General features: G+C 38.5%; 2 protein-coding genes, 1 long non-coding RNA gene and 3 pseudogenes across 6 annotated transcripts; 2 read left to right on the forward strand and 4 right to left on the reverse strand.

Moving 5' to 3' along the window:
• Positions 1–52,298: 52,298 nt before the first annotated feature.
• Positions 52,299–70,981, reverse strand: LOC149749765 (2'-5'-oligoadenylate synthase-like protein 2). The gene is made up of 2 exons (XM_089908519.1): positions 68,246–70,981; positions 52,299–53,612 (listed from the first exon to the last, which is right to left on the reverse strand). The coding sequence occupies exons 1-2, from the start codon at positions 68,338–68,340 to the stop codon at positions 53,417–53,419; spliced, it is 291 nt and encodes a 96-aa protein (XP_089764645.1). The 5' UTR covers positions 68,341–70,981; the 3' UTR covers positions 52,299–53,416.
• Positions 62,415–64,382, forward strand: LOC149749766 (putative POM121-like protein 1; annotated as a pseudogene).
• Positions 63,985–64,090, forward strand: LOC149749767 (U2 spliceosomal RNA; annotated as a pseudogene).
• On the reverse strand, positions 70,436–113,996 carry LOC149749768 (UDP-N-acetylglucosamine--peptide N-acetylglucosaminyltransferase 110 kDa subunit-like). Its single transcript, XM_089908596.1, has 7 exons — positions 109,417–113,996; positions 107,369–107,459; positions 100,226–100,268; positions 79,903–82,220; positions 72,145–72,381; positions 71,269–71,393; positions 70,436–70,518 (listed from the first exon to the last, which is right to left on the reverse strand). The coding sequence occupies exons 4-7, from the start codon at positions 81,285–81,287 to the stop codon at positions 70,436–70,438; spliced, it is 1,830 nt and encodes a 609-aa protein (XP_089764722.1). The 5' UTR covers positions 81,288–82,220; positions 100,226–100,268; positions 107,369–107,459; positions 109,417–113,996.
• A 9,372-nt stretch (positions 113,997–123,368) lies between these two features.
• Positions 123,369–199,834, reverse strand: LOC149749769 (uncharacterized). 4 transcript variants are annotated; one of them, XR_016392511.1, is made up of 5 exons: positions 199,182–199,834; positions 197,538–197,725; positions 193,293–193,368; positions 192,779–192,900; positions 123,369–130,362 (listed from the first exon to the last, which is right to left on the reverse strand). It is a non-coding gene; the product is annotated as an uncharacterized LOC149749769 (long non-coding RNA). The 4 variants fall into 4 exon arrangements; XR_016392510.1 differs by having other exon boundaries at positions 193,293–193,703; XR_016392509.1 differs by having other exon boundaries at positions 193,293–195,119.
• On the reverse strand, positions 159,390–160,240 carry LOC149749770 (calmodulin pseudogene; annotated as a pseudogene).
• Positions 199,835–288,358: the final 88,524 nt, after the last annotated feature.

Consider the following 288,358-nt stretch of genomic DNA (forward strand, 5'->3'; position numbering starts at 1 on the left):
ATATAAAATAACAAACTATAATTTACCATATAACAAGGTCAAAGGAGAGCAAAACTATACAATCACTTGAAATATACCCCAAAAGATATTTTATAAAATTTAATATTCATTTGTAATTTAAAAGAAAGAGTAAAATAGGGATTGATGAATGCTTCCAAAATAAGAAGAAATTATATGTCTAAAAGAGAAAGAGGTAAGTGGTAGACTTTAGTGACACTGGCAATAAATGCAGGACAAGAGGAGGATGCCTGATATAATGTTAAAGAAAAAGTATTATGTAACATTGTTTCTGCAGCACTGATGAGTTCAGTGAAAAGAGAATCTCATAGAAAAGAGTATCTCGTTCTTCTTAATGTATGTACACTTGTCCATTGCATGAACATAACAGCTTATTTAACCAATATGTTACTGATCTGCATCTGGAGTTCTAGGTTTTCATGGAATTTTATTATGCACAGTTGTTTCAAACACTAGGACTTCCTCTTATGTTTATATCTTTTGAAAGAAACAATATCTCCACAGATGATTTATCCGTGCTGGCTGCTAGCTGACTTTGGGTACTTCTCAGTTCTTCCCTTTACCTTCCTAGTCAATATGAAAAGGGAAGGCAGGAAGGTCTCCTGTTTAGAGACTGTAAAGATAGGTCTTGGTGATAAAGTCTTGGTGGTAAAGGCTAAAAGTATTAACCCAGAACAAATGTTTTTCCAGCTGTAACTGTGTGTGATTCCCTTGGCTTGGTTCCGTAGAGGATGTAAGACAAGACTGTAGAATCTGCCCTCAAAGTGCTTCCAGTGGGATGAGCTAAGTCAAGTATGGTGGCATATCTAATTCAAGACAAAATATAACGTCTCCTTTTCTCTCCTGGCAAAACTTGGTGGAGTGAATGTAGAAGTCACTGTATGCTTTAAATTAAAGCAACACAATAAATCTTGTATTGGAAGGTGCTTATTCTGGTCTCTTTGTGGAGACGAATTGGAAATTGTCTAGAAGAAGGAAAATTAGGTTAACCAAAGTTAAACTCATAACTAATTGAGCATTAATTAAATATCTGTGGTCTATGTTTCTCTTTGATCATAATTTCTGCCAATTTATAGACCTCTTTGATACCTGATTAATCCTTGTCAAAGATGCAGTTAACAATGATTATTACTGTGTATTAGGTTTTGCCTGGGCCCTGAAGAAACTATCCTAAATCACCAGCTATGATTGTCACTTGATTTCCTCACAGAGAACAATCAGAACTCCTTGTCTTAAGTGGCTTGGGATGAGAAACTAGTTAGTCTCTTAGATACTGTTAGAGGACCCTACAGAGCCCATTGGTGAAAGTTTGGAAAACACTGGGCTTCTTAAAATTGATTCTTGTAGTGCTTCAGGAAAGATCACTGAACCAAAAGGATAACGGTGTTTCTGGTTCTGTTGTTAGTGCTCTCCATGGAAACATTGCTGAAGCTTCTGGACTCAATTTCCTTCCCCATGTGTGAATGTCACTGAAAATATCCAACTCCATTCTATCCCCATATAACTTCAGAAACTAAGCAAAATGAAGACTAAAAATTCATTTCAAACAATGAAATGAATATATAATGTAGAATGGAACTGGGAAAATACCTGGTTTAAATTCTGGAAAGTACCAACTCTACAATTCTGGATAAGTTGCTTAATCTTGCTTAGTCTAATTTAATGCCCATCTCACAGGATGTTATGATGATTAATTTAATATCTTTGTATAACATACAGTGTTATATAATTTCTTCTTATCTTTCTTGAGTAAATTCATATCCTTAAGCAACTCACTGTAAACAACAGTTACTTGCTTAAATTACTCTTATCTTCTATTATCAGCTGAATTGTGTCCTGCTCAAGTTAATATGTGGAAGTCTTAACCCCCAATACCTCGTAATATGACTGTATTTGGAGATAAGGCCCTTACATAGGTAATTGAGGTCAAATGAGGTCAAATGGGTGGGTTCTAATCCAATATGACTGGTGTCCTTATAAAAAGAAAATATTAGGACACAGACATGCACAGAGAGAAGACCATGTGAAGACAAAAGGAAAACATGGCATGTACAAACCAAGAAGAGATACTTGAGAAGAAATCAATCCTGCTGACACCTTATCTCAGATTTCTAGCCTCTAGACCTGTGAGTGAGTAAATTTCTGTTGTTTAACCTCCTCAGTCCCTGGTACTTTGTCATGGCAGCTCTAGGAAACTAATACAACTTTTTGTGGCCTCCTTGTCTCAAGTTGAAAGTTCAATATTTGGCATCATAGCTAGGAAACAAAAATACCACCTACATGCCTTGTTGTAGTCTTTCTTCCCCATTCTCATTGCTGGTAATTTCCATATTTGGGTCTGTTTTCTGTGCCTTGTAAACAGAGCGTTACGCTCATTTCTGGTCTTACTGCTAATATACAGTAAATGTGCAGATACTGAATAGATTTTGGAGAAGTGCAACATATAGTTGGCACATGTGTGTATGTGTGTGTATTCATATAATTTATACTTTTTCTCTATTTTTTTCCTTTGGTGTGAGCTAAGATTCTCTGCTTTTGTGACGAGTACTCCTGAATACTAATCCCTGAATTTAATTCACCAAAAATTGCCAAAAAAAATAATAATATGGGGAAAGAGAGAGTGATAGAGGGAGAAGAAGAAACAATCAGGCAAGGGCAGTACTGTGAATTGTTAGGGTCTTATTAATAAGATTATGTTAGTCTAGAGGAAATGACCGTAAATATCATCAGTGAGCCCAGTTGGTCTTTACTGACTGCTAGACACACCCCTGAGTTCTGTTCTTAGTCTCCAACTGTATGATTACTACTGTCTGGAAGTATTATTTGAACAACTAAAGTCACTTAATGGAAAAGGAATATGTCTTTAGAAAATCAACAGTAATTTTTCTATCTGATTAAAAAGGACTGTTGACTGTCTGGAAACCTCAGTCATATTTGTAAGCAGGAAAGCATTGGCTATTAAAAGTGGATGATGTAAAGAGATGAGCAGAAACTTTGGCGATAGGTATACGTGGATTTAATTCTCACTTCTACCACTTGGCAGCTGGATAGCCTTAGGCAAGTTTCATACCTCCCTGAAATTCACTTAATTCAGTCTGTAAAATGGCATAATAACTTATTATAGCATCCTTTTAGGAATTTTAAATCAGTTCTTGAAATAAAAGTACACAATATATAGACAAGTATGGATTCCTCAATAGGTGTTTGACCTTTCATTTCTCCAGTATCCCACCCGCATCAAATAAAGAAAAATACTTTTTAAAATTTACGAATATTTCATTGTTCTAAAGGTAAAGCCATAAAAATAGAAATAATCAAATGGCCTACTATCATACCATTAGAAGAAAAAAAAAAACGGTGTTCATGAGAGTTCCATATTAGAATACAAGTTTTCCTTAGGTACCTGTTTATGTATGCTATTCTGCTCTTTACAATAAATAATTATATTTAAAAGACTTAATTCCTCACTTTTAAGACCTTATTAGTTTACAAATTACATATTGACCTATGCTAAATTTTATACCAGCCCATGCTAATGAATTCAGTACAGAAAACAAAAAACACTGCACTCAAGCAAACTATATATATATGTATATATATAACTTAAATGCATTTATATCCTACCGTGTCTCATAAAGCATTGTGGTATCTCAAATATAATGGCAAAAGCACTTAATATAAACAGGGCCAAGGAAACATAGACAGAAGATGAAGAAAAGATGAGGGAAATGTGAACAGGAGGACGTGTAGTTAATCGAGTTGTATGTTTTGACCTTAAGATTCTCTGTGTGGGGACTTCCCTGGTGGCACAGTGGTTGGGAATCCACCTGCCAGTGCAGGGGACATGGGTTCGAGCCCTGGTCTGGGAAGATCCCACATGCCGCGGAGCAACTAAGCCCGTGCGCCACAATTACTGAGCCTGTGCTCTAGGGCCAATGAGCCACAACTACTGAAGCCCGCGTGCCACAACTACTGAAACCCCAGCGCCTAGAGCCCGTGCTCTACAACGAGAGAAGCCACAGCAATGAGGAGCCCGCATACCACAATGTAGAGTAGCCCCCACTCACCCCAACTGGAGAAAGCCCATGTGCAGCAACAAAGACCTAACACAGCCAAAAATAAATAATAAATAAATTTATTTTTAAAAAAAATGTTGTGGATAAAACAACATGTAAATAATTGGTTACAAAGCCATGTTATTTGAAGGTGCCAGACTGCACATTAACAGTCTGACACAAAGGGACAGCACAGGAAAACTATTCAAACATAAAGATTTTTAAATCTTTGCAGTTTGAAACCTTTTAGAGCAAGTATAATGAGCTCGACACACATTTCAACACTCAACATGTTAATCACATGTTCAAAGTATGTCTCAAAGTCATTGGAAATAGTTGCTGTCTCTGTCTCTGATATGTAAAACAGATCTGTGATGTGTAAAACTCAGGAGGTATTGATACCCACTTTTTGGCATCTGAACAGGAAACAAAGTTGTTTCGCAGTGATAATAAAGAATGAAGTAAGTGCAACAGTCAAATAAAAGACAAAGTACTGAAGGAATGTATTAACAAAACGAATCCAACTAAATTCTGGTGACCTGGGGCCTACGATTGTACACACTGCATGGAAATACCCCAGCCTAAATACTGGCATAGGAGGAAGGGTACTGCTAAGCCCATCACAGTATAATCCTTTTAAATGTCCCTTTCAAGGTTGTCTGCACTCAACACTGAGTATAGGAAATCTTCCCATCAGGCAGAAACACTGGTTGCCCAATGATTGACCAAGAAATTAACACACTAATGAATAATTGATGCTAATTTATTTCTATCCCTGACGACGGGAAACAGCACACACTCTGTGTCAATGATATGTCCTCTTTCCCACTTTTCTAAATGGTCAATTATGTTTTTCCCTTCATTGCTTTATATCATGTGTGGCAGGCATGATGGGAAATGGCTACCAATGGTTCTGTTATTGATTTCTACCTTCCTTTCACTGTGGTTAAAGAAGATACTTTGTATGATTTCAGTTTCTTAAAAATGTATTGGTACTTGTATTGTGGCGTAACATATGGTCTTTCCTGGAGAATGTTCCATGTGTACTTGAGAAAAATGTGTATTCTGCTGTTGTTGAGTGGAGTGATCTATATATGGCTGTTAGGTTTAGTTGGTTAAATGTGTTATTCAGTCCCCCTACCTCTCTACTGATCTTCTGTCTAGATGTGTTATCCATTATTGAAAGCAAGGTATTGATCTCCAACTATTATTTTAGAACTATCTATTTCTTCCTTCAATTCTGTCAATGTCTGCTTCACATATTTGGGGGATGTTTGGTACATATATGTTTATAGTTGTTATATCTTCTTGATAGATTGAACTTGTTATCAACATATAGTGGCCTCCTTTTCCTCTTGTGATAGTTTTTGATTTAAAGTTTATTTTGTGTGATATTAACGTAGCCATCCCAGATCTATCTTCCTTCCTTCCTTCCTTCCTTCCTTCCTTCCTTCCTTTCTTTTTCTCTCTCTCTCTTTCTTTCTTTTTGTTACTATTTGCATGGGATATTTTATTCTATGCTTTAACTTTCAACCAACTTGTGTCTCTTGTAATCAAGTGAGTTTTTTGCGGACAGCATATACTTGGATTATGGTTGTTTTTAAAGTCCATTGGCCAATATGTACATGTTTATTGGAGAGCTTAATCCACTTACTTTTTCAAAAATTACTGATGAGGAAGAACTTAATTCTGTCTGTTTCCTGGTTGTTTTCTGTATGTCTTATGCATTTTTTGCCGCTTATTTACTCCATTACTGACTTCTTCTGTGGTTTGCCGATTTTCTTGTAGTGAACTCTTGATCCCTTTTTCATTTCTTTTTGCATATAGTCTATTGATATTTTCTTTGTGGTTATCAAGAAGATTACATTTACCCTTCTAAAGTTCAACCAATATCATTTGAATGGAAACCAACTTCAATAGCACACAGAAACTCTGTTCCTCTACAGTTCCATTCCTCCTCTTTACATTATTGTTGTCACAAATTACACCTTTATACTTTGTGAGCCCAATAACATGGACTTATAATTATTTTATGCATTTGTTTTTTCAATCATGTAAGAAATAAAAAGTAGGGTTACAAGCCAGTAGCGCAATACTGGCTTTAGTATCTGCCCATGTATTTATCTTTACTGGAGACTTCTATTTCTTTATACAGCTTCGAGTTGCTGTCTAGTGTCCTTTCATTTCAACCTGAAGGTTCAATTTAGCATTTGTCATAGGGCAGTGTTAGGAAGTTGTAAAACAAACGCCCTCAGCCTTTGTTCATCTGGGAATGTGTTAATTTCTCCCTAAGTTTTGAAACCATTTTGGCCAAATATAGAATTCTTGGTGGACAGTTTCTTTCTTTCAGCACTTTAAATATGTCTGGCCTCTTGCTTCCGTGGTTTCAGATAGAAAATTAGCTATGAATCTTTTTGAGGATCCCTGCTTTGTAACAAATTTGTTTTTTCTTTCTCCTTTGGGAGAAAAGATTCTTTCTCTGTCTTTTGGCATCTGAGAGTTTGATTATACTGTTTCTTGTTGTGGGGTTCCTTGAGTTTCTCTTAGTCCTGAAATCAGCCAAAGATTTACAGCAACCACACACATACTGAACCAGGGAAGAGGCAATTGGAAAATGGCAGGAAAGCTTTGTGGCATTTTTACTTGCCCTTGCCCCATCCACTGTTAGTGTAGAGATGGTCTTAAAGTGGTGGAGTCTTAATGCAGTGATAGTCTTAAAGTAGCGGCAGACCATTCGTAGTATGGGACCCTCAATCCTGCTTCAGGAGGGAGCAGAAGAGACCGTACTCTCAGATTATTATGTGTATCTGTTGTAACCTGTCTGGGAGCTACCTGAAGGACTGACACAAGATGCTTATCTCTGTCTTAGCTAACCTGGAACACAGTCTGGAAAAGCAGCGGTCATTGCTGAAAAAAAGTGCAAGGTGAACTAACAAAGCACAGATGGCTGGGGCAGAAGACTGCATTGAAATACAATAGACCACATAAGATGCAGGAGCAAAAGTTGGGGGAGATTCTTTGGGAACTTAGAACATACAAAAAGTACACATGTGTCCAGAGAAATTAGGAAAGCCGCATGCATACTCAAGATAAGATGCGTGTTCTGAAAACACCAGAGGAGTCTCTAAGCTTTCACCATGGGCTGAGCCCTGAACTCAGTGCAGGTCAGCTAAATGTTGAAGGAGTGATCCAGCAATCTGCACAATGGGGAGAGGTGTGTGGTTTTGAGTGTGCATGTGGATGTGCTTGTGTATATTTGTTTTTGTTTGTCTTAGGTGCAGGAATTCAAGGACATCTCTGTCAAAACATTAGCTAAACATGAACTAAAGGGACAGAGACTTCAGTGCCTACATACGATAAGGAGTCATTGCAAAGCTATTTTGGAAAGTCAAAGTCATTACAGTCATTGCAAAGCTAGTTTGGAAAGGTCCCTAAACAAACAGACTACTACAGCCTTCAACAATCAAAAGCCCAGAAAACCCTGGGAAAGTGGGAGAATCTGATTTCCATAGACACCACATTATAATATTTGAAAGCCAAATGTTCAACCAAAAAACTCACAAGGTATACAAAGACATGGAAAAGTATGGTCCATTTAAGAAAACAAATTAATTGATGAAACCATCCCTAAGGAAGCCCAGACTTTTCTCCATTGCATATTCTTGCCTCCTTTGTCATAGATTCATTGACCATAAGTGCATGGGTTTCTTTCTGGGCTCTCTATTCTGTTCCAGTGATGGATGTTTTTGTGCCGGTGCCATACTGTTTTGATTACTGTAGGTTTGTAGCACAGTCTGAAGCCAGGGAGCATGATTCCTCCAGTTGTGTTCTTCTTTCTCAAGACTGTTTTAGCTATTCAGCATCTTTTGTGTTTCCATACAAACTTGAAAATTATTTGTTCTAGGTCTGTGGAAAATGCCCTTGATGTGTTGATACAGACTGAATTGAATCCGTAGATTTCCTTGGGTATGATGGTCATTTTAACAATATTAATTCTTCCAATCCGTGACCATGGTATATCTGTCCAGCTGTTTGTGTCATCTTTCATTTCTTTTATGAGTGTCATATAGTTTCCTGGGTACAGGTCTTTTACCTCCTTAGGCAGGTTTATTCTTATGTATTTTATTCATTTTTGTGCGATTGTAAATGGGATTGTTTCCTTAATTTCTCTTTCTGATAGTTCACTGTGAGTGTATAGAAATACAAAATTTATATATAGAAATCTATTGTATCCTGCAAATTTACCAAGTTCATGTTTGAGCTCGAATAGGTTTTTGATGGTGTCTTTCAGATTTTCTATGTATCATGCCATCTGCAAACAGTGACAGTTTTACTTTTTCCTTTCCATTTTGGAGTCCTTTTATTTATTTGTTCTTGTCTGATTGCTGTGGCTAGGACTTCCAAAACTCTGTTCAATAAAAGTGGTGAGAGTGGGCATCCTTGTCTTGTTCCTGATCTTAGGGGAAATGCTTTCAGCTTTTCACCATTGAGTATGTTAGCTATGGGCTTGTCATATATGGCCTTTATTATGTTGAGGTATGTTCCCTCTATGCCCACTTTCTGGAGAGTTTTTACCATGAATGGATATTGAATTTTTTCAAAAGCTTTTTCTGCATCTATTGAGGTGATCGTATGGTTTTTAGTCTTCAATTTGTTACTGTGATGATAAGAGACCTAAGACAGCTACAGAGGCTAAGTGACCTTTCCTTCCCTGAATGGGTAGGTATCCTTGTTCTGCCTTCTAATTGAGTTAGTATCTGAGGAAAGAACTGCCAGGTGTCATTTAGTTCACAATACACTGCTGTGGCAATATAGAAATGAATTTGCCTAAGTCATTTGGCTTTTCTCAATTATAGTAAATGAATATACTGAATGAATACTTCAACTTAAGGAAATGCTCTTAAAAATATATTAATGTAGGCAACTTCAGTGGAGAACTGAAAACAAAACAAAACATTCAGGTAAAGGGTTGAAATAAAAGTACACTCAGTTGTATCCAGTTTCCTCTTGTAAATCTCTCTTTTTCATTTGAGTGGACAGTCACTTGAGAATATCTGACTTGGGGCTAAGGCAATCTAAGCCTTCTTGGCCACACTGTATTCTCTTATGTCATTTACTAAAGACACCAGTTGGGTTGCTGAAAAAAGCGTGGGAAAAATCAATCCCTCACATCCAAAGGGCGGCTCTTGAAACTATGTGGGTTGTTGTAGTTATTTTGCTCTTCTGGCCTCAGAAGTTCTAATCTTAACCTTAGCCCCTCATGGAGAGAGACTTTGTAAACCAATTGCCACATTACTCATTATGTGACTGTTGAAAAAGAGAAACCCAGCTCTTTTCCTGTGCTTTCAACCAGTTATCTTCTTCAAAAATCTGTTTGGATTGTTATACCTTAATCTCGCCTGGCAAGGGACTTACGGGAAGGTTCTTATTGTTTGAAAGTTTGGTGCCAGTATCTGCAAAGAAAGAAGAAAGATGTGTTTATCAAACATCCCAATAGTGAAGGTGTGTGAAAGCAACTTTTGAAAAAGTTAATCTGTCAGAGTTTAGCCGTATTATTACATTTTATTTTATTCATTGAAAATAAATAATTATCAATGAATCCTTTCTAGATGTTCTAGTTTCCCAAAGTTCCCTGTATTCACATTCTAAGAAGAAAAAATGGTATTTTAAGTCACTGCTCTCCACCTTATATTATTTATAATCACTCCTCGTGACCTCTTCCTTCCAAGAAACGTGATCCTGAGAAGTGTCCTTTGTTTGTCTTTGTGGAATAAGTGATGAGGATGCATCCTGGAGACCTGTGAGATGTTCAACTTGTGGCATAATGAAACTAGGATGGAGAGTTGTGGAAAGATCTGGAAAGGTGGCTGGTAGAGTGTGGCCAGATGTGGGAGAAGAGAGACGTACAGAGAGAGGGAGAGGAAATTTTCAGAGGGAGAAAATGAAACAAATAATTAAATAAGTTTTGTTGTGTGGTGTGGGATGCAAGCCTTTCTCTCCCCCTTTCCTTCACAATGTCTTTGTTAAAGACTGTGTTTTTCATTAGTTTTACTAAGATAGGATTTGCCGTTTTGTTTGGATACTGAGAATGGACCCATGGAAACAGTTACATTTGGGTTATCTCTGACTGTCTTTAATGAAGAACGTAAATATTGGCCACACTATCTATGCACATGCTATCACCATGCCTTTTTTGTTCTCTGTTCATATATCTAAGTCCTCTTCTTTCTTTAAGGTCAATCTCAAATCTCATCTGAAATGTACATTTATTGATAGATTCAACCCATAATGAACTGTCCCTTCTTTGTCCTCCTTAGGCTCTGATTATTTATAAAAACTCCTTTTTGAACTTAGAAACTGTTCAATATGATATATTAGTTATTTCACCAGCATGTGTTATATCCTCAACACAATTATACGCTTTTGTGGGGCTGGGATCGTACATTCTGTAATTTTTCTCAGTACTTACACTTACTTTGATAAAAAGCGCATTCATTCATCTAAACATCATTTATTGGGTGTTAATTAAATATCTCAACTCAGTAAATATTGTTTGAATGAATGCATGCATGAATGAGGGAGTGTGCAATAGGTAGCCTAATGTACCGCCCAATGTGAGAAAACCAAAAACATAAACACAAAAGCAAGCCAAAAAGTGGACCAGGACTTCCTGTAAAATATCCTGCTTTTTGTTGGATGATGCCATGAAAATCAAGATGCTCCTGAAAGGTCTTAATAGCTGACCAAGAATAGTAAACAATTGAAATTCTCTCAGGCTTCTTCAACCCTATCACTGGACACATTTATACCTCTCAGGAATGATATTAAAAGAAGAGATTAATAAAGCTTTTATAGATGAGTTGATAAATCTCTAAAGATTTAAGTCTTCATTGCCTCCTAGGTTTTCTCTATTTTGGGTTTCCAAAAGATTTCAATAAACCACAGGATAATTAAAAATTAGACATTCTCTTTCTTACCTTGATGTTTTTCGATGGTAAACACCTTTTTATTGTCTCCATAGTGCTGCCCAATTTCCACCAGTACAGTACTTAAGTGAATTTTGCTCTGGATGGTGGGATATATAAGATGTAAACGAATTGTTCGTATATGTTTTAGAATTCTTCAAAAGGGCCTGGCCATGGAAATGCATTGAATATTACTTAAATAACTAAAGTAACTTCCTCAGAATTATTATTCTGTTCTGGTTAGGATACTCTCTGCTCTGGTTTGTTAAAATTTCCCTTTAGAGTGGTTTTAATTTTGTTTCTGATAGGGTCCTAGGATTTATTGCCACACCCATCCTGCATCTGTTTTTCTTTGAATTACTCTCCTTGCAGTTTCTGATTCATACAGGGCCTTACAGGTTAGTGACAACCTGGCCATCACAACGCTGGGAAGGACAGGCCTACTTTTCAGAGGTGTTGATGTTTTCTGTAGCTGAAGGTTTTCAAGAGATATCAATCTTCCTCACCACCGCCCTTGGCCCTCTTAATGGACTAAGCAGTTCCTCATGAAATTTCTGTAGGATATCTGTACCAACTTCTCAATATTGTTCCATCCTGAGTCTAAATTCCTGGCCTCAAGGTAATGTTAGATTTCTAGCTCCAGCCCCTATTTACATAAGGCCTATACCAAGGAACGGAACCCACAGACATCAGTCCGCTCTTCTTTCTCTGGATTTAATTTCTCTGTTCCTTTCTGAAACATGCAGGTGTTCCTTTCTTTCTTTTAATCTCAGCTAGGTGCTTTTAACTTGTTCAAAATTGACCCAGAATTTACATGTGTCTCCAGTAAGAGTACATTAAATTGAGCTTAGTCTGCTATTCTACTGGCATGTTTGAGATCCAGATAATTTGCTACTTAACTGGATTCAATGACCTGTATATTTCAGGCATCTAAAACTCACCATGTTCCAAATTTCCCTCCTTATAGTTAGTAATTTTCTTGGGAATCTGGATGACATTAAATGGAATAAAGTTAGTGAGTGGCCCAGGAATGCCTGAAAGTTTGTTTGTCAGAGTGGCCAGGGAAAGTGAAGCAAGGAAGGAAAGCAAATGAAAAACAGAATCACATTATTATGGCTGAGTTTACTCCCAGGATTCCATGCAGAGCTCTCTGTAGACCTGGGTTGGGTTATAACTTATGCCAGAGCTCTACGTGGGGCTGACACCATCTCATGCCAAGCTCTCAGTTCTGGGCTAACGTCATCTCTGGTCCACTCTGTGGAGTGGAAACTTTGGAGGAATGGCCAATGTGTTCCGCGGCATAGGAAGAGGGAAATTGTGAATGTGACTTTCTAAATTGTGGAGGAACTAACCACTGTAAATGTGTCTTGAACTATGTTGTTTAATTTGACCAGTCAGATCAATGACTTTCCCCTTGAATGAAATGCTGCTACGTATATGAGCAGAAAAACAAAACTGGTATAAGGAAGAGATAGCTAGTGGGAAGCAGCCGCATAGCACAGGGAGATGCGCTCGGTGCTTTGTGACCACCTAGAGGGGTGGGATAGGGAGGGTGGGAGGGAGGGAGATGCAAGAGGGAGGAGATATGGGGACATATGTATAACTGATTTACTTTGTTATAAAGCAGAAACTAACACACCATTGTAAAGCAATTATACTCCAATGAAGATGTTTAAAAAAAAAACTGGTATAAGGAGATGGAGAGACTGGGAGTCTTATTTTCCCACCAATTAACTTTGCCTCTGACCATGACCTTCCCTTTGAGTCTCCTAGACCTTGGGGATGATCGCAGCCCCTTGGGTTGGGTGACGGCAACCCCATCTTCACTAGAACCTCTATAGTTAACTTTGATTTTTCCCACTCCGTCTATCCATCCCATGTATGCAGTCAGACATTTGATCTTGGACTTTTCCTGACAAAATATGCTTGAATATAACCATTTCTTTTCACTCCCACTGCTACTGCTATTGTCACTGCCTTAACTAGGGCTTTATCTTTAAGTTCTTTATATAAATATATAAATATCTATATGTAAATATAACATACAAATAAATAAAATATAATATTAATTCTGATGATTTTGAAGTCTTTTCTTGATAAAGACTTTTCCTGATAAAGATACACAATATCTTATATAAATATTTTTGTATTATCTGTTCTTTTCTTAGAATTTTAGCCATATGATTCTATCTCTTGGTTTGTCTAGAACTTTTTGATTGAGTGCTGGCTATTTCATTTGGCTTTTTTTGTTTTTCTCAGTGGAAACGTTGTTTTGCTTCAAAATATTTTATTCTACCTGGAAGTAGCAAATCTTCAAATTACAATTTTTTAAATGCTTTCAAATATCAATACTATAGGTGTCACAAAATCTAGAAAAATGACATTTAAAAATTAACTACTGCCAGATGTGTCTCTATAAAACTTTTCCCCCACTCTTTTAGCTATATATTCTTTAACTGCCTCCTCATACGACAGTTTATGTATTTTCGAAATAAAATTTTAAGAAATAAACTTTGCAGTTTTTAGACATAGATTTCTTGTAACATGGTTGATTAGAATTTGCTTCTAGTTATGAATAGTTTAGAAAAGTTTATTTCAGCTTCACAATTTATTATTGATAATGTCACATTAATTTTCATTGTTAACTTTGAGAAAACCTCTATGGATTACTTCCTCATAAGTATTTACTATTATAAATGCATTACTGATTTCAGTACTGCTATAGGTCTGTGCATTACAGGGATTCTGATAAAATACACCATTCCATTACACACATTGTTGATGGAGTATATTCATTTATTTATTTATTTTTGGCTGTGTTGGGTCTTCGTTGCTGTGCGCAGGCTTTCTCTACCTGCAGGGACTGGGGGCCACTCTTCATTGCGGTGCACAGGCTTCTCACTGCGGTGGCTTCTCTTGTTGCAGAGCACGGGCGCTAGGCACGGAGGCTTCAGTAGTTGTGGCTCGCAGGCTCAATAGTCGTGGCTCACGGGCTCTAGAGCGCAGGTTCCGTAGTTGTGGCACACCGGCTTAGTTGCTCCGTGGCATGTGGGATCTTCCCGGACCAGGGCTCGAACCCTTGTCCCCTGCATTGGCAGGTGGCTTCTTAACCACTGCGCCATCGGGGAAGCCCCTGGAGTATATTCCTGACAGAAGAAAATTTCCGTTTTGACTAAGCATTGATGAGAACTGAATCTTTGACTTATCTTTCACATGCCTGATGATTGAAATAATTTTCCACAGAATAGCTTCTGGTTTTGTACTTTTCAGTTGTTTTTTTCTTCTTCAAACGCACATGCTTTGAGAGCTGTGAAGTGCAAGACATGGCTATATTGTAAGGTGGTTTTTGTCCTTATGCTTCTGTGTCTTGTGCTAGGTTAAGTCAGTAGAGTAGTCAGTATGAGTACTGGAAGTTATTCCTGTAATGGGATAGTATATAGTCAATTACATACGGCGGTGTCTGAAAATCACATAATAGCCTCACTTAAAACATCTCCTTAGGGCTTCCCTGGTGGCGCAGCGGTTGAGAGTCCACCTGCCGACGCAGGGGACACGGGTTCGTGTCCCGGTCCGGGAAGATCCCACATGCCGCGGAGCGGCTAGGCCCGTGAGCCATGGCCGCTGAGCCTGTGCGTCCAGAGCCTGTGCTCCACAACGGGAGAGGCCACAACAGTGAGAGGCCCGCGTACCACAGAAAAAAGAAAATCTCCTTAGCCAGATTTCAAAAAAGCCTGTGGCCATTCCAATATGATCCAACATAGCGGAATATGATAGAAGGAAAATTGGCAAAGAAAGAGACGCTGGTCTTACCTGATGGAAGTTAAAATATCTCACTTTTGACAAGTTTGCAAAAACTTATAATTCCATGAACTAATTCCTAGGGTTCTTCATAGGACCTAAAAAGGAACCCATAGAGTTGTGGAACAACAATAGAAGCTGCTGTGATGAGAAGCCCGGGCACCGCAACAAAGAGTAGCCCCCGCTCGCCGCAACTAGAGAAAGTCTGCACGCAGCATTGAAGACCCAACGCAGCCAAAATAAAAATAAATAAAGATAAATAGATTTATTTTTAAAAAAGTAATACTCGGGTTTGAGGCATGAGAAATATGATGAGGAGAAATTAGCTAATCCTTTCAGAACTTTTAAAATATCAAACTCAGTCTCTAAGATTTGAGCATTATATACAACGTTGGTTACTTATTAGTGGTTTGGGAAGGCCAATTTAAAATTTTCTGATCTTACTGTATTGAAATACACGGCCCTAATGTTTTCCACATTGACTACATGAATGATGAAGTAAAGTCAATCATGTATTTCCTTTCCAACTGGACAGAAAACAAAAATTTAAAAAGTGTTTGGACTACTGACTTTTGATTTCTTCTAAGGCAAGTGTATAGGTAATTTTTATTCCCTGATTAGGAGAAAAATGGTGGAAGAGGGCAGGGTTAAGAATTAAGATTTCAAGAGCGTGAGAGGTAGATGGCCAACCAGAGTTCCTAAGGTTCGGTGCCTGTAACTGTTGCCGCCGCTTAAGCCTGCCAAAGCAGTGGTACGGCTGCTGCCCTCGTATTTGCTACCTCTGGAAACATTCTTGCCAGTAGTGGCGGCAGCGGGACTCAATTACCCCCTTTTCTCACTCTCTCCAGAAGCTCCAGATGGCGTCTTCTGTGGGCAACGTGGCCGACAGCACAGAACCAACGAAACGTATGCTTTCCTTCCAAGGGTTAGCTGAGTTGGCACATCGAGAATATCAGGCAGGAGATTTTGAGGCAGCTGAGAGACGCTGCATGCAGCTGTGGAGACAAGAGCCTGACAATACTGGAGTACTTTTATTACTTTCATCTCTACACTTCCAGTGTCGAAGGCTGGACAAATCTGCCCACTTTAGTACTCTGGCAATTAAACAGAACCCTCTTCTGGCAGAAGCCTATTCGAATTTGGGGAATGTGTACAAGGAAAGAGGGCAGTTGCAGGAAGCAATGGAGCATTACCGGCATGCATTGCATCTCAAGCCAGATTTCATCGACGGTTATGTTAACCTGGCAGCCGCTTTGGTAGCAGCAGGCGACATGCAAGGGGCAGTACAAGCTTACGTCTCTGCTCTTCAGTGCAATCCTGATTTGTACTGTGTTCGCAGTGACCTGGGGAACCTGCTCAAAGCCCTGGGTCGCTTGGAAGGAGCCAAGGCATGTTATTTGAAAGCAGTGGAGACGCAACCGAACTTTGCAGTAGCTTGGAGTAATCTTGGCTGTGTTTTCAATGCACAAGGGGAGATTTGGCTTGCAATTCATCACTTTGAAAAGGCTGTCACCCTTGACCCCAATTTTCTGGATGCTTATATCAATTTAGGAAATGTCTTGAAAGAGGCACGGATTTTTGACAGAGCTGTGGCAGCTTACCTTTGTGCCCTAAGCTTGAGCCCAAATCATGCAGTGGTACGTGCCAACCTGGCTTGTGTATACTATGAGCAAGGCCTGATGGATCTGGCAATAGACACCTACAGGCGAGCTATTGAATTGCAACCACATTTCCCTGATGCTTACTGCAACCTAGCCAACGCTCTGGAAGAGAAGGGCCGTGTTGCCGAAGCAGAAGATTGTTATAATACAGCTCTACGGCTGTGCCCCACCCATGCAGACTCTCTGAATAACCTGGCCAATATCAAAGGAGACCAGGGAAACATTGAAGAGGCAGTTCGCTTGTATCGTAAAGCATTAGAAGTCTTCCCAGAGTTTGCTGTTGCCCATTCAAATTTAGCAAGTGTATTGGAGCAGCAGGGAAAACTGCAGGAAGCTCTGATGCATTATAAGGAGGCTGTTCGAATCAGTCCTACCTTTGCTGACGCCTACTGTAACATGGGAAACACTCTAAAGGAGATGCAGGATGTTCAGGGAGCCTTGCAGTGTTATACTCGTGCCATTCAGATTAACCCTGCACTTGCGGATGCCCACAGCAATCTGGCTTCCATTCACAAGTATTCAGGGAATATTCCAGAAGCAATTGCTTCTTATCGCACTGCTCTGAAGCTTGAACCTGACTTTCCTGACGCTTATTGTGATTTGGCTCATTGCCTGCAGATTGTCTGTGATTGGACAGACTATGATGAGCGAATGAAGAAGTTGGTCAGCATTGTGGCTGACCAGCTGGAGAAGAATAGGTTGCCTTCTGTGCAGCCTCATCATAGTATGCTCTATCCTCTTTCTCATGGCTTCAGGAAGGCTATTGCTGAGAGCCATGGGAACCTCTGCTTGGATGAGATCAGTGTCCTTCATAAACCACCGTACGAACATCCAAAAGACTTGAAGCTCAGTGATGGTCGACTGCGTGTAGGATACGTGAGTTCTGACTTTGGGAATCATCCTACTTCTCATCTTATGCAGTCTATTCCAGGCACGCACAATCCTGATAAATTTGAGGTCTTCTGTTATGCCCTGAGCCCAGATGATGGCACAAACTTCCGAGCGAAGGTGATGGCAGAAGCCCATCATTTCATTGATCTTTCTCAGATTCCATGCAATGGGAAAGCAGCTGATCGCATCCATCAAGATGGTATACACATCCTTGTAAATATGAATGGTTATACCAGGGGTGCTCGAAATGAACTCTTTGCTCTCAGGCCAGCTCCTATTCAGGCAATGTGGCTGGGCTACCCTGGGACCAGTGGCGTGCTTTTCATGGATTATATCATCACTGATCAGGAAACTTCACCTGCTGAAGTTGCTGAGCAGTATTCTGAGAAACTGGCTTATATGCCCCATACTTTCTTTATTGGTGATCATGCCAATATGTTCCCCCACCTGAAGAAGAAAGCAGTCATCGATTTTAAGTCCAATGGGCACATTTATGACAATCGGATTGTGCTGAATGGCATCGACCTCAAAGCATTTCTTGATAGTCTCCCAGATGTGCAAATTGTCAAGATGAAATGTCCTGATGGAGGAGACACCGCAGACAGCAGTAATACAGCTCTTAATATGCCTGTCATTCCTATGAATACTACTGCAGAGGCAGTTATTGAAATGATTAACAGAGGACAAATTCAGATAACAATTAATGGATTCAGTCTTAGCAATGGACTGGCAACTACCCAGATCAACATTAAGGCCGCCACTGGAGAGGAGGTTCCCCGTACCATTATTGTAACCACACGTTCTCAGTACGGGTTACCGGAAGATGCCATTGTGTACTGTAACTTCAATCAGTTATATAAAATTGACCCATCTACTTTGCAGATGTGGGCAAATATTCTGAAGCGTGTTCCCAATAGTGTACTGTGGCTGTTGCGTTTTCCAGCAGTAGGAGAACCTAATATTCAACAGTACGCACAAAATATGGGCCTTCCCCAGAACCGTATCATTTTTTCACCTGTTGCTCCTAAAGAGGAACATGTTCGGCGAGGCCAGCTGGCTGATGTCTGCTTGGACACTCCACTCTGTAATGGACACACCACAGGGATGGATGTCCTTTGGTCAGGGACACCCATGGTGACTATGCCAGGAGAGACTCTTGCTTCCCGAGTTGCAGCTTCCCAGCTCACTTGTTTAGGCTGTCTTGAGCTTATTGCTAAAAATAGTCAAGAATATGAAGACATAGCTGTGAAACTGGGAACTGATCTAGAATACCTGAAGAAAATTCGTGGCAAAGTCTGGAAGCAGAGAACATCTAGCCCTCTGTTCAACACCAAACGATACACAATGGACCTAGAGCGGCTCTATCTACAGATGTGGGAGCATTACGCAGCTGGCAACAAACCTGATCACATGATTAAGCCTGTTGAAGTCACTGAATCGGCCTAAATAATGACCGTGTGCACAGGAGAATTACCCTGTACCTGAGCCTCAACCTTCTGGGGGAAAGGGAACTACTTTTTCCTTATCCGTACAATACCATGTTGCAGATGGGTGACAGACAATGATAAGAAATAGCACAGCCAGACTTGCTTCCTGCATGATCATGATCGTGATAGGGAGAGACACAAGAGATGGGAAACTGCTGTTCCACAAGGAGTCTCCATAGAATTTTGCAGCAGCCAGGTGTCTGGAAGGTCTGGAAGGTAAGTCTGGAAGGTCTGATCTCCCTTGGTCTTCCATGGGATGGATGGTTAGTGTGGAAGGGAGATAGAGATTGCCCAGCCGTTTTGTGATTATCATGGATCGATTGAGTCTTCTGGATTAATATTTTTCTTTATATTTTGGGTATTGGAGCTTTTAAAAATGTTTGGTTTCAGGTATTTTTATTCATGTGAAGTGTATATGATTCTCTTGAGATAAGGTTTTAAGCTAAAATATCCCTTGTTTTAGTTTCTGAACTCTACAGATAAATGGGGACTTTGCTGCTGTAGTCTTTTTATAGGTTTTATAAACCACTTGAGCCTACATCAGTCATTTTAGTTTGTGACATAATGTTTGGAACTATCAGTGCTTTGTTGGTTTATAGATGATGGCTTAAATTCTTTTCCTGGTCCGTTTCCTTCTTCCCTTCCCCCCACTTTAAAAATTCTCCTGTAACTTGGCGAACAAAAAACCAAGTCTGATTCAAAACCTCCCAGAGTGTTTCTCTTAAACACATCTTCTGATGCCAAATGAAGTTTCTTAGGAGCGATTATTAATTCTGAAGGGCACAGTTGTGGTACTGTCACTGATGATAATAATAATGGATTTTTGGCCTAGAGTTTTGACCTATTTCACCAGTGTTTTACCGTTGACTGCCCCTCTATGCTGCTTCCAAAAGTGATAGTGTGTGTTAAGATTTTTACTTTCATTGCTAAAGTTTGTTTTTTTTTTAGTGGGTCCTGTCCTTCCTTTTTCTTTCAGCAGAAATGAAATCCCAGGTAAGTATAAGTATTCAAATATTTGATCAGTAAGTCACAGTTATCTCTAGTACATTAAATAACTTTCATCAAAAAACATGTTATAGGTAAAAAGCTCTGAAGGACCAGCTATGTATATGATAATTATGTTTCAGACCTTCTAGGGTATTATATATAATAACTTGTCTTCTGGACGTGGTCTTGAAGTCTTTATGGATTCAGCCTCAGTAGTAGCGAACTGCACTGCTACTTGGTTTGGAGTACAAACTAGACTTTAGCCCTCCTGGAGGCTGAGTTTTTGGTACTGAAAACCATAGGAATGAAATTATTGTATTTCAACAAAGGATCGAGGGCTTGAGGCTTAAACAAGGCAACATATGTTTGGGAAGCAGTCAGCCTTGAGAGCAGGTAAGGACATGCCAGGCATGCGGCCGCTGCTCGAAGGGACTGTCCCTACTTGTTCCCCTCCTTGTTCCATTCCATGGGAGATAAATCACCAGGGCCCAGAGATCAGAAAGAATGTAAAATGAGACAAACAAAGCTGTCTCCCCCCTGCACATGCAGGTTATTTTTGATGCTTCTGGTTTTATGGGTTTTCTCCCAGGGAATTTAACCTTGAGCCGAGACAGTCTGTAGATAATGTAAACCACCATCTGGCCACCTTCCGATTTCTAGTCTATATAATCTGCAACTGTAGCATAATAAAATTTGCCTTGCAACCATCAGTTGTCTTGGTCCTTCTGACCCCATCCGTCGGTGCTACTTCAGTTCCTTACCCCTTCCCTTCTGACCCTGGGCGGTGAGATCCTCTTTCTCCGGCTGGTCCGCGGCAAGTGGCACTCGAACAGGGACCTGAAGCGTGAAGGCAATTAAAAGAAAAAGAAAGTGCAGGTAAGAGAACCCTTATGCAAAATATGTGTGGCCACCAGTAAAAGTGAAACTAATAGAGGCATAAGGCAATAGTCAGAAGTAAAATAAGATGGGGCAGAAGGGCTCAAAGGAGTGTGAATTATTTGCTCAGGTTTTACTTTCGATGCTTAAAGCTCGGGGTAATAAAGTTTCTACCTCACAGTTGACTGAATTTTTACAGCATATCCATGGTGTATCTCCCTGGTTTCCTGATGGCAGCTCTGTTGACATAGAAATCTGGCAGAAAGTTGGAGAAGATTTAAAAAATTATTATGAGTCTCGAGGGCCTACTCATACTCCTGTTGTTACATATAGTTTGTGGACTCTGATAAAAATATGTTTAGATTCTTCTCATGATAGTGTTGATTTGAATGTAAAGTCAGAAAGACATAAGCCTCTGACAGAAGGAGAGACTGTATTATCAGCTACTGTGTCGCCACTTCCTAAACCGAAAGAGCTAATTAATTTAAATATTTTAGATGAAAAGGAACATTTGGACTTAACAGATGAGGCTTTTAAACATAAAAGAGAGAAATATCCTGAGGATGATTTTCTAATGGCTATGATAGATAAGTCAGTGAAAAAGCTGCAGGTTAATAAGGACTGTCTTCCTCAAAAATCTACATCTGTAAAAATGCTCAGTCCCTTGCAGCGCGCTGTACGAGGAGCAATAAAACGAGGAGAAGATCCTATTTTCCGTTGTCCCGTCATAGAAAGACCTGATTCTAATAATCCTCAACAAGCTACTAAGGAGCATCAGTCTCTCCCTTTTAAAGTTTTGAAAGATTGAAAATCTGCCTGTTCTCAATATGGGCCCACTGCTCCTTTTCCTACTGCTATGGTTGACAGGAGAAGCTCTTCCCCCCCGCCGATTGGAAGTCTATTGCACGAGCTTGTTTAAATGGTGGAGATTATTTAATATGGAAGTTTGATTTTTATGAACGGGCTGCTGAACAAGCAGAAAAGAATGCTGCCCATAATATTCCAGTTGATTATCATATGCTGATTGGGGAAGGACAATATCTTTCTTTACAAGATCAATTAACTTATCCCTTTGTTGCTTATCCTCAAATAAATCATTTGGCATTACAAGCCTGGAGGAAATGACCTTCTACACACAAAACTGAGGATCTTTCAACAATTAGACAGGGACCTGATGAACCATATGCTGATTTTGTAGATAGATTGTCACAGGCGGTGGGGAGACTCATTGTGGACGGACTCACTGGTACAATTGTAGTTAAGCAGCTTGCTTTTGAGAATGCTAATAATGCATGTCAGGCTGCGATTCGACCTTGGAGAAAACGGGGAACATTGGAGGATTATATTCGCCTTTGTGCAGACATTGGGCCTACTTACATACAGGGTGCTGCTGTGGCTGCAGCATTAACTAAAGTGGGGTTTAAAAACAGTCAAAAGAAAACAAAGACTTGTTTTAAATGCGGAAAGGCAGGTCATTTTGCTAGAGAATGTAGATCTTTTAATTCTAACCCTAGTCCTTCCTTCCCTACTCAAAAACCTCCAGATGGTCAGAAAATCCCTGGTTTATGCCCTAAATGCAACAGGGGAAAACATTGGGCACAAGATGGTTGCTCAGTGGCCCACAAGGATGGGCCACCACTGTCGGGGAACTCCTCCCGGGGCCTTCCCCGGCCCCAACAAATAATAAGGGCAATGTCTGTGTATCCTCCTCAAATTATCAATCAGACATTAACCAAAAACAAAAACATACAATATCCTCGCTCTCCAGAGCAACACCAGGAAGCGCAGGACTGGAGCTCAGTACCTCCGCCCGATATGTATTAACTCCTGAAATGGGTCCTCAGGCCCTCTCTACGGGCATCTGTGGACCTTTACCCAAGGGTTTGATGGGACTATTATTGGGAAGAAGTAGTGTCACCATGAAAGGTTTAACTATTATGCCAGGAGTCACAGATTCTGACTACGAAGGAGAAATAAAAGTCATGGCACAAACTATTAAAAATATAATAACTATTTCTCCTGGTGATAAAATTGCACAATTGCTACTTTTGCCCTTTGTACCTCATGGACAAATTTGACAACATCAAAAGAGAGAAACAAAGGCTTTTGGATCGTCTAATGCTGCCTACTGGATTCAGAAGATAGGGAAAGAACGTCCAGAAATGAAATGAACCATTAATGGAAAGGTTTTTTCAGGTTTGTTAGACACTGGAGCTGATGTCTCTGTTATGACGCAGATACACTGGCCTAAACATTGGCCCATTAGTCCTACTATTACAGAACTTCACGTAATAGGACAAAGCTCTTCTCCTATGCAAAGTAGTCAGTTTTTATTATGGCAAGATAGTGAGGGCCATTCAGGATACTTCCAGCCTTATGTTTTGCCTGGGCTGCCTTTAAACCTCTGGGGCCGAGATATATTAAAAGAAATGGGAGTATTACTTTATAGTCCAAACTTTCAAGTCTCTAATATGATGTTGGATCAAGGATTTCTTCCCACAAAAGGGCTGGGAACAAATCAACAAGGAACTGTCTATCCTATTGATGTGATAATAAAAAATGATAGACTAGGTCTGGGTTTTTCTTAGGAGCCTTGGATTCTCCTCCACTCACTGCTGATCCAATTACTTGGCTGACTGATGACCCTGTATGGGTGGACCAGTGGCCCCTCACAAAGGAGAAATTAGAAGCTGCAGAACAATTAGTACTGGAACAATTAGGGCATTTAGAAATTTCCAGTAGTCCTTGGAATACTCCTATTTTTATTATCAAGAAAAAATCTGGAAAATATAGGTTATTACAGGATCTAAGAGCTGTTAATAAAACTATGCTAATAATGGGAGCTCTTCAACCAGGCCTACCCTCTCCAACAGCCATACCACACAATTATCATCTTTTAGTTATAGATTTAAAAGATTGTTTTTTCACTATTCCTTTGTTTCCTGAAGATAGAAAACATTTTGCTTTTAGCTTGCCTTCCTTAAATTTTAAGGAAGCCATGAGGAGATTTCAATGGGAAGTATTGCCTCAGGGCATGGCAAATAGTCCTACATTATGCCAAAAATATGTGGCTCAGGCCTTGACTCCTGTGAGAAAAAGGTTTCCATCGTTATATCTCATACATTATATGGATGATATACTTTTAGCCACTGATAATATTTCTTTATTAGAGACTGCTTTTCAGTTTTTACAACAGTCCTTGCAATCATTTGGCTTGGTCATTGCCTCAAAAAAAATTCAAAGACAATCTCCATTTTTATATTTGGGAAAATACATTGATAAGACTACTATTAGGCCTCAAAAACTGCAAATTCGAGTTGATAATTTAAAAACATTAAATGATTTTCAAAAATTACTTGGAGATATTAATTGGCTAAGGCCTTCCTTAAAACTTACTACTGCTCAATTACAGCCTTTCTTTGATGTTCTTAAAGGTGACTCAGATCCTTCTTCTTCACGCTCTATGACTCCAGAAGGATTTCAAGCTTTACAGATAGTCAATAGATCTATCAGTTCTACACAATTAACTAGGATTCATACTCACCTTCCAATTTTCTTCATAATTTGTCCAACTCCTCATGTGCCTACTGCCGTCTTATGGCAAACTGTTGGAATTATTGAATAGATTCATATGAAAACTACACCCTCTAAAGTTATTAACCCTTATTATGAACTTATTAGTAATTTAATAATGCAAGGTAGAACTAGATGCTTACAACCTATAAGTATAGAACCTTCTCAAATTATTATCCCTTATTCAGTTAGTCAACAAAATTGCCTTTTTCAACATAGTAATGAATGGGGTCTTGCTCTTGCAGGATTTTCAGGTACCTTGGAATGCCATGACCCTGCTGATAAATTGATCCAATTCAGCAAACTTAACTCATATCTTTCCTTCTATAATTAGGCAACAGCCTGTTCCTCATGTACCTTTGGTTTTTACGGACGGTTCTTCTTCAGGAGTGGCTACTGTAATCATTGACGACGGAGCAAACCTCATTAAAGAAACTTCCTTGACTTCAGCTCAACGTGTTGAACTGTATGCTGTCATTATGGCTTTTAAACATTTGCCTTCTATATCTTTTAATTTGTTTTCTGATAGTAAATATCTTATTAGCTTATGATTTCTTCTGGAGACTGCGACCATAGGACATACTAATAACCCTGAATTATCATCCTCTTTTCGTTTGCTTCAACAGCTTATTCGTTCCCACGATGGTCCTGTTGCAGGTCTGTATATCCGTGCTCATTCTAACTTGCCTGGTCCATTGACTAAACTTAATGCGACTGCAGATGTTTTAACTCGATGTAAACGTGATCTTTATCCTGTACATTTTCCTCCCAAGAATAGAGTTGAAGTTACTCCTCCTCCTCAATCTCTTTTCCCTAAAGCAGGACATGTCCCAATTTACTGTACTCCTCCTTTCCGTTCGTCATGCTGTCAAGAATGGCTAATGTACTGCATTCATTATCTTCATACTGTTGATACTCATGGTCCATGTCCTGGACACCCTCATATTACGGTAAGTTATGATCAGACTGCTTCCCAAGCAGCACAGCCGTTGCACGCTCTACACCGTCAGTCGACGGCTACATTACACACACAATCTTCCCTTACTCGTGAAGCCGCCCGACAAATTGTTAAGCAATGCCCACAATGCTTACCTCACCTTCCTGTTCCACATTATGTTGTTAATCCTCGTGGATTATTACCTAGACATTTATGGCAAATGGATGTTACTCATATCCCGTCTTTTGGGAAATGACAGTTTGTTCATGTCACTATCGATACTTACTCTGATTTCCTCTGTGCTACAGCACAGACCGGAGGAGCTACTAAACATGTTATCACTCATTTATTACACTGTTTTGCTTTCATGAACCTTCCCAAAATTATTCAAACAGATAATGGGCCCGCTGCTTTCGCAACATTTTGTAATTCATTACAAAATTACCCATATTACAGGCATTCCATATAACCCTCAAGGACAAGGTATTATAGAACGTGCAAATAGATCTTTAAAGCTAACTATTGAAAAAATAAAAAGGGGGGAATTGTCTAGAACAACACCACGTAACCTTATAAATCATGCTCTGTTTATTTTAAATGTTCTCACTGTTGACAAATTTGGCTGCTCTGCAGGGGGAAGGTTTGTGGCTGAGCCAAGATTGGCCTCTTAATCTCCGGAGGTCCTCTGGAAAGATCCGTTAACCAGCACTTGGCGTGGTCCTGATCCTGTGTTGATTTGGGGACGTGGTCACGTGTGTATCTTATCCCAGATCAGCGCCTGGACCTTGCTGGCTTCCTGAGCGCTTAGTCAAGCAAATAGATGGCTCGCCACAGCTCACCTAGTTCAGAAGATGAAGAAGCTCTGCACCTCTCCGGAAAATTTGACAGTGTTGATTCAGAAAAAGAAGAAGAAGAGGAGACCACTTGCCAGGACGACTCAAAGGAGTGATGTTCCAACTTGGGGACAAATTAAACAACTGGTTTCACGAGCTCAAGAGTCAGTGAAACAACAGAATAATCCTGTTACACCTGTAACTTTATTTTTGGTTCTGTTGGCAACCATTTCATGTGTTCCCTCTGTTAATGCAGCAACTTACTGGGCCTATGTACCTGATCCTCCACTATTACAACCCATATCTTGGTCTGAAGCACAGTTTCCTGTATTTTACAATGATAACTGTTTATGGGCCTCTTATTGGGAATATAAAACAAATCAATATGTAAATTATACTAACTGGTTTAGTACCTATCCTGTCTGTCTTAGCCCATTGCATCTGGAAACTGGATGTGTAAAGGCTATTAGTTATGAGCATACAGATGTTTATGAGGGAACGGATCAATCAATTAGTTTGTCAGGCTGTCCAGGCATCCTTCGTTTTACAGGAACCAACATTACTCTTACATGCCCGGCTACCAGCTGACGAGAGGATCTTAAGGATACCATCATTTGGTATAAAATGGGCAAGCTATTAATATTAGAGGTCAAATCTCATACGCCTCACCACTTAGGGATTCCGCTATTACTATAGCCAAGGTTACAGGTGAAGATTCAGGAAATTATTTCTGTATGAAGCGTTTACTTGGAGGACAAGGGATACTTATAGCTGGACATAAGGTTACTATGCTTAACAGAAAATCAAAAAACCAATTGCCTCCTTTTATGACTGTTAACTTTCCTGGATCCAGTTTTGAACGTTGCAATGCATCTTGGAATAATAACCAAATATGGTGTACTATAGATTATACCAAGGTGTCAATTCTTATCTCTTCTTTTCCCATCATACATAGGTTTATCACATTTCAAAAGAACAGGGATATATGGAAACTAGCTCTAACTTATTCCAGTACACCTGTTAAAACTTGTGTTGCTCCTCCATATACACGTTTGTGTGGTTCTATTAACATTGGTAATTCTTCCAAAGGAGGATATAATATTAGCTGTGTTAATTGTACTTTTAGCAGTTGTATGTTCCCTTCTGCAGGAAGGCAATCTGTGCTTATACTAAAGCAACCCATGTATGTTATGGTGCCTGTACATCTGAGAGAACCTTGGTATGAAGATACTGGAGTACAGGCATGGGTGGAACTCTCTAAAGCCTTGCAGAGAAGGAGACGCTTTCTTGGGTGGCTAATAGTAAGTTTACTTGCCTCGGCTGCTCTGTCTGCTACCGTGGCTACTGCCGGTCTTGCTCTTTCACAGAGTATTCATCATGCTCACTTTGCTAATCCGTTATCTCAACATACCAGTCTTGCTTTATCTTTACAAAGTCACATAGATTTACAGATTAATAACAAGTTAGGTGAATTTAAAAAGGCAATTTTGGGGATTGGAGATCAGATGGCAGCATTAAAATTGAGGATGCGTGTAGCTTGTCATGCAAAGTATACATGGATGTGTGTTACTCCTTAAAAGTACAGTGACTGTATTTGGGAATGGGAAAAAGTAAAAATGCATCTGCTGAGTGTTTGGTCAGATAATAATATTAGTCTTGATCTTAAGAAATTAAATGCTGAAATTCAGGATATACAAAATACACATCTTGTTGATGTTTCGCCAGAAGATGTAATTCAAACTTTACTGGATCATTTAAAGTGGTTAAACCCTCAGTCTTGGATTACCGGAAGGTTGTCAGGATTTATTACCCTGGCCATAATTTGCCTATTATTGATAATAATCTTCTCATGTCTGTTTCGTATCCTCATGCAACAGTATACTACTCTCGGCACTAAACTTCATGGAATTATTTTGCAGCAAAAGTTAAAACATAAAAAAGGGGGACCTGTGGGAAGCAGTCAGCCTTGAGAGCAGGTAAGGACATGCCAGGCATGCGGCCGCTCCTCGAAGGGACTGTCCCTACTTGTTCCCCTCCTTGTTCCATTCCATGGGAGATAAATCACCAGGGCCCAGAGATCAGAAAGAATGTAAAATGAGACAAACAAAGCTGTCTCCCCCCTGCACATGCAGGTTATTTTTGATGCTTCTGGTTTTATGGGTTTTCTCCCAGGGAAGTTAACCTTGAGCCGAGACAGTCTGTAGATAATGTAAACCACCATCTGGCAACCTTCCTTTTTCTAGTCTATATTATCTGCAACTGTAGCATAATAAAATTTGCCTTGCAACCGTCAGTTGTCTTGGTCCTTCTGACCCCATTCGTCGGTGCTACTTCAGTTCCTTACCCCTTCCCTTCTGACCCTGGGCGGTGAAATCCTCTTTCTCCAGCTGGTCCGCGGCACACATGAATATATGGTTTTGTCTTGCTGTACTGCACCTGTGCTGTCTAGTAACAGATGTTTTGTCTGCTAGTAGCGTTCTGGATTATGTCTCTCCACAGCGCTGAGGCAGTGCACCTATTCTGTAGTTGCAGCTCATGCCTGAATGTATCCTAGCTGACAAATTATTGATTAATAAGAACTTGAATTTCTGAAAGATTTGTACTGTTAACCAAAATCTGAGCAAGGAGTCTCAAATGTAATTCTTAGCCAGAATTACATGTTAATGAACCATTTAACAGTGTGAATCAAGGAACATCAGTGTAAGGATTTCTTTTAATTTATTTTTTACCTGCTTGAAATATCAGTTAAAGTTTGCCAGCTTGGTTGCAGATGAACGGACGTTTGAAGTTCACCAAACTACTTGATGTGGGATAGGATAATAGACTTCCAGTGCCCTCAAGGCTGTGACCTTGCAGCCATTTTACATAGCACATCCTCCTCCTATAGGGATGAACCTTTCCCTGGCCCAAAAAGTAGCAGCTCTGTTGAAGCTTTGCTTATTGTAACAGGCTTTTGTTTCCAGGTTACATGTCTGTGGAAGACTTAATTCTGCATAGAGATATAGATATTACTGGAAACTAATTGTTTTCTCTATTATACTCTGATTTATCAAAAAAGTAAAACATTTAAATTGTGCTACATAAATTCAGAAGTTGTCTTGCAATCTTTAAACAATAAATGAATGAGTTGCCCTTAAAAAAAAAAAAAGAATTAAGCAGTTAGGCTTTGTGGGCCTTATACAGTTTCTGTAACTTCTACGCTTTTTTCTTCAACAACCTTTCTAAACGTGAGAACCATTATTAGCTCACAGTCCCACAGATCCAGGCTGAGAGCCTGATTTGATTTGTGGCCATTTTTTGCCGATTTCTGCTCTGCGTCCTTACTGATGCAGAGGAGGGGGACCATGTTTGAGTAATCACTTCTTTGAATCAACTATTGGTCTTCTGGGGCTTGTCCTTACTCTCCTACAGTCTCTAATCAACATGGCGTCCAGAGAAATGTTGTTAAAACATAAGTGAGATCATGTCACTTAAGTCTCTTCAATGGCTCCTTCACAGGAAAAGCAAAGTCCTCAAAGTGCGTCCACAGCCCTAGAAATGTGGGCCTCTGTTTCCTGTCTGACTGTTTCCTTCTCCTCTCCACTTTGCTCCCTCTGTTTTCCACACACTGACATCCTTTCTGCTCCTTGGATACTCCAAACCCACTCTTGCCTCATTGCCTTTCCATCTGACTGTTCCCTCTGCTTGTACTATTCACTTCCCAGATATGCACCTTGCTCCCTCTCACAACCTTAAGTTCCCTCTTATATTTTATCTTCCCCAGAAAGCCCTCATCGACCACTTAGTTTCAGATTGCAGCCTCCTCCTACCAGCTAACAAACAATCTCCATCTCCCTTCCCTGCTTGCTGTTTTTCTCCAACACTTACCTGATATAGTGTTCTATCCATTTATTTAATTTTTATTTACATATTTATACTTATGATTTTTTTTTTTTTTTTTTTTTTTTTGCGGTACGCAGGCCTCTCACTGTTGTGGCCTCTCCCATTGTGGAGCACAGGCTCCGGACACACAGGCTCAGCGGCCATGGCTCACGGGGCTAGCCGCTCCGCGGCATGTGGGATCTACCAGGACCGGGGCACGAACCCGTGTCCCCTGCATCGGCAGGGGGAATTTCAACCACTGTGCCACCAGGGAAGCCCTATACTTACGATTTTATATTTGCTTATTTACTTTTCTCTCCCCTCTCAGCTCAAGAGAGACTATATTCATCTGTGTTAATCACTGCTGTGTTTCCTGAACATGCCTATAAATCATACTGAAGAATGGTGCCTGAAATTTGGTAAGGGATCAATCAATTTTCTTGGCTGGATGAAGAAATGTGTTCATAAATTAATGAACAGATCTTCGGGGCTTCTGACTTGAGGACTAATGGGAAGAGGATGGCAAATGGTTGGGACAGGGTACTGCAAGAAGTAATATTTGGAGTACTCTGATAGCTATCCTAACAGATAAGATTGTGTTCATTTAAGTAGTTTTAATGAGAGAGCTGGGAACTAGGGACACACAGCATTAAGGTTTTTATAATGCATTCTGTAGAGTTCTTTTTAAGTCTGTACAAATATCATTGAAAATATATGCATACATATACACCGCTGTTACTTTACTTAGTGCTTTACGAGAGCCCCTCAAGGAAGGGGTAGTAGCAACTCTCAGCATCCTTCCTTTATGATGAGCTTAATTTATTCAAAGTTACATCATAATTTATTTGTAACTGTGAAACTAGACTTAGTTATTTAATAGACCCTCCCTTGAAACGTATGACATTAATAAAACCAACAAAACTTTGTTCTGTTTCCAATGATAGACACACTACAGACTCAATTATGGGCCATCCAGTTTAATGAAGGGAAGAAGTGATTTAACAAATATAGAGCAAACAGAATATGAAGTTTTATCCTCCATTAATATTAGTAATGGATAGTGTGGGCTCCAATGCCTTCAAGATAGCGTGAGACCATCATCTCTGTGTCATGGGCAGGGGGATGTTCAGCCAGGATGTCTTTCACTGTCACTGAGAAAAATTTCCATAGTATATAATGATACCTACTGAAACTGATATGGGGCATTTGGGTAATAAGGAATCCATTAGCATATTTTTCCGGAAGCGTTGACTACAAAATGAAGACAGTAGATTTGGACACTTTCAGCCATGAAGAAGTTGTTTGGATATTCATCTTTATGCCTAGTGAAATAAGCTTATTTCATCTCTGCAGCTTCCCGTATACCATTTTCCCACCTCTGTTTTATGTTTGGCAAGACTTTTAGAAATTGAAAGTCAAGTTAAAAAGTGAGTGACAACTTAAATGATATATGGAATATTTTGCTGACTTACAAGAGCATGCAGAATTACATATGACCCAGTTCAAATGTTTATTTTAACGTGTATGTTGAGGTGGAGTTTTCAAGGTGCCAGAAAACGAGAATTCACCTTCCAGTGTGTGTTACCAGTTCTGTTCATTGCACAGAATCATCTTCATAAAACATACTGTTTTCTATGTACCTGGTATATATCTCAATTAGTTTGAAGAATTTCTCAGATACCTCTTAATATGTAGCGCTCCAATTCCAATCTTGCCATGCCCTGTACCAGTGACACAGCACACAGGAGTTTTGTTTCTCTTTATTTCTCTGGGTTGTTCAGAACCCAATGAAAGAACAATGGAATGGGATCCAAGAGATCAGGGTTCGTGTCCCAGATTTACCATAAAATAATTGTGTCCTCTTGGGAAAATTATAGTCATTCTAGGTCCCTTTTCTTTACTTTGACAGAGCTGCACTAGATGACCCCAAATAATATAGCACTCTTTCAGTAGTAGCTTAGATGTCATTGGTATTCTGAAACAAAGGAAGACAATGACACATGGAGCTGTGCAACATCTCTGTAACTCTGTTGTCTTAGAGTTGCCTCCATTTTACAGATGATAAGATGACTGTGCATAGAAGTAGATGTTTGGAACCAGCGGTTCCAAAGTAAGTGGAGGTAAACCACAAATTTCCTTCCTTCCTGAAGCTCACTTAGCCAAAACATAGGCTTCTGAATATTAAGCTGTAAAGCATATTATCAGTACATTTTAAAGGAAGCTATTCTTCTAGAATTTCCAATTAATAGCAGGAGGTTTTGAAATTATTAAAAGATCATTTAATTTTGTGAGATTTACGGTTCTATTTTCCTGTCAGGCAAGTTGTATTAGTGCCAGACAATCACCTGAGCTTCTGGATGCTTCTCTGAACCTCTTGAAGTTTTCTTCTTGCTATCTGAAATTCATGCCAGATAAGCCTTTTTCTAGAGCGTATGTACAGACTTGTGTATTTTTATATAGGAAAGCGATGCAGTGAGTCAAGTCGGGGGTTCAGCCCTCATTCTCAGAGTGGTATTGAGCTCCTGGTGAAATATCATCATCATTTCGTCAGAATCGAAAAGCAGTTATCTCAGGTGTATAATCCCATTAACTAGCTATACATTTACGTATGACACATGTATTCATTGTACCTACGAGGTGTGTTCTCTCTGGGAAGTACAAAGCTCTTAGAGACATAGGTTGTTCATTTTTTGGTTTCCCACAAATATTGTGACCCTTTGAGCAGGAAGGTCTATATTTTACTAACATCTAGAACCAGCAGTTAACACGGTGTCTAAGATGTAGTCAATAAATATGAAATAGATAAATGAACACATTTTTATGTAAGGGCCAGGACATGGACAAATAGAAATTTTTCATTTTCAGTCACAAAGCAACAACAGACATAAAAATGATACAGACAACAAGTGCTACGGTCGTTCAAAGAAGGCATAGAACAGATAGAAGGATCTCCTCTATGGCACAGGGAACTATACTCAATATTTTGTAATAACATCTGTATGGGGCACCTGCTCCCCACCAGGCCCTATGACAGGTGCTTACATACTTTCCCTCTCCCCCATCCTATGGGGAAAGTACCTCTGCTATAGATTTAACATTTGCCTCCCCCCAAATCCATATGTTGAAATCCTAACCCCCAAAGTGATGGTATCAGGAGGTGTGGCATTTGGGAGGTGATAAGGTCATGAGGGTAGAGCACTCATGCACAAAATTAGTGCCGTCATAAAAGAGACCCCGCAGAGGTCCCTCGACTTTTCTGCCATGGGAGGTTACAGAGAAAACACGCCAACTGTGACCCAGGAAGAGGATACTCACCGGACTGTGAATCTGCTCGCACCCTGATCTTAGACTTCCAACCTCCAGAACTATGAGAAATAAACTTCTGTTGTTCATAAGCTACCCAGACTCTGGTATTTTGTTATAGCAGCCCAAATGGATTACGATAACCTCTGTCCTTCGGTTTCAGACCCAGAAACTCAACACTGTAGAGGTTAGGAGGACTCTAAAGCCACTCAACCAGGCAGAGGCAGATTTGAAATTTAAGTCTCCAATTCCACATGTAAGTCTATCAGACCCTGTCTCCAGACATGATGTCATGAACAAGAGCTAATGCAACAAAGAGTTTACATGCAGCAAAACAATTAGCAAACCAAGTAAGAATATAGTAGACCGACTGTTTTGGTCACCCAATAGCCATTCACCACTCTTCCAGTTGAACAGAAGCCATGCCCCGTGGGCACATTCAGCCCTGCTGTTTTCACTTCCCAGATTTGAGGGGTAGGAAATTATTATCCCTCCTGGCCATCAGCACCCTGACCTCTACCACCCACCGGGCCAGCTTCAAGAACAGCTGGATCCACCTGTTCAAATGAAACAGGTCTGCTCTCTGTGGTGTTGGCTTCTAGTTCAAGCAGCTCTCCCCACATGATAGCAAAGCTGGCTCCCAGCGGTTGCAAGCATGAATCCTACCAGCCTAGCAGTCCCAAAGCTCCAGTTAAAAGTCCTAGGCTGATTCCAATTTGATCTGCTCTGGACATTTTCTTTAGAACCTAGAAGGCTGCCAGACAAAACACAGGATGCCCGCCTCGTTAAAGCTGAACTTCAGATAAACAGTAATTTTTTTTATAGAAGTATGTTGCATGCAATGTTGAAGACACCCTAAAAAGTCGTGGTTTTCACCTAAGGTTCAGCTTTAACTGAGCGCCCCGTGTGGGCTTTGCCGGCTGTGGTGGGCGCCGAGCGGGGTCGGCGGGGACGGGGGTGTGGGGGTGGGGTGGGGGTGGGGGGACTGTGGCCCGAGCCGTGTTGCACACCCAGCCCACAGCGTGCAGGGAGAGAGGGGCAGCCTCGTCTCCGCTGCAGGAGCTGAGACGGGGAGAAGGGGAGCGCCCCAAAAGGAAACCAGCTGCCCCTCCCAGGAGAGAGGAGATGGCTGTTCAGCAGCCAGAAACAGCAGAGGAGCCCGAGCACCGAAGCGGCGGCCTCTGAGGGCGCGGCGCACATATTTCAGGTGGGCGAGCGGCACGCGGGCCGGTCCGTGGGAAAGAGGGGAGCCCGCGCCGGCCCCTCCGCCTCCCGAGCCTGTGCGTTTCCCTAAAAGAGCAGCAGCTGTGCAAGCTGACGGTTCACAGTTGTGATAAATCTCCTTAGGAAAGCACTTCGATTAAAGTCACATCTAACTAGAACGCATGAAGTCACCCCTGAACAAATCAATTGCGAGAGGGGCAGCTCTGGGCGCGCACCCACCCCGCTGCTTTTTGCTTTCCCCGCAGGACGAGGGCCGCTCACTGGGTCGCGGGGACAGCGCGCTGTCTCAGCTGGGGAAGAGGCGCTTTCTCAGGACACATGCAAAACCCAAAGTGTGAAAGGAGGCCTTTATTCCATTCCTTTGGGGGATTTCTTAATGATGTAAAGCCCAACTTGGTTTCAGATCTGCCTGTCGTTTCCGTGACAGGACCTTCCTGGGGGGTCCACCAGCAGCGGGGTGGCCAGGCGCCACAGGGCTGTGCTCTCCTTCCCAAGCCAGTTCATCTCCATCTGTAGCATTTTCAGAGAAACTCTCGGATAGGTTTTCTCCAACAGGTTCTTTTTCCTTCACTTTATGAAGTCATTCTCCTGCACAAAATGAACGGCCTGAAGACATCACTGAGCCTCTTTTTCTCCCAGGGTCAGGGCCAGCACGGCCCCCAGACCACAGGGGCGCAGGACCTCACAATGGGCTTCAGGCCTTCCCCTCCCCTCCCGCCCCTCCCACCCTGCCCTACCCCTCCCCTCCTCCCCTGCAGAAATCACATCCCTTTCTCCAGACTCCCCACTTCAGCTTGAATTCCAGCAGATCTTTACCCTGCCAGTTAGTAATTCAGGACTAATTAGGTGATTGCTTTCATTTATGGTTGCAGTTGGGGCGGGGGGGGGGGGATGAAATGGCTTTGCCCCTATTCTTGTTGGAAAAATAAATCACACCCACTGTCACTTGAGATCTTATTTTTGCCCCCAATCAAGCAAATTAGCAGCGTGGTTCATTTTCCCAGCATTCACTCCTGAACAGACGGCAGTGCCCTGGAACGTGGCTTAGAGCTGTGTGGTCAGTGCAATTGTTTGGGGCTGTTTGTGCCGACAATGACAGGAGACGCCTGCCTCCCAAAAGTAGAGTGGCCCTTGTCTTGATTAGGCCAACGAGCTGCCCGGAGCGCTGCCCGCCCGGCTTCTGAGGAAGATGTACTCCGCCATCTAGTGGACATGGGGGCTCACTGCAGTGTGCTCTCTCTCCCGCCTTTCCTTCTGGCCGGTAAGGACAAGCAATAATGCTTCTTGTAAATTCCTAAAAATAGGGAGGTCTCATTATATCACCAGGAGTGAAATGTTTGCCTCAACGTCTGTAATGAAAGTGCAACCCCATGCTTGCACAACGTCTGTCTTGTCAGTAGCCCTCTTTCATCCCGATGTTTAGGTCCAAGACAGGATCGTCATTGTCTGAGCAATGGCTATCTCTGTGAAGCTGGGTAATTCTTCCCTGTCCCAAGTAGTGTGGGAGGAGACAGTGAGCACCTTCAGAGGCGCCTTCATCTCTGCAGCCTCGCCATCACTCCTCATCTCGCCCACAGCAAGCCCGATTCCAAAGTGCACAGGGTAGAGGCGTTCGAAAGTTGGCTTGTTCAACCAGGGGCATTGCCACTTCCCAGCCGGAGCCACAAACACACCCACATCCTAAGACTCTTTTCACTCTTGGCGTTGAGGAGGTTCCCACTCTGTCCCCTGACTACACGCAAGTCAGTGTCTTTTTCCTTTCCGCTCATTCTACCTACATGAAGAGCACGTTGATCTCCCCAGTTTTAACACAGGAACCATGATTTTCTTGGGTTTTGTGTACTGGGGAGGGGGGGAAGAGATTGGGAGAGAGAGCAAGTACATCCCAATATGGAAGGGCTTGGGGCCGTGGTTCTCAACCAGGGGCAATTTTGCACCCAGGAGACATTTGAAAGTGTCTTGGGACACTTTGGATGGTCACAGCTTACGCGAGGCTAAATGTTCTTCCATCACAGGACAGGCCCACAGCAAAGAAGCATCCAACCCCACCCAGCAGTCGTGCTGAGGCTGAGAAAGCCTGGTTTAGGCTCTCAGATATCACCCTCCAGCAAGCCGGTGAGAGCACTGATTGTCCTCAAATGGGCCACACTGCAGAGGCTGTGGATAGATAATTCATCCTCTCCCAAGTCAGTACTGACCACCGTTTTTCTTCTTTTAGACTCTTCCATTTTAAACATAATTTAGCTGTCTCTTTTTTGTCCCTCTGCTCTGCTGGGAAGAGAAAGGATTGGAAAGGGAGAGGGGAAGGTGACAGAAAAGGGGGATTAGAGGCCTCACCTGTTTCTCCTGGAGAAGCTGGGCACATTCCTCCCTCACAAGCTTTGTGACACAGCAGGGTACAATTAAAAGCACAACAATTTGCTTGTTATTCAAGTCAGGCATTAGTCTGGGTAATGGCATGCTTGGTAGAGAGATGGATTTCCTTGTTTGGAGCTAAGCACAGGACTAGCTGAATTCTCCATGGAGAAATCTTGATTTGTTCAGGTCTTTCATGTTTTCTACAGAGAAGGGATTATGTCTTCCTAAAGAGGGGCCTTGCTTAAAAAGCTACAAAAGTATAAGAAAAGGATTTAGGGCAGAGGGGGCTGTGGTTACGTAGCTGAGGGGTACAGGGAATTTCAGAGCCAAGGATTATTTAAAGCCATAAAGTTAAAAAAATAATTGGTTTAGGGACTCCCCTGGTGGTGCAGTTGTTAAGAATCCACCTGCCAGTGCAGGGGACATCGGCTCGAGCCCTGGTCCGGGAAGATCCCACATGCCACGGAGCAACTAAGCCCGTGCGCCACAACTACGGAGCTTGCACTCTAGAGCCCGCGAGCTACAACTACTGAGCCCAAGTGTCACAACTACTGAAGCCCACACGCCTAAAGCCCGTGCTCTGCAACAAGAGAAGCCACCCAATGAGAAGCCCGCGAACCGCAACGAAGAGTAGCCCCCGCTCACCGCAACTAGAGAAAGCCCGCGCGCAGCAGCAAAGACCTAAGGCAGGCAAAAATAAAAATAAATAATTTTTTTTAATTTATTAAAAAAATTAGTTTAGCACTACTGCATCCGTGCTGGCGAGTACGCTGTAAAGGCAATTAAGCATGAGCTAAAATTCATTTTACTTTGGCTAATTACTGCATGGATCCAGGAGAGGGAGCGGAAAGAAAACATGCCCCCTCCCTGGCAATCAGGGAGGACGTTGGTTTTGGTTTCTTTGCCTTATAGGCACGCTTATTAGTTGGGGTGCCCAGAATCCAGCCATCACAAGGGCCTTATTAGTTAAAACACAGGAAAATTGTCCTCTCAAGGCAGAACAGTGAATGCTCTGCTGTCCCAGTGACCAAGCAGAAGCCACTACTAGTTTTAACTCCATCAATTATTGTTAGCCAGAGAGGACATGACATACACAGTCCAGACTTCAGAACCATGTGCCTGCTGAGCCTGGGTCAGGGGCTCTCAACCCAGAGCAACTCTGCCCCCCTCCCCCCAGCTCCCCGCCCCCCGGACAATTGACAAGTTCAGGAGGCATTTCTGCTGTCACAGCTGGGGAAGGACTGCTGGCGTCCGCTGGGCAGAGGCCAGGGATACTGTAGGAGCATCCCACAATGCCCAGGACAGCCCACAGCAAAGAATTATCGGACACAAAATGTCACCAGTGGCAAAAGTAAGAGGTCCTGGTGTAGACAGAGGCAATTTCCTCTCCTTGAGTAGGTGAAGGTCTTCAGAATCTCCACTTCCTCAAATACATAATGGACAAGTCATCAGATGACCATATTTCATGCTAACACGCTTTTCTTCCCCCTTTTCTACACTGGGTATTCATTCTCCCACTTCAGGAAATCGAGTGACACTAAGAAAAACTTGCCCTGGAAGGATGGTCCGCGGGGGCGAACCGAGACCCAAGTCGCTGCCTGCCCTCTCCTTCTCCGATTCACACACACACAGCCAAGAGAAAAGACAGCGAGCTTCTCTGCAATCCCCTGGTTCAGAGTTTTGAGAAGTTTTATTCCCTTCTCTGAGATTACCCATTCTTCCCTGCATGAAGCATGTTCAGCGAAGTCATTTGTCCTGCAGCTTTACAGGAGTTCAGATCCCGCAGCAGTGAGATATCAATTTCCTCCCTGGAGAATGAGGACTCCCCCTGAGGGAGGTTAATGCTCAGGACAGGAGCATCCCTGGAGCTGGTGACAGCCAAGGGGCTGTGACTCAGGACTGTCCCAGGCAGGCCATCAACTCTCTGGGAGAGCCTCAAGGATGTACTTAGCCTCCCTTTACAGGAGGTGAGGAGGGCAGAGTGCTGCAGACGGGAGCGGGGCGGCCACACCCAGACTAAACCCTAGCTGGCACCCTGCAAGAGACAGAAAACCTCTCTCCTCAGGTCCCACCAGCCCTGCTCTCCCCTTCTGTGCACCCCTTTCAAATGCGTTTTCCTGCGTTGCCCCCTCCCATTCAATCCGTTCTAGGTACAGCAGTCAGGGTGATCCTGGTGAGTCCCAAGTCAGATCGTGTTGCTCAGAGCTCAAAACCCTTCAGAGGCTCCCATCTGGATTCGAACAAAAGCAGTCTTCTCCCCCTCTCCCCCTCCCCATTCCTCTCTCTCTCTGTCTCTCTGTCTCTGTCTCTCTGTCTCTCTGACACACACACACACACACACACACACACACACACACACACACCGTCCCTCCCCTTCCCTCAAGCCCTTCCAGACACACTGGCACGCTGTCCTTGGCTGTTCCTAGCAGCTCCCTCCCCATAGCCTCCTGCACTTACTATTCTCTCTGCCTAGAATGTTCTTTCTCTCCATAACTACAGGGGCTGCTCTCTCCGGTCTGTCCACATGTCCCCTTCAAATTAGGGCAGCCCTCTTTCCCTTTGATGCTTTATTGTTCCCGTAACCTACATCATCTGGTAACATGCTAAAAACTTCCATGCTTTTATTTGCGGGTCCTTCCCTACCCCACCTCTCACTCCCAGATTGCAAGGATCTCTGTATAATTTTTTCACAGCCGTCTATCTCGAGGACCAAGTACAGTGCCCGGCTCCAGCAAGCACTCAGATATTCGCTAAAGAAATTAGGAAATGGACCAGGCTACTTAGCTTCAGAAGCTCTTTCATGGAAGTTCCCATCCCCTCCGTACCAGTTCTCAGCTAGTTGACTGAAGACTAGCACCCTGACAATGAGGCAGCTCTAAACTGTGAACGACAAAAATATTTACTGTGTCTCCGAGGGGCATTTTTGTTTGGTATTTTATTCTTTAAATAATTTTGTAAATTAATTGTTAAATTTATTTATTTATTTATTTATTTTTGGCTGTGTTGGGTCTTCGTTGCTGTGCGCGGGCTTTCTCTAGTTGCGGCGAGCGGGGGCTACTCCTCGTCGCGGTGTGCGGGCTTCTCACAGTGGTGGCTTCTCTTGTTGCGGAGCACGGGCTCTAGGTGCATGCAGTTCAGTAGTTGTGGCACACGGGCTTCAGTAGCTGTGGCTCGCAGGCTCTAGAGTGCAGGCTCAGTAGTTGTGGTGCACGGGCTTAGTTGTTCCGCGGCATGTGGGATCTTCTCGGACCAGGGCTCGAACCCGTGTCTCCTGCATTGGCAGGCGGATTCTTAACCACTGCGCCACCAGGGAAGTCCATGTTTGGTTTTTATTTGTAGTGAAATGCACATAAAATTGTATCATCGTATCACTTATGAGGGTAGAGTTTAGACACGTTCAGGACATTCACGTTGTGCGGCAGCCAAACTCCAGAACTCTTTTCTTCTGGAAAAACTGGAACTCTCTGCCCTCCAGCAACCGCTACCCCCAGCCCCTGGCACCCACCATTCGACTTTCTGTCCGTATGAACTTGACCACTCTAGGTGCTTCATACAAGTGGAATTGACAGCATTTGTCTTTCTGTGACTGGTAGATTAGCATCATGTCCTCAAGATTCATCCATGTTGTAGCCTGTGTCAGAACTTCCTCTTCAAGGCTGAATAATATTCTGTTGTGTATATACCCCGTTTTGCTCATCTATTCATCTGTCAGTGGGCAGTTGGGTTCCTTCCACATTTTAGTTATTGTGAACAATGCTGCTATGAACAGAGGTATACAAAGTATCTTGCAAAACCTGCTTTCAGTTATGTTGGGTATATACCCAGAAGTGGAATTGGACCATATGGTAATCCTACTTTTAATTTTGAGGAACCACCATGATATTTTGCACAATGGCTGTACCATTTTACATTCTCACCAGTAGTGCACAGGGTTCCAATTTCCTACATCCTCATTAACCCTTGTTATTTTTTGTTTTCACAGTAGCCACCCTAATGTGTGTAAGGTGGTATCTCACTGTAGTCTTGACTTGTACTCTCCTAATGATCGCTGATGCTGAGCATCTTTTGAGGTGTTTATGGGCCATTTATGTATCTTCTTAGCAGAAATGTCTAATCAAGTCCTTTGCCCGTTTTTTAGCCAGGTTGTTTGCTTTGTGGTTGAGTTTTAGGAGTTCTCTGTACACTCTAGATATTAATCCCTTATCAGATATGTGATTTCCAAACATCTCCTCTCATTCTGCGATTGCCCTTTTCCTCTGTTGATAGGGTCTGGATGCACAGATTTTTTAAAATTTTCATGAAGTCCAATTTCTCTATTTTCCTTTTGTTGCCTGTGCCTTCGGTGTCATATTCAAGAAATCATTGCCAAAATCTAATGCCATTAAACTTTGGGACACTTGTGCTTTTTAAAAGACCTTTTAATGACAAGTTCCCCAGTTTGGGGAGTTCAGAGCCCTGAAACCTAACTATAAGTGTTCCCAATGCAGAAAGTACATAAGAACCAGAGTGCTTAATCAACATTTCTGTTGGCAAGCGAGGTCCCAAGGAGCCTGTGGAAGCACAGCAGAAGTAACATGGAGGAATTTTAGGCATGTTCTCTGCCACCTTAGTTTCCTCCCTCTTTCTCCATATATCCCTCCCATTTTTCATTCCTTCCTTCCTTTCAGATAACATGTCTGGGGAAGGATATGGTGAGGAAGATGCTTTTACCTCACTCCCCTATAACAACACTGACCACCCCATGAGCCTTGGAGAAACAATTTGCCTAATTTGGAGAGAAAAACTCCATTCAAGCCCTGCTGGGATGCACGTTCAAATCTGCGTGACCACAAAACCCACGTTCATGGACCCACTTGCCTCTATTGCTTTTTTAAGCTATAGGAATGCTGGATGAGGAATGTTGTCTGTTATTAACTAGCAAAACACGATCCCCCTTTGAGCCTTCATGTCATTATCTATAAGATGAAAATGGACAAGAACATCTCCAGTGTTACTTTTGAAATTTTCAGTGCTATCTTACATGAAAATAACATGAAGACACAGAAGCAAACCTGCCTTATTCCCCCTTATGCCTTGACTTCTTGGCCTGCAGAGAGGCCTCCAAGACCCTCCTTGGACGATCCAGGGTTCAGCCCAGCACTGAGCTAGACGACCATGGGCTCCCCTTCCGTGAGTGAGTCTTTGCATGACTGTTTTGGGTTTCTTTCCCTAGACTCCCATTTCTTAAACGTTTAACAGGAGAGCCAGTCACAGATCTCCCTTTCACCCGAGGGCTGGCAGGTCACGAGGTCGCCAATATTTGTTTTATGTACTGCTAAGAGATTAAGGGGCAGTATAATTTCAGAGAAAAGTTAGGTTCTCTGGAAGTCAGGAACCCCAGCATCCTGCCCTTAAACACTCGAATGACCTTGAGCAATGAAAGGTCCCCAGACCTTCATTTCTCATCTTCAAATGAGAAGACAAATTGGACAACATCACTGTTTCCTAAAGTGTGGTGTGGACACCGCTGTGGAAAGTAAGCAATAGGTAGAAAAAAGTTAGGTGCTTTTATCTTATGCATATATCAATAAATACTTAAATAGCCTCTCAGCTCTACAGTATCTTAGCTATTATTGCTACAGCAAGGCTGAAGTCGGTGACACACACACAAGCAAGACCCAATGCTAGTACATGCGGTGAAGGTATCGCACCTTCAGGAATTGTCCTTTCCACCCAAACTGTCCAGAAAGATTGACACCGATGAAATGGATCGCTATTGTGGATCCTCATGTACCAAATTCCCATGAGCTTTGCTGAGAAGACCTCAGCAGTGCATCAAAGCATCCCTTTGATGCAATATGAATAAGGTTTAAAAAAGTTATTAATGTGGTTAGTAACTGACTGCAGTTTGGGAAATCCTACACTTGATTTCTTGGCTTCTTCCACGTCTAGCTGTCTTTGACGTGTGACGTGCTTAGACAAAAGTCAGTGTGCTCTCTTCAGGTCAGTCTTAATCTATAACCTGTGTTATACATGTGCCTCATTAAGGACAAATTTCTAGTTCCAGATGGGGAATTTGGAGCGGGCTCTTTTTTCTCTAAATGAATGGGGCTCTACTCCAAGAACACAGACTTCACATATATGGGTATAAACACATACATACACCAGTCAAGTCACTTTCTATCCCTCTATTCACTGTTTAGGCCCTGAAGGTATTGTTTACAGCCGGACACTTGGCTTGCAGGGAAGAATCTCATCCACCTGAGATCTTAGGCCCAGTGCCTCCAATCCCCTCCTCTCTTTCTGTTAAATTTCTGCAAAGGCAGGAAGTACCAGAGTGATGCAGAGGTTGGCTGGAAGGTTGAGAAGAGGCCCCAAAGATGTAAGGCTTAGGATGACCCTGAAGAACAGATGGGGTTTGGGCAGTCGGCATGGAAGCTAGAGAAAATTCCAACTGGGCAAGGAAGGAGTGGGCACTATAAATGGGGGACAGGGAAAAGACTGGAACACAGGGTTTGGACTGGGAAGTAAAGAGGATGCTATAAGGCAGGTTCGAGGGGTGGGTTAGAGAGAGCATGATGGCCCGCTAAATCTTTTAAGCTCCACTCTGTGCCACTCACGTGCTACAAAAGGATTTATTTCAGTGTGAGGTAAGATGTAAGTGCTACTTTAAGAATTTAACTGAACCAAAATGACCTGGGGACCAGGATGCTAGTCTACTGTTCTAGGTACCGTTCTCCTGGGGAAAAAAGCCAACGTACAATGGTGCATTAGTCTGTTTGGGCTGCCATAATAGAATACTAGAGACTGGAGGCTTAAACAACAGAAATTTCCTTTCTCGCAGTTCTGGAATTCTGCAGTCTAAAATCAAGATGCCAGCAGAGTTGCTTCCTTCTGAGGCCTCTCTTCCTGGCTTGCAGACAGCTGCCTTCTCACTGAGTCCTCACATGGTCTTACCTGTGTGTGTGCATGGACAGAGAGAGGCCGCTGATGTCTCTATCTTCTTATAAGGACACGAGTCCAATCTGATTAGGGCTTCACCATTATGACTTTATTTAACCTTAATTACCTCCTTAAAGACCCTATTTCCTAATACAGTCACATTAGAGGTGAGGGCTTTAACTCAGGAATTGGCGGGGGCGGGGCGTTTCTGCCCTATGTGAGAGGGCTGGGAATGGCACAGAGCACATCCCGCTGAAGGCTGTGCCTGTGCTGCCCTTCCCACCTTTTCCAGTGGTAAGATATAGGCAGAAAGGGAAGAGCGTTCTAGAACAGGCTTCATGACTTGCTTCAGTTCAAACCTATTCAAACCCAAGGACAAGCATTCACTCTTGTGGACCAGCACAGCTTACCAGATTTTCAGGGGTTGGGGGAGAGTTTAAAGCCCAAATAAAGTGTTAATTTCTCGTTGGCCGGGGCCACAAGCCGCCCACACAGTGTGGGCAGGTAGCTCCCTCAGCATCCAAACTCCCTCTGTGGGGAAATGAAACCCCCGGGGTCATTTGGAGGAAAGGTGCAGTTTCAATACACCCATACAAAGGGAGTAGAGTCATAAGATTTATTACTTTCAAAAATAGATAACTAATGAGAACCTACTGTATAGCACAGGGAACTCTACTCAATGCCCTGTGGTGACCTAAATGAGAAAGAAATCTAAAAAGGAGGGGATATACGTACACGTGTAACTGATTCACTCTGCTGTACAGCAGAGACTAATGCAACACTGTAAAGCGGCTGTGCTCCAACAAAAATTAATTAAAAAAAAATGATTTATTACTTATATATCCCAGAAGCAAAGGGACACAGTGAGCCGGGGGAAGGGCAGTCTTCCACCCCAGGTCACAAGCCAGCAGGAGGTAGAGCAGGGTAGCAAGCACCTAGTCCTTACAAGGTGATTGGGGCAGAGGCTGCTAACTTTTCACAGGCTTAACTCTAAGTGGTTATTTTTTTTTTAACATCTTTATTGGAGTATAATTGCTTTACAATGGTGTGTTAGTTTCTGCTTTATAACAAAGTGAATCAGTTATACATATACATATGTTCCCATATCTCTTCTCTCTTGCGTCTCCCTCCCGCCCTCCGTATCCCACCCCTCTAGAGGGTCACAAAGCCCCGAGCTGATCTCCCTGTGCTATGCGGCTGCTTCCCACTAGCTAGTTTACGTTTGGTAGTGTATATACGTCCATGCCACTCTCTCACTTTGTCACAGCTTACCCTTCCCCCTCCCCATATCCTCAAGTCCATTCTCTAGTAGGTTTGTGTCTTTATTCCTGTCTTACCCCTACGTTCTTCATGACCTTCTTTTTTTTTCCCTTAGATTCCATATATATGTGTTAGCATACGGTATTTGTTTTTCTCTTTCTGACTTACTTCACACTGTATGACAGACTCTAGGTCCATCCACCTCACTACAAATAACTCCATTTCGTTTCTTTTTATGGCTGAGTAATATTCCATTGTATATATGTGCCACATCTTCTTTATCCATTCATCTGTTGATGGACACTTAGGTTGCTTCCATGTCTTGGCTATTGTAAATAGAGCTGCAATGAACATTTTGGTACATGACTCTTTTTGAATTATGGTTTTCTCAGGGTATATGCCCAGTAGTGGGATTGCTGGGTCGTATGGTAGTTCTATCTGTAGTTTTTTAAGGAACCTCCATACTGTTCTCCATAGTGGCTGTATCAATTTACATTAAAAAATTTTATTTTATACCCGCTTAGCTCTAAATGTTTTTAAACTTTTATTTATTTATGTTTTCTGGCCACACAGTGTGGCATGCAGAACTTCCCTGACCAGGGGTCAAACCCATGCCCGCTGCAGTGGAAGCTCAGAGTCTTAACCACTGGACCATCAGGGAAGCCCACTCAGTGGTTATATTAAAAGGTTCCACCAGGGAAGGCAAAGCAGGAACCTGTGGGGATACCCTAAACCTATCTAAAAGTCCAGACTCTGAACTTTTGGTGTTAGTAGGGTCACCATACTGTAAAATGCCTAGGCAGCCACTCAGAAAAACAAAATCGTTTTCCTCAAAGTTGTTTTCCTCATCACCCCTTTCTAGTTTTGACCCTCTTGCATTATGATCCCAGCTAGGACAGCAGGTGACATGACGCAGCTGCAGGAAGGGCTTGGGGAAAAAAGCTCAGTGAGGGCAGCCTGGAGTGGAGTAAGATAGATCCTGGGTGAAATCCCAGCTTCACCACTAGCTGTGTGACCTTGGGCAAGTGACCTCACCTCTCTGAGCTTCCATTAAAAAAAATTTCCATTATCAAAAATTTTAAACAGAAAAATAGAAAGAGAATACAATGAACACTTATACATCCGCCCAGATTCAACAAGTCTAAACTCTGCCATATTTGCTTCAACTAAGCCACTTTAAAGTAAATTACAAATGCTAAGGACCATCGTCCCTAAATACTTTAACATTTGTGTCCAACGAAAGAGAACATTTCCCCCCATAACCACAAAACTATTACGCCTCAATAAAACAGTTCCCTGGGGCTTCCCTGGTGGTCCGGTGGTAAAGAATCCACCTTCCAATGCAGGGGACTCGGGTTCGATCCCTGGTCAGGGAACGAAGATCCCACATGCTGCAGGGCAACTAAGTCCACGTGCCACAACTACTGAGCTCCCACGCCTCAACTAGAGAGCCCGTGTGCCGCAAACTACAAAGCCCACACACCCTGGAACCCACGCGCCACAACTAGGGAGAGAAAATCCGCACGCCACAACTAGAGAGAAGCCCGAGCCCGCACGCTGCAACAAAAGATCCCGCATTGCCACAACTAAGACCTGACGCAGCCAAGAAAATAAATAAATATTAAAAAAACAATTCCCTTATATATATATATTATTTAATATTCTGGCCACATTGAAATTTCCGCAACTGTTCCCAAATTATATTTTACAGATGGTCCATTCACACCAAGATCCAATCAGAGACCTTGCATTGCATTTGGTCATTATGGATCTTAAATCACTGAGTTTCCATTCTGCTCATCTGTAAAATGGGAAAAGAATAATACATACCTCACAGGGTACACAAATTAGACATAATACATGTTAAGGGGTTAGGCTAGTGCATCCAAAAATGTACACTATTATTATTAGCTTCCTTACTGGACTTGCTCTGCTCAAGGCAGCAGTGCATTGGGATGGAGTGTCTTGAGATGTCAGTAGCATGGGCTAGAGATAATGAGGCAACAGGTCCCAGCATCCTCAGGGATGTAGACCCACAAGCTGCATTTTGCCCAGCCCTGGCCTGGGGATGGAGGGAACCAGTCTCACCTTGACCACCTTCAGCACCCCCGATTCCTGGTCCAGCCCATGCTCCCCCTGGAAGCTCTGCTCCCTCAGGAACTGCTCCACAGCCTGCACAGTCTCCAACACCTCTTTTTTCCACTTCTGGCTGGGATGCAGGCAGTGAGCCACGAAGGAGTTCAGCCTGGAAGCTGGGGTGACAAAGAGCTTCGGGGGCACTGCCATCTCTGTCTTGAGAGTACCACTGGTGGCTAGATATATACCCACACACCTACCCAGCTCCTGGCACACACACTCTTCTTTAAGGGGACTCCTCCTCAGCTGACCTCCAGCACCCTGTGGAATAAAGGACCAGAGTGCAGAGGAAACAAGGGGTGTCTGGCTGACCAGGGGATCCTCTTCCTGGAGGCCATTCACTGCAGCTGGGGTATCGAGGGACCCTGGGTGAAACCACATTAACAGGCGGGGCTTTTAGTCACCCTTTCTGCTGTAGGTTTCATTTCTCACCTCTTAATTTTCCTTTTACAACTTGGAAACTGAAACTGGCTTGAGGATGGCTCTGGGAAAGGCAACTCCCCCAGGAGATGGGAGCTGGATGGTATCCACCAATCCCATCCCCACAACCTTGTCACCCAAAACAGGCTCAGTAAGAGCAGGCACTCGCTGGAGGTTGGGCTGAACAGTGGGAATTCTAGGGTTCCGCAGAACAAACTCTGGAATTCCAGTCTGCCCTTTGCCAGACTCTTAACCTCTCTGACTCTCACAGAAATAATCCTTAAAATGGGTTTAAGAATAATACCTACCCCATAGGTTGTGTGGATTAAGCAAGAGAACATTTAGCAGAGAAAACATTAAGTAAATGCAAGTATTGTTATTCGTTCACTGGACATCTATTGAGTGCTGGCTGGGTGCCAGACATTGTGCTAAGAAGACAATGTAAGACGTGGTTCCTGCCCCAGGGGCTCCCAGAGCAGTGGGGGAGACGCAGGAGACACAGAGAGTCCAGTGTCCTGTGTACTAGGAGAAAAGAGGGCACAGAAACTTGGTGGAAATTCAGGCAGAAGAGTTTCTTTGGGGTCACCTGTGGTGTCAGTGAACACCTGCTTGAGATGAGTCTTAAAAGACTGGGAACGCGGCCAGGAGACAGAGGGCACAAGACAGGATAAGGCTGAGAAGTGTGAATCATCCTGGTATGTGCCAGGACTTGGCTGTCAGATCCACGTTGGCATGGAGGGCAGGGAGGGGAGAGATGAGAGCTGTGCCTGGACAGGTGGGCAGGGATTGAAACTCGGAATGCCATTCATTCATTCATTCAACAAACATTTGTTGCGTGCCTGCTATGTGCCAGGCAGGTGTCCTGGGGATACAGCAGTGAATAGGCAAAATTCTCGGACTGCAGAGAGCTAACCCTCTAATGGTGGAGACAGATAATAAACAGGATAAATAAGTAACATTATAATAATTAAGACGGTGATAAGTGCTAATCAGGAAAATAAAGCAGGGAAAGAGGTTAAAAGATACTGACTACGTGTGTGTGGGGGGGTGAGAAGTGGCAATGTTCAGGGGTTCAGTCTCAAGAAAGGTGGCTAGGGAAGGTCTGAAAAGGAGACATTTGAGCAAAGACATGAAGGAGGCGAAGAGTGAGCGGTATGTATGTCAGAGGGAAGAATGAGAGAAAGTGGGACTTCCCTGGTGGTCCAGTGGGTAAGACTCCACTCTCCCAATGCAGGGGGCCCAGGTTCGATCCCCGATCGGGGAACTAAATTCCACACGCATGCCGCAGCTAAGAGTCTGTATGCGGCAACTAAGAAGTCCACACGTCCCAACGAAAGATCCCGTGTGCCGTGACTGAGAGCCGGCTCAGCCACAAATTAAAAAAAAATAAAATAAATTAAAAAAATTAAAGAAGAATGGGAGAAGGAACAGCAAGTGCAAAGGCCCTGTGGCGGCAGTATGCCTGGTGGGATTGAGGAATAGCAGTGTGGCTGGAATGGAATGATCAAAGGGGGAGAGTGGGAGGGGATGAGGTTTGAGTACAAGTGTAGGGGGCAAATTGTGTAGGATCTTGAAGACTACTAAGACTTTGGCTTTTACTCTGATTGAAATGGGGAACCACTGGGGAGTTCCAAGCAGAAGAGGGACATGGATGGACTTTCATTTTAACGGTATCACACTGGCTGTTCGTGGGAAGATTGGATTAAAAGCAGAGGGTGGGGAGTGGAGGTGAGAGCAGAAGCAGGAATTCAGTTAAGAAGCTACTACAACAGTCCAGGCAAGAGATGTGGCGCCTTGGATCAGAATGGTAGCAGTGAAAGGTAGGGAGAAGTGGTATGATTCAATTTTCTTATTATGGAAAATTTCAAACAGGAACAAAAGTAGCATAATACAATGAACCTCCATGTACCATCCCCCATCTTCAACAATTATCAACCTGTAGACAGTTTTTTAAATGTTTATTCAGGTCTTCTGCCCATTTTTATTTTTATTGGCCACCCGGCACGCGGGATCTTAGTTCCCCAACCAGGGATTGAACCCATGCCCCCTGCAGTAGAAGCACAGAGTCCTAACCACTGGACCACCAGGGAAGTCCCAACCTACAGACAATCTTGTTTCAATGATATCTCCATCCACATCTCCCCTCCTGTATTATTTGGAAGTGAATCCCAGACCTCATATCATTTCACTGGCTATATTTTGAGTATAAACAGGTCTTGCTAAAGGATAGAGTGTGATGTGAGAGAAAAATTAGAGTCAAGGACCACTCTAAGGCTTTTGGCCTTAGCACTGGAAGGATGGAATTGTCCTTAACTGAGAAGGGAAAGACTGGGCCAGGGCACAGTGTAGGCATGAAGGTCGGGAGCTCGGCTTTGGAAGCAAACTTGAGTGTCTAGTGAGAGAGATCCAAGTTGGCTAGGGAGTTGCATATTTGAGTCTGGATTTCAGGGACGAAGTCTGGGGTTGAGATACAAATTACCAGCATAGATATATTTAAAGCCATGAGGCTGGATGGGTTCACCAAGGGAGTGAGTATAGAGCAAGACAAGAAAAGGACCAGTGACTGGGCCCTGAAACACTTAATAGTATTAAGTGATTGGGGAGAGGCAAGCATCCGGCAAACAAGAATGCGAAGGAGTAGCCAGGGAGGTGGAAGAAAAATCAGCAGTGTGTTTTGATAGCCAAGTGGAAACATTGTTCTAGGAAAGAGAAAGTGATCCACTGGGTCACATATCAGGTGAATCTGCGCTGACTTTGTCCTGAGGGCAGTGGCAAATCAGAGGAGCGACCAGAGGTGAAATGACCATTCTGGAAAGATTGGTCTGGCTGCTTCTGTGGGGAGGATGGATTGCAGGGGCCAGGGGTAGATATGTAGGGAAACGTGTCAGGACACTGTACAGTGATCCAGGTGAGAGGGATGGTGACCCGGACTTGGCCGGAGAAGGGATGGGATTCTAGGTCTACCTTGGGGGAAGGGTGAACAGGACTTGGTGACTACAGGTAGGAGGTGAGGGAAAAGACAGGATGGCTATCAGCTCTCTGGCTTGGGTACCTGGGTAATGGATGGAGGGTACTGTTAACAAAGGGAGGAGGATAAAAGGAGGAGTGGGAAGTGGGGAGGTCTACAAGGGTAGCTGTTTAAGCCAGAGAGCTTAAAAAAGTTGTCCACATTGCCTAATGCTTCCGATAAGTTCAGGAATATAGGTCTGAGAAGCACCCAAGAGGCTACTGGTGATCATTGTGGGTGAAATGTAAGGGAGAGCTGGGAGCAGAAGCCAGATTTTAGGTGCGGGGTTGAAGAGTAAGTTGGGTGAGGAGGATGGAGACCAGGAGTGTAGATAACACTTTCAAGAACTTTGTCGTGAAAGGGAGGAGAAAGACCAGGTGTTAGCTGGAGGAAGTGGTGGGGTGGAGGGTGTTTGTTGTCTTAAATACCATTTGGGGGAAAAAAAAAACCCTCAATCATGACACGTTTCAATTTAAACTTTCCAACTGGCTAACCCCAAACGGAAAGAATCACATTTTTAATTACATAAATTCTAAAAGTCTCCATATTTTCAAAGTTTGGTAGTGCCTGGTCCTTAAACAGTCCTATAGTATAACTGTTTAAAGAGCAGTGGCAATTTCGCAAACCAAAGTCAACAATAAAGTGAGATTCCAAACATTTGTCCTATGTTTATAATGACAGATAATGAGCTTCAAGGCAATATAAAAGTTATTCAAACAAACGTTATTCAAACATTCAGACCTTACGTCTTAGTTTAAAACTTTTTTTGAAGTATAATTGATTTACAACACTATATCGGTTTCAGGTGTACAACATAGTTATTCAATATTTTTACAGGTTGTACTCCATTTGAAGTTATTATAGGCACTTCCCTGGTGATCCAGTGGTAAAGAATCTGCCTTCCAATTCAGGGGACACAGGTCTGATCCCTGGTCGGGGAACTAAGATCCTACAGGCGGCAGGACAACTAAGCCCGCGTGCCACAACTACTGAGCCCATGTGCCCTGAAGCATGCAGGCCACAACTAGAGAGAAACCTCCACACCCCAACGAAGAGCCCACGTCCTGCAATGAAAGATCCCGCACGCCTCAGTGAAGATCCTGCGTCTCGCAACTAAGACCCAATGCAGCCAAAAATAAATTAAATAAATAATAAACCTTTGAAAAACTAAAGTTATTATAATATATTGGCTCTATTCCCTGTGCTGTACAATATGTCCTTGTAGCTTATCTATTTTATACACAGTAGTTTGTACCTCTTAATCCCGTCCTCCTATTTTGCCTCTCCCCACTGGTAGCCACCACTTTGCTCAATAGACTTTACATATTAGTTTTGATTCATTTCATTATTCATTTTCATGAGATATCTGGGAGTTCAGCAGCTTTCAAGATTTCGAAAGGGGGAATTCCCTGGCAGTCCAGCGGTTGGGACTCTGGGCTTTCACTGCCAGGGACCAGGGTTCAATCCCTGGTCTGGTATTTAGGAACCTGCAGGCCTTGCAGAGTGGCCAAAATAAGGAAAAAAAAAAACGATTTAAAAAGGGAACATGGGGCTTCCCTGGTGGCGCAGTGTTTAGGAGTCCGCCTGCCGATGCAGGGGACATGGGTTCGTGCCCCGGTCTGGGAAGATCCTACACGCCGCTGAGCGGCTAGGCCCGTGAGCCATGGCCGCTGAGACTGCGCGTCCGGAGCCTGTGCTCTGCAACAGGAGAGGCCACAACAGTGAGAGGTCCGCGTACCGCAAAAAAAAAAAAAAAAAAAAAAAGGGAACATGCAGTCGATTGTGTATTGGTTTTATGGTTTGTAGAAATGCCACGTAGTTGGGCACATTTCTATGGCGGTGGGGGAAGAGCTAGTAGTTAGGAAGGGTGTGGGCTGGGTTTTAGGAAGAGGAAGATACATAAAGATGGGTTTTCTCTTAGCTTGTGTTCCTCCAAATGCAGAGCCTGAGACAAGGAGTTGCATGAGACTTGTTTTGGGAAATGATCCCAAGGGACAGGTGTGGGGGATTGAGAAGGAGGAAAAAACAGTCCAAGAAATATCATGAAATTGATCACTACTGTGGGCAGCTGAGCTTTGATCCCACTGGGGACCCTCTAAGGAGCAATGCAGAACGTGCCTCAAAATTATCCACCTGAGAGGTGGAGGAGGGGAGTATGCACTCGCTGCACTCACTGGTTCCTGTCTTTCAATGCGCCAAGGCTTACCCCCTGGGGTGTTAACTCCCTGGAACTTCCATATTTGCTCAGAATTACTTGGAAGGCTTGTTAAGACACAGATTGCTGAGTCCCACTACCAGAGAACCTAACTCAGGTAATTCTGGGCTAGTTGCTGAGAAGTTTTATTTCAAAGAGGTTCCAGATGATGTTGATTCTGCTGGTCTGGGGTCCTTACTTTTGAGAATCAATAACTTAGAGGTTTGAGCTTTGAAAGGTGACAACATGGGGGAGAAGGAAAGTTGACTCAAAGTCATGGAGTTGTGAGCCAGCATTCAGTGTTCTGGAATTGCAAGTGTTTGGCCACGTCTGGTATGTTCTGAGAGTGACGAGGAGAGACTGAGAGGTCAGCAAGAGCTAAATGGTCAAGAACCCTGAATGCCAAGCAAAGGAACTTCAACTTGATTCTGTAGGTAATAGGAGCCATTGGAGAATTTTAAGCAGGGGAGGATTCTGTTTCTATTTATGCTTCAGAAAGAGCACAGTGGTCTGGGTAGAAAGGGGTGAGCTAGGGGGACATGACCATAGAAGTCTACAAAATGAACAGCCTGATCTTGGCACTCGTGGGGATGTGGGGCCTCTCTTAACGAGCATGATGGTGTCACAATCCTTGATGTGCAGTCTGAGAAGCTATTGATTCCACAGTTTCTGGCCCCGGAACCTGACTATCTGATCCTCCATGTAAGGTCCTCCAGCCTCTTCAATCTTCTCTTTCAAGTCGTGGATGGAGTCATCAGGGTCAATGGTGTAAGGCTTGCCCTGGCCACTGGAGTCCTTCATGAAGACCTGGATCTCAGGGGGGAAGGTCTCCAGCACCTGGAGGCTCCTGAAAGGAGAGACAGTGGTGTCCACTGGGGCCACATGTCCTCTTGTTTTCATAGTTTTGCCTTTCCCAGAATGTCATATGGTTGGAATCATCCAGTGTGTAGTCTTTTCAGACTGGTTTCTTTCAACTAGCAATATGAATTTAAGCTTCTTCCATGGCTTTTCATACATCACCACTCACAGTAACAAATTATTTTTTTCTTGTGATGAGAGCTTTTAAGATCTACTCTCTTAGCAACTTTCAAATACACAGCAATATTGTTAGCTATAGTCACTACATTATACATGACATCCCCAGGACTTATTTATCTTATAACTTGAAGTTTGTACCTTTGGTCCACCTTCAGCTATTTCACCCACCTCCCACCTCTGGCAACCAGTCTATTCTATGTATCTGTGAGTTGTTTCTTCTTTGCTTTTAAAGATTCCACATATAAGTGATCTCATACAGTATTTATGTTTCGCCCTCTGACTTAATGCACTTAGCATAATGCCCTCAAGGTCTATCTGTGTTGTCACAAATGGCAGATTTCCTTCTTTTCATGTGGCTGAATAAAATTCCATTATCTATCTATCTATCTATATCTATCTATCTATCTATCTATATCTATATGTCACATTTTCTTTATCCATTCACCTGTTGGACACTTAGTTGTTTCCTAGTCTTGATTTGCCTATTTTATTTTATTTTTTTACACACACTGCATGACATGCGGGCCTTAATTCCCTGACCAGGGATCAAACCCATGCCCCCTGCAGTGGAAGTGTGGAGTCTTAACCACTGGACCACCAGGGAAGTCCCCTGCTTTGCCAATTTTAGAATCAGGTTATTTGTTTTGGTTTGTTTGTTTGTTTGTTTTTTGCTATGGAGTTGTTTGAATTCCTTATAGATTTTGGATATTAACCTCTTATCATACATGTGGTTTGCAAATATTTTTTCCCATTCCTAGGTTGCCTTTTCATTTTGTTGATTGTTTCTTTTGCTCTGCAGGAGCTTTTTAGTTTGATGTAGTCCCATTGGTTGCTTTTTGTTTTTGTTGCTTGTGGTTTTGTTGTCATACCCAAAAAATCATCACCAAGACCAATGTTAAAGAGCTTTCTCTTTATGTTCTCTTCTAGGAGTTTTACAGTTTCAGGTCTTACATTTAAGTCTTTAATCCATTTCAAGTTAATTTTTACAAATGGTGTAAGATAGGGGTCCACTTTCTTTGTTTTGCATGTGGATATCCAGTTTTCCCAACACCATTTACTGAAGAGACTATCTTTTCCCTGTTGAGTATTCTTGGATCCCTGTCAGTTAGTTGCCTGTATGTGTGTGGATTTATTTCTCGGCTCTTGATTCTGTTGCATTGGTGTATGTGTCTGTTTTCATGCCAGTACCATACTATTTTGATTACTCTAGCTTTGTAGTATAATTTGAAATCAGGAAAAGTGTTGCCTCCAGCTTTGTTCTTCTTTCTCAGGATTGCTGTGGCTTTTGAAGTCTATTGCAGTTCCATACCAATTTTAGGATTGTTCTTCCTATTTATATAAAAAATGTCATTGGAATTTTGATAGGGATTGCACTGGATCTGTAGATTGCTTTAGGTTGTATGGACATATACTCTCTGCGTGAGATGTGCATGTAAATGATTTGCCTAAGACTTATTAAAGCAAAACAAAAAAAGTCAAAGAAACTGCTACATTAGAAAATACTAAACATGTAGAGTATGGGCGGCTGGTGTGTGCTCGGGATGACCCAGCCCCCTCCAGGCCAGAGAGGTGGGTGGGAAGCAGCAATTACAACAGACAAGGATGACCCTCCCTGTTTACCCCTCCCTCTGGGCCCATTTTCTTCCGGGCTGCATCGTTTAAACTCAAAACACACTTTTAATATAGGGCCCTTGTAGCCATCTTGTTGTGCTACTCTTCACAACCCATGAGCAGGGTCACAGGAAACTGTAAACAGGTCTGGCTTTCCATGTTACCACTCATACAAGCCAGTGCTTTTCCCACTTGATCTACAGATCACAGACACGTGAGGATTATGCAAAAGAACAAGAACAAAGCTTTATTATAAGTTTCACATCGAAACAGGGTCCACACGAGGCCCAGCCTGGGAGGAGGTGGACACTGATGGCCTCGCCACAAAATTATTGGCTCAGGCCAACTTCCTCCTCTTAAACCCCAAGGTAATGAATCGTGACCCGGAGGAGAATGACTTGGTCGATGGCCCAGCGGTTTGTTGTCCAGCCAAGCGCTTGGCAGGTGATGAGGGGGCCCTAAGAGCAAGGCTGCACCTTGCTGTGCCCACTGCGGAGCTGGGGCTGATAGTAGTAGAGGCCGGAACCGACACACCCCTAAAGTCAGTCTTGGCTGGGCATGGGTTGCGCCCTCCGCTGGAAGTAGGGGGGCCCTGCCTGGGTGCGCCCACGGGGATGTGACCTAAGATGGGCCCTCCCGTAACACTGAGAGCTGCAAACATGCAGCTCAGATCTCGGGCAGCCGCTCTGCTCCCAAAACCCAGCTGTGTGCTGGCATGGGTGCCCACGGTGGAACTTGTGGATGATGAACCCACAGAAGATGTTTGTGCGGGGCCGCCCGAAGCTGGGGGGCCTGGAGCAGAGGCAAAGGCTGAAGCTTTCCTTTTCCTATGCTGGGGAGAGCTGCCACAGGCGGTGGTTCCTCGCTGCTGCCAATCAGGGCCCCCAGGGATGTGACTTAAGATGGAGGCAGTAGTGCCTCCAAACCCAGGCTTCTTCTTAGGGCTGGGTCCCGTGGTCACCATGGGGTGGCTCTGGTGAGGAGGGCCCCAGGAGTTCAGGCCCACGCTGCCCCCTTTGCTGTGTGTGGTGCTCGGGGGTCCCCTCGTTGCTGTTGTAAGGCTGAGAGCTGCAAACATGCAGCTCAGATCTCGGGCAGCCGCTCTGCTCCCAAAACCCAGCTGTGTGCTGGCATGGGTGCCCACGGTGGAATTTGTAAATGATGAACACCCAGAAGATGCTTGTGTGGGGCCGTCCGAAGCTGCGGGGCCTGGAGCAGAGGCAAAGCCTGGAGCTTTCCGCTTCCTATGCTGGGGAGAGCTGCCACAGGCGGTGGTTCCTCGCTGCTGCCAATCAGGGGCCCCAGAGATGGGCTGGGTAGTGGCTCCAGGCTGCAGAGGAAATCTCAGAGTTTGGGTGCGGGACCTGAGTGCAAGCAAGCTGCTGGTGACTGTGACTGAGGATGTGCTCTCACTGGGGGGCGTCTGCCGGGCCTGGGTCGAGGAGAAGAGGCTCCCACTGGAGCCAGGGGCGGACCCCAAGAGGAGAGGATGGGAGGGTGGAGTGGTGTCCATGGGGGTGACCTCAGGGTCAGAAGCGGCCTGGGGTGCCAGGCCCGCAGATGTGCCGGGTGAGGGTCTGGAACTGACAGTACACGTAACGGGCAGGCTTGGGGAGGGGGCAGTAGGGCTGGTGACGGGAGGGAGGTTCTGTGGGGTGAAGACAGGAGAGTCCACACACATGGGTTTCCTATGCTGGGGAGAAATGCCCAGGTCCCCGATGGCATAGGTCTCACCCCGCAGCGCACTGTTGATGCGCCTGAAGGCTGCTTGCTTCTCTGAGTCTAGGTCTTCAGCGGTGACCCGGAAACCCGGCTCAGGGGCTGGGGGCAGCCTCAGAGGCTCCCCTCGCCGGTGCGGCAGCAGAGGAATCCTGCGTTTTCGGGGCCTGGGACTGTCAGATGTGCGGGAGCCCTTCCTCCAGGGTCCTTTCTGCCCTCTTGCTGTCTCTGCATTTTTGTCAGGCTGGCTTTTCCTCCGGGAAACCACCGGAGCTGCAGAGGGCGATGGAGGGCCCTCCTCGCCCCCTGTCTTTGTAGACTTCTGGGGCAGCCCTTGCGGTATAGCGGGACCCCTCCTTCTTTCCACTGGCAGGAAACCTCGGGTGGAGCTATATGAGCTCGTGATGGCGTTTCTTTGGGGGCAGGAGCTCATACAAGAGGTCTGCTGTTTCCTGGCGGATCTGTCCTCTGCCCACTTGGCGTGGAGGTCTCTCTGCAGAGGTCCAGACCTGGGCACGAAGAAAGAGCCCCCCAGGGGCCTAAATGCAGATCGTGCGTCCCCGGTGTCATTGGGGCCGCTTCTCTGGTCATCGTTCCTCACTGTGACTGTGGGGACTTCCTCCTGCTTGGCCATCCCTTGCCCCCTCTCTCCCAGGGCCCTCAACACCGTCTTCTCGGTGCTGTAGTTCGGGACACAGCTGGGTGTCGTGGCCGGCACTGGCTGCCCCTGCGCCACACTGGCAGTGACTGTGTCCACTGCGGACACTGAGCTGCGGGACGTCGTGGAGGTGCGAGCACCCATCACTGCCTTCTTCCGATGGCCTCGCCTGAAGATGGAGATAAGGATCCCCATAAGGAGTGCAGCGTCTGCGGGATGGTAGAATGGGGTCTCAGAGACTCTGTGGCAAAGCGCAGATGCAGAGTCACTGGACACTTGTGGGCTGGCCTGCGAGTGGATAGCCGGCCATAGACAGCTGGGTGGCCCGGGCCGGCCACGGGAAGTCGGTGGGCGCGGGGAGCGGGCTGGGGGCAGCCGAGCCCTCCTGGCAGGTGCTGGTCCCCCAGTGCCCGGGGCGGGGGTGAGGGGCAGGGCCTACCTAAGTAACTGCTCCTAGAGAACTTAGGTGAGGTCGGTCCGTGGATACAGAGCTGGGCTCTGAGCACTCTCCTTCAGCTGCCAACTCGGCCAAAAGTGGAGTGCGCTCTCTTTGGCCTGTTGCCTTTTTATACTCTGAAACCTGTGAGCGAACAATGGGCGTGCGTTGGTGGGGCGCAACAATTTAGGGAGGGGTGGCGCATGCGCAGAGTACACGTCAGGCCCTGGGGCGCACAGGTGAGGATGCGCGCCCCTGGACCGTCTAGCGCTTCTGAATCTCCCCAGGGGTCTGAGGGCTGGAGGTGTTTGCCTTGAGGGTGATGAGCTTCTTGGCAGGACAGCTGGCCCTTCTCCCCTGGCCGCGCCCCAGTGCTGTCGGGGTAACTAACTGTACTGGACGGGATCCCCGCCCAGCAACGTGGAGCAAGGTTGCTGGCTGTGCAGCTCCCACAAGAGGCGGCAGCTTTGGCAGCAGCGCCTCTGCGTTCCCCTGGCGCCACTGGAGGGGAGAGCCGCTAAGAACGGAAGTGCCCACACCATCCAGATCCTGCTGGGGTGACACCTGAAGTGGTGGCCAGGGCTGGCTGAGAGGGCCATACTTACCATATGACCCAAAAACCCACTCCTAGGCAGTTAACCAAGAGAAAAACTTTTCACAAAACACAAATGTGAATGTTTTAGCTATCTTGTCCACAATTCCTAAATATAGGACTATTGAGGTTATCCAATTTTCTTGAGTTTGTCATTTTTTAATTGTTCTTGGAATAACACTATGTATACGTATTGTTTCACAGTCTAGAGTTAATATTTTACCAATTAAATAAAATTCAGAAGGCTTACATCCATATAGATTCTTTTACCTTCCACTCTTTGTTATAGCTGTCATATGTGTCACCTTTATATGACTTCAACGCCACCCTCTGAGACTGTGGTATCCTTTTTTCATACATATACAGGGAACTCCCTGGCGGTCCAGTGGTTAGGACTCAACACTTTCACTGCTGGGGCCCCGGCTTCAGTCCCTGGTAGGGGAACTAAGATCCCGCAGGCCACGCAGGCGTGGCCAAAAAAAAAAAAAAAGTCATACATATATAAAATAATGTAAGAGGATAATTTTTCCAGATACTTGCCATTTTTGTTGCCCTTCCTTTGTTCCTGAAGTTGCAAGCTTACTTCTTTCTTGTGTCATTTCACTTCAGCCTGAAGAAGTTCCTTTCATGTAATGTTTTTATAGCAAATTGTCTGGTGATGAATTCTCTTAGTTTTCTCTCATCTCCATCAGACTTCATTTTGGCTTTTGTTTGGCTTTCAGTCTTTAAGGATATCCTTGCTTTAAGGATATCATATCCTGGTTTGGTCTTTTCCTTTAATACTTTAAAGATGTTATTCCATTCTTTTCTGGTCTCTGTTTTCTGATGAGAAATCACAGTCCTTCAAGTTGACATTCTGTGATGTATAACAGGTCGGTTTCCTTGACTGCTTTCAAGATTATTCTTCACCTTGGCTTTTTTATCAGATTGTGTGTCAGGGTGAGGCTTTCTGAGCTTAGGTCTGTGTCTCGAAATCAGTGACGTTTTCAACTATTCTTTTCCTCATATATTTTCTTCTGCACCTTTCCTTCAGACCCTCCAACGGCACAAAAGGTAGAACTTGCAATATTGTTTCACATGTCTCTGAGACTTAATTTTTGTTCAGTCATGTATCCTCTTTGTTTTTCAGATTGTGCCATTTCTATTGATCCATAAGTTTTCTGAATCTTTCCTCTGTTTTCTCTGTTCTGTTATTCAGCCCATCCAGTGAATGTTTGCTTTTGGATATTGCATGTTAAGTTCTAAACTTTCCATTTGCTTCTTTTTCATAGTTTGTACTTCTCAGTGAAGAACTTCTTTCCATTAATTTCAAGAGGATTTACCTTTAACTCATGGAGCATGGTTGTAATGGATGCTTTGTCTGCTAATTCCTCCATGTGGGTTATTTCAGGGCTGGGTCTGTTGATTGCATTTTTCTCTTGAGAATTTGTCACATTTTCCTAGTTCTTTGTATGCTCCGTTGTGTGATTTTGGGTGGTATCCTGGAAAGTTTGCCTATTATGTTTCGAGACTCTGGTTCCTATTAAAATCCTCAGGAGATTGATACTTTTCCTTTTTCTGTGGTTTTTATTAAGCAATTCATGAACCTATGGTCAAACAGGTATTGTGCCTTGTCTTCTGAGTTGTTCCAGTCTTGGTGCAGTTTTCAGGACACTGCTGTGCTGTTTGTGTCCACATGGTGCACGTACCACTCAGGGGTTAATCTCGGAATTGAGTGGCAGTTTATACTGTAGTTCACTTCCGCAAGCCTCTATTCTGCCTCGTTGGCTCTGTCTGTGCATGAGGCTCAGGGGGATCCCAGGACTTATGTGGGCTCGTACACAGACCTAAATAATCTCCTCCTATAGCTCTCTCCTCTTTGGAATTCTACCCACATTCTCAGGCTTCAGGGGCCCCTCCTACATGTTCCTTAAAGTGTTTAAGCCGCCATGCTGTCATGCAGTTCCCTATGACCAGGTTGACCTTTCAGGTGAAATAGCAAGAGAAAAGAAAGGAAAATAATGGCATGCCCCCACACTCTTCAGACAATAGGAGCCTCTTAACCTGTTCCTTTGTCCAGAGACACAGGCCATTTCTCAGTGAAGGCCTCTGCCATCACTGAGGTTGCAGGGGAGATGTGGTAACTGGGGAGAAAAAGACCAATGGGGATGACCCCCCTCACTCCTCAACATCCAAGCCCCCCACTTTCTCACTTGTCTGGCTAGAAATAAAAGGTTGATCCCATGGTTTTAACTTTCAGCTGTTGCTGGACTTTGCGTGCCTTGCGTAAGCTGGGAGACAGAGGCAGGAAAAAAACCCACCATAATCACCCTGTTACGGGCTGTTATTCAACTTTGGACTTCCAGGCCCCATCTGCCTGTTAGCGTTCACTTCTTAGAGTTTCAAGTGCATGCTGTTTGTCCTCTATCTTGCTCCATGCGGCTCTCAAGCCCTCGTAATATGACCACAGTTCTCGTGCCACATGTAAACATTCGAACACTTTGCAGATACTGAATTAAAAATCTATTATTTACATTGACTCCACCATTTTTATTTTCCTGGTGTGTTCATTAGAAAATTCAAAATTACATATGTGCCTGGCATTATGTATTTTTTGGTGAGCAGTGATCCAGAGGATGGAAATGTATGCCTCCTTCGACTCCTTCAACTTAACCCCACTCTGGGGCAATGTCCCAGCCAGGCAGAAACTGCAGGTGGAGCTGGAGACCTTGAAGAGTTTGGCTATACTTCCAGCTCAGCCCAAAGCCCAAGGATGATTCTGGACTTTCATTCTGACTCGTGCATTTCAGATCTTTCTGGGTTTGGACCTGGTATATATGTCCCTCCCAGCCCGCCCTGCCTGCCCCTTCAGTTGTCACCCCAGCAGGATCCGGTTGGCTTGGGCACTTCTGCGTTTTTTTTCTTTTTTTTGCACTTCTGTTCTTAGTGGCTCTCTCCTCCAATGTTACCAGGTGGGAGGGCAGGTGGACGCACAGGCGCTGACGCCAAATCTGCCACCTCGGGCGGCGGCTGCTGAGCCAGGTACCCTGCTCTCCAGCTTTCCTGCTCTGGTGGCCGGGGACCCATCCTGTACAGTTAGAGCCGGCCGGGGGAGAAGGGGCAGCTGCCCTGCCAAGAAGCTCATCACCCTCAAGGCAAACACCTCCAGCCCTCAGACCCCCGGGGAGATTCAGAAGCGCTAGACGGTCCAGGGGCGCGCATCCTCACCTGTGCGCCCCAGGGCCTGACGTGTACTCTGCGCATGCGCCACCCCTCCCTAAACTTTTGCGCCCCGCCAACGCACGCCCATTGTTCGCTCACAGGTTCCAGAGCTGCATCCCAGCAACAGGCCAAAGAGAGCGCACTCCGATTTTGGCCGAGTTGGCAGCTGAAGGAGAGTGCTCGGAGCCCAGCTCTCTATCCAAGGACCGACCTCACCCAAGTTCTCTAGGGGCAGTTACTTAGGTAGGCCATGCCCCTCACCCCCGCCCCGGGCACTGGGGGATCAGCACCCGCCAGGAGGGTTCATCTGCCCCCGGCCCGCTCCCCACGCCCACCAACTTACCGTGGCCGGCCCGGGTCACCCAGCTGTCTATGGCCGGCTACCCACTCGCAGGCCAGCCCACAAGTGTCCAGTGACTCTGCATCTGCGCTTTGCCACAGAGTCTCTGAGGCCACATTCTACCATCCCGCAGACCCTGCGCTCCTTTCTGGGGGTCCTTATCTCCATCTGCAGGCGAGGCCATCGGAAGAAGGCAGTGATGGGTGCTCGCACCTCCACGATGTCCCGCAGCTCAGTGTCCGCAGTGGACACAGTCACTGTCAGTGTGGCGCGGGGGCAGCCAGTGCCGGCCACGACACCCAGCTGTGTCCCGAACTACAGCACCGAGAAGACGGTGTTGAGGGCCCTGGGAGAGAGCGGGCAAGGGATGGCCAAGCAGGAGGAAGTCCCCACAGTCACAGGGAGGAACGAAGACCAGAGAAGCGGCCCCGATGACACCGGGGGCGCACGATCTGCATTTAGGCCCCTGGGAGGCTCTTTCTTCTTGCCCAGGCCTGGACCTCTGCAGAGAGACCTCCACGCCAAGTGGGCAGAAGACAGATCCACCAGGAAACTGTAGACCACTTGTATGAGCTCCTGCCCCCAAAGAAACGCCATCACGAGCTCATATAGCTCCACCCGAGGTTTCCCGCCAGTGAAGAGAAGGAGGGGTCCCGCCATACCGCAAGGGCTGCCCCAGAAGTCTGCAAAGAAAGGGAGCGAGGAGGGCCCTCCGTCGCCCTCTGCAGCTCCGGTGGTTTCCCGGAGGAAAAGCCAGCCTGACAAAGATGCAGAGGCAGCAAGAGGGCAGAAAGGGCCCTGGAGGAAGGGCTCCCGCACATCTGACAGTCCCAGGCCCCGAAAACGCAGGATTCCTCTGCTGCCGCACCGGCGAGGGGAGCCTCTGAGGCTGCCCCCAGGCCCTGAGCTGGGTTTCCCTGTCGCCACTGAAGACCTAGACTCCGAGAAGGAAGCAGCGTTCCGGCACATCAACAGTGCGCTGCAGGGTGAGACCTAGGCCATTGGGGGCCTGGGCGCCATGCAGCCTTCCTGTCCCTTTCTGCTGCCTGCCGCAGGGGCTGCTTCTCCGCAGAAAATGTTTCATAGTTATTTCTATTTTAATATGATCATGGTACATTAAAATGTATTAGTGCTTGCCTGTGAACACTAAGGTCACTTGACTTGTAATTGTCTATGTTGTTCTATATTTTTGTGACTAAAGGCATTACTTGGGGGAATGAAAAGAATATCTTGAAGCGATTTTGGCTTTTGATCTGCCACTAACTCCTATTTAACCTTAATTCAGGCGTCGGATTCTTTGACCCAAGGAAACAGAATAGTATAAAAAGAAAGAATGTGAGTGTCAGATGGTGGCAGTGAGTAAGTATAGCAAGAGACGCCTTTGCAAAAGTTACTCTTGGTCCCAGAAGACTCTCACTTAGCTGTGTGACCGTGGGCAAGTCACTTCACCTAAATCTCTGAATTATAGGGCTGTGCTGATGATTTAAAAGTGACTGAGCACGGTGGACACTCGGAAATCCTGGGTTCTCAATAAAGCCACTGCCCTGCTCTTTGGTCCTTTGGGATTACTATATTAGTAAAATTTATACTTGACAGTAATTTTAGCTTAAAGTTTATTTTGTCTATTTCATCTCAGGCTTTTGGCTAAGATCAAGTGTAGTATCTGTTCTTGTCAATTTAAATAGCAAGAGAAAAGAAAGGAAAATAACGGGCATGCCCCCACACTCTTCAAACAATAGGAGTCTCTTAACCTGTTCCTTTGTCCAGAGACACAGGCCATTTCTCAGTGAAGGCCTCTGCCATCACTGAGGTTGCAGGGGAGATGTGGTAACTGGGGAGAAAAAGACCAATGGGGATGACCCCCTCACTCCTCAACATCCAAGCCCCCCACTTTCTCACCTGTCTGGCTAGAAATAAAAGGTTGATCCCATGGTTTTAACTTTCAGCTGTTGCTGGACTTTGCGTGCCTTGCGTAAGCTGGGAGACAGAGGCAGGAAAAAAACCCACCATAATCACCCTGTTACGGGCTGTTATTCAACTTTGGACTTCCAGGCCCCATCTGCCTGTTAGCGTTCACTTCTTAGAGTTTCAAGTGCATGCTGTTTGTCTTCTATCTTGCTCCATGCGGCTCTCAAGCCCTCGTAATATGACCACAGTTCTCGTGCCACATGTAAACATTCGAACACTTTGCAGATACTGAATTAAAAATCTATTATTTACATTGACTCCACCATTTTTATTTTCCTGGTGTGTTCATTAGAAAATTCAAAACTACATATGTGCCTGGCATTATGTATTTTTTGGTGAGCAGTGATCCAGAGGATGGAAATGTATGCCTCCTTCGACTCCTTCAACTTAACCGCACTCTGGGGCAATGTCCCAGCCAGGCAGAAACTGCAGTGTGTCTTGGAGAAGGTCTTTTGCATTGAGATAGTAGGATGCTCTTTTAGCTTCAAGAACTTGGATGTTGTTGAGTTTAACCTGGTATAAGTTCAAATTAGAGTGTTTTAATTTTAGGATGTTAAAGGTAATCCCCATGGTAAACACAAAGAAAAGAGCTATAGAATATTCCCAAAAGGAAGTGAGAAAGTAATTTAAATATTGTATTGTAAGAAATCAGCTAAACACACACAACGAAAGAGAGGAATGCAGGAAATGAGGGGCAAAAAAGCTTTGGGCAGATGGAAAAGAAACAGCACAATAGCAGAAATAAGTCTTTTTTTTGTCAGCAATTACTTTAAATGTAAATGCATTAAACTCTCCAATCAAAATACAGAGATTGGCGGAATAGGTAAAAACATATGATCCAACTATATGCTGTCTACAAGAGACTTACTTGAGATCAAAAGACTCAAGCAGGTTGAAAGTTAAAGGATAGAAAAGGGAATTCCAAACTCAGCGAGAAAACTCAAATAGTAACCAAGAGAGCAGGAGTGTCTATACCAATATCAGACAAAATAGACTTTGAATTTAAAATGGATCAAAGAGTTAAATATAAGAGCTAAACTATACAAATTTCTGAAGAAAAAAAGGGATAAATCTTCATAGTCTTGGATTTGGCAATGAACTCTTAAATATGATAGCAAAGGCACAGACAACAAAAGGAAAAAGAAATTGGACTTTATCAAAATTAAAATCCTTTGTGTTTCAAAGAACACCATCAAGAAAGACATAATACAACCTTCAGAATGAAGGAAAATGTTTGCAAGTCATATATCTGATAAAGCCTAGTATTCAGAATATGTAAAGAACACTGGCAACTCAACAATAAAATGTCAAATAACCAAATTTTAAAAACGAGAAAAAGAATCTGCACAGATACTGCTCCAAAGAAGACACAAATTGCCAATAAGCACATGAAAACATGTGCAAAATTATAAGTCAAAATTATGCAAACTGAAACCACAGTGAGACACCACTTCATACCCACTATTGTGCCATATAATTTTTTTAAAAACAAGCGTTGGCAATGATGTGGGGAAATTGGCACTTTCAATCATTGCTGGTGCAAATACGAAAAAGAAAATAGTTTGGCCGTTCCTCAAAAAGTTCAACACAGAGATACAATATGGCCCAGGAACTCCACTCCCAGGTATATGTCCAGGAGAAATAAAAAACATACGTTCACACAAAAACTTGTACATGAGTGTTATATTGTCGTATCATTATTCATAATGGCCAAAGAGTGGAAACAACCCAACTATTCGCCAACTGAGGAATGGAAAAATAAAATGTGTTATATTCATACAATGAATATTATTCAGCCATTAAAAGGGTGAAGGACAGATACATGCTACAACCTGGATGCACCTTGAATACATTTTGCTTACTGCAAAAGTCAGACACAGAAGTCCGCACATTGTGTGGTTCTATTCATATGAAAGGTCCAGCATAGGAAAATCAATAGAGACAGAAAGACCCAGGGCTGGGGTGAAAGGGGTGGACAGAATGAGAATGACTGATACTAGGTATGAGGTTTCTCTTGGGGATGATGAAAATGTACTGGAATTAGAGATGTTGATTGCAAAACCTGAGTACACTAAAAGCAGCTGAATCACACAGTTAAAAAAAATGTGAATTATATCTCAATCAAAAGATAATATGACAACCTTTTTATAGTCATTACTCTTGATCAGTTTCAGGATGGAATTCTCACAGTGACTTCAATGGAGTGGCTTGTATGGGATGATATTTGAGGCTCAACCCTTTGGGACTAGATGTTCATTTTGAGCTGTTGAATGACGGTGAGGGCCAGCCAGTATATTTTCTTCACGGAGGATCAATCCCCATATGGTATCCTTGGTTTGAATCCTTGTCTTTTTCTCTTCATATTCCTGAAACAAGCTCCTAGGAAATACATTCACAATAGTGAGAGGTGTTGACATCTTCCTGGCAAAAGTCTTATTCACAGGTGAAACTTCAGATCTCCTTATTACTAGCTGCCCGGGGAGTCCCCTGAATCAAAGTAGGGCTTATGAAGATGGACCTTGCATTTTAGCGTGCACTTAAAATACCCAACAGGCTGATCACATGGGGAAAATAACTTTATTTACATGAGACAAGTACAAAGTCAGCACAACACAATGAGGGAGAGTATGGGTGCTGGTGCCTGATGGCCTGAAATCAAATCCTATTCGAACGCCATGTGTACCTGGGAAGGTTAGTTACTTAGCTCTTCTGTTTCTCAGTTCCCTGGCCAGGGATATGGAAATATTAGTAGGACCTGCTTATTCGTATTATGTTCTGAGGCTAAAAATTAGTAAATACAAAGCCTGAAGAAAAATGATGGGTACTTCATAAGTGCTACCTACATAAATGTTCAAGTATTAAATGCCTGGAAGAATAAGTAGGTTGTCTCCAGAAAGGGCACCTAGGAGGCTACAAATAGGAGGATAGAGCCTACTTTTTCACATTGATGACACGAGTAAGAAGTTTTAGAGCTCATGGAAAGAATATTATTTCTTGTGATGCACTGTGGGGTGGGCAGAGTAGGGGCTGTGACCCATATTTTATGGTTCAGGGCACTGAAATTTAGGCAGATTGAGTAACTTGTCTAGCGTCACAACACTGATGAGTGATGGGTCTGAGGCAGGGGAGGGACAGAGATTCCGGAACACATGGACATGAGATCATACCCTGGATACACAAACCAAGAGCTCTCCTCACTCCCTTTCCCACATCCTCCTGCCCCAAGAATGCTGCAGGGAGACAGCTGGTACTCGGAGGAGGTGCCTGGCCCAAGAGAATGGCTCAAACCTGGACCCACCTCCTGGCTCTACGTTTCAATCCCTGACCCCAAATACAGTGTCTTTCCCCCAAATGCAGACCCCCTGATGGACCAGGGTATCCAAATATGTGTGCATCTCCCCTCCCTTCCCCCTCAGCACTTGATTCTAGCAGCTGATTTGCAGTGAGACTTCCTGGTGGTCAGGTGACCACCCTGAATGACCAGTAGTCTACTTGACTCCCTAACTGACTCAAAACCCAGGACATTCCAAACCAACTGCCCACATGACAGTTGCACAGAGAATTAGCATCATCTTCAACTGATCAAACCCGGATGATGAGCAGTTAATATTCATTAGCTGGGAACAGGGTCTACTGGGCTCGTGTTTTGGTGGCTTAACACATGAAGGTTACAGGCCCCCAGGGTCTCACTGACTAGAAACTGACCAATCGTCTGAGCAGCTTGGACTAAGGCCTGGCTAAGAGCGGGCAGTGGCTGCACGGGCTCTGAGTGGGCACCTTCCCTGCCCAATCCTCCCTCAGCCAGATCCAGGCTCTGCTGTACAAACTACAGCCATTGCTCCTGAATCTACTTGCTGGTATTAGTTCCACAGTACCTTCAATGGAGTGGTCAGTGGGGGTGCTATTTGGGTCCCTACCCTGTTGTTTGGCCAGATGCTGATTCTGATGTGCCTGAACCACCGCTGCGGATGGCCAGCAGATTATCTTGATCACAGATGATATTCTTGTGCATCCTGTGTTTGATTCCTTTATAATCTTCCTTTTCTTCTTGGTACCCGAGTCATGATCCTGGAAAACACAACAAAAACTGAGAGAACTATTGATATGTTGCTGGGAGAAGACCATGCAGAGGTGTCAATTCATTCCCAGGTCACACGTCTGTTCTCTTTGTTCACCAGCCTCCTAGGGGAGTCTAGGGGAGTCACGTGAATCGAAGCTGGGCTGAGAAGAGGGTGTTGCAATGTGGTGTGCACTTAAAATAGCCAGCAGGCTGACTGCACGGGACATGACTTTATTTAGTGAGATAATATAGAAAGGGAGCACAGCACAGTGACCGACAGAGTGGGAGCTGGTGCCTGATGGTCTGGATTCAAATCATACCAGAAGCCACATGAACCTGGGAAGGTTATGCAGACCCTCTGTCCTCAGTTCCTTGTTCTGTGATAGTGGAAATGTTAATAGGGTCCACTTATTAGTATTACATGATGAAGCTTAATACAGCAAATCAGGTAGACCCTGATGAAAAATGATGCTTACTTCATAAGTGCTACCTAGGTGTTCAAATATTAAATGTCTGGAAGAATAAGCAAGAAATGTGGTAGTGCTGCCTCCAGAGAGGGGACCTGGATGCCACAGGGCAGGGGAGTGGGGAAGGTTATGGGTGTGATGCTTTAGAGCTTGTGAAGAATATCTGTCATCATCTCCTGTGATCCCCACATCAGCCCCGTGGGGAACTCATGGCAGGTGCTGTGAACCATATTTTATGGTACATGGCACTAAAATGTTGAGATTTTAAGTGACTTTCCCGGAGTCGCAAAGCTGATGACAGATGGATGTGGGACAGGAATGTAGTTGGTTCCCTGGGACAGAAATCCCTGAACCCCTGAATCCTCTAGATGGTGCTCTGGACTCCTGAGCCCAGGGCTCCCCTCCCTCCATCCCCCCAAGCCTCCTGCCTGCCCCATGGTTGCTCCAAGGACAGGAAGGGTCTGAGCCAACAGGAGGGCCCAAGCCTGACCCACTGCCTCCCTTACATGTTGATCCCTGACCCCACAGCTCTTAAATATCCCTGAAAGAAGGTCCCTTGAAGGATCAGGGGGTCCCATCTACGTCCCTCCTCCCTCAGCGTCCTCACACACTGGGTGAGCCTCCTGGTGGTCTGACCAGTGGTCGGCTTGTCTCCACGTGGCTCAGAGCCCTGGTCTCTCCAAGCCAGTTGCCCACATGGCACGTCTCTAACAAATTAGCTTGGTCTTCAACAACCAGCCCTGGATGCACAGTTAGTGCTGATTAATCAGGACAGTGGCCTGCTGGGCTGTGCTTGGTGGTTTAGTGGGTGAAGCTGGCGTGCCCCACTGTCGCCTATTGATGTGAGCAACTGTCTGAGTAGCCTGGGCTACGGCCTGGCTGGGGAGGGGCCGTGGCCGCACTGGCTCTGAGGGCGCACCTTCCCTGCTCATCCTTCCTCATCAAAATCCAGCCCCTACAAACTCCTCATCCATCCCTAGACCCTGCAGTGGCACAGGAGAGAGGCCCATGCCCTTCTAGAGGGACCCCTCCATAGCCACAGCCTAGAGACCCCATCCCAGGACTGTCTCTGAGGATGACCCAGGCCCTCCTAATCTCTGTCACCAAATGTTCATTCCACTAACCCGATGGCATTGTCCCTTCTCTCCACGTTCCCAGGCAGCGCCCAAACACCCAGTGATCCTGTCCACATCAACCACTGGAAATACCGCCACGAAATCCCAGTTTCCTTCCTTTCTGAAAACCTCTAGGTTTAGACTGCTAATATTTGCTTTTGGATTTTGACATCGACATTCAGAAGTGTTTAGCCTGGAATTTCTCCTGTCCTGTAATATCTACTGCTGGTATGACATCAGTATTCTCCTGGTCCGATGAAAGCAGTGTGGGTGTGTTCCCTCTGTATCTGTTCTCTGGAAGAGTGTGTAGGAGACGGGCATCGTTTCTGTCTTAAATGTTTGGTAGAAATCAGAGGAAGCCACCTGGCCCTGAAGTTTGTTTTGTGGGGAAATTTTTTTGGCATCTCTTTCTAATTGAAGTTTACTTGGTGTATTGTACAGGGCACAGATCTTAAGCATAGAGCTTTATGGTTTCTTGTAAATATAAACACATCTGTTACCAACACCCAGTTCAATATACAGGACGTCCCCAGCACTCTGGCCGCCCCCTGTCGAAGAATAAGTGCTAACTTATTCGGTTATAAGAATGAAGTCAGTTACTCCATGTATATTCCAAGTGCAGTGATTTACACACAAATAACTCAAAATGAGTGTGGCAGCACAATGAGAAAGTAGTGGAGGGTGCTGGAGGGCTGGGAGAATCCAGTCCCTTTGGGATTTCCGCTGTGGAGGTGGGGCCAGAGTAAGGAAGCTGAGAGGAGCTTCTCTGAAGCATCTGGGCTTTTACAGAGGGAAGAACTACTGCTCCCCAGAGTGCAGCGCCCATTGTAATTCACTGAGCCCTCCCTTTGCGGAGGGTGCTTTCTATACTTGTGTGTTATTTTACATAGAAATGTTTAAAAAAATAAAGAGGAGATCAATTTTGTTTGATGTAACAGCCTTTCACTGTTAAAAGGAAGACATATATCTAAAATTATGCTAAATATGTACAGCTCCGACAGGAAGTAACCGGCACTCACTACCTGACTCAGGAGCGGAGGCGGAGCAGAGAGGTGGCCCTCCTTCCTTGGCCTCGTGTCTCATTTAAGCTGCCAGACGCTGCACAAGCTCCATCCCCTCTGAGTCTCAGGCTGAGGCCTCCAGGTCACAGTCTTCACAGGAGTCAGACGAGAACCTGCCACACAAAGGCAGGGACTGGAGTCAGTGGGGAGGTGGGCTCCCTGGGGTCGGTGTGTGGGACCCAGGGGGCTACTCAGACCCTGCAAGGGACTTTGGGCCCTGACATCCCCAGGGCTCACATCCCCAGGGCACTGGGGCCTGTTTGCTGCTCTTTGCCAAGTGTGTTCTGGTAGCAGAGAGACCTGTCCTACAGGGGCGATTTAACCTGGGCATTTGGCCGGGCGGCGTTCGAGCGACTGGTCCCCTGAACAGTGAAAGTGATGCAGAGGAAAGGGGAGGCACTGGGGCTCCAGGTTGAAAAGTGTGGGTCCCTCCCACCTGGGCGCTGTGAGGAGTGGGAGGTCTGATGACACAGGTGGGAGTAGTGACCCTGTCCCTCCAGCCCACACGCAACACGGCCCATCATGAGACCAGCACAGTGGAAGTGGGCAGAGAACCGCAATGTTCCCTTTTCCCCTAATAATCGTTTTTCTTTCTTTAACACCCCAGCCAAACTTGCCTGTGCTTTTTAATTTAAAAATATCCTGATGCTGTGGTCACAGAATCATAAATTCTATAGCTTTGCTGTATCCCAACATGAAAAGTTTGTAGAAGACACTGCTTTTCAGCATGTAATAAAACCAGATGTATTTGTTATCTAATTTTAAGGTCATAATTAATTTGGAATCCTGGCCCTTTAACTCATCCTAAATTAGCATTGCTTTGAATTGCCTTCATTTTGTGTGTGTGTTGTATTCAATTTTTACACATCTATGAAAAATCTATAGAACCTCAGGTTGAGAAATGGTGCCATGAGGTGACCCAGGCCCTTCAGTGGGGCTCCACAGAGGCTGAGGGGTCCCCAGGGGTTGGGCAAATCCCAGCCAGGTGTGGATCCTGCAGTGTCCCCTACCGGATGACAGGGCTACTGTGTGCCCACAGGGATGCAGCAGCGCTGGGCCAGGTGAGCTGTCTGCTTGCATGAGAAGAAGCCCCGGTTCCTCTGTCCTCCTCACCCTTTCCCCAGGACGCCTGAACTGGGGGGTACCAGGGCCACTCCAGATATCTCACCACACCTGGGGATTAACTGGGGATGTTGTCTGCTGACCTTGGCGGGTTGGGAGGGCAAGGCTGGGTCCTGCAGAGGGAGATGTTGAACCTCACCAGGGACACTCTTTACAAAGAACACAATGTGAACAACACCTCCAGGAGTGATGTACGTGATGACCCCACAGACACCTTCGGCCCCCCATCTAAACATAAGAGCCTGGCATCTTCAGGGATTCTATGGAACGGGGACTGTTCCCTGGCGAGATGCACTCAGGTCATCCTCCAGTTGCCTGCGCAGATTACCACCATTCTCTTCTCTCCACCTTTTTGTTCACATGCAGTGGTGAGCACCTCTGTGCTCTTCTCTGGCTTTTGGGTTTTCCTGAAGCGCCAAAAAAAAAAAAAAAAAAAAAAAGTCAGGGATGGCAAGAGAAGCACATACACTTATTTGCCTTCTGCTCTTCCTCCTACCCTCTCCACGCTCACATTTCCTCTTCTTGTTCTTCCTCATCCTTTTACTTCATCCCTTCTCTTGAATCCAGGATGAGAGAATTTCTTTTTTTTTTTTAATTGGATGAGTCAGTCTTCTTTTACTTATTTATTTATTTTTAACGTCTTTATTGGAGTATAATTGCTTTACAATGGTGTGTTAGTTTCTGCCTTATAACAAAGTGAATCACCTATACATATACATACATCCCCATAACCCCTCCCTCTTTTGTCTCCCTCCCACCCTCCCTATCCCACCCATCCAGGTGGTCACAAAGCACCGAACTGATCTCCCTGTGCTAAGTGGCTGCTTCCCACTAGCTATCTATTTTACGTTTGGTAGTGTATATATGTCCATGCCACTCTCTTTGTCACAGCTTAACCTTCCCCCTCCCCATATCCTCAAACCCATACCGTTTTTATGCTAAGTTATATTCTACATGTACCTGGAAAAATGTTAAAAAGATTTTTAAAGAACTGCGCATCTATTTTTGCAGCTGATTTGCCTGTTCAAGGCTCGCTAGCACTTTATCCATCTCAGTACTATTTCACTTAGTAAACAAATGCAGTTACCATAATTGCTGCATATGTGTCTGTGTTCCCTTCTAGGTTATATGTTTTTGAAGTTAGAAACTATATTTATATCACAGCCCCTATGTATGGCACAATATCCATTGCTAATTCAGATTGTGTTTTAAGATATGAGACAAAATTTAAGACTTTTATTATAGTCATAAACATCTAGCAAATCAACCAGAAAATAAAAACTAATTTTCAATTGGTTGGCCAAGAACAAAAAAGGGAGGAATACCTAGTGCAAAATCATATCTCTAATAACTACTGTTGGATTTAGAGCACACACATGCTAAACTTATTTTAAAATATCTTCTTATCAAAGATTTGAGGTTGGACCGGAAAAAATTATATCAGAAGTGAAAATAATTATGTGGTCTGACCAGCGTGGATCACAGAAAGTAAGGGTATACTATATATAAAGTAGATAAACTACGAGGTCCTGCTGTATAGCACAGGCAACTATATTCAATACCTTGTAATAACCTATAAAGGAAAAGGATCTGAAAAAGAAATATATATATATCTGAATCACTTAGCTGTACACCTGAAACACAACATTGTCAATCAACTAGTCTTCAAGGGAAACAAAACAAAACAAAGTAAGTGTAAAGGGAAGTATAGTTTTATAAATTCACCTCTGATATCCAATGGACCAACTGAAAGAAAACAGAAAGTACAACTTTCTAGGAGAAACCACATGGCCAGCAAACCAGGCCGTTACCCTCGGTAACGGTCATACCTGCCAAAAAATATACAGACTAGCCTGCATTCAGGAATACATAGGAATTCTTCATTTATCTGGCATTGTTAGGCAATGAGGTATTGCATGTTAGGAGAAGTATTTTTAAAATGACAAAATGAAGAGGAGTTGTTTTAACCTTCACTCGGTAATTTTTTTCTAAAATTAAGAAATGTATCCACTGGTGTATTTAATGTTTCCGTGATAACTCGGGGTCATCAGTTCAATCAACGTTTGCATGAATAATGCAAATGGAAACAAGACAGGCATGCTTACTTACTGAAACTGAAAATGACATGGCACTGGCTGGAATAACTGATGAGAGAGCACGAAAAAAGCAAAAATGAAAACAAACCGTGATCAAGAAACAATCAGTCAAGTTCTGACTTTCTGTACTTAGTTTCAAAATGAGATACCACAAATCCCAGCGAGAGACTCCAGCATCATCAGCTGTCTTTCTCCTTTGTTTCCACCTTCCTTTCCTTCTCCTTCTATCCTAGACTGTTCCAGGCAGTGCTTATGGCTGCTTGCAAGAGAAATTCTAATACTTGCTTTCTCTCACACAAACTTCACAATATGTCCATGTGATAACTAGTGTGGAGGTAAAAGACAATTCATCACAGAGACATCTCCTATGAAAATAAAATTAGAAACTAGCTTTTAAACATGCAGAGAGAAGGGCGTGGAGTCAGGCACTAATTTCCTTGCGAATTCCTCTCCATTTCTAATAGACGTTCTTCTTTACCAAGATCCCTTTTTATTGGTGTCCTATTCCAGACTGCTCCACCCCGCCCATCCTCATTCTGTAAAATACATTCACACTCTTTTGTGACCCTACTTATTTGCCCATTAAATAATCAATCATAGAACTGTCGGAATTATTTACAGAGTGAAATTAAAATGCTGGAGTCACTTGGAGGGTTTAAGCAACTCCACCAGAAAATACTGGGCATGGATTTAAAAGAGGCTGCGTGGGACTTGCTCTTGTCCAAGTTCTTTCTCAAGAAGTATCTGAAATAAGCCTAAATTCAGAGTTAATCAGACTGGCCTGCTTTCTCAGGTGGACTGGAACTCATTGCTCTTTCCCCTCAACTCCCTGATGTCAGCGGCACTTTCCGGAGAGGAGGTGGACTTCTCTGCCTACTGCAGAAGCTCAGTTCCCCCCGGGCCCACTCCGTGTCTGAATCCCACACTTGAGGCCACATGCCAGCCTTCCCAGAACATTCGTCGTCTCATTTCAGTTTTTGACCTGCTCAGATTGAGTCCCTCTAGACTCTTCCTCAGCTTGAAACCTGATCTTCCACCACTTTCCCTGACCTCGATGGTAACCTGCCTACTTTAGGCCTCAGGTGCTTTAGCTATAAATTGATATATTTGCCCTTAATTCTAAAGTCTTCTTTCTAAAGCTCTACAATGTGGTGGCTCCTTGAAAATGTTTCTCTTTGCTGGTTGTAATTTTGTACAGAATTAAAAGCACAGCTACTCTAAAAGACAGTAAGTTGCATTGGATAAGGAAAGTGTGCTCTTGTAGTTAGAGTAACAGGGATGGAAGACGACTTAGTATGTTTTAAGATACTCATGATCCATTCTCGTGAGAGTCGGGGGAAGAAGGGGAAGAGAGTTAATAAAATACCAAATGTTTGTGACAAATTAAGTTCAAGATGTAGCTGATAAGTTACTACTTGAATAAGCCACACAAATCCAATTCAAGTTTTGCTTTATTTTTCTAAGAAGGATCCCAGTGAACTGAGTCCCATGTTCAGTAACTCCACGTTCAATGGCTTAGTCTTTAAACACTGTCATGTTGCTGGAAGAAGAAATATTGCCCACCATTCCTAACTGATGTTTAGCTATCACGCACATTTGAAATAAATTTATTACTTTGCCTGATCTCAGGGTAATACATTCCAAAGGGGCAAAGCACACACGAAAAGTTATGGAGTCTCCATCTTCTACACTAAAGTGTGCAATAAATTACATATTATTTGGCCGTTAAGTTCACAAGCCATAGAAACCATTCCATTTGCAATGTATACAGTGGTAATCAGCAGGTAATGAGAATGATATAAAACCAAACAGACCATGTATGATGGCACTGCTGCCAATAAAGCAATCATTAAATGCATTCATATGCATCTACGATAGGTAAGCTCTTTGAGGGCAATTGCTATGAATTCTACATACCTGTCAGGATACTATATAGAGCCCACTTTCTATGGCCTTTATTCAAAGACGCTGAGAAAGGGTTACTCTGGGTAAATTCAGACCTTTTCTCAATATAGAATTTGGTCAACATGCATTCTGAACAGCAAAATTTCACAGTATTTTCCTACACTAAGTGCCACCTCAGCAAATGCAGGATTAAGTATAATGGATTATAAGAAGTGAGAAAGGAAAGATGGAAGAAAAGAAGGAAGGTAGGAAAACGGTGGGTATGGAGTACTTCAACATTTATGTAAAGAGTGGAACTAAAACTAACCTGAGGTTACCCTGAATTATTAGCATACGCTATAGAAAGTTAAATGAAAAAATAAAAAAAACCCAGCAAGGGAAACCCAAAGATTCTCTGTTTTTTCACTTTACTGCATATACACGTCCATCTTAAACAATCTATATGCTTATATCCAATAAGAGAGCATTGTTTTGCAAGGCTATTTGGCTTCTATCAGCATGTAAAGGTCGGACAACTCAACTTTAGCAGAGTCAGCCTTCAGGTGAATAATTGCTTCTTTCAGGTTGTGAACATTTGAATTTTCCAGAAATGTTTCCCAAAAAATGAAAACTAAAAGAGTCCTAGGACAGCGTCCTTTAGAAGTTTTATAGTACCAAGGTTTTTGGAAGAAGAGTATTCTTGTCAATTATCAACACAATGATTCCAAGCAGGTCAATTTTTGCTGAGAATATTATATAACAGAACCCACTTCACCTCCATTATACTGACAATGATCTTCCTTACTTCAACCTTGTGCTGCTTAGTAAAGTTGAAAATACGGAGCCAAGAACAGACACTGACAATGCCAGAGACTCAGATGTACCTATAAGTGCCTTCAGACAACATCAGCCACCCAGGCTAAAGTCCTGGTTTAAAACATCCCAACATGAATGAATCTCAAAAACTATATGCTGAGCAAGTGAAGCCAGATCAAAAGGGCACCTACTGTATTATTCAACTTACATGAAATTCGAAACTGGGCAAAAGTCATCTCTAAAGATAAAAAACAGATCCATGGTTGCCTTGGGGTGGGAGATGGGGATACTTTTGCAAAAGCCTAGGAGGAAACTTTCTAGGGTTTTAGAATTGTTATCTATCTTTATGGGGGTGGTAGTTATACAAATGTATACATTAATTAAAAGTCACTGAACTATTGACTAAAAATGTCTGCATTTTATTGTATGTAAATGATACCTTAATAAGGTTGATTACAAAATGAACCAAAACCAAAACAAAGCAGAAGAGAAACCTCTCAAGACTTCAAAGGAAATACACTGTTTTCTTCCAGGGTACCAGATTGGAAATGAGGCATTGGTCTGTTCTACCCTCAGCTTATCCCTAGGGTTATCTAGTCTATTTTAAAGCACTAGAGTCCCCTATCAGGAAAACTCACCCCATGTTTAATTACTTTGATTTCTTCTCTGCCTCTTCTCCCAACACACTGAAGTCATTCACGGAAGAAAAACCAGCTTTTTCCAACTTTGCATCATGACACATTCTTTCCAAAGCTATTAGCTATAGAATAAAATTTGGGTACACTTTGTAAAAAATCTAGCTTTTTGAGCCTTACAAATCTTAACAGTTAACCTATTGCCTCCACTGGAATTTGGAAAAAAATTATTTTGAAAAGGAATAGCTGAGACTTGACATTTTTTTGTGTGTGATTTTCTCTTCCCCTAAGAGAGAAGTGAGTAGGAATGAGAAACACATACATAAAGAAAAAAAATTATCTTGCTGCCTTTGCATGGTTATAATTTATAGGAGGCCCTTTTCAACAATAATCTATTATCAGAATCAATAAAATATAATCTCCATGAAGGCCAGGCCAGGATACTTGTCTCTTTTTCAGCAGATTGCAATACAAACCACATTCATGGATATGCTTCTTGATGATCTTTGTAATACTGTAACAGTTGACCATTTCCTCATGCCTCTTCACCTTAACTTCAACCTGGTTTTTCACTAATGACTTCACATTTCCTTCTCTAACACTTGGTTGTGGGCCTCTTTTCCAACTCCAACTCCAACTCGCATTTCACTCTGGAACCAAAGGAAGACTCACACCTTCCTGCTACAGTTGCAGATTATATAGACTAGAAAAAGGAAGGTTGCCAGATGGTGGTTTACATTATCTACAGACTGTCTCGGCTCAAGGTTAACTTCCCTGGGAGAAAACCCATAAACCCAGAAGCATCAAAAATAACCTGCATGTGCAGGGGGGAGACAGCTTTGCTTGTCTCATTTTACATTCTTTCTGATTTCTGGGCCCTGGTGATTTATCTCCCATGGAATGGAACAAGGAGGGGAACAAGTAGGGACAGTCCCTTCGAGCTAAGAGAAACACTCCGGGAGGTTTTGAATCAGACTTGGTGTTTTGTTAGCCAAGTTACAGGAGAATTTTTAAAGTGGGGGAAAGGGAAGAAGGAAGCGGACCAGGAAAAGAATTTAAGCCATCATCTATAAACCAACAAAGCACTGATAGTTCCAAACATTATGTCACAAACTAAAATGACTGATGTAGGCTCAAGTGGTTTATAAAACCTATAAAAAGACTACAGCAGCAAAGTCCCCATTTATCTGTAGAGTTCAGAAACTAAAACAAGGAATATTTTAGCTTAAAACCTTATCTCAAGAGAATCATATACACTTCACATGAATAAAAATACCTGAAACCAAACATTTTTAAAAGCTCCAATACCCAAAATATAAAGAAAAATATTAATCCAGAAGACTCAATCAATCCATGATAATCACAAAACGGCTGGGCAATCTCTATCTCCCTTCCACACTAACCATCCATCCCATGGAAGACCAAGGGAGATCAGACCTTCCAGACTTACCTTCCAGACCTTCCAGACACCTGGATGCTGCAAAATTCTATGGAGACTCCTTGTGGAGCAGCAGTTTCCCATCTCTTGTGTCTCTCCCTATCGTGATCATGATCATGCAGGAAGCAAGTCTGGCTGTGCTATCTTATCATTGTCTGTCACCCATCTGCAACATGGTATTGTACAGATAAGGAGAAAGTAGTTGCCTTTCCCCCGGAAGGTTGAGGCTCAGGTACAGGGTAATTCTCCTGTGCACACAGTCATTATTTAGGCCGACTCAGTGACTTCAACAGGCTTAATCATGTGATCAGGTTTGTTGCCAGCTGCGTAATGCTCCCACATCTGTAGATAGAGCCGCTCTAGGTCCATTGTGTATTGTCTGGTGTTGAACAGAGGGCTAGATGTTCTCTGCTTCCAGACTTTGCCACGAATTTTCTTCAGGTATTCTAGATCAGTTCCCAGTTTCACAGCTATGTCTTCATATTCTTGACTATTTTTAGCAATAAGCTCAAGACAGCCTAAACAAGTGAGCTGGGAAGCTGCAACTCGGGAAGCAAGAGTCTCTCCTGGCATAGTCACCATGGGTGTCCCTGACCAAAGGACATCCATCCCTGTGGTGTGTCCATTACAGAGTGGAGTGTCCAAGCAGACATCAGCCAGCTGGCCTCGCCGAACATGTTCCTCTTTAGGAGCAACAGGTGAAAAAATGATACGGTTCTGGGGAAGGCCCATATTTTGTGCGTACTGTTGAATATTAGGTTCTCCTACTGCTGGAAAACGCAACAGCCACAGTACACTATTGGGAACACGCTTCAGAATATTTGCCCACATCTGCAAAGTAGATGGGTCAATTTTATATAACTGATTGAAGTTACAGTACACAATGGCATCTTCCGGTAACCCGTACTGAGAACGTGTGGTTACAATAATGGTACGGGGAACCTCCTCTCCAGTGGCAGCCTTAATGTTGATCTGGGTAGTTGCCAGTCCATTGCTAAGACTGAATCCATTAATTGTTATCTGAATTTGTCCTCTGTTAATCATTTCAATAACTGCCTCTGCAATAGTATTCATAGGAATGACAGGCATATTAAGAGCTGTATTACTGCTGTCTGCGGTGTCTCCTCCCTCAGGACATTTCATCTTGACAATTTGCACATCTGGGAGACTATCAAGAAATGCTTTGAGGTCGATGCCATTCAGCACAATCCGATTGTCATAAATGTGCCCATTGGACTTAAAATCGATGACTGCTTTCTTGTTCAGGTGAGGGAACATATTGGCATGATCACCAATAAAGAAAGTATGGGGCATATAAGCCAGTTTCTCAGAATACTGCTCAGCAACTTCAGCAGGTGAAGTTTCCTGATCAGTGATGATGTAATCCATGAAAAGCACGCCACTTGTTCCAGGGTAGCCCAGCCACATTGCCTGAATAGGAGCTGGCCTGAGAGCAAAGAGTTCATTTCGAGCACCCCTGGTATAACCATTCATATTTACAAGGATGTGTATACCATCTTGATGGATGCGATCAGCTGCTTTCCCATTGCATGGAATCTGAGAAAGATCAATGAAATGATGGGCTTCTGCCATCACCTTCGCTCGGAAGCTTCTGCCGTCATCTGGGCTCAGGGCATAATAGAATACCTCAAATTTATCAGGATTGTGCGTGCCTGGAATAGACTGCATAAGATGAGAAGTAGGATGATTCCCAAAGTCAGAACTCACGTATCCTACACGCAGTCGACCATCACTGAGCTTCAAGTCTTTTGGATGTTCATACGGTGGTTTACGAAGGACACTGATCTCATCCAAGGAGAGGTTCCCAAGGATCTCAGCAATAGCCTTCCTGAAGCCATGAGAAAGAGGATAGAGCATACTATGATGAGGCTGCACAGAAGGCAACCTATTCTTCTCCAACTGGTCAGCCACAATGCTGACCAACTTCTTCATTCGCTCATCATAGTCTGTCCAATCACAGACAATCTGCAGGCAATGAGCCAAATCACAATAACCGTCAGGAAAGTCAGGTTCAAGCTTCAGAGCAGTGCGATAAGAAGCAATTGCTTCTGGAATATTCCCTGAATCCTTGTGAATGGAAGCCAGATTGCTGTGGGCATCTGCAAATGCAGGGTTAATCTGAATGGCAGGAGTATAACACTGCAAGGCTCCCTGAACATCCTGCATCTCCTTTAGAGTGTTTCCCATATTACAGTAGGCGTCAGCCGAGGTAGGACTGATTCGAACAGCCTCCTTATAATGCATCGGAGCTTCCTGCAGTTTTCCCTGCTGCTCCAATACACTTGCTAAATTTGAATGGGCAACAGCAAACTCTGGGAAGACTTCTAATGCTTTACGATACAAGCGAACTGCCTCTTCAATGTTTCCCTGGTCTCCTTTGATATTGGCTAGAGAGTCTGCATGGGTGGGGCACAGCCGCAGAGCTGTATTATAACAATCTTCTGCTTTGGCAACACGGCCCTTCTCTTCCAGAGCGTTGGCTAGGTTGCAGTAAGCATCACGGAAATGTGGTTGCAATCTAATAGCTCACCAATAGGTGTCTATTGCCAGATCTATCAGGCCTTGCTCGCAGTGTACACAAGCCAGGTTGGCACGTACCACTGCATGATTTGGACTCAAGCTTAGGGCACAAAGGTAAGCTGCCACAGCTCTGTCAAAAATCCGTGCCTCTTTCAAGATATTTCCTAAATTGATATAAGCATCCAGAAAATTGGGGTCAAGGGTGACAGCCTTTTCAAAGTGATGAATTGCAAGCCAAATCTCCCCTTGTGCATTGAAAACACAGCCAAGATTACTCCAAGCTACTGCAAAGTTCGGTTGCGTCCCCATTGCTTTCAAATAACATGCCTTGGCTCCTTCCAAGCGACCCAGGGCTTTGAGCAGGTTCCCCAGGTCACTGCGAACACAGTACAAATCAGGATTGTACTGAACAGCAGAGACGTAAGCTTATACTGCCCCTTCCATGTCACCTGCTGCTACCAAAGCAGCTTCCAGGTTAATATAACCATCGATGAAATCTGGTTTGAGACGTAATGCATGCCGGTAATGCTCAATTGCTTCCTGCAACTGCCCTCTTTCCTTGTACACATTCCCCAAATTCGACTAGGCTTCTGCCAGAAGAGGGTTCTGTTTAATTGCCAGAGTACTAAAGTGGGCAGATGTGTCCAGCCTTCGACACTGGAAGTGTAGAGATGAAAGTAGAAAATAAAAGAATAGGATGTGATTTGTAGTCGATACTACTTTTGCAAAAATTAGAAAATACAAAACAATTCGGTATTTCAAATATATACATATGTTTAAAATAACTATAAAGGTGAGTTGGGAGATTACATATTAAATGGCCCAAATGGTGCTACATAGGGGAAAATAAAGGAAATAAATCTGGCAGAGGAACGTTGGGGCCAAAACCAATCTTAAAAGTATTAGAAAATAGAGTGACCATACACACTGATGATAGAGTGACATGAACTGAGGCATATGGTCCCTTTTGAGTAAATGCCTTAAATACAAACTAAAAAAATAATGTCATAAGATTTACAAGCACTATAAAAATATTTAGCAGTATTGCAGTAGACAGTAGAAATATATAACCTTTCAACTTAAATAAAAACAAGACTGATGAAATATCATCTTTGTTTCCATGTCATCCATGCTAAGGAAGAAATAATAAATCAGCTTTCAAGATAGAATTTTTTACAATGAGAGATACAAAAACAAAGAAAAAGAAACCCTAACTGTTTATCCCATGAAGGGAGAAAAAAACAATTTGAAAAGTCAGAGTAGAACTCTATGAGGATAATATTTAACATCAATTTTTTTTTGTAAAACAGAATTTTAAGCTGGTTTTGAATTGTTTATAGAGTTTCTAATTAGCATGCTGAGGAAATACAGGGTCCATCTTAATCCAGAAGCAAGTAAAAAGTTCTGACTCTTAAAATTCTAGGCTCTAGAGTAGGTGTGTGCTGGTGTGTATGTGTGTGTGTGTGCACATTTGCTGTGTGTTTTCAATAAACTCAAGAGTACATAAGGGTGTATGTTACTACATTGTAACAATTCTTGAGCAAGTCTAACTGAAGGTCAGTAGCAAACAAGTAGATGCCGCTTGGGTGGCCCCCCAAACTCTCAGGTAATGCGCAGATCTGCCTTGGCAATCATGTTCTGCTTTTAGACATAATGCATTTTTATGTTCTTGTTAGCACTGAAAGGCTAACTTGAATATTCTGCAACTGATGAAATGGACAACAGAGCAGTAACCTAGAGTTTACAAGTATTTGGGGCAGTAAAACTTTAGTTCTAGATTTAACTTGGATTTGAGTCCTAATTTAACTTGGATTTTCTACAACGCATTTTTTTTTCTATAAACTGGAGGTATATACCACCATAATCCTAAAAAACCTGTGACTTTGGGCTTCAGGGGTCTAAGCCTTCTCTCTAAGTGACTGAAAGGTACAACTGGATATTAGACCTGTCTAAAAATTGTCCTTTTCTGTCCTCACATACAAGGGAACGCTTGATTTTTGGATAGCTGTCATTAAAAAAAAAAAAAAAAATGTGCAAAGAGCTAATGTCTTTTGCTACAAGACAAAACAATTTCTCCTGGACATGCAGTAATAGGAGGCAATGCCATGTGTTGGAAGCACGCACATATTTTATGACAGATATTAATCTGGAGGTTAACAGCTAGGTGCTCCGGTTGAAGCAGTTTATTTCAAACATACATATAATGTTAGTCCACTTTGTAACAAAGCCTTCAACATTTCATATGCAAATTCGTTTTTCTTTCTAGTTTAAGCCCAAGGAAATCCCTATAAATCTTGTCTCCAAAGAGAAAATATAAAGAATTCATAAGATTAAAGAGTTCTTATCAATTGTATAAAAAACTAAAAAGGTACTAACTAGATAAAAATGTAGATGTCTAAGAGAACGTCCAACAAATAGAAAAGTAGAGGACTGCACTGAGATTGCAATCCTGAGAAAAATACATTATTTCTAAATGAAGAAGTAAAAGGAGATAGCATAAATTAAAGCCAGAAGAAAAATTTAAAACCTACAAAAGTACGAGTCGATACAAAGTTAAAAACCCATTAATTTTACTATATACCCAAAGGCTTCACAAAAGATCTCATGAATATCACAAATTAAAATAAACAAAAGCCAGAAATATTGTTTTCCCCAAATTGTACTACTACCTGCTTATTGCTTCAGTGGTAAGAAGAAAAATTATCTTCAAATAGTTGAATTGTATACCTACTTATATTTTAACTCTTAGGTGGATCTTGTTATATAATATATATGATCTTTAAAGAAAACTTGTTGATTGTTTATTTTGGCATCTGTTAGGAAATTCCTATTTAATTAGATAAATCTCCTTAGATAACTCTTAAATAAAAATAGATGCAAATATAGTATGTTTCCTATCATTCATTTTAGACCTCTAAGAGTTGGAAAAGTTCAACCTGGAGAAGAAACTAGTTTTACTGAGGGAAGAAACTACTTTCCAGTTTAGAAGAGGAGGGATTATCCCATTTCTGTAGAGGAAGCAATCAGGAAGATACAAAAAGAATGATCCTTGGCTAGTGCTAAGGCCAGAACTACTGTGAATATTGTACCAGATCTTGTAAAAACAGCCACTGTGCTGGCACTCACAGGCCTGGGTCATGGTGTGTTCAACAATAAAACTTTGTTCCAAAGGATGGAACTCCTTCGGGCCAAAAAGCTTTCACCTGCATGATTCCATTAACCTCACTGTTTTGTTATGGGAAATGCGTTTATTTTTTGAAATGACATTGAAATATATCCTTAAAAGAACACTTTAGGTCTCAACAAGATTCTCTTCTCTTTCAGCCAACACATTACCTTTTAGAAATCAACAGTCTACTTCTTTCTTTAAATCATCACATTTCAAAGCTGTAGCAGCTAATAAATGTTAATATGATTTTTCCAAAACTGCAATCTCCCTAAATTTCTATGCTGTCTTCTTTATCCTGTCTTTTCAAGGTAAAGGTATCTTTCCAGTTTTCTTAGCATTATCAGGATTATGGATTTTGTTCATTGTTAAAGTTCGTTATTTATGGACATAAGTTAATGTAAATGCAAAAATATCTCGTATTATTCACAAGCTGGCTGACTTAAATCACTCGCTCTTAAAACAACTTTACTGCTCTCCAATCTGTTCAAATGCACGGAAATATAAATTCAGGATGATGTGGCTTTTCTGCAATGCTTTCTTTTCAGGCTGCAGTCTACATGACAGCGTTATATCTTATCCTTGCTGCTGTTGTTGTTCTATCTATAAAACCTCTCTTGAAGACCCCCAAAACAGCTTGTAATTTAAACTTTTACTTTTGGTGACTCACTGTTTTCAAATTGCCATCTCTGACCATATCCCCCTTCCAGGGGAATTTATGCAGACTCTTAACCCATAATTGCTTTACTCTTTACCTCTATTTCTGGGTTCTTAAATTAAAGTAACTGTTACATCAGTGTTCTTCATTACTCAAATTATTTTTTCTTAAGAACTTTTCCTGGAAGTAAGTTCATGCTCTTTTTGACAAGCAAACATTTGACTTCTGAAAGAATTCTTATGGAAATGGGTTTATATCCCAAATGCACCACCAAAAATCTTGGTGACCTTGCATAAACGTCCCTTACCATTTCAGGTGCTATCTTTGCTTGACTCCAAAGGGAACTGATTAAAACTATGAGCATCTAGCTGTTATGCACTTTTGTCTCAGTTTGGTCAATGAAACTCTTAAAAATCCATCAGATTTGCATTATTTTTATCATTAGCCTGTTTGTGTAAAATAAGTTACCATTTATGGAGCCAGTGTTCTCCTTTATTCCGGCATCCAATCATTGTAAATATTTCTCATGGACACATTCTTAGAAGGCCTATGAATAACCTGGCCTCTTACTGATTCTCCCTTTTGGAGTCTTACTAGCCAGACTTCCCCAATAACTTTCAGAGAGAGTTCTCCCAATTTCCGGGTCTTCTTTTTGACTTCTATACGCCATAGAACTTTCAAAAGTCATCACACCAATACTAAGATTACCACATACCCTCCAAAAAGCTCCAAGCTGTTTATGCCTATTCATTAAGTTAATACTTTATCAAAACTTGCCCAATTGAGTAGTTTTAGCACAGATATTTTATACATTTTAGCACAGACATGCTCTGTTTAAGGCTGACAGATCCATTAGGAATTAACTTTCTGGTACATTTTCCCTCTGACATTTTCCTCACAACTGCATTTCCTCATAACTGAGCCATCAGTTATCTCTTGCCTATAGAAAGGCAGATAAAAGAAAGCTAAGTGAGAAAAGATATGTAAATAGACTAGCACAATATTGGACACATAATAAGTATTCAATAAATGATAGCAAGTATTCTTACCCTTATCCTCACATTAGTTTATATGTATTAAAAACTGATTACTGGACTCAACTCTTACTTCCATTTCTCATTAGATCCTCACAGAAACCTTGGAGGAAGCGAGGTTTTATCCCCATTTTACAGGTTGGGAGACTGCAGCCTAGAGGGCTTAAGTACCTTAACTGAAGTCATATAGTCAAGAAATAAGCCTATATTTGTCACAATCACTTGCCCATGCTTTGACGTGACACCACCACCCATCATTTACCCAGCTTCACCAAGGTACTACTAAATTTTTTACTCTTATTCTCCTCTCTTTGCTTCATACTGCCATTGCCACCAACCCAGTCAAATTCACTTTTAATTTTCCAATGTTAGTGAAGGGAGTAGAAGGTGGAAATTGAGGTTAAAGGAGGAAACTTTAATGTTATTCAAGGATGACTTCATCTTAACTTCCAGCCTTTGTCTACCCATTCTCTGCTCCAGTCACACGCAGAGTATTTGCTATCTCTTCCGTAAGTCTTGACTTTTCTTGTCTTTATGCCACTTTTCTTTTCTCCATTTGCAATGAATCTCCCTTTCCCTTGGTTCTTCACCATTTCTTACTCCATACTCTCCATTAAAATTCAAATCTACCTTTAAAGCCCAACTCATATACCAGTTCTGTCCTACAGTCTCCTGGATCTGCCAAGTCAGAACTAACCACTTGCTCCTCCGTGCTCCTGCAATGGCAATGATGTTAGAAGGGCGAGTGATTTTACAGCTCGCTCACCACCTGCGGGAAATATGTCCTATTTGCCCTTCCACATCCTTTCTCCACCCAACTCTATATGGATGGCTTGCATGGCCTATCTTAGTAAGTGTCCTTGCTCTGGCTTCTGTTTGGCTCACCAATGAAGAGTACCAATAGAAGATTGTAGGGAATGAAGGAGGGGAGTGAAGTTAGGGTATTAATTCTTGCCAAATTGCTGGGAGTTGGCTGCATCCCCCAACTAACGTATAGTGCTTCTCTGTGGGGCATCACAGCATCTTTGGGGAGGACTCTCTCTCCAGCAAGGCTTCCTTTCTCTTTCATCTCCTATAAAGTAGCCACACTTTTACTGAACCCAGGGCACTACACTATCTCTTGATTCTCTACATTGGGCTCAATTTATCCCTATTGATGTACCCCTGATTTCCTGCTGAGACCCTGTCTGATGAACTTCGTAATATGCTCTTCTAAGCTGTTAATTTTACAAACCACATTATTACACTTATTAGAAGAATGTCTTCAGGATGTGTCAGTAAGCTCTGATTGATGATAATGGTAAACAGCTAGAATTTATGGAACATAACGTATGCTTTGGTTACTCTCTTGAGTACACCGTGTGCATTATTCTAATTAATTAAAATCACTATTAGCTAAGCAAGGCACACAGATGCTAAGAGGTTCCCAGAAGTAACTTGCTCATGGCCACTCCAGTGTCTCAGTAGTGTTTAGGACTCAGATCTGTCCAAAGCCTAAACCTTAAGCTCTAGGTCTAAGCAGTGGCTCTCACACTTGAGTATGCATCGGCATCACCCAGAGAGCTTCCTGAAACAGGTAGTGGGCCCCACCCCCAGAGTGTCCGAGTCTGCAGGTCTGGAGCAGGACCCAAGACTTTCACTTCTAAAAATTCCTACGTGCAGCTGATGTGCTGGTCTGGGTACCAGACTTTGAGAACCACTAGTCCAGGCATTTTAGGTCCAGAATTTCAGGTGTTAGAATAATTTTCTGGTGATAAATTGTCGAAAAAAAAAAAAAAAGCACTGCATTTTCCTGTTTGTAAGGAGGTAATACATTCAGTCTTAAAGAGTCAATAATGGGGCTAAGTATTTCAGAAAGAAGAGTTATTCTCCAGGAAGATGGGAGGAGATGGACATTCTAAGGACAGGAATGCCCTTTCAGGAATCTTGCAAAGGGAACAGAAAAATAACAGTAAGATTCTGCTATCCAGTGTTCACAGAACAAGAGTGGGATACTCTTGACTGTAAAATGGGAAGCCAACTTTTGCTCACCATATACATACCTTATTCAGTACAAATGTTTATTAAGAATCTCCAAAAGCTAGACACTAGGCATCAGGGCTACACTGATAGAGCAGATAAAGTGCCTGGCCTCAGGGAGCTTGTGCTTCAGAGGATGTACATCAGCTAGATAGACTGAATGATGGATACTATATTGGGTTCACACTTCGTCTCAAGAAAAAAATATATCCATAGACGCGATCCAGGAGTCAAATGGCAAAAGACCGAGCCTCAAAGTGAGTGTTAATTTCATTAAATGGTAGGTAAAAATTATTTTATATGCCGAGATAGGCTCTGCTTAAAAGACACACTATTCCTCCAAACGTATTATACAAGCCAGCTTATAAACCTGTGACTTTTTCTAGGAGACATGTTGCCTTCTTTCCCAAGAAGGGAGCAGTAGGGGTCGGGGTGGAAATAGTTTCATCATCAGAGGCACAGTCTCACTACTACTGCTCAGCTCCAATTCGCAACCTTCTGAATGGTTTCCAGACTAAGAAATTTAGCAAAGTGATGAAGAAAACATGGCCCATTAATCTTATGATGCGTGTTATAACTTAACTCTGGGTTTAGCATAGGAAAAATATTATTTGCATTGATTAGAAATATGCTTTATGGCTGCATATATTATTCACTCTGAACATTCTAAAATTATTAGCTGGGTTGACATGATGAACTGCACAGGAGTACTTCTAGACGACATCTCAATGTCATCTGTTACTCACATCATATAGGTCTAGGAATCAATACGTATTTTACTCAATACGAGATCTTATTCCAAACACCAAAATATGCCTGTTTTTATTCGATGGTTATCATCATGAAACTACCAGCTAAACATCATTTAGAAAATTCAAAGCAAGTAAATTACTGTATTAACTGTCCAACTATGATTATGACTTTCCTCCACTTATAGCTGAACCTAATATAATGATCTGGTCAGTCTGACTAGGAGGATTTATTCATTAATTTACTCAAAGGTTCTGAGGTATATTTTGAAGGACTTAAATTATGGTCTGGTTGGTAGGATCCAACAGTAAGGGTGCAGGTTTATCTCCTGCAAGCTCTGTGACCTTGCCCAAGTGACTTAGCATCTCTGAGACTCACTTTCCTAATCTGTAAAATGGAAACAATAGTAGAACCCAAGTTGTAAAGCTGAAGGAAAAAAAGGAATATGGTAACGTATTTTGGCACAAAAGAGCAGTTACGCTGACGGTCATTATTTGTGAATACTGTTGCTAAGATTATTGAAAACCTGTTGTGTGTTAGGTGCTGTTCAAGGACTAGAATTTTAAGACTGTTCTTCACCTTTATCCCAGTTTTACCTGCAAAGTTCTGCCATGCACTGGAAAAACATACTGGTATTTCTAGGGAAGGGGACCACTCAGGTGACATTTTTGTTTCACCAGGTATATAAAGTATACAGAGGTTATAGTGTATCTTTTAAGTCCTTTGGACGTCTAGTTACCTTTCACTAGAATGATTCTAGTAGATCCTGATAGATACCTGAGACAAGGTCACGTCAGTGATGTTGGTACCTTTTCTGGCTTAAGAGCATAGGGCAGAAACACAGGAAGGGAGGTCTTCCTTTTCCACTCCTGTTACTAAGAACCCTCTCGAATAATGACAATGTGAAACAGATCACTACATTGTTGTATGTTGTAGAATCAAAGCAGTGTACAAAGCAAAGAGCACTGGCCTCCATTATACGTCCATTTCACTTGAGATTCACTTTTCTAGACCGTGGAGAAAGCAGATGTTCCAACACTTTCCAGGCACTGGAATATTACAATCTGGCAATCTCTACCACTGCATGTTTGATCACACTATTCCCTGCAAATGGAATGCTGTTCCATCAAGGTCAGATTGACCAGTGCAAATACCTGATTTTATCGTACGGTCAGAACCAAATTAACTTACTGAAATTCTGCCCAGCTCAGGGTCTACCTTCTCTGTGAAACCTCCTGTGAGATCCCAAGTTACAAACAACTCTATCTTCTTCAGAAGACATTGTATACTATATAAATAGTAATTTACATATAAATATATGTATATGTGTGTGTATTTTTTTGTTACATTAAGTTATAACTCCTGTGGTTTGTTTCTCTTCTTAACTAAACTGGACCCCCTTATCATCACAGTGGCCATGTACATCATTGTATCCTCCAAAAAATCCAGATAATAATATCATGGATTCAGTATATAGTTGTTTAATAGAAAACAATTAACTAACCACTGCAGAATACTAACTAGTGTGTCTCAAGTGTGTTCAGTGGATCATAAATCCTATGAGACAGTCCATGAAGGAAAAGATTTCAAATAAATTTGGGATCTGTTGTCCACTACATCTCCTTATCAGAGACTCATAATTCACAAGACTGGTAAAAAGCTCTGTAGCAAAGAAACTGTTGACTTAGTTTGACCCAGTATTTCTCTTACAAGAGTATCAGTTCTGGAGGTCAAGGACATTTTCCACCTCTAATACAACAGCTCTACTGCCTAGTAGAGTGCCTGGCACTTAGTAGACACCTAATAAATATTTGAATAAGTTTCAACATACATTCCCCTTTTAAGCTATAGAAGAAAAACACAGTATATAGATTTTGATTTACTTGGGGAGAATAATAATATGAATAGATAAATTTACACAAATCATTTTAAAGTATATGTATTTGATAATACTTTTTTCCACAAATCTACACAATTGCACATTTAGTGGTGATAGTAAACGAACTACATTTGCTTCTGAAAACTTGCTAAGAAGGATGGCTACTAAAAACTACAACTTGAACCCAAAACAATTGATTTAGTTCATGGGTCCCCACTCCTTAGCAGTTTTAATATAGAAGAAAATAGACGCATATATTTCTTTTCTACCATAATATGACATCATATAAGGAATGCTATTTTATTAGCTAGAAATAAGATTTGCTTTTGTTATTTTAGTACATTTGATCACATAAGAATAATTCTAGATTTTGTCCTAGACTGCTTACTATGTGCTTTCACTATAGATTTTAATGTCAATAGAGAAAGGAGAAGGAAAAGTCAGAGGGAAATGAAACAGGTGTATGCAACACCCCTCTCTACTACCGACATTTCTCAGAATTCTGGGGGAAGTTGCATCTATAAGGGGAAAGTTTTTCACCATGGAACTCACGGTGGTTGAACTTCTCATGAAGAATTTTTTTTCACTACTGAAGAAAAATATGTTTGATTTTACCATAACTGAAAAGTTCTCCAGTTTCTACTTCTGAGGTTTGCCCTCAAGACTACTGTTTACCTAATGGAAGTGACTCCTATGCATGGAGGAAAAAGTGCACCATTTGAAGGAAAAGCTAAAGGAGTGATATTCAGGTAGCTCCTCATTCCACCAATGAAAACGTACACATAGATTTTCCACTTTACACCTCATTTTCCACCTTATTTTCATGATTTTGAAATGAATATGTAGGGTCTGATGAGTTTGTCAATAGTCTATAATTATTAGTGTTATTAAAATAGAATACAAATGATAAGCCATATGTAAAAATGCTGTGTGAATAAACTGCTATACCCCAAATAATACAAATGAGTGAATGGCAGTAAATGCTAAGAGGGATTAACAACATAAAGGATATTAAAAAAATGATGACCGTATTTCATATTTATGTGTCTTTTTCTCTCTCACTCTTTTTTTTTTTTGCGGTACGCGGGCCTCTCACTGTTGTGGCCTCTCCCGTTGTGGAGCACAGGCTCCGGACGCGCAAGCTCAGCGGCCACGGCTCACGGGCCCAGCCGCTCCGCGGCATGTGGGATCTTCCCGGACTGGGGCACGAACCCGCGTCCCCTGCATCGGCAGGCAGAACACTCAACCACTGCGCCACCAGGGAAGCCCTTCTCTCTCACTCTTACTCAACTCCTAAATAACTAAGAGAATATGCTCACAAATGGTAAGCATGTTTTGGATGTTCGATGTGTGTTTGTGGGAAAGAACAAAAAAAATACTGCCTCAATTAGGTCAAATATACAAGAGATGAATGAGATTAGAGATGGGATTGGGATTTGTGTTAGTTACTCAATAGCTAACCAATCACAGACATGAGAGTGTAGTGCAATATGCAAATATACTTTTAAACAACTTCTCTTAAGTTATCTACTGTCTGTAAAGACAATCACACTCAACGGCTCTGCACTTAAACCCCAGAGCTTCTGAGTTAGAATCTCTTAGAAATAGGTACACGTTTCATTGCTTTGGCAACATTTACATGGCTCTGCATCAGGCAATACAACTGCTAAGATCACACTCTGGGAATTCAGGAAAGGCTAGTGTCCAGTTCTGGTCGTTCTACCACCCAACTGTGATCTAGGGTAAATTCCTGATTAAAAAAAAAAAAAAGAAAGAAAAACTCTGAAGATGCTGAAACAGTATTTCCTACTTCATAGGGTCGTCATGGGGATAAAAGGTCATTAGGATAAAGTGCCTCTCACCCAGGAAACACTGATAAATGCTACTGCTGCTACCATCATCATCATCGTGACCGATCAAGAACATATGGCCACATGGAAATTCAACATTCCCTGGGCCATTCACAACTTTCCTTTAAAGGACTCATATTCTATGTGGGGTCTTAACACCTTCAAATAACAGAAAATACAAGTCTTTACACCTTTTTTTCTGTAGCTAATTTTGGCATCTTTCACCTCTGTCCACTTAAGTGTTGGTTTAGCATATTCTTGTCACACAAAGAAGCTACTTCCCAAAGAGAGGAACAATATGTCAAGTGACAAAGACACTGAGTGAAGTCTTTCACATCCTAGATTGTCCACGGTACAGCTCAGCTGGTCTCTGGGTTGGAAGGCCTGGGTCTACTTTGCTCGTCTGTTACAGGGGAAGGGACACGGTCCTTAGCATGTGGTCTGTGAAACAGAGGCAGCTGCGGGTAGAATTATAACACAAGCAGAACTGGCTTCAATTCTTCCTTCTTAGGTCTTTTTCTTCTTGTTCAGCTGTTCAAGGAACTTGCCTGCCCTCTGTCCCCGCCAGGACGATGTTACATCTGCCTGGATAAGTAGGTCACCATTGTATATCAGGAAAGGTCTTATTTGTAATCATCAGGAACCAGATACGGCTAATTTGAGCAGAAAAGGAAACTTCTGGAAGTTTATGGTTAGGTCTCAGTAACTAGAAGCAGACTAAACAACCGAAAGCCAAGCCTATGCTATTGCAATTATAGGATCAGGCCAAAGTGATGTTATAAGTCCTAGCTGGCCTTGCTACCAAGCAGGAACAGGAAACAGGAGGTTGACCCAGCACTGCTGGCCTTGCTTCTTTACATCATTTATTTGTAATTCAAAATCCAAGAGAAGGGTGCAGTTGGCCAACCCGAGGTCGCCCGACTGTTTTCCATCTGTAAGGGAGACTGAGCATGTGAGTAAACAGTGTATCTGACATGTTCAGCTTGTATAACGAGAGGAAGGCTCTGTTTCTCACCAAGACCCACAAAGTGGAAAATTCCCCAAAGAGAAAGGAATTTCACATCAGATGCTTGGAAAGTTAAAAACAACAACAACAAACAAATGCAGATGTGGAATTAAAGACATGGAGTCATTAAGAACCTATATGTGGAGTGATTCAGACCTGAGTTCACATCTGGAGCAAGCTACTCAATCTTGCTGAGCTTCAATTTTCTTTAAAGGAAACAATGTGGAAGATGATATCCACATGTAACTTGTGGTGCACATGAAGGAGGATAGTACAGTATATGATGCCTGGCACATCCTATGCATTTTCTAAAACTACTAGTAGTACTATTATTATTGTTACTTATTATACAATTTATTGTAGAAATTAACAGGGAGAGTATTAATAAATGTTAATACAGTGCTAAGTGTCACATTTATGATCTCAACTAATTATCTGTTTATTCAACAAACATTCCACATATCAGAAAATAACCTGTGTATATATATATATACATATATATATATATATATATATATATTTTTTTTTTTTACAGAAGAAAAGAAACCCTGAGGCTTAGAAAGTGTAAACAATGTACCAAAAGTCACCCATTTAAGAGGTAATGGAATATTATTCAGCCTTAAAAAAATGAAGGAGATCCTTTCATTTGTGACAATATAGATGAAACAGGAGTGCATTATGCTGATGAAATAAGCCAGACAGGATAAATACGAATGATATCATTTATATATGGAATCTAAAAAGAAAAAAAGCCACACTCATAGAAACAGAGTAGAAAACTGGTTGCCAGGGGCTGGGGTGTGGGTGGGGAAAAGAGGGGAAGACTGGTAAAAGGGTACAAACTTTCAGCTGCAGTATTGTATAACTAACATTTTCGGAGAGAATAGAACTTAAGTGTTCTCACAAAAAAAAGAAAAAAAGCAAAAAGGTGTCATGAGCTGTTAGATGTATTAATTAACGTGATGGGAAGGATCCTTTTACAACGCATATGTATAGCAAATCATCATGATATACTCTTTGACTACCTTACAATTTTGTCAATTATACCTCAATAAAACAGAAAAAAAAAGAGGTAATAAATATGAGACTCCAATCCAGGATTATCCAGCTCAAAAAACTACACTCTTAACCATTACAATATAGTATCCATCCATATGTTGTAACTGTAAAATGCTTAACACAAAGGAAACGTTAAATAAATGGTATCTATTCTAACTCTAATGCTTACTAGGTATTAGTTATGTGGTATGCTTTACTTCTAACTACAAGGGTATAAGGTGCAAATTCTTGCTACAGAACATAAAAGCCCCTGTGGTACCCTGTAGGATAAACACAGTACCTGTAAATCTCTCATCTCTCAACCCAGAGTCTCCTCAAGTTGGAGGTCTTTACCCCCTTTATAATGTGGGAATAATGCCTTTCCCACATTTGCACTGGGCATGAAAATCCATACTTCCAGGTGTATACTGAACATCTGCTTAGCTCCTCGTCACCTTGGAATCACCAGACCAAAGATCATTTATTCCATTAAGATAAATGATGTAGGGATAGAAGTACAGAATATACAGAGAGTGTTGGAGGAATCCAAACAACAAGTCCTCCACTCTCAAAACAAATTTTACAGTTCCAAAAGTAAAGAGCAATGTTTGGAAATAAAACTAAAAATGAAACTAACATCTACAATTAGCCAAGTATTTATTATGGGCCAGGCTACTTACTAGGCACTTGATAAACATTACAGCTCATCTTCCTGCAGCCCTTCAAAGCATATAATATTGTTTCTATTTCATAGAGAAGAAAATTGTATCTCTAAGCAGGTTAGTGATTAGCCCAAGACCACAGGGCTAGGCTGTAAGAAAAGAAGGCCAAGTTTCAGTGGTCAAAATGGTGATGGATGTTAGAACTAGAAGATTATGGCTAATCAAATAAAAATATTCAGAACGGTCCTAATGTATTATTAGGATTTCTTTAGAATAACTTGGGTGCCTTAGTGAATACAGTAGTGGTAGGCACTACAGTCTCTTTAATTTGCTAATCATACAAATCTACTTTAATATTCTTGGTGACAAGGAGCTAACTATTGATAAGACAGCTTCTTCAGTTTTGGGGCTACTCCAGGGTGAAATGCCGAACGTCTTACTGCCTGCAACGTCACCTAGTTCTACCAGGGGGAATAAAGCAGAACAAGTAGCCACTGTTCTTGACAAATGGATACAGTTTCAGTTTTTCAAACTATGAGTGTCAGATTCATTCATTGTATCAGATAGATCTGTCAAATGGCTTTGCCCATTTACTAATGGATGGCACACTGCAGACACACGTTGGGTCAAAGGACTCAATGTCACCTCATTGATACTGTCATCAATATAATTTGTATTGGCATTTTGTCTCACCCTGACTTTAAGGACTATGTGAGGAGATCCAAGTCTCCAGACCATGGACTGATCACCTCTGCTTGACACAGTATTCTCTGCTCATTTCCAGAGGGGACCAAGGATGAGCTCTTGTACTTCTGAGTCTATTCACCCTACCTGGCAACACATACTAGCTGGGCTGATTGGATCAAGCAGGAGCCCCACAGTTTAAATTTCCAGCTGCGTTGGAGGAAACAGAGGCTATGCCCCAATCCCATAACCCCTCACTTCTTACCGCTAGCCTATCCTAGGCTGTTCTTGCTGATAGGAGTACTTCATGCTAAAAATTAATTTTGCTTACCTGATGGCAGTCACACAACCTCAAATGCCATTTTTATAAATAAGGCAACCACCAATGGAGTGTGATTTAGGGTTTTTTCTTCTGTAGACCCTGCCTACCCTATAAAATCTCCCATTACTGCATCATGGAGACTATAATCCCTTTCCGAGGGAATAGATTCTTTCCAACCATAAGATGAAATAAGAACTTACATTTCCATACTGCCCAAAAGGAAATACATTGATTACAAAATGCAGGAGAGTGACTGATTTTCCACATTTGTTGTGTTCATTAAAGGGTTTTTGAATAGACTTGACAGTATTAAAGAAGTTCAACACACACAAAATAAAAATTAATAAATGAAGAGAAAAAAATTGCATTTACAACAAACAAAATAAACACATTGATATATAAAAGGTTGTTATACATCGATGAAAAATGGATGTCATAAAGTCACAAACTAAAAAGTATTAACAGCCAATTAAGATAGGAAAATATGTTCAACCTTGCTATTATTAATCAAAGAAATACAAATAAAATAATTCAGGTGTCATATTTTACTGACTAGAATGACAAAGTTTTAAAAAACGTGATAATACTGGTATTGATATTGATAATACTGGTACTGATGAGTGTGTGTAAGAAACCACACTGGATGTTAAATTCCTGGTAGAAATAAAAAGCACGGTAACCTTTCTGGAAGACAATACGTCAGTATGTACCAGAACTGACAACCAGCCATTCAAGTTCTAGAAGTCCATTCTAAGGAAATAAACAAATGCTCAAAGACATATGAACAAGGATGCTTGTCTCATTGTTTAGCAAAGCAAAACAGGAATAATCTAAATGCTGAACAGTAGGGACTGGTTAAATAAATAATAGAATGCTGTTCAACCATTAAAAATGATGCTGCAGATTTTTATTAGGTGATGAGTAATCATACTTATATTACTAAATAAAAATGTCATAGAACTGTTTTGTAGTTGGATATAATAATTAAAGGTATTTTATACTTGCATTGTATTTATATGCACCCCGTCACAAAAAAGTTTCAAAAGATACCCTCAAAAATGTTACAGAGATGATTTATCAGAAATGGGATTTTGAGTTATTTTTCCTTTTTTCTTTAAATCCTTTCAATTTTGGAGTTTCTGCAATGAGCCTGTATTATTTTTACAATTAAAAATATTTAAATTTACAATAAAAGGATCTAAATTCCTCCAGTTTTCCATTTATTTTCCACCCTGGCTCAGGGCATTTGTGTAAAAAAAAAAAAAATCAGCTTATTTTCTCTTTTGTATCAATCTAAATTTACTTTTCATAAGGTAACTATTTTAGTCTGGCAAAAGTTTCACACAGGAAAATTGTTAAGGTCTGAGTATTCTATTACCTTTAAAAGCACTGGAAACTTTGAAATTATTTCTTTCAGAATTTTCATATAATACTGAAAGGTGGGGGGGAGGTAGCAAAATGAAGGGAAATAGATAGTAGTAGTCAACTTCAATTAAGAAAAAGCAACAAGAGGCAGTTTGTACTCTTTTGATACGGCAGAAGCCCCCTGTGTCAACTCATGCTAAAAAATGTATATATACACACACGTATATATGTTTGTGTGTATTATATGTATATGTGACACACACACATAATTAATCCACAGTCTTAGGCTAATCACTCATTGTGGCAGAAACAACGAGCTGTTGACTACACTTTAATTAGCTCCTCCAGCCTGTAGAGGCATCACTAGGACCAAGATAGGAACAACATTCTCCATCTCCGCTTGCATCTGGGTATGGTTCTATCCCAAAGAATGTGACCAGAGGTGACCTGAAGAGTTTATGTCTGAAGGATAACGAGTTGATAATTGTAGCTTGCAGCTTCCTCTCTCCTTTCCTTTTTAGGACAAACGTAGAGCCACTTGATGAAGGTGGTGGGTCCCTGAATAACAGCAGAAAACTGACCCTCAGACCACCAAAGTCCATACTACACTCCTGAGTGAGTGAGAAATGAACTGTCCATGTGTTGCTCCACTGAGGTTTAAGGTTTATTATTTAGTGTTTAACTAACGCATTTTTTCTTTAAACCTCAGTTGCCTTCTCTGTAAAATAAAGTCTTTGAAAAGGATCCACTGTAAGTTTTTTCCATTGCTTATGTTTTTATCTTAGTTTTTAATTCTCAGAAACACTGCGCACATTTTACCTTTTAAGTTAGTAAGTCTACTTTTTTTCCCACAAAGACAGGTTCTTCAAGTTATGGAGAAGTCATAGCAGACTGTTGCTTCAGTTTAAGATACGCATTCACATATGAGATGAGAAGGGTGAGGACCCAGAGAAACGCCTTTGACAGAGGGGAGTGAGAGCATACTGAAGAACGTTTAGTAATAAAGAATTCAGATGGGAGAAACGGATGGGTTACATCTAACAGATTTGCTCAAAGGAATTCTGGAAAGGCAAATATGTGAAAATGTATAGCAAAGACGTGAAATGCCTTTTGGTCCCTAAATGGATTTCATTTCAAAGACGTGCATATTGCAAATACATGTACCATAACACTTCTCTGTCCACTTCTAGAATTTTCTAAAGCCTGACAGAACATCTGCAGAGAGAGGATGTCATTCCAAGATAATCGACAGCAAGTTACTAAATTAAGATAAAAATGTCCTTAACCTTGAACAGTTTTTAAAGAGATTTTAGAAGAAAGGAGCCCTCCAGGGGGTTGTATAACTATATAATTGTACCCTTTCTAAAAGGCTATTTACAGATACATAATGTTTCCCCTCCATTCTTTAAAGTAAAATATAGGATAAAAAAAAATAGTTTGGGGATAATATTTGTTTGGGACAGCAGGCACTGCTAATCAGTACCACTCTCTCCTTATTCCTTACTATCAGAGCCCTGGTTTAGGAGACCCCATTATCCTTAAGGCTAAGGTGGCCAGTTTAGAATCCGAGCTGATGAGATCTAAGTGCAAGTCTGCTGACCATCTGTGGTAAAAAATTTGCTCTCTGAGTTAGACACTGCCTTTTTTTTCTTACTTAATTTCTTTTTTTTTCCCTTTTCTTTCTTCCTGCCCAAATTGTTGGAACACTATTGGAGATTCTGGGGTCACTTTGAAGCTATGTGGACGTGCTAGAGATGTGGAAGCTGGAAGAGCGAAGCAACCCAGTCCCCTGGTGATGCCCTTCAGCAGCTGGACTAACGCTAGAGGGACTATCTCCAAACTTCCTGCTACCCGTGGAAAGTAAGGTAAATCACTCATTCACTTTCTGTTACCTACTAACTGATCCAGAACTCTAACCTCAGGGTTCTAGAACCCTTCTCAGTATCCCATAGTCATACTCATGTTCCGGACTCCTGATCATCAGACTTGCTTATAGCAGATGTATGGGGAGGGCGGGCTCTTCTGGAAGCCCTCATACTTCCTCCCCGACCCCCACCACACACAAATAATGATCTTTATGTCCACTCATCCTTCTATCTACACTCAGAGGCCAGGGCCCCCAGGAAGGCTTCACTGACAACCCTTTACTCCTCTCTACATGCAGAAAGGGTAGAGGTGTGGGCTCTGGAATCAGACTTCCTAGACTTGAATTCTTAATCTGTTACTTACCAGTTTAGGACGTGGGCAAAGTAGTTACCTTCTCTGGACACCCCTGTAAAAGAGGAACACTAAGTAGCACCTATGTACCTTACTGAAAGGATTAAATGAGCAAATGCAGGTAAAGTTCTTATAATTTTTTCTTGGGTCAATCAATTCTAGCTGCTATTGCTACCTTTGACTAATTTAGGGCAGTCCCTTTGCCCTCCTTTGGTTCTCTGGGCCCGTCTCATTCACAACACACACAACCGCATACTGCATTCACAACACACACAACTGCATACTGCAGAGTTTTGAAAGGTGGTTCTCAAAATGTGGTCCCTGGGCCAGCAATATCAGCCACACCTGGGAACTGGTTAGAACTCTGGCACTGGAGCCCTGCAATCTGTGTTTTAACAATATTCTCAGGCAAATCTGATGCACACTAAAGGTTGACGACAACTGAGAACATCTGTCTCAGACTCTCCTGGAGGCATTCACCAAAAATACAGATACAGGACTTACACCTGACCAGCTGGAGAAGGGGTCTAGTAATTGCTCTGGTTATCATGCTTGTCATGATTTTTCAGCACATAAATGTTTGAGAATCACTGCCATTTTGAATGTGTGTTTCACTTGTCTGTTTTTCCAGTGGACTTTACTTCCTTGCAAGGAAGGTTTGTGAAGATCTGTTGTTGTTGTTTGCATTATTAGTTTTAGTATGCTAATTCTAGAATCTCTGGCGCATAGTGCAATCTCAGGCAGGAAGTAGTGGCTCATTAAAACAGGTATCCCAAAAGTCTTAGTAGAACTTCAAGATTAATTCCTTCGGGAAGAGGTAAAATTGTCATTAGATGCAGATGATATGATACTATATATAGAAAACCCTAAAGACTCTACATGAAAACTACTACAACTGATAAACGAATTCAGCAAGGTAGCAGAATACAAGATTAACATACAGAAATTGGTTGCATTTCTTTATACCAACAATGAAATATCGGAAAGGGAATGTAAAAAAACAATGCCTTTTAAAATCACAACCCCAAAAATAAAATACTTAGGAATAAACCTCACCAAGAAGGCAAAAGACTTATACGCTGAGAACTGTAAGACATTAATAAAGGAAAGTGAAGATGATTCAAACAAATGGAAAGACATCTCATGTTCTTGGGTTGGAGGAATTAATATTGTTAAAATGCTCATACTACCCAAAGCAATCTACAGATTTAATGCGATCCCTATCAAATTACCCATGACATTTTTCACACAATTAGAACAAATAATCCTAAAATTCATACAGAACCATAAAAGACCCAGAATTGCCAAAGCAATCCTGAAGAAAAAGAACAAGGTTGGAGGCATAGCCACCCCAGACTCAGACAGTACTCCAAAGTCACAGTAATCAAAACAGCGTGGTATTGGCACAAAAACAGACATATGGATCAATGGAACAGAATACAGAGCCCAGAAATAAACCCACACACCTCAGTTAATCTTTGACAATTAATCTTTGACAAAGGAGGCAAGAATATATAATGGGAAAGAGACAGTCTCTTCCGCAAGTGGTGTTGGTAAAGTTGGACAGCCTTATATAAACCAGTGAAGTTAGAACACATCCTTTCACCATACACGAAAATAAACTCAAAATGTCTTAAAGACTTAAACATAAGACATGACACCATAAAACTTCTAGAAGAGAACACAGGCAAAATATTCTCTGACATAAATCATACCAATGTTTTCTTAGGTCAGTCTCCCAAGACAATAGAAATCAAAATGAAAATAAACAAAGGGGACTGAATCAAACTTACAAGCTTTTGCACAGCAAAGGAAACCATAAACAAAATGAAAAGACAACCTACAGAATGGGAGAAAATATTTGCAAATGATTGCGACCAGCAAGGGCTTAATTTCCAAAATATACAAACAGCTCATACAACTTGATGACAATAAAAGCAAACAACCCAATCAAAAAAATAGGCAGAAGACTTAAAGAGACATTTCTCCAAAGAAGAAATACAGATGGCCAATAGGCACATGAAAAGATGCTCAACACTGCCAATTCTTAAAGAAATGCAAATCAAAACTACCATGAGGTACCACCTCACACCAGTCAGAATGGCCATCATTAAAAAGTCTACAAATAACATATGCTGGAGAGGGTGTGGAGAAAAGGGAACCCTCCTACAACACTGTTGGTGGGAATGTAAGTTGGTGCAGCCACTGTGGAAAACAGTATGGAAGTTCCTCAGAAAACTAAAAATAGACCCACCATATGATCCAGCAATCCCACTCCTGGGCATATATCCAGACCAAACTATAATTCAAAAAGACACATTCACCCTGATCTTCACAGCAGCAATATTCACAATAGCCAAGACATGGAAACAACCTAAATGTCCATCAACATATGAATGGATAAAGACGATGTGGTACATATATACAATGAAATACTACTCAGCCATAAAAAAAAGAATGAAATAATGCCATTTGCAGCAGCAACATGGATGCAACTAGAGATTATCATACTAAGCAAAGTAAGTCAGAAAGAGAAAGACAAATACCATGATACCACTTATATGTGGAATCTAAAATATGACACAAATGAACCTATCTATGAAACAGGAACAGAATCAGAGACATAGAGAATAGACTGGTGGCTGTCAAGGGGGAAGCAGGTGGGAGAGGGATGAACTGGGAGTTTGGGATTAGCAGATGCAAACTGGTATATATAGATTGGCTAAACAACAAGGTCCTACTATATAGCACAGGGAACTATATTCAATATCCTGTGATAAACCATAATGGAAAAGAATATGAAAAAGAATGTATATACATATGTATAACAGAGTCACTTTGCTGTACAGCAGTAATTAACACAACGCTGTAAACCAAGTATACTTCAATAAAAAATAAGTTAATTAAATTTTTAAAAAGATTAATTCCTTCAGAAGAACAAGTACTACACATTCACAAAAAAAGCACCCTTTGAAAGTTTAAATTTTTGAATTTCTTTGCCACTTCCTTAGTTTTGATCATCTTGGACAATATATTTTTAATACTGACTTTTAAAAAGAATTGTGTTTCAGTGTTTGCTATCCTTAGAGAGACAGAAACAGATAAGTACAACTAAATACTTATTTTTCAAAAGTCTCAAAAGTATAAGGGAAATGAAAGTAATTTATCTTCAAATGATTTTGGGGTACGTTTCTAATTTCATACTTCTGATGGGATTCAAGATTAAAACTGTATTAAGACATTTGAGACATGCCGCATTGGTATTAAATGAATGTAATTTTGTGTAAAGTGGTAGAAATATTTTCTTCAGCAAACATACCTGCAGATATAAAATCACAACCATAAATCTACAAAAAAGCAAGCTACTGAATGAAATCTGATTGGTTATTTCCCTGCAGTATGGATCTGCTAATAATTTAATTTACTACTTGCTAACACAAGCCAAAATTTAAATATACATATATATATGTGTGTGTATATCTATATCTCTTCAATTTTAAATCATTCATATATATGAACAAGTATACATACACATATATAACAATTGTTCATATATATATATATATATATATATATATATATATAAACAATTTAAATTAAAGAAAGTACATCTGGTGGCCTATTTTTTCCCCCCGATTTCTAAAGAACACCATATTCTATTCTAGGCAGTGGAATGTCAATCCACCTTAAGGGTTGTTCAATGAGCATATCTGAGAAACCACTGGTTTAGCCAATGATGTACTTATTCAGGGAGGTCCTAGTGCCACTGTCAAGAGCTTATCCACAGGACAGATAAGAAGGTACTTGTTTGGTTTGTGAAAAGAAGGAGTAGTGAGGAATGGCAGGTAGCTGCAGGCTGATGACACGTGATGTCCATATATATGTAGAACCAACACGCCCATAATTGCACCCATTTTCCATACCCAAATTCAAAGCCTTTATATCATTAATCCCAGGCAAAAATGGTAAGATTCATGTGTGTTACTATCCCACGGCTTCAAGATGCCTATAAACTCATATGAGTATGTCTTAGTTTTATCAGTGGAGGACAAACCAGGCTTCTATCACCAAGCCCCATTCCATAACAGGCAAACCAGTCCAACACTTCTCTGAGTGCTGCAGGAGAGTCTATGGAAGGGGCGCTCACTCCACTGTGATGCCTAAAATGCCTTTGCACAGAGCAAACATTCAAACCATGCTGAGTGAATGAATGAGTGAACTGGTGTCATAAAACAGGCTTATTTCAGGGAAATTCCATTCAACAGGCTGGCATTCCTTCCTACCCATCTTAACTGTTAAGCTTGCCATCAGACAAAAAATTAATTATAAAACGTTAGAGCTGAGGAAATTTTAGAAACTATCTACTCTCCAGAGGTATACAACTTTAATTTAGTGGTAAAAATCACTAGGAGTGATTTAGGAGTCTATCAGACCTGAGTCCAAATTCCACATCTACCATATTTTTGTGAGCAAATAACCACTTCTGAGGCTCTGTTCCATGTATGCATTATGGGATACATAATAATACATACATTAATTGTATGACTATCAGGGGATGAAATGACACAATCCATTTGCCATGGTCGGCTAAGTAATTGGCACCAAGTAAGCACTCAAGACATTAGCCAATATTAATAGCGGAGAGATGATAACAAAACTCTGGGACTGATGCCCACCCTAGTGGCCCCAGTGGTCATAATGACTTTCTTCCATTCAGCCTGCTCTCTTCTCACTAAGACTAAGGAAGAGAAGATGAACAAATTAGGAATAACAATTTGAAAATGGTTTTATACTCCCTGAATGAATGGAATTATAATAAAATGATTCATGAGTTCTGCAGAAATATGATGAGACTTTAGATCTTTATGTTAGTTCTCTGCAAAACCAATTTATGGCCCTAAGATGTACCTTCCCACCCAGCCCCATCCTTACCAGGATCAAATATCATTGTAAATGGAAAAGTCAACAACACATAATCAACAAGCTAAGTTACAAGCCAGTGAAGTCTCGGAGGTTTGATAGAGAAAATTCAGATTTATCATTATATGTAAAAATAAGATGATATGAAGAACTCAATCTAAAAAATATTACCTGGAGATCTATAATTCTACAATAGTGCTATAAAAAGTAAAGAGCTAGAAATCTATTTAGATGGTTTTCCTTATAAGAAAGCACTTTCTGTATAACTTTTAATGTACTATTGATGAGAACAATTCAACAAAATTCAAATAAATACCTGCAGATGTCCTACAAGAAGAAAAGAACAGAGTTAGATGTGACGGGATAACTGGACTTCAGGATGAGTAAGACCCTATACCTGACCTCAATAAATTACCATGAAATACAGTGGATGAGTCATGTACAGAATGTCAGAATTCCAAAAGGCCAAGCTAAGTACCAAAAGGAACATGTGGGGACTCTTAAGAAGGAAATAAAATATTGGTTAGTTGATTACGAAAAGGCAGAAGGGAGTAGGTTCCCTTTGGCTGCTCTTTGAAGAGATCACTTCCTTTCCCCTCTAGTCCTGAGGCTAGGGTGGCATGGGCAATAGAGGAATGTGGGGACTGAGAATCATTTCTACTCTCACCAGAGTGGCTGGAAGCAGATTTTCTTACCAGGATGTAGTAGTATGCTAATATTTAAGGGTTCTTGAGGTCAGAGAGAAGGGTTTGAACACTCCGGCTCCATCTCTTGCTGTGGGTCAACTTTCTTACCTTTCCAACACCTCAGCGTCTTTATCTGAAAATTGGGGATGATGATAATGTCTCCCACCTGAGTGTGAGAACTACATGATATAGTGCATACGCAGGGCTAAATCTGGTGCCTGGCAAACAGAAAGTGCTCAGTACGGCAGGCGAGTGTAGTGACAATAAAGGCAAAGATGACGGGGGTAGTGCCAGTGTTGCTTCTGCCCCCAGAACAGGCTCTGACTGGGAGAGAGTTAAAGCACCTTTGGGTTCATGGGGGTTTATATATAAGCAACGGTTGATCAATGGGAGCTGGTTGTCCAAATGATTATGTGCAATCTAAGAAAAAAATGGGCCTCGGATCTGCTCAGCTACTTAATATTAGCAGCGGTAGTAGTCAAAGAAGCTAAATTTTATTACGTGTTTATATGCCAAACAACGTGCTGAACGTTTTAAAAGGATTTACTCACTTACTACAACGAGGCTATACGCTAGGTCCTGATAATGTTATTCGTCTCTTTCAGATGTTGACTGAGCCTCAGAGGGGTTACAAAAGCACCTAAGATCCCGTTGTCAGTACATGACGGAAATGAGTTCAAATCCAGCCTGTCTGACTTGTTCTTAATCACTAAGGTATGAAATTAAGCATGTTGCCCTTTGCCTGATTCTCCTTCTGAGGCCTGAATATTTCACTTAGCTCTCTGTGTGCAGAAGAGAGAAAATTCTCTCTCCTTCACCCAACTTGGCATCAATATCCAGCTCCCCTTCTCAAAATGGGTTGCTTCAACGAGCAGCAATGAATGCCGGGTCGTGGACCAGTCACCTTGATGACTAAGAGTCAGACACTAGGGAAAGAAAATGCTCTGTGACAAACCTACCCCTGTACAGAAACAAGACAGAAATGGGGGGACAGGGCAGAAGATAATGGAATAAGGCATAGGAAAAATAGCACCTGGCATCGTGATAGTAATAATAATAATAGTAGTAGTAGTGGTAATAGTAATAATAATAGACTTTACTATGCTCTAGGCATTGTATTAAGTGCTTGGTGTAAGTGACTTCATTTTAACATTGAAAACAAGTCTATGAGGATGAAATATTATTAACATCATTTTATAGGCAGGAGTATTGAGGTTCAGGTAATCAGGTAAATTGCCCAAGCTCATATGGTTAGCAAGTGGAAAGCAGAGATTTGAACCAGCACCTATACCCCTAACCATTATGCTATAACCATTATGCTGAAGACATAAGAATTCCAATGGTCTTTCCCCATAACCCACTCCTGCACTCCAGACCTCAACAGTCCAAGATCAAGAGAGAGCAAGCTTGGAGTTGCCACTCTTCAGTGAGTGTCAATCATTTCAAAACAGTGTGTTTGCTAACATGATGTAGTTCCTGTGATAATCTTCTCAACCAGGTATCAAGAAACAGGAAGCAAAGATTCAAGTAACAGTATGCTCGTACTTACGAGGAAGGTGGGACAGCATAGTTGACACTGGGCTTAACTGTTCTGGAAAACGTGGTCCCAGTAGGCATACACGCTGGTACATTTTCCCCACCTACCAAATACAAAAGAAGTATTTCATTTCCATGTTGCTCTTCCAAGTTCTACCTCATTCGTGCCTGTCATTCATCCTCTGGCCTCTTCCTGTCTCCATTTCTGTACAGAAAGGTGCTGAGTCTCTGCTCTCGGATACGAAAGGGTGTGTTAAGGAGAGGGAGCCATGGTACCTCAGTCTTTTGTTTTTCTTAATTCTATTATGCCAACTCCACTGAACTTAATTAGAGTGAATACAGAATTACACAATTATCCTCTGTTCTATTCTTTGGATGTTATATTTTGATAAAATTTACGACATGCTGCTCTCCCCTTGAACACCAGATGAACACTAGAAATGGATGTGTGTTGACATAAAATCTGTTATAATTACAACTAAAGTATAGCTTACATAATGATAGTGTTAACATAAAATTATAGATGTGTAGAGACAACGTGGTCATGCATTTTTTAGTATAAGTACATGCTTAGACCAATATCTGTTAGCGGAATGAAGATGGAAGAGAATTTTGGTTAAGCCACAAAGGCTGTTTAAGGACTTGCAGATAGCTAAGGGGAACTCAAAGACCAGTAAGATAGTATTTCCCCTGCCATGTTTTCAATTGCAAAGTGAAGGGAAGATGTGAAAGTAAGTACCCCTATGGAAATGACAAGACAAGTACCTTTTTTTCCTTGAATACCGGGGTAAATGCTTAAATTCTAATGTATATCAGTGATGCAAATTTTCAACTGAGTTTGATAAATCATAAAATAATAATTATACATATATGTATATAAAACTGCATGGAACTAGACAGTTCAGAATTACTTCTAATTAAAGAGGTACCCTATGACAACTAACTTAAACCTTACAAAATATGGTTCCAAGTACCCTATCAGAGTGAAAAGTAGGAGACTGAAAGGTTTATTGTAAATGTTTGTAGTCATGGTGTCTTACCTAAAACTACTCTGTCACAAATACTATTAAAATAATTGTGACATTTTATTCACTTTTACTGCAAACAACAAAACAAACTATAGGTATTTTTTCATTTCAGGTAATTATTTTAGCTAACAGTTACTAAATGTTTTGAGAAAGCAGAGTGCTAACTGCATGACTTCATTTTATCTTTAAAATAGCGCTTCCATGTCATTATTCTTAATATCTCCATTGTATTAAAGTGTATCTCTAGTTCAGACCTTTCTTCAGAACTGCAGACTTGTGTATCCAACTGTGTACGCAGCATCTCTGCTTGGACGTCACGAAAACATCTCAAATCTTACACCTCCAAAACTGGTCTTTAATCCACCAAACACGCTCTACCCCAAACTTTTTCCATCTTAGGTGACAGTAACCACACCTTTCCAGTTCCCCAGGCCCTAAATCTCGAATTCACCCTTGACCCCCTCTTCCTTTCCATTCTTGCATTCAATCTACCACAAAGTGCTGTCACAACCTTCCCAATGTGCCACTTCTGAGAACTACCAGCCGCTAGCAGCCTGGTGCAGGCCACCAACATAGACCTCGAGGATCCTGTCGTCGCCTCCCGAGATTCTCCCTGACTCCACTCTCTCCCCACATCCTCAAGACCACAGATAGAGTTATGCTTTTCAAACAAGAGACAGTTCATGCCACACCTCGGCTAAAATCCTGCCCCTGGCTGCCTACATTTAGAGTAAAAGACACAATGCATGTGATGGCCTCCCAGGACTTACCCAATCCATCCCATCACATATCCGACCTCCAGCCCTCCTGCTGTCTCTTCCTCCCCACTGACTAAGTCAGCCAGGGTGGCCTCCTTGATATTCCTCCAAGCTGCCCGGCATATTTCTGCCTTAGAGTTTTGGGACTGGTTATTCTTGCTCCCAGGGAGTGGTCTCCCCATCATACATTCTGACAACGCCCTCACTTCAAGTCTTTGCTCAAATGTCAACTTATAAAATCCACCCTGACTACCCTATCTAAAATCAGAACCTACCTGTACACTCCTCCAGCACTCCCAACCCAAGCCTCTTCAGTGAGCTTCACATCCTTTTCCTTATCCCGTAGTGCCCATCAACCTGTGACAAAGCATAGAATTTATTTATAACATCCGTTTCCACACGAGAGTGTAAGGAGGGAGAAAGCATGCAAGAAGGAGCACGCAGGCAAAGGCTCTTGTCTAATCTATTCATTGATACGTCCAAGCATAGAGAACAGGAAGATGCTTGATAAATAGTCCTGAAAAAGATACAGATGAGGAAACCAGTAGTAAAGCTCAGAAAGTTTAAGAAACTTCCTCAAGGTTCCAGAGCTAGAAGAGGGTCACAGTAGAATTCACACTTGGGGATGTCTAACTTCAAATCTCTTAGCCTCTCTGCTATCTTTTTTTTCTTCTTTGCGGTACGCGGGCCTCTCACTGTTGCAGCTTCTCCCGTTGCGGAGCACAGGCTCCGGACGCGCAGGCTCAGCAGCCATGGCTCACAGGCCCAGCTGCTCCGCAGCATGTGGGATCTTCCCGGATCGGGTCACGAACTCTCAACCACTGCGCCACCAGGGAAGCCCCTCTCTGCTATCTTAAGTCCATGAAATTCAGGATTTGTTTTAATCAGTGCCATGGAAATTCTCACTCCACTGAATAGGATCACTAAAGTGTTCTCTGTCTAGATTTATATATATATTTTCCATTTAAACAAAGGAAACAGAAGAGGGGAATTCATCATGGGTTATTGCGGTAATTTTACAGCAATTTTAGCAATAATGACATTTAAGTAATAGTGATATTTAATGATAGCATAATAATAATAAAACAATAGCTCTTAAATGTATTAAAGATGAATTGCATGCTAAACTCGGTGCTAAAATATTTCCATGTATATTTTGTGCAAAATCCTTATGAATATTCTATCGGATGAGCTTTATGTGTAACTCCACCAGGCATACTTCTCTTATTCCGCTTTCAAAGATAAGGAAATTGATGAGAAGTGTGGTAACCGTTTGATCAAGATGAGACTGGTAATAAGTTGTGAGTATGAATTTAAATTCAGGTCTAACTCCAGAATTTGATTCTCAATCCATACATGAAAATTCTGATAACTCTTTTGATAAGCGTATGTTCTCTCCTGGAAAACATCCCCCATTATGTCTGCCTGTGCTCATACCTTCAGAACACAGTCAAGTTTGAAACATGATAAAAATGTTTAAATAGTGTGCTTTAATAAATGGAAACATCTTCATCTAAACAATAACACAAAAAGGCAGGCTGAGCCCTTTGAAGTGGCTTCGTTGCTATCTTCCATCCAGAACAAGAGAAGGAATCAACAGCTGCAGAGTAAAGAAAGCATGAAACCCAGAGATGGAGGATTCTGTAAATGACCAATTACAAGACTATTAAGCCACACTTTCATAGCAAGAGGCAAAATATTCCGTTAAACTGAAAATTCTTCGACCCCTCACTCCAAGGCCCACACAAACATTAATGGTGCATTTATTAGGATGTATTTCCTGTGCTCTATCAACTTGACTTTCAGCAACTGTATTAATACAGTCCTTTCGCTTTGCACATATATCTGAATGACGGATTCCATTACTGGAGTTTTGTAGAAAGAGTGGAGTGAATGAAGTAAAGTTTGGGAAGAGCCATCATAATCCATAATGATGGGCACTGAATCAGGACAAGAAGAAACCTCTCTTCTCATTTATTTGAATGAAAATTCTACTATATATTTATTGCCTCTGTACAGGGCCATCTGTTGAATAATGGAAAACAAGCATCTTTCATTTGGAGGTAGGATTTGTGTGCTCAAGTTTCGATGGGCCTGCAGAATTAATCTTGTTTTAGAAATGAAATAAAATGTAATTTCTTACTGTAAGTAGATGTGCTTAAGCAACTGGCAACTTTGATGTCTTTAAATCACTGCAGTTTCAGGGTAGGCAAATCTATAATTATTTCAAGCACTTCTTTATTGGTGCAACAATTGAGCAGTGTACATAGTGGTCAACAACCTGGGCATTGTCAGAGGACTCTAAGTTTGAATCTAGACTTTGCCACTCACCAGCTATGTGACTTTCAGCTATGAGAATCACTTTCTTCAGCGTTACAGTGTGGATTATTATATGCCCTTTGCAGAACTACTGTAAGAACTAAATGTATATGGGCACAGTGGCTCATAGTAAGGGCTCAAATTAGTACTGTGGTCACTACTAGTAGTATTGAAAAGAAATTACAACTTCTATTCTCATAAAGTGGGATATGTGTCCCTTTATCATTGTAATTTCATATCATTTTACTTTTGACCTTATAATTTAATAGCTTGATCCAGGAAACATTTAGCAGTAAATATAATTGAAAGAAGGTTACTTGTCAAACATGAAATACTGTAGTATCAAGTGTGCTGGCACAATACTCTGCTCAGATAATTAACCTGTAAAAATATGTTATTGTCTTCTTTTTAATTAAGCACATTGAACATATATATTTACTGTGCCAATTGGCGAAAGGTCCATTAATTAATCAGTCTAACTATATGTTGCATAAATGTCTTCTAAACATAATCGTATATGTATTTTATTTGTTGGGAAAATGTGTTTGAGATTGTTCTTTTCTGCCTATTTAAAGTAAAAGAGGGTGAGAAGTAGAGTTAGGCTTAATGTACTTTGTACTCCATTATGCCATGAAAATGCTTCTGTGCCCCGGAGACAACAACAAAAGATCTGCTTTAATGACAAGAATCAAGTATGTTCTAAAGCTTCCAGGTAGGAGGCGTACAGGTTGCAGTTCATATCAGAAGTCTTTGCTCTCTCTCTCAACTGCGTCTAGATGGGAAAGATGTGCTCACAAATGCTTCAAGGTGATATAGTAAATGTTGGAAAAGAGGGGGGTAGGAGGCAGAGTTTTGAATATCTCAAACCTGAGCTAGAAGGATTTTATTTAAAGAAAATAGCGGATATGATTTTTCACTTAAGGAATGCCAGTCAGCAAACCTGACACTAATGTAGGAAATTAGCTCTTTTAGCTATGATGCTTTCAAATGCACATGGCTGAAAACAAATTCAAAATAGTCCAAGGAAATTTAAAAACAAAAACCAAACAACAACAACAACCTCAACAAACAAGTACTAGAAATTCAGGGATGCAGCCATATTCAGATACAGCTGGATCTGGAAATTCCAGAGTATCAGCAGGGTTCCAGCTCTCTCTCCATCGCTCAGCCCTGCTTACCTCTGCAAGACTTTATTTTACAGAAAGTCTCTTCTGGTGCTGGATGGTCACTGGGAGTCCCAGAGTCATATCTCCCCAGCTTAGAAATTCCAGAGAGAAAAGACAATTCTTCCATTTTGCTCTGAGAGAAAAGTCCTGGGGAGGAGTCTGATAGACTTAGCCGAGGTCAGATGCCTACCCATGAGCCAATCACCTGCTTTACTGGAGTTCAGTCCCTGGGCGACTCATCCCCGGGGCCCGTGAGGAGGCAGGATGGCATTATCTGGCAGTTCTCCAAGAAAAGCCTGCTGTTTTTGTAAGATGAAAGGGGAGAGGACATGGATAATGAAACCTGTATCTGCTTCTGTAAAATCCACAGAATCTTACTCCCTGCCCTGTGTCGATGACCATGCAGTAAGCTGACCCAGGAGGTCATTTTTCCCACAACAGTCTTTATATATATGACTAAGGAACACACTGGTAAAAGAATATGGGAGAAAGTCTGAGTATGACAAGTCAGCTAGACTGATATTAACTAAAAAAGCTGTGTAAAAATATCCTTAAAAAGTTGCCCCCAACTCACTCAAAGTCCATAGTTGGAGCTGGAAATACAATGTCATGGAGTTTGGATAAGAACAGGTTTTCTCCAAGTTGAACTATGACACAGAGATTAGAGACTTCTAGAAACTACACTTTTTCAAAGAAAAAACATCACATGAGAAAAATGAGGCCTAGAAAAATTAAATGACTTAAGATAACATAGCTAATTAATGGCAGGACTGAGACTAGAGTATATACTTTGTGTAACTGGCTATGGTTTAGTTAGTTAGTTTGTTTGTTTTGTTATCACTTCAAAACGAGACAAACTTAAAGAAAGGAAACACAACCAAAACTCAGTGGTTGGAAAAGAGATGGATGTGAACGCCCACTTGTTTCTTACGTATAAAGTTACCCCTCGCAGTGTTCTGGAGGAGAAAACGCTGGCTCTTCCCGACGTTGGTTACATACACAAAGATTCCAAAGACAAGACAAGTGCTTTGCAAACGAAGTAACTAGAACCAGCTCAGGCTTCCCCGCGCCGGGTCCTACGTTCCACGGTCAGAACCACCAACTGTATCCCCCCGGGTAACAAGGTGATTCAGAAAAGCTGGCGTCTTCAGAGAAGGGAGAAAACTTAGCCGGGAAGAGAGGAGAAAACTTGCTCAGCTTCTTGCTGGGGTCTGAAACGATCCCAACAGAGTCCTTAAACCCCTCAGGTTTCCCCAATCAAGCACCCTCGCCTCCAACCTGGGCCACCCCAGATCTATCAGACGACAGAAGTATGCGGACGCACGAAGAGCTAACCACCCCACGAGAGGAACCTACGCGCGGCCGCACCCACTCACCCGCCGCTCCCCGGGAGACGGGAGACGAGTCCGGGGTCCAAGTCCTGGGCGTGGCACACTCGCCCCTCTCCGGGCCCAGCTCCAGCTCACCTCGGCGCAGCCCGCCTGGGCGCCGCCATCTTGACCACAAAGGGGGCCTCGCGCCGGAGGCCCCTGAGCGGGCGCCCTGAGCGGAGCCGGAGCTCCGGGGAGCCCCAGGTCGGCGCCCTACGTCCCCCGCGCGCTCACGCAGCGTCCACGCGCGACGAGAATCCCTCACGCAGCCCCCGACCTAGGCTTCCGCGGACCCAGCGCCCCGCGCAGCCCGCACCGCGGCTCAGGCGGCGCCGAGGGCGGCCCGGGCGGAAGAGCGGGCGCGGGGCACGCGCTCGGTAACCTGGCAACGCGGAGCAACCCGGCGTCTCTGGCGAACCCCTGCCTTCCACCGCGAGGAAGCACGGACCCCCCCCCCCCCCGCACCCGCTGCCCAGCCCTCGCCGCCCCTCGGTCGCTCCGCCCGGCGCTGCCCGCTGGCTATGGTCTTTTAAATCCATGATACAACGTCTATATGTAACAAATCTGTTAAACCCTAAATGTTTATGATATTCAAGTAATCCAGTATCTGAATTATTCTTGAAGATAAACATCCAAAGACTTCTTAATTGTATGGGTATACATACATAAAATACACGTGGAGGTAACTTCAAATATAGTATGTGCCTGTCTCTATTCCTTCCCTCTCCGCTCTTTTAAAAAATGCCCCTTTAAAAATTGCCCACTCACCATCTGTTAGGTAAATTTGCTGAAACACAGTAAATGTGGAGACAGAAATTGTTATAGAGACTATTCCAAATGGCACTGACACCTGTATTTATGAAAGAGTTACTATTTTTATTATTATCCTAATTTTAGACAAGAAATTATTGTAATAGCTAACACTTATCTGGAACTTACTATGCCCCAGGTACTGCTTGAATGGTTTACACATGTTAATTTATTTAATCCTCATAATAAACTAAGGATTTATCTCATCCCCAACACATAAAGGGCAGGTATTATTATTCATCACCCCTATTTTTCAAGATGAAGAAATTGAGGTACAGTGTTCTTAAGAGACTTGCCAAGGACATAAAGCTAGGAAGCACAGAGCTCAATTTGAAGTCAGGAACTATCTTCAAGATCTATGTTTCAACCCCTCTGCCACCTAGCTCTTGGGTGCAGAAACAGAGCTCATACCCATGTCTAATCTCAGCAACAGCACTTTTAACTATTGTACTCTGTTGTCTGTCTATGTATTAGACAGTAATCCCTATCAGCAGTGTTTCCAGAACTATTCCTCTTGGATGAATCACGTTCTGGGTATGTCCAGTGAACAACTGAACATAAAATGTTTAAATTATTGGAAAGTTCTCTCTGGGGAATGTCTTACGAGACCATCTACCATACTTAATTCCACTAATCGAATTAAATGGAATTTTAGACCATCTATCATTTTTTAATATTCACATCTCATTTAATATTCAAACAATATTCCTTAGGGTAATTACTCATATTCTTTGCATATCTTGATTCTTTGTGATGTGGGCCCATTTCTCATGATCGTATCTGCTTTGAAATTATTTAACGTAAGTTGATACTAGTATCTTCCCCATGCAAGTTATTTATCTTACAATGATTAAAAAAATTTTTTATCATTGTGTTGTGAATTCACAGCATTTTAAAAATTAGTTTTTATTTTATTTATTTTTGACTGTGTTGGGTCTTCGTTGCTGTGTGCAGGCTTTCTCTAGTTACGGCAAGCAGGGGCTACTCTCCATTGCAGTGTGCTGGCTTCTCACTGCGGTGGCTTCTTCCGTTGTGGAGCACGGGCTCTACGCGTGCAGGCTTCAGTAGTTGTGGCTCACGGGCTCTAGAGCACAGGCTCAGTAGTTGTGGCGCACGGGCTTAGTTGCTCCAGGGCATGTGGGATCTTCCTGGACCAGGGATGGAACCCGTGTCCCCTGCATTGGCAGGTGGATTCTTAACCACTGCACCACCAGGGAAGTCCCTATCCTATAATGATTTTGATTCTTCAGTTCCTCAACCCTCCACCCCATTAAAATAAAATCAGAAGTGGGATCAAGTCTCATTTCTGTGGGGAGAAGGTAGCAGGTAAGCTCTTGTAGACATTCATTCAGTCAATCAATCTCAGTTGAGGACTCCTGCTTCTAGCCATTATGGAGTAATTGGCCCCAGAATTTTCCTCTCAAAGCTAATCATTAGAAAATTAGAATAACTTAAACAACCCTTTTAAGACACTGGGCAGCTAAGAGCTCAGGACTGTGTTCCCCAAAGGAGGGGGAACAAATGAGGCAAGCCCTATGAATGTTCCTGCCTGGTGCCACTTTTCAGACCCAAGCTGAGCATGGTCAATGGGCTAATTTGAGAAAACAGAGATCAGAGTTCAGAGAGACTCAGGAAGCTGCAACTTGCAGGCAAGAGTACAAGATAGACAGGAGGTACACAGAGAAAGAGGGCCAGAAATATGTATGGTAGTCCCTTGAATTTTGGCTCAACACTAAACTGGGAAAACATAGGATGAGGATATGGGACCCTAGGAAAATAACAACTATTAGGGAACTGTAACAGAGCTCACGCAGCACTGGGAGACACTGAAGTGCTAACCCTCTGGAGGGGAGAAATCTTTCTGAAGGCTCGGACAAATTAGTAGAGACCCAGAAAGACTTTAATAGCAGGGCTAAATACCCACTGGAAAAAGTCTTAAAAACCAACCTGGAAAGGTTCTAGCTGACCTGCAAGTAACCTAACATCTGCTAAAACAAGATTCAATGCTTTTTAAAGGAAGACAGTGAAATGAAGACACAACCACATTATTTTTACACTGTACAGAATCCAATAAAAATTATAAGGCATGTGAAAAGGCAGGAAGAAAAACTAGTCAATAAAAACAGATCTAGAAATGACAGATTTTAGAATCAGCACAAATACAAAAAAAAACAGTGTGACAGAATTCTAAAATAGCCCCCATAATTATATAGTGAATGGGATTTTGCAGGTGTAGGTGAGGTTATTAATCGGTTGGCTTTGAGAGAGATTCTCCAGGTGAGCCTAACCTAATCACGTAAGTCCTTAAAATAAGACTTTTCTTTGGCTGGTCACAAAAGAGTATGTCAGAGAGATCCTAAGTGTGAGAAGGATTCAACATGAAGGAGGTTCTCTATTGCTGAGAGGGAAGGAGCCATCTGGAAGGGTCTGAGAGTGGCCCTAGCAGCTGTCTGGCCCCTGGATAACGGCAAGAGAAGACAAGGACGTCGTCCCTACAGTTGTAAGTAACTGAATTCTACTGACAAGCTAAATAACCTTGGACACGGATTTTTCCCAGAGCTTCCAGATAACAGCTCAGCCTGGCTGACACTCTGACTTCAGTTCTGTAAAAGAGCCTCAGGAGAGATCCCAGCCAAGCCGCCCATACTAGAGTACCTAAAGATCTGTGAGATAAATGAGTATTGTTTTAAGTCACTAAATGTGTGGTAGTTGTGTCACAGCAATAGGAAATAAATATAAACAGCTAGTGTAAATATGTTCAAGAATTTGAGGGCAACATGAACCCAATGAGGAGAGAAGTGAAAAATATAAAAATAAATGGAATGTGTAGGGCTGAAAAATACATTGTTTGAAATTCACTGCATCTGTGTAACAGCAGTTGCACACTGCAGAAGACAAACTTGAACATTGTTCAAGATAGACCATATATTGTTCCATAAACAAGTTTCAGTACACTTAAAATTATTGAACTCATTCTGATAACAACGGTATTAACTTGAAAATCAATAACAAAATATCTAGAAAATCCCCTAATATTTGATATTTAAACACACTTAACTCACAATTTTTTTAAAAATCCAGGTAGGGGCTTCCCTGGCGGCACGGTGGTTGAGAGTCCACCTGCCAATGCAGGGGACACGGGTTCGTGCCCCGGTCCAGGAAGATCCCACATGCCACGGAGTGGCTAGACCCATGAGCCATGGCCCCTGAGCCTGCGCGTCCGGAGCCTGTGCTCCGCAACGGGAGAGGCCACAACAGTGAGAGGCCCGTGTACCGCAAAAAAAAAAAAAAAAAAAATCCAGATAAATTAGAATATATCTTTAATGACTGATAACAATAACAGCCTGTCAAAATCTGTTGACTCTATCTAAAGCAGTTCTTAGGGAGAGATTTATAGCTTAAAGCCATATAGTAGAAAAGAAAATATACATTTAATTCAATCATCTAAACTTCGCATTCGAAACTAAAAGAGTAAAATAAATTAAACTCAAAGTAAAAAGAAAGAATAAAAAGTATAAATCAATAAAATAGAAAAGAGCAAAAAGAGATAAAACCCAATAATACCAAAAGCTGTTCCTTGTAAAGACCAGTAAAACTGAAAATGTCTAAGCTGGACAGATTAAGAAAAAAAGAAAGAAGAGAGAAATGACCAAGATAAAAAGAAAAACCATCACTCTAGACCCTAGACTCATGGAAAGGAAAATAAGGAAATGTCATGAAAATTTTATATCAAAAAATTGATAACTAAGTGAAATGGACAAATTCATTGAAAGGCACAACTTACCAAAATTGACTCAAAAAGAAAGAAAAAAATCTAAAAACTTTATGTTTGTTACATTTCCTTTACAGTGAAAAACCTTCCCGTGCCTGGGGCTGGTGGTGGGAATGGCGATAAACTGGAAATGGGCATGAGAGATCTTATTAGGGTAATAAAAATGTTCTAAAACTGATTCATGTTGATGGTTGTATAATTTGGTAGTTACTAAAAATGACTAAATTGTATCCTTGAAATTAGTGGATTTTATAAGTAAAATTCATCTCAACAAAGCTGTTTGAATAAGATAAACAAAGTAACTATAAAAAATCATTCCCACAAAGAAAATTCTAGGTCCAGATGGCATTCCTTGGTGAATGTGATCAACAATCTAAGGAAAAATGTCAATCTTACAGAGACTCGTTCAGAAAATAGGGGAGAAGGAAGCAGAAATGGTGAAAATTTCACAAAACATATATTTTACAAAGAACTTGTACATAAGGAAGGTTATATACTACACACACACACAGAAAAAATATATGTTCACTAAAGAAGATACACAAAAGGCAGTAGGCACATGAAGAGATGTTCAGCACCATTAGTTTTCAGGGATAAGCAAATTAAAACCAAAATGAGATCCCACTACCTATTACAAAGGTTAAAATGAAAAAGGCTGACCATTGTGAGTGTTAGAAAGGGTACAGCAGAACTAGTACTTTTATACACTGCTGGTCAGAATGCAAAATGGTGCAACCACTTTAGAAAAGTCTTTCTCAGTCTCTCATAAAGGTAAACATACACTTACCATTCAACCCAACATTTCCACTTCTACCCAAGGAAAGAACAATCCACAGGTATTTCTGTATAAATGTTTATAGTGGTGTTATTCAAAATAACTATAAAATGGAAACAACACAAATGCCCATCAAAAGGATAAATACAAGTGGTATATCCATACAATGGAATACTACTCAGCTATAAAAGGGAACAACTACTATACACTAAACAGATATATCTCAAAAATGTTATAGGAAGTAAAGGAAGAAAGACAAAAGACAGTGTATGCAATATGACATCTTTTATATGAAATTCTAGAAAAGTCAAAGTTAATATGTAGTGAGAGCAGATCAGCCTGGGTCTGAGAATAGGGGATGGATTGAGTAAACAGGGGTATAAGGTACCTTTCCAGGGTGATGAAAATGTTATATATCTAATTTGTGGTGGTTTTTAGTATATAAAGTTTTATGCTTAGTTTATATTTTATAAGCTCATCAATCATATATTTAATATGCATATACTTTTGTTTATGTAAACTATACCACAATAAAGTTTATATATAAGGTTAAGATCCAATTATCTGGGCAAATTTTTCAACTCATCCATTTTTATTATCTATAAACTGAAGAGTTTTTTTTTTTTTGTGGCTCTCTGAGATTTAACATTTCTTTCAGCTCTAATTATATGCCATGATTTTTATATAAGTTTTGATAAAATAACTTGCATGATGCCGCCTCATGAACTTTTACACTTATATTTATGTTGCTTCTTGTAAAACATTATTTCCCTATAAATCCAACAGTGATTAATATTATAATTAATACTTTAAAAAAGGAATTGATAAAAGTGCTTTAGAAACCTCTTTCGAATACTGATAATGTCTTACTTAGGATGTTAAGACCATACCTGTCTTGCTCCTACTTCAGGTCCACTCTTAGAAATCTCTGAATATAAAATGCGGTGGTATCCCATGATATTATCCACAATAGTCTTCTCTAAGCCAGATTTGTCACAGTCATGTCAGCCTTCTTCACATCCTGTCACACTTTAGCAGTTATAAAGATTGGTTCCTTGTGATTTTTCGTTAAGTCTCCCTTTCTGAGGCTTGTTCATCCTGGTGTTCTTACCTATAGGACAAGGTTTCAAGTCCATGGGATGGTAAGTCTGCATTACCTAGTTATTCCAGTCAGGAAAGATATATGGAGAGATGGCCAGTCTATAAAAGGTAACCTGATAGAGTCAAACATAGTTAAGAATCTGGTTATTTATTTCGAGAGCAGCTCAAAATTGTGATATGTCTGCTAAGAGTTGGGGCACTTCTGACTCAATCATAACTGAAAGGATTCTTTAGGGACTCTATGAAATCAAAAGATTAAATTAAGACAAGTTAAAACAACCTTAGAAGGCTGACAGAAATGTTCTACATCTTGAAAGGGATAGTGGTTACATGGGTAAATATATCTGTCAAAAGTCATGGATTCACACACTTAAAATGTGTGCATGTTCTCTGTATAAACATAACTTGAAAAGGTTAACAACCATTTTACAAGAGTAACTTTACAATGGAGAAACACGTCAAACACTACCTCAGCCAGGTGATCAAGGTTAATATCAACAATGATAAGCCACATTGATAGTATACACCCTTGATGTTATGTGATAAAATTGGCACTTTACCTCTGTGATCTCCTCCCCCAAACCCATAACCCCATTATAATTGTGAGGAAAACATCAGAGAAATCCCAGTTGGGAGACATTCTACAAAACACCTGGCCAGTACTTCGCAAAAGGGCCAATGTCATCAAAAACAAGGAAAGCCTGAGAAACTGTCACAGTTAAGAGGAGCCTAAGGAGACATGATGACTAAACATAATGTGATATCCTGGATGGGATCCTGTAACAGAAAAAATACACTAAGTGAAAACTAAGGAAATATGAATAAAGTATGAACTTTAGTTAATAATAATGTATCAATATTGTCATTAATTGTGACAAATTAATATAAGGTGCTAATAATAAGGGAAAGTGGGTGTGGGGATATCAGAACTCTCTGTACTATCTTTGCACCTTCTTTGTAAATATGAAACTCTTCTCCTAAAACAAAAGATTATTAAAATCATTCTCAATGAAAGACAAGAATATAAAATACAAGGGAGCTCAAACATATCCATGAAGGAGGCAGTGTTCATGTTATATAATTTATTGTCAAAATCTGAACATGTTTTGAAGTAGAAGGGGATGCAATTAATAATTGTATCAGGACAAGAGGCATAAACTGAGATGTATGGTCCCCCTAAGTACAAAGTCATATTAAATATCCAAGCTCTTGTTTCACACTTCCTGTGTCTCAATCCAAACTCTACCACTTGCTAATTAAGTAAATTATTTCACCTCACTGAGCATTATTTGCAATTTGAGAAAGAGAGTAATACCTTGTAAAATTTGGGAGAATTAAATGAGATGATCAAATTAAAGAGCTTACTTAGCAAATGCCTGGCACATAATCAGTACTCAATAAATGGTAGATGACAATTTGTGTATATTTGGACATTAGCGAATCTTGCTAAAGCATGCCTGCATAATTACACTGAATCCTCTACACTAATGTATCCTCTTGTTTTTCACCCTAACCAACAGTAGTCATACAAATACTTACTCTTTAATAGTTAGCTCAGATGTGACATGACAACTTCTAGGTCCCACCCAGGATGTGTTAGGAGACTGAATGTCGTCTAGAATAATGATGATGAAGGTTATCATCATAACCATCATCATCATAAATGATACTGACTACATAGCTTCTTTTCCTTTCAGTAACTCTCACTTCACCTTATCTTGGTGGGTCTGTCAGTATCATGGTCCCAGCACCCAGCTGCAGAAGTGGTACATGGACAAGGCTGAGGCACATCCTCTTAGATACAGAGATTGCTCCAGAAATGGGCCTAAGACTAAAGCAGAGTCAATAAATGTCATGTGAGGAAAAGAGGTAACTTTACCTTTGGAGTCATGACCTCTAATGACATTAACCCAGATCTGCTAATTGTCTTCTTTGCAACAATGTGGAAAGACAACTCAGAAGCAAACAAAATTAAGAGGTAGAGAAGGAGATAGAATTCAGGTGCCATGGTTTGAACTCCTGAGTCCAGCTGTGCATGCACTCAGGAGTTCAAACCAGGAGACCAGCTGTGCATGGACTCAGGAGTTCAAACCTGAATGCAACCTCATGCAAATTTTTTTCCTACTTAAGCTAGTTTGAATTCCTTTTTCTGTCACTTACAATTGAAGAAGCCATAAGTAATAGAGTGAATTGTCTGTCTCACTCTGCACTTGCCTACAATAGCTTTTATACTATTCATGGTTTCTTGAATTTTTTTTCCCCTCCCTGGACTTACATCTTGGATAAAGACTGAAGTTCAGAGACTTGGTGTTTAACAACTTGGAAGCCTTCCCTCTTGGTTGATAATTTGTAAATGTTGGCTGAATAAATGAATTATACAGTTCTTACACAGGTGAACTCAATTACTGGTCCTCCATCATTAGAATTTGCAAACAGTATGTGAATAGAAGGACACACTCTCTGGTTTGATTCTGGACATTTTCCTCCTCCATTATCGTCTCTATTTCAATCTGTTATGAGGTCATTTTTCTCTGATGCCTTGCTTCTCCTTGAAGAACAGGTTTTTGTGAGATAGCTCACACATACTCTTTATTTGTTCATTATTCCTGCATTAAAGTTCAAGGGGCTTTTCTTGTTGTTTCGTGTTAGTCTTTCATCTGTATAGCTGTCATTTTATTTCTATGCATTTGCAATTCCTTGCTCACATTTGCTCAATGGGAATATTCTCCATACTCAGCAGACCTCTTTCAATTGTAAGTGATGGAAACCTAACACAAACTAGATGAAGCAAAAAAAAAAAAAAAAAAAGGTTACTTTGTTGACTCATGTAGCTGGATGTCCAAGGGGCAACCTGAGCTTCAGATACAGCTGGATCCAGGTGATTAAAGAGTCTTGAGGTGCTTTATCATTCAGGGTCTGTTTGCCTTTGTATCTTTTTGCTTGGTGGCTTAGTTCTCTCCTGTTGTGGCTAGGCTCTTTGCATTGACAGGTAAGATAATCACTGTCCCAGCTACTTTATAAAATCATTACAGGTCAAAATGCTAAAGTAATAGTTACCTCTATGCCAATGACCATAGAACAAGTACAGAAAATAGCATGAAAGTAATCTAGTTGGGCAAAGCTGAGTCATGCTTTACACCAGGAAGTGATCAGACACTGTGGCTGAGAGACTCAAGAGAACTATGTGGGTGATAGAGGAACAATTCCACACTGGGATTAATAGCTGTTCACTAATACAAAGTAAAAAAAAACAACAAAAAAACAAAAAATAATTCCCTTTTATTGTAACTAGGGAAAGCTAGTCCTCAAGATAGCCCTTTCTTCATGACTTTTTCCGTCTTTCATTCTAAGACACATCTGGACATCAAAGTGGCAAGCTTAAAATCCCCATCACCATCACCATACTCTACTCTAGAGTCTGACTGCCTTGTCCAGCCATCAAAGACAAATATTTAACTCTTTTGGCCTATTACATGTAGGGTCACATAATACAAAAAGTTAACAAGAACTGAGTTCAATTAAATTAGAATATTAAATATTTTTGTGGACTCTCCACACCCACCAAGCACATAGTCAACACTCATGCAGCCCACTTCACCTGCTTGCATTAAGGCTTGACTCCCACACCTGCCTCACTTCTTACAGCCACGACTGTTTTCCTTATAATTTCTAAAATATCACAATGGACTGCTTAAAATCTTGGAACAAGTGTCTACTCACAATAGCTAACATATGGTAAGATTATCTTCAGTTTGGTGTCTCAGTTTGGATCTAGACTGTACATTATTTAGATCAATCGTTCTCAACCGGGGTTAGTATTGTCTCTGGTGGATATCTGGCATTCTCTGAGACATTTCTGATTATCATGACTGAGTAAAAGACTGTCATATCTCCATGTATCTGGTGGGTTGAGGCCAAGGATGCTGCTAAACATTATACAATGCATAGGACAGCAAACAACAAAAAAATGTGTCACTCCAAAGTTTTAGTGCTGAGGTTGAGAAACCCTGATCGAGATGAATACATTTTGGGGAAATTTTTATTTTATTATTTAAATTCTTTATCACATACAGTATGAAGAATATAAACAGGTGAAGAAATAATTATTTGAAGGAAAAATGCAGTAGGCAAGAATAATTATTGATGATTTTAATTCACTTTATAACTCTTTTCTTTCATTCTTTCTATTTTTTTTTTAAGCCATCATGTCCTATTATGGAATTCCAATTGGGTTCTTAGATCTTTAATAGAACAAAAACATGAAATAAAAATCAAAAAGCACTAAAACACAAGAAACCATGTTCCTAGTTCCCATTGTATCTTTTAGTAGAGTTATGACTTGGGAAAATCATTTAATCCCTTAAAAACTAATTTTCCAACTTTTCAATATGAAATATTTATATTAAATTATTGTTTTAAAATAAAATGTTAATCTACTAAAGAAAAACACAATGTAAAAAGAAACCCAAAGAAATGCTATGAGGGGAGAAAACCAAGGAACCAAAAACCCTAATTTAGCTTACCTTCTTTCTCCACAATGGTACTGAAACAGAAATTCTTCTAGAGTCATCTCACTAATCACTGAATTCAATGAACTCTATTTTCCTTTCCAGCTCTAATGTTTAATTACTAAATCAAACTTTATGTGTCCTAGGCTCCGTTTTTAAAATATTTTGCTCTCTATCAAGGATTAAAGTTTGACCTAATAAAATAACCAAATCTATCCTCTTAGAAACCATCAGGGAGTAATATTTCTGAGATAAACAGAGAGGAATCTTAGAGCATTATTCGAATACTTATAATCTCAAGAATAATGCCAGTCTAGAGCAGGTGACATTTTACATGAGGATGCCATTTTGCTTCTGCCAAATTATGTGAGAAGACGGTTTATTCAAGACTTGTCTAAAAGGGACAGCTCCAAAATGCCAAGCCACAGAGCAAGCCGTGTTCCAGAAACAGGAACAAGTGATGGAAGATCACTCCCGACAGCATTCACTTGGTATAAGAAAACAATATGTCTCACATACAGAAAACCAGTTATGAATTGAAAAGAAAATTTTAAGTATGAAACAAAATTTTCTTTGTTAACCAGTGGATTCTTCTAAGAATGTTTATGTCCAAAATTTCAAATAAGATTTTGGAATGCCAGAAAATGAGCAGGAATGTAAGACCAGTAGAAGTACTTACTAAGAATGTGTTCATCTCTTCTAGTTTGTCCATTTGTTGGTGCATAATTGTTCATAGTAGTTTCCCATATTCCTTTCCATTTGTGTGGTATCTAGGTGTAATGTACCCTCTTTCATTTATAATTTTGTTTATTTGAATCCTCTTTTATTTTCTTGATAAGTCTAGCTAAAGGTCTGTGTGTTTTGTTTACCTTTTCAAAAAAACTCAAGTTTCAGGGATCTTTTCTATTTTCTTTTTAGTCTCTCATTCATTCATTTCTGCACTGATCTTTATTTCTTTCCTCCCACTAACTTTGGTCATAGCTTGTTCTTCTTTTTCTAGTTCTTTGAGTTGTAAAATTAGGTTGTTTATTTGAGATCTTTCTTTTTTCTTCATGTAGGTATTTATCACTAAAAACTTCCCTCTTAGAACTGCTTTAGATGCATTCCATAAGTTTTGGTATATTGTATTTTCATTTTTATTTGTCTCAAGAAATGGTTTTGATTTCTCTTTTGATTTCTTCCTTGACCCACTGGTTGTTCAGTAGCATGCTGTTTAATCTCCACATATTGGTTAATTTTTCAGTTTTCTCCTGGTAAACTAGGAGAAACTAGGAAACTAGGAAAACTTTTAGTTTTATGCAACTGTGGTACGAAAAGGCTTTTGATATGATTTCAATCTTCTTTATTTTTTTCAAAGAAGACAGTCAAACAGGTACATGAAAAAGTCCTCAACATCAGTAATCACCGGAAAAATGCAAAACCACAATGAGATACCATCTCATACCTGTCAAAATGACTATTATCAGAAAGACGAGAAACAACAAGTGTTGGCGAAGATGTAGAGAAAAGGAACTCTCCTGCACCATTGGTGAGGGTGTAACTTGGTGCAGCCACTATGGAAAACTAAGAGGGTTCCTCAAAACATTAAAAATAAAACTACTACATGATCCAGCAATCCCATTTCTGGGTATATATACAAAGGAAATGAGAACAGGATCTTGGGAGAGATATCTGCACTCTCATGTTCATTGCAGCATTATTCACAATAACCAAGATATGGAAACAACCTAAGTGTTCCTCAGCAGATGAATGAATAAAGATGAGGTGGGGGGTGTATATACATATGTACATATTATTCAGCCATGAGAAAGACACCTTGCCATTTGTGACAACATGGATAGAGCTTGAGGGCTCTATGCTAAATGAAATAAGCCTGACACTGAAAGACAAATATTGTATGATCTCATTTACATATGGAATCTAAAAAAACCAAACAAACAAAACCCAAAATTCATAAAACTTGTAGAAACAGAGAAAAAAAGGGTGGTTACCAGGAGCTGGGAGGTGGCAGAGAAGTGATATGTTGGTCAAAGGTTATAAACTTCTAGTTATAAGATAAATAAGTTCTGGGGAATCTAATGTACAGTATAGTAATTTACGTTAATAATACTGTATTATACACTTGAAAGTTGCTAAGAGAGTATATCTTAAATATTCTCACCACAAAATATAAATGGAAATTATGCTACATGATTCAGGTATTAGCTAATGTTATGGTAGTAATTACTTTGCAATATATACGTGTATCAAGTCAACATGTTGTACACCTTAAATATACCCAATGTTATATATCATTTATATTGAAATAAAGCTGGAAAAAAGTACTTACTAAGTTTCTTTGCTTCATGCTTTCTCCTCTCTTAATCAACCTTACCAATTATTTTGGTTTAAGATTTTCTGCTAGGTTTCCCCTTTGATGCATCTTTCCTGGATGTCTTTGTGAAGAAAACACAAATGAATAGAAATTCTGTTGCATGGCTCTGTCACTATCTGAGTGTACACTTGACTTCAGAAGGTCTTTATTTGCACTGAACCTTTAAACATATTGAAATTCCAATATTTGGGCTTTCAAATCTAATCAAACTTATCCTGGAGTAGAAGGGATTCACACCTCAACACAAACAAGGTTTCTTTCAACCTATCACATGGGTGGACTTTGAGGGCGCGATGCTAACTGAAGTAAGTTGGAGAAAGACAAATACTGTAGGATATCACTTATATGTGGAATTTTTAAGAAGTCAAATTCATAGAAACAGAGACTAGAATGGTGGTTACTAGAGGCAGGGGGTTGGGGGTAATCAGGAGATGTCAGCCAAAGAGTACAAACTTCCAGTTTTAAGATGAATAAGTTCTCTGGGTCTAATTACATTACGGTGATTTTAGCTAATAAAACTGTTTAATATACTTGAAAGTTGCTAAGAGTAGACCTTAAATGTTCTCACCACAAAAAAGAAATGGTAGTTACGTGACATGATGGAGGTGTCAGCTAGTACTATGGTAGTGATCATTTTGCAATATATAAATGTATCATATCAACACATTGTATACCTTAAACTTACACAATGTTATATGTCAATTATATCTTAATAAAGCTGGAGAATTTTTTTTGAATTCCTGTTGTTTCTTTCTCTTCTTTCTTTTTCTATTAGTGTTAAATATCTTGGCTTTTTCTTTTTATTCCAAAGCAAAATTTCCCAAGTGACTAATATAGAATAGTAATCCCAAAAACTGTTTTTGTTTTTTTTTAAAGAAAATAGATGACCAAATATACCCTCTTTTGGATATTCTCCATTCCCATTTGCCAAATAAATTTTCTGAAGTCCTGCAGCAAAATTAACTTTTTAAATTGTTTCCTCAAGATATCTCACAAGTGAACTCTCTACCCCAACGCTCTCCTTTATATTTTTCAAGTAATAGCTACTAAACCCTGTGAAGATAGCAGAACTCATTCTGGAAAATGCTGGTCTTTTATTTGTATTATTTCTTTCCTCCTCTTTCCTTCTTTCCAAGAATTTGCAATCTTCATTGTGGCTCATATGTTACTCCCTTTGTAGCAAAGCACTTTTGCAAGAATCCCCAGTGATGCTGAATGTCTGATTTTAATAGTGTCTTTTAAGTCTTCATCATAATTGAGTTTTCTGCAAGGTACAAGAAACCTCCCATCATTTACTACCTGGTTCTCTTTGTCCCTTGATTTTCAAGGAACTATTTATCATCTGATTCTCACTCCTTTTATATGTCTCTTTTCCCCCTTGATTCTCTTTGTATCATCTTATAAATACGTCTTCACCAGGAATCCACTAGTTCTACTCTTTCTTTCGTTTTATTTCCTCTTCTTGTGTGATCTCATTCACTGCATCCGTTCAATTACAAGTGTATACTAATGACTCTCAAATCAGTATCGCCCGCCCAGACTCCAGTCCTGAGCCTAAGAATCAAATTTCAGTGGTTCCCAAATACTAGTCCTTAGTTTACAAACTTTGGGTAGGAATTTCGTGTTTCTTTTTTTTTTTAAGCTTGGCACTCATTAGAGTGCCTTCATCATTACACATACTTAATACATGTTGGTTAAATCAAAACTTTGAACCAAATTAACTACATGGCTTAATAATACATCTGAAAGTTTGAAGTCTATTTAACTTGCCATTGGTTAAATCACTTAATTTCTTTGTCAGCTCCATCTGAAAATTGGAGAAGATAGACGAGATAATTGCTATGATTCCTATTAACATTACCTTTCAGTTTCTAAAGTCTCTATTATCTCTTTTAAAATGAAAAGAATCTTGTAAAAAAACACCTAAAACAAGAGAAGCCTTAACTAAGCAGTTACGTTATTTCAGTTTGAATGCATTCATTTAATACACTTTTCTGAGTGCCAAATATGTGTCAGGCACTGGGCTCACAATTTTATTCCGATAACTAAGAAATACTGGGTATAAACAGAAAGATAATTCTAAAGAATGTGACTTACATTTCCTTTTTAGGTCTTGTATTTTCTTATATGAGTTTAAAAAATATTCCACCAAATCTTAATTGAAACTAAAATGAGTTTGAAAAGTGGCCTAAAAAACTCATAAATTCACCGTTAAGGGTACCACTAAATAAATATTTATGCTAAAATATTTTCATAATTTTTTAAACTTGTAATAAAGTCGATCCTAGTTGCAAGGGCTTAGAGGGCAGTCAAAAAAAAACTGTACTGTGTTAAACATTAAATAATTACTTCATTTTGTGTTTGCTATAAATTTTGAAAATATAAAGGAAAATCAGAGAGAAAATAATATTAGCCTGATATTGATCAGAAGTGCTGGAAGGCAAAATAATGACATCTACTCATTATCAGAGTTAAGAGATGTTATGAATGGGGCATCTGGCACATAGCAGTTCACGAGCAGCAAAAAAAAAAAAAAAAACTCCATAAAAGCATTGAATGGCACCCTGCTCACAGTATTTCAGAGCTACATATATGAATCAGAAATCTCAGGAGACTGAGAAATATTTAAATGTAACCCTCCTCACACTGGAATGAAGTACTTTAAAATAAATAGTAGCTGATGTAGACTGACAATTAGTGATAAGGGCACATACTTTTATCCAGATATTTTTACATCTTTAAAACTTGATCTAAATTATCAAGTAAAATTTTACATAAAATACTGAAGAAAAACTGGCATAAGAATAAGTGACATAGGGGCCTATTTTTAATATGTGAAACGATGTACTTTTAGTTTTTGTGCTTGGTGGGATTTACTACATAAAGCATGGATGAGTGTTTGTTATCTCCCTTTTAGACCCTCACTGCATTCAGAGTCCAGTCCTTATTCGCCTTGGTCTTCCCAACACATAGTTGAGTAGGTGTCCAGGAGAAGGGGCTCCAGAAGGCTACTGAATTCAACCAAGCTAAAAGACAAAAGAAAAGAAATACAAAATACACGCATGATTGATATGATTATATAAAATGTGTGTAAACATGGGAGAAGCCCTTTTAACTGGTCTCAATTTAACTAACCTATTGGGTTAACTAAGAATACCAATTTTCTTTGCAAGACTTAAAACTTATGTTCATCAACCAAGGACTGCACCAGGATACTAAATTATGGTCTAATACTCTCCCATTTCTGCCACCACCACATAAGCTGCATGTTTATCAAGAATAATTTGTGCTTTTTCTCAATTTGTTTCCCCCAGGTGTCCTTTTTATTACTTCTTTGTTATTTATATAACCTAATGGAATATGAGCATGGAAAGAGCAGTTCTTTTGAAGTCTGTGCTTAATGGTTTCAAAATACTTAAGCAGGTTACAAACAAAGTCTTGAATTATGTATAGAAAAACATAAATTTAAAAAATTAGGCAGAGGAATATAAAATCTATGAGGATTATAGTCTTGGATCATTTTACAAATACATTTACGTTCTCATTTCACTTAAAAAAGACAAACAACATGGAAATAAAAGACAATGCATTATAAATACAGTTTATACAAGATAAGTAAATTCATGTTAAGATACAAAATAAAACAAAAACAAAAACCAAATAACAGTAAATGTAGCCCTGCTTCAAATTATTATAAAGTGAATGACAGTTAAAATAGTACATCTATATCAAACATTTTTAAATGACTCCCCTCTTTAAATTATTTCTGTCATTAATTGACCGGTGAGGCCAGTCATAGTGAATAAGAAAAGACTACTCTGTCCAAACTAAACATAATATATGATACCAGATGTCAAAATTTAAAACACTTTCCTAGTACCTCTTCTTACTGGTAAGCCAATTTCTTTCTTTGTGCCCATTCTACCATGAAGGCTTGGCCATGAAGTTTGTTACCTCAGGTAAAAATAGAGCAAGTTCAGCACAGAATAACACAGTCACGATTCAGCTTCAAGTCTCAATGCTGACTTATTTTTTTTCCTATTAGAAAAAACTTATCTAATACCCTATGTCAACAACAATATCAGAATCTCAAAATTCCAAGGGATCTTGTAGCTAACAAGGTAGAAGGCAGTGTTGGATTAAAAAATATATATTAATTAGATGTGTATTTTAGTTAGTGGTCTCACAGTCATTTATATATAACTTTTAAAAAAACCTCTTCTTGCAAGAGAGGTACCTAGAAAATTATTTTGCTTTGAAGGTCTGCTTTTTAAATTGCATGGTGATGCCTCTTCACTTGCTAAGTACCCTGAAAGTTCTTCCCTCTGAAAAGGATTTGCTAGCTGTTGTTTATAGCTAAGGAAAGAGAGTGGCTTGATATGTTTAAGAAGAGAGTAGACATGAGATACTGTCAGGTCTGCACAGGATTGGAGAGGGATCTAGAAGGCCTGGTACACCCCCAGTGGAATTGCTGAGGATTGAGAGCTAAACTTCCTGGGGAGGCTGAGACCACCATGGTAAGGGAATAGGTAGCCATGGGATGGATGCCTTGACATGAAGAGTCTATGCCAGGACCTGGAAAGCAGGCATTTCAGATGCTCTCAGAGCATCTGAAGCAAAGAAAATCAAGATGGAGCCAAGTTACTGCAGAAAGGGAACCACTGTACTCTGAAAAGACCATGAGTTATACCAGCTTTAAGCTACTTCAGCAGCAGGTAGAGCAAGATGTGAAACCATGACTCAGAGTCTAGTAAAGATCACTTATGGTAATCTAGAATTTATTATAAGTCAGGAAGAGAAGAACATGCAGACCATAGGCCCCTTTGTCAAATCTCTGGGCACAGGTAGGTATCCCCGTGCACCTAGAGCGGGCCTGCATTGGGAAGGAAACGATGGAACACCCTTTGAGATGGGATGAATAACCTTGATAGTAAGTGTGAACTATGACTTCACTGAGTATTCACCTCATAATGAATTACATTCCCTTAGGAAGTTTAAGTTTTTCTGAAGTACACTTATGGAGGAATAAAGCATCATATTTTATTCTTTCCACATTTGAGTGGGAGCAAATACAGTTTTTACATATATATATATGTATATATATATACACACACACATACACACTCAAAGATATATACATACAAATCTAAGAATAGGAAACTAAAGTATCTGGGAGGAAAACCATCTTGATCTCTCTGCAGAGAAAAAAATATTTGTTCGATTGATTCTATGGAAATTGGAATGAATGAAAATGTGTAGCTCTAAGAGTCTTCGTTTTACTTATTAAAATGATTTATGAACAGTTTTGAAAAACAGAAACTCTTTGGTATACACCCTCAGAATGTTTTCAGACAGTCATAAGAATTCATGTCCCAGAGTTAAATTATTCTGATAGATGTAAATATCAATATCAAAGAAGTGCAGAATAAAAAATTCTTACTTCTTAAGCGAAAATGGGATATTGAGGCAGTTAACAGCTGAGGGTAAGACGGGGGAACCCATCTTAGATGAGGTGCACAGGAAAAGTATCTCCAAGTAAGAAACATGTCAGGCAGGACAGAAACATGAGAAGGGACTAATTACAAAAGGAGCTGAGAGATAGAATAAAGAAAAAGAAAAGAGAAAGGAAGACAGAAAGGCTGATAGGAAGGCATTCAGGTTAAAGAAAGGAAAGGAAGGAAAGAAAGGGAAAGAAAGAAAGAGAAAGATCCTTCCTCTGGGGGAAAGTGTGAGGCTAGGTGTTGGAAAAGAGATCGGAGCACAGAACTAAAATAAGAACAGAGTAGCTGCAGTGAGACGAGCAAGGTGGAAAGTGACACCAGATGACACTGGAGCAAAGGTCAGCAGCCAGGACATGGCAGTCATGAGAAGGCCTTGCTGTAACTGCAAAAATGTAAGAGCTGTTCATTTTTGAAATACCAAATGTCTGACAGGGCAAAAAGAAATGAGTTCTTTGCCATGATTTAAGAATTCTGTGATCACACTTGCCTTCTAAAGTACGAAAATCCTTTCTATCACAAACACTTCTCACAAACACTTCTCCACTCTGTCGAGCTATGATGCTCTTCCTACCATCAATTCCTAATAATGCAAAGATGCCCAGTGTACGAGCACTGTAGAGTGTGTGTGTGTGTGTGTGTGTGTGTGGTTTCAGAAAATAATAGTGTTTTTTTTTTTCCAATAGGAACGAGAATGTTTTGAGGCTCAAGAGTCTAGGCACACACAGTTCAACGGATTTACTTTGGGTCATACGCCTGGTCTACCACCTAGATCTACTTTACCATTTTCCTAACTGTGGTCCAGAATAGCCACAGGCCATGAGTTCTAACAGATGTGATTTCCTCCTGTATTTATAATGACTGCTTCCATATTTCTTCCTCTTCTCTTATAAACTCTGCGTCCACAGTCTAATCCCCACCCTCCTTGGAGTCAACTAACAAACCTATTTCATACTCTATTAATGATTCTTTCTTTTTTCATTTTTCCAAATATCTTTTCCAAAGCAGAGATTATTAAATAAATTATTTCCCAGAACACTCAGAAATGATTGAATTAATCAGAAAGTTTTAAGTAGAATTGATTTCTGAGGAATACACGAATTTCTGGAAGGGGGCAAATCATGATGAGTTCCTAGACTCTTTTGCAAAATTTGGCAGTTCATAAAATAAATTAGAGGTTTCAACCTGTTTTCTGAGGAAAATAAAACAAAACAAAACACAGTAACTGCAAGCACTATAAACTCTTACAATTAATAAAGTTTCCAAGGTTTTTATTATCTTTATTTTATTTCTATTATAAATAATTGTAAAATATAATGTACTATGAAAGTCCTTTTGTATTCATTAATTGTATTTATACTTAATAACCACTGGAGTTCCCTGATATTTAATTAGATTATTTATTTTTCATTTTGTTAGGTCAGATTTCAGTATCTAAAAGATGAGTGGGGTAGCTGTAACTTCTACTAATGAAGACATTGAGTTTTTGGAGACATTTTCTCTAACCCGTTTTCCCTCAAGTGCTTTGCTTAAACTATTTTTCCAAAGTAAGATAAACTTTTTCAAAGGCTGAATTAGGGTAAGTTGAGACAAACGTATTTTATTTCAGATATCCAATGAAGAATATATTCTTAAAATTGCCAGCAGCAGTAAATGACATACAAACAGAGCAAACAGCACGCTGAGCCCCAGCAAGTCCACCTGTCCTTTGTGTGCATTCTTTTCATCTTTCCCACAGTCTTTAGGTGTCGCTAAAGAGGCTCCTAATAAATTGTTATATAGTCTTAGTATTCCAAAAATTGCAAGGAGGAATCATCGATGTCAAGAATTCTTTGAAAAAGCTACGTAAGAACCGAAGGTTGACACACTCTCTCTCTGAGTGTGGTTCCCAACAGGAAGCCAATGTGTACTGCATGCCTAGGCTTCAGTCCAAGCAATTATCTCTTGGCTAGAGTCAGGATGAGCAGAGATCCAAGTGTCATCGCTAGATGACACTGAGAAGAAAGTGGCATTTGGTGGCTGAATCAAGCAAAACTCTGATCTTTGATTCATGGTGCTGTCTTGTATCCTGGGATGAGCTAAGAAATTAGTGTGTTCCCTTTCATTTGTTGAAAGGAGCAGCCAAGTCTCTGTGGGTGATATTCTGTTAGGAACTGGAAAATTCACTACACCAGAAATGGGCAGCCATCCTAAATTTTCTATAAGATAAATTAACTTGGACAATATCATTGGAACTTCTACCTGGGGTGATCCAAAAGTAATGATAATTTCGATCAAAAAGTATAAATTCAAGTGTATTTGAGTTAAGAGGGCTCATAATCACTAAGAGAAAAACAACAAAAATCTTTTCCTTCAGACTATACTACAAAGCTACAGTAATCAAGACAGTATGGTACTGGCACAAAAACAGGAATATAGATCAATGGAACAGGACAGAAAGCCCAGAGATAAACCCACCCACATATGGTCACCTTATCTTTGATAAAGGAGGTGAGAATATACAATGGAGAAAAGACAGCCTCTTCAATAAGTGCTGCTGGGAAAACTGAACAGCTACACGTAAAAGAATGAAATTAGAGCACTCCTTAACACCATACACAAAAATAAACTCAAAATGGCTTAAAGACCTAAATGTAAGACCAGACACTATAAAACTCTTAGAGGAAAATATAGGCAGAACACTCCATGACATAAATCACAGCAAGATCCTTTTTGACCCACCTCCTAGAGAAATGGAAATAAAAACAACCAAATGGGACCTAATGAAACTTAAAAGCTTTTGCACAGCAAAGGAAACCATAAACAAGACCAAAAGACAACCCTCAGAATGGGAGAAAACATTTGCAAATGAAGCAACTGACAAAGAATTCATCTCCAAAATTTATAAGCAGCTCATGCAGCTCAATAACAAAAAAACAAACAACCCAATCCAAAAATGGGCAGAAGACCTAAATAGACATTTCTCCAAAGAAGATATACAGACTGCCAACAAACACATGAAAGAATGCTCAACATCACTAATCATTAGAGAAATGCAAATCAAAACTACAATGAGATATCATCTCACACCGGTCAGAATGGCCATCATCAAAAAATCTAGAAACAATAAATGCTGGAGAGGGTGTGGAGAAAAGGGAACCCTCTTGCACTGTTAGTGGGAATGTAAATTGATACAGCCACTGTGGAGAACAGTATGGAGGTTCCTTAAAAAACTACAAATAGAACTACCATATGACCCAGCAATCCCACTACTGGGCATATACCCTGAGAAAACCATAATTCAAAAAGAGTCACATACCAAAATGTTCATTGCAGCTCTATTTACAATAGCCCGGAGATGGAAACAACCTAAGTGTCCATCATCGGATGAATGGATAAAGAAGATGTGGCACATATATACAATGGAATATTACTCAGCCATAAAAAGAAACAAAATTGAGCTATTTGTAATGAGGTGGATAGACCTAGAGTCTGTCATACAGAGTGAAGTCAGTCAGAAAGAGAGAGACAAATACTGTATGCTAACACATATATATGGAATTTAAGAAAAAAAAAATGTCATGAAGAACCTAGGGGTAAGACAGGAATAAAGACACAGACCTACTAGAGAATGGACTTGAGGATATGGGGAGGGGGAAGGGTAAGCTGTGACAAACTGAGAGAGGGGCATGGACATATATACACTACCAAACGTAAGGTAGATAGCTAGTGGGAAGCAGCCGCATAGCACAGGGAGATCAGCTCGGTGCTTTGTGACCGCCTGGAGTGGTGGGACAGGGAGGGTGGGAGGGAGGGAGACGCAAGAGGGAAGAGATATGGGAACATATGTATATATATAACTGATTCATTTTGTTGTAAAGTGGAAACTAACACACCATTGTAAAGCAATTATGCTCCAATAAAGATGTTAAAAAAAAAAAAAAAAGAAAACAGATCCTGAATTAAACGCATGTGACTCTGTTGCCTGAGAGAAGGCAGTGCTGATGATTTCACATATATATGAATGTAAACTGAGGCTCTAAAGTCTATGCCTGGGACCAATCCTGGTGCTGCTCTGATTAAGGTTAAATGAGAAATCTCTTTCCCAAAATGGCATCTTTTAACATTTAATAAAAATTAACTGAAGTGCCTACTATATGTGATGTCCTATACTAAGTATCAGGAATTCAGAGGGAAACACAAATTACCCATAGTCTTTCCATCAAGGGTATCCCCTGTCTGAGGGAGGCGGACGTTAAGCATGTTAAGGCACAAATAAAAATCTAATTATAGGTGGCGATTAGGACTCTACTGAAAGGTGCTGGTGGGAAGTGAGGAGCTAGTGAGAACAAAGAAGTGGAAGTACTGTAGCTTGGGGCGGCAGTGTCTCACTCTGTAGCCAAAGCCCCACCTGAATTTTTTCGCCCTCTTATATGATCACCTTAACAAACTATGCAGTGACGTTTGGTGTGTTTTGAAGACATAGCTGGTGTCTTTGTATGCAATGTTTTAATCTGCCGTAGGGGTTTGCCATATCTGTAAACTCCACTACTAGGTCAAAGGTTCCTGACCAGCCTGCTTCAGATACCTTAATCCGAGTGTCTAAAGAGCCGATGAAAATATTTACTTCTTAAGTTTGATATATTTATATACAGCAAAACCAAATTAATGTTCTGCTTAGCAAGAAACATCAACTGAAGCATAATTTAAAGTTTATGAGAACTTTTAAATAATGTCCTTGACTACTCAGCTTTAGAATTCGGCACAAATTATATTTTCAAACTCTCATAGCAAATCTAAACTTAATTAAAAGAATATTCTAAGTGTTTTTGAAAGCCAGTGATAACACTATTATGTCCAAATCCTATACCATTAATATGTAAATAACTGTAAATGTAGTCACACAGTTGAAGTATGTTTTCTGTCAAACCCGTTCAGCTGCAACATGCATTTATTGTAGTACAGTGAAATAAGAAAAAAAACATAATTATTGGTCATTCCCACCACGACAGTAGGAATCAGAGATATGGGAATAATACTGCTCTCTTGTTAATTCATAACACTCAGAAGCCTTATAGCTAAATCCCTGTGTGCCTCTTTTCCTATAACAAAATTTTAGAAAAGGATGATAAAAAGCAAATAAAAAGGGAATACAGTTTTCCCTTAACTTCAATCAAAGTTGGGTAAATGTCAACATTCTGGAAGAATCCAAGAAACACTTGACAATGGCAAAATGATCAAGAGTGACATAATCAACAAAATTCTACTTTTTTTTCTGTTCTGAAGTTTGAGGAGTTGCACTTACTAACAAGATTACACACTCTTTCGTTTTCATTAAAAAAATAAAAATAATCATGGATGATACAGAGGAGAAATTTACAATCTGTACCTTTTATCCTAAGTTACGCAGCTCAAGTTGCAACTGTCAGCTCCAAATATATTTTATAATAAGGGCACAGAGTTAAAATCTTGATGGACAATAATATATCAGGTTGCTATGGACAAAGAATAAGACATTTCCACTATGGCTTCTGGAAACAACCATTATATTGGTGGTCTTCCCTATTCGCCAAGATTAATCAAAAATGACTGTCTTATGTTTGCTTTACACAGGCAGACAAAATCTTTTAAATTCATGATTCAATGTTCAACATTCTAGTTGATTATTTTAATCACATCACACACAGAAGTACTTCAGTCATCCAATATTTCCCAGGAGGCACAGCCTCAAGTGCCATCTCTAATCTTTTTAGAGCACCTTCTTCTGCTGCCGTTCATTAATTAAACAGAGTTTTGCTGATGATTCTTTTGGCTGCTCTTCCCCTAGAAGCTGCCCGATCTCTTGTCATCATATTGTTTCCTTCATCGCAACCACGCTGGTTCATCATCAATTATTTTCCTCCTTCAGAACTATTTTCCTCTCTTTGACGACTTGATAAATCTTTACAACCAAATTCTACCTCACTTATTCAAATTACTTTTCTTCAAAGGCACTACCGCTCTGTCTTTGTAATCATTTCCTTATTCCCCAAAGGAGTTTAAGACTCCAACATCAACTACAGACATACATAAGTAAGTGCCCAGATTAAAGAGCAAAATTTCAAGCCAGGAGCCAAGTTTGATACTAATATCCGTGTCATTCAGAAAGGGTCAGGAACTGGGGTAGCAATAGTAATCTATTCATTTATTTTCATTCACTCAATGTATTCAGTGCTATAATTCATTCAGAGCTATATTTATTAAGTACCCGTGTTGTGTCACCACTGTTCTGGACGCTCTGGTGGGCAAAACCGAAGTGGCATTTTTGGCAGATTGTGTTTCTCAACAGAGTCATACCCACATGTCCCTCTCATCATGTAACTTTGACATTTCCACCATAGAGGGATGAGGGCCTATGTTCTTTCCCCCTGAATGTGGATGCACTTGCAACTATGGCAGAAGTAACGTTATTTGACTCCTGAAGCTAGATTTACAAAGCCACACAGTCTCTGCCTGGTACTTCTGTGACACTCACGAGTGGCAATAAGTTACTATGTAAGTAGTCTGACTGCTCTGAGGTGGTAGCCATGCTGTAAGGAAACCCAAATAAGCAGCCAGCAAGAAATGAGTACTCCAGTTTTGATTGAGTTCACTACCAAAAGCCATCACCACCTTGCCAGCCACATGAGTGAGCCATCCAGAAAGTGGATCTCAGCCTCAAGTCAAGCATGGAGCAGAACAAGTCATCCCCACAGAGCCCTGCCCGAAATGCAAATTCCATAACTACTGTTGTTTCAGTCACTAAAAACAGTCACTAAGTTTTGGAGTGGTTTGTTACTCAGCAATAGATAACTGCTACATCCCAGACCTCAGAATACTTACAGCCTACAGTGGAAGATACAAAATGTTACCAACTTACATCTCTATGACATACTGTGATATACACCCTGTTGTCATATAGTTCACTCTGTTTGGGTCAGTGGGGTAAGAACAAACACCCTAGGAAGCCACACTTCCAACTGAAACTTCACCTTTGTGTGAAAGAGAAAGAGCTGTTTCTTCCTCATAAACTTCACTGCCATTTTCTGGAACACATGGCATATAAATCCAGGATCATCACGAGCATGAGAGTTATGTTTGCAATTCAGTTACAGCTCTAGCCAAAACCTTGACATTCAGAAGGCTCCACAAAGTCAAAGTCCAGGAAACCAGAAAATAATTTAACCCCTTTTGCCAGAACACTCTTCCTAAACCTTAATATAATCATGGACTATTAATCCCACTGCTGGGAAGCTTTCTTTTTAAACTACCACACCTGGAATCTAATGATAATGATGATGTTCCTACTCTATTGCACCTACTACTGATAATAATACATTTATTGATCGATTACTACTACTAAATATTTTACTAAGCATTGAGTATACATTTTCTCACTTAATCAGCAAGTAACCCTATAAGATAAATGCTAATGTTATCAACGTTTCATGGAAAAGGAAATTGAAGCATAGTAAAGTGAACTCAGTTGCCCAAGGCCACCCAACGTGTGAGCAGTGGTATTGTGTTTGAACTCAGATAGCTTCAACCCACAGCCTGTACTCTTAACCACTGTGTACACTGTCCTCTTTTGTACTACGGCAATGCCTTTCTCGGTTTACTCATCTTAACTGCCCAATTGATAGCAAGTTCCTGAGGGCAAGAATCAAGTCTTAGTCATATTTTATCTGTATAACCAATAATGAAGTGCCTGGTAAAAGTATGTTTGGTGCTATGTAAATAGACATTACATAAACCCATGATGGGATGAACTGTATAAGTCACTTCTCCTTCCTGGTAATATCCTTAACAGGAAGGTGAGGTGATTACAGTAGGTAGTCAGAAATATCCGTTTCAGCTCTGAAATTCAATTATTCTCTGACCTCTACTACCTTTTTTTTAAAAAAAAAAAAAAAAACCCTTCACTCTTAACATTTTTTGAAATTTATTTTATTTATTTTTGGCTGTGTTGGGTCTTCGTTGCTGCGGGCGGGCTTTCCCTAGTTGGGGCGAGTGGGAGTTACTCTGCCTTGCAGTGCATGGGCTCCTCATTGCAGTGGCTTCTCTTGTTGAGAAGCATGGGCTGTAGGTATGTGGGCTTCAGCAGTTGTGGCACGTGGGCTCAGTAGTTGTGGCTCACGGGCTCTAGAGCACAGGCTCCATAGTTGTGGTGCACGGGCTTAGTTGCTCTGCGACACGTGGGATCTTCCCGGACCAGGGATCGAATCCATGTCCCCTGCATGGGTAGGCGGATTCTTAACCACTGCACCACCAGGGAAGTTCTGACCTGTACTACCTCTAAGTGAGGCAGGAACTGAGAATTTTCATTGCCTTACCCCTAGACTAGAAAATAAGATGTTTCATAGGGTTGTACTGAGACTGGCTTCTCCTCTTAGCATTGGGATTTCCTGTGCTACTTTAATGAAAGAGTTCATTCTCTACAGATCCTTGAGAGTCACTCAGTTGAAAGAGTCAGTCACACCTTTGTTCCTAGAGATTGGGGGAGAAACAGAAAATTCCTCAAGGCCCACAGGGCTTGGCAGTTCTTAGGGGAGACAGAGATCAAGGTTGGGATGCCATTATCACTCTTTGGGTCTCTTTGGTCCTCAGGAACGACCCATTCAAGGCCTCCTCATCACAAGGTAAGAGAAATGAGAAGCTGAAGCTCCTTTTGCAAGGTGGCAAAATGAACTCCACATTTTATAGCCTAGTTCTTGGAATTTGATGTATAAATGCTGTGGAATGCTGAGTCGGCTTTAGGAGGGAGATGATCTACCTCTGTTACCTAGTTTAATTTTGCTTTTTGTGGGGGGAGGGGAAGAGGAGGGAGGTATTAAGTTCATTGCCAAGCAAAATTACTCAGCACAACCCTCCCTATTTGAGCTCTCACAAATGAGAGGCATGGATCTCTGCCTCAGATTCTCTGCTCCACTTAGGTGTCAGAGACATCACATCAAAGCCTTTTACTTTTCCTCTCAGAAATGCTTGTATTTTTCCCCTGTGACATCTACTGACTACTCTCTCATATAATTTACCTGGACTTCCTGGGTTGTAATGTTTTACTATTTCCCCAGCAATGACTTTAGAAAAGCATTTTGTTACCTACAGGACACAGTTCATGCCCTCCTTTTCTTACTTATAGTCTTGCCAAGTTGTCTGTAAAATGAGTCATTTCCCTTACTCACTAACATGGTAAAATGAAAGTTGCCATCTTTGGCAGGGAAGGAAAATAGCCTAAATGGGTAGAAACCGTGTTTGACTAAAGGGTTAATATATGGCAGTTTGACACTACAGATATTTAAACATTTTCTCTGTCTGTAACCACAAGTATTATATTACATTCCTATTGGATCTGCCTACAGTAGTACTTGGCTCTCTTTTCTTCATGTGTTAAATATACATTTCCTTTATAGCTAACAGTTTGGTCAACTCCTGGAATTTATATCTCTTCTATGAGCCTCACTGCTCTGTGATTTCCTGGGGACCACTCCTAGACTCATCTTACTACTCATCCTAGTGGACCCTTGTAAATATTGACCCTTGGTATCTGTCATTACAGTGATGATCGACACAAGCAGGCACTTCTGCGAGCCTGCCAAGACGACTCATTCTCCCAGGGTTACCCAACTGCCTTGCTCACATTGGATGTTGGCCAATTTCCTCCAAATCAATGTGGGAGAGCACCAAACTTCTATTTTTTGTCCCTCCTTTGTTCTTTGACAACAGCGTCTAATGACCACACTCTCCCTCCTCTGTTTCCATGGCTAGTAACCCTGAGGTCACTTTGACTCAGATTCTTTCTTTGAGATGAACATTAGTCAGACTGTTAGGAATTCATGTATGTATAGCTTGGCAAAGAGGTATATAGAACATTGGAATGACAGTCACACACCGTCCTGGGCTTTTGGTTTCCCTTATTGCTTTCAGTCTGCCTCACTGTGTGGAAACACTGAGCTCCCTGCTTCTTTCTAACCTTCAATGGTTTGGTATCTTTGATTGCTTAGTCTCCTTATAAGATCTGAATCCACAAATCTCCTCTTTTACACCTGTCATGAAGAATTACAGCATTTTTGAAACATGCAAATAGTCTCTTTACTGCTTGGCCTCCTTCCAAACCTCTACCTTCCTTTCTTCCATTTATTCATTAGACATTTATTGAGCACCTATTATGAACTGGTATTGTTCCACATACTGTAGCTAACTTGTTCTACAAAAGAAATGAGATTCCTGGTGCTTATATTTCTGGAAGGCAGGGAAAGGAGGGACCAGAAAAAAGAATAAACTATAAACAAGATAACCATTGAAGAGATGAATTAACTAACAGCAATTATAAGGGGTAAATGTAATAGAGAGTGACTGGGGGCGGTAGGACTATCAAAGAAGATTTCCGAGTTCAGATGAAATGATCCTGAGAAGGAAGGGAGGAGTTCCATATTTGAAAGAATCTAAGATAGTAAATCTTAGAAGTTCTTATCACAAGAAAAAAAAATTGTTTGTAACTGTGTAAGGTGACAGAGGGTAACTAGACTTATTATAGTGATCACTTAGCGGTGTATACAAATACTGAACTATTAGGTCATACACTTGCAACTAACACTATACGTCAGCTTTACCTCAATAACAAAAGGAGTTAGTCATGCGACCAATGTTTTACAATAAGAACATATTTCGGGCAAAGGGAACAGCATACTCTGTGATGGGAAAAACTTAGCCAGACAAAAGAACAGAAATAATGCAATAAAAATGGTTGAACCAAGCATAAGAGCAGGAAGGCATTGCATCTCACCCATATTACCAAAGGTTAAACAAAGAATTAGTAACGATAAAGATGACACTGATCATTTACTTCTTCTATTCATTTGTTTCAGTGACACGTGAAGGAACTCAGCTTAACCCATTAGATACTGAACCAAAAATCTGTGAGACTGCAATCAGGCAACCAATTCAGTACATCTGGTTCTGTTATGTTACCTCAGCCTGTCCTTCCTTTCCAACTTTCTTTCATAAGAATATATCTTTGAATTCTACAGAAACATGAGTGTGGGATATAGCATAACACCAAATTTTGAGAATTAGGAGATAGAAATATATGCATATGTGTTCCAAGAAACAAGCACAAGACTATTTAGAGTTATGCTATTCATATCAGTCAGACGAACAAATGCCATTTATTCTAAAATGGATTAATTTTAGAATACTTACAGTAGAATAAATTGTGATACATTCATACAATAGAATGAAAATGACCAAGGTAATGCTACAAAAAAGAACATGAATTACTATCACAAATGTTGAGTTGTGTGAAAGAAGATAGACATAAAGGCATATACACTACTACAAATCAGTTTATCTGAAGTTAAAAGTACATTTAAAAACATCATTTTTGTTTGTTTTTGCGGTACGCGGGCCTCTCACCGCCGCGGCCTCTCCCGCCACGGAGCACAGGCTCTGGACGCGCAGGCTCGGCGGCCATGGCTCACGGGCCCAGCCGCTCTACGGCACGCGGGATCCCGCCGGACCGGGGCACGAACCTGCGCCCCCCGCATCAGCAGACGGACCCCCAACCACTGCGCCACCAGGGAAGCCCTAAAAAACATCATTTTTGAATGCATGTGAATGTGTAAAACTATAAAGAAAAGCTAAATTATAATCATGACCCTCAGAAGAAGGGCAGTAGGGAGGGGGGAAGGAATGGAGTCAGAAGTAGGCTGGGCTGCTCAGCAAATCTGGGAAGCAAGCAATTATCCATTTCTTGACCTGAGTGGCATTACATACGTGTCTTTTTTCTTTTTTCTTTTTTCTTTTTTTTTTTGATAAATCAGTGACCTACATATCTTTTATTATAGACTCATCCTTAAGGATACTAAATTTCACAATAAAAATTGGTTAAAAGTAGAGAATAACATAGTTCCTAGTATACACTAAATATTCCATTCATTTAAAAAGATGGTATTATTAGTTTGGATAAGACATTTCTCCTTACCTGGAGAAGGATTAGGTGAAATGTTTTCTAAATACCCTGATAGCTCAAAGGAAAAAAAAAAAAAACACACCTATTTTAAGAAACAGTTTAGGGACTTCCCTGGTGGCATAGCAGTTAAGAATCTGCCTGCTAATGCAGGGGACATGGGTTCCATCCCTGGTCCAGGAAGATCCCACATGCCGCGGAGCAACTAAGCCCATGCACCACAACTACCGAGCCTGCGCCCTAGAGCCCGTGAGCCACAACTACTGAAGCCCGTGCACCTAGAGCCCGTGCTGCACAACAAGAGAAGCCACCGCAATGAGAAGCACGCACACCGCAATGAAGAGTAGCCCCTGCTCGCTGCAACTAGAGAAAGCCTGCGCGTAGCAAGGAAGACCCAACGCAGCCACACATACATACATAAATACATAAATATACATATATATATTTATATATATATAAAAGAAAGAAACAGTTTAACCTACTGAGTCTACTAGCCTACTCTGTACACAGTTCCCTCGGTGTAACATGAAATCCAGATTTATGTTTGTACAAACTAACATTTGGAAATAAGCATTAATAAATAAAAAAATATAATTCATCATTGCTAGAGTAATTTAGATCTTACTGTGTGTTCCATAGCCATTGAATTTCTATTTTGCCTTTCTTTACATGTGCATAACTAATAGACTCATTGCAATAGTTTATGTCTGTTTTCCCTGCTACTTTAACAACTGAATGGAGGTAGGGCCCTTTCTTGTTTTAATGACTGTAGAATCCTTGGAATCTGCAGTACTATGTGGCACACAGCGGGCAGTGAAGAGTGTTCTGTGGTTCTACTGATTCAAGTTATCCTATCACAGGGCTCACGGTACTTTTAGAAGTGAAAAGTAATACTAGCTGTTAGAACAGATGCACGCAAAAAAAAAAAAAAAAGAACAGATGCACGCAAATTCTCAGTGACGGATAGTAGCTTTACTGGCAGGGTCTGAAACAGTGGTGCTCCTGTGTCACTAGTGATGGGGGCACAATGAGAAATCCTGGCAGAGCCTCCATCACCAGCGACACACAGGAGCACCACCGTTCCAGACCCTGCCAGTAAAACTATTATTAACTATTACAGTTTGGTTGAGCCTGCAAAAACTACTCAATTGACTTTTTTCACCCAGCCTTATACACCCTTCCCCACCAGAAAGCAGGTGAAGGAAAGATATTGAATCGGCATTTGAAAGGACTTCACTTCTCTCCTTTCCAAGCCACCCTTCAGTGTGACCAATATCAGTGATTACTTTATGTTATGAAACTAGAGAGTAAACATTTAATTTATGTTTTTGTTTGGTTGTGAAGACGTAGATGTACACACACACACATACACACACACAAAGAGAAAGAGAAAGAGAGAGCGAGAGAGTACTTGCAAGAGTGTTTTAGAGAATGTCTCAAAACATTCAACATTCAAAACAGAGAACAGTTCTGCTGGAAGATTAATATTCATTCTCACATAGTGCTGGGTAAGTTTGAAATTAAAACCTCAATTCCTTGATTCATATCAATAAAGGGATATTTCCAAGAAGCTCTTTTTCACATCAAAACCTTAATTTGTCAAAGCAAACAATGTCCTTCTTTTTGCAAATGCTTATTACCTTTTCAGACTATTCCTAAACTGCACATTCTTTCTTATTAAAAGTCAGCTACAGATATGTTGGCCATTCAAGACAGATGCTGACATTTTAAATTTTCTAATAGGTTACCTTCAAGCGCTGAGTGATCACCAAGAACTGGAAATGGTGGATAATCTGCCTCTGTGATTCCAGACTAGAGCTCACAGAACCTTTGGGTAATCAACATATAGAACAGCATCACAGCACTGGGGTGGTTTAAACATGGACAAACTGGCATAGGTAATGTGGTTGAGAATCAAATCACTGAAGTACTGGAGATTAAACAGAATTAATGAATATTATGCTGCAGTCTCCATAAATGAGCCAACAAATATGCAGCAAAATCCTGAACTGCAGCCTTGAAATAAGGAGCTTAATGTAATTCCATGTTTATTGGTTTGCCTAGAAACTAACTTAGAAGGGGGTTGGGCAGGCAGGACTACAAAACGTGAAGCGTTCATAGGTTTAATAAGGAAATTATTAACTCTGAACTGCGTGGCGATGTGAGATATAAGTTCTCCAGTGTTCTCCTCTTCCACAAGCCCCTTAACATATTAGAAGGCAAGGTTAGAGGGCATGCAGAGAGGTTGCTATACAATGACAGAGCAGTGCTTAGGGCTCCAGACAATCATGGACAGCAAATGTCATCATATTCAAACCTGCCGTCATTGCAGCCAGAGATTATCTCCCCTTCTTGACAAACTGCATCTGTGGGTAAAGCTTGCTTATTGATTTTTCCTAAAATATCTTTCTCGAAACATACTGCTTAGGACTTGGTTATTACATGAGAAATTTCACCAGTTAATTAGATTACTAAGGATGCTAAACATTTAAAAAAGGACAGGTAGGGGATGGGAGAGAGGGTTAGAAGACAGTTGAATAGCTCTTATGATAAGAAAATTAACAGGCTGTGAAATGGGGCATGTGACTTCATTCAAAAGCCTTTTGGAAGAGGAGGGATTAGTTTTTAAGTTTTAATTGCAAACCACAATGTCTTAAGGAGTCACTGATATCACTCATGTCAGAATCCCTGTCGTTAGTTCAGCTTCTTGTTTTTATTCAGATATAGAAACTGAAGAGCTGATGCCCAGGTGGCAATTGAAGAGGTATCATTTTAGCATTTCCTCTAAAACCATTAAGATTTACTCTCACTTTTAGCCCTCTCACTTTTAGCACAGTGCACACGCAGTGCACATGCAGTGCACACACAGGAGACATCGTGCTTTAGCATCTTAGCTTGAAAGAGCTGCTCAGGGAGGACATATTTTCTCCTAATTATTCTTGACAGGTATTAGGTCAGATTAATTATTTTAAAATTCACCTGAACAACAGCGTCTTTGCTAATTACTTCAGGGCATATACGTAATTCATTTACAACAGGGAAAAAAGGAAAAGACTAGGGGAGAATTCAAACCCTGACCCCTTTGGTGGACAATGCATAAAAAGAGGTCCCTTTGTGACCTAAAAGGGGGCATAGGGAGCAGAGAGTATCTGGAGCCTTTACTTCAGAACGAGGATAAATGTTTCTTTATATAAATATCCCTATTTATATATTTATGTGTTTTAAAGTATCCATATTTAAATTATTTTTAAAGATACATTTGAAACTAGTTTAGAACATATATGTCAGAGTAAGACAGTGAGTGGTTAAGAACATGAATTTTAGAGAAAAGATTTTCCCAGCTCAACCTCTTGCAAGCTTTGCGACCTTGGGCAATGTACATACCTCTTGAAGGTTCAGGTTGTCCTTGTTAAACTAATAATAGCATTTAGCACCTACCTTACGGCTTGTTGTAAGAATTAAAATATGAGATATGTAAACCACAGCATGTGACAAAGAGTAAGTAATATTTGTTAGGTATTATCATTTCTACAGAAACATAGGAAATTAAATAAATGTTTGCCTAGATACTTTGAAGCTAGTCCTAAAAATTACCTTTAAAATGAATTATACCTGTTGGCTTGAACTGCATTAGAAAAGCCCCTTTAAATTTAGGTTCAAATTTCTACAGGGAAAGATGGATTAAAATATTTCAGTAGACTAAATATCCACTGATATTAAGCAAAAGTCAAAACTGTCCAGGGGCTCTCAGGCTGATAGGAGAGTGTTAGTGCGTATGACTTGTCCAGGCCCTACTCAGGTCTCTGAAAGCATTTCGAAACCATTGATTTGTCAGAGAAGCCCAAAGGAAGATTTTTTATATGAAATCTCCTAATATTTAAATGCTTGCTCAGAGGTTTTTTAATAATCATATGAGACAAACTTATTCTCACATCGGTTTTTATTAACTGAAGAATTCTAGGGTAAATTACGGATTTGGGAACTCATAATCCAGCATTTAGATACATATAAACTGAAGACTAATTTTGCTGAGAAAACAAACTAGGTTCAGCCTCTGTTACAAAGGATCGTTTTGATTTCCTTTTCAAATACTAGAATATATTTACAGCTTAAAAATTAGATGGAATAGAAGCCATTAAAATTGATGACATTGAAGGAAGGAAATAGTAGAAATATTTTCCAAATGCAGACCCAAGTTGAAAATACAACTTGTAACACCATCTGCATCAGCGCCATCTATTTTGTTGCCTAACACATATGTTAACATCGTTGTCACTACTTTAATTTACACATCTCTCTTGAAAAACAACTGGATACTGAAGAGAATGCACGCCTCACCAGGCATGTGAGGCAGAAGTCTGGATGGTGCTAATCACATGTGGCCAAGAAGACGCTTTCTTACTTTCCATGAAGGAACTGTGTGTCTTAACACTATCATTAATCTACAAGGACAAAATGTGAATAGAATCCTTTGACTATTTTAGGGTGAAACTCAGCTATTACAGTGAAAAAAAAGGAAATAAATGTGCTCAGGGTGAGGTGGGAAAAAGAATGCAACTATCTTAAATTGCCAAATGGCTGATTGGAATAATCATCAGGTACTGGCCATTCCTGGTGTTGTGTCTTCTCTTCTCCAGAGTAACAAACGCTCGTGAGATACTGAGTCTGAGGAGGTCACAGATGCCCACATTTCTCCTCATTGAGGAGGTAGCTGAGTTGGTTGGATGTGAATAAAATGCTCAGAAACAGAATAATTAGAACAATAACAAGACTTCCCTGGTGGTGCAGTGGTTAAGAATCCACCTGCCAATGCAGGGGACAGGGGTTCGAGCTCTGGTCCGGGAAGATCCCACATGTCGCAGAGCAACTAAGCCCGTACACCACAACTACTGAGCCTGCGCTCTAGAGCCCGCGAGCCACAACTACTGAAGCCCACAAGCCTGAAGCCCATGCTCCACAACAAGAGAAGCCACCGCAATGAGAAGCCCACGCACCGCAACGAAGAGTAACCCTGGCTCGCCACAACTAGAGAAAGCCTGCGTGCAGCAACTCAGACCCAACGCAGCCAAAGATAAATAGCTAAATTAATTAATTTTAAAAAATAAAATAAAATAACAACAGGCACCCTATTATCTTTGCGGAAATGAAAGAGGCAAACAGATTTTCGCTCATTCTGTTTTTGTTTCTCAGGGGTAAATAAGCGGTAGCTGGCTTTGGGTAAGAGCTAGCTTTCCAGAGTGAGGAGGCTCACCCGAGAAAAGGCTAAGCTTTTCAGTAAAAAGGAGATTTAAGCTTCTTTTACTTCACAGCCTAATGTTTTTGTTAAACTCTATTACAGTACCTAGGTCCCCAAATAATTTTGGGTTGAGTTATAGGAGCAGAAGGGGTAATAGGTCAAGAGTTATGAGGGTGTTTTCTCATGTAAATGGTGGTTTGATATTGTTGGTATGATACATATATTTACCTCGTTGTGTTATGATTAATACAGAGAGAGTGTATAGGGCGGTAATACTGTCTTAGCGCCTGTGAGGATAATAGTGATATTGGACTAGAAGAAAGATATTACTACAAATAGTTCTCTGATTAAGTTGATTGTTGGGGGCAGGGCTAGGTCTGTAAGATTTACTAGTAGTCATCATGTTGCCATTAGTGGAAGAAATGTTTGTAGACCACGGACTAAAATTATGTTTCAGCTATGAACACGCTGATAATTTGAATTTGCCAGGCAAAATAATATAGACGGTGTGAGGCTGTGGGTGATTATTAGGGCCCTAGTTCCTATGGAACTTGAAGGTGTTTGGGTAAGAAGAGCTACTATGACAAGTGACACGTGCTTAACGGAGGCGCATGTGATGAGCTAGTTTAAGTCTGTTTTGTGCAAGCAGATTGAGCTCATTATAATTACTCCTTAGAAGGACAATATAAGGAATGGGTACCCTACATACTTTGCTAGGGGTTTCAGGATTATTGTGATTCGTAGCCACCATGTTTGCGTTGTAGGGCTGCAAGAATCATAGATCAGGCGATAAGGGCTTCTACGTGCATTTTTGACATCATAGGTGTAACCCATAAAGGGGTATTTTTACTATAAAAGCCACTTTACACACTAATCGTGTGAAAATATGGGATCAAAAGTTAGATATTGTTTGGGCTCAGTACTGCATTGTTAAAAAGTTTAGCGAGCCTGTAGTATTTTGGATAGACATTAGTGCAACTAGAAGTGGAAGGGATGCCACTAGTGAGTAAAATAAAAAAGTAGAGTCCTGCATTAAGCCGTTCTGTTTGGTTTCCTCATCAAGTAATAATAACTAATGTTGGGACTTGTGTTGCTTCAAATCAGCTGTAGAATGGAATCATTTCCATGGCCTTGAATGTTAAGATTAAGAATATATGTAGTATGATTAATATAGTAATAGACAGTTTGTTTGCTTTTTTCCCAAGCCAGTGATTCTTTAGGTAGCTGGAATTGCCTAGCTCTGAGTGTTAGTGGTAAGGGTCATGCCGTTCGAGGTGGTAAAGGTGCTGACAGAGGGTCAGAGAAGATTAAAGTTAAGGCTGCTGTTAGAAAGGTAAAGACTAACAAAACTAATTAGTATGCTGTAGGTTGTGGTGTGAATTCAAATTATATTGCTTTTCGATAAACGTGTTAGTGGCATGAATATAATAGTTAGAACAGTAATTTTAACACTGGAGAAGGTTTGTATTTCGATGCAATCAGTGCCATAGGTGTTTGATAATATTCCTAGCAGGGGTAACCTAGCGCAGCTTTTCAGGTTATGAATATTAGTCAGATGACGAGTATTATGCTAGCTAGAGTGAAATGGATATTTAGAATTATTAGGGTTGCTATAATGAATAATGATAATATTATTTCTTCCTGACATAGCAGAGAAGATATTAAGTGAGATCAATAAATTAATAGCCCTATAAGGGAAACTGTGAATGCTGGAATAATATTTATGTAGACAAAAGATACTCAGTAATTATGAGTTTAATCATAGTTTAACGAGACAAAATCATTTGTTTTCATTTAAACTAATTATCATATTTGTGTCATTCTGATCCCTTTTGAGTTCACTCACAGGCTATACTTACTGCTAGTAGTGAGATCAGGATTAGTGCTATGATGAGTATTGTTTTTAGGTTGCTAGTTTGGACTGCTCAGGGCAGGGGCCGAAGGGGGGCAATTTCTCTCGATCAAGGGGAGAAATGTAACGGCTACCAGGAAAATCTTTATGGAAAATCCTATGGGGTCAAATCCGCATTTGTAAGGACTTGATTCTTCTGTATCTGTCTTTAGTAGGGGAAGTCAGAATTCGCTAAGTACAAGTAGTGAAGCTAGTACTATGTTTGTGGTTAATGCTATAAGGTTTATTATTCTTTTCAGATTGTACTAATTGACTGGAAGACAACTAATTGATACTAAAAGAACACACCCTCAACTCCATTTCACTGTACAGTAGAAACTAACACAACATTGTAAAACAACTCTACCCCAATAAAAGAAAAAACAGAATAGACCCTCATCAATAAATGGGGATGTATAGAAACAGCCATACTATGTCTACAAAGTGTATCAGGCAGTGGCTTCAAATCTGAAATGATTTGAAACTGTAGTTGGCACAGGCAGCAGACAATGAGGAAAAGTAGAGCCAATGATCACGTGTAGGCCATGGAAACCTTTGGTTATGAAGACTGTTGACCTGTGTACTCCATCTGAGATTGTAAAAGCTGTTTCATAATATTCTGAGGCTTGCAGTAGTGTAAAGTAAACTAGGGAGATTGTAATCAAAAGAGCTTGAGGAATATGCTTACAATTTCTTTCTATCAAGCTGTCGTGAGCTTGGGTAATAGGTACTCCAGAGGCCAGTAAGACAGGTGTTGAAAAGTGGTACTTCTAATGGATTTAGGGGGTGAATGCCTGTTGGTGGTTAGCAACCACCTAGTTCAAGTGTAAGGGCAAGACTTGAGTGATGAAAACCTCAGAAGAAGCCTATAAAAAAGAGAACCTCTGAAATAATAAACAGAATTATGCCATATCAACATCCTTTTTGAATGAAACTGGTGTGTGATGGCCTTGAAAAGTGCTTTCCCTGGTGATGTCTCATCATCATTGACATATTGTTAACATACTAGTTAATCAGCCCGAGGATAATAAAAAAGTTGAGTTAAAATGGAATCATATGACTAGATGGGATGCTAAGAGAAGGGCTAAGAGGGCTCCTGTAAGAGGTCAGGGACGAGGATTTACTATATGATACGCATGGGTTTGGTGAGTCATTAGGTGTCATTGTGTAGGTAGAGGCTCATTCACAGGGTGAGCATGTAAGCTTGAATAAGGGCTACTGCATATTCGAGAAAAGTGAGAAGAACAAGACTAATAAATATAATGAGGGCTGTGGGAGGATTCATGCTTAATAGGGAAAGGGATGCTCCTCTGATTAGGTGAATTAACAGGTGACCGGCTGTGATACTGTCTGTTAGTCATAGGGCTAGGGCTATTGGTTGGATAAATAAGCTAATAGTTTCAATAATTACTAGCATAGGGATAAGAGGGATTGGTGCCCCGGGTGATAGAAAGCGGCCTACAGATGCTTTTGCTTTATGGCAGAAGCCAGTGATCACAGTGCCTTCTCATAAAGGGACCACTGTGCCTAAGGTTATTGAAAGTTGTGTAGGGGCGCAAATGAGTTCAGTAAGAGGCCTAGTAAGTTTGTTGGCCAATGAATAAGGGACATAAGGATTAATGTTCTGGTTTGTCCTTTATAGTTCTGGATGTTCATTATTTGTTCTGACATAAGCTGAAGAAGTCATTGTTAAAGAGAAATTATGTGGTTATTAATCAGTCGGTTGAGTGCGGGGGAAAAATACCTGGAAACATAATAATTAAAAATAACAACAGTCAGCCCTAGTATCGTTGGGGTAATAAAAGAAGCAAATAGATTTTTGTTCATTCTGTTTTTGTTTCTCAAGGGTTAAATAAGAGGTAGCTTTTTTTCTCGGTGAGAGCTAGCTTTCTAGAATGGAAAAGCTCAAAGAGAAGAAAGCTAGCTTTATCAATATCAGTATCAATATCAATACTTTGTACATAATCTTTGTATTTCTTGTATCAACCATCTGTAACTGATATTATCATTGCCACTGGCAGGGCCAGCACATCAAGGAGTCAAGATGTGGGGTCTGGGTGAAAAAGATACAGATGAAAATCTTTAACATAGACCATCTGAGATCTTTGCCTACCTCATAAAACTGTTTCAGCATTAAATTTTACATAAGAAATATTTTAGCAATGTCTTGATATATAGTTACTCTAAAATAATAGAGGATGTTATTGTTGGTATGGTTGTGGCTTTTATCTTTATCAAATAAAACCCGGTCCTAAATTTAAAGAGGTTCCAATTGAAATAGAGAACATTAACATGGAATGCAAGCAAATGAGAACCAGAAAAAAAAATATCATGAATAAAATTTCATTGTAGGATTTGACTACATTATTGATTGTTTTTATCATTATGAAATATGAACACCTGCTCTTTCGTGAATGTCAACTCTGGGCTGAACTGTGTTAGGCGCTTTACATACACAATCTCATTTAACCTCACTTAATCACTCTAAGGTAGGTATTACTATAATCGTCGTTGTAAATATGAGGAAATTGAGCTTAAATGAAGTTCAGTATTTTTCTCAAAGTCCCCCGGATGGTGGTGATGCTGAAGCTAGGACAGCAGGTATTGATCTCAAGCAGGTAGCAGGGTGTAAGGACTTCCCTCCTTCTGCCCCACTGGACCCCGCAGTACACCATCTAAATTTGTTTGGGCATATTTACACCATCTCTCTACTGTTATGTGTTTGCAAGAAACGATGGAGGTGGAGTGGCAGCTCATGTGATGGAAAGCGTAGAAAAAACTCAGTTCCACGTTTAGCCCCATGGATGTGGACCACCACTAGGGGTCAGGCTAATATTCAGGCATATTTCAGTATTTTTGGGCATAACCATAATGCACAAAACACAAAGCAGCACCTTAATTTGCTCCCCAATATCCAAATGTAAAACAGAACAGCTCTGTGGAAAAGTATTTGGTAGTTTCTTAGAAATTTCGACATAAACTTAACACACAACCCATTCTTTTTATTGCTGAATTGTATAATATATCCATTCATAAGTTGATAAGACGAAAAGCTCCAAAAAAATTAGAGATAAGAGCAGGCCAAGGGTGAGATAAGACTTTGACTCACGCTGTTTCCTTCCTAAAACATTCACCCCTACCCATATCCTGCTGTAGCAACCTCCTCCATCCCTTCTAACTACTTGTAAAAGATTTTGTCTCTGCTTCATGTCTCTTCATCCTCATATCATATTCAACCCTCAACCCACTGCAATCTGGCTTCAGCCCATATTATTCTACTGAAACTATTCTTGCCAACTTTGTTATGACCTCCTTTTTGTTACATGTAGTAGGTGTATTCCAGCCTTTATCTTTACTGCCTGTCTCAACACTTCTGGCCCTGTCGATGATTCCTTCTCTTATACTGATTCTCTTTCCATGTAATTAGTGATATTTTATACTTTTTATTTTCCTTCCACACCTATGGTTACTTCTTCACCAGCCTTCTTTCCGGGTTCCTCCTCCTCTGTCCATCTTTTATGTGCTGATACTACTTAGGCTCCTATGCAAGATCCACTTTTCCTTTTACTTGAAAGTGGGGTCAGAGGATCATCTGCATCAAAATCATGGAACTCTATTTGTCAAGCGTGTAGATTTGTGAGCTACATCCTATAACTACTCAGTAAGACTCTGGAGTTGGTGCCCAGGATTCTGAATTTTATCACACCTCCTGGGTAATTCATCTGACCCCAAAGTTTGAGAATCTCTTCAACATCTTCCTTGGGTAACATCATCCATTCCTAAATGCTCAATTACCATCCACCTGATAAAAGTTCTAAACTTTATATCTCTAGGTCACATCTCATTCCTGAGCTTCAAAATCCACAGGCCCAAATTTCTGCTAGCCATTTCATTTAGAGTCCTACAGAAACATAAAACTTTCTATGCCCCCAAATGATCTCACTACCTTCACTTGCAAACTTCTGTGTTTTCTATCTTTGGAAGTGGAACCAGCCACCACTGCTGCAGATTCCAGAAATCTAATTAGCTTCCCTGACCTTATATTCTCACCCTCCTCTACTTCCAAACAGCTGTGAAGCTCTCTCAATTTAATCTTCTAAAAAATGATGATTCCAGCTACTTCTCTCCATCAACACTTAGTGCTATTCTAGTTGAGGCCAGCATCATGTATCATCTGGAACCACTGTAGCAGATTCCAAAAGAGTCCCTCAGCCTCTAGACTTAGGCTCTCACCTAACCGTGATCTTTTCTTTACACTGAAATGACTTTTCTAAAATGTGAACCTGACCAGGCAGCTTCCTTATTTAAAACCTTACTACAGAATCCCAATGCTCTTAGAAGGATGTTCATGCTTCCATGGTACAACCTCAGCTTACTGCCTCAGTCTTATTTATTATCCCCAGTCCCTGTTTTATCTTTTAAGAATTCTAACTTTTAGTTAAATTTAACTTCTCTTCGAAGAACACCACATCCTCTTTTGTCTCCATACTTTCACATATTATGCTCACTGTGACTGAAAGATTCTTCTCCATCTCTTTGCTTGGCTGAATTCTACTAATACTTCAGGTATCACCTTCCATATCACTTTCCCTGGGAACTCTCTCTGACCAGCCCCCCCACCAAATTCAAATAAGAGGACCCTGCAGTGTGTGATTATAATACGCTGTACCAACCCCATCATAGCACTTATTATCGTGCATTTTAAGCTTCAGTTTACTTAACCTTTCCTGCACTAGACTATAAGTCTAATGGAGGCTGGAACCACGGGACCACAGCTTGGAATGTGCCACTATATATCTACTGAATGATTCAACAGGTGAATGACTTTTTAAAAAATAACCACAATCTAAGAAAAAGTGTTACAATCTTATATTTTCAGCTTTCATATAATCGAATTAAAATCAAGACTGGGAAATTACATTCTAGATCTTTAAATGATAATATGAACATTATTTTAATATAATATTTGAAGTTTTAAGAATACATAAGTATAAATTTATTAATATTTTAGGGAAAAGTATTAGACAGTGTTCACAATTCATAATTTCAGAGCCACCTCAGAATGAGCCATAATAAATTATATAAAATTCTTTTCACATATTTGGATATAAGAAATACCACTATAAGTTTTAAGCTATTTAATATTGTATTCCTATTTAATAGTACCACAAATTGAATAAAGTTCTTATTTAAATAGACATGAAAAAGAGTCTTGTTCAAGGTCTTTTATCCCTGTTTATTCACTTTCTCTGAATGAATGGAATTTGAAAAGCTATAATATACATTCCCTTATTTGAAAACATATTTTCCTCCTCTAAAACTCATTTTTTTACTCTGTAGATTTCAGGATGACCTCTTCACTGGCAATTTCAAGGTACTTCACTTACTTTTGCATGTGGGCTTTTTAAATAGAACCTGACCGCTTTGAACTTTTGTATTTGAAATCCAGAAAGCAAATTCTCCTAGGGTTCCACATTAGGATTCTTCAGCTAGAAGCTAAGACTGGATGTGCATAAAATCAAATATTCAAGCCCTAGAAGTCTGTTCTCATGCCTCCTCACTCAGTGGCCATTCCATAGCAAACTCAGCTCTGGACAGCTCCCTCAGAAATTCACCAAGGTGGGGGAATTCATCATAGATCCAATTCAAGGTGTTGTCACATTGCCACCTCATGACAAATCAGAACTATGCAACTTCAGAGGACATTGGTATATCCACTGGGATACAGAAATTGATAACAGAGCTGGAAGGTTAATTTTTGCCTTCATATAAATGCTAAACAATTTTTAAAAATGCAAATAATGGAGTTTGGAAGACTGGTTCCTTCACTTACTAGTTGTGTGACCCTAAAGCAAGTAAGATAATGTTTTGTAATGAGCATATATCAAATTAAAAATAAAGTGTGGCTTAAGTATACCACAAATGACATCACACAGGTCCGAAATTGAGTTCTTTTCAAGGGCTGGTTTGTGAATTACATAAGAATATGGGATATAACTCAATATACTAGCATACTCCCTGGTACTGTACACCATTCTGGTTAGCACCAATGGCTCCCAATGACAGGACACCGCACTGCCTGGAAGAAAGTGTCATGATATCAAACAATAGGGCAGAACTCCACCAAGTAATACTGAATACTTTTATTAAGGAAACAGAAAAAGAAAAGAAAATATGAAATAGTGGCAGTTTCTTTGCACAAAAGCTGAGTAAAACTTGTTACCCTCAGGGTAGAAAAGTTTCTTGAATTGGGAAATCATACCCTGAGCTGAGAGTTTGGAACATTTGTTCACAAACCTATTAACTTTTCTATAGCTTCACATTAAACATCGCAACTAGTTTATTCCCATCTGGGCCAGTAGGCCAAATTCTACCCTGAATTTTTCATTGCTATATTCCCTGTGGCTGTTTTTACTGATCTGCACGCTCTTTCTCAACAAAAAGTGGCTTTACTCCTCCCTTTCTAATTTTCAGAAACATCTTTGTCATCCTTATGACCTTTCAGTGAGGGACATTCAGCATAAAGGGGAAAAAAATATGTAAAAGCATCTTTGTGATGGTTGGCAGAAGATGTAAGAGCTGATATCTATGCCCTTGGGTGATTATGTACCCACTGGGGCTCCAGGTTTCTCATCTGCTCACCTGTGAAATCAGGAGAGTGATCATAAATACTATTATAAGTTTTTGTTTCTCTAACAAAGTAACTTTCATATACATTATCTCATTTAATCCTTATAACATCCTTATATCCCTATGAGGCAGATAACACACCCAGCAACATTTCATAATGGTATTATACAAATCCACAGAGGTGAATATGAATCACTGCGCCAGTCAAAAACTCTCATTTAAGGCTGGAGGGAAGATTACTTGTTAACATGCAACAAATATTTCCTGAGCACCTACTGTGTGTTTACCACTGTGTCTACACAATAAGGATGGAGTAATGAACAAGTTAGAACACACCCCTGTCCTTAGCAAGCTTACATACGAGAGTGGAGAAAGACTATAAAGTAGGAAACCAGATAATAAACTAGATGATTTAGAGAGGGACATAGCACCGTGAAGATAATAAAGCAATATACAACTTGGAATGGATTTGAGGCAAATTGTGCCAGAAGCAGATTTTCTTTAAGTGGCTAAAACAAAGTTTAAAAAGTAAGTAACAATAAAAGAAAATGTTTCCGGTACAGGACCAGCAGTACAAAAAAATAGTGTACGAGTACCTGGATAAAACACCCGTTTTGCAATAGTGCAACTTTTAAGTACATATTGTTGACTGTCCACAGTCCATGCAGAGTTACAACTCCACACTTCAACAACAACATGCTGACAGTTCCTAAAGAAAACTACTTAAAAAAAAAGGCATAACCCAGATGTTTCCTCATTTGACCAACTCCATCTAAGTTTAGATGTGCAGAAGGGCTTATTAGATATATCCAGAGTAAGCCCCATGCAGCATGTTACTTGATCAATTTTTCTAAAATAAGGTTTCAGGACAATGACAGTAAGATAAGGGAAGAAAATATGGAGGAATGAAGTCCTAATTACTATACACGCATATTTTTTGACAATAGGGGGAAACCTTTTACAGATAAGTTACAAACAAAGAAAAGTCAAATAAACGATTTTGTACAAGAAATTTAACACGTTCTGTACAATGTGTTCACTTTGCTGTCATCTGTACAAACTCTTCTTAGTTTACTTGGCCATCACCGTCAATATCTGCTTCCCTGACACTTCATCAACCTCTTCATCTGTTAACTTCTCTCCAAGGTTTGTCATCACATGGCGGAGCTCTGCTGCACTAATATAGCCATTACCATCCTCATCAAACACAAGGAATGCTTCTCTAAGTTCTTCTTCACTGTCTGTGTCCTTCATTTTTCTTGCCATCATTGTCAGAAATTCCGGGAAGTCAATTGTGCCGTTACCATCAGCATCCACCTCATTAATCATGTCCTGTAACTGCTTCTGTGGGATTCTGCCCAACAGACCTCATTACAGTTCCCAACTCCTTTGTTGTTATAGTTCCATCACCATCCTTGTCAAATAGTGAGAAAGCTTCTTTGAATTCTGCAATCTGCTCTTCAGTCAGCTGGTCAGCCATGCTGCAAGCGCTACCGGTCTCCGGGACTCGACTACTCAAGCACTCAGCTCGCTTGCTCCACTCGGACTAATTCTGTTCTGCTACTTTAATAGACTTATTTTATGCCTAACAGAAACTCAATACATGGTTGATGAGTAAATCTCCAATCAGAATTCATCCCTCCGTTACCTCTATGCCTAAGGAACAGAGTCTGAATCTCTGGTAACAATACTCCCTGTGTGGAAGTCTGGAAAGAAAGTAGAAAGATTTTTGACAAGGACAGTGATTGAAGAAAGAAACAGATTTGAGAGATTCCAGAGAAAGAAGCAAGGACCACGATGATGAGGGGGAGGTGAAATTTTGGGAGGATTCTGGGTGGGTGCAATGAGGAAGGAGGAAAGTTCCAGAATGATGGCCAGGTTTGGCATGAATAAATGGCTAAACTATCAGTTCTCCCAAAAGAGGGTAACCTGATTTATAATGTTTGACACATCCCTTATCACACAAAAGTGCTCGATTGCTTGAATTGTTTTGAATAGTATGTTTTCATTAGTGCTAATAATGAAAACATAATTAAAAGCATGTTTGTAGTGAGAGGCAATAAGTTCATTTCTGCACATGACAAATTTAAAGTGCTTATGGGACCACTAGGCAAAGAGGTCCCATTGCTTGCTGGATATATACGAATGGAGCAGATGGGAAATAGGGTCTAGATTTGTAGATGTGATACTGATGAGGTTATTGAAAGCAACACAGTATAAAGAGAATACGTAACCTGAGAAGAGAAGGAGTCAGACATTGGAATATCAACATTTAGTGAAGCGATAGGTAACTATGATGAGAGAGGGGTGGAATAGCCAAAGGTGTAGGAGAAAGACCAGGGCAAACTGGTTTCACAGAATTCAAGGTGGAAAAAAAATCATGTAGAAGAGAGTACTCAACTGTGCATTTCACTGGATATAAATTTTATATCAATTAAAAAAAACCACTTACCCTCAGACATCCTTTACTAATTTGTTTTGGCCTAGATTGTTTTGCTTCTAGAGATTCACTGCCTCTGCTGGTATGCTGAAACAGCAGCCTCCAGTGGTTATGGTCATGGAGAACTACGATTTATGGACTAGGTATGGTTTTTTCACATAGTACATGCTCAACGAAGTGAGTTGAACTAAATTAATTGTTCTTCAGTCACAACGAAACAAATGCTTTGCATGACGCTCTCTTAGGGCAAAGAACATTGGCTTAAAGTGAAGATCCTGGGATTATGCTGGTAAAACAGTCAAGACTGTTTGCTTGAAATACTGATCCACGGTCCAATCGTTGTTTGCTGGCTGCTGTGGCAATCTGAAGCTCACAAGATCAGCATCTTTGCTCTCCCTTACCCTCAATTTTTGGTTGTTATGGGAGGGACAGCAAGCCAATAGTTATGCTTAGCTCTGAGTATATGATCAATTATTTCTTTCTTCATAGTATGCTTTCTTAAAAAGCCAAAAAGTGCATTTTTACCCTAACAAGCCTTTTAAAAGTTGCTCATAGTGTGCCACTGACAACAATAGTCCTAAATTTCAATTTCTACTCCACCTCTCAGACTTGCTTTATCTTTTTTAGATCTTTTCTTCTCATCTGACGAGAACATGTTTTTCCAGACCTCAAGAATCTTGAGAACTCCACTGAGTCCACAACACCAGGCACTGGGGTCTTGCAGAGGCGCACAGTTACTAAACAGTTGCTGACCCTTTCTTATAGCTCTCTATCACTTTCTTGTTTCCACTCGTCCGACTTCGGAGCTCTCTTGAAAGCCCATCTCCCTTAAGCTACATTAAGCCCCTCTCAATTCCACCCAACATTTTTCAATGGCTCCCTGCTTCCTTAATCTCTACTTCCCATCTATTCCCCTGGTAAAATTTAGCTTCTCTAAATTCTTCACTTATGTTTTGCATTGACATGCCTTATGTCCAGTCATTTCAGTGAAAGGAAATATCCTAAAAGGGAAGGATTCACCAAGAAGAATGAGGACCATTGATGGATTATACTTTTGTGTGTGTCTTTGAAATTCCAAATTCATCTTCATTTTCAGCACGTGGTTATATCATATGATGAAGTGAAATATCAATATGTTAAAAAATATAATTTTGCATTTGTGACGAAATCTAATTTATTAAAGCTATATTTCTACACACACACACACACACACACACACAAATGGCTATGTTCACAGTTCCCTAAATCTACCATATTTTAGAAATGTAAACATTTTTATATTGGTAGCTACATTACCCCACTGTTTTACTTATTTTACTTAAAAAAAAAAAAGAAAATATTTGCCTTCTTGTTAAAGGAAAGCTATGTAAGGAAAAAAACGTTACTTTAAAACTATAAAAAGATATATCAGAAGAAAAAGAAGTATGAGAGGCATCTAGGAATTTCAGAGTTCTCTCATGGGCATGGTGAAGTGAACACTACAATCAAGTTAGAGTTCTACCACATACTATTCCTATGTTTCTGGAAAAGTCATGGAGTCTATATTCATGATGCATAGGGACGCTGTCAGAACCAACAAGATAACCTACCTAAAATTGCTGTGTGCTCTTATGTTCTCCCAGAATTGTAGTGAATGGGAATTATTTGGATTGTGTGGACACAAGTATATAAAGCAAGCTCCAGAAGAATTCTGTTTTCTTTGTTTTTCTGATCAGGTTCGATACTATGATCAGATGCATTATATAACCTCTAAATGCTCTTGTCCACTGTAGAATATAACTAAGTACTTCTATTCAAAACCAAGTCATGTTACCCATCTGACTATAATAACTCACACACTGGGTTGGCCAAAAGTTCCTTCGGGTTTTTCCGTGGATGTTACAAAAAACCCAAAGGAACTTTCTGGCCAACCCAATATTTTGAATTGAAAAATCTTTGGATTAGAATGCCTACATGCCAATAACTCTAGCCATTGGTGTTGACATATAAAATGAAGGTAAATGCAGCATCTTTCTTACACATTTCACTACTGCTTAGCAAATGGCCCACAAAAGGAGTATAATACATATACTAAATTTGATGGCATAAATCAACGGATAAATGAATGACCGAATGAATGACATACAGAAGCTACGGCACGTTGAGGCAATGAATGCACTGAGTGACTGATGGGAGTCATGGGGTTGTGAAGTTGCTGGGAAGCTCACCTCACACTTCACATCTGGGAAACCATCACTCATTTTTGAAGCCCCAACAACGAAAATAATCTTCCAGCTACACAGATTCTGAACCTCAGGCAGGACTGCTCACTCAGAACTATGTCTATCCCTCCTTAAGATCACCTGCCATGCTGCACGACAACTGGCACTGGCATTTGGCCTGTTAGACCACAGACCCCCTGGAGGAGGAGCTGTGCATTTCTGAACACACAGAGCCTGGGACCGTGCCTGACACACACAGGAGGTCTTAACAAGAAAGTAAAGAGTTAGTTGAATAAAAGAGGACTTTACATTTCACTTGAACTCCTTACTGAATAAAGACAATAATTTACTCTTCAGGGAAAAAAAAAGAAAATGAAAAACCCATCAATTAAGTAATAAGCTCAGTAGAGTTGGGAAGGAAAAAGAATAAAACAGGCAGTCATAGCAGAGCTGAAAAGCAGACTCGACCATTTATTCTTCTTCTGCACTTAAAACATTTGAGAATGCCATTCTCAGAAAATTACTATAAACGTTCTCATTTATATAATAGGAGAAGCCAGTGCGTGTTTTCCTTCTGTAATTACGGTTATCCAAGAAATCCCATTCAGTGCACTCCCCCCACCCCTTTCCTTCCCAAAACCACAAAGATTCTCAATTACCATTTAGTAGGTTTCCTTGTATATGGGCACTAGACGATGAGAAAGTAAGTTCTACCCCTTCCTCCTTCGAGCATAAATAAAATGAGGGCAGGGGTTTCTCATTTACTTTGTTCTCTGCTCCTTCCTCAGCACTTTGAACTGTACCTGGCACAGAGCAGATACTCAATAACTAACTGTTGCTTGAATGACTGACTACATATTTGATAATAAAGTCATAAATCCTCTCAGCTGAAAAATCTTTGTTTTCCATTCTTAGTACTTGCTTTTTTTTTGGCATGATATCTAAATGTAACCAAAGAAAACTAATAGAAAAAATTTTAAAGATACCTATAAATTTTTATACATATTCTTCATTCATTCTCTTTACTCCAATTTAAATCTGAAAATTCATATTAAGCAGCCAGAAGCGTCCTAACTAAACTCAAGAAAATGGAGGCAATGTCTTCAGATTTAATGATTTTAAAATCAGTGTGTGAGTTGACTAAATTTGTTTATAGCATTTTTTGTTGAGCAGGAAGTTTTAAGCATATTTCTTAATGCTTTCATTGTGCAACTTAACTTTTTTCCACTGTAAACATATAAAAATGTAAATATGCAGTGAATCCATAGATGATCTGAGTCCTCTTAGTTCACTCTGCCTTCCCACAGGTGTGTATTCCTCTAGCACTAATCTTTGAATTATATTCAAAGCAATCCTGATCAATATAGAAGTCCTGAACTTAACTACTTCGTTACTGCAGAGTTTACAGAGGTGAATTCTGGGTGAAATTTCTAAATCATGCCTTGTTACCACTGGAGATATTAAGTATAGGGCAATTTACCCTGTGTCGCCATACATTTCACAAAGCTGCTAAGTTAAACACATTGCAAAAATAACTGCAAGGGCAATTTTAAAATTTCTAAACATTTAGAATATTTCAAATAGACTAAAACTTACCTAGGGGAAAAAGTAATGTATATTCATATATTCACCACACCACAGATTCAGTTTGCCAAATTTGTCTCAAAACTTTTTGTTTTTAATGGACTAGGTCTTCACAGATATAGAGATATAGCTAAAGCTTTCTGTGAACTGCTGCTCAATCTCCCACATCCTCCCCCACCAGCCCTTTCCCAGGCACTCCCTCGAATGACTTTGGTGATTATCATTACTGTCCATATTATTCTTTTACAAAATATTTCTCCCCAAACAATATTTGCAATATTTTCCCTGTTACTTTAAACTTTATATAAACTGTATTTACAGTATGCTCAACATAGAATAACACCCGATAAATGCTGTTAGTCTTTTTGTCTTTTTGCCATGGCATATGCTTTTTTTTTTGTCTCTTGACACTGCATTTGAGGTTTACTATGTTGAGACATGTAATTATGATTAATTCCCTTTAGCTGTGTCACTGGGCTCTAATCAAACCACTCCTGTCTGAAAGCATCTTTTTCTTTCTTTCGCCCAGCAGCTCCTGGGATCCAGCCACCAGCTCAGGAATGCCTCTCTCCCAAGACTACTTCCTTTGACCTTGGTTTTTTAAAACACTTTGTTGGTATAGAGTGATTTTTTCTTGTAATTTAAACAGGCCTAGCATTACTGTTTCCATTTAATGGACATGAGATAATTTAGAGGTTTTAAAGTGATTTTATGTATAGACCATGTAAACTGAATAAATAAATACATGAAAAAACAAGTAAAAGAAAGACCTTGTAATAAACATTATGTACTGTATTTAATGTTTTAATGCAAATGATTCCATAATTAAGTCTGTATATGTTTCCCTGCTCACATACTAGGGAGTTTTTCTAAAATCACAGCTAGTAACAGAACTGCTAGGTTAAAAATGGGTACAATTTTACTTACTAGATACTACACAATTGTTCTGCAAATTAGGCTTATCAAGCTATGCAAAAGACAACAGGGTCTAAAAATGTCCCTTTCTAAACACCCTTACCAACATTTGGTATTGTAAGAATTTAAAATATTTTACCGATTTCCTAGATCTCCTTGTTTCTCATATATTTCACCAATTTCTAGTGAAGTTGAACATCTTATCAATTCTTTATCCATCAGTCCAGTATGGTCCCTTCTAGAAATTGCCTGCTTCGATCCTCATTTGCCCATTTTCCTACTAGTTACTGTCCTGCTAATTTATAGAAATTCTTTATAAATATGAAATATTGATCCTACATTGTTTACATGTGTTGCAAACATCTACTCCCAGTTTGTGGCTTGGCTGTTTATAGTGATTTTTATTGAACAGGATATTTTTATGTGGATCAATGTGTCAACTCTTTTATTCAAGGTTTGAATTTTATATTTCATTAAACAACCTCATTCTTATTTTAAGTTTATAAGAAATCATCTTACCTTTTATTTTTAAAATTTTAATATTTTATTTACATAATTAGGTATTTAACCTAAATGCAACAGATTTTTTTAATATTTGAATGGTATAGATTTTTCTTTTCTATATGGATAACATAGTACTTCCAGGTTAGTTATTTACCAGTCCATTTTTTTCTTCAGTGATCTGTAATGTCATCTCTATTATGTATCACGTTTACATTCACATGCAGGCAACAGCATTCTTTCCCTGGTTTAAAAAATCTAGATCAAGAGGACAGTAAGTTGTTTTAGTCAACACAGCCTGCCATAACAAAATGCCACAGGCCAGGTGTCTTAAACAACAGACATTTATTTCTCACAGTTCTGAAGGCTGGGAAGTCCAAGATCAAAGTGCCAGCAGATTCAGTGTCTGGTGAGAGCTGATTCCTGGCTACAGAGGGCCTCCTTCCAGCTTGTGCGTACATAGCCTTTCCTCCATGTGTGCTTGTGGGGAGGGAGTTGACTCTCCTGTCTCTTCTTCTTATGAGGACACGAATCTCATCATGAGGGCATCACCCTAAACCTAACTACATCCCAAAGGCCCTCCAACCATCACACTGGGGGTTAGGGTTTCAATATATGCATTTCGAGGGAGCACACAAAACACTGAGTCCGTAACATAGGTGCTCAATAAGTGCTCTTTGATGCATCAAAAAGTAATTTAGGGCTTCCCTGGTGGCTCAGTGGTTGAGAGTCCGCCTGCTGATGCAGGGGACACGAGTTCGTGCCCTGGTCCGGGAAGATCCCACATGCCGCGGAGCGGCTGGGCCCGTGAGCCATGGTCGCTGAGCTTGCGCATCCGGAGCGTGTGCTCCACAACGGGAGAGGCCACAACAGTGAGAGGCCCTAGTACCGCAAAAAAAAAAAAAAAGTAATTTAAGCTGATTCTCTGCAGCAGCCTATTACTGAAACATCTTTTAAATCATCTTTCCCCTCTATGAATACAGAGCTAACCCTAGCTATAAAGGAGCCACATCATTTGGGTATTTAGCTTATAATATTCTAATTGTACACATCTAGGGAGATAAAGAGAGAAGGAGAGAAACAAGAATTTAAGTAGCCTGAGTGAGTCTGCCTGCCCTTCCATGCACTAAATATAACCAGGGGGGTAGTGAACAGGGAGACACAAATTAACTGTGCCTACAAGGTATGTCGGTCCCTGGAACCTCTCTCAGAGTAATCAGCTTGCAGTGTGTGCAGTGTGGTTCTAGTTTGAAGATATGCATTTTTCATATACGTATTTTACTTCATAGAATTGTACACAAATCTACTTACGCTGCACTTTATGTCAAACTTAACGGATTTCTAAAGGCATTTTTTTACTATACATGGTTTTTGCCCTAAGTGCTGACTAAACCCTAATTGCTGAGGCAGACACTACTCCACCGTAATCAGTGTGTCAACAGAACATCAAAATACTCTTCTTCTTTAAACAAGAGGTCAGATAAAAAGAGAAGTTTCTAGTCTTCACTCACAGGTGAACCAAGAGGTGCAGGGATAAGAGTGATTTCTGAGATAAAGCCAGCATGAAATAGAAAACTAGTGAGGATGTGCTGTATAGCAAGGGGAACTCTACTTGGTGCTCTGTGGTGACCTGGATGGGAGGGAAATCCAAAAGGGAGGGGAATATGTGTATACATATGGCGGGTTCACTTCACTGTGCCGCAGGAGCTAGCACAACATTGTAAAGCAACTATACCCCTGATTAAAAAACAAAAATAAAAACAAAAAACCCCAGCATGTCTTAGTTTCCAAGGTAAACACAGGTATACCAGGACCCTGAAAACCTGGAAACAGAGCCTCTGTCCACCAGCAACAACTGGGCAACAACAACTTGGCCCTTTCCTCCTGGATGAAGAAATGAGTTTGCTGACACTGTGTTTGTTTCAAGACCCAGAAAGTGCCAAATACTATGAAGTCACAGAAATGAACATGACACGTTATGGTGGAAGCTCTTCTCAAAAGATGGCAGACACATTGAATAGAAAAGGGTTTGGCTGTACCAAGAAGCGAGTTTCTCAAAGCTACAGAGAGAATGACTTTGCAGGGACAGTGGCATTGCTGAGAAGGTGATTCCCTTAGGAACACTGTTGACAAACAAAGCTTTGCTGATAGTGGCTACACCTGCCAATTCTCTGTGTGGCTAACTCACTTCTGATAACCTTTTATATCAGCTTGTTATGTCAGGAACTTAATCCAGCCCAGCAGTGGTTTTGTGGTGCTGTCCAGACAAGCTATTCTCACCTGAAATGCTTCAATGGCTGTATCTATCCAATGGCAAGGAAAATTAGAATAATTTTCCCAACAATTTATTATACCATAGTAATAGTTTACCTGAGGAACTGGGAGCAGAATTCATTCCCCATTCTTTAGAGCATGATTCCTTTCTGAATCAATCACAGGATATTAGCTCTTCTAGGTATCTCAGAGATTACCAAGTCCCATAATTTGGATAAGAATCTGCAAAGGAGAGGCACTGAGTAGTCCACAGTCGCAACGCTAAGAGGCAGAGCTGGTCTTAAACACCGCTTTCCTAAATCTTTGCATCCTAGATCTTCGCTCAGCATTTGCATCCACAAAGCCAAATGCCAATAAGCTAATCAGGATCCTATCAATGCAGCTATTTTCTTGCTTAAACAATTTACTACTTTAAGAGACTAGAGACCTAAAACTTTGTGCTCCTAAGAGCTTAAATGGAATGACACAAGAAAAAATCTGTATAACTGGGGTTCTCTGTAATGCTCTTTTTTTAAAGTTAAAAAAAAAAAAGGAAAGAAAATGGCTGTAATTCTTCTCCACTGACTAGGTTTACTTGGGGTTGGTTATTATTTCAGAGTAGCAGGTTTTAAAGGGACAGTCAGGTCTCAACGGCATGAAGAAAGGTGCACAATTTTTTCTGAAGCTCATCAAATTAATAATGACAATAATAATAAGACTAATAATATGATAGCTAGCTTTTATTGAGTTTGTGGGGTTTTTTTGTTTTTTTGGTTTTTTTTGGCCACACCACACAGCATGCGGGATCTTAGTTCCCAGACCAGGGATTGAACCTGTGGCCCTTGCAGTAGAAGCACAGAGTCCTAACCATTGGACTGCCAGGGAATTCCCTATTGAGCTCTTATTAGTATCTAAGTTCTATTTATCATTTAATCCTCATAATAAACTATATGGTAGATATTATTTACCTATGAGAAAACTGAGGCATAGAGGAATTTTAAACCTTATGGAGGAAGGAATTGAATCTAGGAATGCCTCCTTAAAAATCACAACCTTAATCATTCCTTACTGAGATTATCCTCTTACAAAGATAGGGAGATGGACTTCAGAACTCTCATCGTCTTTTCTGGATTTAGAATTTTAGTTCACAAAAGGTGAATCTGCTACCTGGTTTGCTGGTACCCTCAAAGAGTTAATGATCCTTCCAAGGCAGAAATTCCCTGGAAGGGAGTAATTCACAGCCTGGGGAAATGCAGACCAGTACGTATAACATGGTAAGCAAATGAGTTCTTTCTATTGCAGTGTCGAGGCTGACACATTACATAGGATCCTCTCTGCATCCTGTGGATAGCAGCATCTATATAATGTACTCAAAATAAATAAGGCTTTGAGTGTATGGGAAAGATAATCACAATTCAATTTACACAGAGACATGAATCGTCTACTGTACGTTACAGTGACTGCTTAACTTCTCAAAGAAAACATTCGTTCTTCTTTCCCAAAGAGCATCTTGCTCATCTACTAACTTCATATTTTCAAATACAGCTGTTTCCCTCTCAGATGTCAGAAATGCCACCACACATACTGGATCCCCTTGAAGGGATCAAGAGAGAGTCAAGTTCTCAAAAGTGCCTCATGAGCACAAGAAGAAGGTCCAAGTAGTGTATGAAGGGGGATGAGACAGTTTCCATTCTCTTGAAAGATGGCTACTCTCAACTGTAATGGATGGTCAGAGAGTTGCTGGTGAAGAGGGACCGACACACTGCTGCGGCAAGGCACACAGGTGCAGAGTTTTGGAGTATCTACAGGAGAGCCTTCCATCCCTCAGAGCCAACAGTATGGCAGTGATTCCAAACATACAGGCAAAGCTCCACCCTCAAGGCCGTATTACACGTACGTGGCTAAAAATGGAAACTTTCCTACTGCCCCAAAATGGGGACGCTGTTAAACACATATGGTGCATTCTCGTTAAGGAATACTATGTGGTCACCAAAGACCACACTTAAAAAGCACAAACAGTAAAAGATAACAATAAATATTAGATTCTACTACTTTTATAAGTTTTGTAGTTTTAACTAATTCTCTCCTTTTTTTCTCTCTCTTCCTTTCCTTTCCTTTTCTTCCCCATTAATTCAAACAAAAAACTACATTGGAGATAGTGTGGTAGGGAATATACCAAAACGATGAAAGGAGCTCTCTGTGAACTGGTCATCATTATTTCACTTTAAAGAGGGGAAATGTAAGGATCAAAGCGGTCCAATGTCTTTGACCCTGGTGTACAGTACTGGTAAATTGGGGTGATATAATACCATGCTGCTTCACACCTACCCACCGAATTTAACACCCCCCACCCATTCCTCAGTTGTGAAATGATGACCTTTCTGATCTCTTCAAATGCTGGTGTAAAGGGGTCCAGACACATATGACTGTGAGACTTGCATGTTCTTACCATAAAAAGTTCACCAAGTTAAACGTATTATAATTTCAGAAGTCATATTATTAGAATTAAAATTATCAGGTCTTTAGTGTGTATATTATAAAAACAAGTTCTAGTTGAAATGAATTATTTTAAATTAATGAGCAGACCTGAAAATCCATTTTCATTCATTCACTCATTTGTCATATATTTATTGAGCACCTTTGGTGTCCCAGGTCTTGTGCCTGACTCCAGGAATATAAAAATTAATAAAATAGGCCCTGCTTTCAAGAAGATCAATGGCAAGTGAAACATGATATACACACACACTAAAGTTGCACACACATGCTATGGTAATTATAATGATAGGGATAGTGCCAGGTATGAGTTAGAGAGGCATGAAGAAAAGTAACAGCCTGTGAAGGATTCCTGAAGAAAAGAAGGGAATGCCTTAGTCAAATTATATAGTATTAATAGAGATATCTAGGGGGACAGGGATAAGAAAGAACATGCCAAAGAGCTGGAAAACACTGAGTTCAAAGTAAAGAGAGACAAAGGATGAACTTTTCCACCTGGAGCAGATGACAGCAAAACTTGTTCACCAGTTATAGTTCAGATGTGAACCACTACAGGGAATTGACAAGATAATCAAATTAATGCTTATATTCATCTTTACCATGTATTTTCCATAGCTGCTAGAGCTCTCCAATGGTTATATAAAAGATGGCTTTAGTGGGACAAGCCATGTTCCCCCACCCAAGTACAACAAACCAATTTGTGTAAGACATGCTGAAGCCTTGAATTAGGGAAGTGGTGACAGGGATAGAGAAGGAAGAACAAATTTAGAAATTAAGTAGATTAATCTATATGATCAAGGTATGGACCATCCCAATATATACACAACCTCAGGATTTGCATACTATTTCAGGGAGTCAAATAATTTAAAGCTCATCCTAAGTGTCTATGAATACTCAATTAAGAATGCTTCATCTATAATAAGTAAAACTGTGATGAATACCTGTGGAAATTAATTTTCACTTCAAACTATCAAACTACCATTGCTGTTAAACACCTACAATGAAGACTGGCCTACTTCTCAAACTGATTCAGTGAAATTTTATTTTAGATATGGTTTATTAGGGGGCTTCCCTAGTGGCACAGTGGTTGAGAGTCCGCCTGCCGACACAGGGGACACGGGTTCGTGCCCCGGTTCGGGAAGATCCCACATGCCGTGGAGCGGCTGGGCCCGTGAGCCATGGCTGCTGAGCCTGCACGTCCAGAGCCTGTGCTCTGCAACAGGAGAGGCCACAACAGTGAGAGGCCTGTGTATCGCAAAAAACAAACAAACAAAAAATGCACATGCCTTTTGACTCAGAAATTCCGCCTCTAGGAATTTTATTCTAAGGAAAAATTGGAAATTGGCACAAAGATATTAAACACAGATGAATTCATTTTTGCAGAATTATGGAAAGAGGGGTAAGACGACTAGGTAAAAAGCCAGAAAACTGCAACAGGAGTTAGAAAGCTAAATCATGGTACATCTGTGGGATGGAGTACCTTGCAGCTTTTTAAATTGTGGAAGAATATTTTTAATGACATTCAACGTCTCTGATGTTGGATTACATTTCTGCATGACTGTTATACTTCAAAGAAAAGGTTACTCTAAAAAAATTAATAATATATCTGGCCATTCTCACTTAGTATGTGGTTGTATCATTTAGATGTGTTTTTCAGAATATGTGTTTTTCAGATTTTCAGAATATGGAATGCTAGTAAAAACCAACAGTCAAAGAATTAAACTGTAGAATATGATAACTTCAATATTTTATTATTTGGCCTTTGTCTACACTCCCCTCAGCTCCATATACATCTCTAAATTATGGCTAAAGAGGTGAGAATTAATATAATTAACAAAGGAGGCCAACATTATGAGCATCATGAAGGAAGAAAATAAGAGAAAAACATAATTAAAAAACTGTCTAACTATTTCTTGAATAAACCAAAATTTACTCAGTGAAGCTTTAAATTTAATCACATTAAAAAAACAGAAAGAACCTAAAAATCTACTCTTTCAAAAACATTAATTACTCAATAAATACAATTATAGCAAAGGATATTCTGTTTCTTGACTTTAGTTAGGGTCCATGTATGGGTTCACTTTGAGATGATTTACTGAGCTATAGGTGCTTTTCTTTATGTTAACTTCATATGTTTTCTTTATGTTAACTTCATATGTTTTCTTTATGTTAACTTCCAATGAAAACATTTAATATCTAAGTATTGAGAAGTAAATATGGTTGCAAATGCTTTGTATGTTGTGGATCCCATGTGAAGAAGAAAACTTTGAAGGAATTCATATCTAGCTAAGACAAAAAGAACTGAAATTCAAAGATTGAACCCTTTAAGTACAATAACAAAAGAAAAACTTGTCTGAATGGGTATATGACAAATAACATCTATTTAGAGAACTTAACAGAAATGACTTTACTGTAATTAATGCAACTGCCAGTCCTTTCCAAGATAACACTCTACGATGATGGAAATGTCCAAATCTCCATTGCCCAATACAGTAGCCACTAGCCACATGTAGCTGTTGAGCATCTGAAGTGTGGCTGGTGTGACTAAGAAACTGAGTTTTCAAATCAATTTAAGTTAATTGAATTTTAATAGTCATATTTGGCTAGTGGCTACAGCACAGCTAAGAGTAAGCAATGGGAAACCAACTATTTAGCTTTAATTTTCAAGTTAATAAGATTGTATGTACTGGAGAAAATAAAATGAAACCCCACTCTTCGGTCTCTACATCCCCTAGTCTGAAGTGCCTCGTTACTGCTGATAACACCTGCATGGCTGACCATTTACTCCCTAAGAGAAGAAAACTGACACTGCTTATACGTTCCAAATGACACTGCCAGTGAGCTTTATTTTCTAATGGAACAACTGCTTTCTAGTTAAACGGGTTTCTCAAAAGGTCTAAGGATTTGCTGTCATGAAAATATATGTTTTATCACCATCTTTCTCTTTTCTATTTTTTAAGTCAATAAGAAGCTACAACTACTAGAAAATTATTTATTTTTTCTTGAAAATATTGGGACAATCACATTGTCCCTGTTTATGGCTCTATGAAGCTAGAAATTTGGTTATAAATGTCCAGCTTTCCAATCATGCACTGTATCGTTTTCACTCTAGAATGGACCATTTCTCTACAACCCTGGAACCTTACATAAACTTCCTCTCCCTATATTTCTCCTACATTTGGACAATTTCAAGTAGGCCTTCTGAATGCAGAGTTCAAGTTCTCCAAATGCCTTCCATAATATTCACCATTTGATTTTGTCTCTCTACTATGACCTGCTCTACGTTATATAGTAGTACTGAATATTTTGATAAGGGATTGTGATGCCTATTTAATTTTCTGTCTTCACAAACTATAAGCATGTGAGGTCAGGGGTTGTATCTTATTTGCTGTACACATATATAGTTTATTAATATTTTCTGGGTAAAATGAATGAAATAAATCAAATATTACTAAATTAACTACATCACTAGAGGGGTGAAAAACAAAGGACATATGTTAATTGTATTATTATTATTATTTTTTGCGGTACGCGGGCCTCTCACTGTTGTGGCCTCTCCCGTTGCGGAGCACAGGCTCCGGACGCGCAGGCTCAGTGGCCATGGCTCACGGGCCCAGCCACTCCGTGGCATGTGGGATCTTCCCGGACCGGGGCACGAACCCGTGTCCTCTGCATCAACAGGCAGACTCTCAACCACTGTGCCACGAGGCAAGCCCTGTTAATTGTATTTAAATTCATTTGATTACACACATGAGCAACAACACACTCTTCTCTAGTGCTTATGGCATATGAAACAAGAGAAGGGTAATAGGCTGCAAGCCTAAGGAAAAAATGTCAGAGCTGAAAATGAGAGATTTAACAAAAGAGGAACATTTTGTATGTTTGCATATATAAATGCCATCAGATATAACAGGAATCTGCCAATTTTTTTTTCTTAAATGGCCAGATAGTAAATATTTTACCCTTTGCATGGCACAAGGTCGCCATCACAGATTCTTTTTTTTGGGGGGTAACAACCTTGTAAAAATGTAAAAACAATTCTTAGCCTACAGGTTATAGAAAAATAAACTGCAGCCTTCATTTGGCTGACAGATTATAGTTTGACTACTCCTGACATAGAGGATTAGCACTCCTAATGTGAACACTTAAATGATTTGTCATGCTTTGCCTCAAAGAAGAAAATTGGCACATATGGATGATAAATGTTACGTTAGTATGAATCTGAGGCTTCACATCCCGTGTTTAAAAAGAAAGACGAAGAAAGAAAAATAGTCATGGTAATTTAATCAGAACAACGTTGACCCAGTTACAGATGTGTTTGCAGATGGCAATCTGTATAAAATGGTCTGATTAATAAGGCCTGACATATGATAACACCAGGAACCCACACTCCATAGGATGTTAAAAATATCTAAAAATGCAAGTTGCAGAAAAGGGCTCTTCCCCATAGGCTCATGGAGCTTCACTGAAGTAGATGAATCCTTCTTTGGAAAGTCTTATCACCATTGCTGGTTATGAAAGATATTGTATCCCATATCTACATTGTGTTTTTCTTTGGATTTTACTTAATCAGAGAAGTAAATATTTTAAAAGGGAGGCAATGTACCTTTTCTTTGTTCTGCCTCTAGAATTAGTGTATTATTCTCCAAATGATGCCAATTATTAGATTTAAAAAAGTGAACACAGCGTTATACTTAATAAATGTCTAAAAAGAGAATTCTCTCTCTTCTTATAACTGAGCAGGACCTTGTGGGGCCTTCCCAGGACAAACGTCCCCACCACCCCCACCCCGGCCACATGTCCTCCGCCTGCCTCTTGTTTGTAGAAAATATTTATTCCCCCAGGCCTCCACTGAGTCATAAAAGGCTGGCTCAAGAATTAATGATTGAAAGAATGTGAACACGTAGTAACAAAAAATAGTAGTTGGACCAGGAGAAATGGTAACAATTTACAGTCACAGGATCTTTAGTTCCTCCCTGAAGGACATAGATAACAGCATCTGACACATACTCTTGAGTTGTTTTGCATATACTAAAACCCCCACTAGACACAAGAAGCTAACTGCATGATGACTATAAGCACGTAGGTCCCAGACCAGCTGGCGCCTGAGGACTGATGATGTTAATCCCTTGTCGCCATCCTGTTAACTCACCATCAACCAATCAGAGAATTATGCAGGAGCTTACCAGGCACCCTGCAACTATCTCCCTCATCTTGCCTTTAAAAACCGTTCCCTGAAATCCATGGGAGAGTTCAGGTCCTTACTTGGCCTTTCAATAAAGACTGCACTTTCCTTCACAAGAGCTTGGCTTTACTGTGTGTGGGCAAGTGGACCCAAAGGTCTAGTTTGGTAACACTCTTTCTGGCTTATTGAGTGAATTCTCCATTTACATCTTCTTTGTAGCTGCATCTTACAGGCTCAAGAACAATAACTCACTACAAAGCACGTAAACAGAATGTATCTATTATCTCAATACCTTCAGACATGGTTAGTACTTACATATTCAAGTACAGAACAGACAGTCTCCTAGAGAACTTTAGTTTTTCAAGAAACACTGTAAAATGGTTCTAAAATAGCCCCTTAATTTTGAGGGAGAGAAATGTCTAGGAAAAAAAAAATAGTGTTACCCACAGAATAAAAAAAAAAACAGGTTAAACAGAAATCAATCTTTTTTTTTTCCTTTTGGATTGCAAAAATTGCTAAAGTGGTTAAGGTAGCATACGATTTTTCTTTCTGAAGAACTTTGTCCAGTCTGACAAGTAAATAAATGTGTAACTCTCTCTCTCCTTTTATTGCTGCTGAAACAAGAAATGGAAAATAACTGCAGCGCATTTATGACATACTAGTTTCTTTCTCTACATGAAACACACAATGACAACAATTTATAGATGAACTGTACCTTTGATTGAACACAGAATGGTGGACTAGCTTCACTTTTGTGGAAATGGATAATCTGTCATAGTTTCTGCCCCTGGAAAAAATTACAACCCAAAGGAAAACTACAGGAAAGCCTTTTTTTCTAACAGTGATAAAATATGAAACTGGTATTTTTGGTGTACATAAAATATTTTTTAAAAATTCCTAAGGAATGCTATCATCATCAAAGAATGCTTGAAGAATTTCATGTTTCAACACATACCACTTCTCATACGTCAAACCATATTATTTACCAAAAAATCATTTTGAGATTGCTTCATGGTTATCATACTCTTGTCTGATCATCCATTCTTTATTATTACTTGCTATTACCATTACTATTACTTTTGAAATAAATATGTATTATTAATGAAAATCTGCTTTATATATGGTATATATATAAACTTAATTTTCCTCTCATACCCTGTAACCTGTAATATGCCAGATCAGTTAAAAGAGCATTTAAATGTTAAATGCTCCTATCACAGGAGTATAAAGTAGAAGAGGTAAAATTTCCCCAACCTCAGAAGAAAAGCATGATCAACTGATGTCCTTTTATGGAATTATAGCAACAAATTCCAGCCAAAAAATTTTCGATTTGTTATTTAAAAGATATTTTTCAAAAAAATAGAGTAAAAAGAATTTGTTTCACAGCATTGCTAAACAGTTTCATAAATCCAAATTTGAAAATAATGCCAAAAATCATACTGATTTTTTCTTCTTTAAATAATAGTGAAGTTCCATTGAAACTGTTTTTTAAAGATTAAAAAAATACTTCTAAAAATGCATGATTTTACTTTCAATACCAGTTTAGCTGGTCAAGAAATTTTGGTGAATTTTGGTATGAGAGTCTTTCTATTTCCCCTGCTCCAAAAAATCAGTAAAATAACAGATTACAAAATCTGAAAAGTCTGGGTTTAATAAGCCAAGGTTTCTAGATTTAATTTACTCTGAAAAATAATTGTGCCTATAATACACTGGGATTTTCCAAAAACTTCTGGAGTTGCCATTTGGGAAATTATTAGAAGAATATAAGTTTTCTCAATCCAGTTGAAATTTGAAGACTAGGTATATATACTTTTGATAATTATTCTTTACTTCTTTTGGGGTCTCTCTCTCCTATGCTAACACAAGCTGATTAAAAGTATACCGATCTTAAAGGAAAAACTGATATTCCACAATTTCTTCAATACTCTTTGTATACAACTCGTTGTCTAATTTTCTCCTTGCCAAAAATAACCCTGGGCCACATCACTGCTATGAAGATTAAAATTACTTTTAAATATATTCATTAGGTAATTTCTATATTTAGGATACATAGTCAAAATCATTATTTTTCATATTTACAGGTTGTCCTTAAGTATATATTTGGTTCTAGTTATAAATCTAAATGATTAATCTCCAAAATATACAAACAGCTCATGGAGATCAATATCGAAAAACAAACAACTCAATTAAAAAATGGGTGGAAGACCTAAATAGACATTTCACCAAAGAAGACATACAGATAGCCAAGAGGCACATGAAAAGATGCTCAATATCACTAATTATTAGAGAAATGCAAATCAAAACTACGATGAGGTATCACCTCACACCAGTCAGAATGGCCACCATCAAAGTATCTAGAAACAATAAATGCTGGAAAGGGTGCGGTGCAAAGGGAACCCTCCTACACTGTTGGTGGGAATGTAAATTGATACAACCACTATGGACAAGAGTATGGAGTTTCCTTAAAAAACTAAAATTAGAACTACCATATGACCCAGCAATCCCACTATTGGGCATATACCCTGAGAAAACCATAATTCAAAAGGAGATATGTACCACAATATTCATTGCAGCACTATTTATAATAGCCAGGACATGTAAGCAACCTAAATGTCCACTGACAGATGAATGGATAAAGAAGATGTGGCACATATATTCAATGGAATATTACTCAGCCATGAAAAGAAATGAAATTGAGTTATTTGTATTGAGGAGGATAGACCTAGAGTCTGTCATACACAGTGAAGTAAGTCAGAAAGAGAAAAACAAATATCGTATGCTAACACATATATATGGAATCTAAAAAAAAAAAATGGTACTGATGAACCTAGTGGCTGGGCAGGAGTAAAAATGCAGACATAGTGAATGGACTTGAGGACATGGGGAGGGAGAAGGGTAAGCTGAGATGAAGTGAGAGAGTGGCATGGACATATATACACTACCAAATGTAAAATAGATAGCTAGTGGGAAGCAGCCACATAGCACAGGGAGATCAGCTCGGTGCTTTTCGAAGACCTAGAGGGGTGGGACAGGGAGGGTGGGAGGGAGACTCAAGAGGGAGGGGATGTGGGGATATATGTATGCATATGGCTGATTCACTTTGTTGTACAACAGAAACTAACATAGCATTGTAAAGCAATTATACTCCAAATAAGATGTATTAAAAAAATAAATAGGGGACCTGGTCCGAGGAGCAGGGGCGGGAGCTGCGAGACCAGGGTGGTGCAAAAGGAAGTGGAGTTTCTAAGTTATCATTAAAGTGAAGAAACGTTATTATTTATTTGAACCTTCTTCTTGTCATAATCTTTGGAAAGATAGGTGTTTCAAGTAAGGGATCAGGACTCCCTCTTGCCAGAACACCAGAATCACAACTAATTGCTGAACAATCGTCGACAGGAAGACACTGGAACTGACCAAAAAGGATACGCCACTACCACAGATAAAGGAGAAACCACAATGAGATGGTAGGAGGGGTGCAATCACAATAAAATCAAATCCCATAACTGATGGGTGGATGACTCACAAACTGGAGAACTATACCACAAAAGTCCACCCAATGGAGTGAAGGTTCTGAGCCCCATGTCAGGCTTCCCAACCTGGGGGTCCAGCAATGGGAGGAGAAATTCCTAGAGAATCAGATTTTGAAGGCTAGCGGGATTTGATTAGAGGACTTCGACAGGACTGGGGGAAACAGAGGCTCCACTCTTGGAGGGCACACACAAAGTAGTGTGCACGTCGGGACCCAGGGGAAGGAGCAGTGACCCCAGAGGAGACTGAACCAGACCTACCTGCTAGTGTTGGGGGCTCTCCTGCAGAGGCATGGGGTGGCTGCGGCTCACCGTGAGGAGAAGGACACTGGCAGCAGAAGTACTCCTTGGCGTGAGCCCTCCCAGAGTCTGCCATTAGCCCCACCAAAGAGTCCAGGTGGGCTCCAGTGTTGGGTTGCCTCAGGCCAAACAACCAACAGGGAGGGAACCCAGCCACACCCATCAGCAGAAAAGCAGATTAAAGTTTTACTGAGCTCTGCCCACCAGAGCAACAGCCAGCTCTACCCACCACCAGTCCCTCCCATCAGGAAACTAGCACAAGCCACTCAGATAGCCTCACCCACCAGAGGGCACACAGCAGAAGCAAGAACTACAATCCTGCAGCCTATGGGAAAAAAACCACATTCACAGAAAGAGAGACAAGATGAAAAGGCAGAGGGCTATGTAACAGATGAAGGAACAAGTTAAAACCCCAGAAAAAAAAACTAAATGAAGTAGAGATAGGCAACCTTCCACAAAAAGAATTCAGAATAATGATAGTGAAGATGATCCAGGACCTTGGAAAAAAAATGGAGGCAAAGATTGAGAAGATGCAAGAAATGTTTAACAAAAACCTAAAAGAATTAAAGAACAAACAAACAGAGATGAACAATACAATAACTGAAATGCAAACTACACTAGAAGGAATCAATAGCAGAATAACCGAGGCAGAAGAATGGATAAGTGACCTGGAAGACCGAATGGTGGAATTCACTGCTGCGGAACAGAATAAAGAAAAAAGAATGAAAAGAAATGAAGACAGCCTAAGATACCTCTGGGACAACATTAAACGCAACAACACTCGCATTATAGGGGTCCCAGAAGGAGAAGAGAGACAGAAAGGACCCGAGAAAATATTTGAAGAGATTATAGTCGAACACTTCCCTAACATAGGAAAGGAAATAGCCACCCAAGTCCAGGAAGAGCAGAGAGTCCCATACAGGATAAACCCAAGGAGAAACACGCTGAGACACATAGTAATCAAATTGGCAAAAATTAAAGACATAGAAAACTTACTGAAAGCAACAAGGGAAAAACAACAAATAACATACAAGGGAACTCCCATAAGGTGAACATCTGATTTCTCATCAGAAACTCTACAAGCCACAAGGGAATGACATGATATACTTAAAGTGATGAAAGGGAAGAACCTACAACCAAGATTACTCTACCCGGCAAGGATCTAATTCAGATTCAATGGAGAAATCAAAAGCTTTACAGACAAGCAAAAGCCAAGAGAATTCAGCACCACAAAACCAGCTCTCCAACAAATGCTACAGGAACTTCTCTAAGTGGGAAACACAAGAGAAGAAAAGGACCTACAAAAACAAACCTAAAACAATTAAGAAAATGGTCATAGGAACATACATATTGATAATTACCTTAAACGTGAGTGGATTAAATGCTCCAACCGAAACACACAGGCTTGCTGAATGGATACAAAAACAAGACCCATACATATGTTGTCTACAAGAGACCCACTCAGACATAGGGACACATACAGACTGAAAGTGAGGGGATGGAAAAGATATTCCATGCAAATGGAAATCAAAAGAAAGCTGGAGTAGCAATACTCATATCAGATAAAATAGACTTTAAAATAGAGAATGTTACAAGAGACAAGGAAGGACACTACCTAATGATCAAGGGATCAATCCAAGAGGAAGATACAACAATTATAAATATATATGCACCCAACAAAGGAGCACCGCAATACATAAGGCAACTGCTAACAGCCATAAAAGAGGAAATCAACAGTAACACACTAGTGGGGGACTTTAACACCTCACTTACACCAATGGACAGATCATCCAAAATGAAAATAAATAAGGAAACAGAAGCTTTAAATGACACAATAGACCAGATAGATTTAATTGATATTTATAGGATGTTCCATCCAAAAACAGCAGATTACACTTTCTTCTCAAGTGCACATGGAACCTTCTCCAGGATAGATCACATCTTGGGTCACATATCAAGTCTCAGTAAAGTGAAGAAAATTGAAATCATATCAAGCATCTTTTCTAACCACAATGCTATGAGATTAGAAATGAATTCCAGGGGAAAACAGACACATGGAGGTTAAACAATACGTTACTAAATAAGAGATCACTGAAGAAATCAAAGAGGAAATCAAAAAATACCTAGACACAAATGACAACGAAAACAAGATGATCCAAAACCTATCGGATGCAGCAAAAGCAGTTCTAAAAGTGAAGTTTATATCTATACAAGCCTACCTCAAGTAACAAGAAAAATCTCAAATAAACAATCTAACCTTACACCTAAAGGAACTACAGAAAGAAGAACAAACAAAACCCAAAGTTAGCAGAAGGAAAGAAATCATAAAGATCAGAGCAGAAATAAATGAAATAGAGACAAAACAATAGCAAAGATCAATAAAACTAAAAGCTGGTTCTTTGAGAAGATAAACAAAATTGATAAACCATTAGCCAGACTCATCAAGAAAAAGAGGGAGAGGACTCAGATCAATAAAATTAGAAATGAAAAAGGAGAAGTTACAACAGACACTGCAGAAATACAAAGCATCCTAAGAGACTACTACAAGCAACTCTATGCCAATAAAATGGGCAACCTGGAAGAAATGGACAAATTCTTAGAAAGGTATAAGCTTCCAAGACTGAACCATATAGAAAATATGAACAGACCAATCACAAGTAATGAAATTGAAACTGTGATTAAAAATCTTCCAAAAAACAAAAGTCCAGGACCAGATGGCTTCACAGGTGAATTCTATCAAACATTTAGAGAAGAGCTAACACCCGTCCTTCTCAAACTCTTGCAAAAAATTGTGGAGGAAGGAATACTCCCAAACTCATTCTATGAGGCCACCATCACCCTGATACCAAAACCGGACAAAGATACTACAAACAAAGAAAATTACAGACCAATATCACTGATGAATATAGATGCAAAAATCCTCAACAAAATACTAGCAAACAGAATCCAACAACACATTAAAAGGATCATACACCATGACCAAGTGGGATTTATCTCAGGGATGCAAGGATACTTCAATATACGCAAATAAATCAATGTGATACACCATATTAACACACTGAGAAGAAAAACCATATGATCATCTCAATAGATGCAGAAAAATCTTTTGACAAAATTCAACACCCATTTATGACAAAAACTCTCCAGAAAGTGGGCATAGAGGGAACCTACCTCAACATAATAAAGGCCGTATATGACAAACCCACAGCAAACATCATTTTCAATGGTGAAAAACTGAGAGCATTTCCAGTAAGATCAGGAACAAGCCAACGGTGTCCACTCTCACCACTATTATTCAACATAGTTTTGGAAGTTTTAGCCACAGCAATCAGAGAAGAAAAAGAAATAAAAGGAATACAAATTGGAAAAGGAGAAGTAACACTGTCACTGTTTACAGATGACATGATACTATACATAGAGAATCCTAAAGATGCCACCAGAAAACTACTAGAATTAATCAATGAATTTGGTAAAGTTGCAGGATACAAAATTAATGCACAGAAATCTCTTGCATTCCTATATACTAATGATGAAAAATCTGAAAGAGAAATTAAGGAAACACTCCCATTTACCACTGCAACAAAAAGAATAAAATATCTAGGAATAAACCTACTTAGGGAGAGGAAAGACCTGTATGCAGAAAACTATAAGACACTGATGAAAGAAATTAAAGATGATACCAACAGATGGAGAGATATACCCTGTACTTGGATTGGAAGAATCAATATTGTGAAAATGACTATCTACCCAAAGCAATCTACAGATTCAATGCAATCCCTATCAAATTACCAATGACATTTTTTACAGAACTAGAACAAAAAATCTTAAAATTTGTATGGAGACACAAAGAACCCCGAATAGCCAAAGCAGTCTTGAGGGAAAAAAACGGAGCTGGAAGAAACAGACTCCCTGACTTCAGACAATACTACAAACCTACAGTAATCAAGACAATATGGTACTGGCACAAAAACAGAAATATAGATCAATGGAACAGGATAGAAAGCCCAGAGATAAACCCACGTTCCTATGGTAAACTAATCTATGACAAAGGAGACAAGGATATACAATGGAGAAAAGACAGTCTCTTCAATAAGCGGTGCTGGGGAAACTGGACCGCTACATGTAAAAGAATGAAATTAGAACACTCCCTAACACCATACACACAAAAAAACTCAAAATGGATTAGAGACCTAAATGGAAGACTACACACTATAAAACTCTTAGAGGAAAACATAGGAAGAACACTCTTTGACAGCAAGATCTTTTTTGATCCACCTCCTAGACTAATGGAAATTAAAAAAATAAATAAACAAATGGGACCCAATGAAACTTAAATGCTTTTGCCCAGCAAAGGAAACCATAAACAAGACAAAAAGACAACCGTCAGAACGGGAGAAAATATTTGCAAACAAATCAACGGACAAAGGATTAATCTCCAAAATATATAAACAGCTCATGCAGCTCAATATTAAAAAAACAAACAACCCAATCCAAAAATGGGCAGAAGACCTAAATAGACATTTCTCTAAAGAAGACATACACATGGCTAAGAAGCACATGAAAAGCTTCTCAACATCACTAATTATTAGAGAAATGCAAATTAAAACTACAATGAGGTATCACCTCACACCAGTTAGAATGGGCAGCATCAGAAAATCTACAAACGACAAATGCTGGAGAGGGTGTGGAGAAAAGGGAACCCTCTTGCACTTTTGGTGGGAATGTAAATTGATACAGCCACTATGGAGGACAGTATGGAGGTTCCTTAAAAAACTAAAAATAGAATTACCATATGATGCAGCAATCCCACTACCGGGCATATACCCAGAGAAAACCATTATTCAAAAAGACACATGTACCCCAATGTTCATTGCAGCTCTATTTACAATAGGCAGGTCATGGAAGCAACCTAAATGCCCATCGACAGACGAATGGATAAAGAAGATGTGGCACATATATATTACTCAGCCATAAAATGGAACGTAATTGGGTCATTTCTTGAGACATGGATGATCTAGAGAGTGTCATACAGAGTGACGTAAGTCAGAAAGAGAAAAACAAATATCGTATATTAATGCATATATGTGGAACCTAGAAAAATGGTAGACTTGAACTGGTTTGCAGGGCAGAAGCTGAGACAAAGATGTAGAGAACAAATGTATGGACATCAAGGGGGGAAAGCAGCGGGGGTGTGGGGGTGGTGGTGTGATGAATTGGGCGACTGGGATTGACATGTATACGCTGGTGAAAAATAAATAAATAAATCTAACCACTTATGCTTTAAATAATGCCAAGGGAAAAAAGTTGCTTAAAAATATTCATTTAGAGCAGCGGTAATTGACCTATCGCCATTTGCTGGGTACCAGGGAAGCTGATATTTAGCCTTTCCAAGAATGTAATAGATAACTAATATCACAAACCAGACATCTATTCTATTCTGGCAGTAGCACCAAGGGTTTTATCCTGCAGAAATCTTGGACCAGCTTCCCTCCAAGTTTTCAGTCTCAAAATTTTAGGCTGGATAAGCTACCTCTCTCCCAGAGAAGTCATTGGCTCTGAGACTGCCACAGAAACAAAGCATACTTTTCTCTATTCGCCTATTTGCCATCCAGACTGTCCTGAAACTTGAGATCACTGCTGGGAACAAGTGAGAAAAAGGGTGTAAAAACTTCTTATTCCTCCCTCTTCCCAAGTCCATCAAACATAAAATCTTTGTTATACTGCTTTAGTCAACTTATGTTACCCCTATTTGTGCAATGGGTTAAAAATAAATATGGTAGAGATTATTGAAATAAAATCATAAACTAAACATTAATCTTCAATTATGAGAAAATTTCCATAAAGTACTCATTATGAGCTTGAGACTCTCTGGACACTCTAAGAAATGAGTTAATTTTTCCTTATGGGAAGTAAAGAGGATTGACCAAACATGAATTTTTCCTTTTAAGGAAGAAGCACATGATTTGATATGTGTGTACCTTTCCAGAAGGTAGATCTTATGTACTATCCCAAAGGAAAAGAACATGTACATTTTGAAGAACTCCTTTGAAAAACATCTCTTTGATTAGAAATGATGTTTGCTTCTTTTCAAAATACTTCTTGGGCTTCCCTGGTGCTGCAGTGGATGAGAGTCCGCCTGCCGATGCAGGAGACATGGGTTCGTGCTCCGGTCCAGGAGGATCCCATGTGCCGCGGAGCAGCTGGGCCCGTGAGCCATGGCCACTGGGCCTGCGCGTCCAGAGCCTGTGCTCCGCAACGGGAGAGGCCACAACAGTGAGAGGCCGTGTACCGCAAAAAATAAAATAAAATAAAATAAAGTAATAAATAAAAATATTTCTTATACAGAATAAACAGAAATCTACCTCTTAGGGTACCAAATGTGGGAAGAGAGTTGTGATTCTCTATCATCACGGGTCCTTGAGAAATGTTAGGGATAGAGTCAATCACTTTCCTTTTGACCTTAGAATTGTACCCTATAAGCCATACAAAGACTCCCCAGTAAGGCAAAGACACCTCTATGAGATCTACCCTCAACCATCAACAATGTAGGTTCTGGAGCTAAAATGGTGAATACTACAAGGGATCTCTCCTTCAAGAAGAGAGCTTATAGAAGTATGAAAATATCCATTTATTGCTTGTTGCTTTATTTGAAGGAACTCTAAGGCCAATTCAAAATGTAGTCTAACATAAAGAGGGGGGAGGCAACCCCAAGTTTCCAGAAACTAAATACTTTCTCTTTCACAAATGAGGAAATGTAAATGAGAGGCCTCATCAGGATAGCCCCCACGTTTCCCCAAATCTAGTGTATAATCTCTCAATGACAAGTGAAATATTTTGTCTTAGAACTGTTAAAAATATACCAAAAATGTCAACCCAGTATGGATAAAAGTAAGTTCAACTAAGGTTTTTAAAGTAAGCATTTTACAGATGGTAATCTAAGGAAGATGCATAGTTTTCCATGCAATACATCTTTCTTTTCCACACATGACTGCTAAACAAACAACTGAACCTGAGACTGATATAACAGAAATAAAGGCTCAAGTCCCAGGAAGACTACAGTCACCCTCTACTGCATGCAAGTAAAAACACATCTACAATAAAATGTGAATTCTAGAAGTAAGTTTGTTACAAACAGAACTATCCATTCTTACCCCAGCCCCAAGACCTTCCCCCTCACCATAAGTCTTTCCTATTTCAGGTCAGGACAACAGTGTCCACCCAGCTACTGAAATCCCCAAAATAGAAAGCATCTCATTATTCTTTTTCAATAACCATCCACCCCAACTCAAAGAATAAGTTTTGTGTAACATTTGAGTTTTTATTTTCATAACGTCAGAACAAAATTGGTAATCATCAACCCATCTCACAATCTACCTGTATACGTGGCTCTCACAGATGCCATAAACATATTAGCTATATCAATCAATAAATCTATGCTTCTTTCTTTGTGAAGTTTTCAATTTGTCAACCAAAACTCTGTTTTCATCTATAATTCCTCTAAAATAGTCACATTCAAAAAATGATTTATAAGAAATTAAAATATTTGTTAAAGTTTGCCAGGCCTGGCATAATATTTTTTAAAAAGTCTTACAAAATAAACGTTAGATGAACTTATTTTTTGTAAATTAATTGTGTCATTTAATCTTCATGATTTATATTTTCAATGTTAATAATAACTTATACAAATGATACCTTAAAATCAATTAATGTTATATGAGTACAAAAAGTGCTTGCACAGATACAGCTCTGGAAATGATATTATATCGTTACCTTTTTTGACTTATGAATCACAATTTTCTAAATATTTAAACTGCACCTTTGCCAAAGATGCAATGTTTCTTTTTCCTTGTCAGTGAAGTACGTTTTCTTCTTCCTTGACAAGACAAAAAATGAACCACTCCAATTTATGAGTCATGAGCTAATCTTTTTTAAAAGACAGTTTTAGAATATAACTTCAAGTAAGTTTCCTCTAAGAATTAATGAATTACAATCTCTCAGAACCTTAGTCACTGAAGTATACACTTCTGAGAATAGAGGCAATGTATGAATTTGCTTAGAAACACTCAATGATATCTTTCATTATTGACAAACTAATTCTGTTGTACACAAAGTGTCTAAAATTTTACTAAATGGCTTGTGGAAGCTCAAAGACTGATCATTAGAAATTCTCCCTTCCACTAGGAGGATGCAATGTTCTTGGGGCTGAGGTATAAAATGAATCATTTGACATTTGAATTCATAATTGTACTGGCAAAATTGATTCTGGGTATTTCACATGAGAGTCCAGAATTTTTCTGGGAAATTGGCATCATATGAAATGAAATGTGTTAATGTCACATTATTAAATACAGAATTCGGGAGCACAACTTTACAGTAGTTTGTGTGAAAACGTATGGGTGTTCATCTGCCCAGGAGAGCAATATGAGCCATTGGTGAGAACTGTGCTAAAAGATCATTTTTAGGAAAAAGTAAAGCTATGATTCTCATACAGATATAAAAAGGAATGCACATTAAAGATTTTACTTTACTTAGATGAGGAAATCAAGCAGATGTTGTAACTGAATGAAGGGAAAAGGAAGAAAAATTCATATGGAGTAAAGGAATGTTGAAATTAATTGCAAATGTGGACAAAACCAGTTTTCCACAGAAAAAAGGTACTCAATTAAAATCACTACTGCACAGAGAAGAGTTTATATATCTATTAGTTACCTGCAACTTACAAAGAGTTGCAAAATAGCTCAGAGACAAGAAACAGAGCTAGAATCTGATAGCCAAGAAGGGAAATCTAAGAAGGCTGCATTAAAAAAAAGTACGTGTGTGTGTGTGTGTGTGTGTGTATATATATATATATATATATATATATATAGAGAGAGAGAGAGAGAGAGAGAGAGAGAAAGGATGCATAGTTTTTCACTGAATACATTTTTTTCTACACATGACTGCTTAATAAACAACTACAACCTGAGGCTGATATAATAGAAATAACGGCTCAAATTCAAGGGAAACTACTGTTACCCTGTACTGCATATAAGTGAGAACACATCTAAAACAAAATATAAATTCCAGACATAATTTTTTTAAAACCAGAACTACCCATTTGTCCCCAGCCCCAAGACCTTTTCTCTCACCCTAAGTCTTTCCTACTTCAAGTGAGGACAGCGTTGTCCACCCAGCTACTCAAATCCCCAGCTAGGAAGTGTCCAATTCTTCCCTTTCAATCACCATCCGCCCCAACTCTAAGGCAAGACAATGCATCATCAAGTCCTTGTTTGAACATGATAATCTCTTTTGGTTTACTGGAAGCCTCTCACTAGTCCCCAGACTCTACTCTTGCCTCCCCACAATTCATTTTTCTTAAAACAGCCAGCGTATTCTTTTAAAAATGAGATCAGATCAAGTCTCTCCACACTCAAAACCAATAGATAGCACTAGGATTTAGAATAAAATCCAAATCCCTTTTATGGGGCATCCTAAGGCCCCAGAATATCTGTCCCTGCCTATGTCCCTAACTTCAATTCTTCTCATTTGCCCGCTTATTCAACTTAGTCCTTATTTATTGGAATCCTCTTGATCCTTTGATCACACCAGCCTGGCTCCCATCTTTGCACTAACATTTTCCTTTATTTGGCCCTCTCTTGTCCCAGATTTTTGAATGCCTGGCTCCTTTTTTGTCTTTCAAAGGCAATTTCCTCAGGGATAACTTCTTGCTCCATTCAATATAATATAATGCTCAAGAACACTGTTTTTTATTTTATTTTTTTCATGGCAACTTACTGCTGAATAAAATTTTAAATTATTTCATGAATATCACCTATGTCCCTGCCCTAATAAGCAAATTACCTAATTTCAAGGACTGTATCTTTTTTGTTCATGACTGTACATAAACACACAATAAGATTCTAATACTGTTGGCCATCAGTCAATATTAGCTGAGTGAATTATACTTGTTTTCTTTCTTCAGGGAAGTGGATAAAGTACATTTTTCTGACGTATGATGAAAGTTCTAGAATTTGTGATAGATAAGTTCAGACTACTGTGGGAAGTCTGATTTAGAGAAAAGAGTAACTTAGAAGATCTGCAGGTATGTTAGCTTTAGGGCTAATGGGGAAGAGGAATTAGACTCATTTTCTTAGGTCTATCAGCATCTAATTCAAGAAAGACTAGCAGGAGTTTATTTATTTATTTATTTTTTGTGATACGCGGGCCTCTCACTGTTGTGGCCTCTCCTGTTGCAGAGCACAGGCTCCGGACGCGCAGGCTCAGCGGCCGTGGCTCACGGACCCAGCTGCTCCGCGGCATGTGGGATCTTCCCAGACCTGGGCACGAACCCATGTTCCCCGCATCAGCAGGCAGACTCTCAACCACTGAGCCACCAGGGAAGCCCAGGAGTTTATTTTTAAAGAAATCAGAATAAAGTCAATGCTGGGGAAATGCTGTAGGCTTTACAATGATAGCAAGAGAAGCTCCCCTACGTAACAGTGAGAGCTGGAATCAATGTCTCCAGTTTAGCCTGAGTATACATCTGATAGAGAAACATCAGCTTTCTGATTTGTTATACGGAGATAACAGTCTTATATTCTTGTTTCTATTCTATTTAGTTGTATAGATCCAAGGAGATTATTTATGAGGATATACTTTGAAAAATGAAATACAGTACTAACATGAAGCACCACTGTCATTAAACACATCACTTAACCTCTAAATCTCCATTTCCCTATTTAAACTATCTCAAAATGCCTCTCCCTCTGCTTTTTGAGTCAGAGGTAAATGGAAAAGATTTTATTTTGCTGCTGATGGTAGCAATATAGGTTGCATTAGAAATGAATGGGATGGAAGGACTCTGTTGATTTTGTTTAACCCTGCAATCGGATCCACAAATGCACAGGGCATTCACAGAGTGGAAATTTATGCCTCCAACTAACAGTAATAAGGTAAGTTTACTTTAAAAATGATATTTGGGGAGTGTTCAATTACTGTGAAGTTATGCCCCCAACCAAAACGTCATCCAGTTCCCTAGAATCATCCACATGTCTTCTGAAAAGGTTTCCTCATTTGCCTCATCCTTCTGGCTTGACTGATGGCTCCCACCCAGCCTAATCACTATCACAAAGCATATGTTGGTTTAGGCAATAACAGACCTTCATAGATCATTTACTGGATTCTCCCTTGACGTAAATTGTTACTTTTCTTTGTTTCTAGCAATAATAATACCGGGCACTGTGTAAAAACTAGCTACCATTGACTGAATGATTGCCAGGTTTTCAAGCACTGAGCTAAAAGCTCAACGTGCATTAACAATGATAATAACATTTGAGACAGATACTGTCACAAGTGCTTTGCAGTCATTATTAGTAACTCATTTCTTTCTCAAAAAACCCTGTGAAGCAGATACAATCTTCCCAAATTTACAAAACAGAAAAGTGAGGCACGATAATATTCCAGAACATGACAGCATTCACAGAACTGGTTACGTGGTTAAGTTGCGCTGGAGCTGTGATGGAAGCTTTTAAATGTCTTGCCACAATGCTGGAAAGCAGTTATTGTCTTCAGTAGAAAGATACTGAGATCAATTCTCAAAATTCTGAAGTGACTGGCCCTATTTGCATAGTAAAGACTATGTGATAGGCCAAGGACTCTGTCAAAGTAACCAGATTAGGTCCAAGATGGAATCACTCATGCTAAGCCCCACATCAGCAAACCAAAATTTATCTAAGTTTCCCTACCTGGGCTCTCCAAGCAAAGGAAGGCCCAGGTCAACCAACCAATCATGCTTGCCTGCTTACCAAACCCTTATCCAGCTCCTTGTTCCATATAAGGAAAGGAACTCTCATTAACCCATTAGCAAATGACCAGTACATCGTCCTTGACCCTGCTCACTTTGGTCTATAAAAAGCTCTCACCTTGTACTGCTCTTCAGAGCTCCTTTCTACCTGTTAGATTAAACAGTACCCAAGTCATGAATCACTGAATAGAAGTCAACTAGATCAGTAAGTTATCTGTAGAAAATTTTATTTTAACAACTCTATGGCGATCCTTTCCAAATCCATGATCTCAGCTCTTCCACATGCCTCATGAGCTTTATATCGTGAGAGAACACTGTGACCTCAGTTTCCTCAGGAAAGTGACTCCTCTCTGCCTAATCATATCATAAGGGAAACCAGGGCTAGAATCAGTAAATGTTTCCCAACAAATAGAACTAAACAGTAAAGTGTTTTAATCCCAGCACATCATTCATTCTAATCACTATATTCTCAGGGGCAAGTACTCAGCAAGCTGTGTGGGAATGACATGCACTGTTTCCATTAAAGTCATAACAGAATCTGTGCACAACACTCCTTCGAAAACAGCTCCCTTGCTCCTCTTCTAGTGAATATTAGCATCTGCAATGTGTTCTGCTTTGCCTCTGCATTCCTGGTCTGAAACTCTTTTCTGGAAAAAAGGCTTACAAAGAGTTTCTGGAAGTAAGAATTATAGACCCCCAGGGTACCTAAGGATAGGAAACTCACAAATTAATCCAATATGTAATTAGTTTTTTCCTTTTTCTCAGAGATAATAAAAATTAAGTGTTCTCACAAATATAGTAACTGAATATCCAAAACAATATTACTGAATCATATTGGCTTAAAATGTACATGATAGAAGACTCACTTGATTTTTGTCATCAATTAAAAGTTATTAAGTATTAAGGAAATTATATTTTATTTTTTTGGTCTGAACATGTTTTATGATTCCTACCTAATCACATCTCCTTCTAAAAAAATTATCTACCTTTTTTAGAGACAAGAGCTAACATGTCCATGTTTTATTTTATAATCATAGCTGATACCTTGTGAGTCATAGTTGTTCGGGTTGGACTAAGGAACTTGAACCCTTGGACTGGCAGAAGGCTGTGCTTTGTGGAGCCTAGTTCAAAAATAGGCTTCACCATTCATATCTTTCCCTGGGAATCTGGAAGGGTGTAATTGAGAGATTAGATAGTTAGAAACGGTAATAAAATAGTTTTTGAATAAAAAGGCAATAATTAATCTCAAACCCTTTACTTCTCGTATGGCAGAATTTTTCAACTTTGGCACTACTGATATTTGGGGCTAGAAAAAAATTTTTTAATTTTTACTTTATATTGGAGTATAGTTGATTAACAATGCTGTGTTAGCTTCAGGTGTACAGCAAAGTGACTCAGCTGTACGTATACATGTATCTACTCTTTATCGAATTTTTTTTCCCATATAAGTTATTACAGAGTATTGAGCAGAGTTCCTGGTGCTATACAGTAGCTCCTTGTTGGTTATCTATTTTAAATATAGCAGTATTATTATTGTTATTTTTACGCGGGTTGTTACCTGGTGCGTTGAATGATGTTTGGCAGCATCCTTGAACTCTAATGACCAGAAGCCAGTAGAATCTCCTTCTTCAGTCCTGACAATCACAAATGTTTTCTGACATTGTCAAATGTCCCCTATCAAAATCACTTCCAGTTGAGAATCACTGCCTTATGGATCTTGAACCAGTAGATCAATATACATAGAAATCAAAAGGGAAAATTTAACAGCTGTCATTCTGGTAAAGCCAGAATACAGCTTGGAATTTAAAATCAAGACTTCTTTCAGGACTTTCCTGGTGGTCCAGCAGTTAAGACTATGCACTTCCACTGCGGGTTCAATCCCTGGTTGGGGAACTAAGATTCCCCATGCTGCGTGGTGCGGCCAAAAAAGAAAAAAAAAAGGATTTCTTTCTTTCCCTCTGAAGTGAAACTAGTGAGAAACAGAAAGAACAAGAGAATGAGAATAAGAACGAGTGGTAAATTCTTGGCAGCCCAGGTCCCAATTCCCTCAATCATATTAGTTACATATTCCCAAATGAAGGAGTTGCTCTGAGGAGAAAAGAGGAAAATGCTTTCCTTACCCCAACAGAGGCAAGGCTTCCTATGTTATACATGAGATTAAAATACAAGTTAGAGAAAAAAATGTGTGCTGTAGAAAGGGGACAAAGATAATCTAGGAGAAGTAACCTACGCAAATAGGCAAGCTGGACAATGAAGATGTAGAAAACCAGCGTCAGCAGATAAGTTCCAGAGGTTGGAATGGGGAATACAGCAGATGGACACAGAGCACCAAAGACTCAGAGAGGGAGCAAAATATTTCTCTCTACGCCTAAGCTTCCAGGTCCAGTCAGAGTCCATATGTAATTATAACAACCATTGGTCCACTGCAATAATCTGACTGAATTCTTCCTCGTAACCAAATGAGCCAGATTCAAACACTGATACTGCTATCATTTGTATGAAAAGAAGAGTAACTAGTCAATAATGTCAATCCAAATCTGAACCCATGTCATTTTTTTAAAAATTCAATTTTAATAGCTAAAAGGCAGGCTTGATTTTTTCGTGGATTTTTTTTTTTTTTTTTTTTGTAGTACGCGGGCCTCTCACTGCTGTGGCCTCTCCCGTTGCAGAGCACAGGCTCCGGACGCGCAGGCTCAGCGGCCACAGCTCACGAGCCCAGCCGCTCCGCGGCATGTGGGATCCTCCCGGACCGGGGCACGAACCCGCGTCCCCTGCATCGGGAGGCAGACTCCCAACCACTGCGCCACCAGGGAAGCCCTTTTTCGTGGATTTTTAAAGCAGTTTTGAGAGAGAAAGAAAAAGAATAAATGGCATTTTGCATCTTTCCTGGCATCCCAAGACCTTAAACAGCTTAAGACTAGGAGATAACTTCCTTTCCTCTACTGATTTTTCCCTTTTAGTTAGGTGCCTTTATAATAAGTTCAGTTATCTTTCTCTATTATATTTTTGTGAAAACTGCTTTTCTCTGCCAGAGATTGTATCTACTTCCTACACCCTTAAGAGATTCTATTTTCTTCTACAATTTTCAGTTCCTCAGAGTGCCTTGTCTAAATTTTCTAAATGTAGCACTGTAATCAAGGTTTCTAACTGTAAAAAAACAAAAACACAACAACAACAAACAGGCCTCAAGTTTCATATTTTTAGAACAATGACCAGGTGTTACTATGAAAAACCAGTTTCAGTTTGTCACTGATAAGACAAACTAAACTAAGAGGACTTTTTTCTTTACCCTCCCAAATGCGTTAAATGTACTATCCTCACCTCTGTTTTTTTTCTTCCTTGCATTGCTTAATTCACCTTTTATGATGGCAAGCATCAGGCAGGTCTTAAAAAAAACAAAAACAACTTCATCGTTTGCTATCATACGCCTTAAACAATGAGTCATCTAAAGAAGTGAACATTCTTGTTATTTCAAATCATTACTGAAAATTAGAAGCAAATGAAGCTAGAATATAAGTCTCAGAATTTTAAAAACTTGAGAAACATTAAAGAAAACGCAGTTCATCTCCCACTGTAGCTGGAACAAATAAACCCCAGAAAACTTTGCTCAAGGCCAAACAATAAGTAGGTCTGAGAGTTGAACCTAGATCATTTTACTCTAAATACTGTTCACCACTCTCTGGCCCTGCCATTATAACACACTGTCTCTATGTCTTTCTCTACTGTGTCATATGTAGTCACCATGTAACTAAAAAGTATACTGAGGATTTAATTTTTCTATCAGGTAGGTTCACAATGAACCACCCTAGGCATTATGAGGGGAAAATAGAAGCTAATATTTATTATCCACTCTGTGCCAGGCATTTGGCTAAGGAAACTGTATGCAAGTATCCCATTTAATCACCAAAATGTTTGCAATCTATGAAGTAGGCACCAAGGCAGTCTTACTCAGGGTTCAGCTGTAGAGCATAGAATCTTTCCTAGATACCTGAAGTAGAAAAGCTTATAATTAGAGAGAAGGGAAGCAACAGACCCTAGACTGAGGTTCTGGCCACACCAGGCTGCCACAACAGCTACTGCCTCTGCAATGGTGAGGAAGCAGATTCTCAAATCAGGAAACACCGCTGAAGCTGGTGACTCCAGCAACTGAGAACCTCTGCCACCATCTGCACCAGAAAATTCCAAATCCATGTCCCCGTGAGAATGTGTGACTTGCAGAACTAAAATCACATCCAGAACCATAGCTGTAAAGGAGCTGGGGAACATCCTGAAGAGACTGGAAAGGGAAGAAGTATAGGAAGGCACACAAGAAAGCAGTGGGAGTGGATACTGCAAAAGTCAATATAAACAAATTTATAGAAAACTCCAAATGCCTTCTGAACAATTTCTGATCCTCAGGATCAAAATCCCAAAAAGTATAATAACATCACTTTTATAATAAAATAATGAAAATTAATTTGAAGACAATATTAGATTGAAAGTCACTGTAGGAGAGAAAGGGTTTCCTAAAAGAAAATTGTAATCTGGAAAAAAAAAAAGAAGAAAGTGTTTCTTTTCTGAGTTAATGTCATGTTAATATAAGTCTAACTTCTAGAAGTAACTTGTAATTACAATCATTTATTTTATTTATTATTTTCTGCTTTTACTAAAATGAATTTAGTACATGGTTAGGTTTTGGATAGCTGCCATCCACACTAAAATGAACAGTAATGAAACTTGCTATTAGTGCTTTTAAGAGCATGCTAATGTTACTCATTAAACACTGGATGGATTGTTTCTCAGCCCATGTTCCATGGTGGCTGCATTTGATTATGTATATGTTGGCCGAAATGCTGGCAAATGACATGGACTGTCCTCCCAGAACACGCATGGAAATGAAATGTGTGCATCCTGAGGCGAGCTGGGTGAGAAAAGTTCGGCACTTAATGAAATCAACAAAGAGCCTGTTTGTCAAGGGTGACTTGAAGTGTGTGTAAATGATCCTTGCCTCCATAAGCACGATGAGGTGATTTTACCATCAGTGATTTTAGGTGATTAAACACCTCTGGTCTGCTGCTCCCATTAAGCAGCACCATTACTTTCATCCTTGCAACAAAGCTAAGGTTTATGCTTTATTAGGGAGTCTGTGGTGACTAGATGTGTCATTATCTGTCCTACCATCCACCACTGGGTTTAGAATTTTTACTTCAAAATGACCACCATTCACTCTTTCAGATTCCTTCTAGTTTACTATTTAATGTGTGCTTGCTCTGCACTATTCTCGATGGAGCTCATGCTGTTTATGTTTCCAGAGCTTTTTAAGACTCATCCTTGAATAAAGATTAGGAAAAAGTCATTTGCGTTTCCTCCAAAGAACAGCTATTAGATGGGTAATGGATCCTGGAGCTCAGATTATTAAATATTCAACTGTCCTTCTGGATCATCAGGAGGTGCATATCCCAGTTTGACAGGGACAAAGTTAGCCTATAAAAGGACCCAATTTCTCTGGTTAAGGGCTGTGAATCTCATTTTATAGGGTATGCAAGAATGATCAATGATTTTATTTTCATTTAATCAAATTATATTCAGCCTCAAAAGCCTAATGGGCTGCTAGGAGATTCTGATCTCTGCCATTGCTGGCTGTATCACCTTCAGGGTTCACCCATAATTTAGGACATTCTAGAGAAAGAGCTTCATCTTGCAGTCTTCTGTGGCCACAGCAGAAATCCTCATTATGCAAGTCTATAATCTAAAAGCTATTTGATTTTACGCCATGTATGTACCTGGGGATGTACGCTGAGACTAGGAGCCTCTAGAATCTCACCTTCAAACTGCTTCCCATTCCTTCCAAAATCCTGTCACCATCAATGTGCATCCTCCAAAATTCCAATCCTAAACATAGGCACTTAGTATCATCTTTCCAGGATGCTCAGCCTTTAAAGATCAAAACCCAGGAGAGGAATATATCTTCCAGGAAATTTCTGCAAGTTAGCACTGAAATACAAGCCTGCCCTGAGACAAAAGAGCATAAAAGGTGCTAAGATACTTTTGTGAAATGTGGCTGGGGAGGATTCAGACGAGGAGAAAAAAATTAAGAAGAATTATTTCCATAAATTATTCTGAATACTTACTGTGTGCCAGGCACTGTTTTAAGTGCTATATTTGAATGGTGTTTTACTAAGCTCTCAAGATAAGTCCCAAGTGAGGATTAAATGAAACATCACTAATACATGCCAAACAACTATTTTAAGCACATTCGAAATATCATTACCTCATATAATCACATAACAACTCTATCAGGTAGGAACTACTGTTATCACCAAATGAAGAACTAAGGTATAGAAAGATAAGTAAGGTGCTGAAAAGGGGTCACTGGACCTGTATGGAAGAATGTTTTTTAAACGGGACATTGGCCTTAAGCACTTAGAAATCTAAGATAAGCATTTTAAAGTTATTCCAAACAGGGCTACATGAATGGCCAGAGTGGGCAGCTTCTCTGTGCCAAAAGATACATAATCATAGATCAAAAAACAATTACCACTTTCAGTGTGTAAGATATTTTAACAGCTATTTTGTTCTAACAGTTATTAAAGTGAATATAGAACTGACTTATATCAGTGGTTTCACTTTTCATACTTAATTACCCAGTTACCCTTATAAAGCACTAAAGAAAATATGGGGGAGTCAAGATGGCAGACTAGGAGGGCATGAAATTCGCATCTTGGCACAACTAGGGCACCTACCAGGCACCGGTAGGGGACCACGGACGCCTAAGGGGACGGGAGGAACTCCCAGCAACCAAGTACGACATGGGGCATGGGGAGAGTGAGTGGGGAGGAGAAGTGGAGGTGAGACTGGACTGGCGCCCCTGAGGGGCAGCTGGGGGAGAGGAAGAGATCCCACACCTGGAGGGGGAAATTGGGGGACCACTGGGAGGGCAGAGGATCAAAAGGGAGGGTGGCTAGGTTTCCCCTACTCTCTTGGGCCCCAGAAGCCTGATGAAATCCCGGACCTGATCCTCTGCCCACCTAAACCCCTCCAGCTGCGTGGGTCCTGAGGGAGTGGGAGGGAGGAAAGGGGGAGCAAAAGTAAAGGCCAGACCTCTGGGACCTGCACCCCTGAGGGGCAAATGGGTGGGGGTAGGAGTTCCTACGCTCAGTGGGACCAGCCCACATTTAGGGTCCAGCGGCGACTGTGGAGACCCTGGGGGAGACCATGGGGGAGGGCGTGGAGGAACAGAAAGGAACACGGCCAGCGCTTTCGCTGCCCACTTAGGCACCGGGGAGCCTGTTGGGCTCCCAGGCCTAATCCTCTGCCCTGGGAGCCTCCCTCCTACCAGGTAGAGCCCAAGACCTGCCCCTACACCCCCACCCAGGGCCCCACCTCTACACTCGGAGACCCCTTCTGAGACCCCCTCCAAACACCCTGGGCCTAAACCCCGCACACACACCCTCACCCATGGCCCTACCTCCAAACTCCCGAAATCCACACTCCAGAGAACCCCTTTGGATGTGCTGCCTCTCCCATTCCGTGTAGGTCCTAGGCAGAGGCCCCACCACACACTTGAATGTTGCCCAGCCTAGTCCCCACACCCAAGGCCTTTTCTGGCTGTGTGGGTCCTGAGTCTAGGCCCCGCCCCACACTCAAACGTCACCACCCTGGCTAGGCCCCGCCCAACCCTAAACCCTGCCCCTGCCTAAGTTCCACCCCCCCACCTAAACTCCACCCCCAAGAGCCAAGGCCTTTTTTTTTTTTTTCCTTTTCTCTTCTTTTAGGTCGGGGTGCTGTTTTACCTTCTTCTTGATAATTCATTAATATAATTAATTTTTTCTAATAAACCTTTTATTTTTCTAATTTTATTTTATTCTCTATACTTTGTTATTGTTCTGCTCCTTTTGGGTTGTTCCCCCCCACCACTTTTTTTTCTTGTTTCTGGTGTGGTTTTGTTTTCCCTTGTTGCAGTTGCAGTTGTTTCAATTATATTTTTATTTTTCCTAATACATTTTTTATTGTTCTAATTTTATATTTATTCTTTGTTATTGTACTGCTCCTTTTATTCTTTTTTATTCTTTTTTTTTAATGATGCTATGCAGCTTGCAGGTTCTTGGTTCCCAGGCCAGAGGTCAGGCCCAAGCTCCTGTGGTGGGAGCACCAAGTCCAAGCTGCTGGACTAACAAAGAACCTCAGATGCCAGGAAATATTAATTGAGGTGAGGCCTCCTGGAGGTCCTCATCTCGGCACCAAGGTCCGGCTCTACCTAACTTCCTGCAAACTCCATTGAAGGAAGCCTCACGCCAAACAACCAGTAAGACAGGAATACAGCCCCTCCCATCAAAAAAAAAATGAAACAACAAAAATTATGTTACAGATGAAGGAGCAAGGTAAAATCCTACAAGACCAAATAAATGAAGACAAAATATGCAACCTACCTGAAAAGGAATTCAGAGTAAGGACAGTAAAGATGATCCAAAATCTCAGAAACAGAATGGAGAAAAACACAAACATTTAACAAGGATCTAAAGGAACTGAAGAGCAAACAAACAGTGATGAACAATGTAATAACTGATATTAAAAATACTATAGAAGGAATCAATAGCAGAATAACTGAGGCAGAAGAATGGATGAATGAGCTGGAAGATAAAATGGTGAAAACAACTGCCAGGGAGCAGAATAAAGAAAAAAAAAATGAAAAGAACTGAGAACAGTCTCAGAGACTTCTGGGACAACATTAAACACACCAACATTCGAATTATAGTGGTCCCAGAAGAAAAAGAGAAAAAGAAAGGGTCTGAGAAAATATTTGAAGAGATTAGAGTCAAAAACTTCCCTAACAAGGGAAAGGAAATAGTCAATCAAGTCCAGGAAGTGCAGAGAGTTCCATACAGGGAAAACCCAAAGAGAAACACACCAAGACACATATTAATCAAACTATCAAAAATTAAATACAAAGAAAAATATTAAAAGCAGTAATGGAAAAGCAACAAATATCACACAAGGGAATCCCCATAAGGTTAACAGCTGATCTTTCAGCAGAAACTCTGCAAGCCAGAAGCGAATGGCAGGACATATTTAAAGTGATGAAAGGGAAAAACCTACAACCAACATGACTCTACCCAGCAAGGATCTCATTCAGATTTGACAGAGAAATTAAAACCTTTACAGACATGCAAAAGCTAAGAGAATTTAGCACCATCAAACCAGCTTTACAACAAATGATAAAGGAACTTCTCTAGGCAGGAAACACAAGAGAAGGAAAAGACCTACAATAATAAACCCAAAACAATTAAGAAAATGGTAATAGGAACATACATATCAATAATTACCATAAATGTAAATGGATTAAATGCTCCAACAAAAAGACACAGACTGGCTGAATGGTTAAAAAAACAAGACCCATATTTATGCTGTCTACAAGAGACCCACTTCAGACCTAGGGACACATACTGACTGAAAGTGAGGGAATGGAAAAAGATATTCCATGCAAATGGAAATCAAAAGAAAGCTGGAGTAGCAATTCTCATATCAGACAAAAGAGACTTTAAAACAAAGACAAGAGACAAAGAAGGACACTACATGATGATCAAGGGATCAACCCAAGTAAAATATATAACAATTGTAAATATTTATGCACCCAACAAAGGAGCACCTCAATACATAAAGCAAATACTAACAGCCATAAAAGGGGAAATCGACAGTAACACAATCATAGGAGGGGACTTTAACACTCCACTTTCACCAATGGACAGATCATCCAAAATGAAAATAAATAACGAAACACAAGCTTTAAATGATACATTAAACAAGATGGACTTAATTGATATTTATAGGACATTCCATTCAAAAACAAGAGAATAAACATTCTTCTCAAGTGCTCATGGAACATTCTCCAGGATAGATCATATCTTGGGTCACAAATCGAGCCTTGGTAAATTTAAGAACATTCAAATTGTATCAAGTATCTTTTCCAACTACAACGCTATGAGACTAAATATCAATTGCAGGAAAAATGTGCAAAAAATACAGACACATGGACGCTAAACAATACACTACTAAATAACCAAGATATCACTGAAGAAATCAAAGAGGAAATAAAAAAATACCTTGAAACAAATGACAATGAAAACATGATGACACAAAAACCTATGGGATGCAGCAAAATCAGTTCTAAGAGCGAAGTTTCTATCAATACAATCCTACCTTAAAAAACAAGAAACATCTCAAATAAACAACCTACATGTAAATGAATGAAATTAGAACACTCCCTAAAACCATACACAAAAATAAACTCAAAATGGATGAAAGACCTAAGTGTAAGACCAGACACCATCAAACTCTTAGAGGAAAACATAGGCAGAACACTCTATGACATAAATCACAGCAAGATCCCTTTTGACCCACCTCCTAGAGAAATGGAAATAAAAACGAAAATAAACCAATGGGACCTAATGAAACTTCAAAGCTTTTGCACAGCAAAGGGAAACATAAACAAGACGAAAAGACAACCCTCAGAATGGGAGAAAATATTTGCAAATGAAGCAACTGACAAAGGATTAATCTCCAAATCATACAAACAACTCATGCAGCTCAATATCAAAAAAACAAGCAACCGAATCCAAAAATAGGCAGAAGACCTAAATAGACATTTCTCCAAAGAAGATATACAGATTGACGACAAACACATGAAAGGATGCTCAACATCACTAATCATTAGAGAAATGCAAATCACTAATCATTAGAGAAATGCAAATCAAAACCACAAGGAGGTATCACATCACACTGGTCAGAATGGCCATCATCAAAAAATCTCCAAACAATAAATGCTGGAGAGGGTGTGCAGAAAAGGGAATCCTCTTGTACTGTTGGTGGGAATGTAAATTGATACAGCCACTGTGGAGAACAGTATGGAGGTTCCTTAAAAAACTAAAAATAGAACTACCATACAACCCAGCAATCCCACTACTGGGTATATACCCTGAGAAAACCATAATTCAAAAAGAGTCATGTACCAAAATGTTCATTGCAGCTCTATTTACAATAGTGAGGATATGGAAGCAACCTAAGTGTCCATCAACAGATGAATGGATAAAGAAGATGTGGCGCATATATATATACATGGACTATTACTCCACCATAAAAAGGAATGAAATTGAGTTATTTGTAGTGAGGTGGATGGACCTAGAATCCGTCATGCAGAGTGAAGCAAGTCAGAAAGAGAAAAACAAATACCGTACGCTAACACATATATATGGAATTTTAAAAAGCCGTACTGATGAACCTAGTGGCAGGGCAGGAATAAAGATGTAGACGTAGAGAATGGATTTGAGGGCACAGGGGAGGGGGCAGGCGATGCTGGGATGAAGTGAAAGAGTAGCACTGACATATATACACTACCAAACGTAAAATGGATGGCTAGTAGGAAGCTGCTGCATAGCACAAGGAGGTCAGCTTGGTGCTTTGTGACGACCTAGATGGGTGGGATAGGGAGGGTGGGAGGGAGGCTCAAGACGGAGGGGATATGGGGATATATGTATACATATAGCTGATTCACTTTGTTGTACAGCAGAAACTAACACAACATTGTTAAGCATTTATACTCCAATAAACATGTGAAAAAAAAGAAAATATGGGGCAATCTAAATAAATTATGTAAATTACAGGTTGCACAGGGATTTGGAGAAAACAATGGCAGTGGTACACAATCCCTGTCGTTCAGACAATTCTGCTCTTGGTATCGGTAGGCAGGAGTGTTAGGTATGTGAAAACATGATGGAAGAACACATGCTAGCATGTAAAGGAGGCCAGGATTCCTCCCTGTGAATGGAGGTGTTCAGAGACATTACTATACACTCACATGAGGCATATTCAGGAAAAGGGAGATTGCTTTGGCCAAAACAGAGTTAGTAAACCAGAAGCAAACTGCAACTGATCCTAACAAAGTGAACAGTAATGGTGGAAATATCAGCAGAGGCTAAATTATGAGGAGCTTTGAATATTAACTTTAGACTTGCTTATATAGTTACAAACGCTCATGGTATATGTCAATTTTTTCTTTCAATGTTGCATATAAAAGTGATACAAGCTCCTAATGAAAATTTCAATCAGTAATTAAATGTATACATTTTTAAAAATCTATTTACATTTATTTCTAAGAGGTAACTGTTCTAATAAAATAGGGTATAGCCTTCCAAACTTTGTCTGTACATACACATGTACATATGTAAACACATACTTATTTTCTCAACTAAATTGTGTATCTACTCTAAAATCTCTTATAGCTTGCTTTCTTATTTGACAATCCATCTTGGGGATTTTTCTATGTTAAGCCAGGTAGATTTATCTCTTTTAATAGTTACATAGTATTCTACTTTGCAGATACAGCATTATTGATTCAACCAAGCCCCTGTTGATTGGCATTTGAGTTCACTGATGATTTTGAATAGACAACAAAAACTTTAAAGAAAAGAAACTGTTTAAATATAACCATTAAAATATCTCACATACTAAGAGTGGTAATTGTTCTTTGATCTAGAATAAAACATCCTATTGCACAGATGAGCTGTCCACTCTGAACATCCATACAGACTTGTATAGAATAATGTTAAAAATTTAAAGCAATGTGCCAGAAGATGATTTACAGAAGAAATCTTTAACTTTTTTCTAATCATAGATTTCCTCTAAAAATCAGATCAAAATCTGATTGTAGTATTTTGCATTCAACGTCAGGGGCTGAACCTTTGAAATTTATAAGTGGAGAACATCATGTATTATATAGAGCCAGGACTCCAGATAGTGAAAATAGCTGATTATTGCAAGTGCTTAATTATGGTAGCAACAATTAGAATAAGGGGGAAAAGACTGATGAGATATCAAGGAAAACTATCAATACAGCTTGATAACTAATTGCACAAGAAGAGTAAAGGGGAGTGTATACTTAAAAGTGGTTTCAAGGTTCTGATTTGGGGTGAAATAATGATGATTTTAATTGTCACTTGACAACTTTTTCACATCAGAAAGAAGATAGAAAGAAAGACAGAGAGACAGGAAAAGGAAGGAAGGGTGGGAGGAAGGGAGGGAGGGAAGGAGGAAGGAAGGGAGGGAGGAAGAAAGGGAAAGAAAGAAAGAAAGAAAGAAAGAAAGGAGGGAGGGAGGGAGGGAGGAAGGAAGGAAGGAAGGAAGGAAAGAAAAGAATACCTCTAATGTCACTTGGTCAAGAAAAGTGGGAAAGGTCGTTACATGATTAAGGCAAATTCATATTAAGAGAACCAGGACCCTACAAGAATCTGATACAAAGGGGTAATACTACTACACTGAACGGAAAGACTTTCCTTCCAAGGAGACACTTTTATTCCCCTAAAATATCAAGATGCAATAGAATCCTCTTCTAACAAGTACTGTGAACCATTAGGTTTCAGGGAAGTCAAACAAAGACAGTCCTACAAACAAAACCTGCATTCTTTGAAGGAAGTGTAAATTGAGACAAGCTGAAAAGAAACCATTTCACTGATCTCAGGGTATCAATAATTCACAGGTAATGATCAATAACTGGCCACCCTAGTTGATCTGTAAATCAAAGCTGTACCACACAGCACTCCATTGCTCTTCATCAGCATCTTTATACATTATAATGCAACTTTTACTCTGTGCTTTCAATAATCAAATCTGCTGATATGAGATCTGGTTGCAGTTTCTAAGAACAGAAACCCATGGTGGTTCTAAATTATTAAATGCAATTTTAAAATGCAAAATGTTCATTTTTCTTCATCCAAAAAAACCCTTACATACCGTGTTGATAGCAAAATGGATGGTATTAAAGTTACAAACTAATGATTAAAATCACAAAAGCAGATAGAATGGACCTGATTCTGGTTGTTATGAGGAGAATGTTAAGGAGATGGGGCATGGAGGGCTTTAGAGTTTATGGCTCATCACCATTTGTTGGAAACAAGCAATCAATAGGATATATGACTCTGACAAAGATGGGAAACATTTTGAGCCATTATTTTCACCCTCTCTCACAGATGAACGGGATATGAGCAAAGAAGTGTGGGCCTGTATATTTTCCAATGACTTACAAATTTAATAAAAAAGAAAGAACATCCATTGATCCTTTTTATGGGTCCTAAAGTATGGATGTTCATAGAAAGAATTGTAAGAAATAAAGCATCACATCTTTACTCACTACTTTAACTGCATGCTTCTAATGGCACATTTGTTTGAATCAATTTTTAGACTGCTATTCCTTTTAGTAGTATTTCCCTCCCTCACTAGCAAGATTCACTATGGAAAAATATTAACTATTTCTCAAGTATGTGCTATATTATAGCATGAAAAGTCTCCAAAGGTGTTTTGGGGGGTAGAAATTGGTTTAAACCCAGCATGTCTTATCCTATCGAATTGTTCTTCCTTACCTCCCGCCAACTCATAAAGTCAGCAATGAGGTAATAAGAGCTGCACCCAGAAAGCTTTCTCCCCAAACTGTCATTAGGCTATCTAGTAGAGCAGGTCATATGGTACATGTCCTCACATCTTTTGGAGACAACTATTAAAATACCCTCAGAACAAAAGAAATAGGCTTGTGTTTTGAGAGCAATCTTTTGTTTGAGATTAAATTACAGAACCCACCCAGTAAAGGCAATTTCAGTGTAAGCAAACTTAAGTTTGGTGACCTTTTCCAGGTGTCTGAGGTACCACAGGGCACTTCTGATAGCTGGGGCAGGGGGCGGGGGCAGGTCAATGTAATACTGTGATGCTAGAGAACTGTCCACAATACCGCCCTTTCTTCTGACACCATCTAAATAGTCTGGGCATTTCCCTAATCACCCTCACTTTTGACACAAATTACAAGTTCAGAGATCCCCAAGACCACCCGCAAGTTCGATAATTTTCTAGAAAAACGGACAAATATCACTGAAAGCTATTATACTCATGGCTATAGCCTATTACAATGAAAGAATACCAATTAAAATCAGACAAAGGAAAAAATGCAATTGGTAGACTTTAGAAGGTCTCCAAACACGGATCATCCAGCTGTCCTTTCCTGGTGAAGTCATGGACAGTGTTAACTCCTCTCATCAATGACGTGTGCTAATAGACATGAAGAATTTGCATTTAGGAAAGCTCACCTAAGCTTTGGTTTCTAGAGTTTTAACTGGAGCTTAGTCACAGACCCAGTTGACTGCCTCCTGGAGGAGTTGGTCGGGGTTATTCTATAAAGACATTATTAAGAAACTGACAAAATTGAAAGATGCACTGTAGATTAAAGGATTATATTCATGTAAATTTTTAAAGTTGATAACTGTACTATGATGTGAAAATGTAAGAGGATAACCCTATTCTTAGGAAACACACACTGACATATTTAGCGATAAAGGGTCAAACTCTTATACATGTGTAACTTACCCTAAAATAGCTGAAAATATTATGTGCATATGTATATATACAATTACTTACATATATACTCTGTGTGTTTATATAGAGACACATATATACATATATGTGTGTATATATGTGAGTGATCAGTCTGTTCAAATAATCTATTTCTTCCTGATTCAGTTTTGGTGGACTGTAAATGTTTAGAATTTTGTCCATTTCTTCAAGGCTCTCCAATTGTTGGCATACAATTGTTCATAGTATTCTCTTATGGTTTATGTAGTTCTGTGGTATTGGTTATTGTTTCTCCTTTTTCATTTTTTATTTTGTTTATTTGGATTATTTATCTTTTCTTCTTGGTGAGCCTGCCCAGAAGTTGGTCAATTTTGTTTACCCTTTCAAAGAAACAGCTATTGGTTTTATTGATTTCTTTTTCTATTGTTTTTTAAATATCTTTTATTTCCTCTGATTTTTATTATTTCCTTCTTTCTGCTAAGTTTAAGTTTTGTTTGTTCTTCTTTTTCTAATTATTTTAGGAGGTAGGTTAGGTTGTTTATTTGAGATTTTGCTTGTTTTCTGAGGAAGACCTGTATCACTATGAACATCCATCTAAGAACTGCGTTTGCTGCATTCCGTAAATTTTTGTATGGTTGTGTATTCACTGTCATTTATCTCAAGGTATTGTTAAATTTATTCTTTGGTTTCATCGTTGGCCCTTTGGTCTTTTAGTAGCATGTTGTTTAGTTTCCATGTAATCATTTTGTTTTGTTTTGTTTTCTCATTTACTTTTCTGTGGTTGATTTCTAGCTTCATGTCACTGTGGTAAAAAAAAATGCTTGAAATAATTTCTATACTCTTAAGTTGGCTGAGGTTTTTTCTGTGCCCTAGTATGTGGTCAGTCCTAGAAAATGTTCCATGTGCACTTGAAAACAATGTGTATTCTGCTTTTTTTTGGATGTAATGTTCCAAAAATATCAGTTAAGTCTAATTGTTCTATTGCATCATTTAGGATCTCTGTTGCCATATTGATTTTCTGTCTAGAAGTTCTGCCACTGATGTGAGTGGGGTGTTAAAGTCTCCTACTATTATTGTATTTCCATCAATTTCTCCCTTTATATCAGTTAGTATTTGTTTTATGTATTTGGGTGCTCCTATATTGGGTGCATATATATATATATGTTGACAAGTGTAATATCCTCTTCTTGTACTGATCCTTTTATCACTATATAGTGTCCTTCTTTTTCTTTCTTAATGGCCTTTGTTTCGAAGTTTATTTTGTATCATATGAGTATTTCAACCCCCAATTTATCGTTTCCATTTGCATGAAGTATCTTTTTCCATCCCCTCACTTTCAATCTATGTGTGATCTTTGACGTAAAGTGGATCTCTTGTAGGGAGACTATTGTAGGCTCTTATTTTTTTTAATGCAATCTGTTACTCTATGTCTTTTGATTGGAGTGCTTAGTCCATTGACATCTAAGGTGATTATTGATAGATACGTATTTATTGCCATTTTAAACCTTGCTTTCCAGTTGATTCTGTATTTCTTTGTTTCTTTTTGTTTTTTCTTTTGTACTTTGATGCCTTCCTTTTGTATTATGTTTGTGTTCTTTTTTGGTTTCTGTGAACCTATTGCATGTTTTTGATTTGTGGCTACACTGTTTTTCAAAAATATTAACCCCTTGCTATATCTACTTGCTTTAGACTGATAGTCATATAGGCTCCAACACATTCTGAAAAAAACCCCTACATTTTCTTACTCTCCTCCCCAACATTTTATGAGTTTGATGTCCTCTTTTAAATCTTCATGTTTATCATCTTGCTGTTCATTGTGGTTACCATTGCTTTCACAAATTTTTTTTTGATTTTTTTCTTTTTTTAATCTGTATACTAGCTTAATTTAAGTGATATACTTTCCAATTGTGATTTTCTCTTTCCTATAGGTTCTTGCTTCTTTTCTATTTAGAAAAGACATTTCAATATTTCTTTTAAGGACAGGTTTAGTATTGCTGTATTCCTTTAGCTTTTGTTTGAGAAATTCTTTATCTCTCCTTCTATTCTGAATGTTAATCTTCCTGGGTAGAGTATTTTAGATTGCAGAATTTTCCCTTTCAAGACTTTGGATATATTTTCCCCCTCCCTTCTGGCATGCAACATTTCTGTAGAGAAATCGGCTGATAGCCTTGTGGGGGTTTCCTTGTAATAAACTCTTTGTTTTTCTCTTGCTGTTTTTTGAATCCTCTCTTTAACTTTTGCCATTTTAATTATAATATGTCTTGGTGTAGGTCTGTTTGGGTTTATCTTGTATGGGTCCCTCTGTGTTTCCTGTACCTGGATATCTGTTTCCTTCTTTAGGTTTGGGAAGTTTTCAGCCATAATTTCTTCAACTACATTTTTGATCCCCTTTCACCTTTCTTCTCCTTCTGGAATCCCTATTATGCATAGACTGGCATGCTTTATATTATCCCATAGGTCTCTTATATTGCTTTCATTTTTTTTTAAATTTGGCTTTCTGTCTGCTGTTCTGATTGGCTGATTTCCATTATTCTATCTTCCAGATCACTTATTCCTTCTTCTGCATTACTCATTCTGCTATTCATTGCCTTTAGTTCAGATTTCATCTCTGCAAATGAATTTTCTAATTTTTCTTGGCTCCTCCTTATAGTTTCTAGTTCCTTTTTATAGTAATCCACATTTCTGTTGATAGCTTCTCTTAATTCCTTCAATATTTTCATTATCTCCTTTTTGAACTCAGTTTCTATTAGACTGAAGAGGTCTGTTTGTTTGTTCTTTCAGGGGAATTCTCTTGATCTTTTCATTGGGAGTGGTTCCTCATCTTCTTCACTTTACTTTTATTTCTCTTACTCTATGAGTTTAGGAGAAACAGCTATCTACTGTGGTCTTGGAGGGCTATTTTTGCATGGGAACATCCCTGTGTAGCCTGCATGGGTTTAATGTTTTTTGGTGTGAGGGCTGTTTTTAGTATGGATGCCTGTGACCTCTTTTCTCAGTGTGTGCTGGCTGTTATCCCCTCATTCGGGGATGTGACTGTTGTGGTGTCTAGCTGGAGCTTGCACTGAATGTTGAATGGGGCCTCCTCTTTGCTCTATGGTTGTCACAGCCCTGTTGGGGGCAGGATCTGCTCCGTAGCTGTTGGACTAGAAGCCCCCATATCTGTTTGTGAGCTGTGCTTTGAGGTAGGCAAGATTAGAGCACTCCCACTGAGAGAGAAGCCACTAAGTATTCCTCTGCTGGAGCTGTCCACTGGGGAGTGTGCTCTGTGGTGTCACCTATCACCCATCTCACAAAGTACACTGTTGTTGGCACTTCCCTCAGACCTGCCTCAACTGTGAGAATGCCAGAAATCGGCCCTGGTGTCCCTCAGGTGTTGCTTTCACAAAACTATCAGTGCAGATCCATAGGCACAGATCCACTGAAATCAGGTAACAGGGCCACAGTTGTTGCACACTTGGACCCACCATGGGAGCTATGGAAACAGCCCAGACCCTGGCCATGCCTCCACATATGCATGCCCTATAAGCCCACAGATTCTAAGGCCAGACCTGTCCCAGCTGTGGGAGTACCCACTGTCCACTTGGATGTCCTGCAGGTGCAGATTTTACAAAGCTGGTGGTGGCAGTTTAAATCTGTGGATTGCATAGCCATGGGGAAAGGGCTCAGATTTCAGCCCTGCTTCCTAAGTTGAATGGCCCCTGGAGATAAGCTCTGATTTCAGCCCACCTCTGCCTGTGGGCAACATGCTGGCACTTGCACCTTTGTGCTCCCAGAGCTTGTAGAGGTGGGACCAAGCTGGCTGAGAGCTCACTGAGAAAGAGGCTGTTTTGGCAGGCCCTGCCCCTCCCTTCACAGGCCGCTTAAAAATGGTATTTCACTTCTATGGCAGGCCCAGGCTTCTTCTGCATACACCCGTGATTACAGCCTGTACCAAACTCCAGCCCCTTCAGGCTGTCTCTGTGCAGCCAATCCCAGTCCTGTCCCCAGGTCTGTCCTCTAATACCCGAGTTTCAGCCCCCAGCCCCCACCCACACCAGTGGAGGCACTTATCGGGCTAGGGAGTGCAGGGTGGTGGCACGGACCATCTGTGCAGGTCTCTCTCTGTTCTGCCTGCCGAAACTGGTTGCTGTACTTTCCTCTGAGCTTCTGAAGTTCTCTTTCTGTCCCAGCTGATCTTGCTGCCAGTGAGGGGGCTTCCCAGGTTGCAGGAATCTTTCCTGTTTCACAGCTCCCTTCCAGGGGTTCAGGTCCTGTCCTGCTTCCTTTTATTTTCTTTCATCCCACCTGGATACATGGAGATCTTTCTTTCACTTTTGTGTGTCTGAGAGCTGCCAGGATTCAGTAGGTATTCTGTGAGAATTGTTCTGCATGTAGATGTATTTTTGAAGTATTTGTGGGAAGAGGTGAGCTCCACATCCTTCTATTCTTCCGTCTTGATTGGAGCCCTCTGGTTGTTTTTTTGATAAGGAGTTGTATGAGTTGTTTATATATTTTAGATATTAGTCCCTTATTGGTCATATCATATGCAGATATTTTCTTCCATTCAGATATTTTGTCAATGTCTTCCTTTGTTGTGCAAAAACTTTTAAGTTTAATTAGTCCCCATTTGTTTATTTTTGCTCTTGTTTCTTTTGCCTTAGGAGATAAATCATTGCAATATATATTTTTTGGATCTATGTGAAAGAGTGTTCTGCCTTTGTTCTCTCCTAGGAGTTTTATAGTTTCTGGTCTTATATTTAGGTAGGTCTTTAATCCATTTTATTTTTGTATGTGGTGTGAGAAAATGTTCTGATTTCATTCTTTTTCATGTAACTGAGCAGTTTTCCCAGCACTATTTATTGAAGAGACTTTCTTTTCCTGCCGTATATTCTTGGCTCCTTTTGTAGATTAATTGACCATAGATGTGTGGGTTTATTTCTGGGTCTCAGTTCTCTTCCATTGATCTGTGTGTCTGTTTTTGTGCCAGTGCCATGCTGTTTTGATTACTGTAGACTTGTAGTATAGTCTGAAATCAGGGAGCATGATAATTTGAGCTATCTACTTTTTTTCTCAAGATTGCTGTGGCAACTTGAGGTCTTTTGTGGTTAGTTCCATATAAATTTTAGGATTATTTGGTCTAATTTGGTGAAAAGTGTCATGGTTATTTTGTCAGGGATTCCATCAAATGTGTAGATTGCTTTGTGTAGTATGGACACATTTAACTATTAATTCTTCCAATCTAAGAACACAGGATATCTTTCCATTTCTTTGTATCATCTTCAATTTCCTTCATCAGTGTTTCATAATTTTCAGAGTTTAGGTTTTTCTCCTCCTTGGTTAAGTTTATTCCTAGGTATTTTATTCTTTCTGATCCAATTCTAAACATGACTTTGTTCTGCTTTCTCTTTTTGATAGTTCATTATTAGTGTATAAAAAAGCAACAGATTTCTGTATATTAATTTTGTATTCTGCAACTTTACTGAATTCCTTTATTAGTTCTAATAGTTTTTGGATAGAGACTTTAGGGTTTTCCACATTGGTATAATGCTACCTGAAAATAGGATTTTACTTCTTTCTTTCCAGTTTGGATGCCTTTTATTTCTTTTTATTGTCTGATTGCTATGGCTAGGACTACCAGTACTATGTATGTTAAATAGAAGTGGCAAGAGTGGGCATCCTTGTCTTGTTCCTGATTTTAGGGGAAAAGTTTTCAGCTTTTCACCATTAAATATGTTAGTCGTGAGTTTGTTGTAAATAGTCTCTATTATGTTCAGACGTGTTTCCTCTATACCAATTATGATGAGAGTTTTTATCATGAATGGATGTTGAATTTTCTCACATGCTTTTCCTTTGTCTATTGAGATGATCATGTGAATATTCTCCTTCCTCTTGTTAATGTGGTATATCACATTAATTGATTTGCAAGTGTTGAACCATCTTTGTGACCCTAGAATAAACTCCACTTCATCATGGCATATATATCCTTTTTATATATTATTGAATTTGTTTTTCTAATATTGTGTTGAGAATTTCTGCATTTATATTCATCAGATATATTTGCCTATAATTTTCTTTTTTGTAGTGTCTTTCTTTGGTTTTGATATCAGAGTGATGGTGACCTTGTAGAATGAATTTGGGAGTATTCCATCCTTTTTAAATTTTTTAGAATAGTTTGAGACAGATAGGTATTAGCTTTTCTTTATATATTTGGTAGAAGTCCCCTGTGAAGATGTCCAGTCCTGGACTTCTGTTTACTGGGAAGTTTTGTTTTTGTTTTTTTATTACAAATTCAATTTCACTACTAGTGATCGGTCTGTTTACATTGTCTATTTCTTCCTGATACAGTCTTGGAAGATTGTATCTTTCTAGAAATTTGTCCATTTCTTCTAGTTTGTCCAATTTGTTGGCATATAGCTGTTCATAGTATTCTCTCATGATTTTATTTTGTATCTCTGTGATGTTGGTTGTTATTTCTCCTCTTTCATTTCTTATTTTGTTTATGTGAATCCTCTTTTTTCCTGATGAGTCTGGCTAAATTTTTCTCAATTTTGTTTATCTTAAAAAAAAAATCAGCTCTTTGGTTTACTGATCATTTCTTTTTTTTTGTCTCTATTTTATTCATTTCCCTTCTGATCTTTATTATTTCCTTTTCTCTACTGACTTTGGACTTTGTTCTTCTTTTTCTGATTCATTTAGATGGTACTTCATCCTGTTTTTATGACGTGTTTTCTTGTTTCTTGAGGTAGGCCTGTGTCACTATAAACTTCCATCTTAGAACTGCTTTTGCTGCATCACATGAATTTTGGAAAGTTGTATTTCCATTCTCATTTGTCTCAAGGTATTTTCTGATTTCCTCAATGAATTCTTCATTGACCCATTGGTTTTTTAGTAGCATACTTTTTAGTCTCCATGTGTATGTTCTTTTCCCATTTTTCTTCCTGTAACTGATTTCCATTTTTATATCATTTTGGTGAGAAAGGATGCTTTGATATAATTTCTATCCACTTAAATTTGTTAAGACTTGTTTTTTGGCCAACATGTTGTCTATCATGGAGAACATTCCATGCATGCTTGAAAAGAATGTTTATTCTGCTGTTTTTGTATGGAATTTCCTATAGGTATGTATTAAATCCAACTGGTCAAACGTGTCATTTAAGACCACTCTTTCCTTATTGATTTTCTATCTGGATGATCTGTCCATTGATGTATGTGGTGTACTGAAGTCCCCTGCTAATATTATTGTCAATTTCTCCCTTTATGTCTGTTAATATTTGCGTTTAGTTAGGTGTTCCTGTATTAGGTTCATATATAACGAGTGTTATACCCTCTTCTTTTATTGATCCTTTTATCATTATGTAATATCCTTCTCTGTCTTTTGTTATAGCCTCTGTTTTAAAGTCTACTTTGTCTGATATGAGCACTGCTACCATGCTTTTTGTTGTTTCCGTTTACATGAAATACCTTTTTCCATCCCCTCAACTTTCAGTCTGTGTGTATCTTTAGCTCTGAAGTAAGTCTCTTGTAAGCAGCATTATAGATGGGTCCTATTTTTTTTTCCAATAACCACCTTTTGTCCATTGAAAAAAATTTAGCCCACTGATATTTAAAGTGATTATTGATAGGTGTGTATTTATTGTCATTTTTTTAAAAACTTGTTTTCTGGTTCTTTTTTGTAGTTCTGTTTTTTAATTCTTTTTCTAGTTTCTTCCTTTTGGTTTGATAATTTTAAGTAGTATATTTGTGTTCCTTACTCTCTAGTTTTTGTGTATCTATTGTAGGTTTTTGATTTGTGGTTACCATGGGATTCATATATGTTGATCTATAATTATATGTTTTAATCAGGTAATCATTTCAGTTCAAAAACATTCTAAAAGATTTACATTTTTAACTCCCATCCTCCACATTTTGTGCTTTTAATGTCACATCTTCATCTCTTTACTGATTATTGTAGATGATTTTACAAATTTTTGCATTTTATTCCTTGCACAATTTAACTGGCTGATCCTCAGCCTTTACTATATATTTACCTTTGCTAGTGGGATTTTTAATTTCCTATATATACTTACTTCTTATTATAGCCTTTTCAATTCCAGTCAGAGAAAACCCTGTAACATTTCTTTTAGGGTAGGTTTAGTATACATGAACTCTTTTAGCTTTTGCTTGTCTCAGAATTTCTTTCTCTCTCCTTCAATTCTAAACAATAATCTTGCTGGGTGTAGTATCCTAGGTTGCAGGTTTTTACCTTTAAGCTCTTTGACTATATCAAGCCACTCCATTCTGGCCTGAGAAGTTTCTGCAGAGAAGTCAGCTGATAACTTTGGGGGACTCCCTTGTATATAACAGTTTTTCTCTTGCTGCCTTTAAAATTCTCTCTTTAACTTTTGCCATTTTAATTATGGTATTTCTTGGTGAGGATCTGTTTGGGTTCATCTTGTTTGGGATCCTCTGTGCTTCCCATACCTGGATATGTTTCCTTCTTCACGTTTGGGAAGTTTCCAGCAATATTTTTATCAAATACATCTTCTACCCCCTTTTTTCTCTCTTCTCTGGGTCTGTGCTGCCTTTGTCCCTAACAGCTGAGCTCTCCTCTTGGCCACTGTATCCCTCACCCTAGTGTGGAGCTGTGCTGTGGAGTAGGTGGGGCTGGTGCAGGTGCTTAGCATGGATTGTTGAGAAGGCTGAGGGCAGTCCCAGACACAGTCAGAGACCTGGATCACTTATGACGCACTGCCTGAGTAAGCACCAGCAATTGTTGCCCTTACCCTGCTCAGATGCAGCTCCTGGTCGGAGCTGCCTTTGTCCCTCACAGCTGAGCTTTCCCTGCAGCAGTGGCAGCCCTTGCCCCAATGTGAAACTACGTCATGAGCAGGTGGGGCATGAGTGGGCACTCATCTCAGGCTGGGGTGCACGCCAGGGCGGTCTTAGGAAACCAGCCTGCATCCTGTGCAGTTTCAATCCACTCTCTCCACCCTGTTTCAGAAGTAAGCAAGCATGTGTGCACTCTCATGAGCAGAGTCCAGGCTTCCCACAGCTCTCCTGTTAGTCCCACCAGTCCTCCAACCAGCCAAGGGGACTTGTTTTCCAGGTGTCAGACCCCAGCCCTGGGGCACCCAGTATGTGACTTGAGCCAATCACTCTCTATGGGAGATCTCCACTTGTGTAACCTCCCTCCTCTTCTGAGTCCCCTCCCAGGTGCACAGGTCCAAATCTGATCAGTTCTCTTCCCTTCCTTACCTAATCCTGTGTGGATCTTTCTTACAGCCTTGGCTGTGCAGGAGTCTTTCTGCCAGTCTACAGTTAGTTTTCAGTGAGAATCATTCCACATGTAGATATATTTTTGATGTTTTTGTAGGACGAGGTGAGTTTTACATCTTCCTACTCTACCATCTTCATCTCCACAATAATTTCAAATTTTAGTTCAATCGCTCTGACCAATACATTAGCGTAAGAAAATTCAGGATCCCAATTAGGTAATAATAGCAAGGGCCTACATTGCACTTACCATGTTTTGGCCACTTATTCTAATCATATTACATGAATTAACTCATTTTAGTTCTCACAATAAAAATAATTAGAAGAAATTCGGTAATAAAAACTTATCCTCCTTGGCTTCAACTTTTTTCATACCATGACTTTGGCTGTTATCTTTGTTTAATTAATTCTGTGTTGGATGTTATGACATAATTTGTAAAGGACTCTAATGACAACAGAGCTTGTAAGTCACTAATCAGCTGACCTTAGAGGCTAAGTGTGCTTTGTTTGCCCTGTGTCCCTATAAAAAGGAAAAAAAGTAAAGTAGCCTCAAAAGGAAATTCTCTTTCTTGTCTGTCTGAAAGATGGATCACTTGTGTAATAGTTTGCTAGAGCTGCCGTAACAAAATATCAGGTATGGGTGGCTTGAACAACTGAAGTTTATTGTCTCAAAGTTCTGGAGCCTGGAAGTTCAAGATAAAGGTGTCAACAGGGTTAGTAACTTCTAAGGGCCTCTCTCCTTACATTAAAGACAGCCATTGTCTCTCTGTGTCTTTTCACATTATTTTCTCTCTGTACTTGTCTCTCTGTCCAAACTTTTTTCCTTTTCATAAGGATACCACTCATATTAGATTAGGGCTTACCCTATCCACCACATTTTAACTTAATTACCTCTGTAAAAACTGTCTTCAAATAAGGTCACACTCTGAAGCTCTGGGGATTAGGACTCCAACATTTGTGGGGGGGAGGACACATTTTAAATTACAACAACTTGGCTTAAGATATGAGGAGTACTATTACTTTAACATGAAACATCTGAAATCTCACGTCCTTGTGCCTCCAACTAGCCTGTTTTATCTTCACCATTGATTTGTGTTTCCTCTATCTTTTCGATTCTCTATCCCAAATTCCTTTAATTGATATAAAATCAAGACCCCTGGGCACCAAGTGTCTACATTAATCTATTTGTCAGTCCATCATGAGAAGAAAAGTGGTTAAATATCTTCAAAACAGAATACTAAGAAACATTTTTAAAATGAGAATAATTTTCATCCAGGACTAAATAAAACAAGGAAAGTAAGGCAGAACTTAGATCAGGCTATATCTTATACCTTATCATTAAAATTTGATTAGATTAAAGTTGCAAGGTTGTGAAAACAGAGGGATGCATTAATAGGATATTTTAGTACTACTTTTTATGATTCTTTTAAGCAATATTTGGTAGACTTGAAAGCTAATGGAACTTTCTGTCTCTCTCCCTCTCTCCCCCACTCCCTCCATTTCTTACTCAAATGGAGTAAAACTTTAAATAGTAAATTTATTTGGAAAAATAAATAAATTAATGAATTGAAGGTTTGGGAGATTTCTTAACTGCAGCTGCATTAATTAGGAAATATCATTGCTTTGACTTCATGTAACCATTCACTATCTTTTTCTGCAAGTAGAATATGTGTGTTGTCCCTGTTTATTTTAACTGAAATTGACCTCAAACTGTGTTCCATAATGTATTTTTTATGATTCCTAATCATTTATTAAAAGTATAACACTTTGCCATTATCATACTTGTGATTTTTAAAAAATTTCTGTTGCAGTGTAGTTGATTTAAAATGTTGTATTAGTTTTTGCTGTATAGCAGAGTGAGTCAGTTGTACGTATACATATATCCACTCCTATTTAGAATCTTTTCCTGTACAGGTCATTCGAGAGTATTAAGACGAGTTCCCTGTGCTATAGAGTAAGTCCTTATTAGTTATCTATTATATATATATATAGTAGTGTGTATATGTCAGTCTCCCAATTTATCCCCCCCGACCCCAGTAACAATAAGTTTGTTTTCTGCATCTGTGACTCTATCTCTGTTTTGTAAATAAGTTCATTTGTACCATTTTTTTAGATTCCACAGGTACGTGATATCTTATGATATTTGTCTTTCTCTGTCTTCACTCAGTATGACAATTTCTAGGCCCATTCATGTCACTGCAAATGATATTATTTCATACTACTTTTATGGCTGCAGTGAACATTGGGGTGCAATGTATCTTTTCGAATTATGGTTTTCTCTGGATATATGCCCAGGAGTGGGATTGCTGGATCATATGGTATCTCTATTTTTAGTTTCTTAAGCAAACTCCATACTGTCCTCCATAGTGGCTGTACCAATTTACATTCCCACCAACAGTGGAGGAGGGTTTCCTTTTCTGCACACCCTCCCTAGCATTTATTGTTTGTAGATATTTTGATGATGGCCATTCTGACCAGTGTGAGGTGATACCTCATTGTAGTTTTGATTTGTATTTCTCTAATAATTAGTGTTGTTAAGTATCTTTTCATTTGCTTTTTGTCCATCTGTTTGTCTTCTTTGGAGAAATGTCTATTTAGAGTTTCCACCCATTTTTTGATTGGGTATTTTTTTATATATATATATATATTGAGCTGCATGAGCTGTTTGTTTGTTTGTATATTTTGGAGATTAGTCCTTTGTCACTTCACTTGCAAATATTTTCTCCAGTTTGGTGTCTTTTCGTTTTGTTTATGGTTTCCATTGCTGTGCAAAAGTTTTTTTGTTTTGGTTTTGGGATTTTTGGCTGTGCTGCACAGCATACAGGAATTTAGTTCCCTGACCATGGTTCGAACTCGTGCCTCCTGCAGTGGAAGTGCAGTCTTAACCACTGGACCACTGGCGAAGTCCCCGTGCAAAATCTTTTAATTAGGTCCCATTTGTTTATTTTTGCTTTTATTTTCATTACTCTAAGAAGTGGGTCAAAAAAGATCTTGCTGCAATTTATGTCATAAAGTGTTCTGCCTATGTTTTCCTCTAAGAGTTTTATAGTATCCGGCCTTACATTTAGGTCTTTAATCCATTTTGAGTTTATTTTGTGTATGGTGTTAGGGAGTGTTCTCATTTCATTCTTTTACATGTAGCTGTCTTGTTTTCCCAGCACCACTTATTAAAGAGGATGTCTTTTCTCCATTGCCTATTCTTGCCTCCTTTGTAGTAGATTAGGGGACCATACGTGCTTGGATATATCTCTGGACTTGCTATCCTGTTCCATTGATCTATATTTCTCTTTTTGTGCCAGTACCATACTGTTTTGATGACTGTAGCTTTGTGCTATAGTTTGAAGTCAGGGAGCCTGATTCCTCCAGCTCCGTTTTTGTTTCTCAAGATTGCTTTATCTATTTGGGGTCTTCTGTGTTTCTGTACAAATTTTAAAAAATTTTGCTCTAATTCTGTGAAAAATGCTATTGGTAATTTGATAGGGATTGAATTGAATCTGTAGATTGCTTTGGGCAGTACAGTCATTTGGACAATATTGATTCTTCCAATCCAAGAACATGGTATATCTCTCCATCTGTTTGTGTCATCTGTGATTTTTTCCATCAGTATATTTTTTCTTTTTATTGGAGTATAATTGTTTTACAATATTGGGTTAGTTTCTGCTCTAGAACAAAGTGAATCAGCTATATTTATACATATATCCCCACCCCACCCCTCTAGTTCATCACAGAGCACCGAGCTGAGCTCTCTGTGCTATACAGCAGCTTCCTACTATCTATCTCTTTTACACATGGCAGTGTATATATTTCAGTGTTACTCTCTCAGTTCATCCCACCCTCCCCTTCCCTCCCCCTTTGTCTACAAGTCTGTTCTCTACATCTGTATCTCAGTATCTTATAGTTTTCTCTGTGCAGGCCTTTTGCCTCCTTAGGTAGGGTTATTCCTAGGTATTTTATTCTTTTTGATGCAATGGTAAATGGTATTATTTTCTTAATTTCTTTTGGTGAATTTAAGAAAATTGAAATCATATCAAGCATCTTTTCTGACCACAATGCTATGAGATTAGAAATCAATTACAGGAAAACTTTTCTTCTCGAACTCTTTCAAAAAGTTGCAGAGGAAGGAAGACTCCCAAGCTCATTCTATGAGGCCACCATCACCCTGATACCAAAACCAGACAAAGATAGATAGCACAAAAAAGAAAATTACAGGCCAATATCACTGATGCACATAGACACAAAAATCCTCAACAAAATACTAGCAAACAGAATCCAGCAACACATTAAAGGGATCATACACTATGATCAGGTGGGATTTAGCCCAGGGATGAAATGATTTTTCATTATCCACAAATCAACGAGTGTGATACATCACATCAATAATCTGAAGAATAAAAATCACATGATCATCTCAATAGATACAGAAAAAGCTTTTGACAGAATTCAAAACCCATTTATGATAAAAATTCTCCAGAAAGTGGGCATAGAGGGAACCTACCACAGCATAATAAAGCCATAGTCGATAAACCCAGAGCAAACATCAATCTCTGTGGTGAAAAGCTGAAAGCATTTCCTCTAAGATCAGGAACAAGACAAGGATGTCCATTCTTGCCAGTATTATTCAACATAGTTTTGGAAGTTTTAGCCACAACAATCAGAGAAGAAAAAGAAATAAAATGACCCAAATTGGAAAAGAAGTAGTAAAACTGTCACTATTTGAAGATGACATAATACTATCCATAGAACATCCTGAAGATGCTACCAGAAAATTACTAGAGCTCATTAATGAATTTGGTAAAGTTGCAGGATATAAAAACCATACACAGAAATCTCTTGCATTCCTAACAACAAAAGATCAGAAAGAGAATTTAAGGAAACCAGTCACTATTTTAACATATTAATCAATAATTTATTTTATTCTTACTTTATAAAGGAGATTTTGTTTCTTTATAAAGGAGATATAGTTTAAGAATATTATCCAGTGTAGACCTTTTAAATATCTCTATGCCAAACCCCTGATTTAGTATTATTGTTAATAGGTCTTACCTTAAAAATTAAAAGTAACAATAACAAGCTGGTTATGGAGTAACAACGCCACACTCCCTTGTATGACTTATCAAGAGGATCCTATGAGAATTAAAATAATTCATAAGTATACTGTCAAAAGCTCAGAGATAACAGAAGTAAAACCAATGAATCACTGAAGTAGTAATTAGTAAAAGTTTGTTGTGCACACACCAAAAAGATAGTTTGCAAACCAAGCACACTCAAAGCAAAACATAGAGGCTCATAGGCAATTGTTATAAAGCAGTTTAGTGAGAAGACAGTGACTGCTTATTCTTCAGTGATTGGTTATAATATTAGAATTTAAGTGATAGGGAATTGGTTAGTTGTTACCTCTTATCAAGCTTGAGAAGAAGTTTAAGTCTTGCTTATGATTTGCAGAAGCAGAAACAAGAAATGAGTGAGGTCAAGCTAGTAATTAAGCTTTGTTTGTATGGCTAAATTGGTTTTGTCTTTTCAGGGAGTTTTCAAGTTTGGTCTCTTTTTTATTTTAACAATACTTAGCACATAAATTATCTATAAGTCAGTATGCATTGCGTATTTAGTAAAAATAGGAGACTGAAGACAATTTTGGATAAAACTTTTTTTAGTGACTACAATTTTGCAAAAAGAAAAAATGTACTGTTTAACAATTGTAATTTGATATTTTCCACTTTATGATAAATATATTAGTATAAATCAGATATAATCATGTTGGAAACAAATGGTTAAAAATAATATCTCACAAAACAGTGATGTATGTGATTTTTAAAGTAGCTTTATAAAGAAAATACTTCTTGTAAAACTGATTTGTTGTTTATCATACACAAAGGCCAAGGAAAGAGAAGGTAGATTAGTTTACTATTATTCCACATTTTCTACATCTAGTTGACAATAGAATGTTTTTCTCTTATAATACATGTAACAAAATTTCACATTACAGACCTTAACTCAGGAAAGGAGAAAATAATTACAAAACATGAGTAGACTAACTGTTCCTGAAATAAAACTAGTAAAAGTGAAATAAGCAATGTGAGAAAAATAGTCTTCTTGCAAGGTTCCTAGAGCTGCCTATTGCCAATTCCTAGCATATAAAATGGAAATAAGGAATCAATATTATAATAAATCTGACCTGTAAAATATTAATCTTTATGAAAATATTTGAGTAAGTAAGACTACCACTGGATAGGGTCAAGAGGGTGGACCCACTGCCCTAGTGGGGTAAGGAGACCAAGCATTGACCCACAGAGTGTTATTCTCTGGTCTTGGCACCTAACAGAAATTGCTATACTGAGCTTTGGACTTCCTTGAGACCCTTGACTTCTTTTTCCTTCCTATTCATCCCTTTTAAGGTAAGAATATCTACCCTATACATATCCCCCATTATAATTTGAAAGCAGATAACTTTTTTCTAGGTTGGCAGGTCCATGAGTAGAAAACAATTTTTCCCCACAATGGACCATATCAGAGCTTCACCCATGTCTGACTTAAATTATTTAGAAGATATACAATTTGAGACTTTTGAATTAATTATATTGAGATGGTATTTTGAACTTAGAGTTGATACTGGAATGGATTAAGACTTGGTGACGATGGAATAATATGAATATATTTTGTATATAGAAATAATGAAAATTTGGAGGGAACAATGGAAGAACTGTACTGGGTTGAATAATTCTCCCCAAAATTCAAACCATCCTAAATGTGCACACGTGGCATTATTTGGAATAGGATCTTTGAAGATGTAATCTAGTTATGATGAGGTCATATTTGATAAGAATGGACCATAAATCCAATGACTAGTGTCTTTGTAAGATAAAGGAGAAGAATATGTGAATGCAAAGAATAGAATCATACAGAGAAAAGACGGTCATGTGAAGATGGAGGCAAAAATTGTAACGATGTAGCTATGAGCCAAGGAATGACAAGGACTGTTAGCAAACCACCAGAAGCTAAGAAGAGGCAAGGAAGGATTCTTCCCTGGAAACTTCAGAAAGAATATAGTGCTGCTGACACTCTCATTTCAGCCTTCTAGCCTCCAGAACTGTGAGAGGACAAACTTCTGTTGTTTGAAGTCATCTAGTTTGTGGCAAACTGTTATGGCAGCTGTAGGAAACTAATGCACTGTTCATCCCTCTGATTTCAACTGACATTGAATATCCTCTATGAGCCTTCTCTAATAGTCACAAAGCTAAGTGCCTCTCCATAGTACTTCTCACTTTTCCCTTTGCATTGTCATTCATAGCACTGAATGTATTATATGAAAGATCTGTTAATGAGTGTATCTACTTACTCTAGTGTGCCTCAAGGTGACAAGTATCTTATTGCTCTTTGCAACACTAGCACCTAGGAAATTTCCTGTCACTAGAACAAAGTTAAAAAAAAGAAAAAAAACTACAGAGAATAACTATTTGGTTACGGTACAGTCACCATGCAACAATCTGTAAGCATATGAAGTGTACCCTTCAACAGGTACATTCATATGTCAAAACTCAGCAAAGGGTTATGTAATCAAGATACCACACTGTCTGGCTGAGTAAAACATTTTATAGTTTTGATGAAACAAATCTTTATAATTTATTAGTGAAAGTAGAATGATTTTTGTCCACTGGTGTCCTTACTTGTGACAAGAATAACATTGGCAATGATATAAAGTACATATCAAAATAATATGAAATATTAATATTAATTTGATCATTAAAATAGAAAAGGCTTGTACTAACTGCAATTTAAAATACATTTTGACTAGTATTAATGGAGATCACTTAGAAAATGAAATGTGTTTGCTATTTGGCTAACAATTTGCATCTCAGTATTAATTGATTGTGAAAGATAAATATACAAAATAAAAACAAGCTCATTAAAGACAGATTCACTCATTATTTTCTTAATTATTTTTAACTGTTTTATATTCTCTTTGGAGAAATAAAACTTGAAATTTGCAAATATTTAAATGCTCATTTTCTTCACAGTTTATAGAAGAGCATCACACAGTGCAGTCACACATAAAATGCTTAAAGAGTGCAAACCCACATTTTAATTATACAGTATCAGCTAAGATAACTCAATAATATCAATAAACTTACAAAACAATTTCAGGAGAAATGTAAAACTCTATCAGAGTTTTAAAATCAAACAATAGATTATCAAATGGCAAAAGGAAGATAATTTACTGGACTGAAATTTGATAAAATTTGTAAATGAAATAAGTATGTAATTATAAAGCATGATATAATAATTTTCACAAAATAAATCATTTCTCAGCTCCATTCCTTTTGCTTTAGATTGAATTCAGACAATCTATTACTAAAATTTTTTCTATTTTATGAATGTTACCATTTTTGCTTTTGAATCATTACTTACTTCAATCACAATTTAAAATATATATCTAACAGGACTTCTGGTTTCAGTCCTAACACATAAAGAATATTGAAATCAAACCTTTAATACTCACAACAACAACAACAAAAACCCTGAAAACCAATGTATCTTTTTGGACTCAACATGGACTAGAGCTTACAGGGCAAATCACCACTCCAAAGTCTAGAAACACAGGTGAACCCACGTAGTCACAGCAAAGATCTGCTTATCTGGAGAAAAAAGTTACGGGAGCCATAAAATGGTAGGGCCCCTTTAATCATAATATTGCTGAACTGCTAAACACTGAGTATGGAACCAGTGTGAGTGAGAAACTCCCGGGTGCTACAGTTTTAAGGGTACCCCAACATTTTGTGGGCTTTAACCTACAGAAATACACACAAGTTATCACAATAAAGAGTCAGGAAAAATTTCCTCCTGGTGTTAGGATTGGGAGTCGGAAAAGAAAGTCCTTAGGGCTGCTATAACAAATCATTACCAATGTGATGGCTTAAAACAGTAGAAATTTACTCTCTTGCAATTCTGAAGTACTGAAGCTGAAAATCAATTTCACTGACCTAAAATTAAAGGGTTACCTGGGCCATGCTCCTTCAAGAGACAGGAGAGGAGAATCCATTTCTTCCCTCTTCCAGCTTCTGGTAGCTGCTACATTCCTTAACTGTGACCACATCATTCCAATCTCTGCTTCTGTGGCCACATTGCCTCCTCTTTTATATGCCTCTCTTATAATGACACATATAATTGAATTTAAGACGCATCTGGAAAATCCATGATAATCTTCTTGATGTCAATAAATTAACTTAGTCATGTCTGCAAAAAGCCCTTTTCCTTATAAGATAACATTTACAGATTCCATGAATTAAGACCTGATATCTTTGGGAGGCCATTATTCCATTACAACACTAAGCATTTTGAAATATGCACAGAATAGTCTCTATAACAATGAGCTAATCCATAAGAAAAGACTTAACTATAGTCTTATCCCACCTGGGGAAGAACATTTATCCCAAAACAGCCCCATTTAGTTTTCCTGTCTCACATAAATGGGAAGAAGAAAAAACTATTCAAATAAAGAAACACTTGTAAAGGTCACAGCTCAGAGACACAGGCCTTTGGAAACACTGAGATTTAATTATAAGATTATAGAACTTGTTCCTTCCCTCATACCATACCACCACACCAACATTGCTCTAGTATAGTAACAGTGGATTATAGCTGAAACATTCCAAGAGGCAGACTCACTGAGGAGGAGTAATTAGAGAAGCCCAAAACTAAGATAATAACAAGGACACAAAATGAAGGCTCTGGAATCTCTAGTTACAGAAAGTATTAAGGGGTCCAACTTCTATCTGTATTAACATAAATCCTCACTTTAGTGGCCTATGTAACTTAGTTCCTATTGCCTGATATATGTCCTACTTTCAATAAAAAATTAAAGACATTCTAAAATGCCAGAAAAGTTAATCTGCAAGGAGAAACAAGCTTAAGGACTAGACTTACACATGATATAAATGTTGAAATCATCAGCTAGATAAAATGATAATGTTCAAAGTAGATCAAATGCAAGAAGAGATGAATACTATAAACAGAAACATGAAAACTCTAAAAAAGAATCAAAAATAAATGTTAGAAATAAAAAGCAGTGTATCATACCCATAACTTTGAAGGACTCATCCGTAGGATGGACATGGTTAAAGGAATAATCAGTGAGCTTGGTCAATAGAAATTTCCCAAACTGAAATGCAAATAGAAGAAAATTTAAATAAAAGGATGCAATGTCCAAATCAGTGGGACAATTACAAAGGTGGAACATAATCATAATTGGTATACTATAAGGAGAAAAAAGAACATAGAATTATCTGAATTAATGCTGATTGAGAATATTCCAAAAGCAAGGACCATAAGACAGTGAACCTAAAAACAAAAAAGAAAAAAAAGGAGAATCCAAATAATTAAACAACAATAAAGTACATCTAGGATTATCATACTCAAAATGTAGGAAACCAGATGTAAAGAAAATCTTGAAAGGAATTAGAGAAAACAAATACACTCAAAACAAATACATACATTTAGAGTAACATGGATAAGAAACTCATGGGGCTTCCCCCCAAAACTACAATCAAGAAGAGAATAAAATGAAATATTCAAAGTACTGAAAAAAACCTAGAATTCTATAACCAGTAAAATTATCCTACAAAATTGAAGGAGAAATAAAGACTTTATTAGAAAAAAGCATAAGTAAATAAATTACTGAAGAAACTCATTGCCAGCAGACTTATATGGAAGAAATATTTTAAAAAGTTCTCCAGGATTGAAAATAATTAGATCAGAAATTCAGATCTATATTAATCAGAAATAGTGGACAAGGAAAATAAATGAAGAGAAAATTAATTATTTTTTTCTTATTCTTAATTGATCTAAAAGATAATTTTAATGTAACTTTAATAATCATGTATTAGGTGATTATATCATAAAATATGTGAAACAAATGACAACAATGTAGTAAAGGAGATAAGGGAGAGAGAATAATCTGTTATATCTGCACTACAAGTGAATTTAAAACATTATATGTATATATATGATTTAAATAAAGCATGTCTAAATAAAACTTGACACTACAAAGTAGAAATCTCAAAAGAAATTTTTTAAATGGGAACTAAATTAAAATGAAGATAGAACATCAAAATTATGGGATGTAGTAAAAGTGGTGCTAAGAGGAAAAATTTTACCATTAAATACATATATTAGAAAACAAGAAAGAACTAATCAATAATCTTAGTGATCATCTTAGGAAGCTAGGAAAAGACAGAAATTTAAGTCTGAATCAAGAAGAAGAAAAGAAGTAATAAAAATTAAAGGAGAATTAATGAAACTGAAAACAGAAAACAATAAATCAAGGAAACCAAAAGTTGGCTCTTTGAAAAGTTCAGTAAAATTGATAGATAACCTCTAGCCAGGGAGAGAGAACAGATTACCTGTATCAAAATTAAAATAATGAAATGCGGGCGTCACTGCTGATTCCACAGGTATTAAAAGGAAAGACATAGAACGCTATGTACACAAACTTATTTGATAACTTAGATAAAATGTACTTATTCCTTAAAAGATATAATTACTAACACACACAAAAGGAGGAATAGATAATCTGAATAGGCCAGTAATTATTATTGTAGACAGAATGATTTTTAAGTTGACACTAAAAGGCAAAAGGTTTAGAAGTGTCAACACAATGCTCAAGAAGAACAAATTTGGAGTACTCACGTTCTCCAGTTTCAAGAGTGATTATAAAGCTATAGTAATCAACATGAGTGAATTGACACATAGACCCATGGCAACAGACTCACACAAATACAGTGAACTAGTCTTTGAAAAGTAGCAAAGGCAATTCAATGGAGCAGGGATAGTTTTTTCAACAAGTAATTCTAGAAAAATTGGATGTCCATAAGCAAAAAAAATAAATAAATCCAGGAACAGATTTTACACCATTCACAGAAACTAACTCAAAATGGATCATAGACCCAAAAGTTAAATGCAAAACTATAAAACTTCCAGAAAAAAATAAAGAGAAAAATCTGTGAGACATTGGCTCTTTTAAATAAGTTCTTAGATGCAACACCAAAATTATAAAACATGGAAGAAAAATTAATAAGTTTAACTTTATTAACTTAAAATCTACTCTTTGCAAAGGCACTATTAAGAAGTTGAAAAGACTAGCCACATATTGAGAGAAAATGTTTGCAAAACGTATCTGATAGAGAACTTGTACCTATATACAAAGAACTCTTAAAACTCACCAGTAAGAAACCAAAACTTCAATTCAAACATGCAAAATATGTTAATAGATACCTCTCTAAAAAGTATATTCAATGGTAACTAATCATATGAAATTATACTCAAAATTATTTCTCATGAGGGATTTGCAAAATACAGCAATAATATAACACATGTACCTATTACAAAGATACCCATTACAACTGCTAAAATCCAAAAACTAGCAATACCAGTTGCTGATAAGCATGTGGAGTAGTAAGAACTATTTATTATTCTAATTACATGATATTCTGGAAAAGGTAAAACTGTAAAGATGGTAAACAGATCAGTGGCTGCATGGGGTCCCCATGAGTATGTGGGAATAGGTTGAATAGGGGAAATGCAGAAGAATTTTACTATGGTGAGACTATGTGCATAAGACAGTAATGGTGATTACATGAAACTACAGATTTGTCAATACTCAGACTTTTAGAGCATAAAAATTGAACTTTAATGTATGAAAAAATGTTAAAGTCCTATAGAAGATCAGGGGATTCCAGGATAGAATGCAGAATATTAAAATCAATAACTGTATTAGAAATGTATTAAATAACTTCACTGGAAAGTGTACAAGAGATTAGCAATCCAAGTGACTTTGTAAATGAGTGTAATCCATAAGACTAAAGGTAAAGAAAACTGCACATAAGAACTGTATCTAGATGATAGTCATTTCTATCAACTAGAAATGGCTATCAAGTGGGGTGTGGGTTAATAATTCTGATACAAAAATACACATATACTAGCATTCAAGAATTAAGTAAATGGGTGGAGAATGGTAGGAATCAGTTTCCTCACTTTGGGAATAGGAATTTACAGATAGAGAAGGATGCTAAAATGATACATGTGGTAATGAACACTGATGCCTCTGACTCTAATCAACTCATGCTTAACTTAATGTGAATACCATTTAGAAATATATATAGATCTCTACATACATAGAATTGTATTGTTTGGCACACAGTTGAGCTGGAGAAGGATCTGAGCTGTCAAATATTGGAGTAATTGATTAAAAACAGAAAGCCAATATGAAAGTTAAGGCTTTAATCGTTTACTGCCATGAAAAAAGCAAGAATCTAAACAGGAGAAAGTACAAGCACCCCCATTTCGTTTTCCCCCAACAAATGGTTTGCCAGTCAAGGGTCAGATGGCTCAGCAGAGACATGAAGGAATCCTCTCACTGTGGAGGGATCCTTAAACAAAAAGTTTTTGCAGATTTATGTACCCTGAGGCTGGGGGTAGGGGGAGATAAGATAGTAGGAAGAAAAGAGAGGGCTACAAGTAGAGAAGTACTGAGTATTGAGTCAGATTCAGGAAACGTGTCTTCAAGGTATATCCCCCTGCTCCCCTGATAAGGAGGTGCCTGAGGAAGACGTTGGCTGAGGACCCCAGGTAAAGAAACCTAGGTATGAATGCACCGGGCATTCAGCATTGTGTATTTTATCTTGTCCTACTATCATCTCTCTCTCTATGTTCTAGAGTAAAAAAACAACAGCCTAAAAGTACAGTGAAACGCAGCAGCATGACAGCATTAAACCTGCAAATGGGATAGAGCTCTTTCAAAGCCTCATTCTCGTCAATATTTGAACTGTCTGGTAATTCCCTAAAAGATGCACTTAAAAGGCTTGTATTTATTTGACCTAAGTCAGAGTTAACCAATTGCAAGATAAATTTTCTTGGTGGGCATTTGTTGAAAACGATCAATGGCAATTGTTTAACATTACCGATGTCTGAGGCAGTAACAACTGGGACAAACAATAGACTAACAAAAAGACTTAAATGGAAAAGCTGGGAAAATGAGATGTCCATACAGGGCTTTGAATAGCTTTGACATATTCCTAGAAGGCTATGCACATGTGAAGTTCTGAGTGCTTAGCTGAGGGTTGCATGCGAGACATAGTCCATGTGCAGAAATCCTCAGCAAAGAATGGAAGCCTAATTAATCACAGACATTTAAGGGATTCTCTATAAAATCATTAGCTGCCCAATAAGGTAAACAAGCAGAAATTTAAGTGGCAATGCAATTACAAAAATTTACATAATTCAGAAAATCACTAAACAAACAGCAAAAAACAACAAATGCTAGAGGGGGAAATATCTGATTTCCAGAATTGCCATGTTATATTATTTAACAAATGTATTTTAAAACACAAAATATAAAAAGAAACCGTGGCCCATAAAAGGAAAATAAACAGTCAATAAAAACTGTCCCTTAGGAAGCCAGATGTTGGACTTACTAGACAAAGATAGTGAATCAGTTACACATGTTCAAAGAACTTACAGAAAACATACCTAATACTAAAGCAAAGAATTATGTTTATCAAATATAGAATATCAATAAAGCATTAGAAATCATAAAAAAGAACCAGATAGAAATTCAAGAAGTTAAAAGCACAATAACTAGCATGTAAAATTCATTAGAAGCCCTCCAGAGTAATTTTTACTTGGCAAAGGAAAGAAACAGCATACTTGATGAGAGCTCAACTGAGATCATCTCAATTATCTCAGTTAATCAATAACAGATTATGTTACTCAGATAGTCTCAATTATTTTAGTCCAGAAAATGGAAAGAAAAAGGAATTAAGAAAAATATAAGAGTCTCTGAGATCTGTGGTGAACTATGACATGCACCAACATAGACTTATTGTGATGAACAGAAGGAAAGGAGAGAGAAAAGTGCATAGAAAGAATATTTGAAGAAATAATGGACCAAAAGTTCACAAGTCTGACGAAAAATGACAGAAACTATAAAAGCCAGCAGGCAGTGGGATGACATAGTCAATGTAATGGAACAAAAGTTTGTAATTCAATAATTTTATATCCAGAACACCTATCCATCAGAGGAGAGATTTAGGGATTCTCAGATAAAGAAAAACTGAGAATTTCATTGCTAGCAGATTTGCTAGCATTGATAATTGATAATTATCAATTGATAATTGATATCAATTGATAATATTAGGAATCCTTCACACTGAAATAAATGACACTAGACAATTCATAGAATCCACTGGAAGACAAAGTTACCAATAAAGGTAACTATATACATAGATTTTGCAGCTCTTTTTTCTCCTATATGAATTAAATGACAGCTACAAAAAAGCAATATTTATAAATCTTTGTTGATTGCATTGTAGTGTATAAAGATGTAATTGGTATGGCAATAGCCACACAAATAAGAAAGAAACAATGAATATAAAGGAAAAACATTTTGTATACTATGGAAAATGTTAGTATTAATTGAAGAAGACTGTTATAACTTAAGATGTAAATTGTAAGAGCTAGGACAACCATTAAGAAAATATCTGAAAAAACATAGTGAATTAAATAACAGGTGAGTGAAAATGGTAAACTAGAAAAACACCCTTGAGATACAAGAGAAAGCAGTAATTGAAGGACAGAGGGACAAATGGGACATAAAACAGGTAGAAAGCAAATAACAAAATAGAGGATATAAATCCTACCTCATTAGTAATTATGTTAAATTTTAATAGATTAAACTTTACAGTCAAACAGAAAAGACCTGCAGGATGAATAAAAATACAAAATCTAACAATATGTTGCTTTCAGGAGACACATTTCAGACTCAAAGACACAAACAGAATGAAAATAAAATGATAGAAAAACTATTTCATGCAACAGTAATCAAAAAAACCTGGAGTGACTAATATCAGAAAAAAATAGACTTTAGCACAGAAATTGTAACTAGGGACAAATGGGGTCCCTAGATACATGGGGTTTTAATGTTAATGGGGTCATTTCATTAAATTATGTAAGACTTGTAAACATATATGCACCTAATAATAGATTTCCATAGTACATAAACCAGAAATATAAACTTAAAGGGAAATAATTTAAGTCACATCTGAACGTATACTTCCTCATTGTCAATAATGGATTAATTATATAGGAAAAGGATCAATAAAGGTTTGGAAGACTTGAACTACACTACAGACCAAATAGACTTACACATATCCACAGAACACTCTAGCAACATCAGGAGAATACACATTCATCTCAAGTGCACACAGAATATTCTCTTAGATTATATGTCAGGTCATAAAATGTCTCAATAAATTTAAAATAAATTAAAATCATATATGTTCTTCTAATAATAGAAGAAATTATGAGAACCTGAATAATGTTTTCCAAAATAACTACTGGGTAAAATAAGAAATCACAAGTGAAATCATAAAATAATTTGAGAGGAATGGAAAGGAAAATACAGCACATCAAAACTTATTGGATGCTAATAAAGCATTGTTTATGAGAAATTTATTGTTATAAATGTTATTTTAAAAATTCTTTCTTAAATCAATAACCTAATGTTCTCAATTGAGAACTAGAAAAATAAGGGTAAACTAATCCCAAAGCAAACAGAAGAAAGGATATAAAACAAGAGCAGAGATAACAGAACAGGTGTTATATAAATAAAAGATGAATTCAACAGAACTAAATGTTAGTTCTTTGAGAAGATCAGCTAAACTGACAAATATTTAGATGAACTAACCAAGATAAAAAGGGTGAAGACTCTAATTTTATAATCAGACATGAAAGAGGGGACACTACTACTGACATTATAGAAATAAAAGGGATTATATGGGAACACTATGAATAATTGTATTCCAAAAATAATAGAAAATCTAAATGAAATGGGGAAATTTCTAGATGAACACAAACAACAAAAACTAACCCAACAAGAAAAAGACAATCTGAATATGCCTGTAAGTAATGAGATTGAATTAGTAATCAAAAAATATTCTACAAAGAAAACACTTAGACAAGAAGATTACTGTAAAACTATACAAAATATTTAAGATGAATTAATGCTGATACTTAATCTTTTCCAAAAAACAGAAGAGGAAGAAACATTTCTTATCTCATTCTATGGGTCCCCTATTCCCTTGATAACAAAACCAAAGATATGACAAGAACAGAAAGTTATAGAACAGTATGTCTATGATATAGATGTAACAATCCTCAATAAAGTGTACAAGCCAAATCCAGAACAATATTAAAAGGATTATACACTATGACCAAGTGGGATTTGTCCAAGAAATACAAGATTGTTTCAACACATGAAAATATATAAATGTAAAATACCATGAAAATAGAACAAAAGACATGAAAATGGTCTTAATAAACAATGAACACATTTTGACAAACTCACAGCAAACTTGATAATTAACAGTAAAAAAACAAAAGTTTTCTTCCTAAAATCAGGAACGAGACAAGAATGTCCTCTCTTGCTACTTCAATTCAAAATTATTCTGTAGGTTCCAACCAAAAAAATTAGAGAGGAGAAAATAAGGAAATAAAGAAAACACATTTCTAAAAAACACATTGCTAAAATCACACTTAATAGGATTGGATTTGTTTCCCCTAAGGTCAAGAACAAGACAACAATGTCTGCTCTCAGTGCATCTATTTTATCAAGTCTTGTAATATAGGTTCTAGCCATTAAAAAGAATAGGAATAAAAGGCAACTAAATTGAAAAGAAAGAGCTAAAACTATCTCTATTCACAGATAACATGATATTGTGTATGGGAAATTATAAGGATCCTCAAAAAATAATTAGACCTATAAAGAAATTTATCAAAACTTCAGAATACAAGATTAATAAACAACTAAATTGCACTTATATACACTGGCAAAAACTGTCAGAAAATAAAACCAAGTTAACATTTTCATCTATAATAGCATCAAAAAATAAAATATTTAGAAGTAAATTGAATAAAAGTAGTACATGATTTTCATGTGGAAAACTACAGAACACTGTTAAAAGACATTAAAAACTAAAATGAATGTAAGGGCATATTGTGTTCATGGATTGGAAGACTTAGCATTGTTAAGGTAGCAAATCCCTTAATTAATCTACAGAGTTAACACAGACTGTATCAAAACTCCAGGTGATTTTTTGCAGAAATTTCTAATCTATTACTAAAATTCATATAGAATTGCAGAATACACAGAATAGTCAGAACAAACTTGAAAAACAAATTAAAAAGCCAAACAAAAATATTTAGAAGTCTCACTTCCTGATTTTAAAACCTAAGACAAAGCCACAGAAATCAAGGCTTCATGGATTAGCATAAGGTTAGACATACAACAATTAAATAAAATTTACAGTGTAAAAATAAAGTCATTCATTTATGTTTAATTAATTTTTCCTAGGGTATCAAGTCAATTCAATAGGGAAATAATAGTTTTTAATAAATGTTTCTGAGAAACTGGATATACATATTGTATATATGCAAATGATGATGTTGAATCCTTACCTTACACAATATACAAAATAAACCTCTAGATGAATCAAATTATAAGAACTAAAATTATAAAAATCCTTAGAAAATATACACCTGAATCTTTCTGTTGTTGGATTACATGATGGTTTCTTTTATGCAACATCAAAACACAATCAACAAAAGAAAAATTAATAAACTTAGCTGCATCAAAAAAATTTCTTCTAATATCTGCAAATCAATCCGTCTGATAGACCACATTAACAAGTTGAAGATTAAAAGCTATATGATCATCTCAGTAGATACAGAAAAAGCTTTTGATAAAACTCAACATCCATTTATGATAAAAACTCTCTAGAAAGTGGGCATAGAGGGAACATATTTCAACATAATAAAGCCCATATATTCAAGCCCACAGCTAACATCATACTCAAAGGTGAAAATCTGAAAGCATTTCCTCTGAGATCAGGAACAAGACAAGCCCAAGCCCACTCTCACCACTTTTATTCAACATAATATTAGAAGTCCTAGCCATAGCAATCAGACAAGAAAAAGAAACAAAATGAATCCAAATTGGAAAGGTAGAAGTATCAGTAAAACTATCACTGTTCGCAGCTGTCATGATACTATACAGAGAAAACCCTAAAGATGCCACCAAAAAACTAGTAGATCTCACCACTGAATCTGGTACAGTTGTAGGATACAAAATTAATACACAGAAATCTATTTTCCTTTTATATACACTAACAATGAACTATCAGAAAGAGAAATTAAGGAAACAATCCCATTACAATAACATCAAAAACAATAAAATACCTAGGAATAACCTACCTAAGGAGGTAAAACACTTGTATTTGGAAACTATAAGACACTGGTGAAAGTAATTGAAGATGACACAAACAGATGGAAAGATATACTGTGTTCATGGATTGGAAGAATTAATACTGTCAAAATGTCCATACCACCCAAGGCAATCTACAGATTCAATGCAGTTCCTATCAAAATACCAGGGGTATTTTTCACAGAAATAGAAAAAATAATTTAAAATTTTGTATGGACACACAAGAGACTCCAAATGGTCCAAACAATCTTGAGAAAGAAGAACAGAACTAGAGGAATCATGCTCCCTAACTTACACTATACTACAAAGCTACAGAAGTCAAAACAGTATGGTACTGGCACCAAAACAGACACATAGAACAATGAAACAGAATTGAGACCCAGAAATAAATCCACAAACTTATGGTCAGTTAACTACAACAGAGGAGGCAAGAATATACTATGTAGAGAAGACAGGCAGTTCAATAACTGGTGTTAGGAAAACTGGACAGCAACATGTAAAAGAATGAAATTACAACATTCCTAACACTGTATACAATAATAACTCAAAATGGATGAAAGATCTAAATTTAAGGCTGGAAAGGGACTAGAAGGACACATAGGCAGAACCTTCTTTGACATAATCAATTTTTTAAAAATATGTCTCTTAAAGCGAAGTAAATAAAGCAAAAATAAATGTACAAGCTTTTGCACAGCAAAGGAAGCCATGAACAAAACAAAAAGACAACCTAAGGAATGGGAGAAAATATTTGCAAATATGACTGATAAGGGATTAATATTCAAATATATAAAGCATTCACACAACTCATCAAAAAAACAGCTTGGTTTTAAAATGAGCAGAAGCCCTGAATAAACAGTTTTTCAAAGAAGATAAACGGATGGCCAACAGGTACATGAAAAGATGCTCAACATCATTAGACATCAGAGGAATGCAAATCAAAACCACAATAAGATATCACCTCACGCCTGACAGAATGGCTATCATCAAAAAGACTACAAATAACAAATGTCGGCGAGGGTGTGGAGAAAAAGGAACCCTCATACACTGTCGGTGGGAATGTAAGCTGGTGCAGCCACTATGGGAAACAGAATAGAGGTTTCTCAAACAACTGAGAAAAGCACTACCATATGACCCAGTAATTCCACTCCTGGGTATATATCGCCCCAAAATGACAACACTAATTCAAAAGAATACATGCAATCCAGTGTTCATTGCAGTATTATTTACACTAGCCAAGATATGAAAGTAACCAAAGTGTGCATCAACAGATGAATGGATAATGAAAATGTGGTGTTATGTGTATGAGTGTGTGTGTGTATACACACACACACACACACACACACACATATACATACATACCATGGGCTACTACTCAGCCATAAAAAATAATAAAATTTTGCCATTTGGAACAACATAGATGGACTTGGAAGGTATTATGCTAAATGAAATAAGTCAAAGACAAAACCTGTAGAATATCACTTATATGTGGGATCTAAAAAATAAAACTAGTGAATATAACAAAAAGGAAACAGACCCACAGATATAGAGAACAAACTAGTGGTTACCAGTAGGTAGTAGGAAGTGGGAAGAGCATGATGGGAGAAGGGTGTTAAGAAGTACAAACTATTATGTATAAAATAAATAAGCTACAAGGATATATAGTACAACACAGGGAATATAGCCAATATTTTATAATAACTATAAATGGGATATAGCCATTAAAATTGTGAATTACTATGTTGTACACCTGAAAGTTACAATATTGTACATCAAATATAATTCACTTAAAAAATTAAAAATAGGGCTTCCCTGGTGCCACAGTGGTTGAGAGTCTGCCTGCCGATGCAGGGGACACGGGTTCGTGCCCCAGTCCGGGAAGATCCCACATGCCGTGGAGCGGCTGGGCCTGTGAGCCATGGCTGCTGAGCCTGCGCATCTGGAGCCTGTGCTCCACGATGGCAGAGGCCAAAACAGTGAGAGGCCTGTGTACTGGAAAAAAAAATAAATTTTTAAAGTGTGCTTCAAAGACACAATCAAGGATGTGAAAACATAATCCACAGAATAGAAGATGATATTTGAAAATTACATGTCTGATAAGAAGCCAGTGTTCAAACTATATAAAGAAATCTTACAAATCAACAATAAAAAGACAATTCAATTGAAATTGAGCAAAAAGTTTGAAGAGACATTCTTCCAAGGAAAATTTATAAATGATCGATAATCACATGAAAGAAAGCTCAACATCTTTAGTCGTTAGCAAAATAAAAACTAAAATGTGGGTGTGACATCACAAACAATGGCAGATTAGGAAGTTCCAGGAGTCGGTCTTAACACCAAAACAGCAATTAACTTGTAAAAATTATAAGAATCGACTATTTTGGAACTCCAGAACCTGACCAGACACTTAGAGCAACCAGGGGAGTGCTTGATGAAGGGAGAGACTGCATAACTCTGGTAAGAGAGAAGAATGTGCAAACCTGCTACCATTCACCATTTCTCAGGTTTAATCTGGCCATAAGGATGGTGGCCTACATTCTTAGAATGGCTGGTGTCAGAATGGAGAGTAAAAAGATAACCTACAGACTGGGAGAAAATATTTGCAAATGATTTGACCGACAAGAGCTTAATTCCCAAAATATACTAATATACAAACAGCTCACACAGCTCAGTATCAAAAAAAAAAAGAAAGAAAACCAATAAAAAATGGGCTCAAGACCAAAATTTCTCCAAAGAAGACACACAGATGGCCAACAGGCACCTGAAAAGATGCTCAACATCACTAATTATTAGAGAAATGCACCCAATCAAAAATGGGCAGAAGATCTAAATAGACATTTCTCCAAAGATGACATACAGATGGCCAAAAAGCGCATGAAAAGATCATGTCAACATCACTAATTATGAGAGAAATGCAAATCAAAACTACAATGAGGTTATCACCTCACACCGGTCAGAATGGCCATCATCAAAAAGTCTGCAGACAATAAATGCTGGAAAGGGTGTGGAGAAAAGAGAACCCTCCTACACTGTTGGTGGGAATGTAAATTGGTACAACCACTATGGAGAACAGTATGGAGGTTCCTTAAGAAACTAAAAATAGAGCTACCATATGATCCAGCAATCCCACTCCTGGGCATATATCTGCAGAAAAGCATTATTCAAAAAGACACGTGCACCCCAATGTTCATTGCAGCACTATTTATAATAGCCAAGACATGGAAACAACTAAATGCCCATTGACAGATAAATGGATAAAAAACATGTGGTACATAGTACAATGGAATATTACTCAGCCATAAAAAAGGAACAAATCAATGCCATTTGCAGCAACATGAACAGACCTAGAGATTATCATACTAGGTGAAATAAGTAAGACAGAGGAAGACAAATATCATATATTACTCATATGTGAAATCTAATTTTAGAAAATGATATTAATGAGCTTATTTACAAAACAGAAACAGGCTCACTGATTTCAAAAACAGACTTATGGTTACCAAAGGGGAAATGTAGTAGGGAGGAATAAATAAGGAGCTTGGGATTAAAATACACACAGTACTATATATAAAATAGATAACCAACAAGGACCTACTTTATAGAACAGGGAACTCTACTCAATATTCTGTAATAACCTATATGGGTAAAGAATCTGAAAAAGAATGAATATATGTATAACTGAATCACTTTGCTGTACACATGCAACTAACACAACATTGTAAATCAACTATGCTTCAATTTAAAGAAAGAAAAGAATGGAGAGTAAAAACCTTGTCCTCCAAAATTGGGGTTGTGTGTTTTGGTGAATTTGTCATTTTCAATGCATCAGTGTAGGCTCGTGCTTTTGTTTTGGCCTCCTCTGCTGGCAGCAGCTTCCCCGGCACTATCTACTGTAAGATTCAAAGAAACCAACACACTTGTAATTAAATTATTTATACATTTATTTATGGTTCCAGACATTTAAGGACATCCCTTGTAGGTAACAGCCTGACTGAAGAGATAATGGAACAGAAACATCAGTGATCCATCACAACAATATATACCGACTAGGCAAAATTAGTTTGGAAAGCCACTATACAAATGGGTGACTGCATCCCTCAACAAGTGGAAAAAAAGCAGTCCCTGATGAGGGGGTGAATCTGATTTCCAGAGTTACCACATTAATGATACTCAAAACATCCAGTTATCATTTAAAAATCACAAAGTGTACAAAGAAATAGGAAAATATGAATCACTCACAGGAAAAGACACAAACCATCCCTTAGGAAGCTCTGACATTGACATTACTAGTCAAAGAACCTATATCAACTATCTTAAATATGCTCAGTGTGCTAGGAAAAAAAAATGGGAAAAGAAAGAAACTTAGGGAACAGATGTATGTACAGATAGAGAATGTTAACAAAGAGAAATTGTAAAAAGAGCTAAATAGAATTTCTGGGCCTTAAAGTATAGAATTCTGGAACTGAAAGTAAAATAATTAAAATTAAAAGTTCACTAGAGGGATTCAGCAGCAGATTTGAGCAGGCAGAATAAAGAATCAGGAAAACTGAAGATAATAAGACACTCCAAAGAGCAGGCAAAGAAATTAAGAAAAAATGAACAGAACCACGCAACCTGTTGGGTACCACACAGTGCACCAATATATGGATCACTGGAGTTCCAGAAGGAGAAGAGAAAAAGTGGCAGAAAAAAATTTGACGAAATAGTGGAAGGAGACATTCCAACTTGGATGAAATCTATGAATACACACATCCAAGAAGCTCAATGAACTCCATACATGAAAAACTCAAAGAGTCTGATACATAGACATGTTATAATCAAATCACCATAAGACAAAAACAAGGAGAATTTTTAAAGCAGCAAGAGAAAAGTGAATCATACATCCAGGGGCCATCAGTACGATTAAAAGTTGATTTATCACCAGGAATCATGGAGACCAGAAGAAATGGGATGACATAAAGTGTTTTAAGTTTAAAACAAAAACAAACAAAAGACAAACAAGTACTCTGTATCTGGAAAACCATCCTTCAAGAATGAGAGAAAAATTAAAACATTCTCAGATAATCAAAAGCTAAGAAATTTTATTATTAGTAGACCTCTCATATATTAAATGCTAGAGGCAGCCCTTCACACAGAAATGGAATGATACTAGCCAGTAATCTGAAGTCATATTAAGAAATAAAGGACTTTAATAAAGGTTACTGTACAGTAAGTCCCCTACATACGAACCTTCAAGTTGTGAACTTTCAAAGATGCGAACGTGCATTCAGATGTCCAATCACGTAAGTTAGTTCACATGTCTGGAGTACATTGTCACATGTGTGCAACCTCTACAAGTGGTTGTGCTTTTGTGTACTTTACTTCTGTGTGAAAAGTATTATAAACCTATCATGGCTCAGTACTATATAGCTGATTGTGTTAGTTGAGTACCTAGGCTAACGTTTTTGGACTTAACGAACAAATTGGACTTACGAACGTGCTCTCAGAATGGAACTCATGTAGCAGACCTACTGTATATGTAAATATGAATGTTAGTATTATTTTACATTTAGTTTATAACTCCTCTTTATTTCCCATATGACTGAAAGGCAAATACATAAAATAATAATTATAAATCTAGATTAATATTCACACATATATAGCATTAATCTGTGAGAATAACAATATAAAGGAGGTAAGAAGGAGATGCATAGGAACAAAATGTTTGTACACTATTGAAATTTAGTTGGTAGAATTCAAACTGTGTTGTTAACACACACACACATAAAAGGAAAGCAGAGGGGGATCAAAAGTTTACACAACAAAAAATTAACTATTACAAAAAGACAGTGATGGAGACATTGAGAAACAAAAAAATATACAACATACAATAATCAAATAGCTAAGGCAGAAAGAAGTCCTTAACAGTAATTACTTTAAAAGTAAATGTAATAAATTTTTCAATTAAAAGGAAGAGATTTAGGAATGGATTAAAAAATAAGATCCCTCTATATACTGTCTATAAGAAACTCTGTTTTAGATATGAAAACAGACAGAAGTTGTAAGACTAGCAACCTATTATGAATTTGTCAAGTTAACCTTTATCAAGGGGAGGAGAAGGTGCCAGACGGTACATTACCATTCAACAAAAGACCACAAGAGGAACTGAAATAGAGAAGTTTATTACTCACAAGTCCTGGAGGGAGTATCTGGTATAATCTGAGGGACCTGAAGGGGAGATCAAGACAGAGTACAGAAAGAGAGAGGAAGGACCTGGAGCACATGCGTTTACTAGAGTCCATGGATAGAGTGCTTTGGGGTTCCTGGGCTAGGGCTGGATTGGTTAATTCAAACTAAATGAGCAGGGTTTTGGTAAGTTATATGGAGGTCTTACGTAGGGGAGCATAAACAAATGGCAGTGGAAGGCAGAAGAGACTGTTTAATCACAAGGGCTGCTGGGAAATCATATAAGGAACTTACATTTGCTTGTGACTCTGCAGGCTGCTGTTTAGGGCATGTGCTTGAATGAGGGGGCTAGTGTCAGTTTAAAGTCACTGCAGTTTTCTTGGCCAAACAAAATGGACACCAAAGCAGTAATACCATGGAGTAGTTTAACTCAACTCTTGACACAATCCTATTAAAAAAGGGACAAAGCCCTTGGGTTAAACATTATCCAAAGAAGATATACAAATGGCCAATAAGCACATAAATGGTATTCAACACCATTAGTTATTAGGGAAATGCAAATGTAAACCACAATGAGATAGCACTTCAGACCTACTAGGATAGCTATAATTTTTTTAATGCAAATTAAAAAGTTTTGGCAAGGATGTGGAAACATTGGAACCCTCATTTATTGCTTGTGGGAATATAAAATGTTACAGCTGTTTAGAAAATCGATTTGAAAATTCCTCAAAATGTTTATTATAAAGTTACTTATTGGTCCAGCAATTCCCAGAAAGTCCACCAAAAAACACTGAACACATAGGTCCACGTGAAAACTTGTGTACAAATTTTTACAGCAGTACTTTTCATAATAGCCAAAAGGTAAAAACAATCCAAATATCTGTCAATTGATGAATCTATAAATAAAATATGGTATATCCATATAGTAATGTTATTCAGTCATAAAAATATAGGAATTATTGATAGATGCTACAGCAACAATGAATCTTGAAAATATGTTAAGTGAAAGAAGCTAGACACGAAAGGCCAGATATTGTAGGATTCTGTTTGTATAAAATGTCCAGAATAGGCAAATCTATAGGGATAGAAAGTAAATTATCAGTTGCCAGGCAGAAGAGGGGTATATGGAATAGGTGCTAATGGGTACCTCATTCCTTCTGGGGTGTGAAAAATGGAGAATTAGATAGTGCTGATGGTTACACAACTTTGTGAAGGTACTAAAACCATTAAATTTTACACTTTAGAAAGGTAAAGTTTATGCTATGAGAATTACATCTCACCTTATATATATGTAAATAAATTATGTATGAAACAATATGTATATATTTTCATATATATACACATATATATGAAACAAAACTAAAACTGACAATTGATATGTTTTACCCCTCCATAAAGTTGAGAGAGAGGTTGCATATCCAGAATGGCCACTAATGCTTAATCCTACATCATGAAGGTGGTCCTAACCATGAGAATCTTTGTGTTCTGTATTCTGTGTTAACTAAATAGGTATGAGATTGATTGCCATTCTGAGATGTCAAGATGTGAGGTATGATTGGCTTTATATCCTTACAAAGCTGATGTACGTGCTTTGGAGCTGGTGATGTTCTTAAGTGAGGGAAGATATAAAAGATCAATTTCCTTGTTCAAAAATGCACAAGTACCCATTAATCATCTTTCTCTGAGATTAAAATGGATTAGAGGAGAATATTTTTCTTTTAATCCTAAAAACAAATATTCCCCGAGTCCACTAGAGGAAAATTAATTTTACTGCATCTCCTTAAACAGTTTCTTAAAAAAATTTTTAAGTATTGCACCTACACAAATACAATGTTTTGATTTCATTTCAGAGATACAATTTATAAAGCTTATAACCTAATAAATATATAAGCATGCATTTAACAAGTTAATTTTAGAGAGACATAGTGTCAATAACCATGTCCTTATGTGATTTCTAAAAAATAATTCAGTCTGAATTTCTTTACACTGCTTAGATTTCCCATGTTAGAAAATCTGTTTTAAAAATAGCACTTAGTGTTCTAATTCTCCTAATTTACTGTCTGGAAGCTGCCCACTTGCAACTATATAAATACCAAATTATTCCATCTTATTATCAATTGCTTCATTAGTTTTCTGCAGGTTAAATGCATTTTAGATCATACTTTCAAGTTTCATATTATATCAGCAATTTTCTAGCTCATAGTTAATACAAGCAATTTAATCAAAATGTTGCAAGTGTAATCAGAGTACAGTGATGGACATTTTTTCTTTATTAAAGATCTTGCACCCCCCACAGCTTATACTACATAAAGTGTTCATTAGTTCCTAAACAGTACCTCTGTGTTTTCACATTAATGAAGCTAATATTTGGATGTGATGGCAGGGGAGATAAAACAAGACCTCGTAATTGCCATCACATTTCTAGACTCTTCACAATTCACATCTTATTCTGAATATTTATTTATTTCAATAACAGCACCCTTGCTGTCAATAGGAAAGCTGCACTAACCTCTGAACTGATTTCCTGCTTCCATGTTTGTCTTGCAACTCTCCCTACTCCACCCCAGAACTCTTCTCCATTTAGGGTTCTGACTATCAAGTTAAAGATATAAATGGGATCATGTCATTCCACTACTCAAAATCTTCTAGTCACTACCTATTTTTGAATAAAATCAAAATCTTGCGATGGTCTACAAGCATGGATGTTATCTGCACCTCCTCATGATTCTGATTTTATTACCTTCCTGCTATTTTAGATATACAGTAACCTTTATTTTTTGGACATTAGGTCAAACTTGACAATAAGCCCATTCCCACCTACACCAGTTCTGCTTCCTCTGCCTGGGATTATCTTCTGATATCTACTTAGAGTACTTCATCACATCATTTTACTCCATGATATGCTCAAGTAGCTCATTAACAGTGAGGCCACTCCATTCCTAAGCAATTTTACATCTCATAGCTTATGTTCTTTTCCTTGTGTCGATCTTATTTTCAGCAAGCTTCTTCCCTTTGCCCTAGGGTAGCTACAGCAATGTCAAGCATAATGTCACTTTAACCTCCTATCTAGTAGGAAGAATAAGTAGGTGTCCTGAGTCTGTCTTTCTCTTACACTAATGATAACAGGATGAACTGTGGTCAAGGGGATAGGATGATTTTGTTCCTTTAGGAAAAAAAAATTGCCTGCTTGTGAAATTGAGAACAGGTTAAGTCCATCCAAACTGAGTGAGCTAAAAATGAGGAATAGACAGTTTCCCACAGAGATGAATATAATTGAGCTTTCTATCACATACTGATTGGGCAGTTGGATGTAAATATTGAATAGACAGTTGGATTGTATGAGTGGAGAGGGAATAAGGCTTGAAATATAAATTCTTAAATGTAAGAATATTGATGATATTTAACCCATGAAACTATATGAATTCACGGAGTAAATTGACATGCACACACATGCGATATATATATATATATATATATATATATATATATGTAATTTCCTAAGGAGATATATACACACACACTTTCTTGAACATAATTGATGAACACCTGGAAGAAAACCCTTAACAATATAGTGACTTCTGTTATGAATCAGTCATTAAATTATGCAAGTTTCTTCCTGGGCAAACTTGTCTTGTATATATCATCTGGCAAGTGGTAGATACTTGAAAAACAGAGAAAGCCAGTATCTCTTTCTGAATCATGGCTTATAGCATGAAAGGACAAATTGAGTGAAGGGTCAATAGAGCAGAGCTGAGCACAAGATCTCTCGTGCTGTGAACAGAGACTTGCCATGGATGTCACATTCAGCTTCTTGAGTAGCTTCAAAGTGTCACTATGAGCCATCCTCACCATCAACTGAAAAAGACAGCCTCACAAATCAACCAGACCTCTAATGCTGAATTCCTAAGGAGGTGCATGAAAGTAGGTAAAGCTAGAAATTGTTTCTCGGTTTATTACAGAGAATCCGCTAAAGGATAAGCTGGGAGCACAATGTCAAGCAAAAAGATATAACTTAAGATGCATTAGAATATTTCCACCTGGTAGATGAGAAGATAGAGAAAAACAGAGTTTCTTTTGAGGACTGAGAAAATCTTTGCCTAGTGCAGCAAACCAATGTAAATACAGGTCTAAAGGATTGATTGAGATGTGAACAAATATAGTAGCAATAAAAGCTTAGAGATTTTCATAAAGGATCCTGAAAAAGGAAATACACCCCAGTCCTATTTAGTAAATTCTTTATCTTGATGAACACATATCACTATTAAGAAATATAAAGTATGGTTTCTTTATAACATTACTTAAATTGTGTGGTGGACTTCAGTAATAGAATTGCAATTATTTATTTTTATTCTGAAAAACTAGATTATAGATAAAATGATTTAAAAATTTATGCAATAGTTTGCAAAAAAAAAAAGGGGGGTGGATTCTGAATGCCAGAAGTGAAGAAGGCACTGAGCACTAGACAGAGGTAAATAAGATGATACAGCAACAGTTCTGTGAAATTATGGAAATAGTGATGGTTTGAGTACTGTGCTTTCAGGCCTACAAAATTCCTATAGAGTAGATTCTGTCAAAGGCCATTAGTATTAGTGGTAAGGGAACTAACTAAATCTGCCACCAGAGAAAATTAAGCTTGCCTTTGTCATAACTCTGTGTGGGGCAACAATTCTCACAAGAAATCAAAAGAGTGGCCGTGCAACTTTGATGTGTTTGAACATGAATTTACACTATGCTCATAATATGGGGATATCCTAAGCTGAGAAACTAGCAATTAAAAAATGATCCTGGTGTCATGAAAATCCTAGGGAGTCTAGAAATCAAATGCAAAATTGCTCTGGAGGGACACATTGGTCCATGTAGGATTTATAAAGGGGAAAATCAAAAGAGGCCAGATTAAGATGAGCTTACAAGCTCAAAATCAGAAATTACAAAGTTCATAGTAAGTGAAAGTCATCAGTCACAAGCACCAGGAGAACTCAAGCTATTGGATTTAAAACCTCAAAATAAAACCCAAGAGCATGAGATCATGGGATGACAGAAAAACTGCACACACATGTATACATACATATAGCCTAAGTGTCTAAAAGGATTAAAGAGATAGCAGTGCCTTCTGCTTACATGCAGTAAGCTTGGGAAGACAGAACCTTAATTTAGCAGTGGGGAAATTTAAGAATGAAGTAAACCTATCCCCATAGAGCTTCCAGAAGCCATACTAATTGGTGGCAGTAAACTCTGAAAGGTAAAGGAAGGTGACCTTTACAGCAGGTGGACTGGTTGAAAGTCTAATTGAGAAGAAATTATACCCAAGTATCCTCCCCCCATTCCAAGCAGGCAGGAGATTGTAACTTCCCTACCTAAGAGAAGACTCAGAATTATACTCTAGAGTGTAAAATATAAATTATCTTTCTTGGAGGAAAAGTTGAAGCTTGGGAGACGATCACATGGGGATTAAGGAACACCCAAGGGCTTTATCTGCTATTTGGTATTCTAACTGGGACAAAGGTGTTCACACTTAAGGCAGGAGACGGACATTATCTTCTCTACAATATATGGGAAGTCCAAGCAAATGAAAAAATAAATAAATAAAAAATATTATCACCAGTGTTTTCTACAATAAGTGCCAGCAAGATCAATCTACAGTAAGGATAGAGAGGCCAAGTATTCCCACACACCTGTTAGTTGACCTTGCTTTTTAGTATCCCTGTCTTATACATAAGATGATTGATCAAAATCGCCAGGAAAGAAAATAATATGAAAACAAACCAAAGCAACTTGAGAGAATCAGTTTATTTATGGGGAAGAAATACTACTATTATCCTTAAAGATATGAGAGAATACTGCATCCTTCAAAAGTCAGATGTAATATACCTTTATATTAATATATAATACATATATATGGCATAAATATATATATGTGTGTGTGTGTGTGTGTGTGTGTGTATATATATATATATACTTCTGATACAATGCTGAATAGAAAGCAGACAGTCTTGTCCCTGAGCTCAAGGGGAAAGTATTCGATCTTCCATCGTAAGGAAGATATTTGTTGTAGCCTTATCAAAGGTGCTCTATATCAGGATAAGGATGTCTCTGTGGCAGCCAGGGGAGTGCTCCACTCAGAACGCTCTTCAAGAGATAATCTGCGTTGGAAAGAGTAAAGTTACTTGAGAGCCTCCAATTGCCATAACTTAAGGATCTTCCAGAACATTTTATCAAACCACACTCTTCCCAGACTACTCCCAGCCAATGACTGAACATGGTTCAGGTACTTGAGCTATGATACATATTCCTGCCTAATATGTGATTCCTTTAATGGGACATCTTTGTCCTGAGGCTCTGATCATCCTGGCCAATACTTTGTCAGAGCTGCATTACAGGCTGAAGCTCTTTCTATCCCTCCTTTTCTTCTCTCCCTGCATTTAGGTTTGAGGGTCCATTTTTCTCTATGCTCCATTTTTCCACTACTGCTCCATTTTTCTCTATGCTCCCCAGTGTAGAATTCTATACCTAGTTAAATATCATTTAAAATGGAAACAAAATAAATATTTTATAACATGAAATATGAGATAATTATCTCCAGGAGATCCATACTAAAAAATGTTAAATGTTGTTCTTCAGACAAAAAGAAAGTAACAACCAAATGGAAATAGGGATCTACACAAAAGAATAAAGAGTACTTGGAATAAACATGGGTCAGAAAATAGACTCTGCTTAAATTATACTAACTTAGAGTTGTTTTTATGGTCCATCTTATTAATTACCTTAGTTAATGTACTATGTACACTTGAGAGGGATATTTAAGCTTCAGTGGTAAGCTGTATTTGTCCTTTAGATGTCAGGACAATTAGATCCACAGAACTTAAGTTGGTTGATAGTACTGATCAAATATCTGTATCTTTACTCCTTTTTTTACACTTTCTCTATCAATTGCTAAGAGAGTATTATTGAAATATTTAACATTTATTATGGATTTGTCTACTATTTTTAGCTTTGTCAATTTTTCTTCAAGTATCTTATAGCTCTGTTAGTGGGTAAACACTTAGGATTGTTAGATCTTCTTGAATAATTGATCCTCCTTTAATTATAAAATACCCTTTTTCACTCTGGTAATACATTTGACTTGAAATCTACCTTGTCAGGTATTATTATAGCCACTACAGCCTACTTTAGCTTAGTGTTTTCATAGTATGTAATTTTCAACATTTTAGTTTCAGCCACTATGTCTTTTTTTGTTACTGTGTTTCTTATAAGCAACATATAATGTGGTCTTACTTCATCATCTGGTCTGACAATCTTTGCCTTTTCATGAAGAATCTTAATTCAAGCATATAAAATTAATAATGGATCTGTCTGGGTTAAGACTCCTGTCTTGGTATTTGGTTTTAATTTATCCCATTTGTTTTTGTTTTTGATTTTTTTTTGTTCATCCTCTTGACAATTTTATACAAGTTTCCTGGTTAAATATTTTATTCTTCTTCATTAACAATCTTATCTCTTATTTTCCTGGCAATACCTTCTTTTTAAAAAAAATTTAATTTTTTATACAATTTTTAAAAGTTACTTTCCATTTACAGTTATTACAAAATATTGGCTATATTCCCCATGTTGTACAATACCTCTTGGATCCTATCTTACACCCAATAGTTTGTACCTCCCACTCCCCTACCCCTACATTACCCTTCACCTCTCCCACTGGTAACCACTAGTTTATTCTCTTTATCTGTGAGTCTACTTATTTTTTTAATATTCACCAGTTTGTTGTATCTTTTAGATTCCACATATAAGTCATCTCATACCATATTTGTCTCTCTGTCTCACTTGTTTTACTTAGCATAATGCTCTCCAAGTCCATCCATGTTGCTGCAAATGACAAAATTCTGATCATTTTTATGGCTCAGTAGTATTCCATTGTGTGTATATATATACCATATCTTCTTTATCCATTCATCTGTTGATGGACACTTAGGCTGCTACCATATCTTGGCAATTGTAAATAATGCTGCTATGAACATTGGGGTACATGTATCTTTTCAAATCAGTGTTTTTGTTTTTATTTCTTTGGTTTTTGTCCTCTGCCTATTTGTGGTGAGTGTACCCTTTATTGACTTATTATCTATGTATTTTTAAGTTTGCTATGCTAGAGATATTAATACATAATAATATGATATTTCATAATCATTTTACAAAACATCAAACCATATCACAGTAAAATATATTTACTTCCCTTCAAATATTTGTGGACATCTTATAGTTTACTTCCTTCTGTATTATAAACCCTCTAACATATTTTACTCTAAAGAGTCACTAGGTTTTTAACAATTTAAAAAATCTAAATATAAAAATACAAATACTAAAACAATGATGTTCTGTTATTTCCCTAGAGATATTCTTTTTCTGGGTCTTTATCACATATATAAATCTGGCTTTTTATCTGTTAGTTTTCCATTCCACTTGAAGAATTTAGTTCAACCATTTATTATAGTGCTTTTACTAGATGCAAATAGTTTCAGGCTTTGTCTGGAAATGTCCTTTAAAATCCATTAAAATTTAAGCAATATTTTTACTGAATATAAAATTGTAGCTAAAAACTAGTATTTATTTTCTATTTATTTATGTTTTTTTTTAATTTATTTATGTTTTCCCTGATGGGATGTTGACATCATTAGTCACTCGTTTTGTTGTTCTACTATATGTAATGAGTATTTTTAGCCTTGTCCCTTAAGATTTATCCTTTTTTGGTTTTAAATAACTAATTTATAACATGCTGGGTGTGGTTTTATTTGTATATTATTTGCTTGGAGTTTTGCTGAATTTCTTGCACATATACAATAATATCTTTCATCAACCTGGAAATCCCCAACTCTTTATTTCTTCAAAAAGTTCTTCTGATTTATCCTATCTTTCCTCCCCTTCTTGGATACTAGTTACATACAAGTTTTTCATTTGCTAATGTAACACATATCAGCCATGCTCTATTCTTCGTTTCTCACTCTTTTTTCTCTTTCTGTTCCACTTTGACTACTTATTTTCAAGCTGTCTTCAAGTTTTCTGGCCTTCCTATTTCAAATCCAGTCTGAAGTTAAGGCTATCTAGTGGAAAATATTCAAAATGAAACACAGAGAGGAAAGAATAAGGCAGCACAGAAAGGAGCATTATAGACAAGTGCAAAGTGGTGAAAAAGTTTAGCCTGCATACAATTTGATTTATAGGGGAAAAGGAGAGAAGAAAATGGAGTAGAAGTAATATCTGAAGATATATTCACCATGAATTTTCTAAAACTGAAGAAAGATACCAAAACACAGATTCATAAAGCATTGTGAACACCAAGTAGTATAAATGAAAATAAAATGACATCTATAAACATCATAGTAAAATATTTGGGAAAAACAGGGAAAATATTCAAGAAAACAATTTTTTAAAGACAGTATTTTAAATTAAGAACCAGTAAAACTGACATCTGACTTCTCAGCAAAATCAGTGGAATCCAGAAGACAGTGGAGTTATATCATTAAAGCAGTGCAATAAATATAAAATTCTACAAGTAGTAATCTTCAAAAATTAAGACATTTTATAATACTTTAAAACAAACAAAAATAAAAGTAATGTTTCATCAGCATTCCTATACTACAACACAATTCTGTAGAGTGAAGGAAAAATGATCCCAGTCAGATATGGAGATTAAGGGGAAAAAAGTGTACTTGACAAGGAATTGAATGTCAGGGTAGACAAATTTGAAATTTTAAAATTAATGTGCCAAGTAGATGAATGGGTTGATAAAATGAATTTAAAGTAGACAAAGATAAATTAACAGAGAACTAATATACAAAGAAGATAGCTGTATAAAGGGAATAGAAACAATTATTCTACCACTTTATATTTTTAACTATCCCAACTTTAAAAAGTGATGAGATTACGTGAATTGAAAGGGGCCATTTGTTTTCAGGGAAGTGAAATGTTGAGGAGCAATGTCCAGGCTGCCAGTATTTTGTTCCAGGGAAAGTTAGTGAAAAGTGAAGCAGGTTGAAACCAATCTTATTTTTTTGGTTTTTTGTTGAATTAAAGTGCATTTTAAATAGTTGATAATAAACAAGGGGAAGGGAGGCACGATAGCAAAATAAAAGCGAAACTATCATAGCTTTCTGAAAATTTTCTTCAAAATATGTCTGGTTTAGTACCTTCTGATTTACTCATATCCAAGATGAGAGATGGGTCTCAAAATTTCAAGTTTGTTTTCTTAAGTCCATTAGTGTCCATTTATTGGATTCTGTTGAAATGTGACACTAGTATTGCCCACCCTTACTTAATTGCACTCTCCATAACTGCCAGCTGATCTACTTGACAATCTAAAATCGTCATCATTCTTATGATACTAAAGTTTTGACTGCATTTATCTCTACATTCAGTATTTCTCAGGTGGATCAACCTCCCAGAATGCAATGTTACATTATTGGCCCCTCTCACTCACATCCTGTCTTGTTTCTTAAAGTGTCACCACACAGGGACATAAAATAAAAGATCTACTAATAAAGGATAGGTACAAAATCCATTTTTGAAGAAAAGTGTGGCTGCCATACAGCAGCAATTGCAGGAGAGGTGTGGATATTTGGGTTTGTAACCAGCTTGAAGGCAGTAGAAAAGCTTTTTTTTTTCAAGCAGCAAAATTTCTGTATAGATTAGTCAATTGTATCCTTTATTTATTGCCTATAAAATGTATTTATCTATGAAACCTTGAAAAATGTTTAACACTTTTCATTATATCTGTGCCTTTGTGTGCCTTAATTTATCATTTTTCAAGTGTATTTAAAATATGTCTTTTATCTCATTTGATTCTTACTCAATGCTCTGAGATAAACTAAGTGTTACTAGCCACATTTTAAACATAAAGAAACTAGAGACTAGTGAGATTTTAATAGCTTGCCCTGGTGAAAGAAAGAAAACGGGATTGCAGAGGTTGTTGTCATTTCTATTGGGTTGGCCAAAAAGTTCATTTGGGCTTTTCTGAAACATCTACTCCTGCCTCTCTGTCTTAAGAATAAAATGAGAACAACTGCTTTTTCTTGAAAAATATTTGGATAAAATATAGATCCAGTTTTTAAAGTCTATACTTCTAATTGCATCTATTGATATTGTCATTTAATTTGCTTTTAGTAGGCTACAGTTTGAATATATGGGAAACTTTTTGTGTATTCTTATGTTTCGATTATTTCCCCCAGGATTCCTTCCTTCCAGAGTATGATCTTATTTAATCAAAGAGAAATAATCCATCATCTCAGTACTTAACCCTAATATAATGTGCATCGTCAGCAAACAATATATAAAACATGGTGCCAATATAATATATACTGATTTCTATCATGAGAATAATGTTATGGAAAAGTAGCAACGGCAATGTTTTACTGAGTGCTTACTATGTGTCAGAATATTTCTATGTCTTTTACATACATTAGATCATTTAATTCTAAAAAAAAAGAGCAAAATAAATTAGAAAGGTATTATTGATTGGTATCCATCCTCTAGAGATGAGGAGTCATTGGGAGGAGAGCAAATAATTTGCCCAAGGTCATCCAGCTAGTAAGGACAAGGTTAGGATCAAAACCTAGGCAGTCTGGCCCCTGCTCCTCTACCTTCACACTCATCCACATTTCCATGTCCAGCTCCCAAATCTGCTTCTCCCCAACTTGTCTTATAAGCAGATTGAAAAGGAATTCCTTGATACTCCTATAAAACTCAGCAGTTTCCTCTAGGTTGCAGCAAGATGTGTTGTATATCCTGTTTTTTGGCTTCATCACACTAAGCTCCTTGACCTTATTTATACTTTGCAACCCAAGCACATCCTTAGGTAAGAATTCTTACTCAATAAACTATGGTTGAATAATAAATGATAGGATGAACACATTATCAAATTTTATTGAACATCTATGTACTGGGCATGATCTAGATACAATGAAAGCAGCATTAAACAAAAAACTAGCAAAATATTTTGTTGCCATGGAGATTATAATTGTTCCAAAGGTCTTAAACAGCTTCATATGATCCTGAAAGACTAAATCCTATTTCAAATTACTTGAGTTTCCCGGCATCTGATGCTGAAATAGACAATATTTACTAGTTTCAAAATGATGTAAATGTCAGTTCATTTAATTTCTTTAAAAGTCTAAACCTGTGAACCAAGCTTGTCAAGATGGTGCAACATAAATCTTTCTCCATACAGTTTAATTAGACTTTGTTAAGTAGTCATTTGTGCTTTTACTTACCACTTTTTTTTTATCCCACATTAAATAGGGCTACTCTGCTGTCCTTATCTACTTTTCCTTTCTGTATTTTGTTTCCACTCTGTATAAACACCTAGTCTTTGACTATTTCAATTCAATCATAAATTTAGTTTAAAAAAATCTTTTGCATGATCAAACCTATTTGAAGTGCAGGAATCAGAAATCATCCTGGTTGATCTTATAGTTTTTGTCAGAACTGAATTTACCTCTGAGAAGGGAGCTAAGTGATTCATTGAAATATTATAGAGTTGTCTCCTAAAAACCTCAGTATACTTGTGTGATTCAACTCATCACAAAAATCATCTATTATTTAAAAAATACATGTACTTATCAAAGGAAATAATTTATTATATCATCTCTGAATAGATAAGTTCAGTTTTTACTACCTTTAATATCACTTGTATATATATGAACATTTGCTAATTTATTTATAAAAATACATTTTTAAAAATGCTTTAATTTTTCTATGCTTTGTCATTTTACGTTCTATAGCAATAGGGTGCTACAAACTACGAGCCAAATTATGTGTCTGAATTTACTTAGAGTTTGTGTACTTTCTGTGATACCTTGTGTTTTCTTTCTTTTTAAAGTTATCTAGTTGATTCCCGTTGGTGTGTTGAAAGACTTACCATTTCTCAGCCATATAATTTTAGGCCTTTTACTTAATATTGTAATGGCTTATTCCTTACTACACCACTGATGTAGAGATAATAATACTTGCCTCAAAAGGTTATAGAAAATGAGTCATAATATTAAACAACTAAATGTGTGAGGTATTGCCTAACATGTAGTTAAGTATTTATTAAATCTAGTTTTATTTTCATATCCTGATTTCATTCATTCATTCATGAAATCTTTTTGGATAACTTTTCATGCCAAGAACTGCATAGTGGTTGGAAATTTAAAAATATATATATATAATAAAACATTCTCTACTTCATGGTGCTCCCTGGTTATCATAGGCGTTTAAGATGATGACACAATACAATATGTTGAATGTCAGAAGTGGAATTATCTGCAGTCCCAAAGTATGCCATTCCATGTGTATGGGCACACAAAGAAGGGACATTGATCCCAGATAGAGAACTAGAGGATAAGGAAGGAGAGGAATTGGGATTGGTAGGAAAGAACAAGAAAAGCAGGTATGTAGGATGAAAATGTGGTGACCACTAAAATCGCTGATGTAAATAGAGAAATCTAGAAAGCAGTTGAGATACATGTCAGAATCTAGAGAATTATTCTAAGCATGAAGTATACTTGGAGATGTAATCAACATCTAGAGTGAATAATAGCATCAGGGGAGGAGGGCAAGTAGAGTGAAACAGCCAGTTAGTGGCTAGCGAAGGGAATTCTAGGGAACCCTAGCCTTTAAGGGGCATGGAGAGGAACTCTTGAAGAGTGAGAGGAGGCAGCCAGAGCTGTCTCAAAACTACATGACGGGGCTTCCCTGGTGGCACAGTGGTTGAGAGTCTGCCTACCGATGCTGGGGACACGGGTTCGTGCCCCAGTCCGGGAAGATCCCACATGCCGTGGAGCGGCTGCGGCCGTGAGCCATGGCCACTAAGCCTGCGCGTCCGGAGCCTGTGCTCCGGGATGGGAGAGGCCACAACAGTGAGAGGCCTGTGTACTGCAAAACAAAAAACAAAAAACAAAACAAACAAACAGAAAAACTACAAGATGGGTATAAAGTTTCCAAATGCATAAGAACTGAGGAGCAAAAAATTTTGCAAAAATGTCAGTCGATTTATATAAGGATTGAAAACCTTTTTAGATTTAGAATTTCCCCAGAGACTTCATTTTTTTTAGTAGTAATTTTTAAAAATTTTATTGGAGTATAATTAATTTACAGTGTTGTGTTGGTTTCAGGTATACAGCAGAGTGATTCAGTTATACGTATGTTCATTCTTTTTCAAATTCTTTTCTCATATAGGTTATCACAAAATATTGAGTAGCGTTCCTTGTGCTATACAGGAGGTCCTTGCTAGTTATCTATTTTATATTTAGTAGTGTGTGTATGATAATCCCAAGCTCCTGATTTATTCCCCCCCCCCATTTTTCCCCTTTGGTAAACATAAGTCTGTTTTCAATATCTCTAAGTCTGTTTCTGCTTTGTAAATAAGTTATTTTGTGTCATTTTTTAAAAATTAGATTCCTTATATAAGTGATATCACATGATATTTGTCTTTGTCTGACATACTTCACTTAGTATGATAATCTCTAGGTCCATCCATGTTGCTGCAAATGGCATTATTTTGTTCCTTTTTATAGCTGAGCAATATTCCATTGCATACATGTACCACATCTTCTTTATCCATTCCTCTGTCACTGGACATTTAAGTTGCTTCCCTGTCTTGACTAGTGTAAATAGTGCTGCAACGAACACTGAGGTGCATGTATCTTTTTGAATTATGTTTTTCTCCAGATATATGCCCAAGAGTGGGATTGCTGGCTCACACATTAGTTCTATTTTTAGTTTTTTAAGGAACTTCCATACTGTTCTCCATAGTAGTTGTACCAACTTACATTCCCACCAACAATGTAGGAGGATTCCCTTTTCTCCACACCCTCTCCAGCATTTATTGTTTGTAGACTTTTTGGTGATGGCCATTGATTTTACATTTCTCTGATAATTAGTGATGTTGATCATCTTTTCATGTACTTTTTGGCCATCTATATGTCTTCTTTGGAGAAATTCCATGATGAATATAAAAGCATCAAATCTCTTTGGACAAAAAAGTGTAGAGACTGTGAATGGCCTGTGTAGTGGAAAATGCAAAACAGTGGAGGAAAGTGTAAGATATGGCATTCACAAAAACTGATCTAATTATATGCATAGAAGGATGGTTTATTATTGCCAAGTAAAGGACCTGACAATTATCATCCTGTTTTTCTTTCTTTTTATCCTCTCTCCAGAGACTTTAAAATTAGAAAATTTCAGTAGATTATTTCAGTAGAGTAAATGTAAACTACTCTCTCAAAACACAAGATAAAAAGAGAACATATAGGTAAATTTTTCCATTTGGATTATCAGTCAATATTATCACTAAATATTGACCACATGCAATTTAAAAGCCTGTTTCTATATTTTTTCTATTTAATGTTTCTAAATATGAAAATGTATATGTAAATTATAAATGTAAAATTTTAAAAATTGTTATTAAATCTAAATATTTTCTGAAAAATGAAGATATTCCTTTTAATTTCTTTGCTCAAACTCTCCTATTTGATAAATTCTCTAGTTGGATTTTAATGGAATTTTTCTTCCAAATTGTGCATTTTTCCTATATAAAATTCAGGTCATTATAATTCATTTCTGCATTAAATTTCTTAATCTTTGAAAAATTTTTCATTTAAAAATTAATAACCTATATTCTGTATAAAATTCATATTCAATTTTTCAGAATGAAGAAAAAATTGAGTATTAGGACTTCAAATTGTAAAAATTTACATATACATTTTTAAAATGTTTATCTTTGCTATGATTTTTTCATAATCTATTGTTTTTTTCTTTACATGTACCCACTTACTTCCTGACCAAGTAAGGCAGCTTTTCTATTTCATATACAAATGAAGAGAGGAAGGATGAGCAAATCTGAAATTTTAATTGTATGTGCTTTAAAAAGTCAAACAAAAACCGTTAAATGATCTTGGTGCTTAGACTATAAATTCAGTGACCCTATTTTGGTCTTTTTGGTGGTTAGTTTCTTAAAGTCTGAATATCATGTATGCTGTTGATAGTTATGGAGTTTTTAAAAACCATAAACCACTCAGGTGATTGTGGGCTTCTATACTTTTTCTACACCTATTATTCCTATATTCTACCCTGTCTTAACTTTTTTTTTAAGTTATAAAAGGAATTCTTTGTATCATCTTTTTGTATTCTCTCTCCCACGTCTACCTCTAACTGTAACCCATTCTCTCTCTATTATCACTCAATTTTAGCCTCTAATTATGTCCCTGCTGTCTTTTTATTTCTCCCTCTTTGTCCATATTAGCCCTTTGAACCGTAACTTTCTGAGAAAATGGAAATGCCCTCCATCTGCACTGTTCAATATGGTAATGAGTAGCCATGTGTAAATACTGAGCACTTGTAATGAGGCTAGCAAGTCTGAGGAAGTGAATTTTTAATTTTATTTAATTTTAATTAATTGAAATTTGAATAACTTCACATGGCTAATGGTTACCATATAGGACAGTGCAGCTTTATACCCCTTATTCTTTCTCATTTTCTCATTCTTTCTCCTCTGCCTTGGTATGTATTTCTTCTTTGTCTCTGTCTCTAATTCCAACTGTAGTTATTTTTTTTTCAGAACTTAGGGTCACTTGCTTAACCCAAATGAAAGGCAGAAGCTATACTTCAAGTGCAGCCACAAGGCACTGATCTTGTTCATAACATTAACTCCTCTTCCAGCACCTCCAGGGGCTGCTGACTGGAGCTGTTTGAATCTTTTGCTGGTTCAGTTGTGATAAACTCTGAGGGGGTTTATCATACACTACTTTTTTTTTTGGTTATTGTTCTTGCACTCGACAAAAATCAGAAGCCATTAGGACACTTTCAAGTTTATGATTCTTGAAGTGAGTTGAAGGCAAGGAAATGTTGCAAACGACTTTAAGCTTGAGCAATGTAGGCCTTTACTCTCATGAATTTTTACTCTTTCCAACATTGTTCCTTGCATTATTTGCCCTAACTCACTTATCGATCTTATACATTCTGCATCTTCTTTCAGATACTACTCTATTAAAATATATCTTCAGTCTATTCTTTCAATACTTAAGCCATGTCCAAAATTTGATATATCCCATATTTTAGAGATCAGGTGAAGCCTCAACTGAAGCAAAGACCATTCAGTTTTAACTTTTACAGCATTATTTCTAAAACCACTGTATTATAAAGCTGTCCACTTTTCAAATTCTTAGATCCATGGGAAATTTTATTTTTGCTTATATACATTGTAGAATTTACTGCTTCGTTTAAGAAAAGTTAACTTACTAATCAGGAAAATGAATCAAAAGCCTTTAAGTATTTTGTATAACACTAGTAAGAACAGGCTAAGGATTTTTTAAAAGGGCTAGCTAAGCTTGGTCCCAGAAAACTTGTGAGCACATTACAATTGCATGTTAAATTGTAATCTCTCAGTAAACTGATTCTGTCATTTTAAATTGTGTGAATCTGTGCCTTCCTAATGATTTTATTTTTCTTTGTGATAGAATGCCTCCTTTTCCCTTTCTGTCACATATACATGTGCAGACACACACACAAAAGTTTTCAAATTCTTCTGCTGGATTTGAAAAGCTCTGAAAGCCAACCAAACTAGTTTCACTCCCTTTGAAATAAAATAAGCAACCTGTCATCTACTGAGTTTAAAGCACTATTCCAAAAATATGTTCAATAAAATTTATATGTTTTAAAGTTTAACTTTGGATTTTTTTTCTTTTTGTTTTGTTGCTTTTAGATGTGCTTTTTAAAAATGGAGACATTCATATTTCATGGCTATTTTTTTGGAAGAATTTTCAGGCACATTTTAAAGAAGAAACTTTAAATTTAATTCAAAACTGATTTATTTATACATTCACATTTATAGACAAGTTTTAAGATTCCTGAGAAGCCCCAGTTTCCCAAACAATACTAACGCATTTATTTTCACCACAAAATGAAATCGATCCAAAAAAAAAGACTTTTATGATTCTATAAAACCAATGCTTATCATCTTATCAACAATGACCAAAATTATATTTGCCTCTGAGGGGTGGGATAGGGAGGGTGGGAGGGAGGTGCACGAGGGAGAAGATATAGGGATATATGTATATGTATAGCTGATTCACTTTGTTATACAGCAGAAACTAACACACCATTGTAAAGCAATCATACTCCAATAAAGATGTTAATAATAATAAAAATAATAAAAGCTAAAGTGATATGCACAGTGTTTCACTGCTCCAGCTTCAAGTAGCGGGTAAAGAAGAATGACAATAAAATACAGTGTGTGACAGGATGAAGTCAGGTAACAGGAATCCAGTAGATCTTACTGAAGTCACCATTCATCCTGCTTATACAGGTAACAAAGCTTGGCTGACATGCAGGTGATAGATGGCTGGCTCTATCCACTCACTGAGTGGAACGTGTAGATGAATAATCGTGATTCAGATCTGTGCCTTAGTTATTCAACAAGTTACTCTGTATAGTGAATTTGGGGGGTATCTTGTGGGTATCACAAGAATAAACACAAAAGTAAAATCTGCCAATATTAAATATGTAAATTCTATTTTTTTCTTATCTGGACTATTGTCTCCTGTAAATAAGAAAATTTAAAAACTGTCAATGTTGGCTAAGAGAGTTTCATATATACTGTATCCATACTTTTTGTGCTCTTACTGTTGTTTTAAGATTTTATGATTTTTCTTGTTTCTGTTAACTCAGGCCAATTAAAGCAATTCCTTTTGTGGGCATTTGGGTCATTGTTTTCAAGTTTATTGATTCAATTGCAATCTATAAATATTTGTGAAAAATCACTTCTTGTCATACTCCATACCAGATGCTGGCACAATAAAGATAAATGAGGCACAATTACTATGGTGAAGGAAGTAACTAGATACCATAGTAGATGATGGAGTTCTACAACTTGAGTACGGAAGAGGGCTGCAGTCTGCAGTACCTCATTACCCACAGAATTATGAAGACAGAACACATCAGGGTGGAGGTTTTGGTGTGTATATTAGATGTCACCTCCAGAAAGAATTGCAGTCTTTTTTTCCAGTTTGCCTGGTGCTATTAAGAAAGTACAAATCCACTGAATTCTGAATACTAATCTTGTGACAAGTACTTTCAAATGTATGACAACTATAGGTTTCATATTGTGGACAGCTTGGCTACAAAACACTAAATAAATGGAGAGCCTAAGTATAGTGACACTAGGTGGGAACACTTAGGCTTTCCTGAGAGTAGAGTGATGAGTATCCACACAGATCTGCATTGGTATCAAGGAGCAAGGCTAACAGTTTGATTGATGTCACTCCCCACTCCTTGATTGCAAGTCTGCTAAATAAAAAAATGTAGGCTGTCTTGGACACATCATGTGCTATGTAAGATATTAAGTTTCAATTCCTTTTCCCATAACGTTGACAAGTTCTTATATTATACCATAAAAAATCCTCTGTCACTAGCAGAAACCAATCAACATATAGGAAAGAGAAGATACTTAATATTATAAAAAGAATGTAAAGTTAAAGGCAATGTCGTAAAGAATTATTGGCAAACAGTTGCTATTTGTGTTGATCTTTCCTTTCTTTCCAAGTTTTGATTTTAGATTTTAAGGATTTTTAGGTTAGCAACATCATATCTAGGTTTTCTCATATTTTTGTATATCAGCAAGATTTCACACTTCTTGATATGTTTTGATTTTAGACGTTTGTGCTTTAAGAGTCCCCCCAAAATGTATCTTGGGTATTGAAATTCTAGACTTCAAATTCACAGAACAGGAACCATATCTTTTTTTTTTTGTATCCCTCACAGATTACTTTGTAAATAACTATTTATTTACTAAGATATAGGGTTTGCTAAATAATATCTGAATGACAAGTCAAAAATCAGTAGTTTTTTTTTCTAATTTGTCCAGGCACTTAGGAAAAATTCTCACTAACAATTTATAGCATAACACCAAATGTAACACGTAGGGAACATAATGCATATAAAACACATAGGGAACAAAATGCATATACATAAAAAAATGTAACACGTAGGGAACATAATGCATATTTAAATGCTATGGAAGCGGGATTAGACATGAATTATCTGTGGAAAGATCATGTTTTCCTTAATTTACAATCTCTAGGTACATATTATTTATTATATATGAAACATAGTGTTCTAACACACTGTTTTTCCAAATAGTCTGAGACTTGGTAGGTAAATTAAATTTCACTGGTGCTACTTTCACTGGCCTAAGTCATTCCTAGTGATGGCTCACACTCTTGTTTCTTGAATTCAATGCTGCCCACAACCTGGGGTTACGCTTTTGTTATTTGATAAAGCAATGACCATGTTATTGAGGAATAAACATCTAAGTGCCTAAAATAAGCTCATATTTTTCTCCACTTACCCCAAACATAACTACTGTGTAATATAATAGATGCTGAAGAACTGAACATTTCCCACTGACCCTTGCTAAACACTAGCCCCAACTATTCCTCACTACCCCTCTTTTTTAAAATTAATTTTTTATACTGGAGTATAGTTGATTTACAATGTTGCATTAGTCTCAGGTATATACATATTCAGTTATACAAATACATATATCCATTCTTTTTCAGATTCTTTTCCCATATAGTTTATTACAGAACATTGAGTAGAGTTCTCTGTGCTATACAGTAGGTCCTTGTTGGTTATCTATTTTATATATAGTAGTGTGTATATGTTAATCCCAAACTCCTAATTTATCCCTACCCCACCATGTTTCTCCTTTGGTAAGCATAAGTTTTCAAAGCCTGTGAGTCTGTTTCTGTTTTGTAAATAAGTTAATTTGTATCATTTTTTTAAGATTCCACATATAAGTGATATCACATGATATTTGTCTTTATCTGACTGACTTCACTTAGTATGATAATCTCTAGGTCCATCCATGTTGCTGCAAATGGCATAATTTTGTTCTATTGTATGGCTAATATTCCATTGTATATATATACCACATCTTCTTAATCCATTCCTCTGTCAGTGGACATTTAAGTTGCTTCCCTGTCTTGACTATTGTAAATAGTGCTGCAGTGAACACTGGGGTGCATGTATCTTTTCAAATTATGTTTTTCTCCAGATATATGCCCAGGAGTGGGATTGCTGGCTCACACGTTAGTTCTATTTTTAGTCTTTTAAGGAACTTCCATACTGTTCTCCATAGTGGTTGTACCAATTTACATTCCCACCAACAGTATAGGAGGATTCCCTTTTCTCCACACCCTCTCCAGCATTTGTTTTTTGTTTGTAGAACTTTTGATGATGGCCATTCTGACCGGTGTGAGGTGATACCTCATTGTAGTTTTCATTTGGCCACTCCTCTTGTTATACCCAAATTGACTCACCAACGGGGGCTACGCCCGGCTTCAGACATAATGTCTTTATATATGATCCTGTATTTGTCATAACCACATACAAATACTCAGAACAAACAAATATGATTGATCATCTTCAATCTAAGGTATATAGATTTGGCTGAGAATCAGAGCATGGCCAAGGAAGACAGAAGGAGAAACCAGGAAGTAGTTAGCTGAAATACAGGGCAAAGCTGATGAAATTGGAAACTTGAATTTACGTGGTTTTCAAGGTCACATATAATCTTTATCAAAATTGTCTATATTGGTTGCTGAGAAGTTATTAACAAAGATTGAAATCAGATATATATTAATCTATATTTATCCCCTTTCCTATAAATTATTTACACGTTAAAATGACCAAAAATGTTTGCTATATAAAGGAAAGATCAGGGTTGAATCTGGAAGCAATTTTAACTTTCATCTTTTGCACTCTCCTATATAGTAATATACACATATGTATATCTTTATTTTAATGTGTATATGTTTATATACATATATGTACACATATAAAATATATCCATATGTGTGTCTATATACACACACATATATGCAAAGATGCACATTTTCTAGAAATATATCCCAAAATTTCTATCCCTGTGCTTCTCCTAAGTGTATAGTACCCTAAGTTAGTTTTCTTTGACTCTTAGAAGCATGTAACCTGTTGGAAGAGAAGATATTGCATTAATAAGTAATTTTTATCTTTAAATGTCTAACTTCCTATGGATAGTTACGTTTGTGTACTCAAAAACAGTTCAAGTCAACAAAACCCAGTAGCAAAAACTACAGTTGATGGCCGGATCTTGTTTCGTAATACCAGTCTCCAAAATGCAACCAGTACTCTTTGGAGAAATGGCTGTTTCTAGGTCTGGGACAGAAAATGTGTATGATGATTGTAGAGTATTTTGTAGTGCCAGAAAGTAAGGAAGTAACACACACACACACACACACACACACACACACACACACAATGATGAAGAAATACAAAAGTGATACAGGGGCCAGCCAAAAGACCTGGTACAATTTGAGAAACAAAATAGAATACTTTTAGATTATCAGGTATAAAATATCCATGCATTCATGTTGATATAAAGAAATGATTGAATAAATGAGGAATAATAGACAAATTTCCTGCACAGAAGAATTTAAAACCATTTATGTAGATATGCTACCCTTCAGAAGGTACAGATTAACTCCCCACACCTTAAGTGTGAGCTGTGCATAGTGACTTTTTTCAGGAGTACAGTATGGAAAGGGAAGAAAGTTACTTGACAGTGGAGAAACCTAATAAACACTACCTCAAGTTACATGAACAAGGTTAGCATCAAAAATGGTGTCATATTGACAGTATATACTCATGAAGCAATGTGCTAAGAATGGCATTTTACTTCTGAGATCTTCCTCCAAAACATACACAACCCCAGTCTAATCATGGGACAAAAATCAGACAAATCCCAATTGGGAGACATTCTACAAAATGGTGAACAGTAATCAAAACTGTTAAGATCATCAAAACCAAGGAATGTCTGAGAAACTGTCATAGACAAGAGGAGTCTAAAGAAACAACACTATTAGATGCAAGATGGTATCCTGGATGAAATCCTGAAACTGAAATGGGACATTAAGAAAAAAATGAGGAAATCATAATAAAGCATGAACTTCAGTTAATAAAATATATCCATATTAATTGTGACAAATGTATCATACTAATATAAGATTTTAATAATATGGGGGACTGGGCATGGGGTATATGGGAACTCTTTATCTTCACAATAATTCTGTAAATCTAAAATTGTTCTAAGTTTATTAACACAAATAACTCAATTTACCAGAAAAATTATATTTATATCAGTCCTTAAAGCATATTTTTGTGTATATGTATTTGTATTAGTTCATAATATTTTTTGCTTTCACCCACTATTCCATATCCCTTGGGGTATAGTATGCTTTTCTTCTGCACAGATTATGGATTTGCCTTTGACTTGGTTTGTTCAATGATCTGTGAGTGGTTTTGGTTCTTGAGTGGTTTGGCTTGAACTCTTTTACTCCTGGGTCGACCATGAAAGTAATATCCCTGGGTAGTGCTTGCCCACGGAGAATGTGAACACATGTGGAATATATCTGAACTCTACTCAAATCCCAGAGCCAAGTGGAGCTCACTGAAATATGATGCAATGTCACCCAGTTGTTAAACAGACCATGAGTAGAAGAATAAATGCTTGCTAGATAGGCCACTGAATTTTCTGGTGGCCTGGTAGTTTATTGCAACAATAGCAGAATAATTTAGTGTGTAACACAAATCTTCATGGAGATGACTGTTGCTCTTTGCTGTAATGTATGTGCATCCCTATTAATTGTGTGTGTGTGTGTGTTCAGTATGAGCACAAGTCAAATTTCTAAAAAACTTGTTCTACTGGGAAAATGCCAGCTAAGTGTATAATACTACTTTAACTAGTATTCAATAAATCAGTAAAACCATATGTAACTGACATACTTTGATTATAGTCTTTTATTTAGGAAATAATTTTAGTTCATCATAGTTACGTGGTTTTTTTATTCAAGATTTTGTGAAGCAGACCCCGTCCAATTTCACAGTCATGCCATTTGTAAAATCGTGTAATCCAGTGAATTATGAATGTTGGAATGGACTCATATATTAGGGGCTCTCTCTCTGTGTGAATATTGAAATGTATTTTGCTGATATAAGTGATAATTATTTAAAAAGAAATTTAACAGCATCAGCAGTAAATGAAGTACTATTTGAATATATGTATATGTCTTGATTTTTTAAAATACATGGTGCATACTCACGATATGTTTTTGTGCATATATAATGTCATGCATTTAACACTCAGAGATATATAAAATCTCATGTACGCCCCCCTCCAAATATGTATAAATGAGTAAATACCTGGGCAGTGAGCTAGATGGCGATATAGCATATAAAAATGTAATTTTACTTTAGAGTCCATGGATTATGACCCCACAGGTCTAGGTCTTGAGAAACTCTAGCAACAATAGTCTGTATGAAATGCATTAAGTATTACTTTTTCTCTTATTGAATAGAGTTTAATTGTAAATATATGGAATATAATCTTCCTGAGTCACATAAAAATGGCACTGATAGTAAAGGAAAAAGTTTTAGCAAAGAATATTTCTATTATGCTCCTTATATGTTGAAACATTTTTCATAAGAGTTTATATAGTTAACTACTAAACTATCAAAATGTGTTATTTTTGGCAATGTGCTTTGCTGACGAGATAAGCATATGTTTATTTTTTTAATTTATATATTTCACTTTTTATTTTTACAAGCTTCTTTCTTTGAATAATGAAAAATATTTGGGGCATAGTATTTAACTTAATATATGATATTACATTGAATGGCAAGTAAAATGTTTAAAAGTTTTTCTTACTGTGGTTATTATATTGTTATATTAGCCATAATTTCAGGTTTCAGGGCCAAAAGAAGGATATCCTAAAAAGCACAGAATGTTTCATAGCTTTTCATCCTTCTTAACCTTCTACATTGTCCTCCTGGTAACACATCACGTATCAGGAGATCATTAGGCAAATGCAGATAATTGGCAATTTTGATTAAACGTGAAAAAAACTATTTGTAAAGAAATAAAAATATGTATGATAGTGGACTAAGTGTCCCTAATAACTGTGAGTAGGTTGACACATATAGTAATTAGAAAATGACTCTAAAATAAGACATTCTGTACACACACAGACACACACCCATAATTCCATTGATTTTTAAGTTACATGTAACATCCTGAAGGAAAACTAACAAGAATAGTAAGTCAATACTTTTTACAAAGGTCTGAAAATTTAAGGGACAAACTTAACAGTAATATCCAACGTCAAATGTATGTGTGCAAAGCATTTCGTGAACAGAAAGGAAAGAAAAGGCATAGTGAGAATAGGTTGAGGATGGAATAATAATATTTGTGGACAGGGAAATTATTTGTCCAGTACTGTGTTCGTTTTCTTAATATAGACTATAATTATATCAAAACTTCTTTCATATTTATTTTCTAGCCATTTTTCAAATATGCCACTGAGAATTATTCTATTCCCAAAGTGATTTTCAATGTGTTTATTGAGATGTCAAATACCATAAAATTTGTGGTCCTTGTTTTCTAAGTCACCATCGTGGAGGGTAAAAGTAGCTGGCTCTGTACTTTCATGATGCTGGATGTCAGCAAGTGGAGGATTCCATGCTTTATAGTAGGAGATATGAACCTCCCTCCCCATTTTTAAAAAAAAAAATTATTTATTTATTTTTGGCTGCATTGGGTCTTCATTGCTGCATGCAGGCTTTCTCTACTTGCGGCAAGAGGGGGCTACTGTTCGTTGCGGTGCACGGGCTTCTCATTGCGGTGGCTTCTCTTGTTGTGGAGCACAGGCTGTAGGTGCACGGGCTTCCGTAGTTGTGGCACGTGGGCTCAGTAGTTGTGGCTCGCGGGCTGTAGGGCGCAGGCTCAGCCGTTGTGGTGCACGAGCTTAGTTGCTCCGTGGCATGTGGGATCTTCCTGGACCAGGGCTTGAACCCGTGTCCCCTGCATTGGCAGGCGGATTCTTAACCACTGCGCCACCAGGGAAGCCCTCCCTCCCCATTTTTCTACCCACTCTGTTATCTTATCTCTCTTAGTCTTCAGTTGGCTCTATACTTAGGGCCACACGGAGACAATTCAGGTCTCCCTTTTAAGCCACTAGTTGCATGCTATTAACAGAGCCTACTGAATTGAGAAGTAGGAGTGTAAGGCCAATTAATAATCAAATGCTTTTGCTTTTTGTTTTTGTTCATATTTGATGTTTTTCTCTGTTGAGAATCTCAGGAGAAGGAGTGTTGTCTTATCTGGTAACAATCCAGTATTCAGTAGTCTTAGGATCATCATATCTTATATTACATTTTGCCTAAAATGTATAATTATGGGCTCTAAAAATAAATCTAAGTTTAAAATATGATTGAAGTAAAAAAAAATATAAACAACATTTTTGAATGCTGTCAGACAATTTTCTTACATAATTTTCTCTAAAAGAGAATAATAATGATGGTTGAAAATGTTGTTTCATGATCCAGGCAATGCAGGAAAGGAAAATTTTAGAATTGCTTAGAAAATAACACATTGATTAGAATTAAAACAGTTTTGTTTTCTGCTTTTTAAAAAAATTTTGGGTTTTAGTGTCTTCACTCCTTTATGTCTTGCCTACTTTTGACTTTTTCTTTTTACCTGGATTCAGTTGTCATCTCCTAGATGAGCCAATCTTGATTACCTAAACAAGTTATACTTAATAATTGTAATATTTGTATTAGTGTTATAAGCTGAACTGAGTTCCTCCAAATTCATATGTTCAAGTCCTAACCTCCAGTACCTCAGAAAATGACTATATATGGAGGTAGGGTCTTTAAAGAGGTAGTTAAGTTAAAAATGAGGCTGGTTTGGTGGGCCCTAATCTAGTCTGACTTGTGTCTTTATAAACAGAGGAGATTATAACATACAGAGAGACACCAGGGGCACATGTGCACAAAGGGAAGACCAGGTGAAAACACAGAGAGAAGGTGGCTATTTGCAAGCCAAGGAAAGAGACCTCAGAAGAAATAACACCTGACCATATATTGATCATGGACTTCTAGTCTCCAGGATAGTGAAAAAATAAATTAGTCTTATTTAAGCCACCTAGTCGGTGGTGTGTTGTTATGGCAGCCCTTGCAAACTAATACAAATAGTAAGCATTAACCTTAACATTTTGGAATGTTGACTAACACTTTATGCATTTTATGAGTCAATGCTCATGTGAAAAGTAGTTTTTCAATCACATAGCACATTTCTCTTCTTAGGAAATAGTAAGATGGGCTGTTTTGCCCAAGAATCATAGTAATTCAATATTACTGGCATGGTGCACATTTGATCATGCTCTTGAGTTTCCTCCAGTTAAATATTATGAAAATGTAGATGTCCAACATGACTAATGATATCACTAGTTTATTCCTTTTGTATTTCCTGAATTTACATTTTACAATTTGATTGTATTAATCAGTAAAATATATATATATATTTAAAAAATTTTCTCTCTCTCTATAGATATATATAGATAGAGTTTTAATACTTTCAAAGCAAACAAAAACCCTGCCGCCCTCCACATAAAAGAGTTTGTTTCCTTATTGAACAATTTGTTTTCTGCTTTGTTTACTAAGTTCTTAAAATATCACAATAATATAAGGAAGGCCATAGAGGAATTAATTTCTAATATAGCAAAATTAACTTTAGTGTTAAATAAAACCCACCAATATTCATTCATTTACTCAAAAAAATACTCAGCACCTCTTAGGTACTAAGCACTGTGTTTTACATTGCAGGTACAATTTTGAACCAGGCAGAAATGGCCCCTAGAGTACAAACCATATCGACTGAATAGAGCGTGTGATTTTCTTTTCCCGACACTGATAAGTAAAAAAGTTTTGAAACAGTGCCATTTATTAATAGTCTTTTATACCTAATGATTATCTAATTTTACTTATACCTCAGAAAACCAAATATTAATAATATAACCTATTATGATTTAATAGAAGAGATTGCAAAATTTGGAACAAAGACATTCCTTAGTTTACAACCTAGCTTTGCTGTGTCATAGTTTTATTATTTTGGGCAAATTACTTAAACTATTCAAACCTGTTTCCTTGTGTGTAAACCCTCCTTATTAATATTTACTTTGAAGCTTGACTTAAAGTCAGAGATCATAAGAAGTACATGGTGGGCATATAATAATTATTACCTTTATTTTTATATTAAAATTAATAGTATTAGGTTTAATCAGATAAAATTATGTCAGAACACGTACGTCAGAATTACTTTCAAAGCAATCTTGGGTTCCAGATCAAGCTACTTGTTTTTTGATGGTCAGGCTTTTAACCATTGTGCATTTTACTTAGCAAATATATAAACTTTTTAAGAGACAAACAAAAAATCCTTTTATTATATTCACCAGAATTAAACACAGTATCCGATATGGCAATATGGTTCCAGTTTTTCATTTCCAAGTGTCATTCTAACAAGATTCAAATATAATATTTGTTAGTGAGGTTCTATATAAATTCACTAATGAGAACAGTTGTGTTGTTTTAGCTTAATTTTTTTTCTGCCTCACATTGTGCCTGAGAATTCTTTTTTATTCTTATGGTCTGTGTGTGTGTGTGTGTGTATGCATGCATGTGTTTGTGTGTGTTTAAAGTGTCCTGTTCTGATTCTATTACCCTAGGGCTTGATTATCTTTTGTGAGTTTTGAGATTTCGTAGAAAGAAGACTGCTTTCAACATGTAAATGCTTCTGCCACTTTACATTATTGAAGCAGGTTGTTTTAGCTTCCTTCCAGCAGTAAGATTCATTATTTTAGTGAGTTTTGACATAGGCTCTGATTGGTTAAAAAACCCATGTTCATCATTTGCAGTTTTACTTTTGTTTTGGTATTAGGAAGAATATAGAACATATTCAGCAGTAAAACCCTAGTCAAGTGATTTAATCTGTAAGAAAAATAAGCCTTACCTTGAAATGCTTTTAAATATGTTTTTTGTTTATTTAGGGGTTGGAGGAGGCAAAGGTCACTGTTAATAGAGAGCTTTAACCAATTCTGACAAATCTGTAAACTAAAATGATGCTTCATCATAAGATTATGAAAATTCCTAAAAAGGGCCCAATGGAAATATTTAAACTTTCTACTTTAGGATAAATGGTATTAAATCATGACCCTCATAGTCATCCTACATAAAGTTATGCTGTGATCACTGATCTTTCCTCAATCTCCTCTGGAAAGTGGTATCAACAACATTGACACATTGAAAAAGGAAAGATAAACCCACTAGCATTTGATGAGTTAATGTGATAATAATTGGCATTATGCTATTCATTTAGAAGTATTTAGAAAAAGAGTAAAAACCTGCAGAAACCTAACACCTTTATATGAGGCTCCCAAGCTGTCTCTAAGCAGACTGGCTGTACCTCAGTGGTCACATGAAGCCCCCTTTGTCATATGACTTTAGGGGCATGAACATATAACTACCCTCTTGGAAAACTGTATATGAATTTAAGTTTTAAATGATACTAATTAAAATGGTACTAATTAAACGTAAATGGTACAATTACTCTCACAAGAATAGGTACAAAATATTTTTGAAGTAATCTGCACTTCTCAAATTTAGGACTATGTTTTTAATTATTTTTGTATATTTTCTTGAACATTCTTGTTTTTCCTATCTTGCAAATGATGATCCACTGGTTTTTTTCTTTTTTAATCTTTATTTTTGGCTGCGTTGGGTATTTGTTGCTGCGCGTGGGCTTTCTCTAGTTGCAGCGAGCAGAGGCTACTCTTTGTTGTGGTCCGCAGGCTTCTCATTGCGGTGGCTTCTCTCGTTGCAGAGCATGGGCTCTAGGCATGCGGGCTCAGTAGTTGTGGCACACGGGCTTAGTTGCTCCGTGGCATGGGAGATCTTACTGGACCAGGGCTCAAACCCATGTCCCCTGCATTGGCAGGCGGATTCTAAACCACTGTGCCACCAGGGAAGTCCCATTCCACTGGTTCTTGTTTTGGATTTTCATATTACCATTACTCGTTTTAGTGACTCTAATTCTTATTGAAAAAATAAAAAAGCTACATACCCATTCCTAACAAAAACAATTGGACTTCCCAAAAAACATAAATGGACTCCATAGATCATGAATCCCAACTTTGACAACCTTTAATAAACTTAGAAAATGATAACCCATTTGTCTTAATATATTTATTCTAATATTTTCTACAATATACATTTTTGAGGCTGCTAAATACTGTGTGTGTGTATACACACACACACACAGACACACACACATATATATTTCTGAGATTAAATTTGACCAGCTTCTAAATCTGAGACTTGGAAGATTTGAATATACTTTTCTCTTTTTTTTTTTTTTTTTTTGCGGTACGCGGGCCTCTCACTGTTGTGACCTCTTCCGTTGCGGAGCACAGGCTCCGGACGTGCAGGCTCAGCAGCCATGGCTCACGGGTCCAGCCGCTCCACGGCATGTGGGATCCTCCCGGACCGGGGCACGAACCCGTGTCCCCTGCATCGGCAGGCGGACTCTCAACCACTGCGCCACCAGGGAAGCCCCTACATTTCTCTTTATGTTAGAAAATGAAAGTCCCTTTGTACGCCATGGAAAAATACACAGTTCCCAGGCTTTTAAAATACTATATCCCATATAGTAGTATTTATTGATTTATTACAATATAACACAATTTCCACTTCATTGAGTGGACATTTATTACTATCTAGGCTTCAAGTTAATTTCAGTGATATTATTAGGTCAGTTTTAACTTTTTGCACAAAATGTGAGCCCATATCCATTATTGGATGTCATTAACGTATCTAAAGGTATAATCTGGCCATTGAATGTGAAAATAGGTATGCTTTTCATCGCCTGTCAGTGCTATTAAACTACAGTCTTTTACATTTCCATAGTAATTTAACTGTATGTTTTTTATTGGATGTTTCTACTATGATTTTTTTTAAACTGAGCTTCATACTATGTCTTCCATCAAACTTCATCCAAAAACCTATCTCTGCCAGACTCAAATGGATACAATTATTTTCCTAGAAAAAATGTGAGCCTGGAATGTCCACTTTGCTTCCGTTTGAACTAATCTAAGCTTTTACAATTTTAAAATTCTCCATGGATATTCTCGGGCATGTCAGAGATCTTTTACCTTTGTGTATCAGTATATGTTGCTGTGAGTTGGTTCTGGTTTGTTAAGCACTTTAAAGAAAGGGAAAACTTTAAATTCCACAGGGTCAAGAAAGAGAATCTTATAGAAGAAAATATGCTTTACTGTTATCCATGAATTTAATCTTTATCTTTTAAATATTTATTATTTATACTAGGTGAATTTAACAATATATGTGATGAATAATGAACTTTTTAAGTATAGAAAGATGTGTGGAGAACATGAACTGAACGTTTTATGACTATTTGACCAATGTGAAACTATTCCTGGCTAAAGAAATTTCATTTTCTGGCTCCTAAATCTTGAAATAAAGAATGTTTAACATAAAAACATCTTTATAATTGGCTCTAATATAGGCAGAAGGAGACCAAACACACAATTAATACAAAATCTCAATTTAGGAATGATTTCAGAAATTTCTGGAAAAACAAGTGATTTCACAAGAAAAATAATAGTTGTAGAGTATCTTGGTCTGATTTCTCTGACCTTTATTTGCAAAGGAAAGAAGTTATTAATGACTGTTGAAAGAAGGTAAAGTCCTAGGTGATCCAAAAAGACTAAGCTTCCTGAAACACTATTTTTTATAATACAGTCAGGCCACCATTCAGTATGGTGTTAAAATAACAATCTGAACTCTTTTATTTAACTGAATATTCGCAAATAATAGATTTGCCTGTGACCTCACCAAGCTCTACAATGTCAAGGCTACCTCCTTAAGAAAGGAGGCAGAATTAATGCCCAAGCATGCCTTCCAATTATATCTCACTTTGGCTTTCCTGTGTCCAAGGAAATACATTTCTGTCTCTTGTACCCTGCTTTGAGTGGCATTAATTTCTATTGATTGATTATTCCATTTCTAATTATTTCCATAAATGATACAGGGAAAAACGTTAAATACATTTTATCTTCTAATTTGTGTCTGTAAGATATTTCGAGTAATCCACCTATTTGTTATTTGTGTTAAAATTTGACAGGTCAATTTGCCCAAATAAGGGTAACCTGGATGCCTCAGGTTCTGAAAATAATATCAAATGAAAAATGATTTAAGAGTTGGAAAAGGCATTTAATCAAAAATCATGTGACATTAAAACAATGAATTTTTATCATCTGGAATCCTAAATTCCTACTTCCAGCTCCACTATCTAGAGCCAAACCTGGCTAGTTCAAATCAGACAGGTTTAATTTTTCCCATATTGTGGAAGAGATACTCATATGCCTAAGAAGTTCAGTAAAAGACTGATGCAACATAAAATCTTACCACATGGTGAGGGACATGAATATATCCTGATAAAGTGTGGGAAGAAGGCAGAGGTTAAGCAAACAGTAAAATAGTGACCCTGTCTGCTCATATTACCTATGTAACTTGGAAGAGAATTAAAACTTTTCAAATGCTTTACAGAACATTGTCTTTAATATCCTATTCAAAATCAGTGTTTCAACTTGTCTTAGTAACAGAATATCTATTCCCACTTCCCAAATCTATGTTATAGAAAGGCAGCAGGGCTCCATGCACTTAAACACAGCTGTACAATAATACTTATTGGTTTACTATTCAGTATTAGCCACCTGAATAATATTTGGGATTTCTTAGAAGCTCTATTTGGTTTTAGTATATATTACACTAAAGACACAGAGTTAAAATATTGTATTCTAAAGTCATTTGAAATAATTATCTTTTGTGCATGTATGTTTAGGTCCCCAATATGATATGTGGTTGGATTAATTTATTTTAGTTAGTTTTCAATTAGAGGAAATTGCTTTTGTAATTAATTTGGTTTTTATTTTTTTAATTGAAATACATTTGACATACATTGTTTAAGATGTACTACATGTTAAATATGTATTGTAATATGACTGACATTGTAGTGATAATTAGTAGCTCTTTCACATCACATAAGTATTTCTTTAGTTGGAATAATTAAGATAAGTTTGACGATTATAATACAGTATTGTTGTCTATATTGACTATACTGTGCACTAGATCTCTAGGGCTTATCTACTACTGGTTGCAAGTTTGTACCTTTCAACAACATCTGTCCTATCCCTCCCACCTCCATTCTTAGCCCCATCCCCTGGTAACCACCATTTCACTCTCTGTTTTTACAAGTTTGGCTTTTTTAGATTTCACATATAAGTGATATCATATGGTATTTATCTTTGTCTGACTTGTTTCACTTAGCATAACATTCTCAAAGTTTATCCATGTCGCACATGGCAGAATATTCTTATTTCTCATGGCTGAATAATATTATATATATACACACACACACACACACACACACACACACACACATCACATCTTCTTTATTCATTCTTCCATTGATGGACACATAGGTAGTTTCTGTATCTTGGCTATTGTGAATACTGCTGCAGTAACATGGGAATGCATATATCTCTTCAATGTCATGTTTTTATTTGGGTATTTATCCAGGAGTGGAATTGCTGGATCATATGGTAGATCTATTTAATTTTTGGATAAACCTCCATATTGTTTTCCATAGTGGTTGGACCACTTTATATTCCCACCAACAGTGCAGAAGGGTTTCCTTTTCTCTATATCCTTGCCAACATTTGTTATCTCTTGTCATTTTGATGATAACCATTCTAACAGGTGTGAGGTGATATCTTATTGGGTTTTGATTTGCATTTCCCTGATGATCAGTGATGCTGAGCATACTTTCATGTACCTGTTGGTCATTTGGATGTCTTGCTTGGAAAATGTCTATTTAGTTCTTCAGGGTATTAAAAATTTTTTTGTTGTTATAGAGGTGTATGAGTTCTTTTTATGTTTTGGATATTAATTCCTTATTCGATATACAGTTTACAAACATTTTCTTCCATTCTGTATGTTGCCTTTTCTTTTTATTAATTGTTTCTTTTGCTGTGCAGAAGTTTTTGGTTTTATATAGTCCCATTTGTTGAATTTTGCTTTTGTTTGTGTTTTTGGTGTCATATCCAAAAACTCATTGCCAAGATCAATTATTTTCTTCTAGGAGTTTTGTGGTATCTGGTGTTACGTTTAAGTTTTTGAAATTTCAAGTTAATTTTTGTGAGTGGTGTAATACAGGGATCCAGTTTTATTTTTCTGCATGTGTTTATCCAGTTTTCCCAGCACCATTTGAGGAAGAGACTATCCATTCCACAATGGGTGCTCTTGGTTCTCTTGTCATATATGAGTTGACTGTATATATGGGGGTTGAATTCTGGGCTTTCTGTTCTGTTTATTTGTCTATGTCTATTTTTATGTCAGCATCATACTGTTATAATCACTATAGCTTTATAGTATAGTTTGAAATCAGAAAGTGTGATACCATAATTTGGTTTTTAAATATGTAAAATTATACCATTCCAAAGGTAAAACTATAAAATGATAAATATTTAGGAAAAAAACCACCACATTTCTCTTCCTATTCTCTCCAATCTATGCCTTTCACTCTTTAAAAGAAACAATTTGTATTATAATTGTGGTTATTTCAGTGTTTCCTTTTTCAAATATATATTTGAATATTTTCCTTCATTTCTTTCATAAAATGCAGCTAATATGTGTACATACACATACAAACTCTCTTGCACCTTTTCCTTGTCTTCTTAAGAATATTTGCATGAAGGTATGACTCCATACCAATGTATAAAAATTTTCCCCATTCATTTTTATGGATTCTTTGTATTCAATTGGGCAGGTATACCAAAACTTATTCATTCAAGCCCTTCCATTAATTTGGGGTTGTTTTAAAATTTTAATGTCATAAATAATGCCAAAATGAACATATTTGTGTATAAGTCATTCTTGGAGAAGAGATCAGTATTATCTTTTACAGCTTAAAATTTTTAATTTATTTTAGGTTTGAGAAGAGAAAATAAAGTTTATATATTTGAGGTCAGTCTGTACAGACAAAAATGGTTGGAGGTCCAATATTTAGGTGGACACTGTGATAATGCTTTTCTTGCATTAGACTTGTGTCTCCACTGTTACACTGTAGTATTCATATATTGAGTAGAAGTACCCATATAATATTCATATACTGAGTATAAGTACCATAGAATAACTAGTCCAAAGATAGAAGTTATACAGTGTTCAATTGCCAAAGACACTCCAAAAGTAAGCATTAAATGCCCTAACATAAGAAGAATGAGGTCATGTTGTTGAGTACAGAAATTCCCTATGCACTAAATCACTTACAAGATTGTATTTAGTGAATTCTTGATTTTATAAAAGGAAGTTTTCAAGAAAAGATGAAGAAACTGTTGCACAAATATATATCTCATTATAAAAAGCAGAATGGGTAGATTCTTAGAATTGAAATTGCTAGGTGAAAGGGTAAATGTATATATTGTTGATATCATCAAAGGAATATAACATTTTTCATTTCATTGTGGAAAAATGCCTATTTTCCCATAGTCTTGTCATTACAGTATATTCTCAAACTTGGATTTTGCCAGTCAGATAGGTAAGTAAATTTAATATTTATATGAGTTTAATATTCTTAAATTCTGTATTCAGTTCTAAATATATACTTAATTTACATAATCTCATTTTCTTTATTGATATTACAGATTGTAAGTGTGTGACATAAATTACAAATACTTTTCCTTTGTTTCCTATTTGTGATTTCCTTTTTGATATTTATTTTTAATGCATGTAAAGTCTGATTTTGTTTGTTTGCTTTTTAAATGAGTTGTATTTATCAATCACTATTACTATTGCTTTGGAATTTTACAATGGTATTACTCATTCCAAGATTACAAAGGAATTTAACCATTTTTAACATCTGTATTATTTCACTGTTTACTATTTAGATCACTCATCCATCTGGAATTTATCCTTTATACAATACCATACAGGTTCAATTCTATACTCATCTGAATATCTATTAAATAATTTATTTAAAAAGTTAATCTTTCATTGTAATGTGATGCCAAGTTTATCAGCTAGCAAATTTTACTATCTTCTGTGTATATTCCTGGTATTTTAAATTTTGATATGTTGCTCTTATATTTGTGCATTAATACCACACACAATTAATTATAGAGGCTATACATTTAAATAGCTGGAAGAACAACCCCTAATATTGCTTTTCTACTTTTTCTTTGTCTATTTATTTTGCTTGCCCATGTTTTCCAAATGAACATCATAATCAAGTTAGCTGGCTCCATGAAAAACAATTGTTGGCAATTTTATTTTATATGAATTTAATTAAATCTATAAATTAGGTTATGGAAAATTGACAGTTTATGAAGTTACAACTTCCTATTCAAGAGCATAGACATTTCTTTCTGTTTAATAATATATACTCTGTGCGTTCTAGCTTTGCACATTACTGTTTAGGTTTGTACTGAGGCACTTTTCTGTAACTGTTTTTTGTTGTTAACTCAAATTGAATCTTCTCTCTCATTATATCCCGTATTTACTGTTTTACTTTTATTGTCACATTTCTGGTAGTTATTGTGTTGATATTGGTTTTATCCTAATATTCAGTCATATACTCTGATGATGAATGTAGTTTTATTTCCTTTCTAATTATTTAGATTAGAACTGAATTTTCTTACCTAATTGCATTAGTTAATACCTCGAATGCTGAGTAAAACTACTAGTCATAGTGAACATCTTTGTCTTATGCTTTAGTGAGGTAAGGGTTTTGTTTCTGACACTTGAAAAACAAAACAAGTATTTTCCTTTTCTCTTGACCAAAATAGTAATTACATTTTTATTGACAGATGTTGGAAGGAGCAAAGCAAAAGTCTTTATTAAAGAAACCAGTGAGCTTTACCCAAGGAATTTTATTATATACAGGAATTTATCTCTCCCTATCAGAATCCATTTCAAATGGCAGAACAAATATAAAAATATTAAATCCGCAGTAGTTCTAGAATTAAAAATCAGAACCCATTAGTTCTTGCTTTTAGCAGTATTTCATTTCTGTTAAGTTCTACAGCAAATTGGATCAGGAGGTGTTCAAATCCAAAGACCTATAAAATCTACCACTCAACACCAATAAGAATAAGTCCATCAAAAAAATACTCTTAGTATAATTCCTCATTATTAGCAAAATATATGTGGGAGAGTTGAGAGCTGGGCGATGGAATGAGCCTTGGATTTTCATTCCCAAACAATTGACTAAAGAACAATGAAACCACTCTGATATAATGAATGTGAGAGTAGGATTAAAAAGTAGTTCCGCCTCTTTAAACAAAAGGAAGAGAGAATTCAATGGAAGAACCTGTTCAAATGTGAGTCCTCTCAACTCTCATGTAGAATCATGGAGCAAAGACATTTTATTTCTTATCAGAATTGTCTCCATACTCAGGAAAACATCCCTCCTTTAACTAAGGAAACTAATTAGAGTGATATCCCTCTAGATATCTGTGCTGATCAAGCAAAGGTCTGGATTACAATAAGAAAAACATATATCTGAGGTAGCATAACTATCAAAGAAACAAAGTATCATACTTAAAGACACGAGCAATACTCAAAATATCTTTTAGAGAAAAGAAGTTTTGAAAAGTACATACAGTATTATTATCTATATTGTATTATAAACAGAAAAGCAAAAATAGATGAATAAGCATTTATTTTGGAAAGAGGCAAGTAGAGGTTTCAGATGATAAAGCCAAATGTCTTTTGATGTGGACCATTTTTAAAGTCTTTTATTGAATTTGTTACAGCATTGCTTCTGTTTTATGGTTTTTTGGTTTGTTTGTTTTTTGTTTTTGGCCACGAGGCATGTGGTATCTTAGCTCCCTGACAGGGGATTTAACCCACACCCCCTGCATTGGAAGGCAAAGTCTTAATCACTGGACTGCCAGGGAAGTCCTAATAAAGACAAAAATGAAAAAAAATATGTAGTGTGAATAACAGAATGCACAATCCAGAAAAAGAATTAGAAAGCCAGAAGGTAGTCAAGACTTATTTCTCTAACATACCACAGAAACAAATAAACACACAATATAGGATAAATAATTATGGTAGAAAATAAATTCAGAGTTCTTCATATATACTTGGTAGGAAATACAGCAAAATATATCAGACATAGAGGAAAGTAATATTTAATGTAATAGAATGTCAAAAAACATTCATTTTTGTTTGAACTTTTTACAACAATCAAGTGGTCAAACGTTCCAGTAAAAATTTTACAATGTAAGCTTATACCCCTGTGGTACTTGAATGGTATCAAAAGTAGATTATGCTGCTTCCTGACACTATAGATATAATCCTTCTAGAAAAGGAACATTAGCCTCTCAAACTCCTACATTACAAAGGGCTTAACAAAAGAGTTTGTTATATATGGGATACTGCTTAAAAATAATTTTTAAAATGAATAAATTCTAAAGATTTTTAAAATCTTAGAAATAGTATCTCAATAAATTTCCATGTATGTTGTAGTTCACACTACTTTTGATGTTTCTTTTTTTGTTGTTATTTATCACTATATGAAACATGCCCTCATCCTTTAGCACAGCCTAAGGCTTTCTCTGGAAAAAAAGTGTTACAAGCAGCTTCTTCACAAACAGGAAAAATACTGCAAATTTGTGATTGATATTCTTAAAAAGGTATGTATTAGTTAGTGTGCTATATAGTACTAAAAATGTACCTTTAGGGCTTCCCTGGTGGCGCAGTGGTTGAGAGTCCACGTGCCAATGCAGGGGACACGGGTTCGTGCCCAGGTCCAGGAAGATCCCACATGCCACGGAGCAGCTGGGCCCGTGAGCCATGGCCACTGAGCCAGCGCGTCCGGAGCCTGTGCTCCACAATGGGAGAGGCCACAGCAGTGAGAGGCCCGCGTACCGCAAAAAAAAAATAATAATAAATAAAATTTATAAAAATAGTACCTTTATTACTAAATTAAGATGATTATTCTGTCAGTAATATTTATTGGGCCCAGAATTTTGAAGTTTTTTGTTAGCTATGATTCATAAAGATAATTTAGAAATATATGAATTGATTGTAAAAAAAAATCATGTGATCTTTCCTAATTCTGAAACCATAATATTTTAGACATCTTTAAAGCATGATAAGGAAATAATTTATAACTAACTGTAAAAAGAATCATACATGACAATTACTTCTCTTAAACAGCCACATCACTAGTAATAAAAATACAATATATCCTACATTTAATAAGTATGTACTGAAGCTACTACTCTTAGCTTATTTATTGCTTTTATTATTTGATAAACATATCCATTACTATCACTTAAGTTCATTTATCATTTTAATAGAGAAAAATGTGCCAGTCTACCCAATTTCTAAGGAACTAGAAAACATGAAGTGTGATATAAACACATTGATTATCATCAAAAACAGTAACACGTTCACTATCTAAATTATAATTTTTTCTTAATTTGTACAAATAATTTTATAATTTTTGCATTCTTCTTTGCCCGAGACTAAATAACTTTTATTATCATTGTATCGTTACATGATGGAGCAAAAATAAAAGGGGAGGTAGGTCAATGTAACTCATTTTTTCTCATTTTAAAGGCAGGATTATTGTCATTTAATATACCTAAAATAGATTTCATCCTTTAAAGATGTACATTTCTATGAACATGTAGATACTTTTCTCTTACTAATGTTTCAGATATATCACAAAAACTTAAAAGGCCCAAAAGACAAAACTACCTCAATTTCCTACCCTCAATCCCCACAGCACATGCTCTTGTTTTTTCTTTATTACTTATTGAACAGGAGGGGACGTCTGTCTTCTTACCAAACACTTTCCTGTCTTCCCCTCCACTTCCACTCCCTGGCTCTGGATCCCATTGTACCTGACATCTCAACAAAGTTATGCTATTATTTTTTCTTTCTTTTCTTTGGTACTGCTACCTTTTCCTCCTCTACCATTTCCATTAGCATGTATACAGGCATACCTTGTTTTCTTGTGCTTCGGTTTATTGCCCTTTGCAGATATTGCATGTTTTACAAATTGAAGGTTTGTGGCAAGCCTCCATCAAGCAAGTCTACTGGCACCATTTTTCAACAGTATTTGCTCCCTTTGAGCCTCTGCGTCACATTTTGGTAATCTTGCAATATTTCAAAATGTTTTATTATTTGTTATGGTGATCTGCGAATAGTGATCTTTGACGTCACTATTGTAATTGTTTTGAGGTGCCACAAACCACACCTATATGACAGCAAATTTAATCAATAAATGTGTGTGTTCTGACTGCTCCACCGATGGGCCATTCTCCATCTCTCCCTCTCCTTGGGCCTCCCTATTCCTTGAGACACAACAATATTGAAATTAGGTCAGTAAATAATGCTTCAGTGGGCTCTAGGTTTTCAAGTGAAAGGAAGAGTTGCATGTCTCTTACTTTAAATCAAACTCTAGAAATGATGCAGCTGGGTGAGGAAGGCACGTTAAAAGCAGATAGACTGAAAACTAGGCCTCTTGTGCTGCCAGTTAATCAACTTGTGAATGCAAAGGGAAAGTTCTTGGAAGAAACTACAAATGCTACTCCAGTGAACACAAGAATGATAGAAAGCAAAGCAGCCTTATTGTTGATATGGAAAAAGTTTTAGCGGTCTGCATCAAAAAATCAAACCAATCACAACATTCCCTTAAGCTAAAGACTAATCCAGAGGAAGGCCCTAAATCTCTTCAATTCCATGAAGGTTGAGAGAGGTGAGGAAGCTGCAGAAGGAAAGTTTGAAGCTAGAAGAGACTGGTTCATGAGGCTTAAGGAAATAAGTTGTCTCCATTAATGTTAGGTGCATGCAAGATGAAGCAGCAAGTGCTGATTTACAAGCTGCAGCAAGTTATCAAGAAGATCTAGCTGAGGTCCTTAATGAAGGTGGCTACCCTAAACAACAGATTTTCAATGTAGACAAAACAACCTTATACTGGAAGAAGATGCCATCTAGGACTTTCATAGCTAAAGAGGAGAAGTCAATGCCTGGTTTCAAAGAACAGGCTGACTCTCTAGCTAGGGTCTAAGGCAGCTGGTGACTTGAAGTTGAAGCCAATAATTTACCATTCTGAAAATCCTAGGGTCCTTAAGAATTATGCTCAATCTACTCTGCCTGTGCTCTATAAATAGAATACCAAAGCTTGGAAGACAGCACATCTGTTTATAGCATGGTTTGCTGAATATTTCAAGCCCACCTTTGAAGCCTATTGCTCAGAAAAAGATTCTTTTCAAAATACTACTGTTCATTGACAATGCATCTGGTCACCAAAGAGCTCTGATGGAGATATACAATGAGATCATGTTGTTTTCATGCCTGCTAACACAACATCTATTCTGTAGCCAATGGATTAAAGAGAAGTTTTGACTTTCAAGTCCTATTTAAGAAATACACTTCATAAAGCTATAGCTGACATAGGTAGTGATTCCTTTTATGGACCTGGGCAAAATAAATTGAAAACCTTCTGGAAAAAATTCACCACATTCTAGATGCCATTAAGAACATTTGTGATTTATGAGAAAAGGTCAAAATATCAACATGGGTTTGAAAGAAGTTGATCCCAACCCTAATGGGTGACTTTGAAAGTAGCAGGAGAATTGGAATTAGAAGTGGAGCCTGAAGATGTGACTGAATTGCTGTAATCTCAGGATAAATCTTGAACAGATAAGGAGTTGCTTCTTATGGATGAGCAATGATAGTGTTTTCTTGAGGTGGAATCTCCTCCTGATGAAGATGCTCTGAAGATTGTTCAAATGACAACAAAAGATTTAGAATATTAGATAAATTTAGTTGATAAAGCAGTGGCAGGGTTTGAGAGGATTGACTCCAATTTTGAAAGAAGTCTACTGTCGGTAAAATGCTGTCAAACAGCATTGCATGCTATCGAGAAATTGTTCATGAAAGGAAGAGTCAGTTGATATGGGAAACTTCATTGTTGTCTTATTTTAAGGAACGCTACAGCCATCCCAACCTTCAACAACCACCACCCTGGTCAGTTGGTAGCCATCAACATCAAGGCAAGACCCTCCACTAGCAAAAAGATTACAACCTGTTGAAGGCTCAGATTATGGTTAGCATTTCTTAGTAAAGTATTTTTCAATTAAGGTATGTACATTGTCTTTTTAGACATAATGCTACTGCAACTTAACAGATTATAGTGTAAAAATAACTTTTATATGAACTGGGAAATTTTTTAAAATTTGGAACTCACTTTATTGTGATATTTTCTTTATTGCAGTGGTCTGGAACCAAACCACAATACTTCCGAGGTATGCCTGTACATGTTCCATTCTCTTTGATCTAAAGACAAGCAATCACAAACTCTAAACCACAGAACCACATATACATCTTTAGCTCAAATCTAACTTGCTGAAAGCATTGTTTCCATTTAGGGTTCTGACTGCTGACTGCCTAACCTCCCATTTAGTAGTTCCACCCTCCTCTCCATTTTTCCCCATCTCTCCAATTATAATATCTACACCCCTTCCTTCAAATAATTGCTCTCTCTTTCAATCCTTTCTTCCCTTGACTTATATAGCACTAGAGTCTCTCACTTCTCCTACAAATGTTTTGTCTGAACTTTCTATCTGATAGATTTCTTCTCCATGATCTTATTTTGTAAATTGAGATTCTCATCTCACCAAAAATAGTTCAATGGTGACAGAATGCCCAGATATTATGTACAGCATCTGGCAGAGTATAGATGAGAAATATTTGTTGAAAGAGTAAAAGAAAAAAGAAGGAAGGCAGGCAGGCAGACAGGTGAAGGAGAGGAAGAATTAATAAAGCTAATTTCCTAATTTTCCCATCAAAAGATAAAGTTTATTTCCTTTTCTTTTAAGAAAAAGTAAGTCTCTTTTTCTATTAATTACTGTGACTGAATGTGCATATTGTCATTGCATTGAACCAAGCACTAGTTAGGACACAAGATTTTGTTTCGTAACATTGACAAATGGAAAATTTAAACTATTAGTGTCATATTTACTAAAGTCAGACATACAGAGTTCACAAATTGTATATTTTCACAAGGAAGGACACCCATCTAGCTATCAGTAGATGGAGAAATTGGTCATAACTAGCATACCAGATTCTTCTCATATGAACCCTCCTGTGAACTAAACCTCATTCTCTTTAAAATAATTACTCCTACCAACAAAAAATCCTTTAAATTTATATAAGTGTACTCATGCCTTATGTGTTCTTTTTTCTCTAGCTTCTTTGGCCGACATTTAATTGGCTGTGGTGGTGAGATAGATCTATATTACTGTGTTTTGATAATTTGGCTTATGAATTGGCAGTTACCTAAGTGAAAAAGTGGTGCAGAGTATCAGACTCACAATGATGCATTTCCTTCTTTTAGGACTTAGTCCATCAAATCTACTCTAGCTTTGTATCTCTCTGATGCCCACAAATAATATTCTTTTAATTTAACGAACTGAACTATTTTTTTCCAGCAGTTGAATTAATCTGTTACAAGCTATTCCAGTATCGTAAAAAGCAGAAAATACCTAAATCCATTCTTACCTCCACAATTTTGCTATGTATCTTCCTCCCTGAAATGTTTCTTATGCAAGTCTTCAAATGCTTTCTGAAGTGACATCATTCAGTATGAGTAAAGGAAAGGCTGGTGTCAGATTTAATATAAAAGACATTCTTAGAAATAATACAGTGAAGTATTCTTGCCCTTTGAGAAAGAAAAGCACAGCTCATACCAAAGAGGATTCAAACTTGCTGTGGGTTTAAGTCTAGAAAACACAATATATCAGAGGCAGCTTGCCCAGTGAAATGTTGAGTTTTATCATTGTCATAAATATTTCTAAGAAACACTGAAGGGTTTGAACCAAAAAGGATAAGCTCTCTATTTATAATAGTAATATGATAAAGTTAAAGAGGATATTGTATTGAAAACCTGGCTTTGCTCCAGTCATTAGAAAAAGAAGTTGCAGACAGAAACACAGAATGACTGAGAGAACCCCCACGAATATTATTGTTTTCTTTTCACTTTTATTGAGCATGCCACTCACTCTTATAAGGATATTACTTGTATTAACACCTTTGCATGCATTAACCTTCTACAGTAGTTGTCCCCATTTTGCAGATAGAAAAAAATGGCACAGAGACAGACAAAGTCAGAGCTGGGGTTAAAACCAATCTCAGGGATTGTAACAGCTCTGACATACTAAAGCTGGCATTGCATTGAGACAAAACTCAACCAGTAAACTGACCCTTTGAGAGCAGCTCTAACAAATGAAGTAATGAAACTAGAAAAGTAATGACCCAGTGTGGCCATAACACCAACATACACACACCTCCAGTAATGTCAATCCTAAGGGAGAATTCAGGAAGCATGAAGATTATCTACCTTGTCATCAAGTGGAAAAGGGGTTCCACTTATTTGCTGAATTTAATGAATATCTTTATTTACTAGCTCTTCAGTGCCAAGTTTTAGACTACTAATTCAGTTGAAACATTTCAAAGGCTAGAAGAAATAAAATAATATTTCTTAGTTTATGTTGCATTAAAGTCCCTTCCCCAACAGTTATCAACTTGCAAGTCAAGTTCAAAGTAATTCTTTCTCAAAATGTCTCCCCTCCTTGCATTGGCCTCCATGGAACTCGCTCTATAAAAATCTATGTCTACACATTTTTTTGTTTCCATTTTAATGTTAATTCCAATCTTATAAAATAATATTCAAATAAATAAAAGGTATGGCTGGTAACTTTCAGGCACATACCAACTATGAGATTTTAAAAATTATTGTCATTTGTATGCCTGTAAAAAAAAAAAAGGAAGAAAAATTAGAGTTAGCAATTACAGTTCCTTTCACTCTCATAGATTTTAGATAACTACTCCTACTCCTCTACAATTCCCCTCATTTCTATAAATTTCCATGTTTTTCATCTTCTTGGGAATTCACCCAGACCATTTATATATTGTTATTACTATAAATATATATAAATGTATATAAAATTAATAAAGAGTAACTTAATGAACTCATAATAAATAATGTTAATTAAAATACATAGTAGGCTTCTATTAATTTATAAACTTTATATGAATAATATATTGTTGATATCCTTCTGGAACATGGGGTTTTTTTCAGTATTTTAATGTCAAGATGTGTATGTTTTATTTTTTTTTAAAGGAATCTCATTATCTTTATTTTTTAAATTTTTATTTATATTGGAGTATCATTGATTAACAATGTTGTGTTAGTTTCAGGTGTACAGCAAAGTGACTCCGTTATACATATACATGTATAAGTTCTTATTCAAATTCCTTTCCGATTTAGGTTATTACGGAATATTGAGCAGAGTTCCCTGTGCTATACAGTAGGTCCTTGTTAGTTATGTATTTTAAATATAGCAGTGTGTACGTGTCAATCTCAAACTCCCTATCTATCCCTCCCCCCACCCCTCCCTCCCCAGTAACCAAAAGTTCATGCTCTGAGTCTGTCCGTCTGTTTCTGTTTTGTAAATAAGTTCATTTGTATCATTATTTTAAGATTCCACATATAAGCGATATCATATTATATTTGACTTTGTCTGACTTACTTCATTTAGTATGATAATGTACAGGTCCATCTATGTTGCTGCAAATGGCATTATTTCATTCTTTTTTTATGGCTGGGTAATATACCATTGTATATATGTACCACTTCATCTTTATCCATTCCTCTTTTGGTGGACATTTAGGTTGCTTCCATGTCTTGGATATTGGGGACAGTGCTGCCATGAACATTGGGTGCATGTATAATTTCGAACCATGATTTTCTCCAGACATACACCCAGGAGTGGGATTGCTGGACCATATGGTAGCTCTATTTTTAGTTTCTTAAGGAACCTCCATACTGTTCTCCATAGTGGCTGTACCAATTTAAATTCCCACTAACAGTGTAGAAGGTTCCCTTTTCTTCACACCCTCTCCAGCATTTATTGTTTGCAGATTTTTTGATGATGGCCTTTCTGACTGGTGTGAGGTGATATCTCATTGTAGTTTGCTTTGCCTTTTTCTAATACTTAGCAATGTTGAGCAAATTTCATGTGACTCTTGGCCATCTGCATGTCTTCTTTGCAGAAATGTCAATTTAGGTCTTCTGACCATTTTTTGATTAGGTTGTTTGCTTTTTGATATTGAGCCACATGAGCTGCTTGTAAATTCTGGAGAATAATCCCTTGTTGGTCAAATTGTTTGCAAATATTTTCTCCCATTCTATGGGTTGTCTATTCATTTTGTTTATGGTTTCCATTGATGTGCAAAAGCTTTTGAGTCTAATTAGGCCCCATTTGTTTTTTTTTTTGTTTTTATTTCCATTACTCTGGGAAATAAGGAAAAATATTAGTGAAATTTATGTCGCAAAGCATTCTGCCTATGTTTTCCCCTAAGAGTTATATAGTATCTGGTCCTACATTTAGGTCTTTTATCCATGTTGAGTTTTTTTTTTTAAATTTACATGAAGCTGTCCAGTTTTCCCAGCACCATTTATTGAAGAGACTGTCTTTTCTCCATTGTATAGTCTTGCCTTCTTTGTCATAGAT

This window comes from Delphinapterus leucas, chromosome 3, assembly GCF_059928025.1.
Source record: "Delphinapterus leucas isolate spDelLeu-1000000601 "Yukka" chromosome 3, BTC_Dleu_Yukka2, whole genome shotgun sequence".
Lineage (NCBI taxonomy): Eukaryota > Metazoa > Chordata > Mammalia > Artiodactyla > Monodontidae > Delphinapterus > Delphinapterus leucas.

Coding starts and splice junctions, on each gene's coding strand:
- LOC149749765 (XM_089908519.1), bottom strand. CDS start 68,340: ATGCACAAGAATATCATCTGTGATCAAGATAATCTGCTGGCCATCCGC. Junction 53,613..68,245: donor GCATCTGGCCAAACAACAGG/GTAGGGACCCAA, acceptor CTCTCCTTTCAG/GAGCCTCCAGGTGCTGGAGA.
- LOC149749768 (XM_089908596.1), bottom strand. CDS start 81,287: ATGCATTATAAGGAGGCTGTTCGAATCAGTCCTACCTCGGCTGACGCC. Junction 72,382..79,902: donor TTACCGGAAGATGCCATTGT/GTACTGTAACTT, acceptor TCTTATGTTTAG/ATGGGGGGCCGAAGGTGTCT. Junction 71,394..72,144: donor TCAGGCGTCCTGGGGAAAGG/GTGAGGAGGACA, acceptor TTCACTGTTCAG/GGGACCAGTCGCTCGAACGC.